General features: G+C 37.0%; 9 protein-coding genes across 18 annotated transcripts in view; 6 read left to right on the top strand and 3 right to left on the bottom strand.

Moving 5' to 3' along the window:
- Positions 1 to 289, top strand: part of LOC139975576 (uncharacterized) — a 6,366-nt gene extending 6,077 nt beyond the window's left edge. Inside the window, exon 4 of the mRNA XM_071983597.1 lies at positions 1 to 289. This exon is cut by the window's left edge and continues 165 nt beyond it. Within this exon, the coding sequence (XP_071839698.1) occupies positions 1 to 56 (56 nt within the window). The 3' untranslated portion in view covers positions 57 to 289.
- Positions 290 to 2,917: 2,628 nt separating this feature from the next.
- LOC139975572 (uncharacterized) lies at positions 2,918 to 8,701 on the top strand. Its single transcript, XM_071983583.1, has 5 exons — positions 2,918 to 3,167; positions 3,435 to 3,594; positions 5,462 to 5,604; positions 6,779 to 7,014; positions 7,415 to 8,701. Exons 1-5 carry the CDS (start codon positions 3,023 to 3,025, stop codon positions 7,634 to 7,636), a joined length of 906 nt encoding a protein of 301 aa, XP_071839684.1. The 5' UTR covers positions 2,918 to 3,022; the 3' UTR covers positions 7,637 to 8,701.
- Positions 8,702 to 10,143: 1,442 nt separating this feature from the next.
- On the top strand, positions 10,144 to 28,523 carry LOC139975685 (mucolipin-3-like). Of its 3 annotated transcripts, none has more exons than XM_071983802.1 (14): positions 10,144 to 10,598; positions 12,371 to 12,644; positions 15,948 to 16,139; positions 16,331 to 16,487; positions 17,947 to 18,034; positions 19,323 to 19,416; positions 20,562 to 20,655; positions 22,429 to 22,559; positions 22,845 to 22,994; positions 24,216 to 24,317; positions 25,828 to 25,950; positions 26,522 to 26,728; positions 27,735 to 27,889; positions 28,405 to 28,523. In XM_071983802.1, exons 2-14 carry the CDS (start codon positions 12,384 to 12,386, stop codon positions 28,469 to 28,471), a joined length of 1,821 nt encoding a protein of 606 aa, XP_071839903.1. In that variant the 5' UTR covers positions 10,144 to 10,598; positions 12,371 to 12,383; the 3' UTR covers positions 28,472 to 28,523. The 3 variants fall into 3 exon arrangements, with proteins under 3 accessions (XP_071839903.1, XP_071839902.1, XP_071839897.1); XM_071983801.1 differs by having other exon boundaries at positions 10,145 to 10,502; XM_071983796.1 differs by having other exon boundaries at positions 10,146 to 10,474.
- Positions 28,524 to 29,829: 1,306 nt separating this feature from the next.
- Positions 29,830 to 40,858, bottom strand: LOC139975722 (guanine nucleotide exchange factor C9orf72-like). The gene is made up of 11 exons (XM_071983836.1): positions 40,676 to 40,858; positions 37,306 to 39,263; positions 36,829 to 36,927; positions 35,777 to 35,838; positions 35,473 to 35,545; positions 35,036 to 35,161; positions 34,655 to 34,776; positions 33,669 to 33,734; positions 32,052 to 32,109; positions 31,253 to 31,362; positions 29,830 to 31,057 (listed from the first exon to the last, which is right to left on the bottom strand). The coding sequence occupies exons 2-11, from the start codon at positions 37,816 to 37,818 to the stop codon at positions 30,880 to 30,882; spliced, it is 1,407 nt and encodes a 468-aa protein (XP_071839937.1). The 5' UTR covers positions 37,819 to 39,263; positions 40,676 to 40,858; the 3' UTR covers positions 29,830 to 30,879.
- A 1,338-nt stretch (positions 40,859 to 42,196) lies between these two features.
- LOC139975799 (deoxyhypusine hydroxylase-like) lies at positions 42,197 to 47,966 on the top strand. The gene is made up of 6 exons (XM_071983998.1): positions 42,197 to 42,890; positions 43,328 to 43,404; positions 44,829 to 45,075; positions 46,067 to 46,395; positions 47,144 to 47,155; positions 47,292 to 47,966. The coding sequence occupies exons 1-4, from the start codon at positions 42,614 to 42,616 to the stop codon at positions 46,381 to 46,383; spliced, it is 918 nt and encodes a 305-aa protein (XP_071840099.1). The 5' UTR covers positions 42,197 to 42,613; the 3' UTR covers positions 46,384 to 46,395; positions 47,144 to 47,155; positions 47,292 to 47,966.
- A 936-nt stretch (positions 47,967 to 48,902) lies between these two features.
- On the bottom strand, positions 48,903 to 59,238 carry LOC139975703 (transmembrane prolyl 4-hydroxylase-like). Its single transcript, XM_071983808.1, has 9 exons — positions 57,641 to 59,238; positions 55,639 to 55,720; positions 54,545 to 55,034; positions 53,487 to 53,544; positions 52,978 to 53,117; positions 52,202 to 52,292; positions 51,660 to 51,792; positions 50,745 to 50,853; positions 48,903 to 50,313 (listed from the first exon to the last, which is right to left on the bottom strand). The coding sequence occupies exons 1-9, from the start codon at positions 58,052 to 58,054 to the stop codon at positions 50,124 to 50,126; spliced, it is 1,707 nt and encodes a 568-aa protein (XP_071839909.1). The 5' UTR covers positions 58,055 to 59,238; the 3' UTR covers positions 48,903 to 50,123.
- Positions 59,239 to 60,008: 770 nt separating this feature from the next.
- Positions 60,009 to 69,092, bottom strand: LOC139975758 (transmembrane prolyl 4-hydroxylase-like). The gene is made up of 9 exons (XM_071983917.1): positions 68,938 to 69,092; positions 68,491 to 68,572; positions 66,870 to 67,356; positions 64,904 to 64,961; positions 64,136 to 64,251; positions 62,828 to 62,918; positions 61,967 to 62,099; positions 61,688 to 61,796; positions 60,009 to 61,554 (listed from the first exon to the last, which is right to left on the bottom strand). The coding sequence occupies exons 1-9, from the start codon at positions 69,085 to 69,087 to the stop codon at positions 61,494 to 61,496; spliced, it is 1,287 nt and encodes a 428-aa protein (XP_071840018.1). The 5' UTR covers positions 69,088 to 69,092; the 3' UTR covers positions 60,009 to 61,493.
- Positions 68,965 to 78,767, top strand: LOC139975709 (transmembrane prolyl 4-hydroxylase-like). Of its 2 annotated transcripts, XM_071983822.1 has the most exons (10): positions 68,965 to 69,097; positions 71,491 to 71,603; positions 72,265 to 72,346; positions 73,781 to 74,267; positions 74,548 to 74,605; positions 74,880 to 75,019; positions 75,312 to 75,402; positions 76,135 to 76,267; positions 77,173 to 77,281; positions 77,417 to 78,767. In XM_071983822.1, the coding sequence occupies exons 2-10, from the start codon at positions 71,562 to 71,564 to the stop codon at positions 77,550 to 77,552; spliced, it is 1,278 nt and encodes a 425-aa protein (XP_071839923.1). In that variant the 5' UTR covers positions 68,965 to 69,097; positions 71,491 to 71,561; the 3' UTR covers positions 77,553 to 78,767. The 2 variants fall into 2 exon arrangements, with proteins under 2 accessions (XP_071839923.1, XP_071839914.1); XM_071983813.1 differs by lacking the exon at positions 68,965 to 69,097 and having other exon boundaries at positions 71,039 to 71,603.
- A 1,803-nt stretch (positions 78,768 to 80,570) lies between these two features.
- On the top strand, positions 80,571 to 201,560 carry LOC139975528 (polypyrimidine tract-binding protein 2-like). 7 transcript variants are annotated; one of them, XM_071983525.1, is made up of 18 exons: positions 80,573 to 80,868; positions 88,797 to 88,842; positions 126,680 to 126,793; positions 149,553 to 149,699; positions 155,420 to 155,566; positions 168,933 to 169,073; positions 173,392 to 173,605; positions 174,765 to 174,823; positions 180,871 to 181,090; positions 184,082 to 184,195; positions 187,879 to 188,006; positions 190,415 to 190,448; positions 193,579 to 193,671; positions 194,034 to 194,131; positions 194,389 to 194,507; positions 195,462 to 195,536; positions 196,184 to 196,247; positions 196,624 to 201,560. In XM_071983525.1, the coding sequence occupies exons 1-18, from the start codon at positions 80,861 to 80,863 to the stop codon at positions 196,702 to 196,704; spliced, it is 1,902 nt and encodes a 633-aa protein (XP_071839626.1). In that variant the 5' UTR covers positions 80,573 to 80,860; the 3' UTR covers positions 196,705 to 201,560. The 7 variants fall into 7 exon arrangements, with proteins under 7 accessions (XP_071839650.1, XP_071839642.1, XP_071839626.1 ...); XM_071983532.1 differs by having other exon boundaries at positions 80,576 to 80,868; positions 180,871 to 181,075; XM_071983549.1 differs by lacking the exon at positions 126,680 to 126,793 and having other exon boundaries at positions 80,571 to 80,868.
- The last annotated feature ends 10,772 nt before the right edge of the window (positions 201,561 to 212,332 follow it).

The raw sequence follows: 212,332 nt of genomic DNA, 5'->3' as shown, positions 1-212,332 counted from the left end.
ATAATGGCGGGAATATCATTGCGGTTACAAGCGCTGATTGTCCACCAGTGACATAGGAACCATAACGGAAGAGTTTATCATCATCATTATTAATTATGTATTTACTATTATTGTAATTATCGCAGTCATATTTGATTGTGACATCAACGACAGCGTAATATAGATCAAATGCTCTCCTTCAGAAAGTTACTTCTTGATCTCAAGGTGACTTCGGTTTATCAGACGATCGGTTCAAACATAAAGGGCGGGGAAACCTCATCTTATGCCAAGAGCGTTTATCAGAAATGCCCCCCCCCCCCCAAAAAAAAAAAAAAATAGTATTATTGTAAACATTAAGATGTGGCAGTTTAAGGTCTTTCTTAAATGTTACCAACATTTGCAACTGAGAAAGTAAAATAAAAATGGCCGCAAATTCCATGAAGCAAACTGACCTGAACGATATATGAAAACTTGCTTACTGTCCATTCCTCTCTAGGCATGGGAATTTAATGGTCACACTCACAACAAAAGGAAGTTATGGTAGTTTCTTTTTCCAAACTTTAAAGCAGTTTTTACATGACAAACCACTTTAGGTTCGAAACTGATGACAACAAAGCACGCTAACCTTAATTTAGAGTAACACTCATTGAGATTGTCCTCGTGCCCATTTAACTTGTTTCAAAGAGGTGGTGGCGTATCGTATATGTAAAACGTTTCTCAGAGTAAAAGATTTACTTCAACAGTGTGTTATAGAGATTTCTTTCTTTCATAACAAATATTAACTTTAAACTAAGACGTATACCATATACCAACCGTTGTATGAATATATATAGGCATAACCTACTTTGCATATAAGAAGCAGGGCACAAGTGGGTTTATTGTCATTTAATTTTTAGAAATTAATTTGAACCCTTTACAGTCCAAGACACGGAGCCTTCTCAACTCACTAATATCACTGCAAATCTTAGAGATGGCCGTTCCTGCAGAATGCATCACAATTGTTTTGTTTTTTAAGTAAAGCTATAGTTTACTGTTACGTAATCCACTTCTCTAGAGTAGTTTATTTAATAAAACTAAGCAATCAATGCGCAAATATAAAGTGTAAGATGATAGCCGGGAAGATTATGTATTACGTTGTTTCATCTTTCTCTTAATTCAATGTCAAAAACTTGCCCTGCATTTGAGTCTTCGTCAACGCGACGAACCCTGGGATGAGTGCTATAACATCAAAGTTCCCTTTTAACTGGGTAAATCAGAGCACCGTGTGATCTCGGCGGTAACTAAGGGACAATGGGAATGAGGACTCTCACATGGGAAGGGTGGGGGGGGCTGTAGTAAGAGAAGCAATTGCCCACGGGAAGCAATGTGGCACAGGGAGCATGGAGACGAGAGGAGTAATAGGTCAACGGTATAGTGAGGGACGAACGTGAGTAAGGGCCCGTATAGGAAAATAGTGACAAGTAACTTAGAGAGTGCGAAGAATAATCAGCCTTTGGAGATGAGACGAGACATACACTTACACATTCTAAACAAGGTACTTTACCATAGCATTTACACCATATTTGATCTACACATGATCCCTCTAGCCCCTCCACTCTATCCCCGCCCGCCCCGCTCCGCCCGCTCCACTCCGCCCCGCTCCGCCCAGCTCCTCCCCGCCCTCACCTTCAGCATTTAGCCCAAAAAAGGAAAAATTCATCACAGATAAGAGCCAAATATCAAGAAGAGAATGCACTCTCGATAAACGCGGTAAAGACTGGTTTAAGACTGATCTTGTGAACAATATACATATCATGAAGTTTAAGATACCATGCCTGGCCCTATACTCCATAGGTCACGTCGGGCGGGGATGGGGGCTGGGGCGGGGCGGGGGACGGGGGTGGGGTCGGACAGTGGTATTATTATACTTCAGTTAAAGGATATCTGTAAAGGCAAGTCAGTTTCTTGTTATGTAACAACAGAAATATTCGCATTCTGACCTGACGAGAAGCCGGCAAGGGTTCAAAAGTCTTCTGAACCGGTGGTCGATTACAGTGGCCGGAAAAAGAAAGGTTGGGAAAGTATTGGATAATGAAAAGTGGATTTTTATTTCCATTATCCAATACTCAAACAAATTTGCAAAAACTGTAATAGCAGGGCAATTCGTTGTAGTAATATTTATATGTTAAATAAACAACGTAAACTCCAAGTAAGCCAAACGGCTGTTTGAAGTTGCTTATATATGCCTACCTTATATTACAATAGCAAATGTTTTTTTAACAGTTCCACCGAGCAAAGCATTTCTTTTGTTTGCTTTGCTGTTACGTTTTTTCGTGTAGGCTGTAACAGATAAGGCTGTCCAGTGGCATAGGAAGGTACTTTTGAGTGGGGGGGGGGGGCTGAAGACTGATGGCCGGCCTGGGGAGGGGTCTAAGGGGAGGGGGTGTCCCCCTCCCCTTTGGAATTTTTTGCATTTCCAGGTAGCCTCAGATGCAATTTGGTGCAATATAGCACACTTCAACACCCACTCCTTTTTGTAAACTTAATTTTGTATTTTCACCAGGCCTTAGATGCAATTTGGTGCTCCAAATGAGATTTTTTTTCTCATTTGGAAATGAAAAAGGGGTTTTCTGACTTGCGAAGCGGGGGGGCGGAATGATACTTCCGCCCCTCCACATTTTTCACTGGGGGGGCTGGCGCCCCCCAGCCCCCCGGTTCCTACGCCCTTGAGGCTGTCATATTTGTGTGTTTCATTACTATAAAGATTCTTATTGTCTCACACGCATGCGCGGGTTTTTTTTTTTTTTTTTTTTTGTCTTTGTTTTGTTCGTTTGTCCTTTGTGTACGTGTGTTTTTCCCCCTCCTTCTATTTCTCGAAACTGAAACTGTATGCTCCGTATGCTGCTTTAACTTGAGTTTCCTCTTTTCCTGTATTGAGACTTAAAGGCTATATGCCGTCATAGTCATATGCATTGTTCTATTAGGAAGTCATTGAGCTAATATACGAGTCAATATGTTTGATCTTTAGTACCTCAATATATTTAGCCGTCAGTAACAGAACACGATGACGATGCGGTTAATAATTCTGTACATTGTAATGTGCGTGTTCGCCGTAGCATTTTCTCGCAGTAGCAAAGACATTCATCAAACATCAGCTGTGAGAAGAAATCTAGTGGGAACAGACGAAGACACTGACCGGTCTAACCGAGGTATGTTAAGTTATTTATGTGTCTGTCGCACAAATAGGGAAAGAAGTCAAAACTGGACATGACTTATGAGTCGTTCGATTCAATATTGGCCTTACCTAACCTAGCATAGCCGGAGGAGTGGTGGATGCAATAAACAGGTGGGGGTGAGTGTGGCGGGGGGTGGGGGGGGGGTAGGGGAGTTCATGTTTATAGGCTCTTCCTCTTAACTATAGACATATTGTCCGATTAATTATACTAGCATAAATGTAATTGCTGCCTTCCATATAGATGATGGCAATCGTCCAAGATTCACCGCTCTCTGGGAGCTGGACTTTATGGTTGGATGTACAACTGGCCGAGGCTTCTTAGAGGCTATATATGATTATGCGTGGTACGGCTGCTATTGCGGCTTAGGAGGAAAGGGGGTTCCCGTGGATGAAACAGACAGGTAGGTCTATACGAGTCTGGTGAATATACGGATTTATTTCTTTGTTGATCTAATTAATTATTAATTATTTATTATTAATTATTTTATGAATAAGTGCACAGACCTTACAGTTACGGCTTATGGTTATACGTGTTGAAGAAAGAAACTGAAATTCATCGGCTTTCGATTAGGATATTTTACAGTATATATCATGTAATATCAAAGGTTGATCATAGAGATTAAGCCGAATACTTCCTTCTTACGTAGTTCCATTCAGTCCGGTAAATTTTATCAAAACAAGATGCAATTGACTTTCCAAGTTTTTCCTTTTTTTTTTTCTTGGAAGATAGACTACACCGATGTAGCCTCCGATCCGCATAACAAAATGTGTATAGGAAAGTTGTTGTTATTGTAAGATAAACATTTCTCCTTTGAATTTCTACCGAAATTATTGAAATTGGTTTTGTTTACCGTGGTCGACCATTTTTGCGTGGAAAGTAAGAAAATCGGAATTTCAACAGTAAATTTTGCACTTTGGATTGTTTCATTTCCTGTTGCTAATTTGATAAAAACAATAGTGTTGTTATTCTAATAACTAACCGAGAAATAGTGCGTTGTTCAGTCACGTCTCCAAAACAGTACATAAACCACTTGTTGAGGCCAAATCAGATACAACCACAAGGCTACAGCTTATACGATTTATAGTAATGTTCGGCGAAAAGAAAACAAATTTTTACTTTCGATAAGCTGTCAGTGTATTGATACATGACAACGTGTTTTAATATATATTCTACATTGCGGTGCAACGTGCAACTTTAATAACACACCCACAGATGTTATTATCCAGAGCTGTTGGTTGTTTTTCACCAGCCAAGTGGGACAGTTTCCTCATGCTAACACCACTCTAAAACTGTCCTCACATATCGTGCTTCAAAACGCTCGTACTGACAGTATGAACAGTTCCTAGTATCTGATAGAAACAGAAGCTACAGGCATACTGCTAACACTGGCGGGACATGAAAGCACGGTATAGAGACCACTCCGAAGCCCCCACCCCACCTCCCCATCCCACCCCTAGGAGTGCAGATTGAAAATCTTCCGGTAAACTGCATGAATAGATATTTTATCGTTTTCAATAAATAATAAAATAAATAATTTCAATAATGCAAAAATGCAGTTTTCAACAGTTAAGAGTGAAGTCGATTACAATAACGTAACATCTACTGCCCGAACCAACGGTCGAAGTGAACCAACAGCGACGGCCGAGAGTGTTCATAATATTTTGTTTCTTGGATAGCATGATACTTCATATCATGAGTGTGATAAATTAAAATGCGATTGTAGCGGCACAAATGTGCTTGTCCTCATTTATGCTTTCAATGAAATATCGACTTAAGTTCGTTTTGAAATTTAGTTTTGAAAACTTCATTATCTTATAGCAATAAGTAAGGCATTGAGTATTGTTATGTTTGCACTGTTCCATTTACTAAAAACGACAAAAGAGCATGTTCATTAGGGAAAGAAAGGCTGGTCGAAACAAAGGATAGTGTATTGTTCAAACCGAGCGGAGAGCTCTTAAAACAATAAAAGCGCTTGTAGCAGAAACCATTCCTCATAAGTAGGCCTACATATTACCATATATGGTGTATGGCTGCTTGCCACGAATAACATAACCATAGTCAGTAATCGAAACAGAAGCAAAAGTTAAAGTTGGACTTTAAATCAGACCAAAATCATGTAAATCTATCTATGTGAATTGCAAAATCCAAAATGCAATATTTTATTGAACGTTTTTAATCAATAACAACTTAACTAGAGGGGATTTTTTTTTTTTAAACTCTAAATACGACAGCGAAACTCATGCAGATTGTTGCTATTTTTATCCCAGATGCTGTATGCTCCATGACCATTGTTATGGCGTAGCCTTCCACTCACGTGACTGCCCTCTTGAACCAGATGTATATTTCATCCCTTATAAAAGGCACTATCACATGACAAACTGTCAAACGCCAGACGCGAGAATCACTTGCGGTAAGATATACCCGTGGTAAGGTTTATACGGTGTCTCATTTTGATGAGGTTTTAATGTCATAAATTCTAAAAATTACAAAACAACATTTGTTTATACAATCATGTATATACATTATACAGGCTATGGAGAAATGATTTGTTCTTGTGTCACGCGACTTTACTCGGACGTACGACAGCGAATGTGTAGATAGTTACGACAGCGAATGTGATGTAGATAGTTACGACAGCGAATGTGATGTAGATAGTTACGACAGCGAATGTGATGTAGATAGTTACGACAGCGAATGTGATGTAGATAGTTACGACAGCGAATGTGATGTAGATAGTTACGACAGCGAATGTGATGTAGATAGTTACGACAGCGAATGTGATGTAGATAGTTACGACAGCGAATGTGATGTAGATAGTTACGACAGCGAATGTGATGTAGATAATTACGACAGCTAATGTGGCGTAGATAGTTACGACAGCGAATGCGTAGATAGTTACGACAGCGAATATGATGTAGATAGTTACGACAGGGAATGTGATGAAGATAGTTACGACAGCGAATCTGATATAGATATTTACGACAGTGAATTTGATGAAGATAGTTACGACAGCGAATGTGATGTAGATAGTTATTACAGCGAATGTAGTCTAGATAGTTACAAGGGCGAATGGGTAGATAGTTATATGAAACGGCTTATAAAAGATACGGATGCTGGTCAGATTGGTCACTTAGTTTAATGGATTTACACATTGAGCGTTGGATCCAAAGATAACTCGATAGGGAGGTAGGTGGGTTGGGTGATTTTGGGATGGATGGGCGAGTGGGGAGGGGAGGGGGACATATCGATGTGCATTATGTACCCTGTTCATGATCGAAATGATATGTTTTGTACGTAATGTCTACTTGCCTGTACTCAAGTCTTAGAAAGAGGACCAGGCCTGAGTACCTCCTGGGTCCGCGAAATTGATATATATATATATATATATATATATATATATATATATATATATATATATATATATATATATATATATATACATGTTTATGTATATAAATATATATAATCTGAACGTATCGTGTGCCACAACTGATAATATTCGCACCTCCTTTGCTTCTCATGAAAATATGTATAAAGTATAATTAATATTCATGATGGAATCCTGTTTCTTTCTTCCGTTATAGATTCACCTAGAAGTTATCCGTGGTGGTTCCCGTACCCACATTGCGCAGCCGCGATATGTCGATGTGACGCTGCCGTAGCTATGTGTCTAGGGGGAAGCCGCTTTAATCCCGAAAACGTTCTGTACCCGAAATATACATGCCGAAAGGGCACAGCTCCGACGATACAAGTAGCCACCGACATTGTGTCAGCCCCAAACACTCTGGAGACAACATTTGCTACTGATACTGTTACCAAAGTAAATTTTTATTTTTTAATTAAATTTTATCAAGATTTTATCAATATTTTTCGGGGAGGGGAAACATATCAATATCCAAAATACATGAAAAGGTTTTTTTTGGGGGGGGGGGGGGGTTAATTATAGTTTGTTCGTTAAGAGTTAAAATCATTGTGCTTGGATGTGTAGTGTTTTCTCCCCTTCGAGGGGATTCCTGACACGTATAACGTGACGTTGACATCTTCATGGTCACGTGATTACAATATCAATGTAATGCAGGGGGCGCTGTGGCAGTTGAGAGCTGGATCTAGTCTTTTGGGTTTCGTATCGAGTCGGCTTTTCTCAATCTTTGTACCATTATTTAAAGCAAACAAATCCACTTCGTTTATCAAATTAAGAAGTTGTGTACTCTTTTTCACAGTTTTTCGAGGAAACAACTGTTTTAGAGACCTCTGAACTTACAACTAATGTCAACAAGGCAGCGAATGATGCAGATGATGACGTAATTGATGACGTAACGGATAAAGCACGTAAGGTCCTACGAGGATACTCACGGAGCCGTTTTCTCTTAAAGATGAAACAGTACAGAAGCAGCCAATTTCTTCATTATCCCAAGAAGTACTCGATCAATATTGGAAAATGATTTAACTTAAAATAAGACGCAACATCAAGATATAAACATTAAACTTTTATAACCCTTGCATGCAGAAATTTTGATTCGAATAGATAATTTTGCTAATTAAATATCTTCACAATTATGTAAGACTTAATTTGTAGCTCTATAATATCAAAAACATACATATTTGATCGAAAATGACATTTTCGTTTCAAAAGTATAATGTTCCAGCCGCTTTGAAAGGCATCAAGTTAATTATATGGTTAAACCGTTAGTATTTATATATATATATATATATATATATATATATATATATATATATATATATACAAAAAACTATGGCACTTGAGCCAATATAATCTTGAAAAGTATGCAGGGAACCAAATAACCCACTGCGGTAGTAAATAACAGTGACCTTTACTTTTTCGCGCATTCTATAAAATTTCATAAATCTGTCATAAGAAAAGGCAGAATGGTTGGTGAGGGAGAGGGGGGGGGGCTGGGAAATGTATATATGTATAAGAAACTGTATTACATCGACACTTGTACGACATTCGAATATTTGTGAGAAAAAAAAAGTTTACGTAGGCCAATACTTTACAGATTTAATAATGAATAGTAACTAATGGATTAATTTCATGTTACTTTAACGTTTATGCCCGGTAAAGGGAGACGGGACAGAGGGGAGAGGGGAGGGGAAGGGGTGACCTCGTACATTGACAAATGATATTGTACTGTACGTACATCTCATTAATTATACCTCGTCCTGCATTCATAGTGTAGCATCAATATATACATGTTAGAACTGACTTTCCTTAAGAAACGGTTATCCTCGAGGAAAATTCACACCCGCTGGTTGAATGATCTAAATAAATGTAAATCCAACTTATATGTATGCATAATTAAACTGATCGACGTGTCTTCTTGTACATTGAATATATAGCGGATATGTATCATTTAGATCCGTGAAGGGCGTAATGAAATAATGTAATATTGTCGTTTGAACTCATCAACGTGTTTTATATGATTATATGTAGTAATTAAGTGACATTGGTTTGTATACATTTCGATAAATAAATGTTCAGAGAAATACGCAGTCCTCATAGGAAGCGTTTGTAGTTATTAAATTACAAAAACATGATTCAACCTTTATACGTAGAATGTTACAATCAGGTAGGCCTACGTCTAGTTCCAAGTCGGGTCAGGGGACAACTATATCAACGGACTCACCATTTTGAAGTTTTAATTTGCACTGATAAGTATTTATCAAAATAAGAATGCATTATTCTTTAGCATAGCTTTTCCCTGGCCCCGAACCCGGTCCCACCGGATCCAGCCCACCCAGCCCCCTTCCCGACCCCAATTTCGCCACCGGTCTGGCTTAGTGTACATTTATACAACAAATTCAAGAGTATAGGCCTATTTGGAATCTACCTTTAAGTCCATATCGTAAAAATTAAATATTAATCCATGTACACGAAGGCTGTCGTTGCATAAACTGATTTACGCTATTTCGACCTCAAATCAACAATGTCAAACCAACCTTATTTCCTGTTTTACACAGATAGTAAAATACACAAATATCAATAAATTGTTAATAAATAGCGCCATCATAACAATACGTCATTGTTACCGTTCGTCAACTTAGTTACTAATACTAGTAGCATGTTGCGCAACAAGGGGATAAGGATGTTATCGTGACTGGTGGGTTTTCATTAGTTTGCGCTCAAATATGGTTCAACCTTACCCGTTGGCTTGACTTTGGACGAATTGTTGTAGGCGTATGCAACCAATATTCTTAGGACTTATCTGGAAAGTTTACTGGTAAAACAGTGTCGTGCACAAGATTCCAAATGTCACGGTGCGCATGGGATGGGGTGGGGGAGGGGGGAGTCACAAATTCAACATTTTTCTGACTGCTTTAGGTGTAGGGTGGACTTTGATGATAGTACCAGAAGACTATGAAGGATTGTTGAAAGGTTGGGGCTGCGGTGGTGTCATTGAAGCTAACCCGTACTGTACAGTATAGGGTATTTGGTTATCAAGCAGCTGAGAGATCCATCATCAAGTTTACAAGACCGCTTCCCCATCACTCAGTCAATCTTCCTCCCCTCAAAAAGTAAACCCATTCTTACCCTCCATATGTGGAACCGGGGAAAGGAGTTAGGGTGAGGAGATGTGCCCTTTGGCCCATTTCTGAATATTTTTGGGTTCTCTATTGAAAAACTATACATGTCACTACAAGACTACAAGTACTGAAACAAGGCAGGGATATCGTTTGGGGACGAATCACGCGAGTACATTTATAGCATTTAAAAGCTGTGTTCCTCTGCACCGCTACTTCAGTGTCATTTCTGTCCCTAAATACCGATTATCGGCCGGTACCCCTCTCTTACCCTCGTCCGGGCTTTCAAGAAATCCTCCACCATGCAGAATCATAGCTATCACAGAGCTACACATGCAAACGAGCGATATATTCAGCTACTTCCTCCATATACAGTGTATACATTATACGTTGGAAGGTTTTGTAGCTGTAAATATCATGCAATTCGTCAAGCAAAAGTAGAAATATTGCTTATTTACACCTGATTATTTTTAAATTAATTTGAGAGAAATCAGCAATATTTGACATCGCACTGACGCGACAGTTTTCGAAATGAAAGGGGAAGTTACAATTCATGCATTGTCTTCGATGAAGTTGATGTAGTCACGTGCGCTATATAAACAATCACTGTAGATCTGAACAACCTCCTACGCTACACTAGTGTAGGCTTAGCTAACAACGAGTAAGTCTATAATGTACTGTAGTGTTGGAGGACGAGTGTGCCATTCTGTTCCTCCTGCTGTTCAACCATCGTGAAAAAGGTGCCATTGAAATTTGATCTAATTTTCGGTAACTGGTTCTATTCACTTTGGTCTGCTAACAAAAATTAGCTTAAGTTAGCAACGATCTACTGTAGCCTAGGACTACTTGCAGTTGCAACTGTATGTAAGTTGTTACGTTACTACTACGTACTAGGCTAGTTATACTGGCTGAGTATTAGTAAGAGCCTACTGTAGGCCTCTTCTTCTTCATACGTTGCAGAAACCCATAGGGCATAAGCGCAACGGGGAGATAGACAGGCTTATACTATAGCAACTAAATAATGCCTAAAATTGCCAACAAACTTGAAAGACGTGTTAGGAATAGGCCCCACGTTAGGCATGTACAGTAAAACCTAACGTCAGGTGATTCATATTACGTCCACATGCCTGCCTACTTTAACTTGTGTAACCTTAAGCCCAGCTTCTAAGGCATTTTGCATTAACTGTGAATAGGGACAATTCATAAATCATATGATTCCTACTTGGCTCAGCCTATTTACTTGTAATATATTGTGAGCTAGGCGTACTGTTGTTGTTAGCCTTGGTCTAGCATATGAATGATGTTAGACTACCCAGCAGTACAGCTAGTGATGTAAACCTTATGTTGTGAGTAAACAAACTTGACTAGTCTCAACCCCAGCTGTTCCATAGATATGCTGCACAATATATAGGCCTAAAAGAAAGACAAATGAATGCTATGAGTCTCTCCATTGACAATGACAACGGGAACTTAAACTTGTAAAAAGTTAGCTAATGTTGGCTCCTCTACCTATCATTTTTTGTTTTAATATAAAATTTAATGAAATACTTTTTCCTTCAATATTTAGGCTTATTGTTATGTCATATCTGATAGGTTCTTTTCATTGAGTTTGCATTGTGATGGTGGTAGTAAACAAACTTTGCAGTCGTGAAATTTGCAAGCCTATGCCATCTACAAATTTCGGTTTTGAAATTGCTAACTGACTAGTGTATTATGGTCATGTTATTTGACACAACAGGGGAATGTATTATGTTGGGTCATTGCGACCTGAATTCTTTCACTATTACTGTACACTTACTTTTCATTTTCAGTATTATATTGCCAAATTTAGCAATGTTACAAGAAACGTAAAGCTCTGTGCATGAACTCACATTTTTGTTTTAAAGTCTTGAATGGTAGGTACTGATAACAAAGTAAATTAAATACTGGTTCAGAATGTAACTGGGAAGGTTAGAATATACAGTATGTCACAAAGAATGACATAAACTATATAGATCTATGTGTTTGCAGCTGAGATGCAAAACTGCTGAATTTCCTATGATCATGATTGCAAGCACCACTGACTTCCATGGGAAGCAAAAAAACTGAGTAATGAAGTTTGGGTGGTATCAGGGAGCCCACCCCACTTGTGGAGGCCTTGTTGTATCGAAATGCGAATACTGTGGATTATAGCAATATTAATTGCATTAGATGGATTGCAGTACTTAACATCAAAAATCTTTGTAGCAAATTCAACATGATGGCAGACACAGCATATTTAGGACAAAATTTTCTACCATATTTGGTTATGATGTATGATATGACTAGGAAGCTACGGTATACAAATAATGTCCTCAGTTTCATTAATTGTTGCAATGATAAGCTTTCAGTTAATACTAGTGATCGCACATGACAAGTATTATGTCTGCTAAATAGTGTGTTTGTCAATATAACACTTGTTTCTATTAAGCAGTTAATCTCACATATATCTAAGGTACAAATAAAAACAATATCGATGTGGGTTCTCATATTTCGGTGAGCATTTTGTGGTGGGAATTTGCCCTTCTGGTAATTGCAGGTAAACTTGTTATTATCATTAACCCTGCATCCTAGGTTAAATGTTTGCCTCCAAAATGTCTCCTTTTTTTCTCCCGTAGTTTTGTTTTCAAGATGAGGACCAATAGGGTGACGGCCCAGCGTTCCATTTCCGAGGAGTTTCAGGGTAACTCTATTCAAAGCAACAATAGCAGTAATGCAGATGAGCCTCTCTTATCCTTTCATTTGCCGGAGGATGACGAGGAGGAAGCAGTAGAACTCCGTCGAGAGCTGAAATTCTTTTTTATGAATCCGATAGAGAAGTACAAGGCCAGAAAAAGGAAGCCGTTCAAGTTTGCAATCCAGGTCATTAAAATCTTCTTGGTGACCACTCAGGTAATAAAGAGCTCTTGTTTAATATGATACTTTACACTCAGGTAATAAAGACCTCTTGATTAATATGATACTTTACAAGGTAGAAGAAAAATGATTCATTCTAAATTGACATCGTGGTGATCCATAAAACAATATTTTTATATCTTAATTTCCCTAAAAGTATAGATATAAATTATCATTTGGGGAATTTGGAGGGTTTCTATGGCAATAACATATGTACAAGTGGTACTTTAGGATTACAAAACTGTCGCAATGTTGAAAAGGGTAACAAAACTGACAAAAATGATGGGTATCTGGTTCCTCATGGTTTGTTGAGTAAAGATAAACTTGTGCAAAGGTCCTTCATAGTTCATAACCTCAGATCAATTCATTGATGTGTCCTTCTTTCAGTTCCTCAATTGACATGAAGAAGGAAGTAATATTTTCTCTATCAAGGATGAGTTGCTGTTTTGGCAGACTGCATTTTAAGATCAGTGCAATGTAAATTAACTTCCTTCAAAGTAAAATGCTTGGAATTTGAAATTAAACACGTACAGGCTAAAGTCGGATTTTTGGTTACGATACTGAAGGCTCAGTAACCCTTGCAATTGTGCTGTCATGTATCTGTGTATGTGACAGCTAGCTAGTAATCACGATATCTCAACAACTACAAAATGAATCAATGTCATATTTGGTAGGTAGATGACCCATGTTGTGTAAATGTCCTTATTGTTTTTGGTTTCCACCTTGTGAATAGTCACACTACATTCATACAATAAACTGTGTCATTTTTTGTGTGCATATCATGAATATTAATCAGTGGACATAAACCATATAATTCTCAACCAGATATTTTTGAAATAGCTTTTTACATGTACATGGGAATACGATATAAGTATGTACTGTACATGCTTATGGGGCTTGTCGTAAAAGTTGGTACACACTGGTATTGTGATGTTGTTACATAATAAGCACATTTTCATGATGTCTCCAACTTTATGTCATTGATATTCATCAAATTGCAAGAAGTGGCTTTAAGCATAAGACAAGAACCAAATGTTCAATGGTCTTCATCCTTGGCATATTAGGTTTGTCACACTACATTCATACAATAAACTGTGTCATTTTTAGTGTGCATATCATGAATATTAATCAGTGGACATAAACCATATAATTCTCAACCAGATATTTCTGAAATAGCTTTATACATGTACATGGGAATACGATATAAGTATGTACTGTACATGCTTATGGGGCTTGTCGTAAAAGTTGGTACACACTGGTATTGTGATGTTGTTACATAATAAGCACATTTTCATGATGTCTCCAACTTTATGTCATTGATATCCATCAAATTGCAAGAAGTGGCTTTAAACAAGACAAGAACCAAATGTTCCATGGTTTTCATCCTTGGCATATTAGGTTTGTCACACTACATTCATACTGTACAATAAACTGTGTCATTTTTTGTGTGCATATCATGAATATTAATCAGTGGACATAAACCATATAATTCTCTACCAGATATTTCTGAAATAGCTTTATACATGTACATGGAATACAAAGTAAGTATGTACATGCTTATGAAATCATAAAATTTGACCTCATTAATATTCATGCATACCGTTAATCTGTTTTTATACTATGTCACTTAATAGACTTTGTCAACATGATAACTGATTCCTGATACCTTCCTTTATATGTTACCGCATTAGATAACTCTTAATGCTCTTTATTTTGGTGTGCACAAGTTCATACGAATTTACATGTTTACCACACTATGAATATGTTTGGGCATGGAAACCACTAAAAGTTTTCTTTATTTGGTTAAAAAGTAAGACAAGGAAGTTAATATATAGCAGTTAGACACACCATGCTCTGTGTATTTTACTGCGTCATTATTGGTTATAATTTCCTTAGGCATGCACATACAGCATATTTTTCAGTTTGTAGTGAAAAAAGTACTCAAGACATTATTTGCAAATTCATTGGATGTTGCACATGTACATTGGTATGATACATGTACAATGTGCTGTATATAGTATACATACTTGTGGCTTAGATGGAGAAACTGTACAGTATAATCGATGTGCACTACATATGGGAAGGTCACATACTGTATACCACTTAACAGTGTACTTGGCAATATGAAACATGTACTGTATGTCTTTAAAGTACTGCATTTCCTTCTGAGATATCTTGCCTAATTTTTCTGAGAAACTGCTAAAAAATATGCTCTTAAAGTTTTTGTGGTTGAAACAGGCAATTACAATAAATCACTATTAAACTGTCTTTGAAAAAAATATTTCCAAAACCCTAGATTACTTTATTAACTAGCTTAAAGGTTTCAAAAAGTTTAATCACTTTTGTAACAGCTTTGAAAGTACTGTAACTGTTTGCTAGTTAATAACTTTTGTTATGATCTCTGTATCTAAAAGTATCCATTGTGACAAAGGGTAAACAAGGTTGTCTTCCTCTTTGGTGCCATCAATCTAAGCTCGTTTTGGTTTCACTTGTTAATATTTCAAAAGACTAAGGCTTTGTTAACTCACAAGAGTTCCTGTTTGCCATAAAAATAGGTACAGTAACAATGTTAACAGACCTGCGGGGAAATTGACCCTCGATGCTGTTAGTGTTTACATTTTAAACAAGGTCTCTTGTTTCCCTCTAATTCACGATGGAAATACCAAAGGAAACCAATAAAACCAGCCATGTCCCTATCTAGACAGTTATTACCATAGGACAGACAGTACTGATTAGATGCTATGGAAGTCTTAACATATATGTAGCAAAGGACGTGCACATTGACCGTTGTCGTCCATTTACAGTATCTCACTTAAAAGGCAATCTGATTCATTGGTTACAACTTTAATGTCCTTTCGTTTAACATATCCCTGCAGTGTTTCAAAGGTGGTCTTTAATATACACAATATTCAATCTATTGATATGGTAGTTTATAAATTTATGTCTCAAGTCTTAAAATGCAGATCACTCTGTGCTTACAACAGGTCCAAATGATCGGAGGCATCCTACTGTACTGTATAACTTATCTAGTCATTTAGATAAAGGAAACTTTCAATTGGTGGTTGAGTTTTGAGTCGTAACATGTAGGCTGAAGTATATTCCCTGGTTTCTCAGTAGGGTTAGACATGTATCCATCTTGACATCTGTGTCATTAATTTTGACCATTTTGATTCGAATTTTGGTCTGTTTTCCCCAGATAAGTTATGGCCTGCTGAATATTAGGTAAGGTGCTTGCCCCTTGGCAATCGTTCTGTTTTTGTGTTTTGATAACAGTGGTTTTTATCTCTTGTTTTCATCCAGCTTGTCTTGTTTGGCAAATACCAGTACCAGCTCACCAAGTTTGTGAACAACAACAAGGTCGCCATGGAACATATCTTTCTGCAAAATTGGGATCCAGCCTACGATAGTTTTGCTTACCCGTCAACGAAAAGCTTATATGCCCTTTATACCATCGACGAATTTTACAGCCACCTTGACAATGTTGTCTATCAGGTGAGTGCAAAGTTCTGTCACATAAAATTATATCCTACTCTAACCCTCCTGGACTCCCCCCCCCAATCCTCCATCCCCCCCTTCCTCAATACTTTGATCCACTTTTGTGCAGTGTTTATACTTAAAATAAATAATGGTAGTCTCTGAAGATATCTTTGTTTATAATTTTTTCTTTTTTTTTCTTTCAACAGTATGCAAACATAGAATCTACAGGTATAGGGACGTATAACTTTGGAGTGAATGAACACACAAAGCAGAAAGAGCAACAACTTACTTTTCAGATCACAGAGTATGTGAAGCTACAGCAAGAAAAAGACACTTTTTCGATTGATTTGGCAAGGAAGACAGGTAGGTTCCGCCATGTTCAGTATTGAGCTGGTTATTCCCTGAAATAATTCTGAGGTTATGTAAATCCTTTTCCTTTTGGGTCATCATTTTTATATCACACTGACCAGTCCGGCCACATGGTCAAAGAGAAATATGTAGTAATTAACAGTATTGCAGCCTTGAAAGGAAGTTGCAAGTAAGAAAAAAAATTCAAGAATGCACATGTGAGGTTTGAATACACTTTCAGGATTCAGCAACTAAATAACCTTGAATAGATACAATATCCACAAAACGTTTATACTTCATGCTGGCAGTACAGAAAATCTCTTGAAATGTATCATAAAAGTGCAAGAAAATATGGGTGGGGGGAGGGGTGTAAGGTGGGGGATGAATTGGTGAGCTTCGATATTGTGGGTTGTACCTGAAGCATACCCTAACCTTTAATAAATACTTCATCGCAAAACGTCTTTCCTTTAACTTGAAGTAACTGCTGGCATTTCTTGACCGAGCTTCTGTAAGCCTAGTTCTAACAATTTACTCTTGTTGACATTCAACAGTCTGCACAGTGTATCTTCTTTTTATCTTTCTCTTCACATGTTGTCATGTATTTATTCTTGCCCTAACTGGTGGTTAGTTGGAGGGCGTTGTGGTCAAGTGGTTAAGGCAGTGGACTTGTGGTCTAAGGATTACAGGTTCGAGCCCTGGCCAGATCATTGCGTTGTGTCCTTGGGCAAGGCGCTTTATCTCCATTGCCTCTCTTCACCCAGGTGTATAAATGGGGACCTGCGAGGTAACTTGTAAATATAGTTGCGTGCGCCGGTTTGTGGCTGCACCCTATGGGAAGTCCCCCGGGGGACACGTGGTTGTGGTGCACTGTGGTGCCCCAGGAGAGATTGATTGAATTGTGCACACTTTGGTGTGTGGGTGTGACAAGTTACCAATGACCAGGGGTTAAGTTGTAAAGTCATGTGAGGAGGCATTAGCCTCATACAAGACTGTAAACCTTCAACTTTAACTTTTAACTTTTATCAGCTGGCAGGTACAGTACTCGGCTTAACCTCAGATGTTAGCGTAGCTATAACCCAGAAGTTTATAATATACTAATTTGTCATGGCCTAAGTACCACTGATGGGAAAAATCTAACAGCCTTTGCTTGACTTTTTACATTAAAACAAATAGTGACCTTTCCATAGACCATGTAAATTGACCAGTATAAAAGTATTAGTTAATAGATCAGTGGCTGAGCAATAAACCAGCTTTGTATTTCCTCTGTCATCGAGAGACAATGGCTGGAGAGACAATGCAAGGATGTAAACACGACGGATAGTTACAAGGTACTACCGACTACTTCCTGCTTGTAATATGGGTAGGCAGGAAGTTCAGATTGATATTGTATCGAGGGGGAAGCTGGTTTTAGCTGTATTGAGTTTACAAGGCAGGACTTGTCTTTCAGTTTCATAGGAGTTCGCTTTACTTTCAGATAACTTTTCTTTTGATGTGGAGCCATCGCACAACGTTTCCGTGAGGGACATCATCCGAGAGAAACACGGCAATTTTTCTTTCGATAGGTAAGTGATGAGGTGAAGAATTGGTCGACTCATAAGGCATCGTCTTGTGTGACCGATGAATATATGAATGTATGAATCTCATTTCATTGTCATCGGAAAGTTAAATACACCTTAAATGATGATCCCTTTGGAGGAAGACAAAGACACTCGTTCCAGGCTTGGAATCTTTCATTTTCTTTTCCTACAAGGCAATGAAAATGTTAACAACATCGCCTCCTCACTGTTTCAGAGAAGGACTAAAAAAAGGCAATGATTACAATCCAACTTTCTTATCCCATGCCATCATCTGGAATTAAAAAAAATGGCTGTAAACACTACATTACAGCAACAAATAAAAATTCTTCTACCTGTTGTAACATAGCATTTTAAACTAATTTATGATTAGGATGAGTTACATTAGGATGTTCATCAAAATTTCCGAGCGACCATGCCCCCAGCCTCCCCCCTCCCACCCCACTCCTCAAGGTATGTGACGCCCTCAAGTTTCACAAAACCAGTTACCACCTCTTACACTAGCAATCCCCAGGGGAAACCCTGCTGTTGTATGCTTGTGTAGTCTCTTCCAAGTTACACAGTACATAACTGACTAATGCATAAACTCGTCCCCCATGGATATTCATGAATATTCATCAGATGGATATTCATGGTATTCATTCATCTTCATGGGTAATCATGATAATCATGGATATTCATGGTAATCATGGATATTCATGGTATTCATGGTATTCATGAATATTCATGAATATTCATGGTGAATTAGATAGCAAGTACAACTGACTGAGTGTACAAACTGTACAAGTATCAAGTATAATTAGGAGTACAAGTACCATCCTCTAAGTACAAGTGTATCATTTAATGCACACTAGTACTGTGTGGACATGTGACAAGTTCCCTACAGCAGGATTACGAGTACCGAATGTATATATGTTAGGTAGTACTGGTACGAGGACATGTTAGTACAGTATCATGGAATAGGAGTGTAGGGGGGGGGGGGGGGTAATTACTAGTCTATTAAAAAAACAGAACCAATTTATTTGCATTAACAAAAACATGTACATTGTAGTAATATTCTTATGATAGACAAACTTCCTATGAACCGCTCATACCGACCAAAGTCAAAGTGGTCACAATGGGATGACACCTCACTAATAATAAAGAAAATTAATAATTGTATATATATCTGAACTAAACATAATCAGTTTAATGGACATGTTTTGCCTTGTTGCCATAGAAGACTATGTTTTTTGACATTTTAAGTTATTCTTTCACTTTCTCCTTTCATGTTAAGACTGATCAATTTCCGAGTAAACTTTACGCTCAAGAGCATTCTGATCAAACAAGGACAATATCCAAGCGCTGTTTGCCTCAATTTTGATGTCTGTGTAAGTACTGTCAATGTCCTTCGTTTGTACAACTCATCTGTCAACCATTATTACACGTTGACTGTACGTTTAATTGATAGTAGTATCGGTTACATGAACAGGAATAAACATACCCTAGAAGCTTCCTGATGCTAAAAATAATTGTATTGAACAGCTAGCTAGTGGGAAGTTCATAGCAATCAGTGATATGATTTCCGTCTTACATGAAAATGAAAATAAAAACAATCGTTCTTTGTCAAAGTGTAAGAAGAGGAAACCTGCCAGAGACTAAACAGAACTCAACTTTAAGTTGTGCTTATATAAGTAGTAGTATAGTCTCTTAGGCCTGCACCAGAAATAAGTTTGCATTATGTGATATTTCACAACAAAAACATTTCTGTCAACCCACACACAGACAGATCTTGTCGGTTGTGTGAGGTAAAGACCGGCCTTTGTTTGTTTTTTGTTTTCTTGTTACAATGTAACAGCAATGTAACAGCAACTCTGATTGTGTAATTCTGGCCTGGTGTTGGACAGGGAATTGTTATTTTTCAATGAAGCAAGCTATGTTGTCAAGTTGATGATATATGTACAGAGAACCACATGTGAGGTAATACTGCATTTAAATGTACTTTGCAGTTGTCACTAAACTGTAAGCTGTTGTGCTGGTTTATTAGTGGGACAGCATTCAGTCCATCTGTTTGTCTTAGTTTGTAATAATTAATACCATAACTTTGTTCTCTATTTTATTCCTCCTTTGTAAATTCACCTGCCTCTTTCTCTTTTGTTACATCAATGTATGCTTTAGTTTGTTACAAGAATTCAGTCCCAGTCGATTTTCTTATACACTTTACCACTGTCGTCCATATGCTCTAGTCTTGTTACTCATTAGTGAATAAAAGGTTAGTTCATCCATCTGTGCTCAAGACTAGCACCATCTATGGTATACTATAGATTATTCATTTGTCAGTGAACAAAATGTTGTTGTTCGAGGCATGTGCAAAATGCCCCATTTGTGTTTGAGACTGTAGAACTGTCTACCATATTTTCTGGTTTATTCATTCAAAATGCTGTTTTATCTTTTCGTGCTTCATACATCATCATCAGCAGTGGTTTCTATGCTCCCTATTCATATTCATATGTCATTCTGCTATGTCTCCATACAGGTGCATTACGATTACATAAACCATGGTGGTAGGCTACCTGTTACCTTGCAATTTCTTGACATCATGGACAAAGACTGTACCCAACATATTCAAGGTTGGTATTTGATGGATCCATAACCCCTTGACACAAAAAAAAACCTGACTCAAATATTGACATTTCAATACTTCTGCGAGTGGTTGATAGCAAGTAGAAGACTGTCAAGCATTGGAGGCTCATCAATCAGAGTGACTGGACTACCTAGTTTAGCACACCGTTCACTATGTCAGCTCATCAAAAGCAAAATAAAATGATGCAAAAAAGGAGTGGGAAGAAATAAAGGCTTTTCTTAACAGAAACATTCAAGTAGAACTGATTTCCTGCCTCATGCAGTTGTTTTGCATGGAGCAGGATATCAAGGTTTCGTCAAGATGTTAGTATTCTAGAGAAAATAATGTATTCATATTGAAAAATAAATCCGTTAATGATGACTTAATATCATTTCCTGAAATAAGGTTTACTTTAAAGGAGAATCTCTTCAATATCAGATTAGAAATATAAATATTTCCTGTAATCAGGTGTTTTCTCATTTTGCATTTTTAAGTGGGCATAATCACAGCACTAAGTCTGTGAGTTTACTCTTTGAATAGAATGTACTGGCTGTGTGTCTTTAAGTGGGCATAATCACAGCACTAAGTCTGTGAGTTTACTCTTGAATAGAATATACTGGCTGTGTGTCTTTAAGTGGGCATAATAACTGCACTAAGTCTGTGAGTTTACTCTTGAATAGAATGTACTGGCTATGTGTCTTTAAGTAGGCATAATCACAGCACTAAGTCTGTGAGTTTACTCTTGAATAGAATGTACTGGATGTGTACTGTATTTAAGTGGGCATAATCACAGCACTAAGTCTGTGAGTTTACTCTTGAATAGAATGTACTGGCTGTGTGTCTTTAAGTGGGCATAATCACAGCACTAAGTCTGTGAGTTTACTCTTAAATAGAATGTACTGGATGTGTGAATTTAAGTGGGCATAATCACAGCACTAAGTCTGTGAGTTTACTCTTGAATAGAATGCACTGGCTGTGTGTCTTTAAGTGGGCATAATCACAGCACTAAGTCTGTGAGTTTACTCTTAAATAGAATGTACTGGATGTGTACTGTATTTAAGTGGGCATAATCACAGCACTAAGTCTGTGAGTTTACTCTTGAATAGAATGCACTGGCTGTGTGTCTTTAAGTGGGCATAATCACAGCACTAAGTCTGTGAGTTTACTCTTAAATAGAATGTACTGGATGTGTACTGTATTTAAGTGGGCATAATCACAGCACTAAGTCTGTGAGTTTACTCTTGAATAGAATGCACTGGCTGTGTGTCTTTTAGTGGGCATAATCACAGCACTAAGTCTGTGAGTTTACTCTTGAATAGAATGTACTGGCTATGTGTCTTTAAGTGGGCATAATCACAGCACTAAGTCTGTGAGTTTACTCTTAAATAGAATGTACTGGCTGTGTGTCTTTAAGTGGGCATAATCACAGCACTAAGTCTGTGAGTTTACTCTTGAATAGAATGCACTGGCTGTGTGTCTTTAAGTGGGCATAATCACAGCACTAAGTCTGTGAATTTACTCTTGAATAGAATGGACTGGCTATGTGTCTTTAAGTGGGCATAATCACAGCACTAAGTCTGTGAGTTTACTCTTGAATAGAAATGTACTGGGTTGTATGTCTTTGTGACAGATATCTGATTGATAAAAATGCCCACTAGCTGCTAGCAGGCAATTCAAGAGGAAAGCAGAAAAGTAAACTACTTTCAATTTGGGTTTGAAAAATGAAGATTTGATACAGATTTGTGTAACCTTTCATTCTATTTCTCCTGATTACACCCAGCCTCCAGCGAAGGAAAGTACGACCACAGCCTGTTAGCCATTCTATTCTTCGACATATTTGTGATGATATTTTGTTTGATTTCATTCATCTTGTGTCTCAGATCGCTGTTGAACGGTAGACATCTCAGACATGTGAGTCAAGAGTTTATACATGTGGATTTTAATTCACGGTTAAAATGGTCTTAACCCTTAAGTTTTCAAAGCTAATAAATATGAGATAATTTAGCTAAATTGTTCAAAATAATGGCAGACCTTATCTATTAAAAATTTGCTGGTGCAATTTGTATTCAAGTTTTTGCCTGTAATATTCCAGAGAGTTTGGACCATTATCAATTTAGGGGGTAAAACCTAATAGGTCGTAGATCATAAGAATGTATGACATATATCGCCCATGGTTTTCCTTTTCTCATCTTTCAGAAAACTATAGCCTTTTTCAAAGAATATTATGATAGGGATTTGTCCAAATGGGACAGAATTGAGTTTTTGAACCTGTGGTACGTCAACATCTGTGTGAGCGATTGCCTTACCATATCTGGTACAGTCTGCAAGATCTTCCTCGATTACAAGGTGACTACAAACCTCTTGTCTAATCGAAATTTGAGGCAACTTTACAGCCCTATATTTAGTGTTTGGTATTTCCTCCACATTTTAATTTTCTTGCCCTGAATGGAATCAGTGTTTTATTATTTTTTTCATTTGATTGAGTTTGCATGTGATAGTCCAACAATATGGAAGTTTGTGAATGCAGAAGATATATTTTTATACTCCTACCTCTCCTCTTCCTCCTGTTGGTTCCTTTCTTTTCTTTCTTCTCTCCATCCCTTTGTCAACTAATCCTCTTACCTCCATCTCTTTTGTGTTTACCCTGATCATTAACCTACTTGTATGCTGGGCTTGTATTTTGTCCCTTGTAGTTTCTGTTACTTGTCATTCGGCCTCTGAAGAAGATCCTGCTAGCATCGAAACGTCAGGCCCACTTACTTTTACACATATTGTTATTCTGTTAAAGTTTCAGGTTTTAATGTATGGTTTTACACATTTCAAGCAACTGTTTACCATTGGTGGATCTAGGATTTCTGGAAGGAGAGGGGGTGCCCTGGGATAGGGAAAATATCAGATACCATTGTTATCACCCAAAATAGTGGGCACAAGAGAGAATATGTGGTGAAGATTGAGGAATCTGTGCATGTGAAACATGCTATGATAATTCCATAATGTAGATCATTTTGATCAAAACACATTTTTAGTACCGATCGCTGGTCCATCAGAGACCTCATTCTTGAAGAAGTACTCAAAAGTTCACTTGGTTAGAGGTTGGCCACCCTCGTAGATATTTTTGCTAAATAAACATTACAATTAGAGCATACTTAGTTGGTTCACCTCCTTGTGAATTGATGGCTTCGTTAGCTAGACACAGTCATTTCTAACTCAAATAAAAGTAACCTGGAAAAGAATATTAACAAGATCAGAATTTTTTGAAAAATTTGTTGTTTTCATTTTTGGGATGCATTTAACTTGAACAGATAATATACTGTTAAAACTGCAAGTTGCAAGATTTTTTTGGTATTGGAAAATTTGACTTAGATTAACTCTTAAAGTTGTTTTAGAATTAAAACTATTCTGAAATGCCCTTTTTAAAGCAAATCTTATGATTTTGTCAATTATTGGTTCATGTCTCATTGTTTACTGTTAATCATGTTAATCTCCTAAGATCAAATATAATTGTCTTAATATTTAGCCATAATGATATTGTTTCTCATTTAACCATCTTTCAATCTTTTGTTTTAGAAATGGGCTGGTAGCGATTACTGTAGCCTTCTGCTGGGATTAGCAACCTCCCTCGTTTGGTTTGGAATCTTGAGATATTTGGGCTTTTTCAACAAATATAATGTAAGTGTGACCTCGGTCGATGTTTGGGTTCGACTGCTCAAGTGGGAATGTCCCAATATACAACGTAATTGAAATGCAATACCGTAGTACATTTGTTTTAAAAACTCAATGAACATTAATTTTAGTACAAAACTCGATCGTTATTTTGAACACACATGACAATATAGCAGAATTAGCAATAGAAATAGAATAAATTACTTCCACCCCCTCACCAGCATTTCCCTCCCTCCCCCCAGCATTTCCCCTCCCTCCCCCCTCCCTCCCATGTAAAACAATATCATTGATGTAAGGTTTGTCACCAAATAGTTATAGATTTGTTTTCTGTATTACAATACTGTTATTGAACTACTAGCATGCTTATGCTCAGGAAACTTGATCTCCAATAAATATCAACCCATGATTTGTGTTTTTTTTCTCTCCCTTTGAAGGTTTACTATACTTATCCAAAGTTGAAACAATATTACATTAATATTACATGTACATAACATATACACAATAACATATACATATGCATGACTTTATGAAAGTACATGCCATGCAGCTAAACACATTCCTGCTGAAATTTGATCTCTGTTTTCTTCAATAAAGTGATACAACATTTAACTTTATCTTATATGAACTTGTAAAATAAAGATGGTTACCTTTCAATATGGCTCCATTGACTCTCAGTTGGTTATTTGCCAGAAAACTCCTCCAATCAAGTAGAACATTAAAAGCACATAAAGTACTTAGTAAGATGTTGCCCCTGCCTCGTTATATATATATATATATGTATACTGTAAGTTAAACTTTCAGTTAGTAAGGCAGCATGACAAAAATTGACCCACTGCTGTGTGAACTACTCTTAAGGATCAAAAGCAACTGAGGTAACAGAGGTATTTCTGAAAATGCCAGAGACATCTGGACCTATTATGTTTTAGTTTATTCCCAGACACGCCCAACATACCAATGAGTTAACTACTTCCTCTATGTTCAGTTACAGTTCTTTTGTGTTATAGAACACGTGGTACTCATGTTATGTAACATTATGTAAAACCAGGTTAAGTAAGTACTATTTCATGTCCAGATGTGAAAACTAGGACTGTCTAAAATAATCGAAGGAGACTTATAATGTCCATTTTTTTTTTTTTTTTTTTTTTTTTTTTTTTTTTTTAATCAGGCAGTTTTGCTTACGACAATATAGCGACCATGAACGTGGGAGAAGCCCAACTTTCATTTACTCTATAAGTTACTAGAAACTTATAAAAGGAAGATTTAAAGTACCATACATCACCCTGTGACAAAGTTTACAGATGTATGTAGAATTGGATAAATTGTTTACTTTCATAGTAAATATTTCCTGGGGCATCTCTTTCTGGAAGTTTTTGTCAGTGAAACCCTCTGTCCAACCCATACAGTAGATGCCTCTTCTATTCTAGACCTGCTCTTACCCTCTACCCCCCCCCCACACCAACATAACCCTTCTATCAATTACTACAATGAAGTTTATCTCTCTCTTTTTTCCTTATAGGTGTTACTAGTTACCTTCAAGAGGTCAATGCCTAATGTCCTAAGGTTCTCTGTGTGTGCTGGTATCATTTACATAGCTTATGGTTTTGCTGGGTGGATTATACTTGGACCATACCATGGCAAGGTGAGAAACGCTTCTTTTAACGGATGAACCGTTCTCAGTGTCTCTGTCCGTTTCAATTTGCATGTAGTTTTTCTCGTTGCATCACTCTAGGACCATGGCATAAGCAAAGCCCGTAGATGTGAAAAGTTTCAAAGTTCTCAGTTTGTAAGGCAGGTAGCATCTATCTTGTTCTATTCAAGCAGTATCTGATTTACTCGATGCATGTAATACTTTGACTATACTTGTAACAAAACCTTTCTGCACCAAAATACTCTGCTTATTGAATGACTATAGTTGGAAGAAAAAACCCACGAGGAATCCTCTCATCACAACCTTGATGATATGGAATTGAGTTCCTGCAAAGTTTCATAGTTCTAAAAATTTAAGATACTCTCTCTGTGAGTCAATACTACATTGGACAGGAAGACCTGAGCATCTGTTAGCAATTTTTTGAAACATGTCAACGTCAAAATGACTTAGATGATGTTGGATATCGTCCCCCTCTTTCCCAAAACCAATACATTGAGCAGTGGTAAGAATGTTTCTACAACCGTGTCCTTTAACGGACCATCTCTTCCCTTCCTCCTTCCAGTTTCGAACGTTCACGATAACGATGGAGTGCATGTTCTCATTGATCAACGGAGACGACATGTTCCCGACCTTTGAGGAGATGCCGGAGAATAAGATGGTCATCTTCGTCTTTAGCAAACTCTACCTTTATAGTTTCATCAGTCTCTTCATCTACGTCGTACTCAGCCTCTTCATATCCGTCATAATGGACACGTACGAAACGGTCAAGGTAAGGTTACCGTTATATCATTACAGACACGAGTTGGGATTTATTGCACTCCCATTGCAGAACCAGTGGCGTAGCTAGGGGTATTGGTCAGGAGGGGCGGGAATGGTCTGTAGGGGCGCTTTTGACACTATCTAAGCGGAGCGCCACCACTGGTTGGCGTGTAGCGTACAGAAAGTTTTTTAGTAAAGATACTCCCTAGATCGCCGGAAACGACCTTTTCCGGGCCTGGCTAATTTGCAGATAAACGATGAATATATAGGTGTCATCGCCAAATTACACCAACAAAATGTGACAAATGTCAATAAGCAGATGAGAGCGCAATAAAAAAGTCAATAATCTAGAATTTAAGTAAAAAGTGGTAAAGAGCTGAAAAGGGCGCCAGCAGTCCATTTGCCCCCCCCCCTCCCTGACTGTATGGATGCTCCGCCACTGTGCAAAACCCTGATAAAAATGAGACCCCCCTCAGCCTCTCTCTACCATAAAAAAATCGCTCTCATGATTTATCAGTATGTTAGAAAGACACTTATTAACTTGAGCCGTTTTGCTTTTCCAAACTTTTTGAGTCATTTGTCAGTTTTTGTTTTGTTGCTATTTGAATGGCACTGATAGGAAATGTATGAAAGGGATATTCTAGTTGCAGGTAATTTTGACACTTTATGCAAAGATAAAGAGAAAAATGCTACAAAGTGTTATCTGAAAATCCCTTATTAATATGTAACTTATATATTTTTTTGACTGAATGTAAGCTGTTTTGACTATAAAGGTAAATTGATAGCTTCCCTTGATCCAACAAGAAGATCACAATCGGTGATCTGCGATTTTTATCATGGAAGATGTTCTTCAAAAGCATTAAAATCTTCTTATCGCTGTGTCCTTGCAGTTGATAAAGTAAATGAATGTTAGCTTAGCTGTCCACTGTTTTTTAGAATTCTATATTTTAGTAGAACATAAAGTTTCAGCCACCAACGTCCCTTTAAGTGTCTTTCTTTTTGCCCTTCACCTTCAGGACTTTCAGAGGTCAGGTCATATCGAGGGGGGCGATCTGAAGAGGTTCATAGCTCTCTGTGAAGATGTTCCCGAATCGGGACACTTTAGGAGGAAAGCCAAACGGAACTGGTCAAAGCTACGAAAGAGCATAAGAAGATACAGCTCTTTTGAACAGTGAGTAGTTAGCAGGATTTAAGACTTTATTTTTGGTCTCTCGTCAGTTGCTGCATACGCTAATGACTGGATGCAACACCGAGTCATAAGAATCAGCTCTTTGCCATTTATATAGCGACTGGAATAGGATTGCAAAAGGTTTCTACCATCACTAGCAACTAATCTTAAACAGGAGGATACCGCCTTAAGAATCTGAGGATACCGCCTTAAGAATCTGACATCTGCCGTTTATATTCCTTGTTATTTTTTTCGTGTGTACTATCATTAACCAAATGCTACTCCAGAGGTTCCTTAGTCTCATGGTAATCGCTGTATCAGACTGACTGACTGACTGAAAGTCTGAATTTGTTATTTTTTTTCTTTATAAAGTAAGATAAAGTATCTGCAAATCACGAACAATAAGTAACCGAAAAGTATCTTTGCTCTTCCAAGAATGTCTGACGTCGATCATTTAAAAAAAAAATCCCTTTTTGATTGATTTGATTTCATGTGTTTCTTTTGTCTTCTATCTACAGGACACACCATGTACATTCACATAACAATCAGTGTGGAAATGGCACCAATCCTACGTTAGTCGCATGACACGAAGAGAACCCTGTAGCTCTCCCAAAAACCAAAGTCTTTTCTTTCGTAACTCACATTGAGGAATGAGCTTGAAAAAAAATCTAGAAGAATCGGTAAAGTCAGCGATGATTTCAACAAAACCTTTCAGTTTTGACTTCGTCAACTAAAGTGTTCTTGATGAACGTTGACTTTGTGGATTGCTAGAATACGCACATTTTCTATTCTGTGTTGTAGCAGAGGTGAAGCAATAAATTGATTGATCAATACAGCCATCGATTGAATGGTAAGGGTGCATTAAAACATTAAAAAAAAAATTGATGACATATTTGTTTGTATCAAAGTTTTATAAATATGTTGTTTTTTTTCTCTTGGAATTGTAAATTGTATCTGTATCACATATATTTTGTATTACATGAAAGCATCGTATATAGATTTTTATCCATTACTTTGCAGTATTTATGCCGTGTCGACCAAGTTTTGAATAGTAAGAATAGAGAGCCTATCATCACCATACTCCTAATGTTAGCGAATTTGAGTTGACATGATTGTGTCTTTCTGAATGTCCTTGTCATTGGTCAGTAAAGAGAAGGTTGTAATTTAACAAAGTTTATTATTAAGAACTACCAAAGGAACCAATATCACAGTGTAGCATTTGATGGTCCTTTTTTTTTTTAAGGTTTTGGAAGAAAGAATTTTTTGCAAATTATAGTGCATTTCCTTGTAATATTCAGCAATGTATAATCTGTAACAACAAGTCCCACCCAGTACAGCTGTCATGCTTTTGGGGATTTTATCCATCTTCAACAACCCTTAATTCAAAGATGATGGGTGAGTTTTACTCAACATTCAGAATTCCTTAAACAGAAAGATAAGGACATAAATGTATCTGTGCCAGTTAATAACAGCTACATTGTTATGTGTTTTTATAATTGTTTTCAACAAACTGTTGCTGGAAACTATATTGCGGTGTTCGTCTTTCTTAATATGATGTACAAATTTATTTATTTATCCAGGAAGGCATTTCCTTTCACTAGAGCATCTGTTTGCATTCAGTTTGTCTAAAGTGTTTCTTCAAGTGCTGTCCTCTACAGAAACTGCGTGCAGTCTGTCCAAAATGTAGTTGCTTGCATCAATATTTGTGTTGGGTAATTTACATTTAGTTTTCTTTGGTTAAAATTCCCAAAGAACCTACCTCTGTCATAATGATAAGATAGGAGAGTTTAAACAATAACTTGAAAATATATGTTGTCAGAAACTGTTTGCTGGTGTTTGATTTGCAACAGAAACACAGATCTCTTGATGTTTGTGAGGACCTGTACCAATCCGATCTTCCTTTCATGTGACTGCCTCAGGTTTCATGTGGAGATCTTTGAGTGAAACATTGTATTGCTTTATTATTCATATTAGTTTGTTGTAAATTATGAAAATGACATAAGTTATCAAAAGAAAGACAAATGTGGGTGACATAAATGATAGGAATAAACCAAACTCTTTGTGGTTTTTTTACTTTTACAATGTTAGCTCATAAGCAATCTATATACAAGATTTGAATGACTTGCACAATCCCGCATAGTGGTTTTTTAGTGATTTTACTTACAAAGTAACCCATCGTAGAGCACACAACACACCAATCTAGTCCATGCAAGCGATACAGTTTACTAGGGTTGTAACATTTTGAAAATTTACTATATAGGTTGGGAAGGTAACACAGGATGGTTATATCTGATATGCAATCAACTCAATATGTAATTTCTGGAGTAAGACAATAATATGCCAATATGTTATTACTATTCAACTAGGCAGCAAGGAAATAGACCTAGAAGGTATCTGTATCAGAAAGGGACATAAGACTCCCTGCCCACCCCTTACACCCCTACCCCTCCCCCACTCCCTGATACATTTAAGTATAAAGAGTACATTGTATACTGACTCCCTCCTGTTAAGATATACCATGCTCCTCATGAATGAAAATCCTTGCCTTATCAACTGCAGGTTCTGGTAGAGTCCATATAGACATAATGACTAGCTATGGCATTATTTTTCTGCATTTTAAATTTCTGGTATAAACTCGAGCAGTAAATACTTGTGGTTAGATCGTGCATGTTCACTACTGGCAAATACTGGAAGATTCATTATTTCTCCTCTCGATTTAGCTCGACGTGGGCTGACAGACAGGTGACAGGTCCACCATACTTTTAAAGGTGTTCTTTCCTACAGTTTTCCAAGGCTGTACCGTTCTTGGTGCAAGGGTCTCCAGGCAGCCATAATTCACCCGCAAATTTTTCAAACATCAATCTTTTGTCTTCCACTGACTATTCCTGCTGTCTTTTATGCACACCTTACTTGTACTGGCTATAGACACCTGCACCACAATCCTGCATTTTCTCCTTGGCATACTGAATGGTGGTGACTCTTAGCAGCTAGTACTATACCTCCAAAATATCCCTGCCCCTAACAGCTAGGCTTCCACAAACCATTGAGTAGATACCCGGTTGCAGCTTCTCTGCATGTGCTATCACTATTCTGAAGTTACCGTCTGGGGTCAAATCTAGGTCGGCCTTCAGTTTCCTCACGGAGACTTTGAAGGGATACTTCCCTCTGTGTCTGCAGAGAGAAGAACGACAACTCCTGATTCTGATAACGGACATAACAAACAGTCTTTCATTTCAGGTTGGTTGGATGGCCAACTTAACCTGTGTCTTATATGAAAGTTTCTCAAAATTCTTTTTGCTTCAAACCCCAAAAGTTGTGACTGTTAAGATTAAATGAAGAGATTTCTTGAATGTTGAGTACACTTACGTCTCATCTTCCACGTATTTGATAAGCAGCAGAGCCTTTCTGTCTAAGAGTCTTGCAAAGTGTAGGAGGAAAGCTTCCCGTACCCCACCTTCAGGGTTCAGCATGTACATCTGAAAGGAAGATATGAAAAATCTTTTAAGGTTATATATTAACTGTCGGTACATCGATCACAGATAATGAAACTAGTCTTCTGTTTGTCTAATATAACTCCATAAACATTGACGTGAAGACTGAACAGAAAACTCATTTCATTATCACCCAATCCCTCGGCTTGGATGATGACACTGTACAATTGATGGGAGAGGTTTCACAGAAGGTTTACTCCATCTCTCTACTGAGAGGAGAAAAGTCATTGCTGATCTTTAAAGCTAGTTTGAGCTGCTTCTCTTAACTTTTTCACAATAGTTAAATTCTCACAACACATTCAATTTGAATGTTACTTTGTCATTGTCATTACAAAATGTGAAAACAATTTTTGAATTTAAAACCCTTTATTGTTGAATTTGTCACGTAAGTAAGGCTATTGAACCCCAATGTTACATTACAAGATGAAAATTTATCTTCAGAGGAGTCAAAGTCAACCAACATCTTCAAAGATGTAAAACAGATGGTTGTGCAAATCATAACCCCTCCCACCCCTTACCCAAATAATAATAATTAATATGATGCAAATTTAACTCCATGGAACTGTCACCAAATTCTCTTCAGTGATTTGGTGCAAGTGAACTTTCATGTTACCTTCGAGAGGACTTTTCAAATGTCAGCTTTGAAACTAAACTAAAAATTCAAAGTAACTGACCTCTTTCTGAAAGTTTTCTACAAGGGTGTCCGTTTCGATTTCCTTTGAAAATCTTAGTCTGTGAAAAAAAGAGCAATATGAAATAATGTCACAAGAAAATGATATGACTGTCACTCTCTTTTTAGGCTCAGTTTGAGTAAAGGAGCATAGAGTATAAGGCATATTTGACCAAGCAAAGGCAAAACAGATAATATACCAAGTATACTTTGACAACTCTCATCAAAACTACAAAATGATGTGATTGTAATATGTTGTTATGGGATGTTTAGTAGTGCTAAACATAAATATATAAAAAAAACTTGTATGATGTGGTATTGATACAGTGGATGGAAAGAGTGACATGCTAATGACTAAAAATAAATATGTATTAGGAGATCAAACATTCATAAGAGAACTTAAATACCCCAAGTACCAGATAAGTCAATTAGTATGGTAACACTGCTGCCTGGTATACACATATTATATTCTCCTTGATAATGATAGCATAAGGCAAACAATCATGTTGCACAGTGTTTATAATTATTCTTGAACTGCACAAACCACTTGGCCATGCTTTTTATTGAATGTCAAAGGTTTATGTAAATGACTCATTGTGTGCTAACATTAATGCAGCACCCATACCAAGTTTACAAGACTCTGGGATTGCTAATAGTGTTAACAGTTAACTTAACACTGGTTGAGACATTCACCCATAACAAGTTTACAAGACTCTGGGAATGCTAATAGTGTTTACACTGGTTTAAACATCACCCATACCAAGTTAACAAGACTCTGGGAAAGCTTGTAGTGTTTACACTGGTTGAAACATTGATCCATAACAAGTGTACAAGACTCTTGGAATGCCAATCGTGTTTACACTGGCTGAAACATTCACCCATACCAAGTTAACAAGACTCTGGGAATGCTTGTAGTGTTTACACTGGTTGAAACATCGTTCCATAACAAGTTTACAAGATTCTTGGAATGCTAATAGTGTTAACACTGGTTTAAACATTCACCCATACCAAGTTTACAAGACTCTGGGAATGCTTGTAGTGTTTACACTGGTTGAAACATTGATCCATAACAAGTTTACAAGATTCTTGGAATGCTAATAACGTTTACACTGGTTTAAACATTCACCCATACCAAGTTTACAAGACTCTTGGAATGCTAATAGTGTTTACACTGGTTGAAACATTGATCCATAACAAGTTTACAAGATTCTTGGAATGCTAATAGTGTTAACACTGGTTTAAACATTCACCGATACCAAGTTAACAAGGCTCTTGGAATGCTAATAGTGTTTACACTGGTTTAAACATTCACCCATACCAAGTTAACAAGACTCTTGGAATGCTAATAGTGTTTACACTGGTTTAAACATTCACCCATACCAAGTTTACAAGACTCTGGGAATGCTTGTAGTGTTTACACTGGTTGAAACATTGATCAATAACAAGTTACAAGACACAAGATTGGCTACTTACACTGGTATAGGTTCCTTGGACTCAAGCCAAGTGTGTTGCAATTTATAATACTCTGTATGTGATTGGCTACTTACACTGGTATAGGTTCCTTGGACTCAAGCCAAGTGTGTTGCAATTAATAATACTCTGTATGTGATTGGCTACTTACACTGGTATAGGTTCCTTGGACTCAAGCCAAGTGTGTTGCAATTCTTTTGTGATAACTTCATGTCTCCTGTACAAACAAAAATAAGGACAAAAGACACTGTCACAGGAAATCCACTCAAGATTTATCAACAGTTTTTAACAGAGATAATCATAATTTTCTGGGTAAAGTACTAATATAATCAGAGCAAATGAAAGGACTGAGGTCAAAGATAATTTTAAAAATTCAAGCAAAATAAACAGAAATTATGCCATTTTGATATTTTACATTTGGTGGAAAGCAAATTAATATGTTATAATAAGTATTTATCACCAGTGCTAATTGCATACCTAAATTTTTACAGGAAGACATGTGTAATGCATTTAAATAAAAATGTGTAATATTTAACATGAATATTCATTTTATGTTAATCATACATGTGCCTGTTTTGAGAGTAAATTAGTGGGTGCATAGAGCTTATCTTCATCTCTTAACCTTTATACATTGCAGGTCACCTTGACAGATGTATTATTACAGCTTGTTCATAAAAATGAAATTTACATGCAAACATCTCATTTCATCCATTTATGGTTGTTGTTCCTCTTATAACATACAATGTTGTGATTGGTTTCCACCCTATGGTACTGTATTATTTGTTTTTAACTTCCACTTGTTAACAGTTTTGTATCCTCAGTTCTCATTCGTTATCCAAGAGCAAATGGTAAACTGGGACAGAGAAACAAGGTCTTAATTAATCTGAGCAACTAAAAATAACCTGTCTGTATTCTGTGCGTGTTTTTGTCCCTTCTGTTACTGTTACTTGTCATTTAGCCTTTGAAGAAGATCCTGCTAGGATCGAAACATCAGGCCAACTTACATTCACACATTCTCCTACACAGGCTCTCTAGTGGATAAGCAGTTTGCTAACAGTTTTATTTTTTACAGTTTGCTAACAGTTTTATTTAAATAAAACAGATTTTGAATAGAGAAAGTAGCATGTCTTTACTCACATGTACTCGTGCTCGTTGTAATGGTACATCTGTTTGACTTCCAACGTTGTGAGGTCTACGAGAGATGTAGGATATCTACTGGCCATTATGCTAAGAAGACTATCTTCTACTTCAAAAGATGTCTGAGGATATTAGAAGAGAGATTGCAAATCTTGAGAGGGTGAACTCATCATTTGCTAGACCACAAGTGTTCTCATATTTAATAATTTTTGTCCCTCTAATTTCCAGGTTTTCTGTTCAGCATTACTTTTTGCTTTACTTAAATAACAAAAACCAAAAGAACTAAGAAAGACATTATGGTATTTTGTCAGAAGAGGGAAATTTCCCATCAGATGTCCATTGTAGCAGAATCAAGAAGCCAAGAGAAAGACAAACAAGTACCTTAAGAAAGCCTTGAAGTTGTACGTCAGCTTCATACTTGAAAGGGAACTGACTCGAGTCTTTTGTCAAACGTAACGAGTACTGTCTCTCTGAAGGACTCAGAAACAGTGCCAGGGTATACAAAACCTGAAGAGAACAATTGAGATGGTTGGTGTGAGATAAGGAACTTGCATGTAGTCTATACCATTCTGAATTTCATCTGTTTCTTTTGTTCTCCAATGGATCATTATCAATATTACAAAGCAATTCTCTCTTCAACAATGTATCTTTGATCTGGGAGTGTAGAGAAAGGTGAACTAAGATGGAGTTGAAGACTGCATTAACTGCTACAAGTAATAACATTTGAACAAACAATGAGAGATTTTCAATTTGATGTGGGTGGAGGTTGCACCCTACTAAATGTTACTACAGTAACTCTTGCTTCACCTGTCTCTTACCATGTTGATTTCGGCAACACTGTTGCCAATGACGACAGAGCAGCCACAACTCTGAAGATGTCCAGCGATAGCCCTGACAGGAATAACAAAGAGAAATTTAAAAAAATGTTGTTATGTCTCTCAAAATGAAACTTGGAATCTACTGATGGAACAATTCACCACCTCTTTCTTCCCTCTCCTCCCCTCCCCTACCCTCCCCTCTAGAAGTTCACCTGAACAAAACCTCAAGTAGCTATAGCCTTGTAATCATACAATACTAGATATTTAAGGAAATAGAACTCTCCAAACTTTATATTCAACTTACTTTCTCATAAATTGCACATCCAGATGCTTGTCTTGACCACTGGCAAACACAGTATCATTAAGCTGTCAAAAGAAAACCAGAGAAAACATAAAACAAAGAAAGTCAATACTTAAAAACGACAACAGAACACGGATCTAAATAACAATTAACAATATGAAGGCTTAAAGCTTACAAAGATTGATTAGCAGGGATGTCATGTAATCCCAGAATCACTGGAACAGAACACTTCATTGTTTGTTCAGATAAACTTAAAGACAGTACATGCTATTTAGCCCTGATCGTTATTGAAGACAATCTGCTAGTTACATGAGTTTAAGTGAGTTTATTTAATCTGAAATGTTAGACATTTTCCAACATTTCCTTTGTTCTCTTTTCACCTTTTTCTGAATTGCAATTCCACCATTCCTTGTGTGAGTGTAACCGCATAACTTAACAGATCTATGGCAGTAACAGAAATGATTACACACCATTAGAGGTTATGATAGGATAGGAGTATAGGATACTAATATAGTACTACTTCACATGCAATGCAATCATGTAGTTTCTTAAAACATGACAAGCTTGATGAGAAAATCTCATTTGTTGGGTTCAATCATTTGAGTAATGAAATACTATACTGTAAGTAGAATGATAATTTAAAGGAGAAGGTTGGACAAGGTTTACAAGGGAAACTAATGCACATACACCCTCGAGTTGACATTCAAGCTATTTACTGGCTAAATGCCAATGGATCTTGCTGTTTTCAAGTAGCAAGAATGGCATAAAGTTGCATTTATTCTACCAGTAGACATTAAGACTATAACACACATGATGAAAATAAAAGCTGAGTATGATTAAGGGAAACTAGAATAAAATTGTTTGAAGTCGTTTGAGCACACTCCAGAGAGAGAGTGATATTAAGTACTGTAGGCTAACCAACCAAGAATGGCTTTAGAGCTGGCAACGAGGTATCCAATCAAGTTCACAACAATTCCTAGACTGCATAAATCAAGGGCAACAAATATTAGGATTTAGTATAAATTTAAGTTAATAATAAAATGTCATTACTGTACCTCTATCTTCTTCGGTAGTCCAAAATTTGAGAGCCGTGTGATCGATCGAAGAAAATCTGGAACTTTTGCACTAAAAGCTTGAATTGCTGGACTGTTCTCCTTTGAAATAGAAAGAAGCTCTTTGAAATTGTCGTGAAGCAGTCTCGTGCAATTATTCTCAAAAGATAACATTACCTTAAATACATCAAATTCATTATCCCCTTGACTTCTGGAGTAAAAAATGTCAACCAAAACTTGTCTACAGCAAAGTATACGCTACAAAAGCTATGTCAGTTTTAACTGTGGTGAGTCTTGGTGTTAACTGGTTTGTGGATGTTGACTACACTGCAGTTTAGGAAAACTTAGACTATGATTCACAGTAATTCCAGCAGCTCTTTCCTTCTTTCTTTCTGGATATTATCACCATTCACATGCAAATTTAATCCTCATTCTTTGTAACCATGCCATCAATATCATAGGAATTACTAACATACTCACTTCATTTTTGTATTTTTCCTGAAGAACTCGAAGCCTCCTCACCATCGAGGTCAGTCTCATTTCGCAAAAGCTATGAACTGACAAATACCAATCTTTCAGTTGAAACGGTATCACCAAGGAGAGGGCAAAGGTCACTTTCTGTGACCTCTGATATCCGCTGAATAGAAAGATGTGAACTATGGCATCCTGGTCCTCCAGGAAAAGGAGTTTGCTGTTGATTGCGCTGGCTGGGTTATCACTCGAGGTCAATGTATGTGTCGATAGATACTTCAGCTGCTCTTGGGTAAACTCTGGCTTTCCTGCGATCTGCCAAACACAGTGTGCATGTGGACCAATGATGTTATTCCAATAACACAACAGCAGTCCCTGGGCGGGGCATTCCCCATATGCAGGTAGGATTGACACATCCACTGAGTTAACCTCTTCTTGGTCCATGGTAACATACTCAGAGAATGTCATTCCCAACCCTGCATTGCACCCATTACTCTCGGGATGATTCTTTGTCACATCCATGGAAGCAAGAAATTTGATCTAATCAGAAATATCGATGATACAGAGCAAAGCAAAGTATACCGTACCTCTGGGCTTTAGATATTTACGTTAATTGTTGGTTCGACTAAGCACAAAAGTATTACTTGTACAGAAGAAGTAATTGACAGTAAAATCTGCTCAGTTATATATTTTGCATGTTTAGAGTCAAATAAGCTTTGCAAGTCACTTTTCAAGGAATAACATTACATCAGGAAGTGAATTTGCATATCGCTGTGTCTGGAAATGACCAAATCTTCTCTGTTACTGTTTTACAAGTCTACCATAGAGTTGTAACAAACCAATTTCCTGTTGAAACTCACTCACGGTTCTGTAGCCAATGATCAGTATTATTGTTCGGGTTCACGAAGATGAAATTGGCAAGAATTCCAAAATTACCAGAAATAATGCTCAAACCTGTAGAAACATGTCATTCTAATCACAGACGACCGGTTTATTGTTTGTATTTTTTGGCTTAACCAGTGACAGTGAAAACTAAGAGCTTGTGCAAGTCAAGTAAAATGTAGGTTGGAGGATGGAGGTTCTAGCAAAGATGCCGGATCCCTGCTGATATGCATCCAGAAGATGATCTGATGAGCGCACTCTATAGTAAGGTTGACCACCAGGAGAGTCAGAAGAGAGAGGATCGCACCTATGGTGAGTCTGGGTGACGTGGTGTTCACAAAGGTGATGAGAAACAAGATGAGAATGGATACTAGGCAAGAAGACAGCACGTAGTTAAAGAAGATGTACTTTAGTCCGACTCTGTCGATCACTAGCTCCGTCAATTCCAAATATAGAGGCAACATTGTCAAGTTTCTTGATCAACCTGGGAGAAGTTTGCATGATCAGTTAACTGGCACATCACTGATTTTACATGAACGTCGACCATCGATGTGCCTCACTTTCCTTTTCGATTAGGTTTATTACAACCAAAACATGCTATGAGGATTACACAGTGAAATTTCAATACTTAATGCTTCGAGGAGGCTTTTAAAGCATCACGGTGAAAACAATTCTACACGACAAGTACAGTATTTCTTTGTTTCGTTTTTGACTTCCTTAGCTCATTTCAAAGTATGTTTTGAAGCTATGTGTCAGGTGGTAGGCAAACTTGATAGAGAGTGTGACGATAAATAGAGACATCAGTGACGACATAGCAATGGTAGCAATTCTCGGTGACGACACATTAATGAGAGTCATTATGAACATGACGGTGCTGGTTAAAATGTAAGTCGTAATCATGTGGTTGAAACAGATGTACTTGAGACCAGTCTGGTCTATAATGGTTCCAATCCATTTAACATAAGCTGGCATCGTGGCATCATTACAGATTTCTTCACAGGATTTTTTCCTCTACAACAAATTTAATTCATGAAATGGCAATGTATACAGACTGCATACAACCAGGATGTATAAGTAACATATCCCTAGAAAAGGAAAAAACCAAAAGAAACAATTTAAGCATGTAGAACTTTCTATTGGTGTCACTTTGGACATCACAATATCATGTAACAATTGCAGAGGATCTTAAAGGGTGTGAAGACTCGCGCAAAAAGAAACGTCTAATGCCGGTAATCTGACCTAGTTTCAAATGAGGTGTAACAGAAGTGTTAGACACCACAATCGATCCCAGAAAATACGTTCACAGCTTGCTACCTTCGGTAATTAGACACTAGTGTACATACAGTCAGTACATACAGCTGCGGTCAATACCCACAGCACAGTGTACAAACGATACAATGATGGACATATCAGGTCCAGCTAAAGATAACAAGGTATCACATTTAATTACTGTCTGCATTTTGTAGCAGAAAACTTCACTTGCAAGAAACAGAAAGTTAACTTTTTCAGAGCGCGGCACCCGGTTCCGGGCGAGTCTTCAATGCCTTAATTTAATTATGTAGCAAATCTAGCGACTGCAGTACTCAAACTTCCTACATGAAATTCATCTCTACTGCAGAATGTCATTTATTAGCTGGATTTTTTAACTTTTTTGATAAACACAAGACTGTTTACAAACTGGTCCAAATTTTGGTCAGTATCCAAACATTTTTAGCACCTTCAGTTCACTACAACTTTGAGTATACATGTCACATTTCCTGGAGGGAACTTGTGCCGTATAGTGATTGTACTACCTGAGGTATCATCAAGATTGCTGTGGCTGTAACAACACACATTTCACTACCATTATGTATTATTTTTTGTCAAAAATGCACTTGAAAAATTATCATGTACCGTTTATTCATGGTTCATAACTTTGGTGTGTTTGGGTCTGTACAGTTAAAGAAGTTGATTAAGCCAAGAGCTGCACTAGGACTTCATCTTAGTCCCACTAATAACACAGGCTTAGGCTAGAACTTAGATAAATTTTGAACCATTATTTACTGTTTATTGTCAAACATTACAGATTGGCTAGGCTTAGCAGTTCGTTTTAGTCACAAAGTTAAACTGTCGCAAGGAAAATGCAGCTCAAAGAAATACAGTAGCTATAGCCTAGCCTGGTAAGGTGAACCAGGCTGAACGACTGTAAAAATCGTCTGTTTCATTAATGAATTTTAGCCTAGGACTTAGGCCTCTGTTGCATTATTTACGTACTAGCAAGCCCATTACACATTCGTTAGGCTGTTGAATAAGCAATTCTAGTAGCAGTACCAACGAAATAGCCTCAATTACGTGTAGGCTATACAATAGTATACCTATGCTATAGTATAGTATAGGCAAATTCCTACTGAACATATCTCAGTTGAGTCTCACTCTAGTCTTAGCCTGATGTATTGCATTGTAACATACAGTGAGGCCTGCCCCAAGAACTTACACTAGGTTATCTGTTTTAACTTACCAGATCTTATTATAGAAGACAATCTAATCAACAACGCGCGGGAATGATGTGAAAAACTACTGGCATTTCTGAAAAGTATTAACAAAATGATTTTTCTGATCCGAGAAACTCTTTAGTAGAAGTTCTACGGTCTAGTCAAGGCTCAAATTACACCATAGAGTTACAGTATATTGGAAAGCAGAGTTCCACCTGGCAATATCTCGTACGATCAGGTGCCTGGGCCCCATAGCAAGATATTTTTGCTAACATTTTTTGCTAACGAAACTACAATGCCAATTTGTATTGTTTTCGTTTTGTTGTTTTTGCAGGATTTTTTATGTTAAATATCTCTATCGGTTTCATATATGAAAAGGGTTATATTTAGCCTAACTATGCAACTTCGATCTCATAATAAATGGATGGAATGTCAGGTCTCCTCCACTGACATGGGGGAGGGGCCGGGGGGGGGGGGGGTGCTGTCTTTTTTTCTATAATAATTTGATGCTGTAGCTGGAAATACTACAAGCGTCAAATAGTTATGTCTTTGCAAGTCACATTAGCCAACATTGAAGTTGTAATACAGGCAATCAAATTAAAAGATTATCAAACTAGTTTCCATTATATTAGAATCGTAGGAACCCGACAATGGTACTTGTTGTATCGGCAGATTTCAATGAAAAGGTCCATTTTTTATTTGCAATGTGAAAATGAATAATTTTGAATGCATCGAGAATGGTGATTCTCTAACAGTTAAATGGGAGTCATCCATGCAGTCAATCAGCACATGGGAACGCCTTTCCTCATCCCCTCCTGCATCCCATTTCCCTCTTCTATCCAATATGTCCACCCCTTTTGCCCGTCTCGAGTCTTCTTTTACCATCTCCTTATAAGGACTATAGATAGACCCCCCCCCCCCCAATCGGCTGATCCCATACTTTTCCCCACCCCCTTTCTTTATCTCCTTTCAAGTCCCATTTTCATCTCCACGCCCCTTCTCCCAACTTCTTCTCACATCTCCTTAGCTCACCCCTTTTTCATACCTTCCTTTTCATACTGCTCACCCCCACCCACTTTCTACATTTATTTCCACATTCATCCCCTCTTCAGTGATTCATGCACGCATGTTTTCTGCAGTCTGCTTCAGACTGTAGTGTTTGTATGCTCTATATCATTTACATATCTCTGTGGGCAGTATTTCTCACTATACCTACTTTTGAGTATAAATTTGCTGTTTTGCTAGCTCTGCCAGCCAGGTTCATTCCGGTTTACGAAAACCAGCTGCTGTATTTTGATATCACATGCAGGATCAGGTGATACGATGAGCCGTATTCCGGTTAGGATTGAATTGTCCTTATTGGGGGTGTGCTTAAATAGCTTGCATATTACATTCCATTGCATTGCATCTTAAACTCAAAAAGCTACAAAATTAATTAATTAATTGTAATTTTTTAATTTTTTAAAATTATATTTAAATCTTTGAAACTTAATGTTGGGTAAAATTTGTCAATATGGTTTCTAATCAGCCTACTACAAAATGATCCGATCAGAAGTTAATACATAACCTCGTCCCATCCATGTGTTGTATGGCCAAATATATTTTTCTGTACTAAAATTATCACCAGAGGACATCAAACCAGCACTTTTAAATTCACAACTGTGATTCTGCACTCCTGATCTGTCTCTGAAACGTTGTCCATATGATTGTTTTGAAAGGATATGAGGATTGATTGGCGACATTTATTTGAAACTGCTGCCATAGCACTGCGCTATTACTAGTAATAGCCAGTATAGGGCTAGGCCTATATAGTATGTCTTTTCGTAAGCTTAGGTTAGGCGATATCGACTTATGTATTGCACTGACTGTACGTAGGCCCTCAAAGAACAATACTGTTGGTCTAACGTGAACTATACTTCAGAGAAGCTGTTCTACATTTCGTCGCTTCCTTTTCATCGAAGAACATGGAGGTGAATACACAAGATATAGCTAAAATTGGTGCCCTTCTGAATGACAAACATAAGCCTCTCCCAGAGAGATTCAGGGCACTTTTTACACTACGTAATTTGGGAGGAGATGTTGCAATCCAGTCCATTTCAAGATGTTTTCAGGATCCCTCAGCTCTGTTGAAGCATGAAGTAGCTTATTGCCTAGGACAAATGCAAGATGAAAGAGCAATTCCTATCCTTGTAGCCGTGTTAGAAGATGAGAATCAAGAAACTATTGTAAGACACGAAGCAGGTAAATAAAGAACACCTTCACACTGTTACAGTAGTTAAAAGTTAAGTAATGATATTTGCCTTATGGATATATATATAACAAGAGAATGTAATATTCATGTTAAAAGTTATATGAGGGCCTTTTTACAGATGTCTTGAGCGTGAACCAACGTTCTAACTGTATTATTATGAACACTCATTAAAAACCCTTCCATATGAACCACCAGTCAAGGACAAGTTAAGAACATTATGGAAAGTGGTAAAAGTGGTTAGTTATTGTTACTTTTACCATATGGCTTACATGGCAAAATGAGTTTTCTTCAAATATGACATATGAACATATTTGAAGTTACAAAGAATATCTTGACAGGTTGATCCTTGCAACTTATTTCATTTTCTTTATAATTTATTTATTTATTTATTTATTTATTTATTTCTCTTGTTTTTTTGTCATTGAAGGTGAAGCACTGGGTGCAATTGGATCTCAGACCGTGCTTCCTGTTCTTGAAACCTACTTGAAGAGTGAGATCCCGGAGGTAACCATCCATTGATCGTAAACAAACTAATTGTCTTGTCATACAACACAAAATCCTACTGTGGATCACATATTGGGTATCTCAGTACTGTATTCCTCTATATGAGGTTCCAAATTTTATATGCTATTTTATTCTTGAGTTTTAAACGTTTGCAGAAAACCCTGTCTAACCGCTGAGTCTGGCAGTTAGTTTGCTGACATTAGCTTAATGACATATCCTGGTTTCTAGTTTATTAAAGCAGCATTTTGCGTTGGGTCGCTTTTTTCCAGCTTTTTAACATGTGCATCGATTTTTTTACATGTATCAATCATAAAACAGCAAACTAAGATACCATCCAAGTTTCATCCTGCCAAGAGCGTTAATTAGCGAGTAATTAACGATTTATATCGATAACGAGTAAAAGTGTCCTCGACAAAGTTTTCATATCTCCAAATCCACTAGTTTGAATTCCACCAATCAGTGAATAGTATGTTTATTCATGAGCATTTTGCGTTTGGTCGCCGTTTTCTACTTTTTTGACATGTCCATCGAGTTTTTTACATACATCAAATCACAAAACAGCAAATTAAGATATTAGCCAAGTTTTTCCCTGCCAAAAACGTTAATTAGCGAGTATTCCACATACAAAATTAAATCGCATTCAGTTCCCAAACCCACTAGTTTGAATTCAACCAATCAGAGATGCAGGTTTAGTTATGAGCCGTTGCTAAAAATAGATTCAAGACTTTGCGTTGGTACAACTCCCTGGTACAACTGCCATATAGACTGTACACAAATCAAGCGTGGTGTTATATTACGTATCTGTCAATGACGTTCGTAGTGTTTAAATATTCATATTATGGGCGAGGTTTATTGGGTTCCCAACGGAAAATATCTTGGAGAACAACACAGTTGAAAGTTGCAATTTTTTCGACTTTTATGCCACCATTTGAAGTAAAATATAAATAGATAAGCTAGTTATGTATGTCGTTATGGCATAGTGGAGTCAGTGAGGTTGAGAAATACCATAGTCCAGGACGCAAAATGCTGCTTTAAAATCCAGTATAAAACCATAAAAAGTACATATTTATATATAGGGTGTGTTGATCTATACAATGACATTTGTACAAAACTTCTGAGTTATAACTATTTTAAGTCTTGAGACTAGTTTATTATTTTAAGTCAAAGTAAACAAATGTTTTAAACAAGAGTTGTAAACTCTAGAAAACAGAGAAAATATTTCCAGTCACCCCTGGAATTTTGAACCTGTGCCTCCCACTATATGTGGACATCTTAACAACCACGTCTATGTTTAAAATGTTTAATTAACGTTGTTGCACTAATGTCGAGATACTTCTATTGTTTTCCAGAGGACAGGAACTGATGTAGTACTTTTATCTTGAAGGTGAGGTTTGATACCGATGCCCCCCTTTTTTTTTTGACAGATTTCCGAAACCTGCCAGTTAGCAATAGAGAGGATAAAGTGGCTGAACAGTGCAGAATACGAAAGCGGACCTATGTCTGATAACCCATTTAGTTCTGTGGATCCTGCCCCACCTAGTTCTCATGAAAGCATAGCTGAAGCAGAGCAAAAACTCTTGGATGAGAATGTGACCCTGTTTGAGAGATACAGGGCGATGTTTGCTTTACGGAATGCCAACACAGATTCTAGTGCTTTGGCATTAACAAAAGGTTTGAGCCCTTTTCATTTAATTTTGGATGATGCAAACGTGTGGAGATATTTGTATATAATGTGATAGGGTAATTCTGCCATGCCAGCAAATACAGTACTTTCAGTTTTTTTCAGTTTCTGAGTGTGGTTGAATGAGCAGTGTAAGGGTACTGTACATGGCGTTAAAGTTGAAGGTTTACAGTCTTTTTCACGACTAGCCCCCCCCCCCACACACACACACACTCCTCTACAACACTTAATACTCAGTCATTGGTAACTTGTAACTCCCACACAACAAACATGTGCACAATGCAAGCAATCCCTCCTACAGTACACATCATCTTCGTGTCCCCTGGGGGATTTCCATAGGGTGCAGCAACAACTATTACAGCTTACCTAGCAAGTCCCAATTTATACACATGGATGAAAAGGCCATGGAGATAAAAAGCCTTGCGCAAGGACACAAGGTAATATAATCTGGCCAGGACTTGAACTCGCTAACCTTAGATCGCAAGTCCACTGCGTTAACCATTTGACCACAACGCTCTCACACATTCACACCTTTCCTTTGTGCTTTCTTCTAGAGCTTTTGCTTCATTTTTGTCTTCTGTTTTCACTCCAATCAAATTGTTAATTACCCATTCATAACCAGTATAGAATATTGAACATGATATGTATGGACTGTAAAATACCATGTGGAGGAAATGCAATAGACAGGAATTTTATTCCTGACATCATTCCTATTCTGACAGCAAAGTTGATTTCAATTTCTTTTCAAAGAGCATGCATAAATTTAACCCCCCCCACCCCCCCCCAAAAAAAAAGAAGAAGGAAAGCAGCACATGGTGTGATAATGTAAGTTATGACTTCTTACCAATACATAATAGTAATGGTTTGAATCCAGACAGATAGGTTTCCTGTTCTCGAAGTCAAACAGATAAAAAAGAAGACATAACCTTCTTGGGCCATCTTGTCACGTTGATGTTTCTTTATGGTTTGTATTTCCGGCAGGTTTGTCGTGCAGCAGTGCCCTGTTCCGTCACGAGATTGCGTACGTCTTGGGTCAGATGCAAAACAGGGTTACGGTGCCTGCCTTGATCAAACAGTTAGCAAACAAGGATGAAGAAGGGATGGTTCGGCACGAGTGCGCAGAAGCCCTGGGTTCGATAGCGGAGAAGAACTGTCTGGAAGCCCTCAAGGACTTCTTGAGAGATTCCGAAAGAGTCGTCCGGGAGAGCTGTGAGGTCGCCCTCGACATGTTTGAGTACGAAAATAGTAGTGAGTTCCAGTATGCAGATGGACTGAACAAAGTTACTGACACCATATGAACAAAGTTACTGGCACCATATGATGTTATTCACATACAGTAGTGAGTTCCAGTATGTAGATGGACTCAACAAAGTTACTGACACCATATGATGTTATTCACAAACAGTAGTGAGTTCCAGTCTGCAGATGGACTGAACATAGTTACTGACACCATATGATGTTATTCACAAACAGTAGTGAGTTCCAGTCTGCAGATGGACTGTACAAAGTTACTGACACCATATGATGTTATTCACAAACAGTAGTGAGTTCCAGTATGCAGATGGACTCAACAAAGTTACTGGCACCATATGATGTTATTCACAAACAGTAGTGAGTTCCAGTCTGCAGATGGACTGAACATAGTTACTGACACCATATGATGTTATTCACAAACAGTAGTGAGTTCCAGTCTGCAGATGGACTGTACAAAGTTACTGACACCATATGATGTTATTCACAAACAGTAGTGAGTTCCAGTCTGCAGATAAACTGTACAAAGTTACTGACACCATATGATGTTATTCACAAACAGAAGTGAGTTCCAGTCTGCCGATGGACTGTACAAAGTTACTGACACCATATGATGTTATTCACAAACAGTAGTGAGTTCCAGTCTGCAGATGGACTGAACATAGTTACTGACACCATATGATGTTATTCACAAACAGTAGTGAGTTCCAGTCTGCAGATGGACTGAACATAGTTACTGACACCATATGATGTTATTCACAAACAGTAGTGAGTTCCAGTCTGCAGATAAACTGAACAAAGTTACTGACACCATATGATGTTATTCACAAACAGTAGTGAGTTCCAGTCTGCAGATGGACTGTACAAAGTTACTGACACCATATGATGTTATTCACAAACAGTAGTGAGTTCCAGTCTGCAGATAAACTGAACAAAGTTACCGACACCATATGAGTAGATTCTACTATTAACCATAGTTTAGTATGGAGGAGTTGTCTGGTAAGGTTTGTTACCCCCAACAGCCTGGTTGACATTGGGCTTGTTGAATAAACTGCATTTTTAGCACCATTTTATTGGTTTATAGTCAGAATGGAACCATTGCTTAAATATCATCAGAAAAATGGAAAATATAAACAGAAGAAATAACATTGACAATTTTCAACATGCTTTCAGCTGAGATATTAAAGCCTTGCTATGCTACAAAACTCCACAGATCATGCAACAACTAACAAAGCTATTTGTTGATGAAATTGTTGTCTTGATTTTATTTATTTATTTTTCTGTTAGGGTCTTATCTGCTGACTTAGTTTATTTTCCTCTTTGTTTAAGTATTTTTGGTTGACCGGCATGCGTAAAATAATAATGTAATCTCGTAATAAGAGTTTATTCAAAGAAATTTACCACACTGCTCACTATACAATCGATAACAAGTTGTCAAGTGATGAGCATGTTTCTTTTACAGTCTCAAACACTGCACTCATAGAAAAGGACTGTACAGTAGTTTGGTATTGTGTATTAACAGAGGGAAACAAGCATAATGATTGATGTTTTTGTTAGTTTTGCTCCATACACTTAGTTGCAAAATGGAGAACCATTATCTTCTTTAATAATAATCATCATTATAATCAAACAGTCGAAGGTTCGTTGACTTTGTTTCTTTTCTAGCTTTTAAGATGTTCCTTTCTAAGTTACCATTCCACCTTTATGAAGTAACTTCATCATCTGCTAAACCAATTGTTTATCCTTCATCAAGTAATGAATTGGTCTGTTCCATAATTCACTGGTGATGAGATCATCAAAATAAGATACATGTGTCTTTATCTCCTACTTGACTCAATATTGCGGTAAAACCGTCCTTGTAGTCATCACACTTCAGTGCCACGGGCATCACACTTACGTGATGTTAGAATCACATTGGTGTGCTGTATGCATCACACTGCTGTGTTGCTGGAATCACACATAAATAATGTAAGCATTACATTTGTGTGCTGCAGGCATTGTACTGCTACCTTGTAAGTATTGTGCTGTTGTGATGTAGGCATCACAATGCTGTCTTGCAGGCATCACAATGCTGTCTTGTATGCATTACACTGCTGTCTCGCAGGCATCACAATGCTGTCTCGCAGGCATCACATTGCTGTCTTGCATACATCACAATGCTATCGCGCAGGCATCACACTGCTATCTCGCAGGCATCACAATGCTGTCTTGTATGCATCACACTGCTGTCTCACAGGCATCACAATGCTGTCTTGCAGGCATCACATTGCTGTCTTGCATACATCACAATGCTATCGCACAGGCATCACACTGCTGTCTCGCAGGCATCACAATGCTGTCTTGCATGCATCACAATGCTGTCTTGTGTGCATCACACTGCTGTCTCACAGGCATCACAATGCTGTCTTGCAGGCATCACATTGCTGTCTTGCATACATCACAATGCTATCGCGCAGGCATCACAATGCTGTCTTGCAGGCGTCACATAGCTCAATAGATCTATTTCATTTGTACTTTGCTTGGAACTGCTATGTTTTGTGAAATGAGGAAAAAACATAATATTCAATACCTATTTCCTTTTTATTTCTTCATTCATAATTCAGCATAATGAACTACTGGCTTAAGAAAAAGAATGCTTCCAACTATTTATCGTCATAAGATTACTAATTTAACTGTAGTAAGAACAGATGATTAATAAATCTACATCGTCTCCAAAGTACCTTTACTTCTGTATTGAATAACTGACACGAGGTTCTTCAAAATGTAACTAAATGTTTTGACAATCATCACTAATGAATAATTCCAGAACGTTACTTATTGTAGATGTATTATTGCTCCCCCTCACCCCCCACCCCTCCCCCTCCACCTCCCTCTCAGAATATGATAGACATACCTACAAAAACCCTCCCTGTGGTGTTTAAGACCCTGTAGTATTAGTAACTCATGTGTCTTCCTCTATTGCACTGCTAGAATAAGGATATCGTTTCACAGCGCCTCGAATGAGTCAATGAATCAAGTGAACCCTAAAGTTATGTTTAATTGAAAAAAACTTTACTCTCCCTATGAAATAGGACAATTTGGCTATGACCAAATTAAGCTATGAATATTAGTCTCTTTATGTCCTCTATTCGTAAATAATTAATTTAAATAATGATACAGTGAATATTACATTAGTTAACAATACAAACAGCGAAGAATGAATCCCTGTACCGCCACAATCGTCAAATGAATATGAAAAATTTCATCGGACAATACATATATTATACGCAGGTCAACCCTTACCTGTAGGTTCTATATAAGCCGCCAGGAATAAATGCAGGGCCCCGTAGCTGGGGGTAGAAGGCTGAGTTATGGCGAAGTCTACCTTACTACCAGTTTGTTATCTGAAGCTGGTGTTTAACTCGAATTAATGTGACTCACTTGAAATAATGTGCGTCTTTATAACGCTTTGAAAGATAATTATACACACTATAGCATTCTTTGCATGATTGCACAAAACATTGGTTCAAACATTCATGCTCCCTCAATATGTTCAAAAATTCCCAATTATTTCACAGGTTCATTTTGTTTCATAGGATGCGTCCAGTGCCTACGATAGCCCTATTGGATATTCCAATAATATATGAAATCAAAGTTTGATAAATAACCCGATAAATAAACAAGAAAAAAAAAATGTTTTGAGAAACCTTTGTGGACGTAAATATTTCTTTAGCAGTGGCAGAGATTGTGAATTGTAAATAATTTTTTATACGTGATGAATTGTACACTTCTTAAGACACATTTTAAGTTAAAGCTCGTGGTGTCCTTGAGATGATTCATCATCTGATTGGTTAATCCCTTCAATGACGTCATCATTACGTGTAAGTGTCCCTTCATTCGAAGTGGGATCCTTTGTTACCTCTGTGACGTCAGCTGGTGGAATATTTAACACAACTTGCTGTGGCTCGTGTATTCTTTTATAGTGTAGCAGCATTTGCCTATTTTTGCAAAAAGCAAAGGAAGGAGAGAATTAGCAATTTGTGGAAAAGTAATGCATATTCATTTCGTGTCGGATGATTTGTGAGGATATTTGTGGATCAGTCATGCATATTCATTTTCAATTGGATACATTGTGAGGCTACTTGTGTTGCCGTTTTGTTCTTTCCCTTCAGAAATCGAAATCGCCTAAAATATGAAATACACCATGTTTAAATTGCACAGGGACAATTATGTCAAATGACCATAATTTCTGGAATATTCTGGTAAGTACGTATGATTTTTAAATAGCATGTTTGATCACGTGACAGGTGTATTGGGGAAAAAAACGAAAATAGGAAAATGGGGGAAACAAATATTTTTTAACGATAAGTGTTGCTTAAGTGCTGAAACCATTGAACAAATCAATGAACGAAACAATTTGTCGACTCACATTTCATAATTATCATCGACAGTAATCCAGTTATTTGCAATCCATTTTTCTCCTTTGATTACGTCACATCCGCCATGAAAGGCAAAGAGATTCCTGTCACCTAACCAACCTGCATAAATGTAAAACATGCGTAAGATATCGAATATGGATGAGATGTCTGATTAGTTATTGCATTTTCGAGACTATTTCATCCCACGAAAAAAGGGAGTTATTCAATAGTTTGCATAAGGGTTGCCCTGTAGATCCCAACAATGCAATATTCTACTAGTTATATAAGCAGTAATAGGCCAATATATCAATTTGATTAATTAATTATAACAAAAATGTCCTCGAATGAGGTCAGTATTGGCCTCTAAAGTCAACATTTGGATAAGTTTGTTTGATTTGGAATGAACTTATAAATCGGAACAACGATCGTTGCTCTAGTATTTGGGTATACTTTACATTAAATTAAGTAGTGAACTGGTTGATAATAGAACACCCTCCCATACGCTGTCCCCTTCCCTTATTCACGAACCAGACCTAGTATCACCTATCTACGTCCCTGTCCAAGTGATGGTTGTATAACCCCCGTTCCCCCTACTCACCTCCCAGACCTATGTTTATCACCTACCTTTCCCTTTCCAAGTGATGGTTGCACCCCCCCCCACTTTCCCCTACTAACCGACCAGACCTATGATCACCCACCTATTTCCTTGTCCAAGTGATGGTTGCACCACCCCCACTTCCCCCTACTCACGAACCAGACATTGATCACTTACCTCTCACCCTGTTTAAGTGATGGTTGCACCCCCCCCCCTTCCGCCTACTCACCGACCAGACCTATGATCACCCACCTATTTCCTTGTGCAAGTGATGGCTGCACCACCCATCCCACTCCCCCTACCCACGGACCAGACCTATATGATCACCCACCTCTTTCTCTGTCCAAGTGATGGTTGTACCACATAACTGCCATTCTGTGATGAGGTTGCAGGTATAAGTTCGCATCTTTACAATGGCTTGTAAGGTCACGTGGTTCTACTGTTATATTGTCCTTCACGTAACTCTGAAAGAAAGTTAAATGGAAACAGACAAAATCTTTACAAGGACATGATTAAAGGTTTCTTAACCCAGACGTTCAAGCATTCCGCCTCTCCAGATTGGTTTTGAATAGATTTGCATGACAATCATTATGCTTTGTCAATACATGTAAGTGTCACTTTTTATGTTGTCACAGCAGTTCAAACCAGTTAAGCTCAAGACACATCTTGGCTGCAGGTCACATACATGGCATGTCTACTCGTTTACACAGACTGTACCTGGCTTTACCATCCAGTTGGTCTGCCCGGTTACAGAGCTTGCTTACCCGGTTACTGTATTCAGTCTACCCGGTTACACGGTTTGTCAATTCGGTTATCCATACTGCTTATAGCAATGACCACACATGTTTTTAAGTATAATATACTAATTCTTACCTGTTCTGAAAACGTTTCGTTATCCGCCGCAGGGAAAGCGGTCTCCCCTCCCTCCTCGGTGTCTGCTAGATAGTAAAGTATCGTGATATACCTGGAAAAAAGTAGAATGTGGGATAATTGGTGTGATAATGTAAACTGATAGGCGTAATATGTATATGACATTAAAACATATGTCAAAAGTGTTTGTCATAAGCGGGGGGGGGGGGTTCGCAGGGTGTAGAGTAGTGGTGATGAGTGTCGTGCTGTGATGGCGGGGTAGAGATAGCGGAGATGGTGAGGTGCTGTACAAGTAATGTGATGTGGTAATGGTTCATCCGTCCATCCAACCATTCATCCATCCATCCATGCATTCATTCATCATCCATCTATTCATTCATTCATCTATTCAACTATTTATCCCTTCATTCATTCATTCATTCATCTATCCATCCATTCATCCATCTATCCATTCATCTATTTATCCCTTCATTCATTCATTCATCTATCCATCCATTCATTTATCCCTTCATGCATTCATCTACCCGTCCTTTCACCCATTCATTCATTCATCCATCCATTCATCAATTCATTTATACATCTATGCATCCATTCATCCATCCATCCATTCATTATTTCATTAATCTACATGTCATTAGTACTGCGACGCTCAAAGAATCACAGTGTTCTACAACTAGGTATACTTTTAGTACTCGCGAGACTCCCAATAATGACAGTATGCCTTCACATTCTCTTACAAACTATCTTTGATATGAAATGAAAAATCCCTCTGTGCTTACCTGCATACCCTAGATGACAGGAGGTGGCTGTGTGGATCGTGTGGGTACAAATAGGATGTGTGAGCACATGGTCTCCCATCAATAATTTGAGTCGAGTCGTGGTGAGCATGATAATGGCCTCCTGGGGTATAATGGACCACCTGCACCGTCATAACATAAAACAAAAAGGGATTTCATTAAACATAATTCTCTGATATATGTGCTGTTTTAATGATTGTCTTCTAACTTCATGTACAAGCTATGTGATACGATAGGCACATGTATAGAACCGGAAGGTTTGATATTCGCGATAATTCTTAATTAATTACACATTAATACAATTCCCATAAGAATTACTCCTTTAAGAAGCTTCTAGAGTATGTCACCCCCACACATGCCGCTTCCTCTTCAAACAAATCTACATGAGGTTCAATATGAACATATGACAATATGTGACGAAAGATATGTGGCTTGATAAACATTCGTTTTTTTACCTTTTTTTTAAAAATTGTAATGGAAATTAAACCAACCTGTAATTGTTCGCTGGTTTTAATGATATCCGGATGAAGGCCAGTCAATTTTATTAATCTGTGAAGTGGAGAAAATAAAATAATTTAGAAATTGGTAAGGATATATGGCTTAACAAAGAGAGGGGAATTATGACCTTTGAGACAATAACAATGGTCCTCATGGGAAGATAACACATAGCGAACGGTTAAATTTGAGGTCAACAATTCCAGTTCATGATACGGGTTCCCACAAAAGTGTGCTCGAATTCAAATACTAGTTTCGTTTTGTGGTCTGAGAGAGAGAGACGGGGTGGGGGCAGCGGGAGGATGGAGCTGGGGACTACCACCTAACGCGCTTATAAATGGTTATACGAAAATATCTTATTCTGAGCCAATGAATTGTTGGAGTTTGCTTATCTTGTCCCTATAAGTAAAGACTCAGTGACCTTTTGTTTTTTCTTCTCTCGAACTTTAAAGGATTAGTTCAGGTGTCATACATGTTTATCTTATATGAAAGAAGACAATAAAAGAAACACAATGATGAAGAAACTGTTCAAATATCTTATTCTGTTTTGGAGATGTTCAGGTTTAAAGTTCTATCTGATTGTGTAGAAACTGCTGAAATCAGACTAGCTGTGATGTCACATCCTCACATTTCTGAAAAGTCTTTGTTATTTTTTCAAATGTTTTGTGAGATTTTATGACTTATAATACAAGCAAAAGATATGTCATGTGGATCTCATATTTGTCAGGGTAAGTGTCAGAGATTTAACATCTGAAGAATTTTGGATTATATTTTTCTAGATTTTTGAAAAAAATTGTAATTAATTTTTATTGTTATATATTCACACATGTTAAGAAAGTGAGGATGTGACATCACTCCCTCACAGTTAGTCTTTCTACACCAGTCCATTTTCAAAGAAATTTTTATATCTTCAAAGTGTCATATCTCCTAAACAGAGCATTCTATCATGGTAGTTTATTCACTGTTCTGTTTGCCTATTTAAGCTCTTTCATACAAGATAGACATGTCAGACACCTGAACCAATCCTTTAACCTTTGACTTTTATATATTTTACCTATTACGTAAGACTTCTTGAGCGTCGTACTCGTTATGATTTATCCAGACCTGGTGACTGATTCTATCTGGACCACTCTTCATTCTGCTTTTCACATCGTCCCCTAAGCTATCTACGTCATGGTGTTTCTCTATCCAGTCCGTGACCTTTGACATTATCAAAGGTATCCTTCTAAATTCGAGGGCAGATAATAACCTGTCAGAGTCTAAATCCAGTACGATATCTACGAAATGTCTAAAAGTATCATCAAACATTAAATTTAATCCGTCTAACGGTGCTAAAGCTTTCCTGGTCTCCGAAAGATCAAGTAGTTCGTTCTTATCTTCGTCGAATTGATTAAAAGTTTCGGTATTATAGTAAGGATCGAGATTAGTCTCGACGGATTTATCTACCGACTCTCGTAAGACCGTTTTACTGGCGTGAAGTCCTTTCTCGTCGGCTAGTGCTTTAATCCTATCACTTTCTTCTAAAGTCAGGAAATTTGGGATGACTGGAGAGAAAAAAAACAACAATAATAATAATCATCAGTAAACAAGGTAAATGAATTAGTAAAATAACAAAAATACGTACTACCTTTGATGGGTGTTTTAATTGGTGTAGAATACAGTGTTTGCGTTCCGTGTTCAGCTTAAGTGTCCAGTCAGTACATGAATGAATATGCATACAGAAAATGCTAGATTGTCCTGACTACGCGGTTAGACATGTACTCTGCAGTTGGGTCCCCGTTGCAAGTGGCCCCGCAAGGTTAAGGGGCCCCAAAGGGCAAGAGGTCCTCAGGGTCAAGGTACCAACGTGAACATTTCTAGACATGACACACCAAGTTTCCATTTCGTTTTGTACCTGCAAAATGCCATAACGAGACGGGTGGGGCGCGGGAGGGGGGGGTGCCCTATGGATCCAGGGGGGAATTGGAGCTGGATGGTGGGGTCAGATCTGCAGAATGCTTACGAACTCGAACACAAATTCAGGTTACCACCAACGGATACGGCAGCTGCCCAATGTACAAACAGAACCGTCTCAATGTTTACGAATTTATATTAAATCAATATGAAATACGGTCAAATATATTTGTTATATGTTGTAATAATATATACCGAATATCGGCGGTTTTACTGCCATCGTTTTCACATCATAGAATTTCCCCGGCTCTAGTTCCATCTGCCGCACATATCCTACCTGGAAAAGAGAAATATTAATCGTTGAAATGAATTGCGGTGATGCGCGGTTTATGCACTATTGATGCATTATATAATATACAATTTAACATAATGCTCAAGTTAGTACCATATGTACATGTATATCTTTGACAGTCATATTGACTCGGTGTCGATATTTGGAGTTTTGAATTTACATTATAGTGAGTGGCCATGCAATCTAATTGTATAGAAATAATATATTTTGTATAATATCGGATAATCTCTTACATACTGGATTTTCAATCTCTAACTATTCTATGGGTACCATGACTCCATTTTGTTTCACGACTCCATTTTGTTTCATATACATTGTCGAATAACCTTCTAAAATTATGATCATATTTTTTATTCGAACCGATATTAATTTCATCCGGTTGATTTTGAATTTTCATTTCAAATGCTAAGAGGTGTGACTGTTAAAATTCCACGTCCTACAGTTGGTTTTGTTTTTATTAAAACATATTTGTACAGCTGAAATGGATAAATTATTTAGGCTGAGTAAACAGTATACGATGGCGATGTGTTCTAACATGCTATACACACATACAACAGGAGTCAACAGGAAAGAGATTCACTTTACACAGTATTTAGCCACGGAAGCATAGCAAACTTTACTCTACACGTTGGTTAATTATGCGTGTTGGAAAGGGGATGAAGGTCGGGGGGGGGGGGTGTTGGGGAGTAAAACAGCCCCCACCCCCCTCGATTTTGTTTTAGATACTGTTATGCAAATATGTATGATGAAAACTATGTAGATTATATCTGTCCATGGTGTGATGCTGATTTAACTCATAGAAAACCGTTGCCTAGTAACATCAATAGAGTTTCCCATTTTTCGAAGTGGCTTATAATGTATACTGGGTAAGTGTAGTACTGGTACCAATGAAAACCAAGTTCTTTTCATATTAAGGTATTTCCCCATCGGACTGGTAGACTTAACTTATACTTCTTTCCAAATGTTGCTGTAAAGATTTCTATACCAATTATTTCATTCAGCTACCAGACTAAGTGTTTTGGCATAAACATTATGCAAATCATTTCTAAAACAATCAGAAATTAAATTATTGAAAACAATGTTTATTTAATGAATGATGTATATCGTACATTGCAGTCAATCATTATAGAACTGTACAAGAACACGTGCAAATACAAATGATTAAAAGAATACGTGAGTAGCAGCTATTTAATTTAATGACAGGCGGATACTGCGATGAACATCTCCCCCCCCCATTCTGCCCAACCCTAAACTTAACCTCCTGATAAAGACAAAACCTGCTTCTTCATAGGATTACTTTAGTCAGTAATTTAGTGTCAAAATGCTACAGCAATTGGAAATTTAATTTTCAGTGAATTGGTTAATTTTCTAGATCTTGTTTTGTGTTCAAGACATTTACCTTTAAGGTAATTATTTTGCCTGCAATGCTCCTTTAAGGCAAATTTGATAATGACGTCAGTTTAAGGAAGACTTGTTAGTATTTATATATATATATATGTATATATATATATATATATATATATATATATATATATATATATATATATATATATATATATATATATTCCAATGACTCTCTCCAAATATATTATTTTACCTTCGTAAAAATTAAAAGGCACCCTGAGATAAATTCCGACCCTCTTTGCACTTAAGAAAATGATACTTAGTTACCACCCGCCCCCCCCCCTCTTTCCAAATCATTGAGCTAACCTAGACTGCCCAGCCACTTTGATTGTGTAGCCTCCGTTGTGTTAGTGACTTCGTATGAACTAAAAGTGATATTTTGAATGATAAGCTCAACTGATGGTACAATTATTGTACAAATTTCAAATTATCAATGTGAAATAAGTCGCGCAGACTCAATAAAATAAAGTGAAAGTAAGAAAGTGGGAGAGAAATACATACTTCGACAGGGTCTAGTTGTGTCAGCTGCATATCTTCTGGAATTATAACAGGAGGCGGTATTTCTTCACTAACGTCATTCGTTCCACTTTTTACATCTTCATCTGTAACAATCGACTCGCTTTCTACTCTTACATCACTTTCTCGAATTTCTGCATTTTCAATATCTTTTAGTTCTTCTTCCTTTATTGATTGGTCAACCGCGATGTTGCCGATTTCATCACCTCTTTCCATATTTTCTATCGCAATGCCTCCTCCTCCTCCTCCTTCTGTGATAATATTTTCATTTTCTATTGTTCCATCGATATTTTCATTCGCGGTTGTTATATTGATAATAACGGAGACGAAAATTGTAACACAACCAACGATTACAATACATCGTTTGATGGAGCAATGCGCGATACCATTGTATTCCATTGTCAACAATTAAATTGAACTGATTTAAAGATAATCGCTATACATACGCCGCAACGGTTTTTTCTTTCTTTCTTATCTTCCTTCGACAATATCTACAGTTCGATCAATTAACACCAGGCCTTTTAATTTACTTCAGACGGCAATATTTTAGGGGGCGCACCTCAGTATCAAATTGATATGAATAAACATTTCTATCTGATTACAACTACTGCTTGTGGGAACATCTAAACCATTATTGTGACGTCACTTTGAACCGTCTCCTACACGAATCTTTTCAGTATTATAATCAATGGTATTTTGTTGAAAAATCGAGAACAAAATATGTCTTGTGGCTAAGAGAAAGCTTTCATGTGAATGATAAAACTCCCGCTGCTTGGCACTTCTTGTATATTAAATGACTTTATTACTGCGCCGGACACGCCTTCTTGCAACTTTGATGAATCCGCAATAATAAAGTAGTCATCTTCCAAAGCCTTCATGTGAGGTTGGTTGGTGATGACGTCACTGGAATATAACCTGAGAGAATCCTTAAAGAGGGCATCAAACGCATTAAAATTAACAAACGTAAAGATTGTACTATTCCTCGCTTCAAAATTCTGCAAGTTAACTTCCTTTCTTAGTTCTTACTTTAAAAAATCACGTTTCTGTCGGCTAAAAGTTCCCTGAAAGATGATATTATTAGGCTTCAAGAAATTTCACCAGCTATTGCATTAATTTTCCCTTTAATTTTAGTTCAGCATTTATGAACTTTAGGTCCATATGCCTACGTGCCTTTACACCACAAACGTTCTAACGTATGACATATACACAACTAAAACAGCAAGTCAAGTATACAATGAAACAAATACAAAAATACGACTCGACATTTTATTAAATCCAACACAGGTGATGAACGTGGAACAATTAAAGATAAAATATTAAAAAAAAAATCCACTGAGAATCTTAGACAATCATAGAAGAGCTCAAATATTGATTCTGTGAAGAGCAAAATAAATATGTTTCCATATGGAGAGGCGAGCAGGCATATGTAAAATGTTAACAACAGCTGCCAAACGTAATACAAACTTGAAAATCAATGCCTATTTTTTACGACTATGACATGTAGCATACACAATATACAATTTCGTAAGGCTTATAATATACCCTGTTTTGATGATGTGTATCATATATCTGTATACTATCTGCACCGTACATAAAACTATATGCAAATTTAATTCTGCAACATGATATCATCAACAGGGCATAACAATAAGATACAGACTATACCACCATAGGTATTCTAACCTGAGGATTCTTATATACATACGAGACAAGAAATGCCTTCTTATATTTCACTTGATATTAACCTGTGTATGTATGGTACATGTACTTTTATCCAGTGGTGTGTAAGCCAACAGTATACAAATTAAAAAGGAGTTAGAAACACAACATTATCCTCGTTAGTTTGTGCGGTAAGAAACCATTTAGAATAACCTGCCTCAAACAACTAAGAGAAATCCTATTTTCATGTCGTGTCCGGTGACTGTTAATTTGTAAATCTGTGGTAGCATCTTGCCACTATACAGTGGCGGAGCGTCCATATAGTCAGGTGCAGATGCCCCCCTCCCCCCCCCCCCGATGGACTCAAATGGACTGCTGGCGCCCTTTTCAGCTTTTTACCACTTTTCATTTATTCGCCTTTATTGACTTTTTTATTCGCTCTTATATACCTATTGATATTTGTCACATTTTGTTGGCGATGACACCTATTTATTCTTCGTTTATCTGCAAATTAGCAAGGCCCGGAAAGGGTCATTTCCGGCGATCTAGGGAGTATCTTTACTCCAAAAAATTATGTACACTCCGCGCCAACCTGTGGTGGCGCTCCGCTTAGTTATTGTCGAAAGCGCCCCTACAGACCATTCTCGACCCCCCCCCCCCCCAGACCAAATACCCCTAGCTCCGCCACTGCCAATATAGGGTCTTAAATCTTGTATTTTCTTTTCGTTGACTTTCCATATTTTCAAAGTAGAATATAAGTAGTATTTTGTAGCTGAAACCAATGGCATTATCAGGTTATGCATTTCAAAGTTTCAATATTTTAGATTCAATATTTGCCAAATTTATCTCCATTACAGAAAATAATCACCGTAATAAAAAAAAAAACGAATCTCATGTGGTTCGATGATGTCATATTTATACTTGATCAAGTCCTCTGCATTGCGTGTGAGGGAGCATTAAATAATGTGATATCTCCCATACAAATTGTCCGTTGTTGAGAAGTTTTTTCATCACAATTATCTCTACCACATACAGACAATTGATGATGGTTAGGTTAGGCCTATCTAGAACCACTGATAGAGGTGTTTATACAGAGAATGGAGGGGAGAGGGGTGAGGATGTGATCGTTATGTGCGTGTGGGGGAGGGGAGGGAGGGGGTCAATGTTTGGAATCAATGGATCATCTGAGATGTTTTCGAGAAAGTAGAAAGCATTTTTCAATGGTCGATAAAGGGCGAAACAATGTTTATGGAAATATGAAAAGTCGAAGATATTGAAAATTTGCGATTTAGGCGCTTTCATGCGATTGAATAATGGTAGAGACTATAAGCTTTGCTCATGTTTATAAGAATGTAAACCCACTTACTGTTTAACTATCCCTAAAGGGTACAAAATGTGACGTCCCATCTATATTTTTTGTTGATTTTTACTTTTTTCTATGATAACTTGAAGTTACCTTTATCGTATGATAAGTTACTTTTTAATTGTACATATATGAGGTATATCAGTTTTTTATTGATCGCCCCTGTAGACCGCTGGAATAAATTTCTTCATCTTGTTCGTATAGGTCAATCAGACGTTGACGAAACTACCACAATCTGTAACTTTAAGGAACTTGGTAAATCACTTGATTGGATTTTGACATTACGTAAAAATTTTTTAACATTACATCGCTTGCTTTTACAACAAGGAAAATTGGACAGTTTACGTATACCTACGCATGTATCAGATACAGAGTTGTTGACAATTAACAATTCATAATCATGGACGTTAAATATGAATGTAAGACACTGACTTCGGTCAGCTTGCGGCTTTGATAAGCTAATGCATGGGGCTTCTTCGCGAATTCCTGCTTGCAGGTGGATCTTAATACATACAGACATACATACACGCATATAAACATACATTTTTTCACTGCAGACAATGATCACAAGACTTGACAAAGTCCGGAATTGGATGAAACATTCGCTAAGTCAGAAAATTATAAATAATAGCTTGAACTTAAAAAGGATTCATAGCGGACTCATATAGAGCTAATAAGGATTGCAGTCATATAGAGGGCAGTATTCATATATAGGAGAGTCCTCAGAGATGAGAGTACACATAAAGGGGAGTACTCGGAGGAGAGAGTACTCATAAAGTCATTCTTCGGGAAACTCGTTTTGACACGGTTTGCTTTTTACAATGCCGCTTTTTCTTTTGCATTTTCAAGATTTCGATCTTCGTGAAATTTCATTTGTCTGAAAAGAAAAGGAAAAAAATGAAGAAGAGATAAGCCCTTATAAAATAAATAAAAAAACCTATGAAAAATACTCAAACTAATTAATTACAAATGAAGTTTAAATAAAATCAATATTGTTATCAGATACTTACAGTTCATAATTATCGTCGACGTAAATCCAACTGTTGGCAATCCATTTTTCTCCTTTGATGACGTCACAACCACCATGAAGAGAGAATTGGTTCATTTCACCGAGCCATCCTGACAAGACAAAATGATCATTTATCCTTTTCTCTTTTTTCGAGGGGGGGGGGGGGTGCCATTTACACTTATATTTGCAAAAATCCTTTTACATTTGTCTAACGTTAATTGTATGCATCACCTCCACCCCTCCCCCTCCCCTCCCCCCCCCAAAAAAGAAATCCTCTTACCAGTTTGTGGATCCCTCTCGTGATTGTACCACAAGACCGCCATTCCTTTTTCAGCCTCCACCACCAGATTCGAATCTAAGCAATGATTCGCAAGGTCGAACGGATTCACAAGTTTATTGTTTTTCATATATTTCTGGGAGACGTAAATATCAATAAAAGTTCCTTGTGGTAAATACAAAAATTAGCATTAAATAATGACAGTTTGGGGCAACTAATTATAAGGCAGGTCTGTGAATGATGTAATATCTTCGTTACATGTGTATCACATATCTATACCATTAGTGCATTACATACCATGTCAAGGCTAGGGCGTTTCACATATCTTTTAAAATCTCCCCTCTTCCCCCCCCCCCCATCCCCTCCCGAAACAAAACCACATGATAAACTGTCACTTTATGATTCAACTATTTTCCTCTTATGACACACTTCAGTGACAATAATGTGGGAATAATACGTTGAAAGATGTTATGTCGTCTAAGCGGAATCCAACAATATTGTTTAAGCCGAAGTTTGCGTGACGTCACAGCTTTCTCTTTTCTAGATTTCCATTGAGAGTCGGTAAAGTTAATATATGGATATAGTTAAAACTAGTTATGGAAACAACATACGTGGAAAATTATGGTGTCTGACATCATCTTTCTAGTAATATAAAACTGACGATTCAGCAATATAAAACTGCCGATTCAGCAAATATAAAACTGACGATTCAGCAATATAAAACTGCCGATTTCTCATCTTTAAGTCACTAGCTGTTTTTTTTTTCTCCATTGACACTTGTATTGGTCTTGGATAACAAATGAAGTGAATGAGGTTGTAAGTTTCTGTTCATGCTTTGCGACAAGCAGCTTTCAATTACGTTACCATAGCAGTGTACGTTTCATTATCAGCAACAGGAAATGCTGTTTGTCCTCCCTCCGTGACGTCATTAAGATAAAACAATATCGTGATATACCTAGTAAAAGAAGAAATAATCGATTATTTAAAACAGATTATTATAATTATTGTATATACTTCTGCGCAAAAATAATTTTGTCACATAACAGATGTTTGAAATCCAGAAGAAAAATAATTCCGCGCTTTTGTCATGAAGTTATACATATATAGGCCTTGTACCTCTCTATAGGTGTCTACAACACTGTCGTGGAAGAAGTGGCTATACCCTAACCCAGTGGCGTAGGAAGGTACTTTTGAGTGGGGGGGGGGGCTGAAGACTGATGGCCGGCGGGGGGAGGGGTCTAAAGGGAGGGGGTGTCCCCTCCCCTTTGGAATTTTTTGCATTTCCAGGTGGCCTCAGATGCAATTTGGTGCAATATATAGCACACTTCAACACCCACTCCTTTTTGTAAACTTAATTTTGTATTTTCACCTGGCCTTAGATGCAATTTGGTGCTCCAAATGAGATTTTTATTCTCATTTGGAAATGAAAAAGGGGTTTTCTGACTTGCGGAGCGGGGGGGGGGCGGAATGATACTTCCGCCCCTCCACATTTTTCAGCCCCCCCCCCCCGGTTCCTACGCCCTTGCCCTAACCTATACTTGGCTTTTATAAGAATCGGAGAAGAAATTTCTCCTAAATTCCCGGTACTATTTCTGGCATATACTTATAGTATGGTTCTACTTAAACATAACACGTAACAATGAATGGATATACCAAAACAAGCAAGATAGATTCAACTAGAAATGTGACAATATTGCTAGTGATGCTTGTGAACCTGCATGTATAATGAGGTAATGAGTGATGTCATACAATGAAATATCAACTTTAATAATTCGGAACAATGCATAGAAAGCACATCAGCTCACAAAGCAATAGGTCATGTGGGTAGTGGAGGGGGGCGGGGTGAATGAACGGGTTCAACGTTACATTAGCCGATGAGTGATAAATCTTACCACAATAACATGAGTTAATGTTAAAGCGCTCTTCTGTGCCTAACGAGGATATGACTGGTGTGTTCCCTCAACCTACCCCTTCCCTTCCCTCCACCCCCCCCCCCCTCCACTATCATGAAATACGGTATGTGTTTGGTTAAAGGGTCAGGACAATGGATCCGAAAGAATCATCGCTTGATGGTACCTAAATGCCGCGTGCAAAAGCCTAAGGGCCTCGTGCAAAAACCTAAAGGCCTTGTGCAAATCAAATTAAGTATAGCTACTCGGGTAGATTATATACCTGCATATTCTGTTGTCTGCAGTTTTGGTTGTCTCCGTGTGCTGGCAAGCACTCCCAGATAGTGCATGGGAATCGTAATGCGAGTGATAATGGCCTCCTGGGTTGTACTGAACCACCTGATGAATATTCAGCCAACTTTATTCAAGCAACAGGGTAAGAATATATTATGAACCCGGCTACCGGTGGATCCAGGGCTTTAGACCACCTTCTCCCTCCTCACACCTTCAACTGCACACTTATATTCAAAAGTAGTTAGTATCACAACTATACTTTCTTCTGGACATGATGCTCGCAGACCTCCCCCCCCCCCCCCCTCCCGTTTACAAAATAATTCGGTTGAAAAGGCCACCAGGACCACACCCTTCATTATAAAAAAAAAATCTTGGAGCTGCCCCTAATACTTGCACCACTTCATCTCATAAATCCTAAGACATATTGCGCCATCTTTATTCTATTTGCTATGGTTTGTATCACATTTCCACCTGCTTGGTATACTGTCTTTGGTTTTACACTATTTAATTAAATTATTTTTAATTATTCGAATATTAAAGATGAAAGATATATAGAACTGCGTTGGTACTGAAAAGATGTGATATCATTAATTTCCAAGGGTCATTCGGTCGATAATCCCCCTATACTCGCTCCCTTCCCTACCCCGTCCCTTCTCTACTTACTCCCTTCCCCACACATCCTTTTCTGCCCTCTCTTCTTTCTTGCCTAAAGTTAGTAATCACACAGGTAGTTCCTATATACACACCCAAGGCTTACCTGCAACGTATCACTCGCCTTGATTATATCTGGGTGAAGACCAGTCAGCTTTATTATTCTGATTTATAAGAAAACATGTTTCATGGTTGAGAGATCCTATAAACGTCATAGCACAAATATATTCATGTCCAACGTCATCAGGGAATTGACAACGTTCAAGTCACATTCTGCATGGGATAAACATACTTCCGGTTCTCCTATAACCGGTTAACCGTCCAAACAATGAAGCGGTTAACGAGTTAACCGTCAAACTTAAACCGGGTAGCCATCGGTTCATACTTCAATTTTATATATATTGGGTTTTTTTAGATGGCATTTATACGGGTAATCATTCTGGAACATTGGCAAAAAATCATTCTTCCGGACAAATTTATTTAATGAATTATCGATAAAGCTGGGTAATCTATTAAAGATAAGATTAAAGATCAATTATTTGAACATTATGCATTTATAAGGTAATGGTATGAATTCATTATGAGAAGTAAACACTAGATATGGTGATATCTTTTAACAAGGAAGCAGTTTTGAGGATTTGTTTTGTTACTTTGATCTCCCAGGGGCAAGCCCTCTACAAACACCCGTGCCTGGAGGTGCGTCCCCTCTTCACCCCCCCCCCTCCCCTTCCCCTCCCCCAATAAGTTTACTCCGTCTCGACAGGAGCAAAAGAAGGAATAGCGGTAAATAAAGCATTTGCAATTGCATACATATGTTTACAAACACTAATAGTAGTGAGATGTAATATTATGTATGGAAAAAGAATCAAGTATAGAAAGTATGGAAAAGTATGGAAAAGAAATAAGAATCATTTTGTGAAAGACTGCCTTGGCACATTTTGATTTCTGTGAGCCATTGGTTGAGTAAGCGCGGATACACTGTATTAGCGTTCTCCCTTTTCTTCTGTTTCTATAGCAGTGACTGTCTGAGATATACGTTACAATAGTGATTACGTAAGAAAATATCGATAAATAGTGTCTATTATTAATAGAGATAAGAGTAATGCAAAACTACAGTGTCATGAATATTAAACAGCTGGTTGGTGTCGCACTTTTGAAATATAAAAATCACGTTCGATATTTTTACAAACTTTATTGCATTTACATCTGAGTTATTGAATATACATGTGGCCGCCTTACTGTTAGTTATTGAATATACATGTGGCCTAACTCTTAGTTATTGAATATGCATGTTGCCCTACTGTGAGTTATTGAATATATATGTTGCCTTACTGTTAGTTATTGAATATACATGTTGCCCTACTGTGAGTTATTGAATATGCATGTTTCCTTACCTGTTAGTTAATGTTAGTTAGTGAATATGCATGTTGCCTTATTGTTAGTTATTGAATATACATGTTGCCCTATTGTTAGTTATTGAATATACATGTTGCCCTACTGTGAGTTAGTGAATATGCATGTTGCCCTACTGTGAGTATTGAATATGCATGTTGCCTTACTGTTAGTTATTGAATATACATGTTGCCCTATACTGTTAGTTATTGAATATACATGTTGCCTTTACCTGTTAGTTAATGTTAGTTAGTGAATATGCATGTTGCCTTATTGTTAGTTATTGAATATACATGTTGCCCTATTGTTAGTTATTGAATATGCATGTTGCCCTACTGTGAGTTAGTGAATATGCATGTTGGCCTACTGTGAGTTATTGAATATGCGTGTTGCCTTACTGTTAGTTATTGAATATACATGTTACCTTACCTGTTAGTTAATTGAATATGCATGTTGCCCTACTGTGAGTTATTGAATATGCATGTTGGCCTACTGTGAGTTGTTGAATATGCATGTTGCCTTACCTGTTAGTTGTTGAATATACATGTTGCCCTACTGTGAGTTATTGAATATGCATGTTGGCCTACTGTGAGTTAGTGAATATCCATGTTGCCCTTCTGTGAGTTATTGAATATGCATGTTGCCCTACTGTGAGTTATGGAATATGCATGTTGCCTTACCTGTTAGTTATTGACCGATCGATATCGTACTGCGGTACCCTCAACCAAGTTTGTTCGCTTCGTCTGTGAGGACCTCTCTTTACGCGAGCCTCTTCTTCTGTTTCGGTTAATTGATGCGACAACCATTGAGCTATATGAATACTTTTAACGGCAGGAATCCTTCTGAATTCCAGCTCTGTAAGATATCTATCTGAATTTATGTCCACGTGTATACTCAAGATGTATTCAACTTGCGCCGTTGTGTATTTTTCAGCTATTTCTATTTCATGTTCATGTAGTGCATCCAAGACTTCCGTAAAATCTAGCAGATTATCACCGTCCAAGTCTAATTTGCTGAACGTCTCTGCGTTGTAGAAAGGGTCAGCGTTATCTACGGAAGCCTTGTCGATCGTTGCCGTAGGAAGAACTGTGCTTCTGGCTAACCCCTTATCTTGGGCGAGTTGTATTATTTTATCACATTCTTCATTTGTCAGGAAGTTAGGGATAACTATTGAAAGAATTTCAGCAAGTTGTGATATAGTTAAAAGAAAAAACAAAGATAGAAAGGATCTTGTTTCATGTAGATGAGTCCTCACAATTACGTCTGCATGTTATTATATATATGGTACGGTATATCTACGGAATGTCGCTATGTAACTGGTGACACCAAGCATGGAGATCATTATATTAAAGGGAAAAACACACGAAGCAAACGAATCTTGCATATATATATATATTATATACATATATATATATAAATATATATATATATATATAATATATATAATAATATATATAAATATAACTATGTTAAATATATTTAAATATTCTTTCAATAGTCATCCCTAACTTCCTGCGATTTACATCTGTATGTACTGAGAAGCTAACTCCATCCTCGATTTAGGCTTCAACAGAGTATTCCAAAAGAGTTGTCATATATTTGAAAATGAATATTTTGACATATCAATATAGAACTCTCATATAAAATATATAAAATAATAATTATACGATAAATATATAAATATATATATATATATATATATATATATAGAGAGAGAGAGTAGGTTGGCGTCTATCTTGGCGCAGAGTGCTCTATGTCCATTGGACAACAGAGTTGTCTGAAGATCGCAATAAAGCGTGAAACTCCGAGTTACAACTACTAGTGTTCCACTAGTCTCATCTAGTATCAACATATATATATATATATATATATATATATATATATATATATATATATATATATATATATATATATATATATATATATATATATATATATATATATATATATATATATTCTATGGATCTGGACATAGCTTAACATCATACAAATTGGGGTAAAGGTTTACATTTGGGTCATGATACCAAATCCCACGTTAGGGGCACTGTGGGGTTCCTTTGTGAACACCAACCACAAAACAATTCATATAAAGAGTGCACACTTCTAAGGGCCCTTTTTGTGGCCAGGTAATGAATGGGTATAACCATTTTAATTGACCTAAGCCAAACGTCATTGTATAAAAATGCAACATAAATGCAACTTAATTATGTAGTACAGTTGTCGATAACAATAGCAGTAACAGACATAAAGGGAACAGCTTAAGAATTGTGTCCAAATTATAAAACAATATCCCTTGCTTACGAAATATCGGTGGTTTGGTAGCCACTGTTTTCACTTCAAACAATCTGCCTGGTTCTAGTTCCAGCTGTCTTACTTTACCAATCTTTCAAAAGAAATGAGATAACAAGAATCAATAAGAGAAACCGAAAAGAAAATTAAAATATTTAGAAAAGTTAGAAACGATTAACTGAGCAAGTTATAAATGCAAGTCTGTATAAGATATAGGTTTGTTTGTAATTTATTAGGAATGAAAACAGTAGCGTGCGAAAATATCTCGGTGGTTACCCTAGGGGTACCCCTGAGTTGAAACAGACTTCCCTTTGTATACCCTCTCCCGTCCCCACCCCAAACAAACCCCTTCCCGCCCCCCCAATTTACCGCTGTTCTCATCAAACATATAGTAACTAATATACAGTCATATACTACGCCTCTTGGGTGTGATACGGTGCTACATATATATAACCTTACCTTCACTGGGTTGAGTTGAGGCAGTACCATTCGATTTCCTACACGGCAGACATTGGTTTCGTGGTTTTTGTGCCAGTCTCGTAATCCATCATCAGTATCTAGAGCCTTGCATGAAGTCGCCCGGATGACACTTACCGAACTCAGAAACATGACAAAGCATGTGAGTTTACAATCGTTAGAAAACATTTGCTTAAAACAATTTTCCAAAATAAATTAATTCAGCTTCTTAACTTCACTTGTCCTAAAATGCGATTAATCTGCATTGATATTTAAATGTTTGAATGCATTAATTGAAATCTTAATCCGTTTAATCAGTCTGTTTTGATAACTTTAATGAACGGATGACTGATCCTAGGTGCTAGGCAAACCAAGCGTGGAATAATTGGACGAAAAAAAATAAAACAGTCCGGAGACGTGTTCAGTGACCATGATGAAATAATATAGGCAAATATATAGGCATATATATATATATATATATATATATATATATATATATATATATATATATATATATATATATATATATATATATATTGTCATTGCTTTTAAAAGACCCAGCAACCTACGGGATATTTTAGTTCGGGCATCCTTTCGTGATGACACCCCATTAGGGGAAAGCAAAACAGAAACTACAGGATCATTGCCCTGTACACAAAATTGCAAAACATGCTTACTTGTCGATTCGACTGGGGCCTTTCAGAGCAACCAAACCAAACGCACGTTCCAAATTCGGCACAAAATTAACTGCCTATCCAACAATGCAGTGGCGGAGCTAGGGGTATTGGTCAGAGAATGGACTGTAGGGGCACTTTCCACACTATCTAAGCGGAGCGCCACCACAGGTTGGCGCGGAGCGTACAGAATTTTTTGAGTAAAGATACTCCCTAGATCGCCGGAAATTACCCTTTCCGGGCCTTTCTAATTTGCAGATAAACGAAGAATAAATAGGTGTCATCGCCATTTTGTCAGAAAATTACACCAACAAAATGTAGCAAATGTCAATAGGTAGATGAGAGCGCAATAAAAAAGTCAATAATCGCGAATAAGTAAAAAGTGGTAAAAAGCTGAAAAGGGCGCCAGCAGTCCATTTGAGTCCGTCAGGGGGGCATTCGCCCCCCCCCCTGACTGCCCCGCCCTGACGCCCCGCCACTGCAACAATGTCATTTACCTCATCTACTGCAATATTTGTAACTTACAATACGTTGGAGAGTCAAAAACACTCTAAGAATGAGAATGACACAACATAGATCGGCGATCAAACAAAAAAGATCAACCAACCTGTTGCAAATCACTTCAATCTCCAAAATCATTCAATTGAGAATTTGCATGTTATTGCCATTGACCAAAACGATTCTTGGACAGATAAATCTAGGTAAGGAAAAGAAAATTTATGTGAACTAAACCTAAAGACCACTGCACCATTCGGTTTAAACATCAGAAATGATTTGCCGCCCCAGATAAGCCAAAACCTTTGCAATTACGACGGAATCGGATTAAAATATTCCGACGCGGATTAAAACAATCCGAATTTCTAAAACTTCTGCTCAATTCAGCAGAAATCAGTAACTCGCTTTGACTTCACAACCATGCCGACAATCTTCTCTATAAAATAGTTTCAATTCCTGCTACTACTTGTCACTTTCGGTGATCATGCACTGAACAAGAGCTAGTTTTGCTCGAAAGCTCTGCAAAACCCAAATATTAATTGGCTGTTTCACTTCCAATCACTAACCTAATTTAATTATTGTATCTCACTCGAGATCCAGCCTTTCTCTAAATGCAGCATAGTTGTTTAACAGTTCTTCCGTAATATATATATATATATATATATATATATATATATATATATATATATATATATATATATATATATATATATATATATACATATATATATATATAATATATATATATATATATATATATATATATATATATATATATATAATATATATATATATATATATATATATATATATATATATATATATTTATATGTATATCATGAATTTTTTCTTCTATCCATCTATTCACACTCTTAAGGTTTGCAATGTGCTATTGGTGTAACATCTGTTTTTTAATTGTATACAGATACACCGTTAGCATGTATTATTATTGATTCGTGTGTAGCAGGCGTTAAATCTGTTGAGTGTGGTGTTTTAGAATGACAACGCAAGCTTAAAAACGTAATAATTATTACATACTTAATAAATTGTGGTATATATTGATAGCAGACTACACACACGACGTTGTAAGAACCAGTTTATACCGGAAGTGACGTTGTGCAGGAATCAGTTAGCAGCGAAATACTGTATTTTTATTTTTCGATGGATCTTGTGTTGATGTTGTTTACAATGCAACCTCTACTTTCAACCTTTTAGAAATTACTTTGTATCAACACAGATAATCAATCTCTGTTTGTGTTTCCCATATACACTTGCAGAATATTGCATGTCAACACTTTACTAACTATGCGATCGCAAAATTTACTTCTCTTACTTTATCTCGGCTTCGGCTTTTTTTCTTCTATGGTGACGTCACTCAAAAAATCAGTACCTTCAACACGTGAGAAAGTCGTGAAGAATACGGCCGAGGACTTGACTTTGGCTAACCACGGGCAGAAAATGGCGGATAGGTTACAGATTGCCAAATTACCACCAGTAGAGGTAAACACACACCTTTTTTGTTTATTCTCCTTCTTATAAATATCATCGGGCACGTTTGTGTTTGGCTTTCGGATTTCGTTGAAAACTTTCATAAAAACACGTTTCCTGATCAACTTCAAATCGAATCTCTCGACCTTCATAACTCCTTTCGCCTCCTAGTATACCCTCCTCTGAATATACATATACAGGGTCTCAACGTGCAAGATAGTTCTTATAAAAGGGAAACACTACTTCGCTCTATACCATGCATGCGGAGCTATTACGTAATAGCTTCATATTTATACTATACACAAGTTGTGAAAGTCTACGAGAAGAGTCTTCTATTTGTTTTGTATACAAGCATATATGTTATCGTTAGGCTAGCTTTTTCGTTGTTTCAAAGTCATCTGTTTAGCTGTGCCATTGTCACTATTAATATTTTTTATATATACTTTGCAGAAACTATATGATTTGAAACTGTCTATAGTTGTACCTTCACATGGCGGTGAGAGGACTTAAAAAAAAAACGAAACGATACCAAATAAAATTCTTCGTAACAATCTGATATAAGAAGGATTGCTGCGTTTCAAAATCAGTTTCAGCAATTTTTATTCATCACAAACGTTTACCTCTAATTATGACCATCATAATCCTCGTTTTCTCACCTATATATACATTACAGGTTGGATACGTTCGTCAAATGGAGTTGAAACCGGGGAAACTTTACGAAGTTAAGACGGTTGCCATGAATCCAGAAATATTTCGTAAGTCAATTATTTTTCCGTGATATTTCACAAACCTGATTCGGTCATCAAGTCGGTTAGAATATTATTATTTATGGCTCCAATTATATATGTATTATGTGTTCTCAATGATGTGTTCCATCAACACGGCACTACTGTACTGGATAGTCACCGTAACACATGTATATATACTCGATAATCGTAACGGGATTTATAAAACTTTCTTCTTTCGAAAAGAACGAGCGAATTATTGTAGAGGTTTTAGTCAAGTGCAAAGTAAAGATCATGGGCTGGAAAGGAAAGGGGAGGGTGGGGGAGGGGAGTGAGGGGAGGGGAGGGAGGGGTTGGGTGGGGCTGGGTTGGGTGGGCTTATAGGGGCTGTAAAAGCACTAAGAGTTGTCACGTGTAATCCCAACATTAAACGTGAATGAATTATACTTAATTATAAGGTTCAGGTAAAATGAGCATAATAATTGTAATTATTCTATATTATTGACCCCAATTTGGATTAACTAGTCATCTGTGGTTATTTTGATTGGATGAAATGAAACATTGCCAGAGGATCTCACCTTTCGAACCTAGCAGAGTCTTCCTCGGGAACGTCCAGATAAAGCTTCACAAACACCGAGTTGTGTCCTTTTGTTTCCATAAATTTGCGCCAAGTTTTGTGACTTTTCCAGTCTGCCAAGGAAATAGATCGTACAGCATCCAAACTTTCAAGCATCAGAAGCATTAACTAGTACATTTATCAAAGATTTTGTTTTCATTCAGGCAATGCCTCACTTCATGTTGATGTTATTGTGTCTTAGAGTGTAGTGTTCTTTACCTTGAATCCAAATTTATTCATTCATTCATTCATTCGTTCGTTCGTTCGTTCGTTCGTTCGTTCGTTCGTTCGTTCGTTCGTTCGTTCGTTCGTTCGTTCGTTCGTTCGTTCGTTCGTTCGTTCGTTCGTTCGTTCGTTCGTTCGTTCGTTCGTTCGTTCGTTCGTTCGTTCGTTCGTTCGTTCGTTCGTTCGTTCGTTCGTTCGTTCGTTCGTTCGTTCGTTCGTTCGTTCGTTCGTTCGTTCGTTCGTTCGTTCGTTCGTTCGTTCGTTCATTCATTCATCCATTCATCCATGCATCCCTTCATCCATCCATTCATTAATTCATCCATCCATCCATCCATCCATCCATCCATCCATCCATCCATTCATTCATTCATTCATTCATTCATTCATTCAATCAAACAATCAATCAAGCAATCAATCAATCATTCATTCATTCATCCATTCATTCATTCATTCATGCATGCAAGCATGCATGCATGCATTCATGTATTTATTCGTTCATTCATTCATGCATGCATTCATTCATTCATCATCTATCCATTCGTTCATTCATTCATTCATCCATCTATTCATTCATCCATTCACTTATTTGTTCTTTACTTTTCTCCTTTGTTTTTATTTTACAGTTATTCCTGAGTTTTTATCATCCGACGAATGCGACCGACTAAAAGCTCTCGCGACTGAAAATGGTTTAATTAAAAGTAAAACTGTCTACAAGTCTAACATTAAAGGTGGTGGAGGTACAGACAACACTTCTTTATATACTAAAGAAACTTTGAGATTATTTGACCAAGATAACAACAATTTTTTAAATGTGTCGGAGACGTATCGGGCCCTGAGTAAAATAGAGGGGGTAGTTTCATTATCTCAGAGTTCATTCAACTATATGTTTGACGAGATTCTTGATTTCAATTCGGACCGAGAATTAGACCAAGTCGAGATTCAGAAATTAACAAAGATGACGACTAAAGTGGAAAAATGGATAAAGAGATACAAATCGGGCGACGTTAAACCCAATGAGGCCAAAAGGAGAAGAATGGGCCCACCTCGACTCAGTCGGCAGGCGTGGCTTGAGCGTAAAGTTTACGACAAGGACCGTGAACTTACCAATAGGTAACATTATTATGTTACTGAAGGCTTTGTTAAATATAACAAATAATTCGTGTTTTACTCCTTAACGTGTTTTTTTTAACTTCCCCCTTTTGTTATGAGGGGGAGATAGAGGAGGGGGGGGGACGGGGATATCATTTTTTCTTAGCTAATTATGCCAAACAAAATGCTTACAAACCTGATAAGCTGCTTGATCACATAACTGTAAGCGGCAGAGCAAAGTATAACAGAGTATAACGTACACCATCAAAACCCATAGACGTAGTTATTTTTCTCTCCAAAGGTTGATCGCGTTGACTGGGCTCCATTCTGATATCATAACAACAAGTGAAAACATGCAGGTTAGTCTGTAAATATGGTTATTAGATTTACAATAATGAAGAGTGTGTAAGGTTTACCCAAACGTCATTTAATTATCAGGTTTTCACGTTGAGGTATTTCAAAGAATGAAAGCAAAGTGCAATTATATTGAAATATTCGATATTTTGGTATATATGCGTGTATGTATGCGTGTATGTATGTATGCATGTATTTATGTACATGTATTTATGTATGTATGTCTGTACAAGATGAATCACTGTATACCTGTATATATTGCTTCTGCATTTGTTTCAGGTAGTCTATTACACCCCTGGGGGTCACTACCACGCCCACCATGACTCATCAGACCTAGATCTCAATCTTCCATGTGAACACACTCGCCAACTCTATCCTAAAGAAAGTCACAACAATATCAAAGAAATACGATTATGCAGGTTAGTCAGTCTGTCTGTAGCTGGAATATTAACACCACAAGTAATAAGCTCGTCAGGATCGGGGGAGTAACCACGATATTGGTTATGGGTGCTAAGATGTTATATGTACGCCAGAAAACGGGGGTCTGCTTTGGGAATCACCGTGGGTGCTTAAATGTACAATGGTGCCGCAATGTTGAAAATTTATGTTTAGGTTCTGTACATACACGTTCGTTAGTATATTTACGTACTTAACATTATAGGATGTGCTACCTAAGGACAATTAATTGTTCCTTTGTATTAATTTCCACAGATTTATCACTGTCCTTTATTATCTTGACGATACTGAAGAAGGAGGAGAAACCGCTTTCCCTGTGGCAGACAACGATACCTACACTATGGTGGTATATACACTTTTCATTTTTGTTTTCTCTTCTTAATATAGTTTCGAACCAATTTTGAGAGTTGGTCTACCATGATAATAAGGGGTTAATCAACGGTCTAGCGTGCGTTACTCACAGGATTAATGCACGATCGGGGGATAATGCAAGCGATGCACAAGGGCGGAGCCCGAGTGCATCCAGCGATAGCATTAACACCCGGAGTGCATTAATCATGTGAGTAACGCACGCTAGACCGTTGATTAACCCCGTTCATTCATACACTACCATTTGTGTGGGGGAAAAAATCATAAAACAAAACATTTTTGGTTACATATAACCAAAGATTTATTAAAGTGATGCCCCGTAATATTACCGTGCGTTAGTCACAGGATTAACCACGGTCAGCTGACCTGAATGGACCAATAGGATTTAGGAATCTTTACTAAGTATGAATGAACAATAATTGAACATTTGGCTAACTAGCTTCTGGTAATTTTTCTTCCTCGTGTTTTGCTTAAACTTGAAGGGACCAAATGACCATGCGATCACATGACCACTTGGTCACATGACCACAGTCCCTGTAACACGTGACAGAGGGGTTGATGAGGATCAATCAGGGCGGTAATGATGAGGTTTGTTTTGGCTTAATACCCAGGATTTCTACCGAATATAGTTGTATATGTAAAAGTAAATGTTAAGATGACACCAAGTTGAACGATCTTTTGCCCTCTCTTCTGTTTAAAATATTTGAAGGATTATCAAAAAGATGGTAGAGCGGTCAATCCCTACGACTTATCCAATTACTGCAAAGATGCTAATCTGATCATAAAACCACGGAAGGGACTCGCCGTCATGTGGTACAACCATCATATTAACAATACCACAGGTAAGTGACAGTGACAGTGACAGTGACAGTGACAGTGAGAATTCATTAGCATTGCTCACCGAAAGATGGAAAAGAAAGTCATATAAAGGCCATCCCATGCTCTAATCTTAACACTTCATTTTGTCTGCCACTGTAAAAGTATTTACTCAAAAACCGAACTATTAAACAACTGTCCCCTTAAAACATTCCTTAGTGACTGGGAATGAATTATACGAGGTTCAGAGCATCTCTAGGAAAATAAGATTTGAAAACTTCTAACAAGTTTTAGCATGCTATTAATTTGTGATACATATTGAAATTATCTATATAGCCATCAATAACACCCCCTCTCCCCCACCGTATTACCCCCTCCCTCTCCCCACCGTAACATTCTCTCCCCACCGTAACACTCCTCCCTCTCCCCATGCACCGTAACAACCCCCACGGCCTAGCTTCAGCTTGCTTGGTGTCTTTTACGAGATTATTATTTTATATAAAATTATATAAAATATAAAAGACATTGCTAGGAGTTTTCAACAGTGTGCACTGTTATAATTTGTTTGCACAGAAAACGTCCTCCCAAATTTGGTCTTTTCTGCTTGTCATCCGGTTTTGATATCAGTCATCTTCATATCTAAGTCAAAAGAGGTTTTTTTTTGTGTAACGGGAAAGATGGGGGAAGGGGAAGGGTGGGGTTGGATGGAAACTCCAATGGAGCTGCTTACACCTTTCTTCAGTACCAGCAATAACTAGTCAATACATCACTTTTTTTATATTCCCATCAGGATGGAAACTGACTTCACGATTTCTCCAGACGACTAAATCCATTTAACTTTCTTTGTGTTGTTACGTCACTCCGATGTTCCCTTTTTCAATTATTATTTTAATTGTGTCTTTTAACTCTTTGATTTTTCTGTAATGTGTAGGAATGTTGGGCGAACACAATCTTTTCTCTCTTCATGGTGGATGCGACGTTCTCAAAGGTGAAAAATGGATAGCCAACAACTGGATCGCACTGGATGAAAATCATGATATGTAAGAAAATTGTCTCACATCATGAATAATCATATCGATTACTAACTATGCATATTCATTAATATATTCTTTAGTGATTTATAATCTATACTAAATATCAGGCATTGACGAAATATTTTTTTTATCAATTTTCAGGCAAATAAAGTTTCATCGGAAGCAACTGTATGGTGGCAACAAGGCCCGTACCGGTAAATCGTCTTCGAAAGAGCAAGTTGAAAGTGGTAACGAGAACTACGTAGACACAGTTAAAGAAACAAAGTCCGAATTGTAACAGCAGACAAGAAGTTGTTGTATCTCACCCGGATGCCACCCGTGTGCCTCTTTAGTGTGTCACATTGTTTTCCCTTGGGTTTCGCCTTTGCATCCTCTGAGCAGCTTCGTTATTTCCACTCGCTCTAGGCATCTTTATTGCAGTGTGCAACCTGTGCGCAACATGCCTATATATGGCCACCATGGTCTGCATTCAATGATATGCGGCGAGTAAAATCAATCCCAAGTTTAACACTTTTTATCGACAAAGGAGGGGCAGAGAATAATAACTTCTACGACTACCCCCCCCCCCTTTCAATGCCTCCCTTATGAATTTCATATGATATATAATATATGCATGCATTTACAATTGTACGCCTGTGGATAAATGTAAACTAATTGTTTTATTTAAATTTAATTAGGACCAACAATCGACCACCAAATAGCAAATTATCTTTGAATTTGTTGTCTACCTGGTTCGTTATGATGTTGTCTTCATAATTTTTGTCATACAAATGAAGGAAACCGGAAGTAACAATTAGACTAAACTTAGATTGACTTCGAAACTATTGTTTCTCTCGCTTATTTCAGTGTCTCGTTAATTTGACTGGACATCACGGAAGCTGTGATAAACAACATCTTTATGTTCCTTTATTCCAGTACCTCTAATGTGTTTGTTCGTCGGAACTCTTGTTGCAGCGCATGAACCAAATTATTATGCACCAATTGTCTTAATCTTAATAGCGCCCCCAGTTTCTCAAACATTGACTCTCGCAATAACGTGCATCTATATTTTCAATTGAGTCCGTTCTTTTTCTTCTTTTATATTATTTTCATCAAATATTTATTTGTACTGAAATCGCAAGTGCACAAAATAATTGATGATATTGAAAAATATAATAAGAAGAAAAAGATAAAAAAAGTAAAAAAAAAATCACTGGCAGGAATGATTATCAAGACAGAAGTTGTCGTAGAATGACGTAAATAGCGGCAGATTTTTATGTCGCCGTTAGCGGTATCTAACAGTGTATAGTGGTGAAATTCTCGCGAACGTTATGTATGCAACCCGTACATCCAACATACCTTCAACTCTCACACAACGTCACTGTATCGAGTTTAGTAGTCTGACGTATTCCATGGGCCATACGAGGGGTTTCCCATTATGGTATGCGAATGATAATTGTAAAGAAAAGTTTCATAACATAATAAAGAAATAAAGAAATAAAAAAATCCATAATTCAATTTCTGTATATTTCTTAATCTGTTTTGAGTTGGAAATTCTATGTCGTCTGTAAAACTTGACGTGCAAGCAGCGGTTAGGACTGTCGCCTCTTAACTTGACCAGGCGAGTAAACTCTGGTAAACTCTTCCAAAGTTTCCAAGGGGCCTCCAGGTACCGTCCAAGATTTTACTGTTCTAAATTGATCTTGGACGCTGGATTAGATCAAATGACATTATACACGGGAAACTGTCTTATTATATATGTAGGCTTGAAGGCCTCAAATCATGATAAACTGCCATATATTTTTGGGATTACAGAAGGAAAATGCCAAATTCTAATCTCATTTAGAGTCACCTGATGCTTCCATTTGCTGGCTTATATTGATTGAAAGGCTCTTATATAAAGTTAGTCTTTGGAAGACTTATGTGCAACATTCGTAGTTATATAAGCCGAATATGGCCGAACACGACACGGAGGTGGATTAAAGCTCAATTCCAGACGTCAGACAGATTTGTCACGACAAGCGGCCGCGAATGTTCTAATCGGTGATAGATTATAATAAAAGTTTGTCATGCATCAGGTGCAAAAAAAAACTAACTTGTTACGGTTAAGGAACATACTCGGTACCCGGATGAACTCTTGCGAGCTACCCGGGCTGCACAACTGCAAGTTGGTTGCGGTTCATAACTTCAACCATAGAAGCCTAGTTTGAGTTCACTTCGACTCAACTGGTGGCTTCAGTGATAATAGGAGAAGTAATGACAATGAAAACAACAGAAGAAAAAGAGATAGAAAATTAAGGCATTATATCAAATTGTGTGGGACACAATTTTTGTTCTGTATTAGTCATCTCATTATCTGAATACAATTATGTTATACAATGACTGCGTGACTTGGCCGTCAGAAAGACTCAAATTTACAAACGAACGTAAAATTCAACTTTGTCTTCTTTTCCCATCATTAATATACTGGTGATAGTCAACCTTTTAAATTAAACCCATTTCAACGACAATCATAATGTTAAGTATGCCTACTGGATATAGATACGTGTTCGACTCTCATAGGCTTAAATAATAATAGTAATGTGGACTTTTGCGATGATTTATATACAACCGAGCTATAGCTACCACCATGAACCAGTTATTAATCGCAGTTAAACATGGTGTATCTGCTTAACGTGGGCATCACTACCTACATACGCAGATGTAGGCTACTGACTTAAAGCACTGTGCACTCACTGATGCCGCAGTCCATATGTCCACCACGGGTGCCTACCAGTTTGGTCGAGGATTTTGTAACATATATCAAAGATCCTCTCCCGAAGTTTGCCTCCCCACCCAATCCACCGACTAAGCCTCTTGCACCGCCCTGGCCCATGGCCCAAGACACGAGGACTGTCATCACGTGACCATTAGATGACTATGATACAGGCGTGATGTAGCAAGCTAGTACAGTGTTCGCCACTGAATCAATAGGTTCCCTTTAACAACCCAATAGTCAGAATCTCTGGACCAATTCTAAATCGCATCTAAGTTAATTATTCAATTCTTTTATGATTGTCTCAGCAAAACTGCTAATTTATAAATAAGGATACTTTGAATTTAAACTACTGAGACATTTTGCATTTCAAACTGTCTCCTTTCTAATTTCATTAACTAATGATACGCGTAGATGACGTATCAGGTAACCTTGTGGTTTATCAGTTCAGATTTATATGTTTGGAGAATACCCACCTGCTCAATGAAACCCGGGGTTCATATTCAGTACGACTTTGGTAACAAAGATAACCGGATCATTCCAAGAAATTTCTAAAAACAATTGCTACTAATAGATTTACCTTAGATAACAGCTCAAACTCATAATTAATCACTGCTGACTGTCGGCGTCAATTTTGGCAACTCTTCAATTTCCCACACAAAGAGAACCTGTTGGATTGAGAATCGCCGCTACAGTGAGTGGATTACACGCATACCTTGGAGGTCATAGGTCACCTCACTCTCGTGAAAGACTTGGCGCGGTACGGATCGCTGTTTATCTCTTTCTTCTCCTATCCTTCATTTTCTCTTCTCTGCGTTTCCTCTGCAACGAATTTTCGTTCTCTTCATGCTATGGATGGGTATGTATTTAAATTACCGTCAGTTTAAGAATTAATCCTCTCTGTCAGCTTGTCAACTTGTGGGTTACTTTTAATTTGCAGCCTTCGACAAGTTGTAGTAGTTTCGCTGGTAACGTGAAGTTGTGTTTCCGTTGTTGTTTTACAGTTAGGCCAATGTATTGGTTAGTACTGTCGTGGTTGCCTAGGCCTACTGTTGATACCGTGTTTTGTAGGCTAGGTGGTATTGATAATGTCATATGAAGTGTTAGTGTTACTGATACTTGTTAGACCTAACAAAATCACGCTAGTAAAGTAGTTATACGTTCGTAAGTAGAGCGATAAATAGTTGCTGATTATTGCAGTCCTAAAAAACTGAAATAAGTTGTTGCTTGTTTGTAGTGTTTCATGGTGTCTTTGAGAAATTTGTTGTATGACTGTAACGACAAGCTCACTGGCATGACGCTACACTACAGGTAGGCCTAGACATAACAAACATTAAACATGTTACTGTTACTTAGTGCTAGTCTTACTTATGAGGCCCGGCCTAACCTTAGGCATAAGATAGTCCGCATTTTTCAGTGACAGAAGTCAAGGCAGTCACCATTTTAATTTATCAAGTTCTAGTAGCCTAACTTAGAAGTTAGAACTTCTGTATTTATGCTAGGTTGTCCTGACTTGGCATAGCCTAGAAGCCTAGGCTGAGTTGGTTAAATTCATCAGTTGAGTCATAACAATAGGTAGTAACTAGTATTAACACTTGCATGTGTCTAAGTCCATGTCTTCCCATATTGAGCTACTCTTATTCAGTCGTTCATTTATGGCATGATGTGTCTAGGTAATTATTGCAAAAATTAAAGAAAGAAGAAGTTTTTCACTGATCAGGCACACATACAATTTATGTTCCATTTTTTTACACCTATACCAACTGTTATTTTACATAGTACCATAATACACCGTAATTTTTACCTCCTCAGTTCAGTTGATTTGAGTTTGTTAAACTATCTAAGAAAATGCACCACTTTTCTATGTTTCTGTACTTTAAAGAAGTGAAACAAGATTCATAGCTTCAGATCCTCTTGATTATCCCTCCAAAACCTGACAGAGCTTTGTAAATTACACTTCGCCTAAGTTGCCTTACCACTATAATAGATAGAGTGCATTCATTGTCCTATAAGTTTTTTACTTTATTACGAGTCTTGGCATGTTTACTCTTGTATAAACTTGATAAAGTATTGTAATGAAGTGGTAGGACATAACTAACTGTTCAAATGTTGGGTTGCATTGCTACATGTAAGGCTATCACTTTTGTCCCTTAAAAAATATGACATGGTTCCTGTGTCAAAAAACTGCTATGTGTACATTTTGTGAATAATAATGGATAAATTATTTCCTGATAAGAATAAAGTCACCAGGCTCAGTTTCCCACTGGCAGACAGAATATTACAATAGTCCTAATGTACAGTACATAAATTCTTCAACATTGTTTTTGAACAACTGCCATTTTACTAAACTTTCTCATAGCTCTCGGCCACCTCTCTCCTTAATCCTCTCTCCTTGGGAGTTTCATGGTAAATTTAGTGTTGGTATTTCCTATACCTGACAAGGACTATGCTTGTAAAGTATTTGCTAAATTTGAGGAGTTTTGACCTTAGAAAAAAATTTGATGATTTTTGGTACATGTCATTTTTCTTGCAGATTTTTTTTCAAAGTCACACAGCGTACCTAATAGTGACCTCTACTGGGTCTAACTGTTGCATTTTAAATTGTGATCCAAGAATGGTCGTCCTCAGTAACAAAAGTAGACACCAAGTGTGCAAACTTCTTGTTTTTTTTACAAACAATCAGGGAACCTGACCTTAAAGAAGACTCCAAGTGCTCAAGTATTTAAGGTAGTTTTGCCTGAAGGTTGTCGGCTCAGAAAAATTGTTGTCTTATAATTTGGAGTGCTTGTACCGTAACTGTTAATAACAAGTTGTCACTTGGATGAACTCATAAATCTATAGCTCTCTTGTCCAATGAAAGAAATAGGGCCACAATTTAGCCCTCAAAATGGCAGCCTTGGAAAGTCATGCAATTTAATAATAAATGGATAATGTTTCTTCTGTATTTAGTGAATATGGGATGTTCAATGTTGGTAGAATTATTTCAATGGTTAATTACTGTACTCTATTCAATATCATTTCCTCTTGATTGTTAAGTGCTGTACCAGTAAATGGACAGACATTCTCATAATTCCCTGTATTGGTAATTTTAGACAGTTGTTTGTTAATATTTTGTGTAACGTTATCTTGTGAGATTTCTTTCGAGGCACCTGTATATTTGTACACGTACATTCCAAGATATCTCTACGTTGCTGAGCAGGTCACTCTTGTGCCAAAAAGGTTGTATAATTTGCACAGTTACAGTGCACGCTGGCAAATATTACACATGTTATTATGCAAACCCTCTGTCTCTACTTTAGTAATGGTCTGATGCTATCACAGTTCACAAAGGGGAGTCTGAAATGCTGTCATTTATCACTCCAATTTTTTTTTCTTTCCAAGGCTGTCTGTATTCTTCATTTCTAGGATCAATTCCCCCATTTTCCTAAACAATTTCACGACCGACTGAGTTTTGGCTCCTCCTTTTCCAAAATAAGCGTAAGGAAAACTTTCGGAAATGAACACGCTGGGGTTCAGGTTCAACAAGTGAGATATATATATTCTTTCTCCCTTCTCCGATTGTTTTGTGCGCTTATAAGGATGGCCTTACTGGAGCAACAGTAATCTTATCAGAAGTTTTCTCAACCATTTCTAATAAAAATTCACGGTTTCTGTTTCTGAGGATTAGCTGCTTTTGAAAATTTGGTTTCGTGCAATAATATGCTGGGAATATCAATGCAAGTATGTGTGATAGTCTTGAAGAGCCTGTAAAGAAAGAAAGTATTATTGGCAAAAAGGAATTCCCTCCAAATTGTGGCTTTTTCCATGAATATACAGTGTTGTATTGTTCTGTTCTGCTTGGGGTAGAAGTTTCTTTTGAAGTGAATGTTTGCTTTACCTCTCATTGTAGAGTCTGTTTACATTTTGGGCGACTCACTCGGGTAGATCAAATTTTTTGTCCTTTTATTTCTGGAGAATCTGCTGGTAGATTCAAGTTGTGCTTATAATGTGTTCTACTTATTGATTGTGTGCAGCACTACTAAATTCTCAAGGAGTTTCTTTTGAACACTGGTGTTCTTGTGTTGCTTGTGTATTGTACAGTTGTATGTATGTACAGTATAATCTAGGTACTGTACTGTGAGGTAAAGTGTACAGTGATGTACAGGAAATTCTAAAGACGGGGGATAACTTTGTGCTCAAACTTTGCGTGGCACTTTCGAAGGTGCTTAACCTTGCCACATATAAAAACTAAGATGGTGTCTTCGTGCAAAGCACTGGCATACATTTCTTGCATCTGTATAGTAATTTTCTCATTTTTGCGTAGCATTTTATGAGATGCGATACCAGTTGGAATATATACAATATTTAAATGAGAAAGCTTCCATATATCTGTACAGCTAGACTCCCATGGAATATAGAGATGATATTTTAATATGTTTGTGTAATATTTAACTGGAAAACTTGTACAGTACTAGGACATATACATGTACACTTTAACAAGCAATTCACCAGAACAATACAATTTTGAAGCACTTGGCTTCATTTTGGTTGGTTATTTCAGCAAGTTACATCCACAGAGTGTGTACTCGAAATAAGATGAAATGAAGACACTGTCCTAGATCTATTTAACCAAAGTTCTGAAGATTAACGAGGGATTAATTAAAGAACAAGTAGTTCATCGCCTTGAATTTCATCTTACTTTTAAGTATTAAACCACATGTACTGTACTGTAATGTACAAAAACAAATTGAAAAAAGAAACTAAGAAGAATAATAAAACAATTGTTGAAGTAAAAATTGAAAGTAAATCAGCAGGAAAAGTATAATATTATTGGACACTGAAACTTAAAACTAAAATTAGATTGTAAAAATGAAAATAGAACTTTACAGTTTGAAATGTATATTTGCGAACATGATGTAAGAAATCAAATTTTTGATGAAATTTGGTCGAAAGTTACGAAGAACCTGATTGATTAAGATGTACTGGCAATGTTCCATAAATAGGAAAGTATTACTTAATATGATGAGGTGTCATGAGTTGCGATTCATACAAGAACTTTGAGCTATGAATTGTGATAAAATCACACATTTACTGTTTTGTTAAATTGATTTGCCCTTGCCTGCAGTTCATGTATTGCTTTGATAAAAAAAAAATTTCAAGTTGCATCAGCTTTCTGGGTTCCTGTCTTTCAAATTTGATATTAGCTTCCTGGCTTACCTGTCTCATCACAACATTAGTACTCTTGCTCAACACTGTTAGGTGTGATCTGGTGATCTCTTTTACACTGTAAATACACCCTGAGTGACCGGTCACCAACAGTCAATGACCCCCCCCCCTCCTCATTCTGCCATGTATGATGTTTGAGGGTGATTTATTTTCTTTCTGGACTTCGTTGTCCTTTCCAATCTACGAGTTTGGTTTCTATTGAGACATCTTTCACTGTTTTCTGTGTTACTATATTTTCTAAATTAGTCAATACTTTTGACTTTTTTTGTCAGGTGGTTTAGCTCCCTGTTATGGCTGTTGTTACAGCCCTATTCCTAGGGTTCAGTTGCCTTTTGTTTCTTTACCATTAAACACATCATCACAGATTTACTAGATAGATTCTCAAAATTAATAGGAATTATTAACTCCTTTGATTGATCGCAGTCAGGGAAAAAAAAAAACGTGGGCATTGCATTTAGTTTGCTCTCTTTTTACCTCTATCAATGCTCTATATATATATTTTTTTATAGGTCTATCTCAAAAATTCTTTTCAAAACCCTTTTTCCTCCAAAGGATATAACGACATTTGACCAAATTTGGAAACACCCCATGGTCATACTCACAAAATGGAGTTCTCTTGGCATTTTTTTCCCTTTTCTTCATCAACAAGCTCTGTCACATGATGAGATGGCCTCTATTTAACTGTTACTATGAACTTCAGGTCGTTGAACGTTTTTTGGGGCTCTCACACGGTTGTTTATGTCATGAGCATCTATTTGGATGAAGGAAGGACAGTAGTTTTATAGAGATGGATATATATTTTCTCAAGTGGCTAGGGAAAATGTCACCACGGTTACAGAGAGGTCAGATTCTATAGCTTATTACCACCTTCATAGCTGTGAATGGGTTCTGTTTTAAGAATGGCCTGTCATCCGCAGAAAATCTGTCATGCTGATGTTATGTTGAATCTGAGACTTTCTCACTGATGGGTGGGTGGGTGCCTTGTTTGTTTGTTACAGTTTTTCGTGATAGTGCCAGGGGGCCACACTTTAAAGACTAGTGACACTCCGGAACGGCTAGTAGGCCTACGCTTCCGTCACCTCAAAATCAGGCGGTTTATGTATGCCAACCCATATATGTGTGTCAGTCTAAAAATAGATTATCTCGGTCAGAGGGCAACCATAGCTCATTTATAGGCTTAATCCAAATGTTAAACTCCCATTCTCTGAGATACTGTACACATTTATAAACACGACTACAGTTTGATCGTCACTGTGTGTCTCCACACACACCTGTTTACGCACAACTTTGATACTCTCATCTTCTGTATTTTATAGGAATAGTTACACTGCACAACCAGTACACACAGTGCATCCATATATATACCCCTACAATTATGCCCACTGTCATTAAGTACCACCTGCTGTAATGTACAGTATTAGAACTGTACACTTTGGTACAGGAGCAAAACTCTAACCGTGGTTGTCTTTTCTAGGTCACTGTCATCAACTAAAGTAATTTAAATATTTAAATTTAGTTTTAATTGGCTTCATTAGTATTCAACTGTGTAGATTAAATTGCTTTTCATTGAGTAATTGTTTTGGGGATTACAGGCATTTGTGGACCTTGGGGAGCTCTCAACTTGCAAAGTGCAGACAATTCAGACAAGCCAGACTTCTAGATTTAACCTCTAGAGATTAAACAGTGATATTTCAGCAAACTGTGTACATTTGCAGGACTAACAAAAGTTAAAATAAATATATACATGTGCATGAGAGAAATGTCTTGTACAGTAACCCTTGGAAAAGTTTGTGAAACCACCTTGCATGAATTGTAATCTTTTGTAAAACATGGAATCAAAATTCAAATGGAAATTTTACTCCATTAGTGAAGGAGAGGCTGGCTCACAGAGATGTTAAGGCTACATCCCACAGTCAAAACTATATTTAGTCAGCTATATCAAGAAAAATTTAATTTTCTGCAGCATGGAGAGAAGTTTGTATAGATGTTTAAGTACTGGGCTATGTTTTCTTTTCTGCCAAAGTACCAATTTACTGATTTCCACCAATTTCTTCAACAAGATTTATCAAACCTTCTGTATACAGTATCTATTTGTCTAACTAACTGTGTTCAGGTGAGGTTTCTTGACCTTGTGTGGGTATAGTAAGTGGTATCCCATCACATTATCTTTTTCTTTTGTCGGGTAATCAGTACTATTTACTTGATCAATGAGACATGATCATTTTGTGAGGATATTTTCTCCTCAGACACATTATATAAAAGATCTTGATTCAGGTCAAGGTCTATTGTTTTCCATTTCTTTTGTTATGTGACATTTATAAGGTACTATTGTATCTTGGCTCAGCTTATTATTGGTATTGTGTTATTTGGATGCTTCAGAATTCTGTACATGATGGTACAGTAGTTCATGTGTGTATTACCAGTAGTGTAAGTCTGTGTGTACTATATACTTGCAAATATGCAAACAAGCAGTTTGTATTTCAGTAAATTAATTCCCAGAAATTTTATATCAAAACTGATGAATGTAGTCAAGTTTGTAACATTTGTATGTAACTGATTCAAACTTACTAAGGCAATACTGTTGATTTGTACACCAGTCAGATAAACATTAATTTGAACAGCAAGGAGAACTTCTTCAAAATTGATCAATAATAAGAAATAATTTGATTTTGTTCCCGAGTTACAAACGAAAACAACATGTCCCAAATGTTAGGTTTTTATAATTCTGATAAATTTGACCACTGAGTGCCTGCATCCCTAAATATGAAGTGAGAGCAATAAAAATGATCTTTAACATTTATAGAAATATTTTGATACAGAAGTATTGAACTAACAGCTGTTAGACCCCTTCCGCACCCCTTCCCTTCTCTGACCCCTAGGTGTCACCACTCTCCAGGTCTAATAAATCAATTAAAGACCAAGAGAGGAAATACTCAGGCTACATAAACGTTCATCTCACTAAGTGTTGTATCTCGATAACAGTACTTAATGACACACTGCAGGGACTAATCTCTCCGGTATCACAAACTGCTGTGCAAAATGGCCAAGATGTATAGCAGTTTTGTACATAGGAATTGTTTCGTATTGAATGTGAGCAAAATTCTAAGCCCATAAATTCTAGACAAAATGAGAAAAAAAAAACACTACATTTTTTTCCCTGTGTTGTATTTCTTTATTCATTTTACATCATAGTTCAATGTGGTGATTTCAAATATCCCATTCACTCACACTGCACTGATCAGTTACCATTCTCAAGTTTGTGTCGCAGTTTTGGGGAAAAAAGAAAGGTGTTTAATGGTACGCTTTGAGCCACTTACTGTACTGTAGTCTGAATTTGTAGTGTCTTACTCACTCTCTCAATATATTCTTCATGTTGCTTTAATGCTTCACCAGACCCACTATGCACTGGTTTGATAACAACATGTTAATAAAACCAAACATCAGATACTGTATATTCTTTCCTTGATATAACAGTCTTGATAAATTGTCTAAGCTTGGAAGTAAAAAGTTGTGAGGAAATCAGGAAACGGTTGATGGACTGGAAAATAAACTTGTCTGCTCTTTCTTTTCCTATTGTTTCAGAATTACTTCCACTGATATGAGTGAACTCAACGGTGCAGGAACAAAGGTAAGCATATTAATGACTCCCAATGTACCAATTCTCAGCAACATTAGCGCCCAGACACTCGGCAGAAGATCTCCTCTATGGGGGAAAGAATAAGGGAAGTTAGGTGAGGGGGGTGGTGGAGGGGGGAGAGGGGTGAGATGCTGTTGGAAGTGCAGGCCATACATGAAAAAGTTTATCCCCTCCCCACTTTCATCTTTGAAGTCGTCTTTTGAAGTTCTTGCCCTTAGCTTATAATGCTTTAGACAGTCTTGGTTGGGGTCAAATACCTTGTATACTGGTGTGTGGGGGGAGGGGGGGCAGGGATACATAGCCTTCAGATTATTGGAAAGAAGCAAGCGATAAATGCTCTGATTAGATGGACGTTAAACCAAAGTTAAGGGAGTTACCAAAGTTAAAGGATTTTAAAACCGAAAAGAAGTTTTGGCCATCATATAAAGTAAAAATCAGACGCTGCCCTACCTCCACGTTTTTCGCAGTCCCGTTTTTTTTTTTTCCCTTTTCGTTTCCAGTTTTTCCTGTTAACCCAGCAGTACCCCCCATATGGTATGTTTGCACTTGAGTGTTAGCCCCTCCTCGCAATAGCCATCTTGTTTGACATGTTAAAACAAGAGTCAACAAGTGACCTCCCTGATATTCCGGTCACCCCCGGCAACTGCTGACTTAAAGGTTTAACTCGAGTGTTGATCTTTTCCAAACTGGGTTTAGTTTGAACTCTTGGTTGACGAAGTTAGCCCTCTGCTCGAAGCTGTGTCTACAATACCGTCCAGGACCAGCGAAGTCCCCCGTATACTGCATACAGTGCAAGCCCAGCCTGTTTGTTCAATGCAAAACTGTTGTTTGCTTGCAAGTATTGTTAAAAGTTTTGCTTGGAAAGGAGAGACAACACAGACACATGAAGTGCTTATTTTCAGTCAGACAATCCACTTGTGGTAGAGCCTGGATTCTCTAACTTTTGTTGCGTAGTAAAAACTACACCGCTCAGTTCTGGAGAGAGAGATAAAAATTTATTTCCACAGCTTTGGTAAATAACAAGTGTCAAAGGTCAACTACATTTACTTCCTGTCTCTGACTTATTCCCACAGTCGATATTCTGTAATCCTTCGTTTTGGCAGGTCTTGGAAGTCATGTTACGTGATGGGAATGGTGGTCTACTGTATAGTAGTTAAGTCTTTGGGCTGAAACTGAAATAGTGTAGGGAGAACGTGGAGCAATTGAGGGTGGGGAAGGGAACAGAGATAAGAAATTATCATGAAATATGAAGTCATGGAAAGGCCATTAGATTAAATAATTCATCAGTAGTCATCCCTCACTAATTGCTCTAAATTGTCAACTAAATTGTCAACTGACACTTTATACATGTACATATCTGTCAATAACCGCCATAAATTGGTGATTTCAAGTACGGTATATACCCTCAAGTCAAATCTGTAGATTTTGTAACCTTGTGCTGTACCAGTAAACAGTAGCTAACTGGTGCTGTAATATGTATGTAATATTGTTCACAGAGATCTGCACTGAGCTACAATACACAATGGTTGTTGAATCATTTACAGGCTTGCATTAAATTAAATGTCACCACAGATGTGTTCTGCCAGAGATTTGTTTTTGTTTTTTTGACAACATCATTATTAAGTATACCGGTTGTACGCGGGTTGTACGAGGTGTGTTGAAATAGTTTGTGCATTGTAGACAGTGCTTGACATTATTTAGTCGTAAACCTCAACTCTCTAAGCATGATACCAGTGAAAAGTCGGCTGTGAGGTGTAATGGAATAAAAAAAAAATACCAATTTCAGTTACTGCAACAAGTTTGAGCACAAGGTTAATATACACATTTATGTAGTATGGAACACTGCGCCTGCTGTCTGCACTGGAATTAATACTTTGTGGAAGTAGTAAAACAACTGTATTGCTATAATGTAACCTTAGTTGTTACTCAATTACATCCAGGTCCTTAACCATGCGTTAGTTATCCAGTCCTAGAATAGTGAATGACATTCTACAGTCTCTGCTAACAACGTCATAAAGGTCTTGTGAAGTTCTTAGTAAGAAATGTTTCAGGTCTGTTTTCCAATCACTGCTCAATATTGGGCTGTCAGAGAGTTTTGTTCGTGCCATGTTTACTTTGATGGTAATTGGTGACCAATTTCCTCTGCTATTTAACCCTCACCACTGTTATCAAAATAAGCTGTCTGAACTTTCTCGTTCCCTCATAAAAAATAAATCCAAGTAATTGTTTTTTTTTAAAAAGCCAGAGTTTAAAAAGCAATATTATTTTTGGGAATGCTTTCAGATGAAATCTAGAGGATTTAATTATCTTTTAGAAATGCTCATTTCACCATTGAGTATCAGTTGACTCCAGACTGTTGAGATCTTCGAAAGCAATAGTGTTTGTCCTCAAAGGGAGAGGACAGATAAATTTAAAGTTACTTTGGTTAGTTCTCTCTTGGCTCTCTCCAACATACATAATTTGCACTTTTCCGTTGACCTTAGCTCAATGACTGGAAAATAACCTTTTTTAATATCTATGGATATAATAGCTGTAAACATCCTTTCCATAGGAGGAGTGGGGAGGGGGAGGGGTGAGTGGGGGGGGGCAGGAGAGGGAGTAGGAGAATTGATACCTCTTCATTGCTGTGGACACAGGTCTAGTAAATACTGTATTAAATTACAATGTCTACATTGGTCAATTCATACCGGTGGTCATCCACACGATGAAAAATGTCAATGACTTCAAAACCCAAACATTAAGAAGTAACAATGAAAAAAAGACTCATTTCCTGTGCCAGTGATGTCATGTATTGATTTCTGCTCAGTCGAACAAGTAACAAAATAACCAAAAAAAAATGCACCTCATGGGACTTGTTGTTAATGTAAATTTATACACTGATTTGATATTTTACATGATCTCTTCACCCTAAAATGCCCCATGTACCTTGCAGTTGCAAGGTGCCTTGAAAAAAAAACTATTTAGAGGTTTAGATCTACTAAACATTAACATGAAACACTGTTAGAAGTTATTTTGTTACCATTTTCATAATTGCCAACTTTGTGTAAAGAGCAGAAATAAGAATTGACTGCTTCTATTAGGAAGTGGTCACATGCATGCGATCACGTATCGGATAGGTCGTCTCAAGTTCCTGGATAGAAGCCTGATTCTGATTCCAGTCACATCCCAAAGAGTATAGTTGCATGTGTTTCAGACACACATCCTGCAAAGTACATCTCGTGAAGGTCACATAACTGATATAGGAAAACCAACTGTTTCTGTACCCAACAAAACATCTTGAAGAATCGATATCTCTGTAGCTTGAATCGATCATCGACCAGAGGTATTTTACGGTTCGTTCTGCACGGCACATCCTCAGTCTTTGACTCGCCTCATATTAAAGATAGGAAATGGATTTTAACAGAGGAATTACTCAATTTGTAAACAGGGTTTTGATCAAAGAAAGGTTAAGTCACTTCCCCCAAACAAGTAAGGTTTTGGTGTGACATTCTAATATGGCAGTACTTATCAGATTACTAGGTACACATGCATGTGTGTGTGTGTGCGTGTGTGTACAAGTTATCATGAATATTGTACCTTCTGCCACTATCCAATTCCTTCCTCATAGAAAAATAGGATCATCCCCCACCCCCCTCCCACTTCCCCCTTCCCAAATCATTTAAAAGTTTCACCAACTAATTCTAGTTTTTCTACAAGTAACTTTCCTGAGATCCTAAGTACAGTACAGTATATATATGCAGTGGAGAATACATGTTGTAACTTGCACAACTATACTGTACATGTACAGCAACTGTACAGAGTCTTATAGTGTGATTGATCATTTTGTGTTGTGTCATATTCATGCTTCCATTATATATTATACCCTGTGTGTTAGTGTGTGTGTGTGTTTCTCACCAAAGAAAAGAAAAGAAATGTGGATCAATGGCATCCTTAGTAGAACAGACACTGGAGCTCTCTGTACCAGTGAAGGTCTCAGAATTGATTGTTATACAGCGAAGAGAGAGGAGATATTATCTAGGACAATGGGGTGTGTGAATGTTCAATGGAAAGAGATTGACCCCTTCGGGGAAGTTTTCTGTCCTCACCACTCTCAATAGAAGCCTACTGCCTACTACCTCTCAATAAAAGCTGTACAGTAAAGTATCATCACACTTCCAAGACTTGGTATCCATGTGAAGTAATGCAGTAACCAGGAAGTATCTGTAAAAACCGATATTAATTGTACATTATACTGTATTATACACTTGGGGGGAAAAGGGGGGGGGGGAATATTTTAGGTGTTTTGCATCATTTACAAAGCACTTTTTTGGGGATGACTTTTGATCAGCGCTATTTTGCTGAAAATATCAAAGTTCTGTGTACAATACTGAGTATTACATACAGTATTCAAATTATCCTAACAATGCGGCCATTTTGCGTCATGGTTTTTCTGTATATGTGAATGGATGTGTATCACCAAACTAATTGATTCCTGGACTCTAGCATTTAACTACTGTAAGTGCACTACAGTGCAGTACAGAACAGTGCAGTACAGTGCAGTACAGTGCATTACAGTGCAGAACGTAGAGTGCAGTACAGTACAGTATGTTCCTGTACGTTCCTTAACGTTTGAATCTCTAACACAATTCTAGGTACATGTGTTATAAAGAAAATGGATACCAAGTGTATGGTTTGACACCACTGTTGAATAGGTAGACACCATTGGGTGACCTTCAAATTTTTCAGCTGTTCCAAATAAAATGGGGCTGTTTCAATCATTTAGAAATTTTCCAGGCATTTTAATGCGCATGTATATATTTTGTAATTAATATTTTAATGAAAGTACAGTATATTGTAAACCCTCTTGTATACTGTACATACACTACTGAAAGCAATAGCCTACATATGCTATAGGTAAGAATACTCACTAGTGCATGTTAAAGTTTATTTCACTGTATCATTCTGAACGTACAGTAGATCTGTTAAAGTATTCTAACAAAGGGAAGTCAAACTCCTGGATAACTAATCAAAGTATCGATGGACGCAGTTTTTATCAGACACTTATTCATCTGCAAGTCTCTATAACTGTATGGGAGTCCTGAATATGTTGAGGTCATGCCCATTGAAACAGAACAAAATGATGTCTTTGTGGTCTTAATTAGTACAATTAACTACATGTATTCCAAAAAACATGTTTCAAAAGAAGAAAATATTAACAGACAACCAGAAGGAGGAAATGAGTAGCCAGAAATAAGGAAAAGATTACTGTATATTATTTAGGATTCTCACATTCATGACCACAACCAAAATTTGTCCCTTAATATTGCATGGACTTGGGTAGAGCCGAGACCAAAGTTGTGATGTACTGTAGGTGAAACTAGGTCATACTGTACCAGAGGTTACAGCTCTTTTACTAAAAAGTACTACATTGCTCAGACTGCTACTGTGTATGGCGATCTGTCCATTTGATGATGATGATGTATGAATCAAATTAATTACAGTACAAGACATACAGTACACAAGTACTGCAATGATGACAACTACAAGACAAATATTAAGCTAGTATCCTTGAATTTTAATAAATTAGTCATGGAACAATGGATCACATCACTTTAATCATAGAACTACAAAATACCACGAAAAAAAACAAAAACAAAAACGAATCTTTTTCTTGAAAGTGATCGACTGGAAGTAACTGCTTCGAGTGCATGTATCAACGTAATATGCGCACGATATTGGCCTTTTTATTATTATTATTATGATTATTATTGATCAAGCCAAACATCTTTAGATGCGATTATACGTTTTGCGGATGGTTTTATATTTGTTCCTTTCGTCATCCAGTGTATAAGGTGACTGATGATCGAGGCTGTGGTTCCAATATTGTCTAACTATTATAATAACCAGTGGACTGCGACCAGCCTCATCTGGAGCGTGTGGATGCATTGTTTATGACATTTCACCAACTTCATTTTCCAATTAGTTCTTGCCATAGCAGTCTCTCTGCTTCTCTCTCTCTCTCCCCGTTTCGGTCACACAGTCATGTCGATGCAGTTTCAACCAAGCGAGGCCAGTGTATATTGCTTTTTCAGCCAAAAAGACCATTATTCTCACAAGGCAGCAATATTTGCAAATTTTATTGTCAAGAGAAAGATATAATTTCTCCGTGGGGTTTTGGGATCGATAATTTTGTCGTATACGAAGGTCTCACTCATGTGCATATATGCTTGCCAATAACGTTTTGCCTTTCTGCTTTCATTCTCAAGTTGTCGTCTTTTGTCTGAGGAGTATAAAAAAAAAAATAATAATAAAGAAAAAAAAATCATATTAAGACTACAAAAGTTAAATTTGTAACTTTGCAAAAGGCAGAGCCAAAAAAAAAAAAATCATGTATAGCAAAAACACGGTGATAAAAATAGGCGACAAATTTGAGCAGCATATTGGTTTCCGTTTTCAAGTTCTGATTTTGTTTGTTCGGAGTTTGATGTTTGATTTTCCGTTATCAGTATTGGCAATCTATCAGACTCTAAGATAATGGTACTAGGTTAAAGGAGAGGCAGCAGGCCAAACCATGAGTTTTAGGTGATCTACAGACGGTAAAACATAAATTTGCACGTATGGATGACAAATCACGGAGCTGGAAGTCATATTCGAGGCCACTCATTTTCATTTTATGATGTCATAAGTACTAAACAGTTGATCTATAGTGTAGGTTAAAAGATGTATTATGGTCTATTTGTTTTGATACACTAGGCCGATAGGTATAGGTCTATATGCATGAGGATTCCTCAGAAGGCAGACAGAGATTGGGGGAGGGGGGAAGAGGGGGGTGTATCCCAGATCCAGGAGAGAAGCATTTTTGTTGTCACACATGTACTACTGTTCAGTAGGAATTTAAGTACTATTATATTTGAAAGCATCGTGAAGTAACATACAGCTTGTACAGTACAGACAGTACAGTAGGTGCAGACAGGCAAAACACTGGCATACTTTGGTGTGTGTGCACATGGGGGTTGGGGGAGGGCAGGGAGGGGTGGGGTGGTCTCGTGTTATTTCCCATGATCCCGTTCTTATATCTCAGCTAGGGACTTTTATGGTATTTACAGAAGGCTTTTCCTGACTTACTCACCCCCCCCCCCCCCCGTATGACACTTTGGGTGGGCTACAGTAAATAATAAGAGAATGTGCAGTTGTAGGACAGACAGGTAAGTCACCCATACTGAAGCCTAAAGTACCATAACTACTCCATTATAATTGGGATAACTGCAGAAAGTACAGCACAGATCTACTATTATTCATGTTCGCTGTCTAATCCTTCTTGAATCCCTCCTCTCCCCCTCCCACTCCCCCACTCAACTCCCACCCACCCACTCTCTAACTCTTACCCATCCTGCAAAAACAAATGGCAGAAAGTGAGTTAAAGATGGACTACTGATACTATTGTAGGCCTAAAGTTCATTGAGTTCTTGTATTTTAATCACCCCATCTTATCTGCTAAGTAGTCAATCAGTTGAGGCTGTGGACGCTTTCCTACTTAATATTCCTTATTCCTATCATGAGAAGCAGTAACTTGAATTCAAGATTACTATCCTACTGTAAAACCGATGGGTTTTGAAACAAAAAGAGAAAGAAAACTAAAAGCAAAGCGTCTCTTCCTTTTGCAATATCCGGAAATTTGCTCGGCCTTCAGCCTTTCAGATTTCCATCTTAAAACACTCCAAAATGACAGTTTTGTTTTCAGGGGTTGAAAAGCTGTTTCTAAAGTACTTTTCAAATATCTGTGTACCAGTTAGCAAAGGTCTCTATGCATGAACAAGTTAAAAAAAAAGGGCCGGTTAATATGTTATAAACATGTCTTTTTTTATGTGAAAGTCAGAAGTAAATTTCATTACTGTTCAGGTACCAAATTTGTATGAAGTCATTTAATATCCATAAAATCTTTCTAATTTATATCAATTGAAGTGATAAACATAGCTTTTCTTTAGCCCCTGGACTAACTTTTGTTTTATTTTGATCCAACTGCAGCAGAGTACAACTTAACCAACCAACCAATCAACGTACTCTCACAAGTTCTATTACACTCTCAGGCGATATATAAAAATATATAATACGTACTGTAATTAAACTACTGTATGTGCCTCTTAACAAAGTATAAAAGAAGAATGTATTATAAACAATTATGAATAATACTTGAAAACTTGTATAAAAGTCACTCTTTTGCCAACTCTCCTTTCTGTGAATAATTTAAAATTTTTAAATGCAGGCATCGACACGTTCAGGAGGCACTTCACTCCCAGGAATACGTTTGATGCGAGTTCCTTTAAGTCAACTCCTCGGCACAAACTGTGACTTTCATGGAAGTTGACAGCAGGGTAAATTGCAAAGCTAACCTGATGAGGGAATTATGGGTAAAGAGAAAACCTAAACTTTATCTCTCCGATCTCTCCAGTTGTAAGAATGAAACAGGCATCTTAAATTGATAAACAATGGCCAAAAACATGATAGTGATAATCATAACGCATGTAACCCGAGCCGTAGATTTGAAGCTCATCGGGAATCGAAGTCCAAACCAATTTGTGGGAATTGAGCTTATTTATAGACAGTAGTGGTGTTGTTTCCGCTGTCGTGCTGTATTCAGTCTCTCCTAATTTACTGGTGGTTGATGAGGCTGGCGCCGTGGTTACAAAGTACATGGCAGGGAGGGTAGTATTTATTGGGAGATTTCCATCCTAACACGGAGATTTGGCTGACAGACTGTCTTACTTTACGACGGACGAGACCTAGTAAAAATTGCATCATCAGGAACAATAACGTCAGCGGGGCTTAGATGGCCTTTGGAGATTGATATTTTGATTAGTGCACCCTTACATATTGACAAAATTCATTCTTTCCCTGTATAGCTTAGAGAAAAAAGAAGAGAGAGAGAGATACTGTATAGACATAAAATAAAAAAACATGTCAGAGGCTTGAGATGGAAACATCGAAGAGTGAGAATTAATAATTTATTTTCTTTTCACAATTTATGATGATACATGTAAAAGATGTTGTTTGTACGGGACTAGATGAGTTATTAGTCGAGGTGTAATTTGTAAATGACGTCGTGAGAATGTCACGTTGGGAAGGTTTAAATTTTGTAACATGTACCCGATCTCTCCTTTGTGCTGGCTTTGGAATGAATAATGAATGTACTGTACTGTACATGTTGAGTATCCTATGAGGTTACAATATCTTGTACATTCGATCTTGATTAATTTGGTAATTAATACGGGAAGTTTGTAATTAATCAGTGTAATACTGTGACTACTCCTGAGTGATGGAGTCATAAATTTTGGGCTCGTAGAGAACAGAAAAAAAATACAGCTAAATTTTGTGCATGTATAACCAATTATTCAGAGTACTAGTTTCAAAATAACCATGTTTATTTTCCTGTTATGAAAGTAGTAAAGTCGTTGGTTGACTTATGTCTTTTACATTACGATCAGGATGTCCCAGAAGCTTACATTCGTAATTTTAATAATGTATGGAAAGAATTAAAGCAAACAGTATTGTCTGTTTGCTTGTTTTATTTACTTTAAATTGAATTCTCTGCTCGAAAGTATGATGTTGATATCCTTCACTGATGAGATTAACAGCTTTGGAAATTAAAAATGTTAGGCTTGTTAGCCTATCAGTTCTAAGTATTTAGCTTGTTTTTTTTTCTTTGGGCCATTACCAGTGTATGAGAGAGAGGCTCATTAAAAGAAAGGAGTGTTACTAAGGAGATGCATGCCTTGGTTTAGTCTTCTTGGAATCATGATATTACTAAACATACAGTACTAAGAAATATAGTTCCCAAAACAGTAACAGAAGAGCTTGGAGAGAATATTTCCATCTACAGGAGGATTCCTCTCTCGGTCAGCCAGCAGAACAATGATTAGACCAGCATCAAATCATTAACAGTTCATCAACAGGTAGGAAAGTTAATGGTACAGAAAGGCCACTACCATAGCTAAGAGGTCAATAGGTCAAATGGTAATGGAATTATTACCCCAACATATCATCGCTATAGATTATGAGAGGCTTAAACCTTACAAAAGTACTGTCCTGTACGTCTCCATGGTTACACAGATGGTGATTTTGTCATCGGCTGGATAATGGATACAGTCATTACTGGATACTGTCATTATATTAGTATGGTGATTATCTGTCTATCTACAGGTATGTAATTTAGGTCTCTAAATATTAATGTCAGGATGGTTCGAGTCATGTCAGAATTGACAGGAAGCAGTAATCTAATTAAAGTATCGATGTTACATGACCATTAATCTTTCTTTTTCAATCTGACACCCTGATAAGTGACATTTCAGGATGTCTATTAAAAGAACACTAGTAGCCTGCACAAAGACACACATGTATTCCAAAATAACTTGTGAGTCACAGTTTTTTGCCCCTTCAAAACAAAGATTAGAACTCTTCGGCACGTTCGCCTATTTCCATCCACAGGAAATGATTCCCCTGTTTCCGTACGGGTGGTGCGGAGGCCCTCCGTGCGCCACGTCTCGGCCGTATCTCTTTTGCAAGCTGTTTTCCGTTCCCCGCCGGTCTGCTTACTTCTACTATAGCCTTCAGCAACAGTTTCTCTGTACGGTTCAACACTTTAAACTATTTAGTACCCATTCTTCAATCAAACCCGCGGTACCTCCTTGTGTTTTCGCACCAGAATTGATTTTTGTACGTGTGAATGCTTCAGAAATCTTATTTGAAACATGGCCGAAGAAGTGGGTAATTTCGTTAAGGGTTATTAAGTTCTCAAGATACTGTAGTATTCGGAGGAAATCCTCTGGCTTGGAAGAGGACAAATTCCTTATTGCCAAACAAGGCCTCAGGGTTACAGATGGTAGCTCCAATGCTGAGGAGGATCATAGCTGAAATCCAATTAATTTTCCATGGGCTGGAAAATGCCTACGTAATTGTGTATTTACATCTGTTCTGTGCCCCCTCTTAGAGAACTCGCCAGTTCAGAAGGGGTTTTGTGAGATATAAAATGGAAAGAAAAGTTAAATGTATAATATTACTTTAAAGCATTAATAAAAAATAAAGTAAATGAAAGCGCTTAGTTTGTATGTATTGAAAATGTGCTCAACCATGTTTTATAATGACATTCTAAATGGAAATGCAATTTCCATCGCGGCAAGGTAATTTAGGCAGAACGTTTGTAAAATATTTGGCCTTTGAAAGGGTTAAGTTTAGTACAACAGTATCAACTGAAAGATTGTGTCAGATATTGGCTGTGGCAACTATATCAGCAGTGGTCATGGGAAACTATAAAAAAACAAAATCATTCACATGGTGAAGCTTTAAAACTATAGACTCATCATCATCAAATCTTGTTTGATTTTTGAGATATTTAGATGAATTTCTTGCAAGGGGAGGGGGGCATGTGGGGTGGCAGAGGAACTTGAATGAAAGAGAGAGGGAATAAATTGGAGAGAGGAAGGGAAAGGATATTACAAACTGATGGTGCAACAATTCCGTCTTCATTTTCAGGATTTTTCCATTTTAGTACAGTTGGTCAACAGTCCCGTATGTTGCGCAGGATTGTTCCATTTCAGAACAGGTGGTCAACAGTCCTGTACGAGGCAGCTGCATGGTCATATACTGTTAGTTCTTTACGTTCTAAACAAGTTAGGTCAATATTAAGGAATCCCAGAGATCGAGAGGGGAAAGACTTGAAAGGATTTGATATTCCTAAGCTGGCTGTTTATCATTCTAAATTATTGACGTGACTTTTGTTGACAACCTCTGTCGGCCCCCATTGAGGCTGCCTTAATTCCTTTACCAAATGTTTGTTTAAAACTCTCAAATTGCCTCTGGCTGTAGACTTCCCCCCCATTTATACCTCATCAAATATTCCAATAAAAATGCCTCCTCCATAATTCCTGCCGTAAGTATATATATGGGTGACTTTGGTGTAGATCTTAGCCAACGGAGCAGATTCTAGAGCCACGGTTTCGGGTAGGATTATGGACTATTGAGTGGTAATCATTCTCTTCAAACGTAGCAATGGATTTGAAGACTTCACGTCGTTGTTAATTTTAAGCTAAAAACTTTTAATAATGGACGTCACCCTTTTTTAATCCGAGAGGTTTTATGGTTGCGAGATTCCTCCGCAGAGATATAATCGTTAAAAAAGTATGTATTAATTTTGCCATCGTATCTTAAAGCGATATTGTAGTGACAGAAAACATGGTTCAACTTAAATAACTTATAATCTGCATCAGTATAGGTTAAAAAAAACCCACATCCTGCCACCATGTTTTATTGTGAAAAAGATGAATATTTTTGTTAATTTTTGGTATTGATATCGATCTGCAAACTTCATGCATAGTGTGAAACAAAAAATGCAAGTTAGAATAAAATGTGTTTTTTTCGCTTTGTACTCCAAGAAAGCTGTAAAGTGGCAAGCTTGGGTCCCAGTAACGTTAAGAATATGAATACCGTAACAAGATACCGTCCTACATAAAACCCTACTCGTTGTATGATAGATCACACACATGAAACTTGTATTTCAGATATGATGTACACATATTGTTTGTTCTGAGCTTCTTGGTATTTATCTAGTGTTGTTAGGACACCCTAAAATATAAACATACAGTGTAAAATAAGGGGTGGTAGTAAGATGTCCAACAACATATATGCAGTACATCAGTGTGGGTCTCGTCTACTGCTCTTCCAGGGCTAAAGTTTGAGACTGCACCCACCACTTACAGGACACAAACTTGTAAACATAGATTTTTGCTACTATATCTTACTACTTTTGCAAAGTTAATTGTAGTAAAAAACATAAAATACCAAAGTATTATGGAATTCTCAAACTTGGATTAAAATTATGCTGTTTGATCAGATTATGTGTAAAATCTAGTTGTAGACCTACATTACAGTCAGGTTTGAAAATCATGAACTTTTTCCGGGTAGAATTTGAGCTGATTTAAAACCCACAGCAACAGTCTTCTCTCACAACGTGGTGGTAGTGGGGTCACAAGTATTTGGGAATTGATGGCCCACACAGTTTACAATTAATCCTGAACTACAGACTTGTTTTGAATACAGATTTATGGTCTGTAGTTTCAAAGCAACTGTGAGTGTGAGTGTTGCTTTATAGTCAGAAAGACTCAAAAACTTTATTCCTGCGTGAAGTAAAATACAGAGTTCTGTAGCCTCTCAGGCATGTCGTCATAAAATCTCGGAATGTGAGTTTTCCGGGTAAAAATTCAGTCACAAACATTTACCTCGACTAGATGCACAGTTACATGGGACAGTAAGTAGAATCGACTTTCGAAATTATTCAAAATAAAACCCCCCAAAAAGAGGAAGATATATGAATATAAAACTCAACAGACTGGACCCCATTCCTCTGAATAAAAAGCATGAAAGATTGTAACGTATACATGACATTCGTGGAATAATATTCTCAGATGGATCAATTGTTTCGTGTATTGATTACATATATCCCAGAAAAGAAAGCATGGCAAGACACAGATCTAGTTATTCGCACTACCTTTCGTTATAGTTTTCCTTTGCTTTTATGCCGGATATCTAATGACCTGACCATAAATCATGTTTGATTGTACGGCCTCCCATACTTCTTCTCCTTAACACAAAAGGGCTCTGAGCAACTAAATTTCAAAAGACTTGGCAGATTTGACATGCATTGGTGACTACTGGAAGTGGTTTCCTTTGGGTTATGCATTTTTCATGAGTATTGATGAGATGATTGCATTTCAAGAAAAAAAAACTCCAAATAAGAGAGTAATATTCCCAAAGGATTGCAAAGGTGGTTGGCTTGTGCTGGAGAAGAAGAAACAGGGACAGGGAAAGTTTTCTCAAGACAAAAGTTTGGCCTCTATCTGAAGGAAGAATAGATGATTGATTAGAGGTGATAATATCACATGAAATATGCAAGAATTTCGTCTTCTCTCTTGATATATATATTTATTTATAAAAGCAAAAGTCGGCGTGGATTGGAATTGATGGTAGGCGAAGAGAAGTTAATAGAAAGACAAAACCAGACTGAAATTAGCTGAAATCACATACTTTGCTTCTGTTAGGAGTTTGGTATCATTTTTAAAATTGTAAATTTTGTGGGTACTTTTGTGCAGAGTTAACAACCCTGAAATCATTTTTGAAGTGTGTTAATGTATGAAGATATGATTAGATACTGCCTTGTGCAGCAATATGAAGTGAGGGTATTAAAAACAGATTATGCCTTTCATCTTGGGGGGGGGGAGACTTTTATTTTCAGACACTGACCAAGGTGAACTTTTAGAAGATAAACTTGAAATAATTGATCATATCTTAAGAGTGGCAGTTTGTACCTTGAAAACCCAAATATTGAAGTTTTGAGACACTAGTCAACATTCACTCAAGTGATATTGTATGACAGATTTGGAAACCAAACGTCACTTTTTTGAAAGCTGTCCTTTGGTATCACAACTACTGTAAACAGATTTTTGATATGTAGTCTGGAAGAAACTTCCTCAAAAGTACAACACTGACAGTTTGAATTCCCTGGAAGAGGAACTCTCTCTATAAAGTAGTACAAATCAACTTCTATTTACTACCATTCTTGGTGGAATCCTTATATGCAGTCTGGCACACAGAATTAACCTTCACAAGTTTACAAACTTCCTGTTTTAAGTTCTGTACCTTACATGTGTTTCTTTTCTTTGTGGTTAAAGGGACACTGAGTTGTAAGCATCTATAACACAGTCATATTATATGATAAATCAAATGTGGCCAAAGCTGCTGTCTAATGTACCATAAATCACCAAAAGCTGGAGTCTTTTCAACACACAATATTATTTTCCAACATTGTAGACTTTCATGTTACAATACTTAATTGACTCATACAGAAAAGACAAGCTTGTTGCACCCTTGCAAACTGATGGCTTTTTGATATGGCAGCCATCTTTTACTAGTTCTCGTAAAAATGTTGCCGTAATTCCGTGCAAGGCCAAAGGTATAACTAGTTCGGTTGAATGTACTACTGTATATTAATGGCTTGAGGATTTGTTCTAGAATATTTGATGTGCGTGGATGAAGAATAAAATATACTTTAAAAGGAGGGTTGTTTTTCATGATCACTACATACATGTACAACTGATAGGGTGGAATTTATACCTAAGTGTGTAAATCATCCCACATACAGTAGTGTACCTATAAATATATAATATATGTGCTCTTGTTTACATTCACTTGGAGTACTGCAATGCAGTTTGATCTCCATTCACCACTGTAGGGATTGAACTAGTGTTTAATTTGTTCTTGTATGGTTATGGCATCATAAATCACTGGTCATAAACAACTGTTGCCAACCTTGCCACAACATCCAGTAGTACTGCACTATAGTACAGTACCACACATGTAGTCCCAGCTGTGACACTGTAGTATGTACTGTACATACTGCAGTTTGAGAAGTCCTTGTTTGCCGGAAGCCCCAGCTTATGAAGCTGGGCATTGGATTGGCCCTATCTTCATAGAGCTCTCTGACATGTTGTTATGCATGTGGTCTGTATACTGCACATGTAGTCTCCACACTAAGCTAACTAATTCACTACTACATACTGTAAGAGTCTGAACAGACTGAAAGATACACACACACCATTACATGATGATGTGATGTAAAATACAGTTGTTAATATAGTACAGTATGACTAGGCTGCTTGTTGTTCATCTGGTCTGTATACTGCACATATAGTCTTCACACTGTAGCTAACTAATTCACTACTACATAAGAGTTTGAACAGACTGGAAGATACACACACACCATTACATGATGATGTGATGTAAAATACAGTTGTTAATATAGTACAGTATGACTAGGCTGATAGTTATTCATCTGGTCTGTATACTGCACATATACAGTAGTCTTCACACTGTAGCTAACTAATTCACTACTACATAAGAGTTTGAACAGACTGGAAGATACACACACACCATTACATGATGATGTGATGTAAATACAGTCGTTAATATAGTACAGTATGACTAGGCTGCTTGATTGTTCCAAACATGTATGCACAGTAAACCGCTTGAATTGAGAGATGCATACACAGTTAGTCAGGCGGTAAATGCTGCTATTGTGTAGCAGCTACTGTTGGTTCTTTGATTGGATCTCGTTGTCGTAGTCACACCAAGCAAGATGTCTCCTTGTATTGATCCGTTTCACACCATGCTTGCCCATGTTTTTCCAGTTCTGCTGCTACAGCTGTTTATAGTCCCTCCCAGCACCTGTCGCTTTTCAGACTAAAATACAACTGTTGGCTCTTTCTCACCGATAAATTAATTGAGCTGATTTTTCTCTCTCTCTCTCTCCTTTGTTTTTGTTTCACTAAAGAAGAGAAAAGTACAACAAAAAATAAAGAAAGCAGAAGAGAATGAAATGAATTCTCGATCGGCACGTTCTTTCTGTTCTATTAATTACCAGCGATTGTATTATAACCTTTCAAAGAGATTCTCATATGCAAACAAAAATTGGGGCTTTTGGGTGAAGGTGTTCAGTGAGTTAAATACTCAACTAATGTGTGTAATTTGATTTAGAAGTAGGGCCCAGCGTGGTAAATATATATCACCCGACTATGATGGCAAGGTAAATTGAATGCTATGAGACCTTCCATCATTGCCGTTTCTGTAAAATTAAAAGTACATAAATTTATTACTTAATTATATATACTTGATGTATTAACTGACAATTTGTAAAAGTGCATCGCCGAAGGGGAGAGCGTACTAACACTTCATATGAATGAAGCACTATAAACTTGAACATCTCCGTTGCACAAGTTCGAAATTCTCTACTTTGAGAAACCAAACAGATCGAGGAATTTAGGAATGATTTATGAGTGCATGCTGATGAACAGTATTCAAGTTATTAGCAGGGAAAGAGAGTATGAAAACATGTCAATGTACTATACATTTAAATTTTATATATTTTATAATTCTATAAATTTTAAGTTCTTTTAATACCAAGTTCTGATGTCGTTGTTTTAACATTTTTAGCCATGGATGCGTGTTGGCGTACATAACTTAATTACCTACACAGTGTGACATTACAGAACGCATGTTTGCCTATATTTACTACATCTACCAGTACATGTGTGCTGAAGGCCTCAAGCCTTGTCAAACATTGGCCTACACTAGTATGTACAACATGTGTGCTGGCTAATTTAAATCGTCAGTTTGTGAGTTATAATCAAGTCTACTAAAAACTGCTGTATTGTACTCCAAAAAAAAGCTCAAATTATATAATGGGATCAAACCAAAAAACACATGATGGAGAAATGGTAAGTGTTTTCAACAAATGAAACTTTTATCCTTCAGATCTAAGATTTGTTGCTCACTGACAATTAACAAGTCACAACGAAGAAGAAAATTTGAAGTTGTTTCAATTTTAAGTTGAGATAGTCAACGGAAACAAATTCCGGTTCTTCAGGGATTTTATTCTCAGATATTATTGATAACTAACCAAATTCAACACAAACCTCTGCTCTGCTTTGAAATGAGTGAGTAGAATTCAAGCGCAGAGGTTTAGAAGGAGATCGAAAAAAAGAAATCAACAAAAAGATATGAAATTAATTGAGCAAAGTGTGATACATGATTAGTGTGTCACAAATTCATTAAACAATGCAGTAAACTAGTCTTATTGTATAAAGTCAGTCGTACTGAATCAAATACAGCCTTTATCAGCCATATTTCTACCTAAATAAATCCTCCCAGAAATACAAGCTGCCGTTGTGAAGAATGTTTAAAGTTAATGGAAGTATCTTTTGGTGAAGGGAAGCTCATAAAGATGAGTGACATATATGCCGCTTAAGAGCTTCAAAGGGTACAGGGCAGTGGCGGAGCGTCCATACAGTCAGGGGGCGGATGCCCCCCCCCACCCTGACGGACTCAAATGGACTGCTGGCACCCTTTTCAGCTTTTAACCACTTTTTACTTATTCGCGATTATTGACTTATTCATTGCGCTCTCATCTACCTATTGACATTTGTCACATTTTGTTGGCGATGACACCTATTTATTCTTCGTTTGTCTGCAAATTAGCAAGCCTGGAAAGGGTAATTTTCGGCGATCTAGGGAGTATCTTTACTCAAAAAATTTCTGTTTGCTCCGCGCCAACCTGTGGTGGCGCTCCGCTTAGATAGTGTCGAAAGCGCCCCTACAGACCATTCTCGACCCCCCTGACCAATACCCCTAGCTCTGCCACTGGTACAGGGTATGATGTGGAATATGACAAACACATGTTCGTTGCAATGGCACTTAAATTTGCAGCCACATGAAAAATGGGAAAATTAAGTAGCGGCTCCTCACAGCCAATGGCAGTTTGATAACATCAACTTTACTACTTTAAATAATTAGTGATTTGGGCAGAACTTTAGCTTGTGAAACTTGTTGTAAACGTGCAGTTCCATATAGTTCATGGATGATATGATGTACTCTTATGCTAATAGCTGTCCATCCATGTAAGACCTGAATTAAACAGGCAATAACCTCCTATACTGCTACAATTAGTCATCCAATGTACCGCACATCAGTCTTTCCTTTTATACTGTCAGCTTATCATCCACTCACCTCTACTTATAAGCAGCTTTACTTTACCCATTACAAGAAAACTTGTAAGTACTCTATAAAAGGGATTAGGCTTAAATGACTTAAAATGCCCATGGAAGGTGTTACAAAGTTGTGTAACTTCATTGTGTAAAGTTAGAAGTTGTGTGTACTCATCTGAAGATAAGGTCTGTACAATATCTCGTTACTTAATATATCCCAGTACTTGGTATAGTGTATCTGTACTTATTATGTTATCTCTATACTTAGTATATGAATAGTTTCACAGTAACTTACTATGTATCTCAGTACTTAGTATAGTATCTCAATACTTATTTTATTATCTCAGTACTACTTAATATAATATCGTAAAATATATCTTCAGGTGTCTTTGTCTCCTAGTACTTCATATAATATCTTAAAATATATTGTCTTCGGGTATCTTTGTCTCCTAGTACTTAATATAATATCGCCAAATATATTATCTTCAGGTGTCTCCTAGCACTTAATATTATATCTTAAAATATATTATCTTCAGGTGGACAGGTGTCTCCTAGTACTTAATATTACAGCTTAAAATATATTATCTTCAGGTGTACAGGTGTCTCCTAGCACGTAATATTATATCTTAAAATATATTATCTTCAGGTGGACAGGTGTCTCCTAGTACTTAATATTACAGCTTAAAATATATTATCTTCAGGTGTACAGGTGTCTCCTAGCACGTAATATTATATCTTAAAATATATTATCTTCAGGTGTACAGGTGTCTCCTAGTACTTAATATTGATGCTTAAAATATATGATCTTCAGGTGCCTGTTTCTCCTTTACAGAATAAAATAGATGACCCACATACTGTACATGCAGATTGAATTTGGTTCAAGTATGTTTGAAATAATTAATAGCTGACCAAACTGAACTGATTATGTCATGAGTACACACTTAATGTGATAATGTAACCATACAGTATGCCGATACTGCCCCTTTAGCTTTGATGGGATACATGCATATTCAGTATGTATAAATACTATGTGTGGATTACATTCTTCTGTGGCCATATTGTTTTTTTTTAGTTTCTTTAGTTCATTACACTTAATTTTCAGAATCCAGATCTTATATGTTGTCCACCTCAATTTTACATAATGATCTCTGATCATACGTTTACAAATTTATGATTCCATGTATTTTATGCACACCCACACAATAATTTATGATTTTAAAATGGATGGGTTTGTGTTTTCATGGATAAAAGACAAGGAGTTACAAGCAAGGTAGACAGTCTTTATACTACCTCTTGTGTATGTCAAGTAATTTTGTTCAAATATTAAAGTTCACATAACCCAAATAAACAACTTTTTTGTACAGTCATAAATTAGGTCATAACTTGGGATTTACAGCACTGTGCAAAGTTGAGAAAATCATGTTTGTCATCAGAAATAAGTCAAATGTACAGTAGTACTGAGTAGGTCCATACTGTAGGTTTTAGTGCTCTGCTAACTTACAACTAGAACAGCAAGGCTTGACAAACATATTTTCAAACAACTCGTCCCATTTGAGGAGAATGACTGAAATTCTACTCAACCAAACGTTATATCAATATAGACTTTAGCCAATGACAATGCTAGGTTGTGTAGTCTGCGCATGTACCGTAAGGTATAGTAGTGTACAGTAGGTCTAATAACAATTCTAATGAGAATTGAAGGCCTAAGCTACAGTACAAAACTATATGACTAACATTTGTCATCTTCTTTACATACTGTACCACATTGCGTCCCTCAGGAATGATTCTTTTAAGCAATAACTCAATTTAACCGTCAGATTCCAAAAGTAGCAAACTGCCTACCAGGTCATAGCTTGCACACTATTCATGGCATGTGCTAGATCTAAAGTGTACCAAACTGGTCACTGATGTACAAATTACATTCACTGATTCACTTCTAACCAACTTTGTGAATGTGTCATGTGCCTCACTGCTCATTGGACAGATAATGAACTGCCTACCCATAGTAAAAGTAGCCAGCTACTCATGACAGAACTTCAGTATACCAAACTGGTCGACGATGGACACTCTGGTTAAATAATTATAAAACCAACATTGGAATTGTGGCATTTTACCTCACGTATCATTCTGTTACTATAGCAAACTGCTCGCTGTTTCCAAACACAATAAACAAAAAACAATTCAAAAAAAAAAAAAAAAATTTACAACTCTTCTCTCTATTTCACTGAAGTTTTATACGTCGTCTTAAAGAAATCTGGAAGATTGGTCGTTTTCACCCCGATTTATTTTTCAGCTGAAGATCAGTTTACTCTTTATAATTTAATTCAGAGAGTGTCACCCCTGAGTGACATTTTCTTTCCGAGTTAATTAGTTTGGCTACTTTCCCCCTGCTAATTGGAGAATTAAAATGAAATTATGGTCCACTTCAGGGATATCTCTCGTCAACTTTGTCGCATTTTTCTCTCTCTCCCGTCTTGTCGTGTTGAAATCAGTAGTTTCTATGAGGTCTCATGCTCGCACACTCGAGGAGATCATACTTGAAGTGTCCTCCGACTGTATTTCGATGCACGTGAATGGTTCTTTGGTGTTTGCGGAGATGTCACGGGTGAGGAAACTATCTAGGGAGGTTGTTAAGAGGTAGTCAAGGTTTTCTTGGAGGGGGATAAAGAGGCATTTAGTAGCCTGAGCGATATTAAGAAACATGCGAGGGTAAATCTCGGTACACGGTGTGATTCAACATTGAAACTAATGGAGCATCACCAATTAGGGCAAATGGTGTGTAATAATGGTATGTCTATCACACAGATCCTCTGTAGTGTATACTTCTGACTTCTCTTTGCATCCTCATGTAAGTACAAAATATGAATGAATTATCAGAAGATGGCCATAGCTTGTTGCAATACTAAAAAGGCTGAGTTGGGTGAATATACATGATATGTTTCCATATTCTACCAGCACACTTGAACACTATACTAAAATATAATATATAGTACAGTATCCTGGACTATGCAATATTGAACAGTATCTACCACTAAATACAATATATAGTACAGTATATCTCCAACTAAATACAATATAAAGTATAGTTTATCCAACTAAATATAATATATTACAGTATCTCCAACTAAATACTATATATAGCACAGTATCTCCAACTGAATACAATATACAGTAGTACAGTATCTCCAACTAAATAAAATATATAGTATAGTATATCTCCAACTAAATACAATATAAAGTATAGTTTATCCAACTAAATATAACATATTACAGTATCTCCAACTAAATACAATATTACACTCTCTCCAACTAAATACAATATATAGTACAGTATCTCCAACTAAATACAATATATAGTATAGTATCTCCAACTAAATACTATATATAGTATAGTATCTCCAACTAAATACAATATATAGTACAGTATCTCCAACTAAATATAATATTTATCTCCAACTAAATACAATATGTAGTACAGTATCTCCAACTTAATACAATATATAGTACACTATCTCCAACTAAAAACAATATATAGTACAGTTCTCTGACTAATTACAATATTTAGTACAGTATCTCCGTCTATAGCGATTGTGTATTGAATTACCACTATTTGGAGTAAAATATTCCACATGATGATATAGGAAATTACTTACCTTGCACTTGCACTTACCTGCATGTGACCCTTTTACCTGCATGTTGATGAAACTAGTACAATGCTGTGACCCCTAAAGTACATGCACATTTTATTAATTTCCCTGCCTCTATTTACGTTACAATATAATTAAATGGAACCTCATACCCATCGTCTAAGTCTCATATATATGTTACAGATCTTCATTTCTGTTACTCCTGACTTACCTATCTCCACACAGCTACAGTACTACAGTATTCTAGATGTGACCCTGCTCCATTGTTATAATGTATTAGCACAGTTAACACCCTCGCTACTGTACATTTTACTTTTGTATGAGACATGTACTTCATTTCTCTCTCACCTGTCTCCTACATTCACAAGCACTCTGGTAATCTGCCCATTTTCCCCTCTTATCCCTCCCTTCCACAACCCTTCTTCTACACAGGGTTAATACTATATATTCCTGCATGTGATGATGACCCACTCACAGTATTTTGGTATGTTAGTATATATTGCCATGTATTCTAAATTGTGAACATTAAAATTTGAAATCTAGAGTGAAGAATGTATTTCTTTCAAATTGTTGGTAAAAGGATGATATATTCGGGCTGATATTGTAAATCAAAATTAAAACTTTCGATATAGTAGGTGAACTTGACGACAGGCGTGCATCTGCAAATGTAGAGCTACACGTACACACCGATACACACGCACGTATACGCACACACACATAAAAAGGGGAACTGAAAAGATTTTTCTATTTAAACAAGCATTTTAAAGATATGTTTGAATGTTGCCTCTTACATAAACAGTACATATAAATGCATAAATACTGTAAGTGTACATGAGTTGAATGGGCTTACAAATATTTGAGCTCTGTTATACAATATAGCACATGGGCGATCATTTTGTGAACAATCATATCTTTAGGTTTTACATTCTAACTTCTTTCATAGTTTCATTGACTATTCCAGTCATTAAGAGGTACAGTATTGAACACTGTGCCCTTTGTCCTACATGTCGTTGCTGTTGTTCAGCCTGCCCTATCGTGTAAATGCAATCTATTAGTTTAGGATTTTGTACCAAATGTTCTGAGTTAGGCTTGCTTTCACGTGGTGAAAAGCCTGCAAAAGATGAGGGTACGTTAAATGAAGTGACGCTAAAGTACTGTAGTCTCACTGAGCTGTAACAATTTATAGGAGTGATCGTTCGGTTTTATATTTCCCTGGAGAGAATACAAGATTTATATATGCATGTCAATCCTTCACAAAACCAACAAGACTAAACCAAAAGCAATCATTTCTGTAGTAAAATGCCACTCCCTACATCAACTTTAACAACTTTATATAGAGCTTTATATGAGGTGGGTATTGACTAGGTGTCCATATCTCACTCTGTATATTATGTACTGTATATACTCCACCCATGCTTAAGGTGGTAGCAAAGCATAATATAGATGTAATATTGCCATGAAAAACAATGGTTCCGTGCCTACCTGTATGTCCCCTAATTAATACCCGAGTAACTTAATATCCAGCTGTGTTCCTTTGCATGTTAAAGTGGAAGTTCAACATGGCTACAAATGTTTTGCATAATTAGTGACAATATTTTAAGTCCTGCCCCCCCTTCTCCCCTCCCTTATAGTCATGCAAATGTTTTGCATAATTAGTGACAATATTTTCAGTCTTCCCCCCCCTTCTCCCCTCCCTTATAGTCATGCACAGTCGTACATTTCGTCGAGCGCGGAGTCTCTCGAAATTTTATCTTTTAAGCACTGTACTTGATTTTCCAGATTTGATTTGGTGTTAATGAAACTATAACTATACACTCAGTACAGAGTGAAGTGGCTTGATCAATAATTAAGAATAAAAAATTGTTGATGAGTCCAATGAGCTGTAAGCACCTGGCAAACAGCCACCTGGCAGTGATTCACATCACACCATGTACGTGTGGGATCCGATTGGTTAGGAGCTGATATCATCATTTTTTACTCTTTTGTCAACAAATTCTACATGTAGCTCGGTTAAGGCGATCCGTGTACACAAAGCCACCAAATTTATTAAACCCATTTGTCATTCAGTAAAGTTGATATTAACCAAGCTACAGTATAGACAGCAAGTTTTATTCTTGTCATTCTCCTCCCATTGGTGAGTAATCGTAATGCAGGAGAAAATAAAAACGAGAGAGAGATAGATAGATAGAAGGGGAAGAAAAAAAAACACTGCTTTATTGGAAACGAAAATTTTCCCTGTTTGCTATTGGTAAAGACCTCTGAAGATCCTCTTGCGAAATGATTGAATTGGCGACACCCAATAGGGGCATAGCCTTAAGCTCCCATCCATTTGAATAGTCTTAGGTCCCTGGTGGCTAACACAATCTCCATTGGCAGGAGACTTTGAGAAATATTATCCACCTGGAAAGGCATAAGTACACTGCATTTAAAAAGGTAAGCTTACCGTATGACTGACAGCAAGGTGTTACGGGAGCTTATTACATTTGGTATTTAAACGCCACTTTGCGAGTTAAAAGACAGAAAAGTGAACATTCATGGTGTTGCGCAGACTTTTAGAAACAACTCCGTCTCGTGTAGGCCATGTGCAAGTAATTGTATCACGAGCTGCCGTAACGTTACAATGTCTCATGGAAGCTTAAAACAAGAGTCTCTCATTACATTATTATAATTTTGAGTAATCTGATGATGGCCAGGTTGAAACAAAATATTGCCTAAAAATATGAAAATCGATGGTTTGATCGAAACATTCCCTTGTCATGCCTCTTTCCCTCCATGCATGCAGTCGATCTCTACGGAATTAAGAAATTGCGGTGCTCATATTCCGTCATGTTGCGTGAGAGATTTAAATTATGTTTTACCAGGCCTGTACAGTAGTATATAAGTAACATCAGAACCATGGCTTGCAGCTTGTATATAGTATAGTATCAATGGAGTAACTACTGTACTTTTAAAGTAGTCAACCAGTTACCCTTCTAACGTACCCCAAGCCCCACTCAAGGTTCTAGGTTGAAAGAATTTTTCCAGACTGTAAACATGCTAAAATTGCTAAAAAGTTTCCCAAAGTACTTTTCTGAATAGTTTGACCTTCCAAATTACTCCCAGACTGAGTGTGTGGTATTTGGCAGATTACATTTCAAGGTGTGCAAGTTTCATGTTTTTGGGGGATCGCAGTACGGTACATTGTCTTCTTAAAAGTTTGAGCATGAGTGACCGTTATTTGACCTCCTAGCATAATTGTTGCCATTACGGATGACTTTTATGAAGAATGTTACTTTTAATTATTTTCTTCTGTTTTCATGCTGAACATTGATTGGTTTTATGAAGTTCACTCTTGTCAGAATAAAATGGGAGTCCTCAATCAGCTGTTAATTTCACATCCTTATCCTTGCCCCGTAACATTTTTAAAGATAATGGACGTTAAAAAAAACAGAAATAAATTTCCTCTAATGTCAACTGATAGAACTACTTCTAAACAAGTCAGTTTTGGATGAGATTTTACAGGATCTCTGTGGAGAGAGAGGGGGGGGGGTGGGGGACTGGTGAGGGGATAACAAATGTAAAGTAGCAACCACATGCAAAATGCTACTTTAAAAGCCAAATTTGAAAGTAAATATATAAATTTAGTTTTAACTTTTGCATTAAATGAAAAGCAAAAATCAAATATTAATTGCAGTGAAATTTTGTATCTACAATTTAATTTCAGGAGGAGTGAGAAAATTGAAATTTAGCTGTGATAATTGCTTCTATTAGTAATGATGAAATCAGAAGAAATAAATATGAAACAGGAAGGAGGAGGGAGGGGGATGGAGGGGGATGGAGGGAGGGAGGGGGAGGAGGAGGAAATGGTAAATCAAGATAGAACTTCACAATTTTTCGATGCATTAATCCTTTTCTTAATTAATAATTGTTTCAAATATTCCTTATATTTTTTGCAATGTCAGTTACGCTTGAATTGTGCAGGTGCTATTGTACTTGCAGGCATGGTTTTACTTCCCTTGCTGGAAATGGATCGGGTGTGTTGGACCCTTCCATCCTTCCTTCCCCCCCCCCAATTCCCTTACCCCAAATTGACAAAAATTAAAAGTATCAAAGACGCTATATACAGGAGAAGAAACAGGACAGATGTGGCTTCCTCAAGAACTACTTACGAACAATTCCATTTTCCTTGAGATTTTAACGATAAATCTTGAAGAAAAATGTCTGGAACCAGTTGCCAGATTTTGTTTGTTTTACTCTGTCATAATATTTTTGAATTATTTAAGATGTAGAATTTACTGTTACTGTAGGTGATGGAGTTTTTGTAAAGTTGTTGTTTATGATTGATAACATGTATGAGTGTTTAGTTTACATATATATTCCATAATTTACCGGTGTATATTACATACATAACTATATTACGTACAAGGAAAATTACATTATAAATTAGGTACAGTATATACAGTAGAGGTGCAGTGAGATGTAGTTACATAATTTATTGTATGACAGCATGATGATGTATGTTTTAATATCAGGTAAAAGGAGAGCAAAAACTCAAGGCTTGAAGATAATCACAACTTTTTCTCTCTGGAACAAAATCAGGGCTTGATTTACATATTTTTTTGTGTGCACACATGAAGTATGGCTGTAATGTAAATATATGCCATATCAGCACAGATTCTCACAGCAATACTTCTTTGCTCGGTTATCATCACTGCAGTAGTAGTATATACTATCTCTTCACCTTCTGTGTATATTGGTTAATTCCACTAGGACAAGTAGAAAGTGGTCTGGGTATTAACTGCAGTTAAAAGTTCTAGGATTACACGGTCAATTTTTTTAATTTTTTAATTTTTAATTTTTTAATTTTTTTTATTTCTCATGCCATATACATACAGCCATGCAAGCTTAACTTAAATTATTCAACCCCATCGGCAAAGTACAAATTACTGTGATACACTAATTAATAATAATAGTAATGTCCAAAAACTATATTTCAAAACCTAATATAGATACTTATATGTTACTGTATGGTACTTTTAGCACATTGATTAGAAGAAAAATTGTCCTGTAATAGGCTAAGAAACTAAAAATTGGTTGAAGGTACCAGCAATTTGCAGCTGTCCTTTGTTTAAACTGCGATTATTTTCAACGTTTTATACTCTCAGCTTGTGCATACAGTATTATAGAGTCCTCCGAGCTGTGATTTGCTCAGTGGTCTAAACGGCTGTTCAAGTTATGCTAAAAGGACCAACATTTTTCACCGCATGTAGTCATACTGCATACTAGCTTTTGTTTTGTCCATGAAGTACATGTAGGAATATATATTTATATATCTTCTTAATAATTCATACAGTGTAATTTGGTGTATGTTGACTGTTTTTTACAGTTTATTCTCTCATATTGATGAGTATACAGTATGTAATGTAAAAACATAAATCACCCTCGTATGCTAGTAAATTTTAACCTGAAAATGGTCACCAGATACCATTTATTATATATATATATATATATATATATATATATATATATATATATATATATATATATATATATATGGTATAATTTCCATGCAGCTGTACAGTATATATACCATTATCATTGTAGCCTGCACCCAGTGGTCCGTATGTTAAATTGCTTACATGTATTAATAACACACTTTGTTATCCTGCCTTTTTAATTTTGTTGTAAACCAGGTCGACGTGCGTTAGAGTTTTGTTGGACGATTTAGTAATTAGCTTGCTTCGTTGACCATTGAGCTTTCGTTAAAAAGATAACAAACACAGATCCTGTTTGACAAAAGATTTGGTCATTGTTTAATGAACAATAGCTTAATGGACCTAACACATTATACACCCATTACAATCTAGTGTTCTATTTACTTTTGTCTTATTGCTTACAAAAGCTTTACAAGCAAAACTTCTCTTCCTCTGTAGATCTTGATTTTTTTTGTGTTTTTTTGTTCCCTCAATCATTTTGAATTCTTTTATTAGTCTTTCGTCGTTTGTGTCTGTTATTTGTGCAATTCTGAAAGCTTTTGTTGTGTGCGCTATGCAAACAGTTGCCTTCTCCTGCTCCACAGTGTAAACCGTGGCAGTGTAATTATTGACAAGCCGATATTAGTAACGCAGCGTGACATTTATCGTACGATGGGTGGGGAAGTAGCGCTACTGTTAACGTTTCAATATACCTATTATCTTCTGTCAACATCGTCATGGAAGCGAGATGAATTTACATTAGATCCACTATTGATCCAAACACACTAATTACAAGACTCCAAGCAAGAGCCGTTTGAATAGAGATGAAACAAAATTGACTTTTCAAAATGTCGGTTGCTTCTTAAGTGCAATTGGTTTCCTTTAAGTCTTTGGGTGATAAATTTCAAGGGAATATTTAACAATAATATCCTCTTAAAGCAGGTAGTGCTACTTCTTCATCATCTTCACATTGTCAAGGCTTCCACTTCTTCTTTTTTTCATTCTTTTTTTCTCTTTCCTTCTCTTTCCCAAATTGTAGAATCAAAATTGATTAGCTCCTTGAGCCACACAGTAGGCTGCAATGTTAACGCACAGTTACAATGTTAACTATATAGATCTGTCTTATATGGAAGAGGGAAAACGAAAAGAGAAAGTTGCAAAGATAATAAGTTGTCATATTATAGTGATACATGTATTTATACGGAATTATGTCCTTGCATGGTCGGCAGAAGAATTTGATTAGGTGAAAGTGGGACAGACGATTAGGCGACAATGTGCAGATGTCCATCCAGGATCAGAAGAGATCTGTCTACATTAGATTATAATTCATAACAAACACTTTTGGCATCTTTAGGTAGTTGATTTGCACGGATTGGTTTATGTGGATGTTTGGTGTACTCAGGTCTCGGCCTACAATGACAGAGAAATTATGCCAAACCAGACATTACCATCCTTCAAACTAAGCAGCTTTTCTATAATTTTTGAAACCATATCTGTACGACCTATGACGTATTCATCGTAAAAATATTGTAGAACAAGAAAAATAAAAGAAATTAAAAGTTGGCTGGTATTTAAATTTCTGTTGACTAAAAAGTGCTAATAATTACAAAAAAACAATAGAAACAACATCAAATTGTGAAAAAATTGAGGTACTTCGTTTACACCCGAGAAGTTCTTGAAAATGTTACATCCTACAATTTGAAAAAAAAACTGTAAAATTCATCGATGTTTAATTAAAACAAGTTCAGATTATTAGGTTCTGGATCCTGTCGATCAGTGAGTAGTCCCGACCGTGCAATACACACACATGGGCAATGAATGTTTTCTAACTCATTCCCTACCAGTACTTCTACTGTATCATAGAAACACGCACCATATTGTAGCGAGTGTAGTAGTACTGTACTGTATATAACATAAATCTTTAATTCCTCCCATAATTGTGTAACAGTATATATGCTTTCAAGTCCAAAGCCACTTAATTAAAAACTTTGTAAGCATGGCTGACAGGGCTTTTGAAATGAAATTTCTGGTCATAATTTTCCAGTTGGCGTAGGAGATCCTTAGGCTGTGATCTGACGCATCATGTGATGGTGCAAGAGAACTTCACTCTATACGTACGTGAGAGAAATCTGATAGACACAGAGAAAGTGACATCCACGATTTTTCTTCTTTTTTTTATCTATTTTTTCTGTTTTTTTTCGTCGTTGCCTTTCTTCCGCAGATGCATCAGACATCTGTACCCTGAAGATAAATACAATCTGTAATTTGCAGACTTTGAAATGAAAGTCAAGATCGACATTTTCACAAAATTCAAAGTGTCCTATTTCCTAAATTGTCTTCACTTTATATGCAGGTTTTCTTAAAGTGAGATTGTTTTGCACTGTAGGGTGTAAAAATCCGAAAAAGGTCTGCTGAATTTAAATTGTTGTGAAAGGGACTGCAGAACAACCTTGATAAAGTTGCATAAATTAGATTTGTGCTGTTTTGTTTATGTGAATGTGTGTGTGTGTGGGAATATTCCACAAAAAAATGCACAGATGAAAGTGGAAGTTGAATTTAGTACTGTTGAATGTTGCCAAGGGTCTATGGAAGTACACATTATATAGTCTGTAACAGGTAAACTTTATATTTTTCCAACCGACATGTTTCATTGGCATTGAATCTTTCCAATCAAATATTTGTGTGCAATTAATTAATATCCTAATCCAGGATTGATAACTGTAAGAATAAGGAATTTTGGAAGGTTTAAAGGAGCACTCACAGCTATTTTCTGTTTTCAGGGATTATTAAGCTTTCATATGCCTGTTTGGAACACATCTTTATTTTCTATTAGTTTTTAATTAAAAACAAATAAAGTAATTCACTACACTGTAATTGATCAGGTATATACAGATCTGATCTGATAAACCTACCAAAAGAGTGAGCTTTAAGTGGTACGTGATTATTTAATTATATAATCATCAAATGTATCATACTATGCATGCATACTATTGCATGGTTGGTTTTCAAAGTTTGCTTAAATAACTTTCGAAACTCTACATGGTAATGTATGTACAACATACAGTTGTATATATATACTGTACAATAGCTTTATACAGGACAATTTACTTCGCTCCCCGCTTACCTGTCTCCCAACAACCTTAGCACCCTATTCTACCGTGTCTAGTATGCCAGGGCATACTAGACACGGTAGAATAGGGTGCTAAGGTTGTGGGGAGACAGGTAAGCGGGTCACTCGTAAATATATAAACCAGTAAGTTTTATAATGTTTACTGTACAGTTGTTTTAAACCAACGTGAATACAGCCCAGTTAACCATGCAGCTGGATATATATACTGTATGATAGCTGTATATATACGACAGTTTACTGTACAGTTGTAATAAACCAATATAACGTGAAGACAGGGTTAATCGTGCTCATTTCTGTTTCATTCTAAATGTTTGACATACATGTGCATTTCTTATCTTGGAGCATGATAGTTGACACTCTCAGTATTGTGCCCCCTTCACCTCCCCCCACCCTTAGCCTGACTTTTCTTTGAAGATTATTAAAGCGCTTAATGCTGCTTTAACTGTATTTTAATGGTATCCGAGAGTCTCTTGTTTGTGATCTGACAAGCGTACTGTATCATTTAGCAATCGCCTATCATATCCCATTATAAAATGTCAGCTTTAATAGATCACAAAACAAGAATAAAAGTTAAAATAATGGCTTTTTGCTCAGTTCTGAAAATTTTGTAATTTTCTTAATGGCAGAGGAGGCAGGAAGTTCGCTCAAATTGTTGTATATATAGATATATTCATTTCAGTGATTTCAATTTAATTTGTTGTGAGCCATTTAGTGTCTTTACTAAAATTAAGTATTTCTGCAAAGTGTATGGGGAAATATGAATGGGTAATAGTTATGGAGTGTTGCTGCACACCACAACCCAGTGGATATTATTATATAATAATCATCGTTAACCAGTGTAAATTTATGTCCACATCATTTTACAATCCATACCCGTTATGACTTCTGCCTTGTACTGGAGTGTGGAATACTGTATGTTAAAACAAACCCATTAGCTGCAACATGTAGCGTTGTATAGGGATGAATGCTTACAGTATGAATGCATGTTTGTTCTGGAAAGTTGGTTGATTAACTTGATATCATTGTGGGTGGTGTATATATACGTGCATGTATTAATTATTATTTTAATTATTTATTATAGACAGCAGCAGACATGTCTGCAAAATGAAATGATAAATAAGTTTGTGGAAACGATATAAATACCTCTTAACAACCTTGAACCTTCTGTTAGAGTCATCAGTGCGACCGCCTGTGTGTTGAGTTGCCGGCCTTCAAAACCTATCAACACACAGATACAGTAATGTCAAAGAACTTATATATATAATACACTTCATTAGTTTACCTAGCACAGATTTGTGGCTGGACAAACAATTTGAACATTTTATAAAACATATCGCAATGATATCTTTGGAGAATGTGAAAGTTTTCAAACTTCAACGTTTCATCGTGAACCTGCATGCAGCATTAAACTGTATTAAAATACAGGAACTGAATTTTAACAGAGCAAAGGAATTGATGGTTATGCAGCATGGGATTCGAACCAGTGACTAGTGAGTTACAAAACCAGCGCTTTCCCAACTGAGCTATCCAGCACTGTGTTGGTTGCGATTCCCTTTATTTTAAATTTAAAATTCAATTAAATGCAAAATTTTGTACTTTATATCTTGTCTGTATAACTGAAACTAATAACTTTAACTTCACATTCATGTGCTAGCCCAAAACCTTAGCTTACCAAATATTAAGAAGTTTCCACAAAGCGAGTGTACATACTCAAAGAGTAAACAGAGCACAGTAACTACCTGAAACTGTTTGTGATGGTTCTACGCCATATTTAAAGTTTACTTGATTTGTGGGGAAGTTTCACATATACTAGCTGTACTGTTTAAACTCATAATCAAATTGAATGAAATATACTCACACTGTGACATATTACCCTATAGGAATCAGCTTTTACTCATGTTTACGTGAGTTTGTTTTTCCTGACTTTTGTCTTTTTAATTAAAAACTGTTTGAGTCCTGGATGGAGATCAGCCTCCCTAATGACAGTGAAGAGGAAATGGAACTTCCTCTCCATGGGGTGGGAGGATGCATTAAGCCTCTCAGAGTCAACAGAACCAGCAATACAGTACCATCATTCTATAGCAGAGATTAATAATCAAGCCAAGCTTTAGACTTGCCACAAGTTGATTTAGTTTCCTTGAATAAGAGTTGTAGTACGGGAAAGTCGTTTTATAGTATAGAGACCAACCAGCTGACACAGGGTGGTATCATACAGTAACATTTGTGTGAAAGTGTTGAAAGATGTAATTTGTTCCACTCAACAAGGCGCAGCCGAACATTCCATCTTTCAACTCATGAAATATTTGCACTATTGCACTCATAACCATTCATTATTTGTATAATATTTCATGGAGAAGTGCTGTATCTTGAAATCTCAAATGTTCTGTAATGTTTGTCCTAGTCAAAGGTTAACTCAAGCAAACAAATCAACAAGTTAATACACCAAAGATGCCTAACTTTGTGATTCTCACCCTTGCTCTAACTTTGAATATTTAATTCAACATTTATACATTTCTACTGTATATGTCAAGGACCAATGCATGCGCTATTAAAGAAACCCCTCGATCCAGACTCTTTAAGAAAATCTTCTTCAAGGGAATCAAAAAATCTCTAGTGATAGTGGTCTGTCCTGACAAGAGGCATTCAGTGACATAGTTAATCTTCCTTCAGAGTCCATACTACATGAGGAAACACTTCAAGTCCATGATGTTAGTTTTGAGGTACATATCTCGTTAGCTGGGTGCCCCCACATGCAATTTGCTCGAAACCAATAACTTTTATCCCGTTTTTAAGCTTAAAAAAGCGAGAAAAGAAAAGAAAGGAATTGATTTTCTTAGACGGGCAGTGATTAGCTATATATACACAAAGAGGAGTAAGCCGTTGTTACGTCATAGGCCGTATGGGTCTGTTTGCATTTCTTGTTGAGATGAGCTATGTATATATATAGTCTGTAAAATAAAGAGAGTGTAAAATTAAGAATAGAGCAGCTATTTGAAGATCTTTATTGCATGTTTGTCGGTTGAATAGAGAAGGTGGCCGGAGGGCTAGGTATATATATAGTCTGAAGATGAAGAAAAGAAACAGAAGTGTTTGCAAAAGCTGCTTTGAGAGGTTATTTGTTGGAATGAAGAGAGGGAAAAAATATTAACAGCCTGGGACCTACTCTCTTCTACATACAGACAGACAGACAGGCAGACAGACAGACATACAGACATGTGATGACGGTTGCAGAGTTCAGACGGTCATCATTTTATTTACGACTGTTTTTATTTTCTTGAATCTTTTGGGACAAAGTAGTTATATTGCTCAGCTTTCTGCCATAATATAAAGGGTTAAATTAAAGGAAAAGTGTGTTTTTAAATAGTGAAATAAAGAAAGAAAAAAAAATTGTATTTTTTTTTTTTTTTGAAAGCAAGGAAGAGAAACTGTAGGACACTGCAATATGAAATAACGATGAATGGCTCGTGAATTGGACCCATCATATTTCTATCAATTCTAAGGCAACGAATTCTACCAGATAATATCTCTAGGAACATTGATATGAAAAAAAAAATTTGAAACCTGGTATTTGTTTAAGATAATTCAAGCACTACTACATTTAGCCCACAATTTTTGTAACAGACCTGTACCATACATAGTTTAATGAAGCACTGACAGACAGATAGACAGACATAATTTGTGTCTAGTATAAATGTAGTTTACATGATTATCTGCCTTCAATATGGAGTCATATGGTACAGTCCGTAGCACAGCTCTATGGTTCAATAAACGCAGCTTAATATCGCCAGCTCTGTGTGTGTAATTACCCTTCAGCAAGTTGACACAACAATTCATCACACAGAAAAGACTACTGGAGAAGAAGATCAAGTGAAAAACCAGATCTCCATATGCCAGAAAACGGTAAAAAACTGAACTCCTTCTTCCTCATCCATGCACCACTACCCATCAAATTCCTAATGTCAGGAAACATGGCTCCAGGGGGGTGCGGTGGACTACTTAATACAACAATATTTAGAGTGATAAAAAATTTTCGGGTCTGAGCGGTAGGAAGACGTAGAAAGAAAACCCCCACAGTCAAAACTTTCTCTAGCTGTTGAGAGATCGAGAGAGAGGAGAGGAGAGCTAAAAAATGTCTTTATCTTACTCCAGTGGTGATGCAGCCTGGCTGAAAGCGATGCAAATGTATCTTCTAATTTTGTTGCAATGTAACAAGCTTCAAGGTGACGCCCCTAAAAGAGTTGGCAGTTGCTTCTCTTTTAATCAAGGATAGGTTGGCTCCAGAGGTATTAAACCCCTCAGGGCAAAAAAAGTAGTTTATACCTTGTTGTTTTTTCTCCCACGATATCCAATTTATTGGAAAATTTCTATGCATGAGGTTTTTCTTGTTTTACCTTCTTCAGGTATGTATATATGAAAACTCTCACTCACAAAGTATAACGAAATTAAAAATGAAAACCTTCGGGTATCGTTCATCTCGGGGAAAACTCATGAAATGTAGAGGAAATAGACACATTTTATTGGTGGAGACTTATTTGTAAAGTCATAGAAATGTTCTAATAAAATCGATGATGACTTTTAAATGCAAACTTTATTTTATACGAAATGAAAATAGTTGAAAATTTAAGAGAGAGATAGGGCCAGAGACAGGGAGGAAAGAAGAAGATTGAAGAAGAAGAATTCTGAATTAAAAAATTAAAATAAAACTCAATAGCAAGAAAACCATAGATAAGGTTTTCTTTAATGTAATCAGAAGTAAATTAGAACTTTTTGGCACTTGAGATCAAGTTTTCTATTTAATATACAAATTTAGACAACTCTGGAGATCAAATGGGAAATTGAAAAGAATGGAGCCTTTTTTATTTCTAGATAGAGCTATCGCAGTGTTGACACAGCCTAACACTGTATTTTTTGAGTGTGAAAGTTTGCTCTTTACTGCTCTCACAATGTGTGTTTGCAAGTGATTAGCTTTCGATACATATGTTATGTTAGTTTGATTTCGGTGACGATAGGATGGACTGCGTGTTGATTTTTGTCTCTGTTTAGTCATTTAAATGCCTTGTAGTAGATCTTGATTGTGCAGTGTCTTTTATAAACATTCACAATATACTGTAGTTGTGCAAGGGGATGGATTCTGCACTTGGCGGCTCAGTATGCGTAACTCACTCGCATTCGGTCGTGACGACATCTCGTAGCTGAACATTCTTATGGTACGGTACTAGCCTTATATTGTATCATTGAAATAACTCAAGCTCATTTCTTTTAGAAAAAGGCTTGAACACTACTTTCAAGCATGCAGAGCTTTACTTTCAAAGTTTTAAAGTAGAAAATGGTTTTTGGTCATGGTGTCAGAGATATTAACCATTGCCGGGAGTCCCGGGACAGTAGGAGAGGAAGGACGGGGAAGGCCAGGGGGAAGCACAAGGGAAGGACAGGGGTATGGACAGGGGGAGGAAAGTGGAGGGCATGTCATGTTAAGATGAAGGAAGGTTCTTGTCATGAATATCCAAATATCGATTTGTCACCTTTACTTTCACAATTGATGTAAATTAACATATTATTTCTGCATTGATAGTCCGTTGTAAAGAAAAAATAAAGGGGGGGGGAAACAAATTGAATAAACACAAGGGTTGTCTGCATGTAAATGCTGTACATACTAGACAGTATAAAGAAAGCATTTATATAAACAGCTCTTTCACTTTCTGAGATGTTAATTGGCAGGAGTATTTACAGTCCATTACACTTTGTAAATAGCTTTGAGTTTTAATTAATTAAATTGGAGATAACAATGGACCAATTAGTCAGTCTTTTAAATTGTGTGGATTGTGATGCCGTTGTGACAAACGAGGGCACCGTATGTACATGGACAGTACAAAGTTATAAGTTTTCAAGTTGTACATGATGATAATGGGACAGGAAGGGGGCAATTTGTACGATACAAGTATGCTTGCCCACCTTGTTTTATCAATTGTCCAGCAAACAATATTACCCTTTGTCAAGAACTTTCCAACCATCCAACTTGTAACAAATATACTTTTTTTTATTCCCTCTGTATTATACATGTGATACTTTCTATTATAAATGATAACGACCATAATTCCATCCCATTAATTCGCCAGGGGGGTGAACCTGAAGGTGTATACACACCTAGATATACAGTATGCTAGCCCGTATGAGAAACACAAGGAACCATCGAGGACCCAACGAGGAACATTGCAACGCACCATAAGTTCAACAAGTGCCGACGTAGTTATCACTCTTTCCACCAAAAAAACCTCTTACAAGAATGCCAGCTAGCTTAACACCATTTTCTAACTCTCGCCTTATACATATTCATATATATTTGTTTTGCTCTTTATTTTTCCCCCCTCGGTTTATGACAAAGTATGTGTGTGGCAGCTTCATTCTGCATCGCTTTGAGTGGTTTTGGTTCTTCATGTTCATGTATTTTTGTTTAATTTCCTCTCCCTCTTATGATAATTTTTTTTGACTATTTGTCGTATTTATAATCATGCACTCATTCTCCAACAAAACTACTGGTTCTTTCACTCATATTTTCTTGCAAACATTTGTAGTCGTTTATTTTCCCAGGCTGTTAATTGTCTTTTTTGTTTTGTTTTCATTTTTTGGTTTTTTTATGATCCCCTTTTGTGAGGCATGTCAAAAAGGGGATACATGCATTCATCACATTTTTTTTTTTTTTTTTCATGGTTTATTTTAGAATCGAGGAACTTAACATTCTTTTTTTTTTTCGTAGTTCGGTCGAAGTTTATTAATGTTCTCATTTTAGCATGTGGTGTGGAAAACGACTCGATAGTACCACTCTTCTCATCTTTTGAGTTTTTTTAAATTTTTTTTTTTCCTGTAATGTGTTTTTTTATTTTTTGACTCTTTTTGAAATTATTCATGCTACCCCTTTCTCACCGGTGTGTTTGCGTTTTTCTCTCTCTTTCTCTACTCTCTCCTCCCACCGCTACTCTACTTCCGTTGTTTATCGCCCTCTTCCGGTGCTCGGCTTTCATCTCCTGTGTGTCACAGAGGGGCTCTGAGGATATGCTCTATCAGAGAGCGCTCAATGGTACATCGACAACTAACGTTCTCTCCACAATTCACAGGGACGACATGTCCCTCATAGAAAATGAAGCCAAAAAGGTACTGTAACTTCCTTTTCTTTCCTGATAAAATCACCAAAGTCAATCACGTTGATTAAAAATGTTTTGCCATCTTTTTATTGCTTCTGAAAAAGATATCCTCCTTCACTGCTCTTTATATCACACGCAGGGATTGTTAATCCTAAATAAATGTAAAAACTGTTGCGGCTCGACAGAAAGAAAAATACACGTTCCTTTTTAATATTGGCTGGCGGTTTGCAAGGATTTATGGGAAGTGTTCCGTCATTAAACCGAGAATAATAAAACAAATAACGAAAAACCCCGAAAGTAAAAACAGCCAGTCAACTTGCTAAAGTAGAATAAGATCGGGAAAACTAGATTTTGATGAAAGTATTTTGCGAAAAAGATGAGCGAAAAGTGAAATAGAAATCAGAGAGCTCGAGAGAGAGAAATAAAAACCGACAATTTAAAATAAAAAAACAAAAGTGAAAATAAAAACCACAAACCATAAGTGAAGGGAACTTATTTTGGAGCCAGTGGAGATAAAAATTGTGATAATTTTGATTAAATAGAAAATAAATTAACACTCTGTTGATGATTTTGGGGTTAGTTATCAGTTTTATTGGAGTATTTAGTTATAAACAGCTAGTAAGTAGAAAACCTAGGGAGATCTTGACTCTCATGGGAATGTTTGTTCTGTTGGACAAATCTGGTCAACCCCAAATTTCTGACTGTGTGTTAGGCTATGGGTTGAAGCTGGTAGAGAAGAAGCGTGATGGGGGAGGGGGAGGGGGAGGGGAGGGGGAGGGGAGGGGGAGGAGGAGGAGGGGAGTGATATGCAGAAAGATTTGTGGGATTGGGTGTAAGACTAAATATAGGAACATTAGCATTAATTAAACCAAAAGCACCCTATCCTGGGGCCTTACTTGTCTCTGCACGACTGTTGCACTATCATCCACTAACAGTGCACCAGAGTAAGTTCCTGTCAATTGTGGAATTATGCATCTGATAGATGTAACAGTTATAGCTATGTTTCAGACAGACATGGTGAAGGGGCAAAACATAAATTGGTTTAATAAAATAAATTTGTTTTAGTTAGTTGCCATTGCTAAAAATTTCTAGTGGCAGGGAGGTGGGGGAGGTGGGGGGGTCTAATTGCCATTATATTCAAGCAACAAAGTCTCAATATGTGGAGATGTAAATGGGCATTTGGATCTAGTAATGCACGGAATATGAAGAAGCCTGTCAAAACCAGGGTAACTTTGAAAGCGCGTAAGACAGCAATTAAAACCAAACTGATATGAACTTTTCCCCTTTAATACCTGATCAAATAAATGGAAAAATGAAAAATTTGTTATCGCTGTTTTGTACTCTCCATAAAAAGGTATTTCCTCATTGGATCAATTACAATTAAAACATCCCTAAATCATTTTCTACGGGCAATTTGAATTTATAACATATAATCCAAAAGCAGTGAAGACAGACAGGATGGATGTACTACGCAAGGAAATGTCAAATTTCAGTCGAATTCCCAAACAACACGCGACTTTATGTGAAGTTCAAAGTCCACATGCTGTGGGTGCTACTCCCTTGATATTTTGACCGTTGTAAAAATGTCCTTGGTTTACCATCAAGAGAAAAGGCCTACGAGGGGAATAAATGTGTGCGTTGATTTGAAAAGTGGAAAAGCCAGGTTTGTTCTCGTAGATCGTGTAAGAGGAGGAATCAAAACTTAAATCATTTATTCAAATTGTGGTGGGGGAAAAAAATTATAAAAGTTGGTCTGGACTTTACTGCAGTGATCTGATATCACGCTCATTACCTTACCTCTGTTCTTTGTGATGGTGTTAACAGACTGTTTTTGCTGAAGTTAATCCCAAATACATGTAGTTTACAGCTCTGCCATATTATGATATCTTTGAACAGATTTCAACATAAATTGGTCAACTCCCCACATACTTCAAGTACTGGCCTGTACACCACTGTGTCCCAACTCCCTTCGTCCTTTTTGGCCACCAAAGTTGTTCTCCAAAGTAAAATCATTTTCCAATAAATTCACAAATTTTCAATTTCGTAGAGTAGTATCGTTTGGTCCACATTTATAAAATCATTCAAGAAAACTTTTTTTCAGATGATGGAGAAAGAATGCAAACAAAAGAGTAAGGAATGTAGTTGGTGGAGCAAAGAGTAAACAAAGATGAGAGGGAGGGGGGTGGGAGGGGGGTGGCTGCAGCAACTGAGGGCAGTGAGGGACATGAGAGTCATTCTTTTCATCTGATTCTTTGCATGAATGCTGAACTTTATCGTTTTCATAATCATCGTCATCATCATCACCATCTTTCCGGAATTAATTTTCTGTTTTTAAAGACTAACAATGTAAATTGCAGAAAGATATTTTACTGTCGACTAACCCAAGATTACTACATGGCTGTCCTAATATCACTCTTTTTTTGTGTGTGTGCATTGACGGACCTGCTTTATTTGCTTGGCTTACGATATGCATGGGATTACTAATTTCCTTCTCGGAAAAACAAAGCAAAGAAAAACAGTGTCCTTCACGAATATGTCACTGGGGACTGGATGGGAAGGAAATGGGGGTAGGGCATTGGCAGTCATGAAGATGGCTTCTGTGAGGTAAGTCTGCCTACCATGGTCTGCTTCCTGAGTCCTGACATGTGACAAGCTACACTTAAATTAAGAGTTAAAGTACCTGTACTGTACAGTACTGCATTGGCAGTCATGAAGATGGCCACTGTGAGGTAAGTCTGCCTACTGTATAATGGGAACCATGGTCTGTTTCCTGAGTCCTGACATGTGACATGCAACACATAATTTAAGAGTTAAAGTACAGCCTGTACTGTACGTTGCGTTTGATTGCCAGCTCTATTACTTACCAATTCCATGATGACACCCAAAGAAAAATTTGAAACGCACCAGGCGTGTAGTCAGCTAACAATCTGAATTGTGTAGTCAGAATGCACCAGGTGTTTAGTCAGCTTAGAATCTGATTCCTGTAGTCAGAATGCACCAGGTGTATAGTCAGCTAAGAATCTGATTCCTGTAGTCAGAATGCACCAGGTGTATAGTCAGCTAAGAATCTGATTCCTATAGTCAGAATGCACCAGGTGTATAGTCAGCTAAGAATCTGATTCCTGTAGTCAGAATGCACCAGGCGTGTAGTCAGCTACAGTAAGAATCTGATTCCTGTAGTCAGAATGCACCAGGCATATAATCAGCTAAGAATCTGATTCCTGTAGTCAGAATGCACCAGGTGTGTAGTCAGAATGCACCAGGTGTGTAGTCAGCTAAGAATCTGATTCCTGTAGTCAGAATGCACCAGGCCTGTAGTCAGCTAAGAATCTGCTTCCTGTAGTCAGAATGCACCAGGGGTGTAGTCAGCTAAGGATCTGATGTGTGTAGTCAGAATGCACCTGGCCTGGGAGGAGAGACTGTTTTGGGTAGTGGTTGCATAGAAGATTTGGAACCACTGGCGTATTGTAAAGTTGGATACTACTGTAGAGTCTAGTGTGATACAGACCTTGCTAGTGATTGCCCTGTGCTGCTGCTTGGCCTATACTGTACGTGATTAGGAGAGAGCATGAGTTGCTGCAGTATGCTATGCTAGCTGTATGCAATGTTAATACAAGCTTGCATACGTGTACAGTACATCAGAGTACATGATCGATAAACGCAAAATAGTATACACTGCCACATAACATCTGTTTCAGAACTGTTTGTTAAGTGCAAATTGATGTATGAATATAACATACATACAGTACTGTCAATAAAAGTTTAGTCAAATTAATGCTTCACCTGAACCAAGCGGGATATTCCAGGTTGGAAATTAATTATGGTAATAATAGGAATTGTGGCATTAATTCCTGCAATGTTTTTGTGGCTATATAGACATATGACCAACGGTGCACTTTTGCCTGACTCTTATCAGTAATCTTGTATGGCAGAATAAATTTGTTGCCATTGCCTTCTGCAATGTCCTAAGGCTTAGCTTATAAGATATCGTTAGGAATTGAATGTTAATCAATTCACGAGTTGTTTTTATTGCCAGACATTGAACCCAATATGTCATTGTCTTTAGTGTAATTACCCCTGAATTGCATGTATTCCTTTCCTTTTCAATTAATCTGTCAAATTTGTTTACCGACAGTATATATATTTATATATATGTGTGTATAAATATATGTGCATGTGTGTAAACTAAGGTTCAATCAATTTTCAAGGTGTTCTTATATGATGGCAGTATTTCCTTCTTGTGTTGATCCTTTAACTGTAGACCTAACGAAGAGTAAGAAGAAAACGACTTCCTGTATATTTCCTTGAGATTGTCAATCACTACCTTCAGGTTAAATGTTTGAGAAGATTAGACTGTTTATAAGTCAAAGTAGCCTAGACAATGTAACTACTAAGTAATGTATTAGGCCTATACCTAGTAAGTAATTGTATTAGGCCCATACCAACAACCTTGCATAATTGCATCACATTGAGTATAATTATGTCCTGATTAGAATAACTTCTGGTTTGGCTGTTTTGATATAGCCAGTGTACTTTCCTGCTAGATGGAGGGGGATAAAAAACTACCTTTATTCTCCCTCCACTTGAGGAGGCTCAATCAACATTGTACATTAATCTTTCAGGATTTTTCCATCTTACTATCTAGGCAACCTGTTTGGTCAACTCTCAGATAAAACATATTCCTCTCAAAATACCAGACAGCCAAGTGACAAGTGTCAAGTACTTCACCAGACCTTGTTGTTATTCTAGTTTGTAGTTGTGTTGTTGTTTTTCATAACAGACAGTAAAGAACCCCACAACACTCTCGGATTGTGACAGCGTGTAGTGTAACTGGTATATATGCATAGGCCTACCTATTGGACATACAGTACTGTAGATGTGGGCTATGTGTAAAGCAATAGAAAGGTTACCAAGGTTACCAACTCTGAAATGCTTTCCCCGGAAGTCATCCTTAAACATATGTAGCCGGTTTTTGTAGAGAGAAATATAAATAATCTTCATAATTTTACGATAATCAAAAACTGTATCCAGCGAATTGCTAGCAATGTAAGCTGCCATAATAGTGCATTCATTAATCAGAAAAATGACCGACAGGAATTTGTTGGTTTCTTTAGTGATGCACGTGATAAATATAGTATAATATAAAAAAAAAAAATTGAAGAAGAAAAAAAAACAAATTTGCTTTCTTTACAGAAAAACAAAAAACCCAATGTTTTTATGGTGCCTGTTTGCTAGAATGCTTTGTGATATATCTAATTAAGAGCAGATTGACCTTGGTGTGTACTAAGTTTGTCAATGAAGTTCCAATGTGGAAGAAGGTCCCCCCCTCCCCCCTCAACCCCCCTCCTTTCCTTTTCCTTCCTCGTGCCCTCTCTTCTTTAGTCAGCAGATGTGATGATGGCCAAACATTGTTGACTTCCTGAAAGACAGAATTTTGTTTTAAAATAGTCTTCAGCAGCAGCAGACAGCTGCATTGAACCATTCTAGCAAACTTAATTACCTACAGCTCCCGGTTTTTTGTCTACCTTTTTTTTTTCTTTGAGGTCACCGGATCGTGGTACCTCCAGCTCTCTTCGGTAATATATTGCAATCTAGTAATTGTGCTTTGAGCCTCTTTCTTAACTCCTCATTGTTGAGATCAATTGGGTGTGATGTAATATGACTAATGCAAAATCGTCACCAGTAAATCTTAAATTAGCCTAAATATAGATGCTAGCCATGTCTGACCTTTTAAGTTGTATATATAGATATATATGTATATGAAGACAGAATTTGTGCACAGAACAAAATTATTCGAGAATGTTGCACCATGCTTTCTGGTCGTGTCCGTGCAAACGTATGCTCTGAAAATCTGGATTTCATGCGGTAATTATTAGTCTACATGTTACTTGAACTGAACTACTGATCAAAAATGGGAAGAGTAGAGGGGGAGGGTAGGGTTTGTTAGGGTTGGGGAAGGTAGAAATCTGCCATCCCCCTCCGGGGAAATAATACTACCATACTGTACTTGTATGTGCTGACATAATTAAAAACATTTGAAGAAGTCAAAAGATGTGTTACGTGTGACTTTACCGACAGGTCCCTCATCTGTATCTCCGCATCGTAGCTGAAAAGGCAACCGAAAAAAGGTGGCCTGCTAAAATCATTAAATTTTAAAACAGTGTATCTTGTTATCTCATGTCAGTATTTTGTCCTTCCAAGGCAACTAGGATGGCTAAATATCAGTCAAAAAAATTGAAAAAAGACTTCAGCTTGCTGTAACGTTGGAAGACCAGTTTGTGTCTAGCAAGTTGTTGAAACGATGCTGATAATCTTTGACTTAAGTTTTTCCCCTTTATGATGTTCGTTGCTCCCAGAATGAATTTTCATTCATAAGGTGTTTGAATTTAATAGTCAGTGCAGTTATTCCAAACTTGACAACATAAGCTGTTTTACCCCTCTCCCCCCCCCCCACGTTTCTTGTCGTGTTCTGTACATAGTTGATGTACACAACACACGATGTGTTATCGCCATGTATCGTCGGAGTGGGTCTACGAAGAACCTCTTAAAAGTTAAACATATAGACCACTTTGATATATGTGTATATATGTACATGCGGGGTGGGTGTATAGGTTCTATAATCGACACACAGGGGTGGGTATAGGTTCTAGAAGATAATATATGCAACACACAAGGGGTGGGTGCAATGACATGCATGTACAGTAGACCAAAATATAAACTGGTTTTGTAGATAGATGATCACTGAGCACACACTAATGTTAATTGAAAATTCCAGTTCTGAACTTCTGTATGTCAAGTTTCTCAAATATTTTGGTCTCGTGTACTCATTTGTTGATGGTAATTTAGGCATTGCTTTAAACATGGCACTCATAGGTCCTATTGTTTTTGCATACATACATATAATCCACAAATACAGCTACTGTTTGTTTGATTCATAAGCAGTAGCCAATCCTGAGTGACCTAGATTTACTTCAGTGCCACGCATATGTCACCCGAATTTGCATAAGGTGATCACAGTACGTGACGAACAGGTTGACTTTTCACTTGCCTCGGCTCGTATCAAATGGAGTCTGCTTTTGTCAGCTCAATTTGTCTACTTTTCTGATAATTCGATATTACTTTACGTGACTGACTCAATCGCTTCTTGCCGGAAACTCTCTCAGAGTTGATTGCAGAAAGGTAGGCCTGAAATTTGCCATCTAATTTTTGCTAATATTGGAAACGGCTGACTCACACAGTAAGATTCTTTGCTCCCCTCGCACTGCTCAAACATACTTCATGAATGGTTATAAACTTAAGTGTCATTGTAAAACAAGACCAGGCTATTTAGAGAGAATCTTGTACATTAGGCTTCGGCAAATTTAATATTACGGCAATAAACCATTTGAAAATTGGTTACAAGTGCACTATAGCTGAGCTCTCTGTCATGAGCTTCACCTTACTGTAATGTCTAATTGATGTTGCCATGGCAACTTTACAATCGGCTCCCTGTATCTCTCTCAATGTTAAAGGAGCATGGTAGAAATGTCATCAAATTCATGATTTGAAACGATATATAACATATCCATGTACAATAGAGATCCCCTTAATTGTGTTGTACTGTAGTAGGGGCATCACAGACATCCTGCCAGTATCAAATTTTCAAGTGTTTGAAAATTGCACTATGAGTTAAGATGCAACAATGATATAGAACATAGAATGTCTGGTTTGGTACAGTGGGTTAGGTACTTGTACTGTCGCAGTAGCAGCAGTACTTAGTTGAAAAACCCAGTTGGCTTTTTACAAGTATTGTACATGACACTGTATGTTTAACAGAGACAATAGTATTAATTGCAGGCCTCGAGCTATATCCATACATGGGTCTATAATTATGTGGTATGATGCATCCATGGGTCTATAATATTATGCATCCATGGGTCTATAATTATATGGTATTATGCATCCATGGGTCTATAATTATATGGTATTCTGCATCCATGGGTCTATAATTATATGGTATTCTGCATCCATGGGTCTATAATTATATGGTATTATGTAGTGTTTGCACGGGTTATCCGGGTACCCGGGTACCCGCCCGACGTGTTACTACCCGGTTCCTAATTTATTACCCGAATCCTAAGCAAAGTGTGAAAAAAAAAATTGGCAAACCGACGGTTAGGCAGATTTCCCATTGACTTAGTGTGGTGTTAGGCTACAGTGTGGTAGAAGATAACAGCAATAACGAAGGGGCCCGCTCGACTCGATATACTACCCGGTTCCTAATTTATTACCCGAATCATACGCAAAGTGTGATTGTTTAAAAAAAAAAATTGCAAACCGGTGGTTAGGCTGATTTCCCATTGACTTAGTGTGTTGTTAGGCTACCATGTGTTCGAAGATAACAGCAATAACGAAAGCTTTCCATAGATATCTAATAACTGCGTCACAATTTCAGCAAAATAAGCAGATGGCTTGGCTAGACTACCCCTATTGACTTAGTGTGGTGTTAGGCAACCATGTGGTCGAACGTAACAGCAATAACGAAAGTATTCCATGGATGTCTTATAACTACGTCACAACTTCAGCAGATAAACAGATGGTTAGGCTTAGCTAGATATCTCATTGACTTAGTGTGGTGTTAGGCTACCATGTGGAAGAAATTATTATTTATTCATTCGTTTATTTCAAAGAAGGAAAGGCTGACAAGGAATTTTACGCGATGTTTATGGATTATAGACGGGATAACTAAAAAATAGTAATCGCAAGTGGCTTTTTACTAATCGTTTATTCCAAATGCGATCAAATTGCGCGAGTCGCGCAATCTCGCGGCTAATGCGAACCCTGGGCCTGCATAATAGATAGTAGTAGTATTAAAAACTGTTTAAGAGCTTAATTGTACATTTATATGGTTTGATCCAATAGACGTGCACGAGCTAGCATAAGCAGCGGCGGCAGTGCGATGTTAGTAGTAATGCTAATTACAATTACATAATTAATTTATTAACAAGTTAATGAAAGAAACAGAAGCAAATAAAAATTATTGAGGGAGGTTTTATACCTTATATCTTACACCTACGTATTTGAACATGAAAACATTGTCAGTAGAGAATATAATGCATTTATTACAGCATCCAATATGTAATTTCTTGAAAATCGTGATACAAGATGGTAAACAAATTTTTTCCGGGTACCCGGATACCCGACGGGTAACGGCTCTCGGGTACCCGGTTCCCGTTTTTTGGACCCGTGTAAACACTAGTATTATGCATCCATGGGTCTATAATTATATGGTATTATTCATCCATGGGTCTATAATTATATGGTATTATGCATCCGTGGGTCTTTAATTATATGGTAGTATGTGATGTCATGTCAAGAATTTGGGGATTGGGAGGATTGGGGGAAGGTGGCACCGGGTCATATTGTTCCTTACTGTGTTTGGATATTATTGGAGACAAATTAAATTCCATAATTATCTTGCAGACTTGCAGCAGGTGAGACTCATAAATTTTTCGTTGGGCTTGTCCCTTTATCCAGTAGATGATATTGTCCACTCCCCCTCCCCTCCCACTTACCCCCTCCCCCCGGTTCACCTTGCACACAGGTACGCACTTATTATCACGTGTTCATTACTTGATGATTTATTGGCATTAGATATGTACCTGTACATGCCTACATGCTGTATTCAACTTATCCCGTACAAGATTCCGTTTTAAAGTCGCAATGCATCCCCGGGTTCTCGGTTTAGAAGTAGATGCCTCTAAAGTTGCATCTCACTCAAAAAACATATTTCCCATTAAATCCATAATTTTTTTTGTAGTGTTATGATATATACGGTATCGCTTCATTATAACTTGTTTCTTGTACCCATCGACAGGGCTCTGTTTGCTAAAAACAGGAAGCAATTTCCGGATTTACATTTCGCGTGTCTTGAACTTTCTTTTAATAACCTCTTTACTTTGTGTCATCGATATTCATCCTCTGGGGTTAAACATCTTCAGTAGCACTTACGTGACGATCTGTGAGGCAAATCTCTCGTTAATGAAATAATTGCTAGAAGCCAATTTGAGCTAACCGAGTAGGATCGTATGTGAACATTTAACGCTGATCATCCGAGCAGGAAAGCAAAACTGATTAATATTCCTGACGGAGATGGGGAAAACACAACTTTCAAAGTCCACAAGATTTATTGAACAACTTACCTTGCATAAAACATCTTTCTACCTTTATGCCCTTAAAGGGGTAGTCTATCCTTTTCACATGCAAATTTGAAAACCATTGTAGCGCATGCCAATCCGTCTTTCTCTGGATTTCATTTTGACAGATTTTGATTCATACTCATTAGCAAAAGATTTCTATTTTGTTGCTAGTAACTTATATTGATTTCTTCTTAGTTAAATTAAAGTTTTTTAAAAATTTAGCAAATATATGCCAGGTACAAGAATGAGCCATAAATTGTTGCTTGAACATCGAAAAGACCCGAAAAACAACTGCCTGCACATCTAATAAGTCTTCTGCCCAAGTATTTGGTTTTTCGGTGTAGAACCCAAAAAATGTTCAACGAAAAGGTAAAGTAATAGTTCATGTTGTTGTCAGGCATTTTAACAGGTACGTTCACTATCATGTAAATAATATAACTGTACTTTCAATAAACAATTTTAATGTTTAAGAGAAAGCATTGACTTTTGGTTCCACTAGAGTAAGTGCTACAAGGTAAATCAGCATTTTTTAAGGCTAGGTGGATAATTAGAGTGCATACTGTATGTTGTATGGAGACAGGTAAGTATTATCATGAATTGGTAAATATATCCCAAACTAGCCAAGTGTTGAGATTTCTGAAATAGTTGTAACTTTTGATCTCATGTTTTGTGTATATACATATTAAATGGTTGCCCGGTATAGTCAAAATTTCCACAAACACAAGATTACAAGGACTGCCTTTTGTGCTGTTCATAGAAAATACTGTATGTATGCAAATAGCCTATTATCTCTAGAGCATTTAGTCATTGTTAAAGATTTTCAGACCATATTATGAAAATGCAGAAAATTTCTGCATCTAATCTTCCATGTCCTCAGTGTCAATAAGCTGCTGTTGCCAAATGCATTAATAAATTTATCCCAAACGTTTTTGCTGTTTGTAGCTTTGAAACTTTGTAGTCGTTTCTGTTGTGGTGAGACATATTTACTTCATTGGTTCTGAAATGTCTTTTTACAAAGTTTCTAAGGACTTTTATTCATTTCTGTCATCAGAGATATCCACAGTGATCTTATTATGAAACAAATTCCTGTTGCCATCTGGCCATGCAGTGAATCAGTTAGAAAACATTGTTTCCAAACTGCAGACTGCAAACTCTTGCTAATTTGGCAGAAAGCAGGTGCTGAAAGCTTTTGCTTTTAAAAACAAATAAAAAATTTGACTGCTGGATGAACATTAAAAAACGGATCATGAACACTCTTGAGATCTCATAAACAGTCTTATAATGCACTGTAAAAATAATGGAATATTTGGGATTTTTTTGGCTTTCAGGATTTGCCTATTCTATTTCATTTTCAAAATGCTGAGGAGTTTTTCAAAAGATGCTTTTTATTTGATTTATTGGGATGGTGGTTTTATGATAGGATGCAAACATGTGATCATTTATACCCCTCGCTCTATGTCAGTGAAATTGTCAGAGTCTCTGGTTCTGTTGAATGTATAAAAAGAATGATTAATAAAGACGAGAAAAAAAACATTTGGATCGTTCCACTTACAGTAAGGGATACTTATAAAATCGACCAAATTGACAATTGGAAACTCTCCGTAGATGGTCATCCTTGCAGAGTAAATACGATTTAAGCCTGTTCGTAAAACATTCATACAGTACATACATTCATACATATCAAATATATTTGCAACTCCCCCTGCAGGTAGAGTGGTACAGTCAAGTTTACAAAAGAGCTTTGGGAGTTGCTTGAAATCAAATGTGGCTTGGACTAAATATTGCATTAATCAAATTAGAAAGTAATTTAGCTTTGTACTGACGTGTTTTGGTTGATTATCTCCAGGGATTATGAAGATACTGCCGTCAGCCGAGATTCTCATGTACTTGGTAGTGTTAGGTTATAATCTTTGAATCTGATTACTACTGTACTACAGCATTTCTAAATAATACATGGATGGAATCACTATCTTAGATATGTTGAAAAGAAGATGGTGGTGAAGATTTTTTAAGCGGCACGAGGACAGATTCAAGGATGTTATTTAGAGGAAGGTAAATGACTTTCTCATCATCGTGGTCGTCGTCGTCGCAGTCAATTATTGATCATGTGTGCGAAGATTATCATGTACGCGTTGATGTAGTCTTACAGTACAGTTAAATGTGTTGTGTTGGCTGAGCTGTACATGCTGAGTATTTGCACGACACTGAACTCTTCACTGAGCCCTCTGTGTACATCAAAGGAAATAATATCAGTCATTTATCATTTTTGGCAGTTTTATTCTGCTTTGACTTTATTCAATTTGTAAAGGTTTTCCTGAACTTTCCCACACTTTGTTTTAGATCCTAGTTTCTACTTTTAGTTTGATGACATACTAAAATGGAAATTATAGAAGTTGAGCAGATTCAGTAATGAGAGTCTTTTAAGTTCTAATGAATGAAAACAATTGATGATTCTATAATTAACGATAAATACAGCTGCCCTACTTAAGTTACTCAAATTTCACTTCCCATTTGAGCAATTTTTGAGAGACTTTTGCTCCTGATCCCTGAGAGATGGTGAACGTGTCCCACTCTTTCTCTGTATCTTTCCTGTCTCCATGCAACAAATGCATTCTCACAGAACCTTAGTTTTCACACATTTTGAATAAATTGAAGTTCATACAGGATACTTCAAATAAAACTTTTTATATATTAACTTAATACCAAAACCCCCTTTATTAAAATTCTTTTCCTCTCCATTAATATAGTTTTTGTAAGCATCCCCATTTGTAGATTTGGAACCAGAGATCTAACACGGTTTATGCTCTCTGCTATCAGCTGGAAAAATTGATAAGTTTGCCCACTCAACTGTGGATTTCAAATGTTCAAAGGCCTGCCAGGGTATTAACATTCTCCAGACAGGACGTAGATACTGTAAACTTTATCTGCAAATGAAAAAAAAGGTGAGACTTTTGTTAATTTGTGGTTATTATTGACAGGATGAGTCCCATTTCCTATATTATCTCACAAACGTGTTGTTTTGTTTAGATCTTTGACATATAGGGTTTGTTGACTTCAGTAAGGTACAGCGGAGGAAATAATGACTTTATTCTGATGGTTGGAACTTAGCCAATATAATTGTATCATTCATTCAACTTAAGCAGAAATACCCAATTCATCGTAGATACCATGTCCTTTGTAGGAGAAATGTCACCTATAGATCAAATTTTTAGAAAAGTTGGTAAATTCATCACAAAGCAGTATATTATAGTTTAGGTTACAGTAGTGTCCGTGTCCAGTTTTTGTAGACTAAAAACGTATCAGGTCAGACTTTTCCAGCTATGGATGTATCAGGTCGGACATTTCCGGCTTTTCCACGTATCAGGTTGGACATTCCCGGCTTTTCCACGTATCAGGACAAACATTCCGGCTTTTCCACGTATCAGGTTGGACATTTCTGGCTTTTTCACGTATCAGGTATGGACATTCCCGGCTTTTCCACGTATCAGGTCGGACATTCCCGGCTTTTCCACGTATCAGGTCGGACATTCCCGGCTTTTCCACGTATCAGGTCGGACATTCCCGGCTTTTCCACGTATCAGGGCGGACATTTCCGGCTTTTCCACGTATCAGGTTGGACTTTTCCCGCTTTTCCACGTATCAGGTCGGACATTTCCGGCTTTTCCACGTATCAGGTTGGACATTTCCGGCTTTTCCACGTATCAATTTCAAGTAGAACCTATTGATGGTTGACCTCAAAGTCAGTGAAGGAGTTTTGTTTGATTCTGGAGAGTGAGTGACTTAATGTCAATTGTGAATATATACTAGAAATCCTACTTGATTTAACCATAGAAATACTTATCAAATCTGGTAGGAAAAAAGAGGAACGGTGGTACTGGGTAATTTTGAAAGACATTCTTAATGAATTACAAAGCTTAATATGTTTTCATATCATTCAGTTGCCGGGGTAACAGAAAACAAGAAAAGTAGTTAACACTGGTATCATAAACCACCTCTGTTTTTTGGGGGAAATCTGGGTCACAATTAAAGATATAAATCTGTAAACTTTAGTGTTTAAAATAATGCAATTGCAATTGTGTTTTCTGTTTTGACATTTGACTTTCCTTATAAGTGTTCGTTTTTGAGTATTTTGCTCCAAGAAAAAAGCCAGGATATATATATTTTTTTTGTCAGGACAGGTCGGACCCTTCTTCTTTTTGAATTTGTTTTGGCCTCATATGGCAGCTGAAATTTTATCCTCTCTAGGTATCTTTAAATGTCACAACAATTTTGTTAATTTAGAAGTCTTTCCAAGTGTACCAATTTTACCTTTTATTCAGATGTCATAAACCTTTTGTCGGGGCTCCTATTTTTCTTTCGGCCGGTAGAATGGCATTTGCAGTTTTCAGAAAAATGAATAAGATTTTTTTTTTTTTTTTTTTTTGCGCATCAAATAATCAAATGAATTGGCAATTTATTGGTTGGTAATTTAAGATGGGGAAGGGAAAAGTCCGCCGAATATTATGGGAGGCCGTTGTTGATCGTAACGAACGGTTCTGATAATTTAGCTGACTACCTTGTCGTTGGGAAAGTTTTGCTGAAAGCTTTCCTTATTGATAAAAATGCTTTGAGGAAATTGACCGTGGCGAAGGGAGACATAAAACGGAGCTTCTGATTTCATCATTAGTCTACTCCAATTAACGTAGATGTCGTAGAAAAGTATCGGCAAAAGATATTAACGAGGAGCATTGACGGTCATGCAGTGGAATTTAATTCGTTAAGAACAATTCATACTGTTTGAACTAATTCTGAAGGAAAATTTTGGACAGATTTTAAGTGTAGCAGGATTAAGCAGCTGTTGGTAACTGTGTTCATGCTCAATGCTTGAAGACAAATTAACTCAACAATATGCGATCGGTAGCTTTATATTCATCGACAGAGGAATAAATTTACAAAATGAACAGAACTCTTCAAAACATACTGTATGATCAACTTCATGTATGTTGACAACCCTTTCATAGCAGATTTCCAGGTAGCTAGCATACCTTCCTATTGGGAATCTGGACAGTAAGGCTTATGGATCTGCATTACAGAATAGTAGATCTTCTTTGAAACATTTCTCTAGCAGATTGCGACATGAGACAGAGAGAGAGAGTATGAAAGAAAGAAAGAAGGAAAGGGGGGGGGGGGAAAAGGGGCAAAAAAAGGAACAAAAAAAAAAAGGAACAAAAAAAGGCAAAAAAAAACCCAAAAAAAGGAAAAAGACAGACAGAATTTTCAGTTGGTAAAACACAACGAATGTCAGGGGTTAAATATATTTTCGTATGCAACTTCAAAAGATGGTACAAGTTTTGTCATAAAGTTCTCGTACTTACGTAAAGTTCTCCCGGCGCTGAACACAACGTGTAGTTTAAGATCTTATATACGTCACGAGGCCAAAAAAAAAAAAAAGGAGAGACGTCTTATCGGAAGCATCAAACTTTGATCCTTACTTTCTCAAAGCTACTTAGACGTCAGCAGAGAGTGTTACACATGTAATCTGCTATTTTGAAAGTTAGATTTTAAATCCGTGTTTTGCCTCCTCTTGCAAAGCTCGATCAATAACTGGATATCCACTCGATCTGCCTAAAGAGCTCTTTGGCGAGGCGCTTGTTTTCATATATCTTAATGTCTTTGCTTTGGAATAACAGAAAAGCGGAGGGCTTCCCCGAAGGCACACTGGGGTACGATTTCCTAGAGCAAGGAGTTCAATCTCATATTTTTTATTTATTTATTTTTTATTTTATTTTTTTCGGCCTTGAGGTAGAAAATTGTCACAAGGGAATTTATATCCTTGACAGTCAATATTGATAGCTTTTTTTATAAGTTTTTTTTCTTTCTTTTTTTATGCTTTGTGGAGACCCTTTCTTTAGTTAGATTTATATAATTTGTTTATGGACCACTGTCACAGTATACATATATATATATATTATTTTTATGACCAAATGGGAGTGTGGTTCATCAGTGATAAGTGGACAACCAACATCATGTCTGTTTCAACGTTTAGAGTAATTATAGTGAAATAAGGGAAAACAATATAATCTTAAAAGTATTAGCAAATTGATTTTTAAATATGATTAATGCTGCAGTAATGTTAATATGTGGTTAGGCTTCCTCAAATAGTTGCTTTCAAGTGGATAAAGACAAACAGTCTTGCAGCATTGTGGATCCAAATAAGTCAAATAAAAAGTTTTAGGAAGGGTGTAGGATGTTAGAGGAAAGTTTGTGATATCTGTAATTGGACATTTGTTCAAAAGTACACAAAGTCGTTGTTTTTCATTTTTTTTCTGTATTTTTGTGCTCATCCAAAGTAGTTGGACAATACATCAAAAATCGATGATTGATCGCGTGCAAGAGTTTAGACGGTATATCGTTTCACTTTGAGAATTTCTCAAGATGGACGTCAGAAAGTTTACGGGAGATTAACGGCTTAAGTGACCATGATGACATTAACGACACCGTTCGAGTGTCGTTATCTTTCGATTGCGGAGAGGGAGACGGAGCTAAAGGAAGCCAAAAGTTTGGTAATTTATGCTCATCTGAACAAGATGGAAATAGATCACGGGAGGAGATTCTTCACACTCTAACACATTTCAGAATCCATTAAGAAACGGTAGGAGGAGGTTGTTCTCCCAAAGAATAACTGGCAAGGATTTATTCATTTGAAAATTTGAAGAGGAAGAAAGCAACAGAATTAAGGCAGCTATAGTTTTTTAGACTGGAGTTTATTTGTTCTATTTGGTGAAAGTGTATTTATGTGTTGTCTTTTCCTCCTAGTCCTCATCTCATTCGAACTAAATCTCTTTAAAAATTGTGTGACACTTTTAGTCAAATCACCTCCATCAGTTATCTCGTAAAAGTTAAGAGAACGAAATTACTGGCAAGAAGGGAAAAAAAAAAAAAAACTCTGCCGTCGTGAAATTTTTCTGCAGTCAGATTTAATTCATGTGAGAATATCCATGCAGTTGGAAGGTTTCTTTTCCCCCCTTTCTATTATTTTTATTTTATTTATATTTTTGGTTTATTTTTAAGACTGTAGGTCAATAACAGTATGGCATGGTTATAGATGATATCTGGAGTTTACGACAAACGTCACTCGACTTAAATGTGAAAAAAGACAGGAAAAACCATGTTCGTATGATGCAGCTAAGTGAAGAAAAAATTATCTGCACTTTATATGACATTAAATGTGAAAGATAATTCCCAGTATATATTTCATCTACTGTTTCGTGGGCAAGGGAGGACTTTAAAAGCAGTTGAATGTACACTAACCATATTTTGGCATCTGCATTGAGCTTAAAGCAAACCCACTCTGCCGTAGTGAAATTGTCTGCAGTCAGATTTAATTCATGTGAGAATATCCCAGATCATTTTGAATTTTGAAGTTATTTCCTATTTTTGTTACCTCAGTGTGTGACCTTTGGGTCTTTGGGATATTTTGCAATCATGACTGCATAGCCGATGACCAATTAGGAGGTTTTTTTTGTTTTTAATTTGCATACTTTAATGTTCCCCAAGTTAATTCAGGACAGGTGTTTCCTAATGAGGAAAATCCCCTGCTGAAATAAATTTGTTTACAGTATCATACAGTTTATAGCCTTATCGTCATACTGTATGAACTGTTAGGGCGATACATACATACGACACGTTATATTTATCCGACGGCACTAATATTGTTTGGAAAATGTAGCTCAGCTATTTCAAGTATGCACCATTTGGAACAGAAATAGCAAACAAAATGTAGTCACAGTTCTGGTTATTCTCTGGTTAAACACAAATTTAAGAATCAAAGCAAGAAAATAGGACGAATACTGTTTTTTTCTCCATGGCATTTCGATTGTTCTATAGGCACTGGGGAATATGCGGCTGTAAATGAACCGACCATGTATTTAACAGAGAATGCCCAAACAGTATCGAATTAAATCTAGGCGCTAAAGCTGTATTTCGAGACCCGACGGTCGCGTGTCCTTAATTATTTATCGTGCCGGTGGTAACAGCTCTGTAAAGTAAGTCTCTTATAATTTACAAATAGTCGTCAATAATCTCAACAGCTGAGTGTGCTTATAGCGGTTCCGTTACAGTACCCACTGTGTCATGTACATACCTGGCATTGTTGGTATCTCTCGGAGGTAGAGATGGGTTAGATTCCTCCGCTTCTTCCAGCTGAACTCTACATTCCGAACGAACATCTGCCTGCCCCTGTGGTGTATATATATACGAGAAGGCTGGTGTCGGGGAAAATATCTGCTTAAAGAATTATGAGCCTTGTTTGTTGTAGGTAATATATCAGACAGCAGGGGGTGGTCTTGAGAGCGGGGGGGGGGGAGAAGATTAAAGCGGTATCAGCTGGTTAGAATTAACGGACAAAGTTACAGCCTTAAATATTTATTTTTGACTTATCAAAATATATACATATTTGATAGTAATAAAAGTCATTACACTTTCTCAATATTGATTTGAAAGTTTGCAATGCTGACGAAGATAAACTTTTGTACCAGAGTAGTTTGTACTTTTTGGAAACAGAACTCTCCCTCCCACCCCCACCCCCCACCCCCAGGAAAGAAACAATCAATGTGCATTTTATGCGGATAAAATCCACTACACATTTGATGAGAATAAATAATAACGGTACCTTCATCCCCTTGAAGTCTATGTAAAGGTTATATTATATTATTAATCAAATGGTTTCATATCGTGAGGATAAACATAATTCCCGATCTATGGTTTATTAACAGCTGTTTCTAATGTAACATCTTTGAATAAACAGTTATGCTTGGACTGTGGGTCCCTTTGGTATAAGGTTCTAATTTTAAATGCACTTGAGATTAACGGCTGCAGGAATCTTTCTTTATCGTCATCTCACAATACTGTAGGTCAAACAGAGGATAAAGATGGTCCTTCATTAATTGCTGGATTTATAATGTAGGAGTGCTCCTTTAAAGACCACATGACCACTGGCTGAATGCCAAATCAACTTCTGCACATTTGTTTCAATTTTATGCTTGGAATCCAATTGGATCCCATGTAGAATATCCTGACATATATTGGTCGTGATGGTACAGCGTGTACAAATGTTATTCCTGTTAATGTGAAGTTAATTTTGACGGTGTCGTACATATACAGTAGGCGCTACTGTTTGTGTCCGTCGCTAGGCAACCACTTAGTCGCTGCTGGCTTTATTTTCCATTATATACTTGGTAGCTGATGGAATAGCATCCATTTTTCATAAATTAATATATCATCAATTATATATTGTGGAGTAGTCGAGTACATGTTGTCAGGATAAGAAAGAAGAGACCTTTCTTTGGAGCACAGTTTTGCAGGGTTTGAAAGGAGAGATGAAATTAACCTTTAAAGGTATCAAATCTCATGGCTTTAAACTATCACACATAGAAAACTTTGAAAAAATTAAAATTAAAATTTATCATGGGAAATAATAAGGGAAAAAAGGAACAAAAAAGGTGGAAAAGCAGAATGTTATAAGGGGTTTTTCCCCCTCTCTTGTATCCAAGTTATGGCCAAGTGATTTTTTTTATCTTCTTTTGAAAGAGCCTAAAATTTGAGTATATTGCAGTACTTGTAACCTGATTGGAATATCCGATTGTCTTGTGGTTATTGTTACCGTGCTTATTATACCATACCCAGTGTGTGTATAGTGTGTTAGTTTGTATCTTGGTCTATGCATCGTCAGAAACGAAGGTACAGTATATCCTTTCTCAAACTCTGTCGGGATTTTAACCATTCCATCCAGTGAGCTGCATGATGTTATGTGAACGTGTCCAAATAATGCAACATTCATGAATATATGTTATTTAAAGGCAGAAAAACTATTGTATTATATGTACATGAACCTTTTTATTCTTTGGAGAATTTTCAGTCCTACAAAGAAGCTTGACGAGATCTCCTATTAATTACAAACTTATCTTCTACAGTAGTATCCTACTGCTAAAGCAATCCATAAAAATAAGCCTGTTTGGTAGCAAGCAATAGATCTGTTCATCCATGTTAAGGCTCCTAGACACACCTGCAACTCATAAATTTGTCCATTAAACTTTTTGAAATCATAAACTGTTTTGAGTATGGGATAATAAGGGTATAGATATCACTCACACATACAGTACATGTCTGTTGCCAAAAGATGGGCTTTTCCTTTCTTTGAAATTGCGAGATGCTAGAAATGTTGGCTCTAGCAACTATTAATGCTTCGCATGAAAATCAAATAAATGGAATATTAATTTGATTAATTATATGAAGATGTCTATCATAAAAATGTAGTCTCAGCATTAGATGAGCTTGCCAGTACAAATGTGTGTACATATAAAGACAGTGTGGATGCCTTTATTTCTATGTATAAAGAGCCTGTACTATATTTATATACATATAGTACAGTGTGCCATACACTATGAGTTTATATATGACTCCCTAACAGTTTAACTGAATGGAGGAGATGTGTAGGCTGTTTGTTTACATTTCTTGTATTTTACGTAGCATGGGAAAATTTGAATTTGCAAAATTGTGAGTCATATTCTCTTAGATTTGAGTTTTGGGAAACTGTTTGTTTTACTTTCAAGTTTCAAACAGTGGTGAAAACCGAAAAGCAAGAAAACTCAAAACTGATGAAGGAAGTTTGATCTGTAAACAGAATTTAACGTTTTTATAACTCATGATAAAATACAGGATCTATCTGTGATGAATAATATGATATTTAGAGTAACATCGTACAAACAGGAACTATAGCAGACTTTATTACTATGATTAATAGCATTATGAAAGTGGGGAAGGAAGTAAGTTTATCAAAATGGCAATAATGTGAAGTAAAGTGTGACTTTTGTCGAATTAATAAACTGGATTTTAATTGGAAAACATTCAAGTATCGGGGGAAAAACAAACTGCCTGCACACTAAGTCAATGCAAAAGTTGCATTACACTGCACTGTATGGATTGGGCATGTTTAGTGAAATATGGCCAGTATACAGTTGAAACATTTTTGAACTTCTTTTTTGAACTTCTTCTGAGGAATATATATAACTGTAGACTATAAAGTGAATTGTTTTCAGTTTTCTTTTTTTTAAATTTCAAAATTTATTTAATTTAAAAAAAAATGATATTGCTATTGATTGCTTTGATTTTTTTTTTTTTTTGGCCCCTAAGGCAATATATATCTAATATGCAACAAAATATTGTTGATATATGGACCGATATATATACTCATTCTTTGATCATGTTTTCCAAAGTAGTTGATAGAATTGATACATATCTCACACGTAGAATAATTTATCCTAAAAATCTTGAAAACGTTTATAATCTGTTGCATGGACAGGTGCCATTGTTTTCAGGTTCAGTTATAATAGCGCAAACGATTTAGCTCGACACAACAACAGGTGTGTTTGCCTTTGAAATTATCGTGAATGCTGTGATATTGACAAATAGTCTGCTGTTTAAATGTAGTACTGTAAATGTTTGCATAATTGCTTTGATTGCCAGCATGCGACATATGGTAAGATTTGCTTTGTTGGAATGAATGAATCCCTCCAATACGTGGCCCCTCCCTCCCTCCCCCTCGCCGGTGGTTTGTAAATTATGTTACCTGTCTTTACGGACAATTTGACACAAATCTTAATCAAAGTAATAAGTAACAGCTGCAGGTGTTGGTAATTTCCATGATACACCCAATCGGCACACATGGAGCCATCCTTCATATACACTCAGTAAGCCAGACAGTACACAGTACAGTATATATACATACATATATTTATATATATATAATCTATTAGCATCATTTGTGTTGTAATATTTAACAGTCCAAATCAGTGATACGTATTCCGTAGCCAGCTGCCGTAGCTTCGTTTACCTATTCGGGAGATTTCCGCAAATATTTGCTCAACTCTGTGCAAGATAATTATAGAGGTAAATGAGAACCGAAGTATGTTTGAACTGAATCAGGTTTTTTTGTCTATCTGCTTGAGTAACTCTATCCAACAGTACACAGCAGCTCATTATCCCACAGCTGCAGCTAGGACAAAAGCCGCTTAAAAATTTCAGTTAAAAACTAAAAAAAAACTTAAAAATGCTAGATGTGGAAAATTTTGGTTGCCCTAACGTTTGCCCAGAGAGTATGATTTAGTCATTAACAGACCGTCGATCATTCCACTCCTCAACAACAAGTTTGCGTCAAGTCTGTGAAATTTTTCGTCAGACATTATATGGAGAATACTGGTTTAATCGAATAATTTTCCAGATTTGAAGCACCGAGAATTTTGCGCCTCCCCGAACCACTCTTTAGACTTGAATCGCACGCGGTACGTCTGGCCAGTCCTGGTGTATTTGGGTTTTTCATCTGACCCAGAAAAAGACAGTTAAGAGTGCACATCTTGGTTTTGCTGGCTAGTAAATTTCCTCCTCAGTTTGTATTAGTTTTTCTTTTCATTTTTTCCCCTCTCACTTTCTTTGATCACTTGCTGTGTTCTTTTCTTGTTAGTTAAGGTTTCTGCAATTATTTTAATTCTGAAAAGATGTTGTACTTCCGCATTTCCCCCTTAACTTATTTTTGACACTCTTTTTCTTTTTCTGCAGGCTAAACTTGAGAACAAAATAACAGATCCATCCAGAGTGGTACACATTCGGAATCTCTCTAATGACGCATCTGAGGCTGAGGTAGTCAACCTGGGTGTACCGTTTGGTGAAGTCACAAATCTGTTGATGCTCAAAGGCAAAAATCAGGTAAGTTTTATAACTATACTTATAAATTTTTGTTAGGTTTAATGGATGCCTCATCAAATGGATATATTGCTCTTAAAGTTGAAGCAGAAAGTTAGTTTAAAAGCAGGAACCAGGAATTGCTTTCGGCTTCAGGGATAAGAAGCTTTAGGGATCAGAGAGATTTAGGGATTAGAAGCTTTAGAGATTAGAAAGCTTTAGGGATCAGAAACATACAAAGGAATGATTTACAGGTAGGCATTCTTCCAGTGGATATATTGACTTGCAAATTTTTTTTTAAAAAAGGGAAGAAATTTCAGTTGGGATACTATGTTTGTTAGTATGCTTTATTGTTATTTTATTATTTTTATGGTAGGGGGGGTGGGAGGGGGGCTATAAACAACTGAAATGTAGGCTTTCTTCAGATTTCTCACAATAGCGCATGACACCTGACTCTTAATTAGTTGCACTGAACCCTTATTACATCAGGTCATATGAAGTTTAACGCATGCAGCACATCCGCTCAAATAATTGGAAACAGGGAAATACCCATACCCTTTAGAACCTGACTTGAAGGATCCTGCTTGTACATTTTGATTTAAATTTCTTTTGTTCCTCTGTTATTTGATAAATTTGCTCTGTTGAATCTCTTTTATGTAACTGCGACTCTGAATAGAATGTCTACAAAGGCTGGTGCTACCTTGTCTGCTTGAGTGAAGTATGGTATTGTACCATAGCATTTATAATAGTGCATTGTACGGTATGGATGTGGTTCCCTTTGCCAGTTCTGACTTCTCCACCCTTGAAACACCCTTGTCTATACATGTACAAAGTCTATGTACGAGAACATTACATCGCATGAAAAACTGTGCATGCATTACTGGGTTTAGAGAAACTGCACACAAGGAGGGGATTTTAATTAAAAGTTCAAAAACCCATTTATGTGAAAATATTCTGTAATTGATCAATATTTATGAATTTTGGTGAAATATGTACTAGTGGAATTTGAAATAAATCCAGACGGATCAGAACGTAGTCGCAGGTGATATAAAAAACGTTGGCAATACTTTTTTGAAATTTTAAAATTTGGAAGGGATTTGATGTGTTTGCAAGAATTTACAGGTTTACACATAAATCTCTCCGATCCTTATCAGTAATTTGCGATAAATATTAACAATTGTTTTACGAATGTTCATTTTGGGGATTTTATCTACATTATTTTCCATCACGAACGTTTTTACTCAAGTTGCGCCTCTGCGGGGATTGGTTTTGCAAAGTTTGAAGTTAGCATTTCACATTACAGTTGGTTTGCTCAATTAGTAATTATGGAGAGACACGAATGAAAGTAAAGACAATCCTCGGTAATCCACAGGGTGTCTCATATTAGGGCTGATAAAACACAGTGCCAGACGTGACAACTCTCATACAACAACCTTATAAGAATCATTTCCTCTGATCAACAACACGGCTGATTCCGAGTGCGATTCAGTATTATTTTATCTACAGTACACTAGAGATTTGATACAAATATTGAGTAAGTTTATATACGTCCGACTTAACGCAAGGCGTAAGTGGCGATGACAGTTATAGATGGAGTTATTTGATGATGAAGACATCGCTGGTAGTTTTATCAAGTTTTACAGATCAAGATAAGACACAGATAGATCAAATTGCTGACACCTTATCATATTTATTTCAAACATTGAACTGATAGAACATCCTATTTCAATGAAAAACAATATTCCAAGGACTTTAGTATTTAACTTTCCAAAATATTCGAGAAAATCAAATAATGTTTATTCTGATGCTCAAACTTCCAACAAGCATTTTACCTCAAGGGTGTTTCCCCCAGATTTGGACATGTGTAATGGTCTTAGAATTGAACATACAGTACTTTTAACTATCAAATATTCTATAGTATATACTTAGCATGTATGAAATAATGGTCACCCAAGTTAAACTTTCAGCAAGCATTTCACTTCAAAGTGTTTTCTCACCGCGTTCTGTAATCGCCTTGGAATTTAACGCTTGTCATTCTCTGGGAATGATTCGGAGGATCAGTGCCTCCAGGAAAATAATCCATTTTAAAATGTTTCATATGTTTAGCTCAACTTTGGGGTCAATGTAGACCTTTTAACTGTGTCAAACAACTTCCCATTTATTTGAGCTAAAAGCTGATGGCAGATAAAAGGCTCACTGTGTGTTGTTGTTTGAACTAGCTGTGAAAAATGTCACAGTCAGACCTGTGCTGAACACTAATATGGGGGGGGGGGGTTCTATGGCCTAGCTGAGAGATTTCTATTATACTGTACAAGCCAGGTGGTGATTAACCAGATAATCCATGTAAACATATATCAGATGACCAAGTTTACATGATTTAAGTAATACCAGAAATAGTTTTCAAATCATCCAAATAGCTCTCCCTCCTTACTGTGTGTTCTGCAGGCAAGTCATATGTGATACTTCACATACTATGTATGTGTCCTATTAATACCCCCATTACTACAGTATCTGTAATTCCCATGTGCCTGTCTCCTCGTAACAACAGCATTCTAACAACTGCACTAATTTCTTGGCCTAATTGTCTAATTGGTATGCATGTTGACACTGTAAACTTGTCTGATTTGGTATGTTGACACTGTATGCTGTACACTTTAACATAATTTATTGAAGGCACATGATGTTCAACATTCACCTTGTGACCATTACACAATGCCATGTTGACTAGCAGATCTGACTCCACAATTTAGTTGCTTTAGATGTGCTATTCAAAATTTGTACATGAAAACTCATCATTATGAAACAACTTTCATGTGATTAGTCCTGATGCATCATACACTTTGTTTTGTTCAAAATCTATGGAAATGAAGGGGAAAAAAAGGAAGAAAAGTCTCTCTGACAGGACTAAAACCGAGAGCAAAAAAGGGTGCATGGGTACAGGACCTGGCAGTTCCTGTCAAACTCCTGTTTCTTCACTTTCCCAGTTCCTGCTCTTATATTAAATTCCAATTAAGTTTTAATGCCTTAACAGGTTGATAAAATTTACTGATGAGCGCAGTGCACAGCTGTACAATGTTATTCGCTTCTCCTGAAATCCCCCAAAACTAGAGATTGTTTCATGAATTAAATATGACGCTTTTGGAGATGGTGTTGACAAGACTCTTCGGTTTGGCAGCCGAAGAACACGGTTTGCTCATCGATAGGATAATGAAATATTAATTAGCAGCCTATTGTCTGGGGAGGAATGGAATTAATATGGCCCACTGCCTCATTAGTAGCAGTACTAGTGATAGTTCGCAGTGTTACTCCTCTGTGTCAACTTATGGTCATGGAATACATCAGTTCGTGTTATATCGTACGGCAACAATTTTAACACTCTACAGAGATCAAATCGCTGTGCTAGATAACATAAATTTGCATATTTACAATGAATGCTCAAAGTATCAGAAATTGTAGGCTTAACTCTTCAAGCAGTGTTCTATGGAATGTATAAAGGAATGTAGTCATAGACCTCTCATGAAAGAAACATGAAATATTTATTTTAGCAAATGATCATGAACTTGGAGAGTTGGAAGCTGTGAATTGTGGGTAATTGGCTTTACATGTCGGTTGCATCTACATACTGTACAGTGTTCCAATCATTTATACTCTGGTGTGCGTGTAAATTTTTCATGCTATGCTTGGGAGTGAGGTCATAGACAACACAAGTGCTCTTTGTCAGGGGAATATATAAGTTTGTATTTAACATTATGAATAATTAAAACTGCATGATTTTTTCACCTCTTAGAATGTTTTTTCAACTGCCGAGTAAAATTTGAAACCTCTCCTTATAAAATCGCAATGATGCGAAATAGCTTTTGGCAATGAAACGTAGATGATTAGTTCACTGATGCTGCTTTTTTTTTCTCATACAGAAGTGTGATTGGTTTTTAGTTAAATTTGAGATCTGTTTTATGTATGACCTTGGAGATTTCTAGTAGTGATGTGTCTGCTATCAAGTATAGGATATGTGTGGTAATGTTTCAACCCATCTGCATGATTGTATCATATACTTTACTGCATGCATGGATATTCAATCATCGCTCAAGCATCACAAAGTTCTTCAAGTACCAATTTTACAGCACTTTTCTAAAAAATTTCAAACTGTAAGGGTTAGGGTGTAGATCTGTAAACTAGAGTTTGTCAGAGGTACATTGTAGGATTGCAATACTTGTGGTGTTAGCTTATGTCATGTATGAAACGGATAGGGAATTAAATGGATAGGGGCTTAAGTGGATATGGGATTAAATGGATATAGGGTTAACTTAAATGGATAGGGGATAAAATGGATATGGGATTAAGTGGATACGGGATTAAACGGATATAGGTTGAACTTAAATTCATAGGGGATTAAATGGATAGGGGCTTAAGTGGATATGGGATTAAATGGATGTAGGCTTGACTTAAATGGACACAGGATTAAATTTGAGAAGGAAGCCAGGAATCCTCAACCAACATTCAGTTCAGTAGAGTTGCATGTGACTTGTGTTTAAGAAAGAGCACATACTCCATTTTTCGTCAAAAATAAATTCATTCGTCCTGCTGTTGTACTAATAACGTGCTGTAGGCAGTTACAGGTAAGACCAGCATTAGTTTTTTCTTCAAATGTCACAGCTATAGATAACATTAATGAGAAAGCCTGAAATGTCTTGAAACATGGCGAACTTATTCATTATTAACTTTTTGGAATGAAGAAATTTTCAATGAAAGTGCTCACATCCAGTGTGCGTACAGTACCCTCCTCATATTCGGAGGTAATTAAACATAACATGTGCATGTTAGATTTCTTCTAGTGCATGTGTTTTTTTCAGGGAGTTTTGCGTCATACACTTAGTTCTTCCCCTCATAAATTATCGGAGCTCTGGTACTCCTAGATATCTGGAAGATGGGTTAAATGCCTCCCTGGAGAAAGGTGTCATGCACTGCCTCATATTAGCGGATCATACCACGCACGCTTCCAAACAGAATTGAGAAACTTTACACCAGAGTCGGTCGGCCAGGGACTTGAAGCTGTAAAGTAGTGGGAAACAGCATGTCTATTTTCAGAGGTGACATGAGCCAAGATAACACTAATTTGGCATTGTGTGTGTACTGAGTTCTGCTAGATGGCTCTGTTGGAAACACTCTTAATTTCTCCACAGTGGTCCTACAGAATATACACGAGTTTACCACGTTTTGCCGTCCATGTTGCAGTTAAAGTTCATCATCATTATGACTGCCAAGTTTTACCTCAAATCAAAACCAGGGGGGGAGGGGGAATTTTTGAAATAATGCTTTGCTGGAGGTCGTTACCCTTCTGCACTATTTGTCAGGCATTCAGAAAAGTTAGATTAGTAGTTATAACGAATTGTGAATGCTTTCAAAATCCCCATGGAAATGACTGACCATTTCTGGCTTGTTCAATGGGCTTTGATCTGGTCACTCATAGAGCTCTAGTGACATAAAATAAAAAGTATATATGATACAATGAAGATATTACCTGAAAGGCTGAATCAGAGTTTTGATAATAATTGGAAAAGTTTCACTTAAATTATTATTGGGTATTAGTAAAAGTGATTCATCAAGTTACAAATAAAAAAACACTTGTAAAATTGCTGTAAAATTATGAATATAAATTTCCTGTCATTTTGAGCAGTTCTTATTTATATTTATTTTAACATGTATAAAGCTGATGGTTATAGCTGTGTTTTTTCTCTTCCCTGCAGGCACTAATAGAACTAGCCAACGAAGTCATCGCCGCTCGCATGGTGGAATATTACACGTCTATGACGACTAACCTTAGAGGGCGCCCTATTTATGTGCAGTATTCAAACTACAAAGAACTGAAAACAAACAGTGCTTGTGCTCAACAGGTAACTTGCTAATTCTTTCCCAAGTATTACTAATTACTATGACTCCGTTTCTCTCCCTCGGGCTGTGATTTATGTAACGAGTCCAACTCACTACCAAACTTACTACCAATCCTCCAACATGTCACAAGTACAGTATGGTTACTCAATACAGAGAGCTTCAAGTTCGGGTTGTCGTGACAACGTATTAATAGAGAAGAAAATGGATAGGACAAGAAAAACGAAAGACAACCCAGAAAGAAAGGTCTACAGTACTTAAGGTTAAATGGTGTAAATAAACTCTTAAATAGTAAGTAATAAATATAAACCATGAAAAGGCTTTAGATAACTCGCTTGTAGAAATCAGTAGAAATGTTACAGACCGATATCATTTTAATACCATATGAAGAGTAACCTCAATTAACTCGCCTGGAGTAGAAAAAAAAGAGGTATAATATAGAGCGCCAGGGTGTGCGACCTTTCACCGGGTCACCGCAATATTGTGGAGGGTCGCCAAAAGAATTCTGAAAAATAAAATGGCGAGATTTGTGGGGGGAAAAAGTTATAAAACTGAACATAAATTACTTCAGAAGAGTCAAAATATAATAACATTTTGCAAAGTTAGCAAGTTGAATGGTAAAAGAAAAGTATCTCAAAGGGAAGGGGGCCACTCCTCTGGGTAGACCCCTTCCCCAATCCCACAACATCCCTCTCTGGAGGGTCTTCAATATAAAGGTGAAGAATGGAGTCACCACAGAAAAGAGTTTGAATGCCATGGTTCAGGAGTCTGAGCCACCTGACATACTGTATTTAAAACTGATCACCTGATCTCGATATAAACAAAAAAATGTTAAGGTATCCACGGTGGTAAATATTCTAATCATGTAAGTATGGCGAAACATCAGACCACATTGGTTTATTTTTTAAGTGGCAGAGATGGGCATTTCGTGTCATGTTACGTCGAAGATAACAGTGGATACATAATCCCATGGGAAGTTTATAGTTCCGAAGATTGCTAATTCCTACGAGTGGAAACATTTCGTCATTTAGCCAGTTAAATTTGGATCAAAATGGCCACGGGGGAGTAGAGTAATGTTAAAAATGCCAGAGCTGTCGCTCTCATAAATTGTCATTTAAGATTAATATAAACATGTTCCCTGATGCAAATGTGACATCTCCTAAACATTGGTAGACAATGTAGTCGACAAATTTTGTTCCCCGTCTCTAGACGTGTCCTTGGCTGTCACTAGTGTTTTTGCTTTGAATCTTTTCTTGTTTATCACCTAACCAGGAGTAATCATAAATCAATTTTTTTATATTTGTCTTGACAAAGGAAAATATCATGCATACTTCTTGGAGCAATCCCCCTCCCCCCCTCCCAATCTATAATGATAGATTAAGAAGAAGTTGACTTTGTGTTCAAAATTATTATAAAGATGGAAAGCCAATGCAAACTACAAGATACCATCTCCAATAAAACAAAATTCTTGCGGCAAAGTTTTGTCGCAACGTACAGACTTCAATGCTATGTATCTATTGTAGTAAACAATAAACTCATTTCATGTCGTCCTTTCTTTTTCATTTTGTTCCACTTTGCACCAACCTGTTTGCATCCACTTTCCCTTCCCTTCCCCACCCCACCCCACCACAACCCACCCCATCAGCTGGTGTGTGTCTGCCCTGTATCAGCATTGATGTGCTTTATTTTAGCTGTTCATTTTGTAAACAAAAACACTTTAAAGGACAGTTTTGAGAGAGGATAAAATATTTGGGCTATTCGGGAGGCTTCCAGCTTGCCAGTCCATGTAGCTGCTTGAAAGAAGTGACAGTGTTGCGACAGTCTGTACTAGCTAACTTCCACTGTCAACATCTCTTGTATTTGGCATATATATTTTGAATGTTTCATCAGGAAGGATTTCTGTCACATTTCTAGTAAGGACTTTGTTTCATTGAATCATTCTTGTCCTTGCTAACTGATGATGCACCAGTAAGATATTCCAACTTCCTCATTCCTTCCCCTATTAGCTATTACCCCCCCCCTCTCTTCCACTCATCTAATTCCTCATCACAGTACTAGTAATATAAACTGTGACCCATGCATCAGCAAAATACTCCATCTTCCTCCTTCCTCCCCCTAATAGCCATCACCACCCTCCACCCCACCCCCTCCTCTCTCTCTCTCTTCCACTCATCTAATTCCTCATCACCTTACTAGATCATGAATAAACTGTGGTCCATGCACCAGCAAGATACTCCATCTTCCTCCATCCTCCCCTAAAAGCCTTTACCCCCTCCACCCCCCCCTCTCTCTCTCTCTCTCTTCCACTCATCTAATTCCTCATCACCTTACTAGATCATGAATAAACTGTGGTCCATGCACCAGCAAGATACTCCATCTTCCGCCTTCCTTCCCCTATTAGCTATTACCCCCCTCCCCTCTCCCCCTCTCCCTGTCTCTTCCACTCATCTAATTCCTCATCACAGTACTAGTTCATATAGACTGTGACCCATGCACCGGCAAGAGACTCCATCTTCCTCCTTCCTTCCCCTAATAGCTATCACCCCCTCCACCCCACCCCCCTCCTCTCTCTCTCTTCTCCACTCATCTAATTCCTCATCACTTCACTAGTTCATATAAACTGTGTCCCATGTAGTTTCCCATTGATCCGTAGCTTATTGCTGGAGTGCCCCTTTTCTCAAGCAAAAAGTTGAGCCCCAGAGTTCCTTGACATCAGTTTAGCAGATCCCTGTAGTGAAAGGTGTCAGGCAATCTTCTCTGCCTGCACAGTAAACACTGATGTCATTTGTAAGTTTGTTATTACCTGGGCTCATTTCACAAGCCAGTATACAAACTTACATGCCAATGTTTATGAAAAGTGAAATTAGTGTGAGAGTAAATGAGGCATCTGGCTATGTCTGTTTGTAACCACTCAAGTCTTTTCTACAAGTCTTTAAATAGCTCGTACCTCTCTGATGGATGGTTGTTTAGATTAACTTTGGATAAGATGGAAAAAGAAGGAAAGAATTAGAACATTTTTCATCAGCCATTCATGTATAGTGCCTAGAAACTTCATTAAATGCTAAAACTTTTAAAGGGGTATGTATGTATGTATGTTTGTATGTATGTACACACTGTCAGTTTGAACCTGTTAATCTGGCTATCAAAGACACAAATTATTGTCATTAGAAGGATTGTAATTATGTATCCCATGAAGTTGTTTTATTTTGAAAGCAAATTTGCTTGTACTTGAGCCCTTTCGACAAACTGGATTTTGCTGAAGAGAAAGTGGTTGTCCCACAAGATTTAGAAGTTATTCTCTAGTCTTGTATCACTTGGTTAGTTGTCCTTGGACATCTTCAGTATTTAACATCGTCTAGTTTCCCTGAAAGAAACTTAGTCGTGATGCTCGGACTCGGAGACAACTCTCGTCTCTGCTCATGCCATAACTATATCCAGCCTGGCTTGACATTTTGAGGGTTTAGTATTAAAATACGTAAATAACTTTGGGGACTTTATACCTTAATTTATATATTCCATACATTTTAGTTAAAAGGAGACTAAGACAAGAGGAAGGATAAAAACGATGACAAACTCCCGCCTTTGAGCCTTTTTCTGGGCCTCATTACTGCACGATGATGGAAACATTTCTGTATACAGAGAGCGCTTTATACTATCATTGGGAATCATCAGACAAAATAAATAAGAAATAATTGGTTATAAATGTCCAAATGCCGGCAAACAGTGAAAGGTCAGTCAGGCAATGATGCAGCACAGGGGCACATTGTAAAATAATCCCGATAGTTTATGGAGGGGGTGTGTGTGCGTTGGGGGAGGGGGAGGGGAAGGGGGGTGTTTTATCTTAAATAGGAGAATGGGTTTAATTCCGAGGTACTTTTATATGTTCAGTAATCTAATTAAGTTTTCACAGTCAAGTTGACATCAGTAAAATACAATCTGCAGACATCGACAAACCAACTGGACAGATATCGAGTTTGTCGGCGGTTTGGACCTTGTGTTAAAATTTTGTTGGTTCTCAAAAGACCACATCAGATGACGACCATGGTTGAAGTAACTTGGATGCCATTTTCAAACTGCTGCTTTATTCTGTTTCATACTGTATCATGAAATGTTAACTCAATTGGACAACTATGGTTATTAAGGCTGTGGTTTATATCCAAAGCTATAAATCTGTGTTTTAAATGAAAATAAAACCATTTTACTCAAATTGCACTTTAGGGTGGTTATTTCACATTTGTAGCTGGTAGTTTTTTTTTTTTTGTCCAGTGGAAATTGAAAGTCAGTAAAATCTGTCATTGTAACTGTGAAACTGATCAATATAACGGGAATGAAAAATACTGTACAACCAAGTCAAATTGATTACATCTGTTGGGCTAATGAGAAAATGGTCTTAAGTGCTTTCTAGGATCAGATCAACGAGCTTCCAAATTTACCTACTCATTTACAGAGCCATTAGTTGTACTTATTGTTCGGAAAGAAACTAATTTAGCTCGGTTGTGTGTTTACATCGATCTTCATCGCTTTCGTACGATATCCACTGTGTTTTTTTTCCTTTTGTGGATGGCTTCCATTTCCACCCATAAGTGTGAATATTTTAAGTGTCGGGTCATTGTTACTTTGAGATGAACAATAGCTATGATGTACACCCAAGCAATACCATTTGTTGTGTCGATTACAAAAGAGATTCTGTGGGTTTTACGTAATTGGCATAGGTACGTTTATACTTCTAATTCTGTTGGGACAGGAGAAAAGAGAAAAACATCCTGATATATATATATATCAGTAGGGAAAATCTCATATTGCATCAAGATTAATACTGCTTCTTAGTATTGGGGCTGTTCTCGGGGTTCAGGGGCTTGGTGACTCTGAAAAGGGTACAAATATAATAGAAGAAAACTCATGCAGACATGTCTTATAAGAATTTTGTTGTCTGCTCAGACAGAAATTTTCACCCAAATACTGAGGTCACAGCTCCTAAATTTTTTTTTATTTTTTTTTTTTTTTTTTACCTACAATACAGTACTGTACTGTACAGTACAGTACCAGTTCACAGATTTCATTTTTGGTCACAGGTCGTAAAGGTTTGCTTGTGTATCCTAAGACACTCAATATTTAAGTCTCTCCTCTACACGTTCATCTCTCTATTCCAAATTGTTTTGTGTACGTTTTTCCAAGTTGAGTTTTTATTGTCTTCTTTTATGGTCTGTGCAATCATCTGGTCGGGGCAGTCGCCTCGCCGAGCCCCCCCCCCCTCCACGGTATCATTACTGCGGCAGCGATAAACCACTTGACACCAACGACTTCTTCGTTGTTTTTACATCCAGTGGCATCATCGTAAACTCAGTTTTGATTGCAGCGATTGGAAAGAATGAGGGATAGAGAAAGAACACCTTAAAAAGCACAAATCCTCTAGATTCACTTTGAAGTCTGGATCAGGAGAAAGATACAGATTATGTTTTCCATAGTTTTAAATACGCAGTAGTGTCGGCTTTGCAGGTTTTTCCAAAGAATATTCCAATGGATGCGTATGACTTAGTCTCATCTATATATGTACATGTCCTCTCCACATATATACACGTCTATTTTAGTTCAACCCGCATTCTCGTGTGACCCTCGTTTTCACTTTAATCATGTTTTATAGTAAACTCGGCCGCGAATGTAATATCTCTCCCCGAAGATTCCACCTAACGTCACTTTTTTAAGGGCTATCTCCGTGGATAACATTTTCAATTTTGGTCGGGTGGCTGGTAAGGTCTCTGCTAGAGAGTGAATTCATGTAACTTTATACGTACCAGTGGGATCTTTACAACATAATCAAACCTCCGTGCACAATTTGTGAGATGCTTTTGCTGTAAATCCCTGTTTACTCTGCCACCATGCTTCGGGGTTTTTTTATAGGCTGCCTCGAAAATAGTCCTGTTTGAAACATCAAATTTCTGTCATGGGGTAAGAAGTTGAATTTTTATCAATAAACAGTCTGGGGAGATATTGGTCGTTTGTACATCAGGCACAGGGACTTTGTGAATTGTTTGTGTGAACCGTGTGTGTATAAATTCAAAATGTATTAAGGACAACGTTATAAGTGGATAGAGTTTTTTTTAACAGGTGATGTTTTTTGGGCTTACAGTTATGTTTAGCTGTGTGAATGAACTGACCTACATTGTATAAAGTTCTTCAGAATGGTAAGTGTTACTGGTTGCACTTATAAGGAGAATTGGTTGAAATGTTCTTTATTAATTAACTAAAAAAGTCCTCGTTAATGGTACACTCTACTAACTGAATACTTTTGTAAATGCCGTGGACAAATTGAAAATAAACAAAAAATATTTTTAAAATGACAAACAAAGACAATTTCTGCTCATGTATGAAATTTGCCTTGATGTGTTATTGCCAGGTGCATAAATTTACAAAATATCACCAACTTTGAAATTAACAAAATTTATACAGCTTTGACAGAAAATTTGTATGCGGACGTGGTTTTGACCTATAAATACAAAAAAAATTGGCTGAGCAAGTAACTTCAGGCATGAGAAGATCCTTTTACATTTCACGGATAAGAAAATATCTGTCAAGGCTTGTCTGGGAATATGTGTGCGTGTATGTGTGTGTTGTAACAGTATGCTGTATGCTGTGTATATATATACCAGCTCCATGATAAAGTGAAGTCTACATTGATTAAAACCAACTATATAAATACGTACATGAGCATTCAAGGCATATTTAAACTGTAAGACAGAAAGCAATTTTAGAACTACAATGATAATATGTGCATTGTGCAATATGTGTTGGGCATCATTAACATGTACAGATAAATGTGTGTCTGTGATACAGTACATTAACAATTAATGATATCCAAATAATGTATGATTATCTCATGGGAAACATTAGTCTGTAGAGTATTTCTATAACATTAACTGGTACTTTTAGATTCTAGGACAAAATTTTGCGGGTCTGGTTTTGTTTTGTAACAGAAATTCTGTTTGCGTCAGCTTTCAGTAGAGGTGTAGCCGATACAGTTTAAACATAACTGCATTAATACTTGTACCTCTCTGACTCATTTTAAAACCTCTCTTTAATAGGTCAAAAACATTTGTTTACTCCTAGTAATTAAATTAATTCACTCTCTCTAAAGCAACCCCTCCCCCCCTCAAAAAAAAGAAAAATTGTGTCCCACAAAAATATTGAGAATAATTAATTTGTTTCATTTTCAAACTAGCTGCACGTGAGGACGTGGCGCGTACCTTTAATCTCACAATTCCTAGTGCAATTTGAAATCATATTACAGATTGTCTTTCGACACCATTCAATTGACATTGATTGACACCATATTGACACCAGATTGACACCATTCTCGTGTATAAATGACCCCCTTCCTTCTTGTCCTTCCAAAAGTCTTCTATGATGCAAAACCCACATTGTATCTATTTCAACCCAAATTTTTAACTTCCAGGCTCCTCAAAATGTAGATATATTTGTTTTGATATTGTAGACAGCGCTCTCTCCTAGTGAAAGTTGGTGACGTACCCCTGGATTATTAAATCTGAAATACATTCAGCGGAGAGGTTCTGGAGTGAGGTTTCATAGCCGTTCAGTCAACCAACCCTATCATCATTCTCACATATGATTCTCAGCCCTCGCTTTGTCAGTCAAACCTGTCAATTTTGCTCCGATAATTGTTTCAGCAGTGCAGTCTAAGAACTTATTCTCCCACAAGGCATATCTCTCCCTCTCTGTCAATTAAGCAATAAGGTTCTGACTTAAGTGTCTCATCGTGATGACTTAAAATCCTCTTCTATTCCTGCGTGAGAGCCATTTTGAATCGAGATGGTTGTATTACAATATATATTAAAGTAGGAGATGCTAGAGTAACGATTGAAATCATGCAAAGATTTTCTCTCTTTTTCGTATTTGTGATTGAGTGGTACAATATTTTGAATAGGACTTCACTCCCTGTTGAAACAGAAATGGAATCTTCATAGCGTTTATAGGCTATTTTTATTTGCCATTTATAGGCTGGCAGGTTTGCGTGCGTGTATGTGTGTACATGTATAGTAAATGTGTTTGTATGTATGTGTGATGCCCTACAGTAGCTTGCGAATATGATATCTTAAGAATGGTATGTGTGTGTACAGTAAATGTGTTTGTATGTGTGATTCCCTACAGTAGCTTGTGAATATGATATCTTAAGAATGAGAAGTTGATAAATGTCGTATCTGTCACATGAGTATAACGTCTCACTGTTATGTTTGTTGGTTGTCCAAGGATATTTGAGGTCAGCTGAGGTCAAAAGATGAAAATTTTTAATGCCAAGAATCAGACAGACTTTTAAGATGATAGAAGATTGTACGAGGCCAAAGGTCACTTGAGATCAAAAGAGGTCAAAAACTGTCAACCTGAAAAAAAAAACAGGTTATTACAAGAAGTTTGATATTGACAAATGTTATTCCAGGTATGTAGTTTGCCCATAATTTGCAAACATATTTCAGAAGAATAGTTACAGTAGTTAATTGGAAAAGGTTGTACCTGTATGTTAGATTGCTCTCAAGATGTGCACATCAATTTGGTCTGATTCTTTGATGATGTCAAAGGTCATGTAGGGTCAGCAGAGGTCCAAGTAATGTCAACTTTGAGAAAACATGTAAGCAGTGTGTGACGATGAAATGATGTTCAACTCGGCCTACAGTATGCCGTGGTTTACCGGAGCTTGCAATTAATTAAAAGCATTGTTCTATGTTAATTAATTACGTAGCTTCTGTACACACACACACTTTAAAGTCTTTACTTCAAGTAAGTCATTTCCAGATCTCCTAGAAGAGCAATTTGTCTTACACTCTCTGGAGGTTTCCCTGCTAGCACACACACCTAGGAGAGATCAAAATTATTCCAACAATTTACCATTAAAATATGATTATTTTTTTTTCATCCCATGAGATGGACAAGCAGTATAGGTTTAAACTAATAAATTATCAGTAAAGTTAGCCTCCCTAACATATATATATCAAGTGATGAAGGCTTCAGCCAGCCATTGAACCTAATGTGGCATAAAACTGTCACAACAGACACTTGAAAAGGTTATGGTGATGATTTTTACTGGTTTGCAGGTGGTGTCTGGCAAGTAAAAGGCTTCTTTAAAATTTTGGTTTAAAGTTTCCTTATATGGCAAGTAGAATCATAGCAGGATGTTTTTTTTTTTGTAAGATTAGTTTGGTTTACTAATCAGGCCTCTTGCTTCCCCATGAGATCTTGGAGGCGTACTAGGTAAGGAAAGGGACTTAGCGCACACAAAGAGAAAAACTGTATTAATGAAGATACAGCACTGATTGATTTCTCAGATTATCCAATAAAGTAGTTGCTACAACTACAGTGTTATGTTAGCTTCAAGGTCCAAGTTCTCTAGAGACAGACTGATCTTTTCAGGTACCCTGGTCAGAGGGTCAACCACCTGTTTACATTATAAACAGTTGGTATTACAGCATTATGCTGCCAATCTACGTACTGTAACTCAGCGTGCTTTTACTGCCTGTCTTTGAATAGCAAAGCAAAAACCCCAGACATTAAAACTGGATTTACACTGAATATTTCAAAAATGGAGGACATATACCAGTAATAATCCAAAATGTGAACATTCAAGCCCTTAAAAATCTCAAAACATTCACTCACATGTTAAACATAACGTTTGCTGGAAATTTGTCCGAGGCATGTCTTAACGTATAGTTACATTTTAAACAACAAATGCTCCGCCCAGTTTTAACATTTGATGTGTCGATGGCGGTTACATCCATTAGAATTACCCGTCCGATCATTCGATTTTGAACTTCCATGGGAAATCAAACTGGAGTTATATTGCAAAGTCGATCATATTGGTTCCATATAAGTAACGCGATACCGTGATGCTGGTGGCAAACTTCTCCACTTTCGTCCAACCTTATATGTTTCTGTGTTATCTTTCGGGTCAGGCTTTTATCAATTTCACAATTATCAAATCGAGACGCCTTTGCCACAGTCTGTCTTACGATAAGCCAAACCCAGCATCACATTGCATTACCTCAACATTGGTCATGGTGGAAGGATATGCTGAAGGTTTTACATGATAATCCTGTACTGTACTGCAGAGCTCTTTAGAAACAATTATTTTTTTTTAAATCAAAGTCAACAGTTCAGTTTGAGTATTCTCATGCTCCATTTTGAAAGCCTTTGTTACGTTTTTAACAAGAAAACAAAGAATACACCTGGTGAGTTGATACTCTAGCTCATTTGAATTTGCTTTGTTCCTCTCATACCTATTTCACTGCCCCCCTTCCAACCCTCCCCTCCCCCTCCCCTGCCTATTCTTGGCTCTTTCTCTGTCCCAACACTTAAAACCTATTATACTCTGAAGTTCATGGTTGTTGGTTCATGGTTGAAGTTCTGGTTGAAGTTCTGAAGTTCATGGTTGATAGGTTGATAAAGGTGTGGAGTTGTTAGTAGTACTGTACATAAATGGAACCCTGAAGATTTCCAGTGTCTGGAATGGGACTTTTTTTAATTTGCTTGACAGCGTTCCTTCTACTGTAACGATTTAAGACAATTAGTTAATGTGAATAGTTTTTAATAACGTAAATACTGTAGGATGTATTGTAAGAATAATAATACCCATTGTTATACTGTAGCTCTTGCTATTTCATTAGAAATGTCATTTTGGCAAATTTTGTTATTGCTTGAAATATTAAATAAGTATTGAAAATTGCGGTTGTGTCTTCAGTTGTTAGGTAATAAAATTATCCCTTTCCCCCTGATATTGAGGCCCATTTCTTGAATATATGTAAATGTCCACACTAGCTGGTCGTCATTGAGTTAAACGTGTTCGTGAAATCTTCCGTTGACATTTACACTTTTGTAACTTTGAATTGGATATTTAAAATCCTTTCCCAACCTTTCCGTCGGTTTAAACGAGTATGTTACCTGTATCTCTTACCCTCCATGTATTCTAAGAAATTGTTCATATGGATCAATTTAGTATATATATCTTTACATTATTTTTTTAATATCTTTGCTAGCGAGAATACTCAGTATCTCTACTCTTTTTCTTTTCATATCTTTTTCCCCATCAATTTCAAAATGAAAGTTTGCCGTTATTAGTTTTCAATCTTCTCATAAAAATCTTTGTTGTCGTTTGTTTGCCACTTGGCAACGATAGAAAAAAGGTCTATAAAATCAGACATCGTCTCATATAAAATATTTGACGGAATAATATCTATATCTCTCGAAGCGACAAAGCGTCTTCCTTTCAGCGAGGAGAGGAAAAAAAGGCAGGCTTTTGAGTATAGATTGAAATGCATTGAAAAGGTCTACCTTTGTTCCTTGATAACTAAAGGCAGACAAAACCGTCTTCATTGTGTTCGACTTGAATGGCGATGAATTGATTACGAACGTTTGTTCCAGCCTTAGTCAGAAAGAACCTTGAATAGACGAACGATATTGAAATAAATCATTCAAAAAGAAAATTATCATAAGCCAATGTGAATTTGTGTGTACGGCAGGTTCAATGGTGAATGATATTTAGATGCAGATCGCACATAAATATATGTACAATATTCAGCATGTAGAGTACAGTCTGAAAACCACTGTGCGTGAACAATTGATATTAATAACCTTAACAACGCTTCGGCGATCTCAACTCCCCTTCCAAGTATTCGTTCATTTATTCTTTTATATATATTGTATGTATGATTTTTTTTTGTTTTAGTTTTTGTTTAGGGTTTATTTATTGTAGAACTAACATTACCCCATTCTAGGAAGCACTGCTCGAAATCATTACGACGTGAAGCGTATTAAACATTCGAAATGATTTATGTGTCTGTGATTGGTGATGTGATATTTCAGAACGCCTGGTATAGTACACGTAACAGCTAGTCAATAACATGACTGGTATATTCAGAATGTCTAAGTATTTACAGAGCTAGTCAATAATATAACCTTTGATTTATAGTACTGTACTTTGAAAAATAAGCTCTGTTAATATTTACGTACCCCTGTGTCATATTCTATATATATATATATATATATATATATATATTTTGTAAAATTATCAAAATTATGCATTGTTTGCTTAGACAGTGTGTAGTATCTAGGTAAGGCTTTTATAATTTATAGTTTTCCAGGAAGTGTGTGGAATTAATTTGTGCACCATTACATGCAATGCTCTTCATAGATTCATTTTATGGATAATATATTCGCCGAGTGCAACATTGATTTATTGTGAAAACTTTCAGTATATTGTTAGGCAAGTATCTTTGTTTGGTACATATTTAAGTTGCTTTATTACAATGTAGATATGTATGCATAGAGAATCAGTCAATATTTCAAAGTCAGATTGGTGTATAAAACAAAGAAAATGGAGGGATGTAAGAACTTTGTTTGCAGCGAAAGAAAGACCAAAACACATTTTTTATTGAAAACTTAGTTCTGTACTTGGAATTATCCTTTCAGTTGATGGGTACTGTTCCATGGTTGGAATGTTGTGGCATTAAGAGATCAAGAAGGTGGGGTAGGGATAGTAGGGGAGGGGGGGGGGGGTGGAGTGAGGGGGTGAGTAAGGGGTGGGGGGTAGAGTGAGTTTCAAAAGCATGTATACTGTACAGCTTCTCACAAGTGCTCCAGAGTGCGTTCCACAAAATGTATCACTTGAATCTAACCAATGATATAGGTACCAAATAGTGAGTTTCATAATTTATTTTAGTATGGCGCAGTAAAAAAACTGCTCTGTGAATTTATTTTTCATAAAAAGGGTGGTAGAGACACAATAACTGTTTAAGATCGGAGTGTGCGTAACATTTATTGGAATAAGCATAGTTATGTCGATTCTGTTGGAGTGCAATAGGTTTGCTGTGCATGAGAATATAACAAAACTATTTTTTTTGGCAACAATGTACTGTGTTCTTTTCGTCAGTAAATCATCAACTACTGTTTTATCTGTTTTATTCCTATTTTTCTTACAATTTCCTTCCTCTGTCGGTTTCTTTGTTTTCTCCTAATATGTTGTGGTCTTCTCTATATTTAATATTTCTTCTCTCAGATACTATTCTTATTCTCTCTTAATTTTTGTTTTTGCACCCCTTCCATATATATATATACATATATATATATATATATATATATATATATATATATCTATATATATATATATATATATATACTGTATATTATCTGACTTTGCTCTGAAATTTCCCTGATCTTTCATTCACTCTATTAAAAGCATTTCTTCAACAATTTTTGATTCTGACTTTTCTCTCTATTTGCTGTGTTGTTCTTCATTTCTATCTTCCTGTCATCTAACCTCTTTTTTCTGTCTCTCTTGCTTTTTCTCTCTTTCTCTCTCTCTAACTTCTCCAGGCGGTCGCGGTACAGGCGGCGTTGCAAGCGGTCAACGCCGTTCTCAATACCTCCTCCAAGCCTGGTGGTAGCGGGGACGCCTCCATGGAACACGGTTCGCCATCCCATCAATCTCCGCCACTGGATCGGAGTGCTATATCTGTTAGTTCTATTTTTACTCTCTATAGTAGTTCTTATCTCTATGTGGTTGATAACTTCTCAAGCCAATTTCACTTTCTCGTATTTACTTATTTTCTTCTTCTTCATCTTCTTCTTCTTCTTGGTAAATGGTATGTTGTGGCATGCTAAAGATTGTTGAAGGTTTGACCATTAAATATGTCGTCCAGGTGTAATGCACATGGAGGCAGCATGAGTTTGTCTGAAGATAGGAATGTAGCCTAACACATTAACAGAATTAGCCTAAGCTTAACTGTAGTGAAAGAAAATAATAAAGGTCAGAGGTTATTGCATTACATCTTCCCGGTCAGTTTTTATGATTTGCTAAATATAGCATTGTATTTGCTCATCGAAGTACTTCCCATTTTATCATTCTGGGCATTATTATTGCAAGTCAAATTTTACAAACACTTTTGGAAGCAAAGTTTCTTTTTTTCTCATTATTCCATTGTCATAAGCAAATGTCTGCCGAGTAGATCTCTATGCATTTCTGAAATGGAAAATGAGGAACAAGTCAAGTTCAACAAACTCCTCCATGTACCGTGATATGTCCTTTGATGAAAATTTGCATACATTTTTGTTCCTGTCTGATTGATGTTAGCCTTATATTCCAAATAAACTGCTAATCAAAATGCAAATTGCTTGAAGGTCTGGTGTATCCCTAGAGATGATAACATCATTATTTTTAGCTGGGTTTTGTATAAAAACAAAAATATTTTCTGGACATATGTAAAGCAGTTATGGTTTCCGTTTTCATGCAGGTGGATTTTTCTTATGTTGGCTCGTGTTGGAGTGATGTGCACTTTTGAGATTTGTAAAGCACTTGAGTCAAATATGAGAGAATTAAAAAAAACCTTTTGACAAACTGCAAAACAGGCTTTCTAGGTAAAAATTGATAAAACTTTGAGGGCCTGACTTTTGAAATCATGAAAGGTTCTGTCTGGGAGGGAAGATGTCTGGCTCTTATAATTGTTAACATATTTTCAGCAAATTCAACAACAGAATATATGCCCAAATTTTTTAATAATTTTAAGTATATTTTAATAAAAGAAATAAAAAAGTTAGAATTCTTGTAAATCTTAAAAAAGAAACCTCAGAGAGAGAGAGGTTTCAGAAATAATAAACAACAGCTGAAATAGCAATAGTGTATAGTAAAATAATAGCAAATCAAAGGTTGAAAAGAAAAATTTAAGTTTTTAAATTTAAAGTTTTTCATCAATATGGAATTGACATTTTAAATTTCCAAATGGAACTGAAAAAAAAATCAGAAATATCTGTGTATGCCTATAACTTGCACTGTGGACATGTATGGAAATATGCTAAGTAGAGGTAAGGTGTACATCAGAATATGAATATTAAAAATTAATTTTAAAGATTATTTATAGTATAGAAAATTTGGTGTTTCTACTTCACATAGAAACTTTTACTTTGTATGTGCCATCAAGAAGAAGTAGTTACATGCAATTGACATACATGCACATATACACCTGTGGCATTTCTAGTTCTGCCTGCCATTTTAAACAACTACTATATTAATCATAAAATATATTTTGAGGGTTTCCATATAAGCTCTGCCTCTACATGTATTGTTGTTGTTGATTATGAAGCAGACTCCACATAGATGATTGGTCTATATGTAGCACTCTATAGGGGATCCTTTATACAATCTGTTTCGTTTAATTAAAGATGTGGAGCTATATTCATGGTGTACATGTTTGTAGTATGCGGTCGTATCAAGTACGTGTTCAGGTTATAATGCTGATAATATGTTTTAGTTACCTATTTATGCAATATGTCAATAACAAAATTAGCAATCGTGGCTTTTCCGAGAAAGTTTCCAATTGGTAATGAATAAATTTACATCTTCATCGGCCCGTTGATACAGTTTACCAAAATGACGGTTAATTTTTAAAATGCACGGGTCACAGAAGATCTATATTTTTTTTAATAGCCAATATATCTCGAAAGTAATTTCAAAGTGACTTGCAGTTTATGCACTTTACTCTCTCTTTGACAGTATTATGACATTTTCATGACAAACGACATGTAATGAACGTGAATTTATATTAAACAAGAGCCCTTAGCGATTGCGTTTCTTTGGTGGATGTTAGCTGTTTTGCACGACACGTCCCTTCCATACATCTAATCGACGTGCTATAATCCAGCTAGCACAAAGATATGAATGATGAATTTTTCCAGATGACATGTATGATCGTAAATTTGATGATGAAAATTTTAGTAATATGTCGATGGATATGGACCGATACGATCATGCCCACTCACCCGTTATTCACGTTTATGAAAGTTCCGTTATGCTTGGCATCTAGTCTGTGCATAAAGCACGAACCATTAATTTAACATATGGTGAGGATTTTGGTTTGCCTGCTGTCAGCAATTTATTGCAGAAGAATCGTTCCCACTATAATATGTGGTGTGGTTACTAAGGAATTTAACCACCTGCTGGTTAGGCTGTTGTATCCTAACAAGAGAAAGTCCATACAAATTACAAAATCAACAGCAGTGTCATATGTCTTAGTTAGGTAGATGTACAGGAATGGTACATTTGGGTGCAGTGATGTATGTTAATGTGTTGAACAAGTAGTGCTGGATTAAGTAGGAAAGTAAAGGCCAATTTATTAATATAATTTAATAACGGAGCTTAAGGATTCTTACAACCGTTGAGGTATAAGGGCATCACGAGGTAATTCTCGTGAACATAGTTATTTTAGTTTTGATATTTGTGAGTTTTATGATAATCGATATATGTCAGTTAGTGTTTGTTGCTGATGAATTGCACCAATGTAGTTAATCACATCCACTCACCAAATAAAAAAAAATAATAAAAATAAAAAAATGTACTGCAACACCTAATAATATAATAAAATAAAAGTTGTAGTAACAAGTTACATGTTTACATGTAAAATAAGTTACACATCTACTAACAAGTGGTTGTACCTTTAATATGATTTATTATTTAAATAAATTTTTCGCAATTAAATCTAAATGTGCGTTCACTGTGAAGCAAACGTCCTGAGTATGTCTCCTTTGGATGACGATAATGAAAAAAAGTTAAGAATATAACTTCTACATGGAACCAGAAAAACCATTAAATTAACTGTCTTCAGGAACTGAGGACTTTCTGACAAACAGTGTTTAGTTTGAAATAATAACTATGTACATGATAATTGGAGTAAGATATTGGGATAGGTGTCAGCATTTTACCCCTCTGGCTAAAACCCTTAATTTACCCATCTTTATAGTACTTCAGTGTTAATGGAATGAACCTCTTGTTCGAAATATCTGACAATCTAGTATTTGGGAGAACCAATGATGTAACAGAGATGATAATCACATCAGTGCATATGATGTATCGAAAGGATGAAAGCTCGACAGGGGCTACATGTCTGAAGTTAGAGGTATTTGCCAGTTTCGTAACTTGATTGGTCAATTCAGATCAGTTTTCAAATTTAAGGAAAAGCTTTCAATTATAGTAAATGTGTAACAGGAAATACACTGGATTTATCATTCCAATTGCTTATGTGAAAATTTGAATCACGTCTGTGTTACCAGAAAGTAGTGAATTATGGGAGTAAATTAACTTCACGCGTATCCTTGACAATATTCTACCTGGGATAATCAATGCAAGTCGAACAAATCACTTACAGAGTACTATTAGCTATTTAAAGTCAATCCCAGGCTGAGCAGGAACTAGGCCAAGGATACAAGCAGTTGAAATTATGAAGTTGATTTTTTCGAGATCTTGTTGTGAAATGAAACATCAGCATTTTAACTGTTTGTATAGAAGGCCTGTTTTTTCTCTCTGTAAGGTTATAAAGTTAGTGAATATTCCACTCATTTATAAGTATTGTTTATTCCTTTATTTAACTAACATATGGAAGGTAATAAGGGGGGAAAAAAGAAAACAAAGTATAAAATAAAATATATTTTTCTTACTTTTTGCCTTCACTAATAATTTTTAACTGGAAAATACTTTAACAGCATTGAAAGAAAGACTGTCTTGTAACTAGAATGATAATATTTTAGGGATTAGTTGCCGTGCAAACTACGACTGAAAACACAATCTTTCCTTAACGTGAATGGATAATCAGGATGATGTTTGCTGATCTAAGTATTTGTCTACAGAAAGCTGCTGTCCTTAACATACAAGTGATGAAAGATTCTTCCCATCAAATTTGAAGTTTATTGCTTCTTTTTCCTTGGTCGACTGATATTTTCAAGTTATCGGTATCATGATCTGCCGCTTATTTTTTAACGCGTCTCCTTTATTTTTGTCTCTTCGCAGCAAGCCGCAGCCAAAGCAGCTCTGCAAGCCGCCAGTTCCATCATACCGAGCTTTGGCATCAGTCCCGTGAAGACCATGGAGACTGAAGGGGGCCCTAACCACGTGCTTCACGCTACTATTGAAAACTGTGTCATTCCAGTCACTATCGAAGCCCTACACAAGGTCTTTTCATCGTTCGGGACGGTCTTGAAGATGGTCACCTTCACAAGAAATAGTAAGTTCCGGAGAAAAATCATGTTTTTATCTTGTCGGGAATTTCAGATGAAAGGTTGTGGTCTTTGATTTTTGCAGAAATAGTCACGTTTTTTGGCCTTCCTTTCAGCCTGTGGTATTTCCATTGAGGTAGTTTGCTGCCCTCTACTTTCATAGAGTAATAAGCAAACAACGAAACCCATGCATTTGTTCTTCATTGTTGAGAGGGGCAGAGTACACTTCACCAAGATTTTGGTATGTTGGAAATGCAATTTTGTCAGAAATTTAAACCATCACCAGAAAATACAGCATTCTTCTTGAGTTTAAAAGCTTGCTATTGTCCTAAAACTGTTGAATACTTTGTCAACAACAATGGCTATAACTAAAATGAATGACTTGGGAGAAGAGATATGAATGTTCATAAAGTTTTATTATTGGCACATTGAATATGAAATCTTATTGCAAATCTGCAGCTAATGTTTCAATTTTGATTGAGAAATTGTGGATAAAATTGACTGCTGAAATGAGTTTTTAAGTGGAGTTTTTCTTCGATCTGCAAAAGCGTCATTGTATGTGACTCAGCCGATCGATCAAACACTGGAAGGATTCGAAATAATATTAGCTCTCCGTGATGGCCGGTTTCCGATTGGGTTTTTTGCCGTTAGAAAAGTGAACTTATCCACAGAACATTTGTTATTCATGCACTTGATCTCTCAAGGCTAAAATCATCTCCCGTATTGTTTTCACGTCATCGATTCCAGTCGGTTTGTCGCAACTCTCCGGTCTGCACTGCAGACTGTAGCAAATTGTCACAAGAGGGGATGATTGGCGAGGATTGATTTCCAATCCAAGGTCATCGACAAGTGTTTGTCATTTTTAGAGAGACGACAAAACCTTGGTAGTTGCTCCCACATTCTCTTTTCTCTTGCATCGGTAGATCCATAGAAATGTTCAAGGCCGACGAGAGTGTGCGTGAAAAATGACAGTTATCTTGAGAACTGTTCTTTTGTTTACATCCCAGTTGCAAGGTAGCCAAAGGTGCGAGGAATTTGCACAGCGTTTTTTAAAAACCACCTGTTTGTTTGTTTTTTGCTTTCTTTTATTCATACCGAACAACGTAAAGTTGTTTACACACATTTTAAATGTCCCCTTTCCTATGTTTTTTTTTTTTCGTTTTGCAGATCAGTTTCAAGCCTTGATTCAGCTAAACGATGCTAACTCTGCAGCCGTGGCTAAATTGGTAAGTGGACTGGCGTAAGGGTCAGGGGTCAGTAATGGTCAAGATGTTCCATTTAGCCTCGAGAAGTCACCATGAAAGGCAAACGTGAACATTGACAGCATGTGCACAGTACCATGAACTCTGTAACAATGAAAGAATTTTGTTATATGGGAGAAAATAAGAAAAGAAAAAGAATCCAGGAACATGTTTACCTCCACCCTCACGTCTGTGGTTGTCCAGGGGACATGTTTACCTCCACCCTCACGTCTGTGGTTGTCCAGGGGACATGTTTACCTCCACCCTCACGTCTGTGGTTGTCCAGGGGACATGTTTACCTCCACCCTCGAGTCTGTGGTTGTCCAGGGGACATGTTTACCTCCACCCTCGAGTCTGTGGTTGTCCAGGGGACATGTTTACCTCCACCCTCACGTCTGTGGTTGTCCAGGGGACATGTTTACCCCCACTATCACGTCTGTGGTTGTCCAGGGGACATGTTCACCTCCACCCTCATGTCTGTGGTTGTCCAGGGGACATGTTCACCTCCACCCTCATGTCTGTGGTTGTCCAGGGGACATGTTTACCTCCACCCTCATGTCTGTGGTTGTCCAGGGGACATGTTTACCTCCACCCTCATGTCTGTGGTTGTCCAGGGGACATGTTTACCCCCACTATCACGTCTGTGGTTGTTTAGGGGACATGTTTGCCCCCACCCTCATGTCTGTGGTTGTCCAGGGGACATGTTTGCCTCCACCCTCACGTCTGTGGTTGTCCAGGGGACATGTTTGCCTCCACCCTCACGTCTGTGGTTGTCCAGGGGACATGTTTACCTCCACCCTCGAGTCTGTGGTTGTCCAGGGGACATGTTTACCTCCACCCTCAATTCTGTGGTTGTCCAGGGGACATGTTTACCCCCACTATCACGTCTGTGGTTGTTTAGGGGACATGTTTGCCTCCACCCTCAATTCTGTGGTTGTCCAGGGGACATGTTTACCCCCACTATCACGTCTGTGGTTGTCCAGGGGACATGTTTACCTCCACCCTCGAGTCTGTGGTTGTCCAGAGGACATGTTTACCCCCACTATCACGTCTGTGGTTGTCCAGGGGACATGTTTACCTCCACCCTCATGTCTGTGGTTGTCCAGAGGACATGTTTACCCCCACTATCACGTCTGTGGTTGTCCAGGGGACATGTTTACCTCCACCCTCACGTCTGTGGTTGTCCAGAGGACATGTTTACCCCCACTATCACGTCTGTGGTTGTCCAGGGGACATGTTTACCTCCACCCTCATGTCTGTGGTTGTCCAGGGGACATGTTTACCCCCACTATCACGTCTGTGGTTGTTTAGGGGACATGTTTGCCTCCACCCTCATGTCTGTGGTTGTCCAGGGGACATGTTTACCCCCACTATCACGTCTGTGGTTGTTTAGGGGACATGTTTGCCTCCACCCTCATGTCTGTGGTTGTCCAGGGGACATGTTTGCCTCCACCCTCACGTCTGTGGTTGTCCAGGGGACATGTTTACCCCCACTATCACGTCTGTGGTTGTTTAGGGGACATGTTTGCCTCCACCCTCACGTCTGTGGTTGTCCAGGGGACATGTTTACCTCCACCCTCGAGTCTGTGGTGGTCCAGGGGACATGTTTACCCCCACTATCACGTCTGTGGTTGTTTAGGGGACATGTTTGCCCCCACCCTCATGTCTGTGGTTGTCCAGGGGACATGTTTGCCTCCACCCTCACGTCTGTGGTTGTCCAGGGGACATGTTTGCCTCCACCCTCACGTCTGTGGTTGTCCAGGGGACATGTTTACCTCCACCCTCGAGTCTGTGGTTGTCCAGGGGACATGTTTACCTCCACCCTCAATTCTGTGGTTGTCCAGGGGACATGTTTACCCCCACTATCACGTCTGTGGTTGTTTAGGGGACATGTTTGCCTCCACCCTCAATTCTGTGGTTGTCCAGGGGACATGTTTACCCCCACTATCACGTCTGTGGTTGTCCAGGGGACATGTTTACCTCCACCCTCGAGTCTGTGGTTGTCCAGAGGACATGTTTACCCCCACTATCACGTCTGTGGTTGTCCAGGGGACATGTTTACCTCCACCCTCATGTCTGTGGTTGTCCAGAGGACATGTTTACCCCCACTATCACGTCTGTGGTTGTCCAGGGGACATGTTTACCTCCACCCTCACGTCTGTGGTTGTCCAGAGGACATGTTTACCCCCACTATCACGTCTGTGGTTGTCCAGGGGACATGTTTACCTCCACCCTCATGTCTGTGGTTGTCCAGGGGACATGTTTACCCCCACTATCACGTCTGTGGTTGTTTAGGGGACATGTTTGCCTCCACCCTCATGTCTGTGGTTGTCCAGGGGACATGTTTACCCCCACTATCACGTCTGTGGTTGTTTAGGGGACATGTTTGCCTCCACCCTCATGTCTGTGGTTGTCCAGGGGACATGTTTGCCTCCACCCTCACGTCTGTGGTTGTCCAGGGGACATGTTTACCCCCACTATCACGTCTGTGGTTGTTTAGGGGACATGTTTGCCTCCACCCTCACGTCTGTGGTTGTCCAGGGGACATGTTTACCTCCACCCTCGAGTCTGTGGTGGTCCAGGGGACATGTTTACCCTCCACTATCACGTCTGTGGTTGTTTAGGGGACATGTTTGCCTTCACCCTCATGTAGGTAGTGTCCAATCAAAACATCAAACTTAATAGTTGATTGTCTTATTGTTGTCATCGATATGAGCTTAAAGAGAAAATAAAAATAAACAACGGTTTAGCAACTCATTGCACTTCTGGGTGAGAAAAAGAAAAATCTATAAAAAGGTTGTTAAGACTTTCTTTTTGAATTAGTAACTTGAATGATTCTGATGGGGAGTAGAGAAAAGTGACAACAAAACACAACCATTTTTTTTTTAAATTTGTGATAGTTTATCAAGAGAATGTCCCGTTCGGGGTATTGTAATTTGAGACTTCATTACCCCTGAGTCAATTTCAGTTCTTCTCTGCAGTTGTATCTAACAATCTAGGGGTAGGTGGCATGGGGGGGGGGGCTTAGGGAGAGACCACTTCAACAGAATCGGCATAGCAATGGCTGTCTCTCACACAGAGCTCTTCCTAACTCTTCGTTTAGGATGATGTAATCTTTCGTGATGCCATCATACTTTTTTGCTCCAGGACATAATCTTCATTGATCTAAATGTTGGCGATACGAATAGAAACTTATAAAGAGGTTAACACGAGTACCGATGTAGTGTTTAAATTTTATTGACAGCTTTCTTGTAAGGAAATCTTGGTTCTACGTTAATACATGTGTTGTCATGGTTACACTACATGATAGGATGGTAGGTTACCTTGCGTTCACTGTTAGAGTTTGTCAACCTCCAGGTACAATAGCCGGCCTGATAATCTAGATTTTTTTTTTTTTTTTTTTGGTGTGTGAAAACTATTTGGCTCATTCTACCATATTGTTTTGCCCTCATTTTCCTGCAAAATTACAAATATTTATCAGCAAGGTTTTTGCCAAGAATGAGAGCGGGCAAGGTATTTGTAGTTTTCATGCCTGAGTTTTAAGCTTGATGGATTGACTCGGTTATGGATTTACGACAATGTGGTTGTGGGAGTTAGTTCGGTATTGCGTCATTCCCTCCAGCTAATAGGTAACAGTTTGTCTTCAGATGCGGTCCCTAATTTATAAAGAAATGGGGGGAAAAAATGAAAAAATGCGAATTCCCGTCTCATAAGAGGACAACGGCAAACCACTCAAGCGATGAGCCAGGTAATAGAAAGACATAATCTCTACATGTTTAATGCTCGCTTGACCTACTTTAGAGACAATGAACTTTACTCGGCTCATGTAGAAAGAATTGGAATCATTACACCGCAGAGAAAAAGTCAGACTGACTCATCAAATTTACTATTCAATGTATCAAATGGTTTAAAGAAATAAAATGTTATGCCGCAAGTTAGCTCAATATTAGTGAAAGGACGGTGGGCAGTTTTGAGTAGCTCGAGGCGGCCGAGCCGAGAATGCCGTACACAGATACATCATTTGTCCGACAAATGCCTATTGAAGATTGCAATGATAGAAAATAATAAATTGCCACAAAAGTAGGAAAAATATTTGAAAAATTAAAAGAAGCAAAGGCAAGATGATTAAATTTAATTTTGGCCAAACTTTTCAAGCAAGAAATACAATTAAGCTGTAATTATAGTAAAATAAAGCAAATTGAAGTTTTGTCATTTAGTTATAAATATATCATCACACATTGGACTCATTGGAATGTGAATTTCCAAACCATGTCCCAAAAGGAAGTACCTTTCCATACGTGCTTGGTTTTAAGACTCTGCTTCAACATTACAAACATCTCTATCACTTAAAAAGGAATGATGACAGTCAGACGTGTTTCTCCTTTGTGAAACTGTCCAGAGATGAAATTTTGACACCTTCTAGTACCTTAGAAAGGATTTTGCAGGTTTTTGGTGGATTTTGTATTTTTCTTCAAATGCCGTACAGCTTATGTTTATCTGATCTGCGTCGTGTTCATTGTACTCCTTTCCTATCACACATGTGTTTTGTAATTTTGGAAAAAAAAGATAATTGCAGTTTCAATCAACAAGCTGCCGGGTAAGTCCTCAAGAAGGTACATTCCCAGAGGACGGGGGAGTATTCTCTTCCTCCTTCTGGGAGTATCTCTGGTATAGTAGATAACAACCAGAAAAACGAGAGAGTTAAGTCAGGAGTGGGAGTAGATTCTTATGTTAGGATAAACAGTCACCAAACTCCATTCTACTTTGTATATTGGTTATATAGTAAGGATTGGGAGTAGATTCTTAGGTCCCTCTCCCTTCCCCTCTTCCTTCCCCCTCCCTTCCACTCTCCCTGCCCCTCTCTCCCTCACCTTCTCCCACTCCCCCCCCTATCCCATGATTATTCCACATTTGTTTTGTTTAGTAATGCAACAATGCCACTGAGTTCATTGTACTATATACACAATGTGCATTGACACTAATACTGGACATGTCTCATAGCAACATAGACGTGTGTTCTGCTGTGAATTCTCTCATCCTTATAAAGGTGTCTGCTGAGATTCCCTTCAGTCATGTGATAGGGCTTCATAACAAGAAGAAGAAGCAACTTGTCTGAGTCATGCCTAAAAGTGCAAAATACAAATTAATATCAGCAAGCAATGATTGAGGGAGGAGGAGGCTGAACCGCCTGGCCTGTGAACAATTTCAGCTTGATTTCTAGCTGAGAATATTAGCAAGTCTTGGTTTTCTAAAAAGTCTAGTACCAGCTACAGTTGGTGACAAAGTTCAGTTTTATGTAGATGAACATTCTTCTATATTTTCTCAAATGACACACAGACCTTGTTGATTAGTGCTTGTTTGCAACCAAATGTATATATATGTGTGTATGTAGGTGTGTGCGTGCATGTTTGTACGTAAATGCAATCTTCTTGGGTCAAATGTGTAACTTTGTCAAATAAACTGAAGACATTCCTCTTCTAGCTCTCCAATCAACCACATTTTGCAATCCCGAGATGTTTTTTTGTTACGATGTTGATAATTTCGAGAAGCCACTTCAGGTGGGGAGGATTTCTGAATAATCCCCACATTAAGGTAGCTGAGCAAGACTGAAAACACAGCGAGGCTCAGGCTGGACTAGAACTTGTGACCTTTGACCTGTTGTTTTACCTCTAGCTTCTATTGCTTCCAAAGTTGCTTCCAAAACTTGAAATGCTTTCCAAATGAATCAACACTATTCATCAGAGACCACGATAGCACATCTATGCAATTGTTCAGTGTCGGTGATTGCTTCTCTATCTCGTACATTTGAAAAAGTTATTCTGGAATATTGAAAATTCAATGGAAGCAAGAGACATTTAAAACTGTTGGTATAATTATGTAATCCCTGTTACTGCATCGGAGACCGATGGACGCATAAACCACTGCGTCAGGTTCTTTGAGGACTCCAAAAAAAAAGGTGTAACTTTGACATTCCATTTGATATCTTTTCCCTTCTTCATCGGTGTTCCTCATTTTTCGTTTCTTTTTGACAGCATCTTGACAACCAGAACATCTACACCGGTTGCTGCACGTTAAAGATTGTCTTTTCAAAGTTACAAGCCCTGTCTATCAAATACAATAACGACAAAAGCAGAGACTTCACTAAACCGGATCTCCCATACGGGGACAGGACCCAGGTCCACCCATTGGACCCGACAGGGGCGTTAGCTCTGAGGACCGCAGCCACTCGCGTACCAGGTTTGGATCAATACCGTAAAGTTAATGTTTCCTAACTTTCAATGTCTTAAATTGTTCTACCAAAAATTCCGATAATTTTACTAGTTTATCATTTGGTGCAAAATCGAAAAAAATGCTCTTGAAAATATGTGACATGAAAAATGTAGATTTATGCTGGGTGAATTTATTCAGCAATCAGTCTTAATATGGATGCTATTGGGTTGTCATGGAGAAATCAGGTATTAACCCAAGATCAGAGACGTTGCTGTGAAATTGCAAACATGAATGTGTTGTCTATTTATATCGTTGCATTTTAGACTAAGCGAGAATGATAAAATCAAATGTGGCACGTAGCAGTACAAGTTTTGTTGAAAAATTTGTTTTTCTGGGAGAGAGAAAAAACACCTTGAAAAATGTGGCAATGTGTGGGTTATAAATTGCATTCCATTCCTTTGTAGAAGTTTGGAATATAATCAATCTAATGCATGCTAGATTTGATAATGAAAAATCTTGCAGAGGAGAATTGCAAATTGAAAGAGATAATGTTACTTTGTTTGCCAAAAAAATACCCAACTTACAGTTATCTGTAAAAGCTTTGCTGGGTAAATATATTGCCCGGTGGAATGCGCAAGATTTACGATTCTTTTGTTGATAAATATCGATTTATAAAGACCACTTATGTTTATGCCATTAGTCTCCTTCTGTATATGGTGTTCATCTCTTGAATTCGAGCATGGCTGTAGACCTTAACCGAAAACCAAACCATTTGCCACTACTGAAACAGCACGATCTATACCTCCACTTCTTCAAAGATTGCAAACGTATATTTACGTGGTGGAATTGCATGGCAGTTACTACCTTTCCCATCATGCATTTGCTTTCCTATTTTGAAAACTGTTGACTTTGCATGGCTTCATTTTCGCACGTGAAATATTGGTCTAAATTTTTTTTTTTCCCCCCCCACTCACACCCTCATGTTTTTGAAGTTTGTGAAACAACCTTGAATGGTTAGAAGCTGCATTAAGTCACAGATAAAATATCTTGTGATAATGTCAGACGATAGTTTTTCACAATCATAATAATGCTTTATCCAGTGAACAAACTTAACTGTTTGTCTTAGTGACTGTTAAACAGCTTGTTTCATATCTCAGTTAACACATGGTTGCCAAGGAATGCATGCATAAGCACCTTTTTTTTTTTCCCTTTATTTTATTTCCGTCTTTGTTAACTGGACTAAAATTAACACCCCAAAACATTTTACCCTACTTTCTCGTTTAAAATGTTTCTATAGAAACATCTATATTTTTCATGACAAAAATTCATCTCCTTTATATTGCCGGATGGTTTTGTCGTAAACATACCCTTGATGGATGCATAAAGAATTGTTAAGGGTGTTTGTATGTCTTTTCACTCAACTTTTGATTATCGGTGAAGCAAGATAAAACGTTGTTTTGTTGCACATGAGAAGACAAATTTACTTTATGAAATGAAAATTGACTTGCACCGTCACTTTATTGTGCTTCAAACATTTAGCCTGAAATTGAGCATAGCTGTCCTTATTAATCATCAAAATTCTTTAATTTATTGGGGGGGGGGGGGTGGGGGGCAATAGACAAGGTGTGCAGACAACAGCCAACATGGCCTCAATCTGTTGCCAAAGAGAAATGTGTAATTTAACTTAAATGACTCATTGGCTGACAAGCACATGGAATAGTTCAAAACTTAGGAGTAGGAGAAGAATAATGGCCAAGGTTTATTTAATTTAAACAAGTCACAATGAAACACAGCTGACAGATTTAATTAATATTTAAAAACAATGAACTGCTGCATGTTGAATATTGCACCGTGAGTTTAAAAGACAAAAGTTTCCAAAATATGAGCATGGCCTATTGTTTCCAGAACAAATTCAATTCAAAATACGGTTCATTGTTTGCATTCATCCGTCGCTGAATATTCACAAGTTTGTGTCTTATCTCACGTTTCGTAATTCATTCAACGTAGATCAACACGTTGAACGCAGCCGGTCATTTTCATGCCACAAGTATTACAATTTTACAATTGCTGTCCAAAGTCAACTTTTGTTCTGTACAGCTTTTCTCTCATCAGTGTTTTTGTTAGTTTTGCTCTTTTCAAGACAGTTTTTACCCATTCACATTTTATTTTATTATTTATTTTTGTGTTAAATTTTTTTTGTTTTTTTCCATGTTGTCTATTCATGTCCTATTGTTATTAACCAAGGTACTTTGGTCATTTCCCTACAAGCAAAGGCCACATCGATAGCTAAAAGAAAAAAAAACAGAAGAAAAAACTCCTTATATAGTCTCAAAAGACAAGCATATTATTTGTGCGAAAACCTTTCCAACAAAGAACCAAAATATAAACAAAATGAAACTGAGCCTTAATAAAGCATAATTGATATGATTGATATTATTGATATCATTGATGTTATTGATATCATTGATATTATTGATATCATTGATGTCATTGATATTACTGATATCCTTGATGTTATTGATATCATTGATATTATTGATATCATTGATGTCATTGATATTACTGATATCCTTGATATTATTGATATCATTGATGACATGATTAATCACAAAGGATGACAGTGTTAAAGTCAAAAAAAAAATTATTTTTTTTGTAGTACTTTTGAGTTCCACCTTAAAAACATTTCTGATGTGAAAATGAAATCCTTGGTGATAGAAAATATTTATTTTTCCAAAGTTGGACACTTTTCATTCCTACTTAACTGTTTTTATATTTTGGTTCAGCGTGCCTGCAGAAATGTAATTGTAGTTATTGCAGTAATTCTTCAAAGCAAAATCAAAGTTGGTTTGATCTTGAAGTAAAAGTTAATTTTCGGATGAAATAAGGCAATAGTTTTGGTTGTACTGTACGACCAGAAAGAGAAAGACAATTGTCTGAAACCGTTGGTGGGTGGACTCGTAGTGGAAATGGCCAAGGACACCTTGAAATAGCTGCTACCAATTGACCGACTAACCCTCCTCTCACATATTCTAGGTACTGGCGGAGCTGTGAGCATGTTTCCCCATTTCATGCACCCAGGTTTTGCGGGCCTCACCCCTGCCCATACAGCCCTAACCGCAGCGGGCTTTCCAGGCCACGCCACCGCAGGTATTACCATTGTCCGATACGAAAAGCTGAACAAGTTATTAAAAGAAAGAAAAACTTTTCTCTTCACTCTGGGAAATTTTTCACTATCTACTAAACTTTTATTATCTTCTCTAAAACCTTTTTTCTACTGGTCTGACTTTCATTCAAATCTTTGAATAAAAAAAAATAAAAAATAAAAAAAAGGAACCAAAGATCCCCTTAAATCATTGTAAACAGCCACATCAAGAGAGTCCTTAGGCTGTCAGCTAGTTGTAGCCATATCTCCACCTTCCTGAATTTAAACCTAAGGTAATCCTACGTTTAAATCATTTTGATATCAAGTTCGGGCCAGGTTTCCCTAAAATTCTTGAGCATCATTGTTACATACCACATTAAGTAAGTAGGAAAAAAAAAAACTTGATCCTTTAAGTCCTGAATAACTTGAGCTTTATATAGCTGCCAATAATAAGTGTATTATCCCAGAGATACGAAAAATTTGGGGACTTAATTAATGTGATCAAATATTCATAGGTTCCATTTGCTTTACCCCAGAAAAGGTTTCTATGGTCTATGATGAGGGCTCGTAATTGATCACGTGAGCGGATGTCAGTGGTGGTTACCGTGGCAACCAGCTTTAAGAAATCATTCACTACAATGGCAATGAGTAATACCACACCAAAAAAAATTCATCTATAGACGGAATCAGTGAAATTAAATTGACATATGCCACTATGAATTGAAAAGAAGAAAAAAGCATAAAGCTGTATTCATTCAGTTTGGGGTAACATGAAACTAGAAAATTTAGCTAGAGTTTTGGTGGCCGGCCTTTGAGTTGGTTGGTACAGTATGCCAAAATTCAAGACACAACTGTGTTTAAAATACTCTTTAAAGAAAGTCCTTTTAAACTGACTAGAAATTGCATGTATCACGGTAAATGATATATCTGTGCCGTTTGAAATCCAAAAGGACATTGGTTCAATGTCCACGATGAAAAGGGATGAAAGGGTTCCGACACTGAACATAAAATGGCCCGTGGCAGTGTTTCCTTTTTGTTCTAAAACAAAATCAAATCAGTTCTGGTGAACCTGGCCGCGTGGCTTTGCACAATTCCCTGTCACATTTCTTTAACCACAGCTGAGCTTTCGAGTACTATGTTTTTATCTTCCTCTCCTGCCCATCATTCTCCCACCACCAAAGTTTGTTTCTTCCAAACATAACCCCTCTTCCCCCACTCCCCTCCCCTTCTTCTCTTAATTTACCCATATTTGGTTTGTCTGTTAATATTTTTAGGTCATTCTTACATGAACTGGTTTGATGCTGTGCTTAATCCCTACCCATCTTATGAATATTCATTGGCTCAACAATCCCATCTCACATCTCACTAATCCCATCCTTGGATCCCCCCCCCTCCACCCCTGAGCTTTATCAAAAAAACAGTCATGAATAACTTGGATTTACCAAACCTTCTTTTCTCTATCATTTGGCTTGGGGTCTCTACTTCTCCTCCTTCTCCTCCTCCTCATCCTCTTTTCTTTCTTCCTCATCTCGCTTCTTTATTCTCTTAGTTTCATTGAAAGAGGTCGTCAGTTTAAAAACACATTCTTGTTGGATGCTTAACATGTCATCTATTACAAGAAATGTTTCACCACTTTTGTCCTCTTTCAACAATTAAGCCTCGTTCTCGAAATGTAATTTTTTTTTTTTTTTTTTGCTTCCGTTTACAAGTTTTCTCATATTAACAAGTTTTCATTATTAACATGTTGAATAGAGCCGTCTCCATTTTGCCTTCATGTATTGTGTACATCTTTGTATCAACCATATAGGTTCAGAGGTGGTACATTGCGTTTGTGATGCGACACAAAAAAACATATATCGAATGTCGTATCATACGATACGCCGAGAGATATGATGTTACATGACCGAACCGGCTGGGCTGTCCTGAGTCGATCAAAGTTGATCAACCTGTATGATCATTACATATGGCTAATTGTGTGACTTTCTGTTCAAAGTCAAACTGGTTGTTGCCATGGCAACCACGGAAATAGTGGATTAAAGACAGAGAATCCATGTTGTTTGAATAGTTAATAGTCTTTTGATTGATTGCCTGCATCCACAATACGCAATGTACCCCTTACAGTGTGGCTTTAACCGTGTATTCATAGTGGATCATAGATCGTAAGGAAGCTTTCAATACACACTTACAAGTAGTCAAATGCTGTCATTAAAATTTAAAGTGGCGACAGATGTATCGGGAATGAGACATCCAAAACCTTAAAACAGCTGGTCACGTTTCAATTATTTCGTAAAACATTTACCGCTTCCCCTGCAGGGTCACTGTAGCAGATGGGTACCCATTTGCTTCACCAATTTAATGAAGAAGGCTAAATATAGTCAGATTTGCTATCAAAGTATGGCTAGCCTGAAGCAAATATGGATTATGTATTTGCTCATGTAAAGTAGAGGACTTCCTGTTTGTCTGGAACATCTGTTCAGTCATCAAATGCCTCATCCCTAAAAAAAATGTCTCAGTTTATGTCTTTCAGTATGAAAAAGAAAGAGACAACATTGAATGCAACCAGCTATTTTGAGGAAATGGTTGTTGATTAGGCCAGTCAATATTCATGATGACCATTATTGTATTAATCATATGTGGAGATTTTTAGTTCGAAGATACATTTTAGAAACATTTTTCTGTGACATTAGACACTGTCATTAAGAACCTGGAAAATCTTCAAACCTTTTACAGAGGAGAGAGGAGCATTGTGCCTTGATACCCAAGTCTTTTATTTTTACACAACGCTTCAATTTCAATATTAAGCATATTAAACGTTAGTCAAAGATTATGCAGGTAAATTAAAACTGAATGCGAGGGACAAGCTTTGCTGGTTCTTCTTTGTTTTCTACTTTAGTGCCAAAAAAAAAAAAAAGAATTTTTATTTCTGTTTGCAAAGGGAAAGACTTTTATTTTCAATGCACAATATTTTTGATTTGCAAGTAGACTAACAAAGGGAAGGAAAAAGAGATACAGACAAAGTCTGGTCTCGGGTTTGCGATTTGAGTTTTGAAAAAGTATTTTCCAAGCCAGAGATTTGCCGTTGGCAAAATGTGTTTGCTTTCAACGTTAGCATTTGTCTAGTCAAATTTATTCCATGCATTCTCAGTGTGTTATTCACCGCTTAAATCCTTTTTGCAGTGTAGGCACGATTTTGTTTTAGAATTATCATCATGAATAATAGGAAATGTGAAAACTAACCCTACTCTTGCAAATCAATTTCTAGTTAATTTGAAAAGAGAAAAGGGGGAGAGGCATGGTTTGACAGTCGGTTATTTCATTTTGGACAGGTGACACACTGGGTAGGTTAGGTGAGAAAAGAATTCAAAGTAATTTGATTTAATTCTTGAATGAGGCAGTCTTCAACAGCAGATGACATTTGCGTCCCCATGGCCGTGGTTACCAAACTCGGCATATTCATTATGTTGAATAAATTTGTTCCACTTGTGCGACAGAAATATTCTAACCGTTTAACAGCCAAAATCAGATTTTTCGTTTTTGTTTTGTCCACCTACCCTGAAGAATATATACTTAATAGGATGATTTTTACTTTGTGTACAATGACAACAATCTGTAACATCGTTCTTCTTGTTGTTGTTTGTGTTTTGTGTTTTTTGCTATTATTTTTGATGCCTCTTCTCTCCATGAGCAGTTCCTGGTATGACCAATGCGTACCCAGCCATGCCTCAGCCTATGATGGCCTCACAGTTCCCTCAACATATGTCTGCGATGCCTGTTACAGGGACGGCAGTGCTATTGGTTAGCAACTTATCAACAGAGGTAAGGGGGAAAACAAACACAGATTGGCTGTGTAGGATATGAATTGAACCCACCCCCACCTTCGTCCACCCCACATCACCCCACCCCACCTCACCCCACTCCACTTTAATATCATCATGCAGATGGAGTTATTACAGCAGTTTACCAAAGGTTATATTGATTGAGAACAAATATAAAAAAAAAAGGAAGAACAATGAAATACAAAGAATGGGTACTTGGATATTACCTTCTAGAGCCTCTCCCGACCCCCCCCCCCAACAAATCCCTTCCCAGACATCTGTTTGCTGACTTGTTGATGGTAGTGAGTAAGATTAATTAATCAATCTAATGATAGAGAATGTTAAGAGATTGTGTTTGCTAGAGCTTCACAATATCTTTTGGCCCATTGATGTTTATAGATATAAGGAACTGGCTACTTGCAGTTATTGATCAGCAAGAGAATGACTGAGTCTGATAAGAGAAATCTAAGCTCACAATTTTTAATTGTGTTTTGTTATGATATTTGCTTTCCTTTGGTAGTAGTGTTAGATTGTTTCAAGGAGAGTAAACAGTGGAATAATTCTCCCTACAAACTTCCAGCCAAGAGATATAACCGTACATGTAATACCTTCTTTCATTACTGATTTATTTCCTTCGTTTCCTTCAAAAAATTTCAATATCAAGAAAGAGCAAAGACGAACGGGGGATAAAACACAAAATAAAATCAGTCTAGTAGTAAAAAACCACATTAACCTCTTTTCGACTAACACATGAGAATGTTTGGGTGCCAAGGGCTTTCTATCCAGGAACACCCTAATTTCTTCCATTTCTTCATATCTCCATATTCTGAATCGAGTTTGCCAATCCTGTGTGTGTGTCAAAAGCATGCAATCTGTGATGTTAATACTAACGTTTCCTTTTTCACACATGTAGCTTCCAGTAGGCTCTGCAGCTATTGTTTTTTTTAATTCTATTTTTTTTCCCCCATTTTTTTCTGTAATTGTATTCCCTTGCTGCTTGCATGTATCATAATTGTGTATGACAGAGCTTGGAGCGGGGTTAATTTTTTAAATTTTCAGGGGATCTATTTTGACACGAGACACTATTTGATTTTGGACCCTGTTAGAAAAACTCTACATCCATATTTGAATCCATTCAACCATGTGGGTTATCACATTCGCGTGGGAGAGTTTAGTTACTCTGTGTTTTGGTACCAGATGCATAACACATAATAATAATAATAATAATAATTATCATAATAATAATAATAATAATAATATAATAATAATAAAGCCTCCAACAGATGATGTATAAATTGATGAAATTACAACTAAGCCATATTTCATCATGAGTAGAAGTTTGTGGTGGGATAGAAAGTGGATAGAATTAGGGCTCATGGGATGGGTCACCACTCCAGGGGTTGAGTAGTGGGAGGGGTGGGTAAGGGGATGGAAGGGGGAGGAGATGAAAACACTTCAAACTAATCTTTCATGAAATGTATCCTTTTCTATCACAGTTGCAAAATCTCTGTTTGCTTCGGATTGATTTTTCCCAATTTATGAGGTGTTGCATAGTAAATTTTAAAAATTTGTATGTGACAGTGTTAATCAATTATTTCCCTGACAAATCTTCCCAGGTATATTTAGTATTTTCTAAATTATCATCTATACTTGACCAAATACATAATTTTCTTTCTGGCAACCCAAAGTGCTGTTGTTGATGATGAGGGCGGGCAGGATGTGTAGCCTGACTATTGGTTGGTTTTAGTAGATCTGTTTTCATTTTGTTTCATAAGGCATAGACTGCACCAATCGTGACAGAATCATGGCTGTTTTCCCCAGAAGTTGCAAACAACGTTTCTGTTGTGTTTGTCCTGTCAGCTTGATCAATGATACATTATTATGAAGGTTGTGACTGGCATCAATTTTGCTCCCTTGCCATTATTTATGTGGTTTTAAACAAACAATAAATAGAACACATCAAGCAAGGTCTTTCAAAGAAGAGGATTTAGGGGTTGGGGGGGAGGGTGTTAGGGTGGTGGGAGATATGCATAGGGGTGGATCAGCTACTGAAAGCTTGACCCATAGGAATGTCTGTCTGTGACAGTCAGAAAGTTTTTTCTTTCTCTTTTGGCTTTTGACATTTATAGTCAACTACAAACTAACAATGATTGCATCATACCCTACCATTCTACGGTCTTCAGTGTAGCTTTCCGTTGATCGAATTGATAATTGAATTTTCCATTTTTTTTTTTTTTTAATTTTTTAATTTTTTTTTTAATAGATCTTGCTCTCAACTCTTCTTTTCTCTCCTTTTTCTCTCTTTTCTCTCCGAAATGAACGATCATTCTGCGTCCCCCCGTCTCTCTCGTCGCCGCTGTCATCCTCCTCGACCAAACTTCCGCCTCACGTACACTCGTCTGCAAATAGCTGGTCACGCCACAAGATCTATTTACCCTCTTTGGTATGCACTGATGATTCCGTTTGTTTTGGAAGCTCTCATATTTAATTTACAGACCTTTCTGTTATGTTTCCTATTTTTTATTTATTTATTTATGTATTGATTGATTTATTTACATTAATAACCATGCATTAACACAAAAAAAGCTTTTCCCCCTCTATAGCGATACTTTTGTTGTTGTTTGAAAGCCATTTTCGTTTCTGTGGAAACTTTTTTGAAAAAGCTACAAGATGTGGTGGAAGGTTTGGGATTCAGAAAAAAATGGAGGACTTGTACAAGAAACATGGCCGCCACCGGCCTTCAGAAGCAACCGTTGAACGTAGCGGTAAAATTGGCGTGGGTAAGGGGTGTGGGTGGGAGAAGGGCAAATTATCCGAACCCAAATAAAAATGAGTTTAATGTGTCTCACTGGATTCAATAGCCTGTTTCAACGGGTGGTGAAGTGGAGGGAGGGGGGGGGGGAGAAAGGGATTGGCAGTTTGGTGGTTGTCAGAGGAGGGGTTCATAAATATAAAAGCAAAATACCTGAAATTAGTTCATTCTACTAAAGAGTTAAATTGGTGGGACACTTCCATATGTCAAAGTGCACTACAGGGATGGTTCGGGGGGAAATAACTTCCTGCCAGCATGTAGGCCAGAAACAGAAAGAAAGAAAGAAAATAATCTGTATTCTGTTGGCTCTTTCTGCTATTCTGTGCTCTAACCTTTGACCTATTGAGCTCATCATCACATGACCTGCTTCACTATCTATTATTTTCCAAAATCTCTGCAGTCCATAAATCAATTCTGGAAACTTTTTTTTAATACTGTGACAACACATCTATAAAAAACTTCAATAACATCTTGAGGGGAGAGTAGAGCATGTTGGGTACTCCATATAAATGGAAGCCTAGTCCCCCCTCTAAATGGCTTCAGTTTTGGCCTTCTGCTTGGATTGTCAGACAGTCATGATCATCATCTCATTATTATCAGGCAGATCAAGAAATTGTCATTTTAACTTCAAAGAAGACAAAAAAAAAAATCACCAAAATGGAAAACATAGTTTTGGTTGGTTGTTTCCCCCCATTTTTTCCTCTAAATTCTTTCTTAATGTGAATAAAACCTTTGGAAACTGCAAGACTACTGTGATTGGTGGAAGACATCGGGTCAAAAGGTCATCACCGGCATCTTCATAGGTTAAATTTTTCTGTGTGTATATGCATAGAGACCTGCATGTATATCCCCTCTTGTGCACTGGTTGCATGACAAATCTTTCTTCCTTCAGTATGACTGCGGCGATGTTACAAAACTAACAACATGAATGGTACATTGCACGCATGAGAGGGCACATTATATAGACAGTCACATCAATCTATGTCGCACCTTAACCTTTAAACCATCGAGTCATAATTTGCGATGATTCAAAAAATCAGGCATTCAGCGTGTGGGAGGGGAGGATATTAGGCAATTTGGGTCATTATTTTGTAGATATTTTGGGAATCTAACAATGTCATATCAAAATTTGGCATCATCCTGATTTTTACGAGCTAAATACAAGAAAGAGTGACCAAAAGGGGAGGGGGGGGAGGGAGGTGTGGGTCAACTAAATTAAGCTTTTTTTTCCACCCTTTATAATGCAATTTTTTGATTAATATTTTTGATCATTGGGAGCTGTAGCTTGAAAACGGTTCATTTCTCTTGAATATGTTAAAGAAACATGTTGTATTTAATTGTAAGTTAATGATTAAGAACTGTCTAGTAGTGCTCAGTGTATACACTCTAAACAACAATATGATCAGGATAGAATACCAACCCCTCTACTTCTCTCTATTAAAACAACAAGGTTACAGTACCATGTGCAATGAAAACACAACTTGTAGTACAGCTTATCACAAAATCTTGTCCATGGCTGGCTTGTTTCCTGAATAAATATCACAGACTGGTGCTTTAACACCTTGGAAATTGTCTGACATTACATTCTGTAATAAACATTAGTTCTTATCGTAGGGCAGTGACACTTTGGTTTAGGGTACTTTGCATATGAGAAAGAAGGGGCTGTAACGAGATGAGATATTAAATTGAGAAGGCTATTAATGGCACATTACGAAGGAAGTGGAATTTGTTACATAATTAAAATGTGGTTATCATGCTGTGGTTAAAGTATCCACATTTTAATTTGGTTACGTAATTAAAGTGTGGTATGTACAGTAATGACAGTGTGGTTATGTAATGATGAATTGGTTACGTAATTAAAATGCGGTTCCTTAATGACTGGTATGTAATCACTGCGTGGTTGAGTAATTATGATGTGGTTACGTGATCAAAATGTGGTACGAAATAACAGTGTGGTACGTAATGATGAGGTGCTTACGTAATCAAATGTGGTACATAATTATAGTGTGGTAGTGTCTGCTTCAAGAGTTCTTCCTCGTTGCATCAACCCTGATGGTTTATTCAACATGGAAACACAAAGATAGGAGACCATTCCTTTTAAGGTTTCATAGTCATGCCAAAAATATGAGGTCCATGTTATATACAGTCACTGACAGGGAAGTAAAAGATAATCCCTCTAGGGAAGTCAAAGTACTTGTGAAAAATGAATTCATAGTTAAGAATAAAGAGGAGATTCTGTCATGCATTCACTGTTTGTACAGGTTTTGGCCAACGGTTCTTTCAGCCAAGAAGCACTTGGCGGAAATCCTTGGAGATATAATTCCCTTAAAAATAGTCATGAATATATCACTGTGTCTTGGGAAGTTGTTTTTCCTTGAACTTTACATAGAATGGCAAAGGCTCCATTTCAAAACTTGTAGTTGATTTCCTGTGACATCTTGTTTATATTACTTTCAACTGAAACATGAAATGGCCTTATGTTTTGTCATGTGATAAAGTAATCAAGATTTAAAAAGAAATGTGTGATACCTTTATACCATGACACCAGAAATGTTCCTTAAAGAACCATGTTACACAAAAGTATACTGTGTGTGTGTGTGGGGGGGAGGGGGGAAGCTGGAAGGAGGGGGGGAAGCTGGAAGGTGGGGAGTATTTGTGGTTTTACATTAGTTGTGGATGTGCAAACATTGCTGCTATCATTCTTTTTCTCTATTTTCTGGGATTACAAGTGACGTGACACGTTTGAATTTCTACACAACAGGTGTTTACGGAGACGTCATCAGGGTGAAGATTCTCTACGAGAAACGGGACAACGCTCTCGTTCAGATGTCAGACCCTATTCAAGCATCGATATGTAAGTATCACCTCCATTTGTGGCTGCTATATAGGGAAACAGTTTCTCTTTGCTTGTTGTAGGAGGTCAGCAGTACCTTCAGAATTTATTCAAACTTAAAAAGTATAATTTTACCTTCCAATCCTCCTCACCCTACCCCACCCCATCTTGTTTGTCTTCTCTTTCCTACTTATGTGGCTAGGAATGGAGATGGTTCTGTTCTAATATTCCTTCCAGTTAGATATATACTGAGTATAATTCCAATGAGGATTTATCGATAGATATATGGCAGATGTCCACCCCCCCCCCCACCACTCCAGCACATATTTCACAGACTTTTGTGTAAAGGATTCACTTTGTATGTGTATCTTGGTCTTTTTCAGGCATGCAACACTTAAATGGAATCAAGATGTTTGGCAAGCAGTTACGTGTGGCCCCCTCCAAACATCAGCTGGTCCAAATGCCGAAGGAGGGACAACCAGTAAGTGAAATTTTACCCAAATTATATCATATAAATTAACAATGTATCGGCTTTAAGAGGTGATTGAACATATTGTGGATCTATTGTGATGTAAAGCAACTTGTGATGGAAGATAAGTTTGCTTTGTTAGAAAGATTGTTGGTGGAGCTCAGGGAAGGACATTTATGTCTTTAAGTTCCTGGTTTGGATCTGGGTCTAACTAAACATTGATTCGTGCTCTCTTAAAGATGTTTTGTTCTCCTTATTCATTTTATCAGGATGCTGGCCTTACCAAAGATTTCACAAACTCACCACTTCACCGTTTCAAGAAACCAGGCTCGAAAAATTTCCAGAACATCTACGCGCCATCAGCGGTTTTGCATCTCTCAAACATTCCGTAAGGATCAACCTGGCCCGGAGTATTAGCTTACCATTTAAATTGCAATTTATTTCTAGAGTAGAAATATGTTTTCAGTATACAAGTTGATCTGCTCCCATTAGAGATTTGAGATGTGACTCTGTAAGTTATGCTCAGTGCAATTAGTAGACTTGAAGTAAGAGTACAGATACATGAGTGCAACAACATGGGAACAACAACATGGGAACAGGTATATGAATACAACAACATGGGAACAGGTATATGAATACAACAACATGGGTACAGGTATATGAGTACAACAACATGGGTACAGGTATATGAGTACAACAACATGGGTACCAGTACATGAGTACAACAACATGGGTACCAGTACATGAGTACAACAACATGGGTACCAGTAAATGAGTAAACAACATGGGTACAGGTATATGAGTACAACATGGGTACAACAACATGGGTACAGGTATATGAGTACAACATGGGTACAACAACATGGGTACAGGTATATGAGTACAACATGGGTACAACAACATGGGTACAGGTATATGAATACAACAACATGGGTACAGATACATGAGTACAACAACATGGGTACCAGTACATGAGTACAACAACATGGGTACCAGTAAATGAGTAAACAACATGGGTACAGGTGTATGAGTACAACATGGGTACAACAACATGGGTACAGGTATATGAGTACAACATGGGTACAACAACATGGGTACAGGTATATGAATACAACAACATGAGGACTTCAACAGCAGCATTAGTACATTGTGGACAAAAAACAATTGACCATGGTTTACAAGGCCTTAAACATAAATAGTTGTATATGTGTAGTGGAACCTTATCTAACACTTTCAAACAATGAGTTTAAAGATATTCCTGTCAGTTGGCAATTTATTATTTATTCATCTACATATATATATAATAATTTCAAACATGTCTTTTATTTGTTTTTTTACTCAGGCCCACCACCACAGAGGATGAACTAAGGAGTGCCTTTGCCCAGCAAGGAAGTGTGGTTGCTTTCAAATTTTTCCCGTGAGTTTATTGACTGTTCTCTGCTCTTAATTCTCTGCCCTTAAATCACCGAATAAATCCGCTATCTATTCACTGTTTGCTGGCAAGGCATTCATGGACAAAGATTTCAAATGACTTTTAAAATTGCTGGTACTTAACGAACCTTTATACAAAGAACTTATATGAGTGAACACTGACGTCATGTTTTGGGCCTACACAATGTATGAATGTAATAAGAGTGTTCCAGTAGTCAAGTTTACATTCAGAATAAAAATAGACGTTGACAGTCATGTTATTAAATTATCCAGATTCTAGTTAGTCACGTTTATTGCCCAATGAATAGTGGGTTTATCCGCTACTGAATATTCTGAGAAAGTTAAATCATTGAAAACTTGCTTATTTTGCAAAGCATATTTGTTTATTTTTTGCAAATTTTAACAATTTTTTTAATTCATTTAATTAAATTTTTTGGTAATTAAATAAAGATAAAAAAAATGTAAACTTACATTCAAATGAATATTAGTCTGCTTTTAAATGAATAAATAATAAAAATATGAAATTTAAATTAATATTTAAAATATACTCATGAATATTAAATCTGGTTCTCAATAACATATTTGCAGTTGAGATATTTTTATGTAACAAAGTTTTTCTGATACCCATTGCAGGAAGGATCGCAAAATGGCCTTGATACAGTTGAGTTCAGTGGAAGAGGCTGTACAGTCACTCATTGTAAGTTAATACATCAGAACATGTCATAATCACTAGGTGTGGTTAGGCTTGGCAGGTTCCTAAAGAGAACACTAAATGCATTGAGATATTTATGTAATGAGTAAGGCGTGTTTGTGTTCGGAATGTCACGTTTGTCAGAAAGCGTGACTTACTGCTTTAAATTCAAATTTCTGGAAGAAAGGAAGAGGAGATTGGGGGTCTGAGAGGCAGGGGGAGGGGTCTGGGAGGAGGGAGGAAGGGGGGACAGATCGTGGAACCAACAATGTCTAACAACAGAAGATAACTAAAACTATTTGTGTATTACCTTTCAGGATGCTCTCTTCTCCTTTACATATTCAATCTTCAAATTATTTGACCTCCTTGTTTTAACTTGCAGACATTACATAACTACCAGCTGAGTGAAACCAACCACTTAAGGGTCTCGTTTTCAAAGGCTACGATAACACCGGGCACATAGTGAGGGCAGCCTCCCAGATTACCCAATTAGCACAAGGTGCCTTTCATCATCGCGGTCTGTTTTCTACGGAGATATCCGATTTCAAAAAACCAACAATTCCACATCCTACAGTAACGTGATCACTTAACAAATTTTGAATTTTTATTTGTCAAATGTTTCCCTTTTGTTGTTGACTTTTTGTTTTTTTTTGTTTTTTGATCTTGCTGTATTTGATTTTTCCATTTTCTTTTGATGAAAGTTTTAGGACTTTTTCATTTTGTACTGGACCAGGGGCTTGGGTGGGTCCTCCCAAAGTCATATTTATTTTTGATAAATGACGTAATTGGATTGTTTGCTTTTTGTTTCCTTTTCCAGCCCAGAATTAAGTGTGTGTTTGTTTAACGATGGTTTAAAACAAATTAAGAGTTTGGTTTTGTTTTAGACTTTTGGTCGCTTGTTATCTCATCCAAAGTTTAGGGGGGCAAGTTTTGAGACCAAAAGTATAAAAATTTTTAAATGAACTTTTTCATGTTTAATCAGTCAAAGAGCTAGCATTACCACATTTGGTATAAATTCGTTAATTCATTGCAAGGACCTCGTCCTCTCTGTCAAACTATTTTGTTCTGTTTCTCAAAATTATTTGAAATTGTTACTCAATGTTTGGCGAAGTATTCGGTCGTTCTCTACTCGAAGGAAACTTGCTCCTAATCAACTGGCAATAAAAATAATTTCCCCAAGTTGTTTGTGATGCTGAAAATTTCATACTTTGATGATTATTGAGAGGACGGCTTACATTGGTTGTGTGGTTCCTCATAATAAGATTATGCTGTTATATAGCATGGGTGGCTACAATTCAAGGTCGTTGAAGGATTTTTCTAAGTGCCAAATAATAACGCACCTTTAACATGTGCAAAAACTTTTACTCTGAGTAAGTAGTAGCATCAAAAGATCAGGGGGATGGAATCACCTTACACCATTCATGTATTCAAAGAAATTTTTTGGTAGCACAAATTGTTTTTTGCTTTTATTTTTATCTTAATTTTTTTTTTTTTTGGCAGCGAATTTGAAAAAAAAAAACAATTTTTTTCTCACTTCTTCTTAATCGTTCACAACTGACAACTGTCTGGAAAGAACACAACACTTACAAGGAGAATGATATAAGAACAAAATTTCCAAGTAGATTTCTTAAAAAGTCCTAAATGTAAGGCAAAAGTTTGAACAGTCTCATATATGATTATGATATTGGTTATGTAGAGGTGTAATGGAAACAGGGTTTTGTAACTATTTATTCATTCATTCATTCTTTTTTGTCACAAAATTATTGATAATTATTTTAAGGGGAAAATCATTTACAATGGTTAGAATTAATTGACTATGATAGATATAAAAAATAAAGCCCATGTCACAAATCTGTTTTTCCCAAGAAAAAGTAGAGCAGGGGTCTATGTTTAATATGGACTCTGAAGTAAATACTTGCTCTATTGTCTTGTAAATTTAGAACCAGGAGCACCGCTAAAACAGAGCTTAATCTCTGCTAAAAATGAAATTCAATATGTAAATATTATTCAGTTGAGAGAGATTCTTGTTATAAGTGAAATGTATTTGGCCGGCAGATTGGCATAGATTTGCCAAGGGAAGGAGAAGAACGGGGCTTTCTTTTAATATGAGACTATTTTTGAAGCCCTTTCTTCAATATTAGGCTAAGTATGATGAGAAAGCAGTGAAAGGCTGTCATCACCCAAGTATCCACGGTTACAGATGCATTATGGGATCATTCCATCCGTGATGGCTCAATTATTGCACATTAGATTATTCATAAAATACCACATGTTTTGCATAATGGATTAATTTATTCATGACAATTTTTGCTCTAATCTGGATCATATTTTGCGGATAGCACATTCGAGATCTGTAGAAAAACACACCCAAAAAAACAGGGTAAATTAAGTCAAACAAAATTCTTCAGAGAAAAACCAGTCCTACCCTGTGTGATCTCTTTGGTCGCTGAGAGGAGTTGTTATGTTAGTAAAGAAGGTATAGATTTAGAATGTGACATAGAAAACAAAAGATTCTATATTCGTTAATGGAAAAGTAAAATGATCATTCACATGAGTCGATTGCTTGCAATAGCCAGTGACATCATAACCAGACATATAATTTAATTCTCTTCACTAGACACACACATGACACAACCTGCAGTAATCTTTTCAATTTTTATCAATAATGAATAATGTAATCCCATCTTTTTATCATTTTCTCTCTCTCTTACCCCATAAACTCTTTGTTTCCTGTTCAGTGGTTTTTGATTGCCAAATGAAAATTTACGACATTATTGCCGTTTTGAATGGGTCCTCTTCCTCTTTAAACCTCCTCCCTGTGAAATGAACTCTAAATTAACTTGTCTTCTTAGAATATTATTTGCTTCAAATAATGTCCTTTTTTTCCTCTTCAATATTCAAAATTTGTTATTCAAAGTCCACATGTCCATTTGTCTAGTAGACAGACTACCTTGCACAATAATAACCAATTTTGATGAGGGGTTTTTTGGTATTATTTCATCCAATTATTTAATTTACAAAACTTTTGTGGAAAAAAAGGATGCTCAGTCTTTTTTTTGTTTTTTAAATACCAAAAAATGATAAAATATGAAGCCAAACGAAAAAGAAAGAAAATTAAACATGAAAAATTATATATATATATATATACAAAGTTGAAACATTCCAAGGTAAGGCTATAAAAGGCTGTAAGATCTTCATTTTTTTTCTTTTTTAAGTTTTGTTAGAAATCCTGGTTTCCTTTAAACATGAGCTTGTAAGTTCACCCACTTGCTCTCTTTAATTTTTTGGAAACATGGCACGTTTAGGCTGACCAAATTTGAACAAGTGTCCCTGCTAGATATTGGCTTGGGCTTATTTGTTTGTTATCATTGTTCTTACACAATACTTTCTCGATTTGCTGAACAAACACATTTTCATGAGTCGTCAAGTTAAGATCATTTATTGAAAGGCTTAATGCCTACCCCCCTCCCCCCCCACCACCCCATCCTTTTTCCTGTTTGTAAAAACAAAATTTTGATTGGTAATGAGTTATGGATGTACACATTGGTATTAGCGAAATTACTTCATGGCACACACAGTAGTTTCAGGTGATCAACCTCTGAGATATTTCGATTAGCTTCGGGATTTCCATGGCCGTTTTATTCGAACGTCATGCATCCATTAATACGGTGGCATCCATTTCGGAAGATTATTTAATACTTGTGGTTATTATTGTTTCGTAAAGAAACCGTTTGTGTTTGATAATGAATATTAATTGACAGGTAGAGGAAGCGTACATAGCATGCGAATGTCATGTCGGAGTTGCTTTTCTCCCCGTGTTTTGCCCCATCAAATTCGTTTTGCTTCCCCCATGGGAGATGGTATCTTCTCGAAAACCGATACGGGTGGCAGAAAAAATGTCTCGGCGGTCGAGAAAATTGTTTTCGCCACTGCTCGATCGGAAGAGTAAGAATATCGTGCAAATCGTGAAAAGAATATTTTACGGAAATGGAGATTTTTTTTTCTGGTAGAGGGAGCTGTTTTGGTTGAATGAATAACCATCTGTTTTGTGATGGATGCTGGGTAATTTAATCTTTCTTTAAGTCTTTTACCGTTTGTGTTTCAATTGTATCATGTATCTTTTTCAATCTCTAGTACACTTTTATATATATTTTGGTACTTCTTCTATAGGGCCCGGCCCCGCGGGGCCCTCCAGGAAATCGTTAGCATCATCGTCATCATCTTAGTGTAGAGATTGGTTTTGTATATTTACTGCTGTTTATTTCTTTCATTACCTTTTTGGAAGTTTTGGTGTAATCCTTCATGTATTCTTTATCATTTCTCATATTTCTTTCTTTTTCATTCTCCTTCTCATTTTTTTAAGCTTATTTATTCAGAAAATTTCTCTCTTATCGTTCTTCTTTGGTTGCTAAGAGGCAATTCTTCTGGTTGCTAAGAGTAATTCTTTACATAGGACTGACTTCTTTTGACTTAGGGACTACTCACTCATGGAATATGTAGAATCATACGTACTGCAGCCTAAAAAAACCTTTCTGATCATTTTCAAATTACGAAAAGAAATTCCTCATTCGGGGGAATGCAAATGGTGATATGTTGCTGTCGTACGGGCGTCTTGTGGTAAGGAATAAAGTCTCTTGTATCGTGAAAAGTTTTATACAGCGGTCGAGAGATTAACCGACCACGTCAGATTGTCAACGACAAACTTTGAATGTGGAACGTGAAAGTACACAGCTTACACACACTTGTTTTCAAGCGGTCATATCCATTTATAATTTTGGCGTGCCCACACACCCTGAGTGTGTGCTAATTTGAATTTGCGTATTGATACCAATTGTTCACTGTTCCGTCAAAACAAGGATAAATCTTAAATCAGGTTTTACGTTTTTTTTTTTATTATTATTATTATTATTATAATTATTATTATATACCAGAAGCGATATTTACTGGAACTTTGACATTTATCGTCAGAGCTAGTTGCAATATTTGAATGTGATATTCTTAGTCTCATACAAATTAATATTCCATTTTTTTGACGTAACAAAAAAATAAAAAAGGGGGAGAGAGACTTTAAGGCAAATTCCATTGTAAAAAAAAAATGAAATTTTTAGGAGAAATAATTATTTGATGAGAGAGTGTCTCTTTTTTTGTTGTCTATGTTAATGTAGATAGCATAGCTGGAATGGTTTGTAACCATGATGTATGCTTCATTTATATAAATTATGTCCTATTTACAGATTTTGTTTTTTTGTTTTTTTTTTGGAAGTTTTCATTGTGAGAGGCGAGGCTGAAAAATAAAAGAAAAAACTGTGCCTTACGTCACTGCTGATGTCACAGATGGTTTTCTTTTTTTCTTGTGACCTTATTATTATTTTTGTCGGCCCTCGTTATTTTTGGGGGGTTGGCCCTCTAGGTAATGTCCAAGACTCATTCTACAAATTCAAAACAAAACAAATGATTCTTTCCCTGTGTCACCTGTTTCCTTTGCTCTCAAAAAAAAAAAAAAAAAAAATGTTTTTTTGATCAAAAAGATCTTTAATTGATTTCTTCTATTTGTCATCTCATATGCTCTATTTTTATTTTTCAATTTCTCTCTTCTCACGTCTCCGTATTTTTTTTTCTTTCCTTTTTCTTTATTTTTTCGGCTGTTATATTCCCTTATTCCAGGCTTTTGTCTTATTTCCTCATGTTTCATTGTTTATTTCATTTACAACTTAATTATCTCTTTTGTCATATTTTGGTCTCTCTCTCTCTCTCTCTTAGTACCTCCTCTCTATCATAACAAAAGCTTTGCTTTATTGGCCAAGGTATCAGCGATTGAAGAAAACTATTTTTTTTTTCGACATTCAGTGCTATTAATTGTTGAATAGCACCCTCTACTCGTCATCACCTCACTTTGTCCTCTATACCTGTACCCCTTGAGATTACATATCTCAGTATTTGAAATAATTTTCAAAGATTAGAAGTGATGACAATTTTTACTCAAACAATGCAGTTGGATGTCTAGCAGGTAACTTCAACAGGCCAGAAAAGTTTGAATATTCAGAGGGTTAAGAAAACAAGTGGTTAAGGGGAGGAGGGAGTTGTGGGGCTGAAACAATAGTAATTGTTGAATCAAGAATACAGTTAACTGCTTAGAAAGGTATCAAATTTAGTTCTGCTGAATGTAGTTTCAACTGAAAAGTTTGTCTATGAAATCCAACCTAATATCATCATTCTTAAATCTCTTTACCTACACTTTAAATGTCATTGTTTTGTCTATATTAGTAATTTCTATGTCATGAATCTTGGTTTTCAAGTTCCTCTCTACTACCCTATATTTCTCTGTCACCGATCTTTCCTCTTTCAAATGGTACCAGATCAACACTCCTATGGTAACCATTCCCTCTTGTTCCTCCTACTACAACCCAGCCCCCCCCCCTTCACACCCCTCCCTTTCCCTCATGTAAGGTGTCAGTTTTAACATTTCTCCTTTTGGAATGCTTCTTAACTCACAGACAACAGATGCATAACACATTGCAACACTGTGCATTTTCTACGTACTGTCCTTGTTGATTAGGTTTAGCAGGTCTGGTGGGGGGGGGGGGGGGCGGGTGACCATACCACGTTTTGATACGGTACCATATGAAAGAGGGGGATAAAAACGATGTTATTGCTATACGCCTCTTTACATAATTAAAGAGTTTGCTAGAATTAATTTCTGTGGTATCTGATTCCAAATGAAAGTAAACAATATTTCCAACGTCACTCAAGTGTCAAGAAAGAGGTTAGGGCTGGAGACATGAGTTCTGTCCTGAATGCCATAAAAAGGCAAACGGTTGAGGAACGAAAAATGTTGGTGTGAGAGGTAGGATGTGTAACCAAAACGACTAAGAAAGAATACATTCTAAGGAAAAACGGCTTTGTTAATAATTGTTTATATGTATGAAGGTGGTTGGTTAAGTAACGAGTCATCAAGAGGTGTGACGTCATAAGGAGCATATTAACGTCTGACACTATGATCAACAAAACACTCTTTGTTGTTTCTGTGATTCCTATTGACCTTATAATCTTGTATCTCGGTAATTCTTCATCTTGTCGAGTCGTATATTCTATCTTCCTCATTTCGCTCATGATTGTATTTTCTTTTCTTGATTCCTCTCACTGAGGGCCTATTATTTTCCAAATGTTCTTTTGCTGTCGTTTACATATTTGTGTAGTGACACGATGAACTAATGATAACATTTATGGTGGAGGTAGTGGAGGTGGTGGTATTACGTAATGAATTAAAAAAAAGTTATATAAAATAGAGGGAGCTCTTTCTTTATAGTTCTTATCTACGTATATCATCTTTTCGCATCTTGTTCACCAGTTTTCTAAGCGTCATTGTTTCTACATTCTTTTTTCTTGACTTAAGGAAAAAGTTTTTTCTGTTTTTACATTCTTTGCTTTTGTTTTTTCCTTCGACGTTCTAACACCTTTTTGTCTTTTTCTTCTCTTACTCTTAAATCTCTTTTCAGCTTTTTCCTTAAATAAAAATCATGTATATTTCCCCCTATAACCCCCTATTCCCACCCTTTCCATATATATTACAAATAATCTGTGCCTGCAACGTTTGGTATTTGCGGATGAAATACGACAACATATATATATATATATATATATATATATATATATATATAATAGGTTATAATACGTGAATAGCGATACTCGTTTTAGGTTCAACTCTGATGTACCTCAGTCAATGTGCTGCTCCCATAAATATAACTTTTTCCCGTAAAAGTAAAAATAATTTAAAAAATAAAAAGATGGCAAGTGTGTTTCCAGGTTGAAAGTTTTTTTACCCTTTCATGCTTTTCCCCATAAATATTTACAAAGTATCATCATAATTTGCAGGGGGGCACCAGAACGAAAACAGTCAAAAATAATTCTAGCAGGGGATAATCCGTTTAATCCTTCCTTTGTATCCTCTTTCAGTAATCTTATCATCCTTTCTTTTTCTAATAGCCTTCATTGGGTTTTTTTTTCTCGCACTTTCTGTACATTTAATCTCTTCTTCTAAAGCCATCTCGTTGTTCTTCTGTACATATTACCACCGTAATAAACTCTGCATGCATGATGGACTGGAACACCTCTCGCTTCATTTCTCATCTTCTTCTTTTTCTCTCTGGCTACTCTCTTCGGCTTCTCCAAATACTGATCTTTTTTCTTCCTTGTTGGTTTTGTTCATCTTTCCCTCAATGCAGACAACTTTTTTTTCCCTCTCTCTTCAAAGTGGCGCACTTCCCGCCAGACAGTACACATAAACATAACGTATAATAGCCAGAGTGGATCCAGGCAGGCGGACCGGGACGTCCCTCCCTTTCGCTAACACCCTTCCTCCCCCCCCCCCCCCTTCAATCAAAATTTAATTGCAAACAAAGAAAGAAATGAAAAGCAAATATTTTGTTGATACTAAACCCGTTCCATTTCCATATGTCGTGTAACTACTGTCTTTGAAACGGATAGGCCTAAAGGAAAGCTTTTGGGTTTCTTCCCGGAAGCAATTATTAAAGTACGTATAATGATGACGTCATAATTATACCACCGTGGAGAGTCGATTTAGTAGTTTATTGACGCGTTTATAGGATTATCTTATAATGGTCCTCAAACCAGATAAAGGTCTACTTCAAATAAACTATTCGTGTCGTAATTGTGACGTCATTAGCGCGGATGAGACTCGTCCGGTGTCTGTGGTTATCACGCTCATTATGGGTTTCTTCCTAATTGCTCGGGTTTTAATTAACACATCCAATCTTGTCAACTCACAGAGGGTAGTCGGCTGGCGTACTGCTGCACCTTCTCCACCCCACTCATGCATCGGTGGGGGCGGAAGCGTGTCCAATCGGGGGAGGGGGCAGGGGAGGGCACAAACAAAGGCCAGTTTGAATGTGGCTGTGATTTGACGGAGACATACAACAAAGTCACTCCCAAACTATCCGACCGAATGAACCCTCTGTGCACCGATTCCGTATACTACTATAAATTCTAGGATTTGACTGTTTACAACAAAAGTCCATGGTTTTACTGTTTTTCTTTGTGTTTTAAACAACAGTCCACTCTCCATTTTTTTAATTTCAATTCGTCATATGTCAACAAAATGCACATTTTAAATAGCAAAAGGATATTTCTACTTTTCAACGATCTTTTCTAACTTTTGAGGTCATCGTGAAGCTGGGAATAAATGTCGCCAGCTCCACCATCCCTGCCATCCATGCAAGTAGAATAAACATCAACCCACCCTTCTCCATCTTTCCTACCCCGTGAAAACAAACCCCGATCGTTATTGAAAGATAAGCTACACATTCCATCCATTCATGAGTTTACAGGGAGCAGCACTTGGTATTTCACCTATTGTAACATTGGCTTCCAAATAAACCGTGGAAGATAATAAACGCTAATGACGTCATCACTAGCGAAGAACGGGTAATCTTAGTTTGAGGTTTGAGGGTGGTCCCACCTTAGTGGTCAGGATATCCGTTACATAGCTAATGAGTAAATTCCTGGTTTATTCAGACAAGTTAATATATATGGGATGACGTAACTAACACTACGTCATTGGTACGTTCTGAACCTTTAGGCACCGAAATTCTATATGGTCGAAAATACACAAAACAAATACCCAGACCGGTATAACATTTAATATAAATAGCGACGTGCGATTGGGTGGGGGTTCTCCCACCCACCGTCGGTCGGACTGGGGGAGGGTGGGGTTAGTCTTGGTTTCAGGATGTCGCGAAATGTTTCCATTCCCATTGCCGGGTTACTCCATAGGCATATGAGAGAAGTCTAGGGCTTGGCATATTCCAACTTTAAATTTGGGTGCCTGCAAAAATGAAGAGTTGGGGGGGGGGGGGCGAGGGATGCTTATGGTCCCCTCAGGCTCCAGGGGTTGTTAATCTTGGACTGAAACACAAGCAACAAGTGCTTTTAAATTATGCTAGACACCTAAACTTAGTGCAGAATATAAGACCGACGTAGCAAAACTTTCTTAAATCATGATACCGATGATTATGCAATTGTTGTCCATCATTCAAGCATGGCATATATACAATGTTTGAGATCATGCTTAGCCGCTTTGAGCCTGGAATTTCCCCATAAGAAATCTGTTGTCAAATTTCAGCGAAATCAGCAAGTTGTTTATCGCGTTTTCCAGGAGCTCATATTTCCCTGGGGTGATAACAAGTGTGGTTATAACTTGATCCGTTTTTAGAATTAATGCCTTTACTAATAACTTTGAAGGCGGGGTCGCGACTAAGGCCAGGTACCACGCGACTTGCGGTTTCTAATCACGATCGAGCCACGAGAGTTGACTTTGTGGGGGGAAAAAAAGAGAAATAAATTCTAAGAAATTTTACCAAACTGCCGAGAAAACAAGAGACACAAATTGCTCATGATATTTCCGTGTTTTTTTTTGTGTGTTTTTTTTTTTATAGCTCTCTGGTTTGTGTATAAAGCAGGGAGCTGTTATCGAGGATTGGTTCGATAAGTCCATCTGCTTGTTCGGTTAGATATTGTCAGTTTAAATCCATCAGCGAGGAGAGGGACAAAGTGGTGATAACGATTGATGGAGACCCTCGGACATAGACGGGGACGGAGAGGGGGTGGCGGGTAGTGATGGAGGTAGAGGGACGGTAGAAGGTGTGTGTTTACGCTAAAGAGGAATTCAGAGACACGGGGTTCCTTCCTGGTATCACAATGACCAAGGTTCTTGAATTCTTGACTAAAGTTTGCAGTTTCACCCTGCTCACTCCACATAACACCATACCATCGATTTACTTGTCGTAAAAATACATGGACTATCTATCTGTAAAGAACTTCATTAGACTATATCATCTTTAAGGTGACATGATGTTCAAAAGTTATAAAGAATCCTGAAAAACAAAACGTCTTTAAGCCATATCCCATATCCTGTACAGTCAAAGTATATTTGTCACAACTGTGACCAAAGAAGGGAGACTTGAAGCAAGTTTAATTCAAACTACATGACCTGTCGACAGTAGCTAAGATCTCTAAATTTGACATGATGTAACCTCTTGTTTGATGGTATATCCTAGTATAATAATTCCATTATTCTATTTTTCTTTCTATTTTCCTCCTTTATAGGAGGCAACAGAAGGCCAATATCAACACAATTATTTAAGGAGATTATATTGGCGTAATTCAGTTTCGTATGGTCATTAATTTCATTCCGGCGAGGCGAAGGGTCACTCACTTTGGACAAAACTTAACATCCTGTCTCCTGTGTTATTTCTTTTTCTTTATTAACACGTATTTTTCTAACCTTGAGTTTTGCAAAAAATCCTTTGCATTAGAAGAGGGGAGGTCAAAGTCTCGTTCAAATGGATACAATCGAAAGGAACTGAATTTAATGACAAACTTAGGTTGTTGTATACGTGATCATAGTATGGCCGCTGTTTGATATACGTAACTCACCCACTTTCTTGTTTTGATAGTGCCAAGGCCTTGTCTTAATTAAAGACAACTTTTTACCTTTTTGCAAGTTATACAGATAAACAAGCAAATGCAGAGACAACTGCAGACGAAAACGCAAAAGAAGTTATTGACCAGAACCGAACGGAGGGATTCCAATCAATGATTTCAGACATGAATGATGAGAAAACACGATGAAAGAGTCAAAGCCATACAATTCCCATGGCAACGTCTGATTCCCATGGCAACGTCTTATTCCCATGGGAAATGTCTTCCTACGATAGTTACACTAAGATGCCTAGACACGTGATATTGTATATATATACAACACTTGTCCTATACCGAGTAAATATGGTTGTCTCTCTATGTCCTACTTCAAGCAATCTTTTCTTGTTGAAATCACATCCAGGTGCAACTAAGCATATTTATTCCACGTGAATTGAGAACACAATAGACCGTAATAGTCTGTCTGTCTGCAGACTTGGTAAATAACACTTCAGGTTTAAGTATTTCCTTTTCTAGAGTGTTTTGAAAGTATGCCAAGATTTCGTATCGTCGAGACCCGTTGTCCCTTCCGCCCAGGTATAGCCCAGGTGTAAAATAGGGTCACCAACGCAGATCATGTTTAGTTTGTTAAGTTTGATCCAGTTTTATAGTTGTTAAAACAATGGCCAGGTGACGTACAATGCCGAAGTAGGTCACGTTTATCCCGAGTCGCGTTTGAAAGTGCAACGTTATCTTTGATGGAGGGTCACATTAAACGTCTGACGTCACAATGGTGATAGTTTCCGTTATCAAACCGAATCACAACATGGGCTGTTAAAGGAGAATTTCAAACTGAAAAATAGAAAAGAAATAAACAGGTTGGAGTATATAGATGTTTTGAGATAAAATTAGAAAATGGATATTGTTTTGCACAGTTGGTTAAAAGAGGGAACACTGTCATGGTAGTCCAATATACCATAGGCTCAGAACGCACAGGGTATACACCTAGGGTAAAATCCCTAAAATCATGTCTAAAATTGTTTAGAAGAAGGGGCATTTTCATTGTAAAGGGAACGATTAAGAATAAAATTATGACTATTATATGAAAAGAAGAGCGCTATACCCCTTTCACATAAGTTTGGGAAGAATTAAAAAAGTCGCGATTTTGGCCAAAATTTGAAAAAATCATAAGGGTATATAGCCTTACCAAATTTTCATGAAAAATATGAAATTTCTCAAATCGCTTTCAGGATGCTCATACGGATTCTTAGAGCTCAAATATGGATTTTCGTCAACTTTAAAGTGGAGTTCTTCGAAATTGGAAACTTAATTTGGCCTTATTAATAATAGTAAAATGATGTCTAAAATTGTTTAGAAAAAGGGGCATTTTCATTGTAAAGGGAAAGATGAAGAATAAAAATATGACTATTATATGAAAAGAAGAGCGCTATACCCCTTTCACATAAGTTTGGGAAGAATTAAAAAAGTCGCGATTTTGGCCAAAATTTGAAAAAATCATAAGGGTATTCAAATTTTCATGAAAAATATGAAATTTCTCAAATCGCTTTCAGGATGCTCATACGGATTCTTAGAGCTCAAATATGGATTTTCGTCAACTTTTAAGTGGAGTTCCTCGAAATTGGAAGCTTAATTTGACCTTATTAATAAAAGTAAAATCATGTCTAAAATTGTTTAGAAAAAGGGGCATTTTCATTGTAAAGGCAACGATTGAGAATAAAATTATGACTATTATATGAAAAGAAGAGCGCTATACCCCTTTCACATAAGTTTGGGAAGAATTAAAAAAGTCGCGATTTTGGCCAAAATTTGAAAAAATCATAAGGGTATAGCCTTACCAAATTTTCATGAAAAATATGAAATTTCTCAAATCGCTTTCACGATGCTCATACGGATTCTTAGAGCTCAGATATGGATTTTAATCAACTTTTAAGTGGAGTTCCTCGAAATTGGAAGCTTAATTTGGCCTTATTAATAATATTAAAATCATGTCTAAAATTGTTTAGAAAAAGGGGCATTTTCATTGTAAAGGCAACGATTAAGAATAAAATTATGACTATTATATGAAAAGAAGAGCGCTATACCCCTTTCACATAAGTTAGGGAAGAATGAAAAAAGTCGCGATTTTGGCCAAAATTTGAAAAAAATCATAAGGGTATAGCCTTACCAAATTTTCATGAAAAATATGAAATTTCTCAAATCGCTTTCAGGATGCTCATACGGATTCTTAGAGCTCAAATATGGATTTTCGTCAACTTTTAAGTGGAGTTCCTCGAAATTGGAAACTTAATTTGGCCTTATTAATAACAGTAAAATGATGTCTAAAATTGTTTAGAAAAAGGGGCATTTTCATTGTAAAGTGAAAGATGAAGAATAAAAATATGACTATTATATGAAAAGAAGAGCGCTATACCCCTTTCACATAAGTTTGGGAAGAATTAAAAAAGTCGCGATTTTGGCCAAAATTTGAAAAAATCATAAGGGTATTCAAATTTTCATGAAAAATATGAAATTTCTCAAATCGCTTTCAGGATGCTCATACGGATTCTTAGAGCTCAAATATGGATTTTCGTCAACTTTTAAGTGGAGTTCCTCGAAATTGGAAGCTTAATTTGACCTTATTAATAAAAGTAAAATCATGTCTAAAATTGTTTAGAAAAAGGGGCATTTTCATTGTAAAGGCAACGATTGAGAATAAAATTATGACTATTATATGAAAAGAAGAGCGCTATACCCCTTTCACATAAGTTTGGGAAGAATGAAAAAAGTCGCGATTTTGGCCAAAATTTGAAAAAATCATATGGGTATAGCCTTACCAAATTTTCATGAAAAATATGAAATTTCTCAAATCGCTTTCACGATGCTCATACGGATTCTTAGAGCTCAGATATGGATTTTAATCAACTTTTAAGTGGAGTTCCTCGAAATTGGAAGCTTAATTTGGCCTTATTAATAATATTAAAATCATGTCTAAAATTGTTTAGAAAAAGGGGCATTTTCATTGTAAAGGCAACGATTAAGAATAAAATTATGACTATTATATGAAAAGAAGAGCGCTATACCCCTTTCACATAAGTTAGGGAAGAATGAAAAAAGTCGCGATTTTGGCCAAAATTTGAAAAAAATCATAAGGGTATAGCCTTACCAAATTTTCATGAAAAATATGAAATTTCTCAAATCGCTTTCAGGATGCTCATACGGATTCTTAGAGCTCAAATATGGATTTTCGTCAACTTTTAAGTGGAGTTCCTCGAAATTGGAAGCTTAATTTGACCTTATTAATAAAAGTAAAATCATGTCTAAAATTGTTTAGAAAAAGGGGCATTTTCATTGTAAAGGCAACGATTAAGAATAAAATTATGACTATTATATGAAAAGAAGAGCGCTATACCCCTTTCACATAAGTTTGGGAAGAATTAAAAAAGTCGCGATTTTGGCCAAAATTTGAAAAAATCATAAGGGGTATAGCCTTACCAAATTTTCATGAAAAATATGGAATTTCTCAAGTCGCTTTCAGGATGCTCATACGGATTCTTAGAGCTCAAATATGGATTTTCGTCAACTTTTAAGTGGAGTTCCTCGAAATTGGAAGCTTAATTTGACCTTATTAATAACAGTAAAATGATGTCTTAAATTGTTTAGAAAAAGGGGCATTTTCATTGTAAAGGGAAAGATGAAGAATAAAATTATGACTATTATATGAAAAGAAGAGCGCTATACCCCTTTCACATAAGTTTGGGAAGAATTAAAAAAGTCGCGATTTTGGCCAAAATTTGAAAAAATCATAAGGGTATAGCCTTACCAATTTTTCATGAAAAATATGAAATTTCTCAAATCGCTTTCAGGATGCTCATACGGATTCTTAGAGCTCAAATATGGATTTTCGTCAACTTTTAAGTGGAGTTCCTCGAAATTGGAAGCTTAATTTGGCCTTATTAATAATAGTAAAATGATGTCTTAAATTGTTTAGAAAAAGGGGCATTTTCATTGTAAAGGGAAAGATGAAGAATAAAATTATGACTATTATTTGAAAAGAAGAGCGCTATACCCCTTTCACATAAGTTTGGGAAGAATTAAAAAAGTCGCGATTTTGGCCAAAATTTGAAAAAATCATAAGGGGTATAGCCTTACCAAATTTTCATGAAAAATATGGAATTTCTCAAGTCGCTTTCAGGATGCTCATACGGATTCTTAGAGCTCAAATATGGATTTTCGTCAACTTTTAAGTGGAGTTCCTCGAAATTGGAAGCTTAATTTGACCTTATTAATAACAGTAAAATGATGTCTTAAATTGTTTAGAAAAAGGGGCATTTTCATTGTAAAGGGAAAGATGAAGAATAAAATTATGACTATTATATGAAAAGAAGAGCGCTATACCCCTTTCACATAAGTTTGGGAAGAATGAAAAAAGTCGCGATTTTGGCCAAAATTTGAAAAAATCATAAGGGTATAGCCTTACCAATTTTTCATGAAAAATATGAAATTTCTCAAATCGCTTTCAGGATGCTCATACGGATTCTTAGAGCTCAAATATGGATTTTCGTCAACTTTTAAGTGGAGTTCCTCGAAATTGGAAGCTTAATTTGGCCTTATTAATAATAGTAAAATGATGTCTTAAATTGTTTAGAAAAAGGGGCATT

The sequence above is a fragment of the Apostichopus japonicus genome, chromosome 2 (genome assembly GCF_037975245.1).
Source record: "Apostichopus japonicus isolate 1M-3 chromosome 2, ASM3797524v1, whole genome shotgun sequence".
NCBI classification, from domain to species: Eukaryota; Metazoa; Echinodermata; class Holothuroidea; order Aspidochirotida; family Stichopodidae; genus Apostichopus; species Apostichopus japonicus.
The sequence above is the reverse complement of the archived record's forward strand: the minus strand, read 5'-3'. Positions and strand labels throughout refer to the sequence as shown.

Bases quoted from the DNA above. Each gene is read 5' to 3' on its own strand.
- LOC139975709 (XM_071983813.1), top strand. From the start codon at position 71,409: ATGCGATCGCAAAATTTACTTCTCTTACTTTATCTCGGCTTCGGCTTT. The intron at 71,604-72,264 runs GTAAACACACAC...TATACATTACAG, and splicing joins CCAAATTACCACCAGTAGAG to GTTGGATACGTTCGTCAAAT. The intron at 74,606-74,879 runs GTTAGTCTGTAA...CATTTGTTTCAG, and splicing joins CAACAAGTGAAAACATGCAG to GTAGTCTATTACACCCCTGG.
- LOC139975703 (XM_071983808.1), bottom strand. From the start codon at position 58,054: ATGGAATACAATGGTATCGCGCATTGCTCCATCAAACGATGTATTGTA. The intron at 52,293-52,977 runs GTAAGCACAGAG...ACTTTTTTCCAG, and splicing joins CTGTCATCTAGGGTATGCAG to GTATATCACGATACTTTACT. The intron at 50,314-50,744 runs GTGAGTCGACAA...TTGCAAAAATAG, and splicing joins GTCGATGATAATTATGAAAT to GCAAATGCTGCTACACTATA.
- LOC139975722 (XM_071983836.1), bottom strand. From the start codon at position 37,818: ATGGATGTGACAAAGAATCATCCCGAGAGTAATGGGTGCAATGCAGGG. The intron at 33,735-34,654 runs GTGAGTAAAGAC...TTGTTTGTACAG, and splicing joins TACAACGAGCACGAGTACAT to GAGACATGAAGTTATCACAA. The intron at 32,110-33,668 runs GTAAGTAGCCAA...TTTTTTTCACAG, and splicing joins TCCAAGGAACCTATACCAGT to ACTAAGATTTTCAAAGGAAA.
- LOC139975758 (XM_071983917.1), bottom strand. From the start codon at position 69,087: ATGTTTCTGAGTTCGGTAAGTGTCATCCGGGCGACTTCATGCAAGGCT. The intron at 67,357-68,490 runs GTAAGCAAGGGA...TTCTTTCAATAG, and splicing joins TACCAAACCACCGATATTTC to TTATCCCTAACTTCCTGACA. The intron at 62,100-62,827 runs GTAACGTAATTG...TACGTCTCCCAG, and splicing joins ATGAAACGTACACTGCTATG to AAATATATGAAAAACAATAA.
- LOC139975685 (XM_071983802.1), top strand. From the start codon at position 12,384: ATGAGGACCAATAGGGTGACGGCCCAGCGTTCCATTTCCGAGGAGTTT. The intron at 19,417-20,561 runs GTAAGTACTGTC...GTCTCCATACAG, and splicing joins GCCTCAATTTTGATGTCTGT to GTGCATTACGATTACATAAA. The intron at 26,729-27,734 runs GTAAGGTTACCG...CTTCACCTTCAG, and splicing joins ACACGTACGAAACGGTCAAG to GACTTTCAGAGGTCAGGTCA.
- LOC139975572 (XM_071983583.1), top strand. From the start codon at position 3,023: ATGACGATGCGGTTAATAATTCTGTACATTGTAATGTGCGTGTTCGCC. The intron at 3,168-3,434 runs GTATGTTAAGTT...CCTTCCATATAG, and splicing joins CACTGACCGGTCTAACCGAG to ATGATGGCAATCGTCCAAGA. The intron at 5,605-6,778 runs GTAAGATATACC...CTTCCGTTATAG, and splicing joins AGACGCGAGAATCACTTGCG to ATTCACCTAGAAGTTATCCG.
- LOC139975528 (XM_071983525.1), top strand. The intron at 181,091-184,081 runs GTAAAGTTAATG...CACATATTCTAG, and splicing joins ACCAGGTTTGGATCAATACC to GTACTGGCGGAGCTGTGAGC. The intron at 195,537-196,183 runs GTGAGTTTATTG...TACCCATTGCAG, and splicing joins GTTGCTTTCAAATTTTTCCC to GAAGGATCGCAAAATGGCCT.
- LOC139975799 (XM_071983998.1), top strand. From the start codon at position 42,614: ATGGAGGTGAATACACAAGATATAGCTAAAATTGGTGCCCTTCTGAAT. The intron at 42,891-43,327 runs GTAAATAAAGAA...TTGTCATTGAAG, and splicing joins TATTGTAAGACACGAAGCAG to GTGAAGCACTGGGTGCAATT. The intron at 43,405-44,828 runs GTAACCATCCAT...TTTTTTTGACAG, and splicing joins TGAAGAGTGAGATCCCGGAG to ATTTCCGAAACCTGCCAGTT.